The sequence below is a fragment of the Semicossyphus pulcher genome, unplaced genomic scaffold, assembly GCF_022749685.1.
Source record: "Semicossyphus pulcher isolate SPU_LCO1_2020_fin unplaced genomic scaffold, fSemPul1.0.p SCAF_1, whole genome shotgun sequence".
Lineage (NCBI taxonomy): Eukaryota > Metazoa > Chordata > Actinopteri > Labriformes > Labridae > Semicossyphus > Semicossyphus pulcher.
In genome coordinates, this window is record NW_027211603.1 from 27360554 (window position 1) to 27648911 (window position 288358).

Here is a 288358-nt window from a genome sequence, read left to right on the forward strand (position 1 = left end):
TTCTTTTTCTCATTCTGTCAAAACGTCCAAATCGTACATTTTTTTGCCTGATTTTCGTCGCTGAACTTCATCCGCTCGCTTGCCAACACTCTCTGGAAACTGCATGATTAAGTCAGTAACACTTCCAGGCATTAGATATCGGCAGAGACACTTTGAACCTTACGAAACCTGGATGTCCTGCATTGAACACCAGCCACCCGAGCTAATACCTCCAGTGATGTGGGACCTACAGCCCATGTCAGTGTTAGACTAAAGCACAAACCGAACCGTCAAAGTTAGAAATACAAAAATGCTACAATTAGTGCACACAGCTTACAAGTGGGCAGCACTTGACACATTATAGAGATTTATAATATTTATATTGTTTCATTATGTTTTGGTTTGTGTTAAAAACCATTATCACGGAATATCTTTGTTAGTATGCACTGATACATAGAGGTATACTGATGCCTAACCGGCTGTGAGTCAAATAGTAAACGGCAATAATTTAAGTTAAACTAGGCAAATGTAGAGACCTAATCGAAGACATTGTGATTACTCTATAAAACCATAAAGTAAATTCATAAATGTGTTTGTATGATACCTGTAAAGGTAGTTGGTCGGGTCTCACCTAGCAAACTGTACTTATTATTTATAACTTATATTGAATCCAATCCAAGTGACACCAATGATAAATCATTTGCGAATGTTATTTGACTCACAGTGAGGCATACTTTAAAGCCAGTTGAACAATAAACTCTTTTTTTAGAAGCATTATATTTATAATTTTATCTCACCATGTGCCAGAAGTGAATAAATAATCTCATTTTAGAACAATTTAGAGTACTTAATACAACACCACATGAACCTTTCATCTCATAGTTGTCAAAAAAAGACGTCAATCTGGTAGAAATGTATTCAGAAAAAGCAGCTTTTGTGAAATCCAGAGGAAGGTTGGTCTCTGATCCCTCTGCTTAGACGCAAAGATCAACGTGAGGGGGGGTCTTTATGTTCTATGAGGGTAGAGATGAAGACGTAGTGGAATGTGATTCAGGTGTTATGACATGAGTCAGTCAGTATAAATCTTTAAAAGGCTTGGAATAGTTAAACATCAGATAGTCCATGTAGTAAAAGTCGTACACTCGCTGTCTCTCCAACGTGCTGACCTGTGAAAAGTATTTCTGTGTGATCTGCATAGAGGTCCTCTTGTCCGTTGGGTTCCTGTCTTTAAAACTGGGCAGCGTGAGGTTGGCAGGCGCTCCAGTCAATCGCAGGAGATAGTTGGACTCCTCCTCCATGTTCTCGAACTTGCCGATGAAGTCGTAGTCTATGAGACACGGGTTGCACAGCTGGTTGGCCTGCTCCCAGTGGATGTCCATTCCCACGGGCCGGTGCACATCCAGCAGATACTGGACGAACTCCTTAAACGTGACCCCGCTGCCCGTCTTCAGAGCTGCCCAGGACGGGTTCACCCTGTACTTGGAGATGATTGGTTTCCCAAACAAGGAGTGGTAGTAGTTGTTGGGGTTTTCAAACTTGTCCCTGTAGGCCGACACCATTCTCTCGAGGGGCTCTCGCACAAACATGACTTTGGTGTACGTCTCCAGACGGTGCATGATTCCCTGTCGGTCAAAGCTATCCAGCTTCTTCAGATGGTGGCCGTAGTGGACTGTGTCGTGTTTGATGCTCTGAGCGTTGGGAGCCTGGCCCGCCAGCACCATCAGGGTCCTCTTCCAGTTGGAGCAGCCCGCCTTGGGCACCTGGCAGTACAACAACTTGTACTTGTCCTCCACGAAGAGGTGCTTCACATGATGCCGAGTGATGGTCCTGGAGATGCTGCTCTTGTACTTAGCACACATCTCCTTCATCAGCGCCCGGCGTGCTTCCAGAGTATCAGAGAACTTTTTCCAGGTCTCAGGGGAAAAAGAGCCAGTAAAGGAGGGGGGGGAGGAAACAGAGGACAGGGAGGGAGAAGAGGACGACACATTGTTGTTCGGTTGATGGATCGGGGGGCTTGTTTTCAGGAGTTTGCGCTGTCTTTTGGAGACAAGGGGGCCTATGTCCTGCTCCCGGGATCCAGGGGTGGCCACCTGTCTGTTCTCCTCAAAGTGAGGGAACTGCATGGGAGGGATCGGGCTGGACAGGACACCTTCAGCTGCGTGAGGGTCCTGGTAGTTGTCAGCCTTGCCTTTCTCTCTGTCCTGCGTTGAAAGAGTCTGTAAAACAATGGAAACACAGGTTGTAGTCAGACGCAGACATTCGCTGGCACCAAACAAAAATTTTCAGATTATGCTGTGGTTAAATATGCACAAATATAGAGTGAATCCTTTATACTTAATGTTACTTGAGCTGTACAACCAGGAATGTGACATTCACCCCACATGTGGCCTGCAGTACTCCATTAGGCCACTTGATGGTGCTGTTTCACCACCCCTCAAACAAAGGTCTAACTTGATACACGCAAATGTCACACTGCCTAACGCCATCCCTGACCTATCAGTAAACTGAGCTGTGATATCATATAAATGTCTTATAAACACTTAATGGGGAATCTAAATTAGAATCATCTACTGCCTGATTATCATCATCTCATGCCCTGGGCCATCACACATTCTGACATTTTATTTCAATTAAAGGCTGTAATGGCGTCATAAAGCCAATGGACGGCATGTATAATTTTAATTTTACAGCAGACAAGGTGATGAGACCATCATGAATCTTGGCTCATCCCCCTCCCGACTCAAATGGTCATATTCTTTCATCTGCGGGGACATCTGGAGGGGAAGAGCAAGGAAGGAGTGGTTCCTCCCTGTCTGTTTAATGTGCACGGCGAGCACAGGGCAGCACCCTGTTCACCAGACAGCACGTACTTCAGGGTTTGCACTGATGTGAGGCTCTCATTGGTGCTGACGATCGCAGTGGAGATGAGAGCAAGCAGGGGTCAGCTGAGGGAGGATACAGTAGTACGAGTGCTGCATGTCTGACTTAGAAACCTAGAATTGTCAATAACAATGATAAACTTTGGAGGTTTTTACTCAATACAAATAGATTAAACAACCTTTGTACAGCAGAAATAGGGACAGCTGCAAGTTCAGTTTTTCACTTGTGCACACTCATATCCCTCTGCAAAGCAATGTTTGAGGACACTGGTGGCAAAATTGGTCACATGATGCTGCTAATACGGACATCAGTGGCAGCTCTGCTGTGTTTTTCCTGAGGAGCGTCAGAGAGCATCATCTGTAACGTGAAACTCCTCAGTTCATTGTTTTTACTGGCCTTAATTACCCGCTTCATTTGTTTTTGAAGAAGGGAACACTTTGCAGATAATTTGGCTCCGATTAAAACATTGAGAAAGTTGAAAATTTAAGGAATCCTGAGTAAACAGAGCTCTGAGCTCCATTGGCAGTGCACAAGATTATTATTTTTTTTTAAGATTATTATTTTATTGATGGGACAGGAATTAATGGGAGAAGAGAATGGGGGATGACGTGCAGCAAAGGGCTGAGGGCAGGAGTGGAATCTGGGGTCGCTACACTGGAGCCAGATTTTTAATGTGAAAGTGCTTTGTTAGATTTTTTAAAAATTATCTTTTCTTTAAAACAATAAAAGGAGAAAAAAAGCCTAAACATGAATGAGACGAATTACACGGGCAATTTAGGAAACATCTTCCCCCTGTGACTGTTTGAGTCATATTTAGGTCGTGTTTGGGCACAAGAACATTTCTGTTTTAAGTAGTCTAAAGCTGCTTTCCCATTCATCATAAAACCCACTAACACCCGGCTTTTTTGCTTTATGGGAAAGGCTACAATCGGCATTGATGGGAACACAAAACCCGTGTTGACACGCTAACCTCGCCCCCTCTCCGGCGCGATGCTATGCTCCGTCAGTAACTCCTGCGACTCCTTGTCATCTCAGCTACAAATTCCGCCCGTCTCTGTCCAAGCAGCGCTCTAACATCGTTCCAAATTTCTCTGCGCCCAGTTTGATAAACAGAGCGAATGAGTAATAGATACAATAAAGACCTAACTACCGTAACATCTTCACTGTTTACTAACCCTGTCTCTGGCGCGTTTGTGACGTCAGACGGTGAGGCAGCAGAAAAGAGACCAAAAGGAGTACACTTCACTGGCAATGGGAAAAGAGACAATCGGCATCTATAAGTGGGTCTTCCCATGTCTGAAAACCCACGTCAACATGCTAAATTAAGGTGGGAAAGAGGTATAAGAGTACAGTTACTGACACATGCAAAGTTGTGCAGGTGCTAATGAAGTTATGGAGTTAAAGAGCTTCTCAGTACTCTGTGTGACTTTGTTCATAAATGCTGGCCCACCTTTCATCCAGAATAGATAGAAAGGTCTACTGTCTACTGTGGAAGGTGCATAAAGGTTGTGATCACACCCTGTGCAGGTCTGGTTGGACTGGGACAGTTGACTCAGTCAAGTCTGACTGGCTGAACACACAGCGTGAGGTCAGCCTCTCCACACAGATGCTATCAGACACGCTGAGAGCTACAAGGCCGACAATCGCTTTCTTGCAGCAGATAACAGTCGGGAACAACCTGTGTATCAGTGTTTTGGGAGAAAAGGAGTAAACACTTACCTCTCTGGACTGCCGCGGAGTGCTTCCAAGCTTCACGCCTGGGGAGAGAGAAGAGAAAAGAGACACCAAATCAACACTTAAGTAAACAACGTGTATTTTTGCTCCTTGTGGAGGAGAGTTAGGGGCCTCTGATGCATCAGAGGCTGCGAGAATCTAACGCCTCCTATCTCTTAGCTCGTCTACTTTTGATCCGCAGGAAAAAACCACCGCTGATCAGCTAGTCTGAGGGAAGACAGGTAGCTTTATCTGTGTAATGAGCTGCCACAAGCATGAAAAGTTGGTAAATGAGTTGTGCTCACAGTAGCAGGAAGTGAGGATGAGACGGGGGAAGGAAAAAGCAAAGGGAAGAGAAGGAAAACAAGATGCTATTTGTTTTAATTTGGGAGGAGAAAGAAAGAAAGAGAAAGGAATTGAATAAAAGTTGACTCTCTCCGGGACGGCAGGAGAGTGATAAAGACATACAGATTGGTTTTGTGGCAGCCTCGGGGACAGGTGGGATGCGTATCGGCAGATGTGTGGCAGCAGGACAGACGACGTGTTTAGCGCTCTGTCTCCAGCTGGACATCTTCTTTCCTTAGGTCCCCCCGTCCCGCTGATAGATAATCAGGCTGACAGCTCTGAGTGCGGCTGCATGGCTGCTGATGGGGGGAACGCAGACACCTCCGCCTGAGTGGCCTGTCACTTCCAATTTGAGGGTGGAAGTGATAGGAACCTGCACACACGTGGGGGGAGGAGGGGGCTGAAGATGCAGGCCACAACCTTCCCTAAGTAATGAGATCTGCGGATCCCTATCTCGCATTTAACCACGCTTGGCTGGGGAGGGAATAAAACGTGTCGCCCAGATGCAATGTTGTTTTAGATTAGTATGCGCTGGAGAGCTCGGTGTGGCTGTCTGAGTCTTTGCTCGTCTTCATTCTTCTCAACGAGACACTGGAGAGGGGGAAAAAAAAGAGGAGTGGGCTAAGGAGGCGGCGTGTGACATTTTCTAATCTTGTTTGGGTGCTGCTGTGCTATTTGATCTCTTAACCCTGATGACAGCTCGTGTAGGATGTGCATCTTTCGTATCAGCTCACATGTACAAACGCATGAATATTTATCACATCACACACGGATGCCGTCGCAAAGGTAACAATAGCGTGAGGCGTTCAGTGTCTGCTGCTCGAAACTGATGGAGCCCCTTGTAGCCCCGTCTATCCTGTCAGGAAACACGCTTAGTTATTGATCGCGAAAGGCCCATCAAGGTGGTAATTGAATTCTCCAAAGGTTTAATTGGTTCCGTGTGAGGCGCGTTTGGTGTGGCCGTTGTTACGAGTTCGTCACAGCTGTTGGTGTCACACTTTCCCGTGATATGTCACACCTTCAAGATGTGTGCAATTTAAACCTTTTATCTTCATAGCCCTCTGAACCACTGACACAGTTCAGGATGAAAATGTTTGAGGCAGAACATGGAGTTTCTTAAAGGTCAGACCTTTGTTATATTCGTATATTATATAATTTATTCCTCAAATTGAAAGAGAAACTGGATAAATAAATCAGGACGATCAGACCCGTCACCTGTCAGAGCATGCAACACAACTGCTGGTACAGGCTCTCGTGATATCACGCATTGACTACTGCAACTCCCTACTGGCAGGCCTTCCTGCATGCACATTAAAACCTCTGCAGATGATCCAGAACGCAGAAGCAAAACAGCACATGTCACGCCACTGCTAATATCCCTCCACTGGCTCCCCACTGCCGCTCGCATCAAATTCAAAACCCTGTCGCTTGCTTACAAAACAGCAACAAAAACAGCTCCTGCCGACCTGAACGCCCTCATCCAGGTCTACACTCCCTCCCACCCACTACGCTCTGCCAATGAAAGGCGCCTGGTACTCCCATCACAACAGGGCCCTAAGTCTCTAACTAGACTCTTCTCCTCAGTCGTCCCCCGGTGGTGGAACGAGATGTTGTTGATGTCGATTAGGATATTCATGATGATGTCGATGATATTGACCTCGATGATGATGTTGATGATATATATTAACTATTAATTACTACTTAATTATGTGGACTGCCTGTCTGCACCAGTGTCCGATCGCACTTGAAGCTGTATGTTTGCTCTCACTGACTTTGTTCCTCCTGTCTCGATCATTGCTTGTGTGGTATCAACTCTCAGATGTACGTTGCTTTGGACAAAAGTGTCTGCTCAATGAAATTGGAACATTGTAAATAACTGCTACAAGGTTAAAGATATGATCTCTAAGATTTTCATGTAAATAAATGTTAAGTCACCATCTATCACCGGATGAGGTAACACAATGGTGATTGAGCCTCTGGCCCACTTATGAAAAGTACATAGTATTATTATGGACTGGGTGTCCGTGGCGAGGCGCCCACTAAGTGATGGGTTTTCCACCCAGCAGTGGTTGGTCTGCCAGAGAGGGTAGGCGGAGCTAAGCGGCTGCTTGTCCGGTCTCTGCAAGTGTTATGAGTAAACAGTAATCTACTATGGCTGAACATACAAAGAAAAGATCGATGACTACAGATACAACTTCAAAAATAAGTGAAAATCCAAAGAAAAAGAAACAAATTGGACGCTCAGATGAAGGCAAACAGTCTAAAAAGGAAAGCGACCATCAGCGAGGAAAATCAAGAGTCACAACCGGAGCCAACCGTGGACGTCTGGTGATAAACATTAATTGTGGGAGGCGAGATTAGACCTTTAAATTGGATTGAACATGACACCTAGTCGTCCTGTTCTGCTCTTTGTCACAAAGATGTCTTGTTGAAGCAGTTATGGAAACAATCTGACATGACTTGATTGAATAAATCTCGGCTCTAATTCTGTGAGAAACAGACTTTAAATTCTGGCTCTGAACATGTTGCTCTCTCTCATGTAGGGAGTTGACATTACATCTGATGAGGGGAACATTTTTCCACGACACACGTAATACAACAATGCAAACTGAATTTGAGGCGGATTTGTAAACATCATTTATCTCCGTAGTATCTATTTGTTTGAGGGTGATAGTTGCTGTTTGATTGCAATTTCACACTCAGTCAATTCCACTCAGTATAAGTATGCTATTGATTTTTACTGCTGCAGAGTGAGACTGTGATAAATTGTGAGGTTTCATGTGAGAGGTGCAGAAAATTCATCTGGTAACTCCACATCAAGACGTAAAAGAAACAGCGGATAGATAATTGTGTTAATGATTTAAAAGGGGATGTTTTTATGCTGGTTAATGTTGTATACAGACAAACAGCATCTCTGCAGCACTGTGGGAGAGAGTCAGGATAATTGCTTCAAAGGGGAATACTGTAATAGGAAGAAAACAGTCAACCAATAAAGCCGAAGCCGTTTTTATCTGCAGACGTTAAATGTCAAATGTCTCTGGTTGTTCTGCTTTGGTATCTTTCTTCAGAAGCTCCCAGCGCTTCTGGTAAACTCATACAGAGTCAACAGTTCACAGCAAAGATCAAAAGATGGCGTCTGCTTTGATTCTCTGAGCATTTCTCTGTAATTTCCCCGGTATAGAAGCAGAATCGGCTCTTGAGTCGTGTCCTCCGTTGCCCTCTAAAGTAACCTTGAGCATCCACCTCCCTCTCAGACACAAAGCCTTTGAATATTCATGCAGACGAGCCGGCATTACTGCGAGGATCCATATAAACAAAGGGCCACATCATTAGCGGATCCATTATCATCCTTCCCTCTCACAGACCCTTGTTCAACTTTTTAACAGCGACACACATCAAACATCCTCGCTCTGCCACCGCCGCCGAGGAGGAGCAAAAGGACAAAAACAATGTGAAATAATGAGCTTGTTAAGTGACGGATTGCGGCCCCGATGTTCTGGGAGAACTTGTTAAATGGCCGGTTTGAAGCAGAGACGGGCCAGGAGGCTGCTGGAAGCCAGACAAGGCGTGTCCTCCTCCAGCTCACTATTAACGCTATGCAGTCACCATAAACCGTTCATTAGTCATTCAGCACGCTGAGCCTCTGTGACCCCGACCAGCTGCACTCTCCTCTCCACCCGACAAACCACCCACACCTGCACTCTGCTCACACGCTCCTCCTCCACTTGACTCTGTGTGGGAACACGGGGCTCAGGCATGCTGGTGCGCTTTATCAGAGGAGAAACACTCGAGAACAGAGGTATTAAGCTTTAAGCTCTGCTCCATTGATGTTTTAACTTGTTGTGGTTGGAGATAAAACAATGTTTCGGTTGGTGCTGAAATCCTCCAGGACCGGGCCAGAGAGGGAGCAGCTGCCAGGGAGGAGGAGGAGGAGGTGATGGAGGAGCGATCAGTGATTCAGGATTGAAGACGTGCCTGCAGAGGATCTCTAAAGACCGAACATGAAGAGTCTTCAAACCGTGTGTAACGTCATCTGAAGACTGGCTCGTGTTATGAAGGAAGGCTTGGCGGTTTTAAGACTTTCTTATGTGTTCTTAACTCAAAGCGCAGGTTTGGCTCAGAGAGAATCAATAACCCACCTTTAATCCAATCAGATACGATGTGCTCCTAATGAAACACACAAGAAACACACGCTTCACAATGATTCAGTCAAACCAGACCAGACTAAATCAATCAGTTGGATTTGGTTGTATAAAAGATTAATGTTAACCAACACTGTACTCCAACTTCATTAATTAAACTTTTACATTCTTAGTCTGAGCTGCTGAATATGAAAGACTATCCAATCAGAGGGCAAGGATTCAATTACACAGGGTCATGGCTTGACTTGAGTCCAGGAATTAAGTCCTTATTGTACAATGCTGCACGCCCTGATAGACATTCAGGAGGTCCAGTGCATAGTTGGAAGTAGCTACCAGTAGTTTTTTCTTACTCAAGAAAGTGCAGATATTCTTTGGCACTTTTATGCATTTAATACAGACAGTATAGAGATGACAGGAAGTGAGGTAATGAGTGATGCAACATCCCAGACTGGACTCATATGATTTTGAGGTGCTAAAGTTTACAGTTAGTTTGCAGTATAATAATAATTTGATCAATTTTAAACGTGATACATTGCCATAGGTTGAAAAACAGTATATAAACTTGTTAGAATTAGGTCCATCTTGAACCAATATGGCACTGAAATAATCCTGCAATAACTTGCATTTAAGTACGATACTGAAAATGACAATAAAATTATGAATTATATATACCGGTAATTCCACTCACAGGAGTCATTCTGCCTAAGTATGAAAAATGTTACGTTAATGTTACTTGAAATTAAGCAATATCACACTCGAGGTTGTGATGTTGCACTGAATATCATCACAGATGTGATTCGGTTGCAGATAATCACAGACAAGTGTGATATTGTTTTTATACAACAGTTACACAAGCAGCAAATAGTAGTAGACAGTAATAATCAACAACAGATTATTTTTTGCTCCACCAACTCAACTAGTTCCACCACTTAACTGAAACTGGACTTTTGTTGCCAAGCAACCCAAACATTCTGCACTCTTTGTCTGCAGGTTACCACAGATCAGCTGTTTTTATCATGTACATTCATCTGTTTGTTTTAGTTTATCATCAACCAGTGAAATAAGAGTCTGCTGTGTGATTCAGAGGTACCAGCTTGATTCATGTCGACATACACGCTCTGCTGTAATGTTAATTAACAGTATTCAGAACACCTGGCTGAGGCGGAGTGATACACAGAGTGACAAGTCCCAGTGTTGTTGTTCTCTACTGTATATCAGCACTCATGGAATGCCTCTTATCCAATCAGATTACTTGGTTGGAACTAACGGTTGTATAATCTACAATAACTGACTTCTTTAGGAGACTTCAGGTCTATGAAAGTCTGAACACACACTGACATATTATCACCTTTTAGGCTGAACTCCTGCTGAACTCATTAATGTGTTTGTTTATTTACACATCCAGCAGTTACAGAACATCTTTAGCTTTCATTAAAAGTTGTGTCCCTGGCAGCCTAATGGATGAAAGTCCAATACGTACTGTACTTTAGATTTAGTTTATACTAACTCCTGAGGGAAAATCTGGCTCCGTAACATTTTGCTAAAATATACTACAAATCTTTGTAGAGCTTAAAGCAGCTGCAGAATAGGCGGTGATTATTCACTGTGGGTTCTGTGTGATCCTGTTCACATACAAGCAGTCATGTGACCAGTTCATTTAAAATATCAGTTATAGTTGCTTAAAGTTTGTTCTGATCACGTGTGTACCTGTTTGAATGCAGCTCTCTTAAATGTAAAAGAGTGTTTTTCTTATATTGTGCTTTAATAGTTTTACTTGAGGAAAGGGCTTTAGTATTTTACTGCCAAAGCCAACAGTCGGTGCCAATGCAGGAAATGGTGCCAAAGTCTTTGGTTGGCTGTAAAATGACTGTTTACTACAGGTTTAAATGGTGGTAGAAAATAATTCCCTAATCATAACCTCTGAGATATTTGGAAATTAAAACTTTTTATTCTGCTTTTCAAACAAAAACTCTTCGCTCTCTGGATGCACTCTCCTCCTCTCACCTCCTGTACTGTGAGCTGACAGAGCACAAAGCCACAAGCAGGCAAGCTGGCATCAGAAGAACTGCCACCTACAAAGGTTGTAAAGTGTCAGAAAATGAAATGTCTTCTTCTTCTCAGCCAAATGACAAAGCCGTGTCATTATTGTTGCATAATGCATGTTGATAGCTTCTGTACTCATTTGACATTTCTGTGTCTGGCTCTGTGCAGTAATTACACCTTATTAGTCTGTATTGTTCATTGTTTGCTGCAGGACAATTACAGGCTGCAGAACAATGGTAGGGGGCTGTGGAGTAGAAGATTTTTCTTTGGACTAGGCCTGCACTATATCACAAAAATATACATGTGTAATACATATATATTAGCTACAAGTTTCTATGTCTTTATTCTAACATAGGGACTTTGTTTGAAAAAGGGAAAATGTTTTAACATGAAGTAAAATATAATGTAGCTTTAAAGGAGCATAGCCAGACCTTTATTAACCTCTTTAGATGAAAAGAATCGCCTGCAGCAACATTGCAATTTCATGGTTGTTGCAATGCAAGCATGTGTAATAAAACATCCCAAAAGACTGAATCACAATGAATGAGTGAAAATATTTTGCACCATGTTTTTACACACAGCATGCACACATTATATTGTATGTTATTTCTGCAGCTGTTGTGGACAGCAGTGGTATGCCTGGTGTGGTGAAGATCTGGATAGTGTGTGCATTTGTTTATAAAGAGAGTGAAAGAAAGATGTACCTCCCTTTTGAAACACAGTTCCTATGCCTTTATTCTGTCCTGCATGTTTTACTCAGCATCTGTGTTGCAGCATGCTCCTCTCCTCAACCCAAATGATTCCAAATAGAAGCAAGCAAGCAGAAGTGTTGTTCTTATCCACCACCAAAATCAAACCATTGAATCTGATGGCAGCAGATGTTTGCACGCCGTGTTGTGCATGTACATTAAGCATTTTTCTCAATCATTGTAATCTCTCTGTCTTTTGCCATGTGTTCATTGCACATGCTCATAATAACGGTTATTGCAAAATCATGCAACAATTACTACATTGCGATTAATTGTGCATCCCTATTTTGGAGTTTATTGTTGCTGCAGTTCCTTCTCACAGAGTTTGGTCGAGGTCACATGACTATGGCCCTTTAAAGCCACATTATAGCTGTGTCCTGATTCAGGTGCTGCATCCATCGAAGGACATATTTCAAGGCAGATAGCGTCGACGCGGCGCATTGAAGGCTCCTTCAGATGCTGTCCACAAATGCGTCCTCCTTTTTTCCTTTTCCTAACATGCCCCGAGATTCATTGCGCACCAATTCGAACAAGATGGCGGACTCTCAAGCGGCTGAGGAATACTCTTTTAAATGTAAACGTTTTTGGCTTCAACTCAACCGAAAAGGTAGCAATACAAACGTTTTTTAATTATCTTTAAAACAATAGGTTAAGTTACGTGATGTTAGCTAGTTAGCCAGCTAGCTACCTGTTGCTAGGCGACAGGAGTGGCACTTTGTGACGCAAGTGCAAGGGCAGGAACAGCTGGTGACCTATACAGGAAATCCTCTGTAGACCAGACCGTCTCATTTCAGTTTGGACTTAGCGGTCTACGCAGGCTAGGAATTATATCCTTTGTAGGCCGCGTCCTTCGAAGGATGCAGCCCCTGAATGGAGACACAGATTATATTTGATGAAGCCACACTTGGTTATGTGGCACGCTGACTTTATGAATTGATGAGGCCCTGCAATAGTGAAGTAAAAGAATGAGGTGAAAAGGTTGTGAGATGTGAGTTGTAGCCAATAACAGTGTGATTACATTCACATTGGAGCTCTGAATAAAAACCTAACATTATGTGTGCTTGTAAAGGACGATGTAATTTTGTGTTTCATCCTGCCTCTTCTGCTTCTCCTCTTAACCCCATCATGACTTTTTCTGACCTCCTCCGTGCAATTTCTTTTTTACGGCACCTCAGAGGGAGCACACGAGGACACAGTTATTAGTCAAATCCATAAATTACTCAAAGCTCACAAAGCCATGTGTGGGATCGCCTCCCACCTCTGACCCCACACGAAGGTCAAGTGTCCGGAAGACGCGTAAATCACCGGAGCTGTGCTCCTTCATTAGTTGCAATTCTAATGAAAAAAGGAGACCTCCTCCGATCCCCAGCCACATTACATCAGTGTGTGCCTTCCACGCACCATAAATAACACATGCTCCGGCTTATTACTGTCTGTGGCAGAGCACAGGCTGAGCATACAAAGACTACATCAACATTCAGCGAGATAAAGACGCAGCTCGGTGGAAGACTATTTATGATGTGAGGCTGTGCTGCTGCATTAACACCTTTGCACTATTTTCAGAGCACTTTGCTTCTGCTGCTCTGAGGCAGCTGCTCAGCTCATGCATCATCACTCCCATCACAACAGCACGCCGACGTATGAGCTCGTGAGTTTGTTAAGGATCTAAAGGAAGTTGTATTTTCTGTATATTCTGCATTAAATATACGTTTTAAAAAAATATATAATTCAGAATGTATTCAGACGTTTGGTTCAAACAGCAGTGTATTCATCATTTGAAAGCTGTGACACCTCACAGAGCACCGGTCTATTCTGTTTTAAACATGCTTTGACAGAACAGGCCTGCCTAATGTCAGCGGCATTTAATGATGAAGCTAAAGCAAGAGGTTTTTTTCATCTAAATGGACATACAACAAACCCTAGATATAGACTGTGAAAATAGAAAATTGTGTAACTGCAGTCTAGCAGCTCTAACTTTCATTTTGTGTCGATTTTTACAGCCCTTACGAGCAGAAGTGGCATGTCTGGAGTGTAAAAGATCTTGACCTGGATAGCTTTGGAAGAGAGTGAAAGAAAGATGTAACTTCTCGTTTAAAGATGATGTCGTAGGCCTTTGCCTTTATTTGATAGCACAGTGGATAGACTCGAAGTATTGGAAGAGAGAGTGGGGATGACATGCAGCAAGGGGCAGAGGACGGAGCCTCTGTACATGTGATGCCGTTTTAACCGCTGAGCTAAACAGGTAGCCAGATGTAACTTCTTGTTAATACATTGTTGTTGTTTTTCTTAACACAGCTGTTTGCAGGATGTGTATTGATATATTGATGGTGAAACTCTGGTTAACTTTGTTGAGCCTACAACTTACAGATTTGGTTGCTCGGTAAGTTGTTGATAAATCAAGTCATTAAAGCTCCTGTGAGAAGTTTTTCACTAGTTATAAAACAGACTGAAATTAATTCTGATGTCTCTATATGAGCTACAAAAGCAAACCAGACCATCAGCGACAAGATTTATTATTTCAATATAGTATATTAATGCCTGAACCTGCTGGCGGGGGGCAGGTGTCAGACGAAGCGATTAACTGCTCGCTAACTTTCTTTACATTTTCCAAGGGAAAACAAAGTGAGTGATACATATGACTGTTAAAGAAAGCAGGAGATTTTCTCGTAAAAACCACCATTTAAGCATGTACAGGACAAAATCAGCAATGAGATAAGAGGTACAGCTTTGTCCGAAGGGGGCACCAAAATCAACACAAACTGAAAGTCCCTCAGAGCAGCTTTAACATGCCCTGCTGATGTTGAGTCCTGATAATAAGCTAACAGCAAGATAAAGATAAGGTAAACTTTATTGGTTCCCCATTTGGGTAAATTTAGCTTTTACAGCTCAAAAAGTCAGCAATTAGTGATAAATAGATAAAACAATAATTAGATTCATTTAAAAATAACGATGATAGAAAGGCCAACATGAGTGTTACGTTGTTTTATAGTAATGTGAATCATGGGCTGTACATAACACACGCCTCTGTAGGAGGACGAGGGAAACTCAGACTGCTTTTAATACTTTTCAGCTCCTGCAGTTCCCCACATCTGTTCTCGACTCGTGTTTGTGCGCGTGCTCTAGCACTATTTTTGTTCTGTTTTTCTCTTTGCTGATTCAGAGCTCAGTATATTTGTGCATAATAATCTATTAATAAAATCATCCCGATGCTTCCTTTAAACTTGCCACCGTACAACTCACTTTGAAACTTAACATGAAAATGTTAAGGCTCCTAATACGACTGGAGACACGAATCTCTTTATAGGAATCTGTCTCGGTGACATCAGTGCTAAGCATTAGGAATAATTTAGAAGCAGTCCATCTTGTTGATGGTCTGTCTTGCTTTCTCAGGTCTTATAGAGGCATTAGTATTCGATAGAGACTGTTTTATAAGCAGTTAAAAACTCCTCACAGTCGGTTTAATGATAAAGAGAAACTGCCTCTGTGGGGCCATAAAGCAGGAAGCTATAATAATCTGCCTCATGTTTTAATTTGCTCCAATATTGGGCGTCTTTTTCTGTGCAATCTTCAGATTCTTTTCTCCTGCTGGTAACGCCGGCGCTGAGCACAGCAGGAGGGGGAATAATGAACCACACAGATAGGAAAATCCTGAAAGGGGGTATCAAATATGGCCATGATTATGGTTATGACAATTCATTTTAACTGAAATATATTCTCACAGTCGATCCCACTTCGGGTACTTTCAAGGTTAGGAGACGCAAAGACTTCCTAGGGCCGATTTCCATGGAAACAGAGAGTGAGAGAGTGTACGAGGGGCTGTGGTGGGAGGCGGCTTGTTTTAATACCGTGTAGAGTCGGGGCTTTGACAGGCTGCATGAGGAAGGATGTGTAAACAAATGCTACCTGTCAGCTGCAGGCCCAGGTTAAGTGAATTATGTCGGCGGAGACGCGGTGCAGGAGGCTTTAATTGGCACACGTCTTATTTAGACGCTGCAGAACAGAGTACTATAAGCAGTCCTCCCTTTGTGAATCGCTCCCTCGCAGATGACAATGGAAGCAAATGCAGTTCAAAAAGTCCACACAGCAAGTGGAGATTTTGAAGTTCTTCTGGTCAGAAGCCTGAAATCTGTGAGTTCACACAATCAACTCCGCAGGCGGAGCTGCTGCACGCCGTCCTGGTACTTTCACAGGCACGGCTCGAAGAAGACGAGGATTCGACAGAGCTGATGATGACATGAGAGGAGTGATGTGCTCTCATGTTTCCAAAGCCTGAGCACTGAGTCTACTTTTCAAGGAGGGAGAGAAAACTGACACACTGTGAGGAGGGCCGCAGTGCATACAAACTTTACAGATGGCTGTGCGAACAAAGAATAAAGCAAAGCAGAAGATTGTAGACTGTGAGAGAGATGTGGGAATGACATTTAGTGTATATTGGAGAAAAGATAACATAGTCACAAATCTGGCCCTCTGTAAAAAATAACAATAAAAAATGTGCTGATGGCCAGTAAGGACACACTTGGTTTTGACCTGTTATTTTCACAGTAAAAAATAATGTGTTTATGGCATTTTATTATTTATTGCAGTCCCTACCAAATTATACATACATGGTAAGTAGGGATAAACAATACTGGATTTTTTGCAGATATCCGATATGCCGATATTTTCCATCATCTTGCACCCTTCTTCACTCTTGACAGAAGAGGCGTTGTTGAAAAGGTCACGTCTGATCACTCACGTTTCTGATCGCACCTGAATGCAGCATGCCCCCCCAACACGGCAGTGAGGGAGACATGCCCGGACTTGTTTGCACCTACTACGGAGACGTCAGTGATCGCCAACGGACTCTTTTTATCGTGTGTGCGTCCGTGAATATGCAAGTTAGTTTTACACTAATGTTCATGTTACACTCTGTTAGCGTTGGCTCTGGCTGCGAGTGTATTTTCGGCGTGCTTGGTAAAAGTCCGGTGGAATGGCGAGAATGTGAGCTAACATGTTAAGAGTTGTGAAAGTTGTTTAACTTCTATTCATTGGCTTGAGTTTCTGTGACTTTTTAGTCTTTATTTGTATATTGTTGATAACTTTGCGCAGGTACACTCGTGCCAAGTTAATATCGTAGCATTACGTCAAGCTTTTTTAGGGAATCATCAAGCATTTAGGCAAAATTAAAGCCATGTTTTATCGGAGGAAAATATCAGCAGAAAAATGACATATCTGCTGATGCCGATATATCATTTTCAAACCATTATCTGCAGATACCGATAACGTGCAGATAATATCGTGCATCCCTAATGGTAAGTCTACTTACAGCACTTTTCTAGTCTTTACTACATGTCACATTCACCCTTGACATATAGACTGCAGGAGCCAGGGATTTACCTTCCAACTTTCAAATTGAAGGACCACCCACTGTACCACTGAGCCACAGGCACTGGGTAGTACTGGATAGTAACATATACCCAGAAATGTTTATGTACACAAGCTTGATAGTGTTTTATGAAAGAATCTGAGTTTATAGTGCCCTTATCTTTGGTATTGATGATTCAGCTTGGAGAGTTTCTTGCCAATTGAAGCAAGAAGTGCTCCATCTGTGAGTCATGTAACAGTGTCTGTGGGAAACATGGGACTGCAAATGGGACTTTTATAAACACTTTCCTCTTCACATCTCTATTACATATCTGTCCGTCCTGGAAATGGGATCCTTTATATCTCTTGCTGATGTTTCTTACAACACTGGGGTTTTCTGATGTAAATCCACAGTCTTCTGTGGACGTCAGAGGAAATAAAACGGTTTTCTTCCTGATGTAGTTTGTGCAATATAAGCCGCTGTCCCAAAATCAAGAATTCTGAATAAAAAATAAATAAATTGACGGACCAAGGATAGGGAGTGTTTCGTGCAGATTGAAATCCCCCTTGAGCAAGTGTTGAGATTTGTGATATTGGGCTGTATAAATAAAACTGGGCTTTGCATAAATGAATGCACAAGTCAAGTCAGACAGTTGCAGTACCCTTGACAGACCTCTCTTTTTACAGATTTCAGTTGTTTTTCTGAGCTATTGTAGGTTTAATGACAAACAAAAGACATTGAAAACACATTAACCTCCACTATCATCAGCAACGCTGGCACAAACAGGCCTTACATCCTCTTTACAATGTGTACAGATGACTGTTCCAGCACATTGCACAAATACTCCATATATGCAGATGACATACACATTCTAGGAGTCCTCTTTAACTCTCTTAGTGCCTATCAAAACAACAAATACAATCAACTTCTCCTTCTTCCCTTTACCCAAAGGTCTAAGAAAAGATGGAAATGCCCATCAGCTCCACCGAAACAACAATCATGGAGCCCTTCAGCTATCGCCTGATGAAGTTGGAGTTGGAGTTGAGATACGAGGTCTAAGAACGGACTGTTAGCTGCACTTGGAGTCGGAGGGCATTACGGTGGATTGCGTTCCGCCTCTTTTGCACACACTGTTTTTCCTGCATACAAATCAAGCCAGCTGATACGTGATTGGTCAATACTGCTCGTACTACAAACGTAAACCAGAACACTAACCTACTAAAATCTGGTCCGGCACCTACAGCTTCTGCATCTTAATGCACAAACCATCCATATCTGGCATCACCTCAAACAGACCTCATTTACAACTTAAGCCCCTCGACAGCAACAAGAGCAGTCCATAACTTCCATCATGTAAATAAAGAATCAGTACAATCTCATTTGCTTTTTCTCCAAACTCAACATCACAAACAGTTCTTAAAATATTTTGACACAAACTCTCAGACCGGTTGCTGTGCAGTGGCTTTGCTCTGCTCCCTGCTGCTGATACAGAACAACAATAGGAGGGCTTACTTCAGCAAAAGCTTTATTCCTCTTATCCCCACAACATGTTACACTGCAAATGAATAAATACACAGTAAATGAGACCTGCAAAAGGTTTGAACACTTGCTTACTCAGCTGGTTAGGACACACCATGATTCATTACACTGGTGGACCATAGGGGGGCTGGTGGAGCTGATAGAAAGACTACGTTTACAGGCAGAAAGAGAGATGAAAAATAAAAGCACCTAATTTAAATATTAACATTTTTCAGTACAAAGGAAAAAAAAAACTTGCTTGTCATAAATAATAAGGAGACCCTCTGAGTCAATATTTAATGTAAAAATCTGGTTTTCATTATCCGCCATGTTTGTTTTATTTTGAAGAGACCTGAGTGTTTTTATTGGAGGAGGGTTGCTGATTTTAATTGTACCCCTCAAATAAACATAAAAGCATACCCGTAGTGCCGCGCACCGGCTTTCTGAGGATTAAATGAGCCTCTAATAAATCATTTTTTTGCGCACATTTTCTAAAGCCCATGCCCAATCCTTTCATCATGACCGGTTGGTACACCGCGGCGCCCTGAGGTTCTGTGATCAGATGCCGCTATGTCTTCGTTAAGTCTCCGTGCTCCCCTGTTCACCTCTATTTGCAGTGAGATTGGGAACTGGAATTGGCCCTGTCACTGTTTACCCTGGCCTCTAATCCGCGTTAGCTGCACGTTCCCCCTTCACACGCCTTGTTTTCCTGTCAGTGCACCACTGATTACAGCAGGGACTGATGAGTCCAGACATGTGAGTAAAGCACAGGGACCGCCAGCTGCATACGAAAACATCAGCCCTCACCATCAGCCTGCCGCTCACATCAGTCTATCACGCTGACACACGGAGAGAGCATTTGGATTACTTTGAAACCAAATACAAACAACACTATCAATATGCAAGACATTTTTTTTAAAAGGTGTATCACATGTATCAATTTGTTTTTTGCTCATATGAGGCCAAAAAAATATTTTCTGATTTCTTTTTTCTTATTTAAATCCTGGAGATTTGATTTCCATGTGTAATAATGTGTGACACAAACTAAAAAAAATGTAATATCACACTTACAAAATGCTGCAGTGCCTCTAAGGTTTAAGCAATGCATTTTGGAGGATTACATTTAAAGTGGCTGTGCTTGTTTAGTAATGGTGGACTAACAGGATAAAGAGAGGATCATTACCTTGTAAATCCAGTCAACAAGCAGGCATTTGAGTGGAATCACAGGCTTCTTTAATCCCGTATGAACGCTCCCTCTGCGATTACACACAAACTGCTAATAAAAATGTCATATAAACCCAGTAAAGCTGATCCAGAGAAAGAGATGATCGTGGTTGTGGAGATACCATAAGTCTCTTAAAATATTTCAGACTGAAAAAACAAACACATCATGAGTTACCAAGGAAAGGACGAGCACTAAGTTTGACTCCTTTAAGCAGCTTTATTCCTCTGAGTATCCTTGAAGCCATGCATTCTTAACCTGCCTGCTAGCTCACCTCAGGGCTCCATTCAGCCCACAAACAGGACCACTCCAGGCCTTCATAGTAACTCCTGATTAGCCTTGAGCACTGTCCTGTTTTCTTCTCTCTCGCCTCTGGCCTCGCCTCTGTTTTGCTCAACATTCCCTCCATTATCGTACTCTTCCCCTCCAGAAGCTGCTCTTTTAACTCATCCTCCCCCAAGTGTCTTATCTCCTCTCTCTCTCCTCCACTCTTCTCCTCTCCAACGTATCACCTCTGGCCTCCAGTCTACAACCTATAATTTCCTCTTGCACCCATCTGTGCCCTCTGCGTAGCTCCGCAGCTACCTTCTTGATAACAGGCAAAAGAATAAAAATAGCAGCACGCCTGCAAAATGTGCACCATTACAAGTTTGCTTACTACGGCAGGTCTCTCCCCGCCTTCAACTCTGTACGGTAAAAATAATGGAAATATAAGCGGTAAAAGTTTCCTCCTCAGACACTTCTCTCGTGCCTGTGTGGTTTGGCTCTGACAGGCAGTGAAGTGTGTGTGAACATCCGAACACAGCAGCACTTACTCAACCCCGCTACAGCTCTGTGCTAATGAGGTGTGTGTGTGTGCGTGCGTGTGCTATTGCTGTCACACTGACTGACACTCCCTTATGCCTGAAATAACTCTTACACACGTCAGGTGGCTGTTGCCCCAAGGTCCCCGGAGCTGAGGTGTCATTTAAGAAACACGGTTAGGTTTTGCTGCAGCTTACTGCTGACTGTCAGACAGCCCGGTGCTCTGCCTTTTGTAGAGAAAATGAAACCAAAAAAAAAAACTACTTAAAACAGAATAAAGAAATAACTCTCGGGCAGATGCCATCCTTGAATTGTCTGAAAACTGCAGCAAAATAACTTTATTTACCTATTGCAGGTTCAGTTGAACATTAGAGGTCTTCTGGAATCCTGTTCATATGCACCTGTCTAAGCCTCTGTTATGCACCATAGTGGCCATCTTCCTCTGATGTCAGGAAGTTGAAATGCTTCAACAATGTAATACTGATGTTTTCCAGGCTGCAAGTTGTATAAACTTAGTGAAGCTTCAAAATCAATAAGCAACTGAAAAGACAATTTCAAGGTATCACAAAATATTTTTACATCCTTTAGCTAATGCTAACGCTAACTACAGCTAACTTTAGCATTTAAGCACTACCAATTGATTGTTACACAGTAATACCCTACAATTTTCAGTTGTTGATATACGAGGTAAAGAATATTTATAACTCATTCATTACTAACAGCTACCTCACAACAGCTAACAATAGCATCTTACCAATTCCTAGCTAACATGACCGTTAGCTAGTTAATATAAGTGTGAGGAATGTAACACATTTTCTATCTTATTTTGTTACACATCACTATCGTACGTTAGCTAGGAAGTGGTTGAACATTAGCTGTTTTTAAATGGTAGCTAAAGGGTTATTTTCACTTATGTCCTCTAAGTCCCTTCTTATTTTCACTATCCATTGCTGTTAGCATTAATGTTAGCTGTTGTCAAATGGTCGCTCAGTGGTTAACTTATGTCCTCTTAGTCTTTTCTTATTTTCACTATCCATTTTCGTTAGCATTAACGTTAGCTGTTGTCAAACGGTAGCTAAAGGGTTATTTTAACTTATGTCCTCCAAGTCCTTCTAAATGTTCACTATCCATTGTCTTTTCAGTTGCTGATGAAATGTAGCGGAGCAGTGAAGCGATAGTGATTTGTCAAATTCAATATGATTTGCAAACTTGGATATACAGTCTATGTTTCCAACCCTGAGCGTGACATTAGAGGAAAATTGCCGTGTGCAAATGAAAAAACAAATGAGTTCATTAGAGGGGCATGTTAACAGGTTTACAAGTTTATTTTTTTTGTCCTCATTTGAATCACCTGGTAAAGTATTCATAAACTGCAGTCTGCCCGGAAAATACGCAGAACACTATCCGTAGCAAAACGTCTTGAATCCCACAGTTCTCCCGAGGTCTCACTGACTCAGTCTGATTACCTGGCTTCAGCATTTAAAGTGCTCATTGAGCCCCGAGCCCTCCCTCGTTCTGCTATCTCCGGCTGCTTTCTTCCCCCTGTCAGGTAAAATGCCAGAGAGGTGCAGTGAGCGCCATGCTCCGCTCCCAGTGCTGGTAATTTGACAGCGAGCAGAGAGGGCGCAGGATAATTGGAATAGCATTTATGTGTCGATGTGACACTGACAGAAAGAGCTCAACATTTAACGTATCCGACCGGGATAAGGTAAGGAAAAAAATGCAAGTGGGAGATTTCTGGGGTAGATTTCACAAGTTGTCAAGCTAAATAAGTGGTGGGTTAATCAGGGAAACTAGACATCTGGCCTTTTGTCAGAGCTGTTTGCGTGCGAGAGCAGACTGCAGCAACACAAATGAGGATTTTGGCCAAACTGTGGTCTTGTGAGCAACAAGCCAGCGCTGGTCAGAGCTGGGGCTTTATGGCGGTTTTTAATGGGACCCAACTAAATGCATCCAAAGACAATAGGACGGTACGACTGGCAGCTTCCACTTAGTGGCAGTTTCCCTGTCATGAGCTGATGCAAGAAGTGAAACGAGTACTTTTTGTCTGGTGCGCCTGTCAAACAGCGCTCAAAAGAATCAAAAAGTAGTAATATGATATGACTGGCAGCTCAGAACTTTTAATTGGTTACTTTCACGGAACAGTTCAGATTCACATCTTTCAATGGGTGAATCTTCCTATTAGCAGATGATACAGGAGCAAAACAAGCAAGAGTCTGAAGTTCTAGGGGGGAAAAAAAATTCGACATCCTTCAACAAAAGCATCTCACATCAGCAGCCAGTGTTTTCGTTCAATTTGAACAATAGAGCCTGCCATGTTGAAGAGACGCTGAGACGTATTAATTTATCAGAGCTCGAGCTTGCGTGTCAGTCGGTGACGGTAGGAGAGGTCCACAGTGAACGCTGGATGCTTGAGTGATTATCAAGATGCAGACAAGAAAATACAACTACTAGTCACAGCGTCTGTCTGTGCTGGCCAGCCAGTGAGAACGACTTTTTGTCCCTGCTGTTCTGCTCTCATTCCTGCTGCTGCTGCCAGTCTGACAACAGAGGGACAGCACGGTGTAATGAGCAGGATTACCAAGGGAGACTGGCAGGAATAGTATGGTATCAAAGGGAATCCAGTCAGTGAGGGATATTCATACGGCTCTTTCGTTCTTTTATTCATTGCCTGCGCGCCCAGAGTGACTCAGCTCACTCTCCTGCTGTCAAACCCTGTCATTATCCATTAGTGTGTTTCTGCCTCGCTGGGGACCGCCCACTGCTGCCGCCGCTGTTTGCGAGTGTGTGTATGTGCTTTACGAGCAGGTGCATGTGCATGTCATGTTGCGCATGTTTGTTGATGTACAGTATGTTTGTCTTTATCTTTGTGTACACACTTGAGGTTGGTGTTTGCTCTTCAGGCTTGTGGGATTGTTGTAGCCGTGGTGGTAATGCCTTGTTAAGCACTGTGAGTTTGATAAGCAGTAACAAGCCTCCATTAGGACCATTCAAACAGATGGAAAAGACAGATCACATACTGGGCTTGGGCAGGACGGCAGGTATGCAGGTACGTGTGCTTTTTGTAGCTGGTGGTGGGTAACTGTTTGTTGTAGTGGTTGTGATTCTGCATTTACATAAAGATATTATAAATATTAATTCTGCTACATTTAAAAAAAAAAAGAAAAGCTTCATGTTATAGTACGTATAGTATATAATTATTTGATAGTCTTTCTGAGAAAGTGAGGTACTTTTGGAACGTTGGGAATTATGAGAATTATTAGAAACGTAGCCACTAGCCATATCTTTAATTATGTTTCTTTTCCTTGACTAATTTCCCATATTTGCATGCTCAAACAATTAATAAATCAAAAGTGTACCAGCTGAACTCTGTCTGCATTTTTCCTTTAATTTTAGTTGCAAGTAAACTCATGCACACTGTCCAACGTGCAGAAAATACATTAATTTGCAAACACCGTTTCCCTGATGAAGGTGGAGTACAGAAACATTTCAAGCAAATAAATGTATTTTCTGCAAGTTGGACAGCATGTGGGAGTTTACTTACAATTTTTCTCTCCTACACACCTGTCCTATGAAACAGATGTGCAAAGTTTTTCTCTCCTTTAGTTTTTGTACCACTTTACATAGATATTTCCAAAAAATGTCCCAGACCCGTAAAAGAAAGTGCACCTCAAAAATGTTATACCTTATATAATTTGATGATATTGTTAGATAAAAGGACATGAGAGTAGTTAAGTGTGATCAGATGCTGAAAAACAAACATTTGCGGTCACAGTGACCACAGGACACTTTTGAGACTTCATCATTTGGAAGCTTGCGAGTGAAACAGGTTTAAAATCACGAGCGGCCGTTCATTTTTCATGGCGAGGTATTCATGGTGGGCTTGCTTTTAGCTTTAGGTCTTGCAAATCATTAATGTATTAAAGCACAGGGTCATATATCAGCAATCTGGACAATTGGTGTCACACAGAGATATCCATTAAAAGTTTGCTAACATTAGCAACAGTGTACTTTTTCTGTGGCAGACATTTTCACATGAGGGATGTCACAATGCCGTTAGATGGGTTTTAAAATCAGTCAGGGGCTGAGCTCAGCAGAGACACACGGATTCAGCTGACTCCCATTCACAAGGTAGGCGCACCTGTTTTTAGCTAGCTTACAGCTAACGTGTATAAATGGCTTTTTGTGGTCCTGCAGACAAATGTGTACAACCAAAGGAATCTGCATTCACAAAGATGTTATGCCCTTAAAGATTATATGATAACTTTGCATAAAGGAATTCAATTGGAAGCGAGACGAATGGAGGAGAGAGGAGTTCAAAATCCACTCGACTTGTTGTCTTTCAAAGAAAATCTATCAACCAAGAAAACAAGAAAAACATCTTCTAAAATAACAAGCTCAGTCCCAACGGTATCAATTCACTTGCAAACACTGCAGTCCTTCATTTGCAGGTCAAAAATGCCAAAACACAATTATGACTCATCGCTTGTCAGCCAATGAAAACCAAGGCCTCTCTCTAAATCTGTCTGTAAGCAACACTTCTCAAGGGTGATGTTTTCAGTGACAGAAGGTATCTGTCTGCTCTGTCACCATGTTGGGAGATTTAAAGGTACATCACTGCCTTCTTTTACCAATACTCATACACCTTGAAAATCTTTCTGCAAGGCCACTTCTTGTTTTAAATCCTTTTATTTTGTACAACCAGACGTTTCAGTCAAGAAAAAAAAAAAAATTCCACAACAAGAATTGCATTATAACAAATATGCAAGGATCCTTGTGCACATGTTGAATGCCACACATTTCTGGTGTGACTGTATGACAATGTGTGTCTAAGGCTAAGAAGGCTGGGCTTGAGGCGTTGCCCTCTGTTCTCTCACCGCTCAGCTGTGTTCCCCCGAGGAGGGCAGGCACCGGGCCAGAACAGCCGGGCTGGTACAGATCCAGATAAGATGGACGGAGAGAAAGAAAGGGATGTGTGCATCGGTGCATGCGTGTGTGCACGTGTGAGTCAGGGTGGGACGGTGAACATATATATTGTCAGTGAAGGAGGGGAGTGAAATCTGATGAGAGAATGACAGGAAAAAGCAATAGGGAGGGACGGGGGAGCAGAGGGAAATAGAGACCAAGAAACTGAGAGAGCGGAGGGACAGATGTGATGGAAAGACACCAAAAATGGTTTAACCAACAGAAGAAGAAGAAGAGGCTGAGTGGTAATAGTGAAAGTGACAGAGACAGAGTGATGGAAACAAAGAGAGGGCGCGAGAGAGAGTAAAAGAAAATATAGCTGAAAGAGCACACATGAATGGAGTGGGTGAGTTTCATGCCAGCAGTGGATTCTTTCAGGCCTTCTGTCAGCTGTGTCCACCTGAGGGCAAAGTCCTCTCAGGCCATCTGTAACACACACGCACGCACGCACACACAGCCTCCGCCTGAACCAGCACCAATGTGATGTGATTAACTTGCTCTGTAACATGTGGTGTTACACTATTGAATCATTATTGTCCTTCCTGTTACTCCAAAGTTGTCTTTTTACATGTTGGGTCAACTAAGCTGTCTAGCTAGGTAAGTCTATACTCAGGGATTAGCAGGGTTTTGTTTATACTGGCGCCATGCTAACGGTTAATGGTCAGTAAATGCCGCAACCACAGGCTGACTGCTCACACATGTCCTCATACCACAATGACATAAAACATAAAAAGCCAATGACTAAAAACAACACACATGCCTGTTTGAGAGTGCGAGCAACAGGCTTGCCTGACAAACACAATCAGATTTAATTCCCAAGACGTCGAATACAGACGCTTTAGCCTTTAGAGTCTCGAAAGGTATCCTCCTGTGTCTGCATTAGATGCACTGGGCTATCATCTTATTCCAATGCAAACTAATTTGCATCAATATTAGACATTGAGAGAAATTCCTCCTGATGATATGGTAGATATGACAGCAAAGTCTGATTGTGATGGTGGTCAGAGACGATGGATGGGCCAAACAATGCTGGACCTTAGCCCAGGAGGGCTCTCGTAAAACCATATCTAAACGCTGCCTTATTGTAGTGACCTACCCAATGATGTTTTGTCAGACCTTAACCATGTAATGTTTTTTGGGTTTTTTTGCCAAATACAAACCAATGGATGTTAACCAGGTGTCAATAAGTAGTCGAACAGGCACTTCATGGCACGTAAAAGGGCTTGGATGCAAACGTTTGACATTCCACGTGGTGAGCCTTGTATAACAGTTTGCGCTGGTGAGGTTTAGACGATAAACAATTGGTTGGTTTAGTAAAAAAAACATTGTTTGGGTCATACAAACTAAGTTTAGAAAGTAACTAAAGCTAACTTACGCACCTAGGTAAGTAAAAATAAGTCATTTTTATCGTAGACTTGTGACACGCACTGGAAGGCCAGTTTCCTGGGTGAACATCTTGTGTTCGACTCATCCATCCATCACAACCTCTTCCTACCTTACCATTCTAACTCTTTATCCTGTATAATCTGACTTCCTCTGTTGCTCCTGTTATAGTTACATCAGAGCTTTCCTCCTCTTTTAAATGAAAGGTATAATAAGAAGGATTTTTTCATTGCATTTTGTCAACAACACATTCAAACTGGGCCCCACATCTTGGGCTCTTCGTCACCAGAAGCTCACTCTCACTCTCTCATGCGAGAACATGCCCACCCCGCCAAGCTAACACCGACAGCATCACGGTTACCTTTGCGCTAGCATGCTAACCACCGGTAAGCTTTGCGCTAGCATGACAACTACCGGTTATCTTTGCGCTAGCATGCTAACCGCCAGTTAGCTTGTCCTACCTGTCCAACAGAAAGAAGGCCAACTCTGCATCGCTCTTTCCCCATGTTCGCTGGTCTGAATGGCGCCCAGTTGTTAATTTGAACCACTCCCACACTCACCTGTACGCTGTGATTGGCTCAGGGAACCACAACAGCGCCCTCCTGAAAACGTCCCGTGGAAAGCAAAACAACAGAATAGATGCAGAGGGAAGGGTCTCACAAGGGTCTGCACACACACTCACCAACACATGTATAGAGGCCCATAAGTCATGATTTATATTATTTGTAAAAGTCTATATTTTATTCTCTGAAAAATCCTACTTATTATATCTTTGATTTTGTATTTGCACATTGCTCGCACAAAGCTCACAAACCGTGATAATAACATCTCAGATCAGCATAAACAAAAGATGTGAGATATGAAAAAGTGCAGCACAATTTGAAATTGAAGCACCTCTTATCCAATTGTTTCAAGTGGGAGACAGAATTGGATCCAGATGTTTGCAGTTTGCTCAAGTTGTGGCGCCACAGCAGTGCGCCTTAAATATTGTCCTCCAAGCTTAATTCATTCATTTGCATCTAGTTTAGTATGTGTAGGACTTTTATGTATGAGGAGTAGAAGAGGAGGGAGGTGGGAGCAGCCACCTACAAAAACAATCCTGTGAATATTTTAGAGGTTGTAGCTGATTAGATGAAAAACTAATGTGACATAAACATCGGTATTAAAATGTAAAGAAGAGGAAACGTGAGGCAGAGGAGGTGAAATGTAATTTAATTCTTATCTAGCAACACTTGTATATATTATATAGAAGCAGAAATTAAAAGATCAGATATTCAACTGCTATTTGCTCCAAAATGAAAAACTTGTACATCAAATGATTCTGTTTCTCTCTAAATTCTGTGCAGACATTAGCATATGCAGTATGTGCAGCATTCAGTGCCACTGCCTCATCTAGAGAATTGAGACATAGCGTCATTGTTTTTACGCACTACCCAGCAGTGAGCGGTTAGATTGTAAATGCACAGAAGCCATGAGTGGGGCCTTGAGAGGTAAAGGCAGCCAGCCAGGATGAGCTGGTGTCAGAGTGAGAGGCCGATTTACTCAAAGTGGTCTCTGCTACTCCGAAATTGGGTATGGACTGTACTATAAAATGAGTCAGTACAAAAAAAAAAGGAAAAACCAGCCTTGTTATTTTGTCTGACACAATTTGGTTTAAGTGCCTCAGAAGCTAAGAGAGGGAATCAACTTGACACCGCAATTGTACGAGGGGAAAACTCGCTGCTCTGCAATTGCCACAGCAATCTTATTGGTATCATCCATCTATTATATAAAGCCTGCTGAAATTTGGCTTGAAATTGTCTAAGCACATACACGATTTCACAGTAGATTTTCATTAAGCAGCCACAAAAATCTGAGTGAAACTGTTGGACTTTCAAGACTCTTAGAAAACCTCAGTTAGAAAACAGGTCAGTTTGCTGTTTAGACGGTTTCCCAAGGCTGTGTGGGCGTGGCCGATCACATTTTGATTGAGATCTACCTAATTTTACAGTAATATACTAATACGTGTACTGCAGACATATACAGTGGGGTTGTCTGATTCAGAAACACAGGAGGAAAAAGAAGCCTTAAAATCTGGAAATATGCGTGCAAAAATGCTTATCTATCAATATGATAGTTAGCGGTTAGCATACACTCACAAGGTTAGCTAAGATGCCTCTCTTTAGCGGTGTCCCAATTCAGGGGCTGATTGCGTCCCAGCAAAGGTTGTCCCATGTCAAAGCCCCCTTCAGATGCAGCGGACAACTGCCTCCTCCTTTCTCTTGGACCACAAAAGGATCCATCGGGTGCATCCTTCGTGGCCCAACGTATCCAGAGATTCATTGCGTGCCAATTCAAACAAGATGGCGGACTCTCAAGCGGCCGAGAAATACACTTTAAAATGATTTTGGTTTCAACTCAATGAAACAGCTAACGATACAAATGTTAAAAGAACAAAATGGGCCTTGAATCAAACTATCTGTAAAATAGAGAATTACCTTCGTTATGATAGTGAGTTAGCCAGCTAGCTTCCTGTTGCTAGGCGACAGAAGCGGCGTTTGGTGACCCAAACAGGAAATCCTTCGTAGACATTTCATTTCAGTCTGGCCTTAGCAACCTACGCAGGGTATGAAGGATGCAGCCTCTGTATTGAGCATTTGTTCTCAAAGCAAAGATGCAATGCTAAATGATGGCTCTGTAGACAAAGCTTGTGCTGTATTATACCTGAACAAAACTCCCTCCACAAACGCTCAACGCCTGAGGTTGAACATAGCTCATCAACACATCCAGGATGTGAAAATAGACAACTGCTAACACTTGGCCCGTGGAGGACGCTCATAAGCCGCCATATAATATCCTAGCTTAAAGATATAATCTTGAAGATTTTCATTTAGATAAATGTCTGACACTATCTATCACCAAATAAGGCAACACAATGGTGATTGAGCCTATGGCCCACTGATGAAAGCCTTTGCATTTGTAGTTTAACAGACTGGGTGCCTGTGGCAACATTTGTGGAAAAAATCACGCATTTTCAGTACGATTTATAATAATAAAATAGATAATACAATTCAGATTACAGTAATAAAGGTGGTTGCCTGAGTTCAAACTACTGTGTCTCTGACCAATTGTAAAGGGAACGCTCCTAATGCATCTAAAAAATAATATCTCAGGAAAGCGAAAAGCACCTGCAAGGCAGCTACAGATGATGGCAGACAGACAGTAATCTGCCATGGCTGAAAAAACAAAAAAGATCGATGACTACAGATACAACTTCGAAAATAAGTGAAAATCCAAAGAAAAAGAAACAAATTGGGCGCTCAGATGAAGGCAAACAGTCTGAAAAGGAAAGCGACCGTCAGCGAGGAAAATCAAGAGTTACAACCGGAGCCAACCGTGGACGTCTGGTTATCGGGGGCGTATGCACCTGAAATTCCCTTTTACCGCCATTAGGTGCCGCCAAGTAGAACGAAATTGAGATCTTCGACATTATTACTTTAACCCCTCTCAGTTCAAATCCAGTATCAGGAAAGTTTACAGACACTTAAATGACAATATTTCAAATCTGGATTGAAACTAATTGCCAATATTTTGTAGATGTTTGCTATTATATACATAAGAGGCCGATTTGGGTCTATTTTCCAATAGTATTAAAACAAGAACCTCCTTCTACATGCGTCATAAACTTGACTTGACCTCATCAAAATGTTTCCTGTTGGAATAAATTAAATCGTCTTATGAAATAGTAATAAAGGTTTAGCAAATAAAGGCAGATTTCATCACTTCAGCACCAAGTAGTGTTCGTATTTCATGAACTATTGCAGCCTGATGCTATAACACTGGATGTTTTTGGAGGATGAAGTTGGCTTTGACTTCTCCAGGGCCTCCGAGCAGCTTATTTGCTGGTAAACAGAGAAGCACTGTGAATCTGATGAGCAGCTAAACTTCACTTTGTGTTACTGTGTTGCAGAAATTGCACACTTCCACTGCATGCTCAGTCATCTTAAGTTAAAACTATGTAGCTTCCCCAGCACTGTTATTGTGCTGCTGGCTGTTTGATGTTGCTGACCTAAAACTTTAAGCCCGTTCTATCATCGCACTCACAGCATCAGAGAAATGCCTACACTGAAGAAGTGAGAGTAGTTACTCCTTCCCCCTGCTGTGGCTGCTTGGCTTTATAGCCCAGTCTTGTTGTCTTGTTTTCTATCGTGTTGTGTTATTAGACCGTGTGGCAGAACTTGGCCGGGTTCTGTCCTCAGCGGGTCGATCGGCTGACGGCTCTGATGTTGCATGAAAAGCAGGAGGGACTGATGAGGGCTCCGGCCGAGCGGGAGGTTCGCTGGCGGTGCATTGCGAGCGTGCTGGCTCTATGGGAGATCTGTGTTATTGAATGGAGCTCACTTTGTAGTCAGTGCCTTGCTCAGTGGCTGATGACGGACTCATAACAAACATGCCAGTTCTTATGTTTGTCCAGTGTCAACAACCAGAAACCAGATGGAAGAATAAGAAGAGATTGGGAGAGATTTGAAGAGAAATGTGAGAGAGAAGCAGTGAAAAAATGACACCAAGGGGCAGAGTGGCAGAGACACAGATAATAAGAAAAAGGAGGGAGAGAAACAAAGACGCAGTAGAAACAGAAAACGGGTGGAGTGCACAGAACAATGTGTGACCCAAATATGACAAAGCAATAAAGCAGACAGAAGTGTGCAGACATGAGAGGCTCTCCTCGGCCTCTCACACTGTAATTATTCATGAACTGAGGTCAGTCATTCATAACAAGGACTACCTGCTCAACACACACTGATCTGGTGTCAGCAGCACCTGTTCCTCTACTGTTTATCTTCTGCTTATGCATTATCCTCCACTGTAGAGTTTAACTAATTTATTTCTCTATTATTTTAGACTTAAAGAGAGGGTATTACGCTGTTTCACATTTTAAGACATATATATATAATGTTACAGCGTTGGATGTTCAGACTGAACAATGGTGAAGTTTCAAATCTGTAGGTAAAAATATGTTGGAGTAATCCCCAGGCCTCTCAGCTCAGTCTGCAGGCTGCTGTGAACGCCAGATTTCACACAGTTTATTCAACACACTGCACTTTTGTGACGTCACAAAGTGCATCCTCAGCAGGCGTCAGAGAGCTGGCCAATCAGAAGAAAGCGAGCTTGTAGGGGCGGGGTTTCTTAAAGGGACAGAGCTGACTGAGTCGTTTCAGGCAGAGGCTGTATGAGGGCCTGCACAGAGAACCAGTGTGAGAAAACTGATTTAACTGTAAATTATGCTAAGCTACTCCACAGGTATCATAGAGTGAAATATGAAGCTTGAAATTAACATAAGGCCCCCCCTTAAAATGTCCTCTGCCTTACATTTCAAGAATACATCTTGCTGTCTGCAATGAGCACCTGCAACCCTGTCTCCTAGAAATGCCATTAATTCATTTCTAATTCGCAACAGCAAACAGGTTTTTAGAAAAATTTTTGGGTATTTATTTTTTTCTTTCCAAAAAACGATCTTTTGGGCGTTGGTTTAGCTCAGTGGATAGAGCAGCCGCCTCAAATTCAGAGGCTACAGTCCATGACTTCTGCCCTCAGCTCTTTGCTGCATGTCATTCCCCACTGTCTTCTCCCCATATGTCCTGTCCCTCTTCAGCTGTCCTATAAATAAAGGCAAAATTGTACTGACTATCTTTCCCAAATGTTAACATTTTGAAACCGAAAAACACGCAGGGCGTAAACCCTGTAGTATCTGAAAACAATTCATAGGAAGTGCTCTTGTCTTTATCCTGGATGTTTTTACTAATTTGTATATTACTGTGTTCATAGAAGGGAAACTGTTTTAAATACATTTAAAATCAGGAACCCCCCTCCCTTTCTTTGTTGTCTCTGCCATTAGTCAATCATTTCTTTTTCATTTAACCAGCTTCTATGAATCACAGATGCACTAAAGGGAAACTCTAAAGGCCTCAGGGGAGCTGTTTAATTAAATATCTCTGTCTGTACTTGGACAGTTGTTCTTTAACACATGAATGGATCTGGGAATAATGCTGTGCTGTTTAGTTTTAGTTTGTCCTTTGTCTCTGAAAATCTTGGATGATACGCTTTTATGGGAAACTTTGATCCAGAAGTTGCTCTGTGTAAAGCAATGATCGATCGAAGTTGCTTTCTCTTTGGCTGATTTGATGGAAATTGGGTTAAAATACACGCTACATTCGGTTCCAGATTTTGCAAATGACAAGCAGGAAATATTAAGGCGTGTTAACGTAAAGCTAATTCAAGGTTTTGGTACATTTGGGTTCACAGATCAGATGAAAAGTGTTGAACTGTTTCCCAGCAGGACTCTAACTTCCTCGCCTGTGCATTGGGAAGCATCTTTTCACGCTACTTAAGCCATTAATCTGTCCTGTGCATCAGTCTAATAGCGAGCTGTCTGCGGCTGCCTTAAGTGAACAACAGAGTGTGGGTGACACCATGCTTCCAGGAAGATGAGCTGTCAGTCAGGTGATTGACAGACCTGTAGGAGACTCACAGCAGCTCAAAGCTAAAAGGAAACAGCCGATTGCTCACTGAGACGAGAGAGGAGGGAGCCGACCGCCCTGCCCGCCATCCTGCCTAATGATGGCGGCCCACAAACCCACATACCGGGATAGCTCAGCCCCCTGTCCTGTCAGAGCGGCATTATTAATGACAGACTCTTAAAACCTTATTACAGCCTCAGCTTGTGACGGCTGGGAGGTTCAGCCTGGTGGGGAATGACCAGGTAATGAATAAATGACACGCTTAAGCATTGCACAGAAATAATATTGCTCTACATTAATACCAGAAAGGAAAGAAGGAGTTTATAAAGGAGAAACAGCAGCACAGTGTACAGTCTGCACACTGCTGTTACATAAGAACAATGGCAGCCAAGTTCCAATAATGGCTGTCAGACTGCAGCAATGAACAGCTGAGATTACGAGCTGCTGTGATAATGTTATTCCCCATGGCCAATTTTATATTCAAAGGAACTTAAAGAGCTGAAGTATGACATGGATACAGACCTAATACCTGTCATTAATCTTCTCAATGATTCCAAGGAAAATGGGCGATTAATTCTATCAGCTGTTCTCCACAGGAGACTCCATAGAGAGGAAGGAGAGCCACAGCTAGAGGTGGTCTGCAGCTGTTAATAATATAAAGCCTGTTCATGCAGTGTTTTTAAAAAGGGGCAATAATTAACAGGTGAAATGACTATGAGTGTTTGAGCTCAATGTTTTGGTTTTACAGCCTGCAAACTTAACTTGTCTGGTTCAGTCTCACTGCACATCTAAACGTCTATCTACCTCAGTGTTCAGTTTATTTTACAATTTAGTATGTCTACAGTGTGTTCTAATGTTCTCTGATTCATCCATCCAGCTATTCCTCCAGCCGTCCATCCATACATCATCCATCTTTTCATCCATCAATCCTGCTATCCATCCATCCATCCATCCAATCACCTAACCATCCATCCATCCATCCATCCATCCAATCACCTAACCATCCATCCATCCATCCATCCATCCAATCACCTAACCATCCATCCATCCATCCAATCACCTAACCATCCATCCATCCATCCATCCATCCATCCATCCAGCTCTCCATCCATCCAATCACCTAACCATCCATCCTGCTCTCCATCCATCCATCCATTCATCCTGCTATCCATCCATCCATCCATTCATCCAGCTCTCCATCCACCCAATCACCTAACCATCCATCCATCCATCCATCCATCCATCCATCCAGCTCTCCACCCATCCAATCACCTAACCAACCATCCAACCATCCATCCATCCATCCATCCATCCATCCATCCATCCATCCATCCATCCATCCATCCAATCACCTAACCAGCTATCCACCCAACTATCCATCCATCCATCCATAGCTCCATCCATCCCTCCAGCTAGCCATCCATCTTTTCATCCTTTCATCCATCTATCCATCCATCATCCAACTATCCCAGGTGATCTATCCATCCATCCATCCATCACATGAACCAGCTATGGACCAATCAACGATCTATCTTGGCTTGTGTAGTTTGGTGCAGGAGCAGAAAGTTATGTTTTTAAAATTGGACGAGAGACAAAAGTGAGTGGTTGTTGAACATAGTGGAGTACTGAGGCAGCATTTGTCCTGAGACAAAATGAAAACCAAACCAAAGCAAAAATACAAACCAACAAACTAAATCAATAAAGCATTTTAACCTTTGTTTGTGAAGAAAGAACTGAGTGGTCATAAAGCTGTCCAACAAGCTGCTCTGTGAAGGATGTGCTCTTGACCATCGTAGAGCAGTTAAAATTCCCCCCTCTGTTCCAATTAGTTTGAAAGCCTTTATGCCTTATGGAAAGCAGAATTACCTTGTTGCTCAAAGGTGTTTTACAAATAAACTTGCCTTGCCTTTAATTTCCCAGTCTCCAAACCCACAAATCGTATCTTTTTGCCAGATAATTTTCTCTGTTTACACCAGTTATTACTGAGGAATCTTGGATGACGTTTTGCAGAAATAAACCTGCAGCAGCAGTCTGCCAGGAGACGAGAAGTTTTAAGTGTTATTTGTGCGAGGTTGCACCCTTCATCTCCCACGGTGCGGTGCAGTAATTGTGCCGCCTGCCAGCATGGAACGAGTGCCTCCTATTGAGTGTTTCCATCATTTTGAAGGTTCTGGCACTTTGATGGAACACAAGCTGCCTCATTTGAATATCTAATGCCATATCCTGAGTTTAAGGTGGCTCTCTATGGACCCTATCAAACGATTAGTATGAAAACATTTACAATGAGTGTATGAAACACTGTGATAATTAAACCAAAGGAGAACAAAAACCCAGTGAGCTTCCTGAAAGCAGTAAAAGAGTGACCTGTAATCAGAAGCTAATGGCTTTGATGCTCAGGAGCAGAGTTTATCTTTTGTTATTACGGGTTTGAGTTATAGTTATACATGAGATGTGTGTCTGCCTCCACAATGTATAGGTAGAGGTACAGGTGAATATCCTTAATAATTAACAGTTCATCTAGAAGCAATGCACTTCTGGATTTAACCTTCAATATGTGAAATGAATACTGCAATAGCAATTATGAGAGCAATTAAACAATTAACAATAGGTGTCTATAATATGGTCAATGACTGTATGAGCAGCTTTTTTCAGTATTTTTGCATTCAAATAGATTCCCTTATTTGTTTGACGTGTTTGCCAGGCTCACCCATTCATATTCTGCTGATGTTAAAGCTACAGCACCAGCAAGCAGCCATCACAATTAAGCCAATCTGTATCAGAGCCAAGTCTGTCACCAAATATGCATCCATCCATTATCTATACCTATTCAGGGTCGCGGGGGGCAGGAGCCTATCCCAGCTGTCATTGGGTGAAAGACGGGGTACACCCTGGACTGGTCGCCAGTCAATCACAGAACCTTTCGCACTCACTCACTCGCAATTAAGAGTCACCAATGAACCTTACGAGCATGTCTTTGGACTGTGGGAGGAAGCTGGAGACCCCGGAGGAAACCCACGCATGCACGGGGAGAGCATGCAAACTCCGCATAGAAAGGCCAACTTTTCCCAAACCGGGGTGTGAACCAGTGACCTTCTAGCTGTGAGGCAACAGCACCAACCACTGCACCACCATGCAGCCTGTCACCAAATATGTATCATACATTTGCTAAGACATGACAAATTAAAGCAGGTGGACAAAAGAATACAGCGAGTGCACAAAAGACTACGAAACATTTTCAGAAGCGGGAAGCTAGAAAGTAAAAATACTTTTTCAGGTATCTGTACTTTAATTTACTTTTACACAGTTCTGTGTACTTTCTACTCCTTACATATTTAACAGGCTCATTACTTTAGCTTTAATGCATCTGAGAGGAATTATTGAATATTTCCGTTTTGCATCATGGTGCATCGCCTTTCCGACATCAAGCAGATTTCAACAAAAATAAGAGACTATAGCACATTGAAATAAAGATAACTTGGTGTACCCACAATTGTAACATGATGACGTGATGACAAAACAGACAAGATCACTTAGTTCTAGCTCTAAGCTGTTACACCAAGCGACCTCACAGGCCTGGAGCACTTCCGTTGTGTTGACCGGATTTGCAGAACGTGCGCGGTAGAGTCAGTTGCGCCCTGATTGGACAGTTTAGCTTCCTCTGATTGGATAGTCAGTGGACAACGTGGAGGCGAGCTGATTGGCTGGTTAGCTGAGGTGTAAAGAAACAGTCAAAATTTGTGCTTGTAGCTCATAGCTGGTAACTTCAGGGTCACACATGCTGATAGGAAATTTGTGTGGAAAACAGTCATGAATAAACTTGAATATTTGATTTAAAAAAGATACTTTTGTGCTTTTGGTTAAATAGTAAAATATCATATCCTGTAAGATGTTCCAGAAATAAGGTTTCAATTGTGCGATGTCCAAACAGTTTCATGGCGTTGAGAGAATATGCTGCAGCATGGAAGAGAGGAAGCAGGAGCAGCTGTGCGGTAATAGGAGCGTATCACACTTGTGTCCTCGTCCTCACACTCTGCGAGCATGTGACAGTGTGTCAGTGGTAAAGCCACATTATACATCCACCCACAGCAGCTCCAGCAGGAGGAGGCACAGCATCATCTTAACAAGCCCGAGCGTCTCCCATTGGTGCCAGTGTGATCCTGTCTGCGCTGCTGAATGACTGGAACCATTGGGCCTGACAGTGGAGACCAAAAGTAAGCTAATTACTGCTGTTGCCTTTACCTCACCCTCAGTGTGTTTGGAGTGCCGGTCTGTAGGGTGTGCTCCTGTCAAACTGCGGCCCAATAAACCACGACCAAAAAATACTAAAGCTGACTGTACATCTGCTAATTAACCATAATTACAAATTAAACCTGGGAGGCATCAGTCATTACAGTGGCACGTTCACCGGAGCCTGTGCCAAACAGCACAGAGGGGAGAAGCTCTCATTTGTCAGACTTTCACATTTTAGTGGCAATTTCTTTCCCTTGAAAGTCTTGTATTAGAGGGGAGATTTGCTCCTGAGAGACAGTACCCAGGGAGAAGGCCGTAATGTCAGAAAATGGAAGCAGTCAGAAGTTGCTCTGCCACTTAAGTGAGAGATTTCAGAGTAAAGATGAAAGGAACGAGGATATCTAAGAGTTCACCGAGATGACTTCACCGCAGGTCTCGTATCATTCTGGTGTTTGCTTCCTTTTCTGTTACACCTGCATTTTCATTTTGGATTCATTAGATGTGTTTATCTAATTTTTTTCCAGCAAATCCTCGAGAAGAAACGTTGGTAACCAAAAGTTTTGGCCTCATTTCAAGTTAAAAAATGAAGTTTTACTCCTCAGGGGTGCGGAGTTGGACTGACTATGTCATGATCAAAAGACACTGAACACACCATCAGCCTCTTTTCTCTCTGCTTTGTCTGATGAAATGTGAGACAGTTAATTTTAACATTGGCAAGCTGTCTCCGCGTTGATGGACAGCTTTTCATATTGGAGGTTTTGAACAGAATGAATCACTTTATCTTTTTGGGAGTGAGCCGTGTGAGCCGCAGAAACTATCCTGACGTCTCCTGTGTCACATTTTCATTACAGTCATTTAGTTGATGTGCTGGTTCAGAGCAACTTGCAGAGAGCGCAGCAATAAAATAAGCTTCAATCACTACTTCACAAGTATCATAGCCCTGCGTGCCAACAGCAGAGCTCTGAGTGTGATAGAAGCAGCTAGAAGGAGGTGTGTAGGAGGAGGGACACGGGTGAGTGTGTGGAGGGCGATGACAGGGCAGGCTGCATCTCTGCTGAAGTGGCAGCGAGTGAAGTCGGAAACCGTCCAATAGAGGACACAGGAGGCTTTACCGTGTGACAAGTTGTAAAGTGTATTAAATTCACGGTCTCAAATGATGTTGAAATCTGTAATGAGGTCAAAAGGGGTCATGTGAGGACGGAATGAAACCATTACTTCTTTAAAAATCTTTCATGCAGTTAAAAGTTGAATTTCATTCAAGTTATTTTGTATTTCATATAGTTTACTTTATTCTTTAATGTTCTATTTAAACTGCAGTAGAGTTGATCTTTTATCTGCAATGTGGTCTTAATCCAATAGTCTGAGATTGATTGCTTCTGTCTGTACCCACATATTAAGGGAAATTGCGACTGTTTTCTCACCGTATCACTCGTGATTATTTCTCCCCCATTTTTCAGGTATGTTGTGCTTTCAAACAGAGACACTTGGCTGCAAGAACTGACAACAAGAATAATCAGGGACAACATCAGCAGTCATATCCATGGCTGGGCCTGTCTGATTTTAAACTGCAGTGTACCAAGGACAGGCTGAACAACACGTTTTCAGATTGGCAGGTTTGAGACGTCACAAACATAACGAGCCAATCCTGTTAATGGACGGGGTGACGCTGTGCATATCATTATGTGTAACCTATGGTAACCCCTGCGGCAATGCGCGAGCCAGCTGTAACCGTCATCGTAATATTTGCAAACTCACTACTAACGTTAACGTTACTACTGCTAATTACTACATTTCAAGCAAGCTAAGTTTCAACAAGTTGCCACTAAACGATGGCAGAGACGTGATTTGTTTTCGCGATGGAGGGGGCGGTTGGAAATTTGCATAGTCGACGGGGCCTAAAAAACAGAATTTATTTCAAGCAGAGCCTTTTATATGTCTTACAACATGACTGGAGCTGCTCTTTAAATCTCTCACTCCTGCTCTTTATAATTGTGAATCTGTGTCTTAATGTTTAATTATTCTGTAAAGCTCTTTGAATCACCTCAGTGTGTGAAATGTGCCATACAAATAAAGCTGCCTTGCCTTTAGCAGAGTAGTAGTGTGAATTCACATTTATATATTTTGCAGTTTTATTTGTATAGTATTCTGAAGTTTTGTGTTTGCTGTTAAAGTATTTACTGAGTTTAAACTACTGTGTGCACAGTAATATAGAAGGTACACACCCTAGTTTACCCAAGACATAGATCTAAGTTTCTCTCATACTTCCTGTACATGTGATTATTTCTACACTCTTGTTTTATTTACACTGAGGAAACATCCCCCTATCCCTTGTAATTATTTCCCCCCATTTTTCAGGGCCCTAACATTTGCTCTGATCCTGTTTGTGAAATGCTAATATGCGTCTGGATCAGAAAAACTATGCAGGGACACTAATGTACAAATAACTGTGTGTGCACTGAGGTGATTGCATTGCTCCACAACAAGAGAAAGCAATAAAGATCAGTGAGAGCGATGCCAAGATGAGGATCACAACCCTTTCAGAGTCCATATCCTGCAGCTCTAAGTGCTGGAAAAGGTCAGCTCTGTTTTCACCAGAGGCGGCTGGAGCTGGATTGACTCCAAAGCAACTGGTGTGAAGAGAGCTGGTGGAAGGGCGGCTTATCCTGACCTGGCAGCAGCCCCTGCTGTGTAGGCGTCTCTCTCTATCTCTGGTCATCTTTCCCTTCTTCCACTTCTCCGTTTGCCTCTTCCTCGCAGCTCTGATGCTGTTTAATATGCACATTAATGCACGTGCACGCTCACATAAAGGAGGCCATCTGCTGAAGGATGAACAGTGGAGCAATAATCCCAGAATCACCTCCTCCCAACGTGGCCATCTCGGTCTGAATTCGTGGAGAATCATTCACATTAAATTGTTGGAGCAAGAGACAGAAAGAAAGGAAGAAAGGAGATGTGATGTGAGTTTCACCATTGTGTTGGGCGTGGCTGATGGGCCTCTGGGTTACACTGACATTTCACCACAGAAGAGGATTCACATGCACAGCTGTTACAAAGGGCTTTAAGAAGAGGAGCATATTGTGCTGTGGAAAGATAAATGCCACCCACAAAGGCTGCCGTTTCCCTTATTTCCTCTCATGCCAGGCTGAAAGTGTCTTCAAATATTCATAAACACTCCCATCAATAAAGGAGAGCTTCTGTGGTCATCTCTCACCACACAGGGCTCTAATGGCGTCAGGCTGAGAGGCAAAGAGGTTTGAGGTGGGGCCTGGCCTGTTATTTCGTGATGCCACCTCACACACACAACACACTCTCTCACGAGCTTGGTCTCTGACCCGAAGCTTTAATATGACGATATGGCACCACTTTCGAGCCTGTTTGGAACGTGCAGAGCTACAAGCTCAGGTTAGCAATATAAATATACAGTTAGACTTTCAAAATAAAACAGAATAGTTAGGGATAATGAATAAGCAACAACTGGCTACGTTTTCAAATTAAAGCTGGCTAACAATTTTTGGGCGTACAACAATCATTTGTTAAAGTTTGGTTACGTTTAGGCTCTATAATACTTTGTTATTGTTAGGAAAATGATCAGTGTTTGGGTTTAAATTTGTACCTAAGTTATGCATCTTATAAGGTATACACTTTATCCTTGCGGGGTAGATGGAGGAAGAACAGGTTGTCTAACTGCTTCGCTCCGTCTTCTCCCCAGAACGCCGAACTTCCCTTAGAAGTAGCTTTATCACAATAACTCCCCTCTTCCCTCTTCCCTCCCCCGGAACTACTTCTCAGCCAATCACCCACTACGGTGGACACCACCCTCAGTTAACAACTGCAAAACAACAGCAAACATAAACAGGAACTTATACCCAGCGTTACATACGTATAAGGTACGCACACAGTGTATGACATTACTAACGCATATTACCTAACAAATTTAAGCTACGTAACTTAAGAAGAAGTCAACTTTCTTAAAAGAGACCACAATTACCGTAAAGTCTGGAATATAAGTCGCACAAGAATATAAGACGCAATGTGTTTTTGGGGGTATCCCAGTGGGGGAAAAGTTTTTCTATAGTTATTTATTAACTTTAAAAAATGTATACACATTATTTCAACACATTGAAAACACATTTAAAAACACACAAATTACAGCCTACCATCTGTTTTCACCATGTCGAGTTCGTAACCCTGCTAGCTACCGGTGCGGTAGTTGAGCTCAGCCTACGTTAACGATGATTGTTGCGAGGATGGCAGCTGCACTGGCGATCATGACGCCGCATGTCCGTGATGAAGCTATAGCTAGATTATAGCGCCATCGTCTGGGTAAATCAGCATTTTATACTGGTATCGTGGTCGCACTGGTATATAGGAAGCAGCCCACTTTCAGATGAAAAAAAATCTTAAAAATGCGTCTTATATACCGAACTTTACGGTAGAATTAGTTTGTTTGCCCCAACCTGCCACTGACCATGCTGCTGTATGTATGAGGACTTTGTATAGAAAGCTTTATTCCTGAGCAAATGGGTACTTCAATTAAGTGATCATTGATTGTCAAGGTCCTTTCTCACTTGCATGTATTGGCTTTTGCAAATTGCATTCAGGTGTAAGGGTGCGCCCCCTGGGTCCGTCTGCGGGGTCTATGAAAACTTTCCTTATAGAGGAAATGTGATTAAGTGATTAAAGGAGGAAGTCAAGACTTGGACCAGAACCAGTCAATCAATAGTTCTCATAAGTTAACAAAATAAAATGCTTTCTTGGCCATTTCATTTAAACTGCTACCCTGGCAGAGTGTGCAGAGGGCAAAGTGGGCCCTCTCACAGAATGTGAAGCAAAGGGAGGAATCTTCAGCCAAAGCAAGAAGCGAAGTCAAAGTGTTGGTGATATCTCATTTTCAAACCACTTATTTTTCCACATTAAGCGTATTATTACAACATTAATGCAGCTACAGGCATGCATTTGTAATTACCCCTCAGATAATTGAAGGCCTAAATGTTTTTATTCTCAGGCAAAAATGGAATTTTCCACTGAACACGGTCATGGTGCAGAAAATTAGACATTAATACCAGGATATTAGAGCGGAATTGAATTTCACAGAGAGAAAGTAGAAAGTTATATGCTGTCGCTCTCTGGGTTACGCCTGTCAAACCCTGATGAAAGGCCTTAAAGTTAAAGGATCCACCAAAGAGAATCTGGCTCTTTAAGACATGAATCCTCCGCGTATGTAGGTTTTTAATGAAACTACTGAGAGCAGATATTAACTGAAGACTGACAGACGGAAGCATTTGATGAGCGACAGAGAAACATGAGACTTGCATATGTATGCGTTTGTGCTTACGCGTGTTAAATGTGTTTGCCTATGTAAAAGCATGCAAATGTCAAAAATGAAGCATGCTGAGGGTCCCGTGTGGAAGCAACCCATGCAACGGCACGCTTCATTAACTCTCTGTCATGCCAAAACCTACAGCGGATCTGATAGAGACGATAGTGTTTTAGAACTCCGGGGTTACTCCCAACAGCATGCAATTTATTTGACACCGCGGCTAATCTGAATGCTCCATCTTATTCCAGCGCGTTATCTGTTAAAGCGCTGCATCTGTTCTTAGCCGTGGTGTGTTAACGGCCGGCGCGCACGATGAATGGCCACCCCCCCACCCTCCACCAGCAGGAGATGGATTACAGTGCTTTCATGGGGAGAAAATCACCTACATTAGCAAAACGAAAGGCCACCATCATATACAATAAACCAAACCCTACTATAAAAAGAGCGGGTTCCACAGGGGGGCTGTGTGTGGTATAGAGAGAGGCGGAACAAAAAGAGAGGAGGAGTTGATGACATGGTTCACATCAGGAGAAATCACACGTTAAGATCAGGGCTGACGTTGAGTGGTGTCAAAAATTGTCTGTGGTTATGAATGCAGGCTCAAATTAGAAATAGATCTAATTAAAAAGCAAGTTAATTAAAAGTTTAAAGGGAAATACTTTATATATAATTTAGATTACACATTGTCATAGGATTAGATTTATGATTTGATTAAGATTATTTCATTAAAATCCAGCTCTTTAAATGAAACCAGACCCCCCTTTTTACTCAGCAATTTCCATCCTAAAGCGTGGATAATATACACGAGAAAATTGCCATTTACTGCGGTGGCAAGCACAGCGAGGGTGGAAGTAACCAAATTAGGAGATAAATTTAGAGATGAGGAAAATGGATGTAAATTTAATAAGGTGTGATGAAACTGCATGCAAAGTACGACAGATTGATAAAGTGTCAGGCGCGCTGATTAATTCGAAGGCAATGTGATTAAGTGCTGTGACTGTTAATATCAGCCTTTTTCGAATCCTTCACGTTGCAAAAATAACTCGCTGAAGCTGAAGTTTGTTGTTTTACATGAAGATTCACCTTTGTGCGACCAGGCTTTTATTCAGGTAATAAAAGTTGTAGTAGAAACGGTGCGGATGGCACAGGTCTGTCCGTGCGGCCTCAGGTTGGGATGGACGTGTTTGTACATCTAAATCTCGTCTGGTGCAGCTGCTTTTCAGATGACGGAGGTTAAGGGTAAGATAATGGACTGAAAACAGATCTGATGCGACATCGCAGCCCATGCAAACAGATGTTTGCATGTAAACGTGCACCGTGTTTAAGCATTCTGTATAAGAGCATGGTTTTCTGCACATGCTCGTACTGTGTGTGCGTTGGTCCTGCAGGCCTGAGCGTGTCAGTGTGTCTGTGCTGTCTGAGAGGTAAAGCCTGTGTTATTGGGCAGCAGTCCTGCAGCTCTCAGCTCTGCGTGCATGAGTGTTTGTGTGTGTGCGCGCGTGTGTGTGTATACTCAGAGCAGTGGGACAGAGAGATTGCCACCACCTGCGGCTCAGCTGGGAGCTGCTGCAAGAATAAGAGCCGAGAAAGAAAAAAGAGCAGAGGAGACGCAGGATTGGAGAGGAGGCAAGGAGGAGGAGGGAGGTGAAAGAGGAGTACATAATTACATGGCAGAGCAGAAGCTCATCTCTGGGTACTCCTGGATCCTCCTTCCTGTTTTCTACAGGGCACACACACACACACACACACACACACACACACACACACACACACACACACACACACACACACACACACACACACACACACACACACACACACACACACACACACACACTCTGCACACCACCCCCTCCGCCCCCTTTATGTCTTCATCTGGGAGAAAACAATCCATCAGACAAAGGTCAGTGTACCCCCACCTTCACCACACCAGGTACACACACACACACACTTAATATGGAGCAGCAGAATTTTCAAAATAAGACACTGAATACTTGAGGCACGTCACACATGACTGGTTTTGTTCTTGGTCGAGTATGTTACAAGTATAAGCATATGTGATACATTTTCTATGGTTAAATGTCGAACAATGGGAATAATATTACAGCAGCATAAACAATATGATCAATCATATTCAAACCTCCAACAAGATGCTGCTGACCCGAGCTGATCCAAACTGCAGGAAAACTTCTGACTTGTGGAGTTTTATTCAACGTGCTGATATGCTGTTTCAGATTCTGTCCTATCAGATAATTGTCTCTCCTGTCTGTCCTGGCAGTGTGCAGCTGTCACTGCTTCCACTGCGTTTGTTATCATCTCCTTTCCTTCAGTAGTCCCTGGTGGGTTAGATGTCTGTCAGTGGACATGGGACGAATCAAAGAACTCTATTTTTTTCCGTGCCAAGCTTCTGCGTACTTGTGGTAATTCTCTGGCCAGGTACTTCAGCACAGGGTGGGATCAGAGAGAATACATCACTGTGCATGGAAGCTATGTGCATTATGTGGCAAATCACAGTCACTACTTTCATTCCCCTTAGACACAGGGCTCTCCCTTTGTGCTCATGTGCACATCAGACTTTCCCAAAGGATTCTGGTGATGCTGATTGAAGAAAGTCTAACCAGTGTGCCATGAGTTGTTGTGCAATATGTGAGGGATAATATAGTGCACAGGTTGTTATCGCGGAATGGCTTTTGGCGGATTGATATGATTACAATAGGTCCTCCAGATTCTGTGACTAGAGCGGCAACCCTAGCAACGGTCTGTTCTTCATAGCAACGGTCTGTTAATAAGAAATAGCACACCTCGGAATGCCATAATTAACCAATCAGAATCAAGTATTTATCACAGCCATGTAATAATACTCAGTAACAGCCTGCAGATGGAACAGATAACTTCAGATGGCTGTAAAGAGAGTCAGCAGTGCAGAGAACAGACATCGCTATAGGTAAATAAATAACTATCTACAACCCATTTCACACAAGCACTCCTGACAATTCCCAGAAAACCTGACGTTTTCACACATGTCCCTCACAGCAGGAGATTTTCCCTGTTGGGTGCGGGTAAAGGGGGACTCATGAGGTAAAAAGTATTCTGCGGCAGTACAAAGCAGCGTATGTGTTAGGTCATGCTGTCCCGTGTCGGCCCCTCACAGCCAGAAGCTCCAGAATCGCTTCATCTCATCGTCGTTTTATAAATGATCCTTCTTCTTCAATCTTGGATGTTCTTAATCATCCTGTTACGTGTCGCTCTTCTGGTTTCGCACCGGTCGCATGATATAAACATCATCACCCCGCCCACTCACTTGCAGTGATTGTTCCTTTTCTGCCCCCTCCCTCTGGAACGCTCCTCACCGACACCTCAGACACACTCTCTCTCTGTCAGTCCCCTCTTTTGAAACTGCACTCAATACCACCTTTTCTCTGCTTGCTTTACACTGCTTTTACCGTCTTTGTTATTGTTTTTGTTTTTTTTAATCATGGAAAGAGCCTTTGAGCACCTTTTAAAGCTATATAAATAAAATGTATTATTATGATTATTAGTATTACCTGCTACGCTGACATTTTACTCAGGCTGGCAGGAAAAAGTCTGCATAAAGTTTGAGTGAAAATTCAGCCGTCTGCGCTCACACATGCAGCTCGCTCGAACAATGTCGGAGTGCAGTGCATGTGTGAAAGGGGCTTTAGATAACAGATACGGCAAGAATAACCCATTAAGCCCAGAGGTGATGGGTAAATAAATGACAGAAGAATCTGTGCGGAAATAAGAGCTCTAAACACACTGCTTGGTGTCGGTGTGCGTCTCATCCACAGGCCTGCCCGGGCACGCTTGGATCCGACTCCAGCTTTGAAAGCCTGTCATGGTGTGGTTGCACATGACTGACCAATCGATGGAATCTATCCTGCCTGACAAATGAAGTGAGAGTCTGCTGATTCCCAGTCATAGAAAAGAAATTGATCCTATTTGTGTGAGATTTCCCAAAGCTGAACACCTGCTGTTCATCAGGACGTCAACAGGAGTCTGCAGAGGGCAACAAAACAAAGTGTGAGGGAAGCTTTTAACAGAGGAGGCCAGAAGCACTGCATTTCTTTTTTCTTCACTGGATCAGCTTAAAAATTATTGTCAAAATATTCAACATTTTTTACTTTTGCCAGGAAGATGGAGATAATGAAACTGTTTTAATTCTACTGGGTCGTGAAGATAATTCGAGTTTTTTATCAATCTGTTAGTCGAGGAAATTTGAAGACTCTTTGGGCTTCCCAACAGCAGCTGTCCTGATATCTGACTGAACCTGTTTCTCTAACTCAAAGCATGTACAGCAGAATTGACACGTTTCCCCTCAAATGGTCTTCCATGACAATTAGCACTACTTTTGCAAGTACACGGGTGTCGAAACAAAGCTGAAAACAACTGTCTACACTTAGTTATCAGATGCACGTTATGCTCTTTACACTTCCTGCTGGGTGCAACAATAACCAGCGAAGAATTCATGAATAAAGCAGAGTTAATGAGCAAAAATGCTAAAACAATACAAAGCACAAGGCTGCAGAAAAACAAATAATAAAACAAACAGGGCAGACGGATGAAACTCTCATTAAGTGGAGAGAAAGCAAGCAGTGGGATAAAAACAAAAGGTAAATGTGTTAATTACATGTGTTTTATGAGGAGATGACTCTGACCTGATAACACTGCACTGATCTGATCAGTGACTTTGTTCTGATGAGGCTCTAGATCTAGGAACTTTCAAAATAAGACTAACTGAAGATCATTTCCCATGTTACACTGCAGCGAGAGGCGCAGCCAATATCACCATCACCTTGTCTTACACTGTGGTCGTAACATAACGACTATGGGTATAAACCTGTGCTTCATTTAAATACTTTGCTGGTTCTCTCAAACAGGTGGTCAAAGGGGTAGTTAGGGTTTTTGTAGTGAGGTTGTATGAGATACCCATCATTGGTAATCGTACTAACTACAATAGATAACAGCACGGCTGACTTTTTTCTTTTATGAACCGCTGACCCAAACAGCTCTTGTGATACCATGCGCTGCATGTGTAGGTTGTGCAGAGCAAGACATAGGCGCCGGGCTAAACGTCTACACGCTTTTTTCCTCTGGGTTTTGGCCTTTCGTCCACACACAGATGTCGTTTTAGGTCACTGTAAACGGATCTTTTGTAAAACTCCGGCCAGGGCGAAGACTTTTAGAAAGTCCGTTTCCACTGAGACGTGTTTTTGGCTCGTGACGCCAGGCTGTGTGCTGTTATCTCCTTTGTGAGGCATCACAAATGAGGAGACATTCCTTGCAAAATGAAAGATGTGACAATAACAGTGATTTTTCAAACCTTGCTAACAGGACTGTTTACATGATTACACATATGTGCAGTTACTCGTCCACTATATTGATATATTGTCCCCCTTCCTCGATGTGCCAATGCAGCCCGCCAGGTAGTCTTTCGGCAATAGATTTTTTCAGACTTTTGCTTGGCCGCTATTTTCTTTTTCTTCTTTACAGGAGCAGGTTATGTTGCCGTCTGTTGGTGTGGCATTCTCATGACAGCATTTTTTGTTTTAGCATTTTGTTGGGAAGGGATTTTTTTTAGAACCGTGCTTGTGTGGACGGGGTGTTTTTTTAAATGGAGGGAAAATTCAGTTTTGAAAAATACCCGCGTAAGTGTAGACGTACACAGACATGTCCATAGTGCCGAGGGAAAGGGCTGTCGTCTGACGTCAATGTGAAGCGCTGACACGAAACTAAAATACCCCGTCTGCAGCGGTGCTTAGCTTAGCTTCTATGTAGAAACTCCGGCCGGCTTCTCCTCACAGGGGCCGCGCTGACTGTTATCTACTGTATGTCATACACTAACTATTGATAAGAACCTCATACAACCTGAACTACCGCTTTAAAGAGCAGCAGAGGCTCAGTCCCGCTTGTTCTTTAGCTTTGACTCAGTGAACAACAAGAGACCACTGACTGACGACCCCAGGCTACACACAGGCTCTAAAGATAAATAACCATTCAAACTGAAAATTATAAACATTCATTCCCTTTATAATTACAGTCATGTGCATTACTTCCTTTTTCATAGCTGTGCCCCAAAGGTTTCCTCATTCCTGCTAATAACACACCTGCTGAACCTGCTCAGCAGCCAGCCATCTACTCACAACGCAGCAGTGTTTCTGTGTGCCTGATCCTTAATTCAAATACATGCGCTTCAAGCTCCTCAAGTTCAGTACATCGGTCTTGGAGGTTCAACTCATTGGTTGTACTGGTGTTGCTCTGGATTAGTCTGCCTGTCCTCTTGCCTCGTCCTCTTATCATCCATGCACGCTTTTCATTATCCCTCCTCGACACACAGCGTCAAATCTGTTAAACTTCTTATGTCGGCGTTTGGGTCCTGCCCACAACATCCTAAAAACACTGCAGATTTCTTGCAGAATGCAGATATGGCTGCACAAAGGAGGTTTTACATGGTTTTGATTTAAGGGCGTCAGAAGAGAGCAGAAAGAATCTGCAGAGGCAAAATCAGATATCGTCAAAGTTTATGTAAAATGTCGGAAAATATTTCTAACATTTGTCTTGGCAGTTATATGAAGTCCAAGATAAAGCAGCTTCTGCTGACAGTTGCTTCTACACTGCTGCACTGAAAGCACGCATGTTTGTTCCGTCATTGTTTTCACAAATAGATTTGCTTCTGCTTCTTATGTCAAAGTGACAGTGTTTTGACGATTGTAATGTCACGCAGGCATGCAGAATAAGAAAAGAAACAGACTGTACACGGGGATTAATATCAGCACGCCCTCTGCAGCTGAAAAGACAGCTATTCTTTGTATGTAAATTGGAAGGCTGGCTAAAGAAGACAAGCTCCTTCTCCAAATGTCACTTCATCGAGCTGCTGTGCGCCAGAAAGCAATAAATAAATCTCAGAATGAAAGAAAGCAGCCAGAAAAGATCATGTCGCTTTTATTAGGAATATCCAAAGCAATACTTTATTGTTATTAAAATCTTCTGCTCCATAGACAGTAGCTCATATCCCTCTGAAGAGCTGTTTTAATATCCTTATAATTTAATATCCTCAGCTGGATTCATTTTTATCTCTCGCTCCGACACTGCTCCCTGCATCTTACACTCACTGACAGCAAATGTAGATGTAAGTGACACTGCTGGGTGATAATTTCATGGCACTCATGTGAGGATATTGCTGGGTTTTTTTTGGTTACAACATGGGTGGCTAATGATTCATATTCACTGTTGAAAATTACACGGGGGAGAGGCTTTTTGCATAACAGCTTTAAGAGTTCACTGCTTGCATAATTTCCCCCCAAACAGAGAGAAGGTCAACAAGCCATTTGACTTAACAGGATTTTAATTCCTACTCAGACTTTCTGCATCAGACAGATTTACATAACACTAGTTGTAGTTAAACTGGCTTTAGTCTGGTGTTTCTGGAAGTTGGACCTGCAGCACGACTTTGCAGCTCCGTCTGTGGTGTATAAAATTAAACTTAAGTGTGTGTGTGTGTTTTAGGATGTAGAATGGGGATGAGGGCATTAAGATTTTGGTTTAAATGTTGGAGTAATACATCATCTTTGCCTGGACAGCTGCAGAAGCTTTCACAGGTTCTGTCTGGTTTCATCTCTCGTCCACCTCGCTGCACTCACCTTCATTGTCTAAAATGAGCTACGGCCAAGCCCCCAGGGTGTGTGTGTGTGTGTGTGTGTGTGTGTGTGAAGGTGTGAGGTGATGTTCTCTTTCAAGCACACACATACTGTACACACAGACCGGCAGATAGGACTCAGAATAGACCAGCAACAGTCAACAACATCTGTGTCTGTGTGTCTTATTTTGACCCATGCTTTGTGACTCTGCATGATGTGAAATTTATTTCCCATAAACCGGACGTGATAATGCCACGACAGTGACAGACAGACACACAAACACAGCTGTCAATTAAAATAAAGGTCAAACCTCATAAAACATGTAAAGAACCGAAACTATTTTTACTGTCCGATTTGTTGATGTACAAATTGAGCCAATTCAGCGTCGGACTTAAAGATATCATCTTGAAGATTTTCATTTATATAAATGTCTGTTAAGTCTCTATCTATCGCTGAATGAGGTAACAAATGATGTGATTGAGCCTGTGGCCCACTGATGAAGCTTTTGCATTTGCAGTATATATACTGTAGTATTATTACAGACTGGGTGTCTGTGGCAACTGTCGCGGACCAAATCACAAGCGGCGCCCAGTTAGTGGCGCGTTTTCCATCACCCAGCAGTGGTTGGTCTGCCAGAGAGGGTAGGTGGAGCTAAGCGGCTGCTTTTCCGTCTCTGCAAGTGTTGTGAGTAAACAGTAATCTACTATGGCTGAACAAACAAAGAAAAGATGGATGACTACAGATACAACTTCAACAATAAGTGAAAATCCAAAGAAAAAGAAACAAATTCGACGCTCAGATGAAGGCAAACAGTCTAAAAAGGAAAGCGACCGTCAGCCAGGAAAATCAAGAGTTACAACCGGAGCCAACCGTGGACGTCACACATGCAGCACTGTCTGGATATCTGGGAAGTGTGCTCCCGCAATTACCGTTTATCGCCATAGGTGTCGCCAAAGAGAGCGACGTATGAGATCAGCACTTTAAAAGAAGCTCTGCAGTTTTTAGCCACAAATTTATTTGCTTCTCTGTTTTTAATTACAGAAGTTGAAAGTTTTCTTTAAACTGTCTTGTGTCCGCTTCTTGTACGGCAGATGAATTCAGATGAGTCGTGTCTGACATTCACTGCTTTGGGTCAAATATCCTGTCTAACGTTGGCCGATAACACATTCCACTTTGTGCTGCACTTGTTGATGCACTTGTATAATAAAAAGAGAAACCTTGGTAGACATGGAACATAAAGAGGATACTTGAATTAAACATATCTGCCGGGCTACAGCGGATACTTTGTATTCAGATTTCACTCTTTCAGGGAGAGTTTACACTTCACATCTATAGGAAGAGTTCTGCAGTCACCTTGAGATGACTTATAAAAGAAAAAGCTGTATTTCTCTGTGAGTTTCTGGTTAATTTCTGGGTCAGGAGAAAAATGGTTGCTACAGTCCATTCTCCACGTTCACTATGGATTTCTGAGCACCGTGGGAGACAGAAAACATCTTGACATGCTTCCTTTCCTGCAACACAGTGCACACAGCCGCGGGGCGTCTTATTAAGAGGTTTTTGGGAAAAGATGTTTTGGAGAGTACAATTCAATTATTGACAGGCAGGGACGAGCTTAAACGCATCAACGGCTGGAATGAAAGTAGGGCTGACTGCAAATAGTCCTGTGTTCAATACATGCATAGTCTTAACAATCACACATGCTCTGTGGACTCAATCAACCAGAGCTTAAATAAGTTACACGCTGAGGTTAGGGTTTCTTCTACAGCATGAACTCACAGGAGTCTCCGTTCTCTACAGGAGCTCCATTACTGACCGGCCTCGGCCTCCAAGCCCCTGTGGTATCGATGCATTAGTGACTCACTTATTCTTCAATGAGATGTAATTTTCATTGTTTTATTTATGTTTTCAATTTGTTCAGTATGCTGCCTTTTCCCTTTGTTCACAAAGAAATAGTAATAGGCATTAAAAGCTTAGCATTCTGTAGCTGTGTCCCAATCCAGCGGCCGCAGCCTTTGAAGGCCGTATCTGAAGGCCGATTGCGTCACAGAAGCACGTCGAAGGCTGTCCCAATTCGAAGGCTCCTTCAGATGTGGCCGACAAATGCTTCCTCTGTTTCACCAGCTCTGAAGGATCCATCGGGTGCATCCTTTGCAGCCCATCGTATCCCGAGATGCATAGGACGATAATTCAAATGAGATTGCAGACTTTTAAACGGCCGAGGAATACACTTTAAAATGTAAAAGTTTTTGGTTTCAACTCAATCATACAGCAAGTGTAACACATGTTTAAGAAAACGCAAGGGCCCTTGAAATAAATTATCATCGCAATAATAGGTCAAGTTAAGCGATGTTAGTTATGCTGGCTAGTTAGCCCGCAAGCTACTTGTTGCTAGGGGACAGGAGCGGCGTTTGGTGATGCAAGGGTGGACCAGACCGTCACATTTCAGTTCCGCTTTAACGGTCTACGCAGGCTATGATTGGAGCATCCTCCGTGGACAGTCCCCTTCAAAGGCTGTATCCCTGTGATTGGGACACAGCTTGTGAAATACTAGGGATGAAATCACAAAATTGAATTCCAATTTGCCGTCATTGTTAGCTTGGGTAAGCACCATAGACTGTGTAAATAGTCAATCAGTAGCCATCATTACATCCCCCATTGGTTTGTTGACTGCTGGTTTAAAGCCTCATGTTTGGCATTTTGCCCGTCACCATGTTGGTTTTCTGGAGCCAGCAGTGACCATATAGGAACAAGAGGGTGGTGCTTCAGAGAAGCAAAGGGTTCACAAGTGCTAAGCTATCAATGCTATAAGTCTGTGCATGTGGCTATTATATGAGCTAGTTAGCCAACGTGTTTCCAACAGAGTCAGATTCTTTTTTTGTGGTGACTGTGAGGATTAAATGAGCTAAGATGGCATGTGGAACTTAGCAGCCTCCTGTTCGCTAGCTGCTACACCTGTTGCACCTATCTCCTGAGGGACGGCAAGCGGCAGGTGAACCAACACCTGAGAGTTAATACAACACAAGCAACAATGAAGACAGGAGGGAACAAAGTCAGTAAGTGCCAACTAACAGCTTCAAGTGCAATCAGACACTGGTGCCTGTTGTGATGGGAGTACCAGGCTCCTTTCATTGGCAGAGCGTAGTGGGCGGGACAGAGTGTAGACCTGGATGAGGGCGTTCAGGAGGGAAGGAGCAGTTTTTGTTGCTGTTTTGTAAGCGAGCAACAGGGTTTTGAATTTGATGCGAGAGGCGACTGGGAGCCATCGGAGGGATATGAGCAGTGGAGTGACATGTGCTGTTTCGGGTTGATTGCAGATGATCCAGAATGCAGCAGCGCGACTGATCTTCAGAGGTTTGAATGTGCATGCAGGAAGGCCTGCCAGTAGGGAGTTGCTGTAGTCAATGCATGATATCACGAGAGCCTGTACCAGCAGGTGTGTTGCATGCTCTGACAGGTAGGGTCTGATCTTCCTGACGTTGTGCAGGGAAAATTGACATGACCGAGCAATCGAGGCCACCTTAACATTAAAGGTTAGCTTGTCGTCAATTGTGACACCCAGGTTCAGTTTGTCCAAGCTGGATATTGATCTGTGGTTGCATAGAGGGACTTGCTGGGGTGAGGAACTGCAGTGTGTGGCACTTCTGCATTGGCTTCATTGGATTCCACTTAGTACAGACTTACAATTTTTTTCAGGGGGTCTTTTATGACACCCTTCACGGTCTCAGTTTGATCTCTAATAAAAAGGACTCATGGAGGCGGTTTAACACCATCCACTGTCAAACTCAAGATGGTCAGTGCTGCCCTCTCTCCCCAGCGGAGCTCTTCTGAGCATTAGCAGCAGCTCCTTCTCCTCGCATGGCGGCTATACGAGGGTTGATATCTCATTAGATCACACAGCAGAACACTCACCCGCTCTCCGCTCTGATGGGCCAATAAGTTGCTCAGTAAAGCAGCTCGTGTGCCACTCAACTCTCATCCCAGATGCTGCACAACACTGTCAGTCCATTAATGGGCGACAGCAGCATGTTCAGTGATTAGGCAGGGTAATGGTGAGTGACTGTCTCTGGAGACTCGCGATGGTTTGTTGGGGTAACGTCTGTGGGACGCTGACAAACCCTAATCCGCTGTTTGCTGCACATTTTCAAAGAGGAATGACCCAGACAATGGTGTGAACATGTACTCTCCCACATAAAGACAAGAGCGCTCAGTCTCTCACTTCATGTGAAGGTGGTTTGTAGGGATTAGAGTGAGAGATGGTGATTCATTTCCTGACTTTTGGCACAGCCACTCTGGATTCTCCGGGGGGACTGCAAAGCCTGTATTATACTGGGGATGCTCACAGATCCTAGCAGCTAATGAAATAAGAGCTTCTCTGGGCTTATACGCACTCCAGACTGAGGAGAGGCTGTTTGCAGGCAGAAATATGGCACGAAAAAACGACTTCAATACTTCTACCCCACACAAGTTTGGTTTAAGGGCTTGACGGTGTCCTTTGTGGACAAGCTTCCATACATTTCATTTACTCTGTTTTCCTGTGATAACGAGTAATTCACAGTTGTTTTCTCGAGATCTTGACTTATTTAACTTATCTCAAGATACGCTGCACCACTGTCACATGATGATCATAACTCGTATCCCCAGTTACAAAGGCACAAAACAAACAGAAACAGGCTTAACTGGCATGTCCTGGTCTGTAATATCACAAAGACCAGCCTGTTCTTTTGTTTACTTGATCGCCAGAAAATGATCCCGTTATCACGAGAAGCTTTGTTATGCTGAGAGGACGAGAAAAATAAGTGGAGATCTCAAGAAAACATTCGGAAAAGCATTTATGAAAGCAGGTTCACTTTTCTTGGTGATTCTTTAGTAGAACCAGGTGAAACTAAAGATCAATGGTTCTGTTTATTGGAAAAGGGCATTTATACCAGCTCATATGTCGTGTCTCTTTAAAGTAATGGTAATATGCACGTGCTGCTTCATACATGCATGTATGCTCCATCTGTGGCAGTGATGAAAAGCATCTAAAGGCCAGTTCAGATCAATGACTCGCAACAAGACTGGATGCAACTGCCAAAAGGATCCACTGACATGTGATCGTAAAGCAACGCAACGCACACAGACACAGCTGACCATCTCCATAGCAACGACGCACTTACAAACCACACTACTTCCGCCTTAATACTATGTAACGTTAGAATTAGGTCAAGGTTACATGAATTATCTAGCTGGATTTATTAGTTATTGTTATAAAAACAGTGACATGCTCATAATGTTGGCTGTAACATTGATTAATAAAAGTCGAAGACAGAGAGTTTGAAAAGAGAGGATCCGGAGCAGTCTTTGCCTACTGCAGCGCCTGCACCAATTTATGCTGTTTCCTGATTGGCTGAAGTGACATAGCTACATCATTCAGTTCTTAAACTGCATTTGGAGATTTGACAAGTCAAATCTTCTGCAACTCCAGGCGACGGCTTCAGACACTCTGCAACTAACCAGCTAACACCGCTGCAATTTTCTCTGCAACATTCTAAAACTGTTTTGTTGTGTTGCGAATAATTGATCTGAACTGGGCTTAAATAAACTAAGACTGCTGTATCTTAAAGACCCCGTCCAGTGAGAATCCAGTGTTTAACCTTGTAAACATCTCCATGTGGTGTTCTTCATGTGCTACAAGACATATCAGGGACAACATCAGCAGTCATCTCCATGGCTGGGCCGGTCTGCTTTTAAACTGCAGTGTACCAAGGACAGGCTGAACAACACCTTTTCAGATCAGCAGGGTTTGTGATGTCACAAACCTATGGAGCCAATCCTGTTAATGGACAGGATGATGCTATGCATATCATTATGTGTGAGCTATGGCAACCACTTCGGCAATGTGCAAGCTACTGACCACTAACGTTAACGTTACTAATGACTACATTTCAAGCTAGCAAAGTTTCAACAAGTTGTCACCAAATGATGGCAGAGACGACGTTTGTTTTCACGATGGAGGGGGCGGTTGTACATGTGCATAGTGGGCGGGGACTATGCAGATTAAGGAATTTTTAACAAGGGAGAAGGAGGAGATGCCTCGGGAGGATTTTTACAAGGTAATTAAACATACTTTGCAGAAAAAAAGACAATTTAGGGGCGCTGGTTTGGCTCAGTTGGTAGAGCGGGTGCCCCATGTACAGAGGCTACAGTCCTCGTCGCACTGATCGCAAGTTCGACTCCCGGTCTGCCGATCCATTTGGTGCATGTCATCCCCCACTCTCTGCTCCCCACATTTCCTGTCTCTCTTCAGCTGTCCTATGAATAAAGGCAAAAAGCCAAAAATATAATCTTAAAATTTATTAAATTTATTATTTCAAGCACAGCATTTTATATGTCTTAAAACATGAGGAGCTGGTCTTTAACTTTAACTTGAGAAGACGTTGTGGGATAGACAAGACTGTCTGGAAAGTGAATAGGGGGGGATGCTCTGGAGAATCTAAGACACCTAAAACAGGTAAATGCCTTAAACATCCGTCAGCATACGCCAGAACAACCCTCACAAAACAAAGAAAGAACTGATCTCTCATCTTATAGTGAAGACAAACACCCCTAAAACTGGTACAGCCCATCACTTCATTATTGGCATCTGTAAGAGCGTTAAAGCTTTTCCTCTGGCAGAGTGACTCTGCTCGTGCGATGCTCAGGAACAAATCAGAGCCAGCTGAGGACACAGCCTGTCCCTCAGCTCATAAACTCCCTGGCAGAGCGTGCGATACACAACATTTAATGACCATGAACACATGCTGCAAACATTGACAATTTACATACAATTAAATGCTAATACAGCAGGCGGCTGGGGAGTTACATTTCTGATAGCAGACAGCAGAGAAGCAGCGAGGGTGGAGAGCCCTGCGTGGTTGAAAGCAAAGTGAATGAGCATCACATGACCAAAGGGACCACCTACTGTGGGATTATCATGTCTGTCTGGTCTATGTAACATGTAACTTTTTTAGTCTGAGGTCAGTTGGTGTTTAAGAGAAGTTGAATGCTTCTGTAGCCATAAAGTGCTTCATTACAGTAATGGGGTTTATCGTCCAAATGTGTTGTAGAAACTTAACGACATTCAAGCAGGAGCTCTGTGACAGTCGAACAACACTCCAGCCCTGCAGGTGCAGCAGGAGAAATGCCACTAGATGTCAGAGGGAAACAACTGATGAGTAAGTACAGGCATAACAGGGAAGGGTGTTGAAAGCACCACGGCCGTAAGGCGGTTACATTACAGCAGCAACGTCATCTCATTGGATGATGTATAAATAAAAGTTAGTCATTTAATGAGGTTTGAACATGCAGAAAAAAGAAAGTCAGGCTGTCATTGTTATGTTCAGAAGTTAAATTTTAGTATGCAACTAAACTGAGGAACCTCGGTCCAAATAATTCAACCTTGACTTCTGGTTTCTCGTGGGACATGGAAAGCAGTCTCCTAGGTGTAAGTTTGTTTGACTTGTACACCTTTAGATGTGTTTTCTTATTCCCCCAGCGTCAAATACCGACACTTTGTTGCACCCCTCGGCCTCTCATGCAAATGCGCAAGGCAACCGCTTCAGCATCTGCATGAGATGCACCAGGTTTTCAACTGACTGTGATGCAAACCCATCCAAAGCAATACCAGACCCTTAGAGAAACTGCTGTTATGACGGAAAAAAGTTGGTTCCATTTGGGAGTGATGGATGGAATCATTGACGTACGACAGTCAACAAAGGAAACCAGGGTTTAAGTCCCGCGTAAAAGTAAACATGGCGTGATGTTTTAACCTAGCTAGTAATGTTTTTACTAACTGAAACAGCTCCTTTGTTTGCCTTTACATAACCGAACATGTTGGTCTGTAACCAGCAGCCATGCGTGTTTAAAAATAGCAGCTATTAGTGAAGGAGAGTACAATTTTATTTTATCATATACATCATCCCATCTCTTACCTTCTAGGTGTCCCCACAGCCCCTGCACCACATAGACATACTCTTCCCTCCCTGCACAGCGCTGAAGGTTTTTTTTTTTTAAGCCTGCTACCTTTTGTCCTGATATCGTCTACTTTGTGTGATGTCCTCCCTGCCTGCCAGTTCTTCTGTGCTGTCTGTGCCTGATCCTTTCTCTTACCAGCTTTAAGCTGGACGTCTGACCAGCATGACCAATGATAAACTATCTGCTGTTCCCATCACTGGGTCAGCACATCACTGAGTTGAAAGCTGCACAGAGCTGCAGACTGTTGATTCTCAGTGGACTCTGCAGCAACCCTTATTACATTAAGTATTTTGTTTGTGATGACGCTAAATGGAGCTTTATTATTGATACAGTTGTGAATGTAAACATATTAAATCTGTATAATTGGGAGTAATGTCATTCTGCTCTGCGTTAACGTTGCTTTCTGCTTTGGTCCCCGTGTGGAGATGTTAAAACAACAACCTCGGGGCTGCTGCCAACAATCGCTTGTTTCCTAATATAAAGAGCTGATTCAAATCACCTGGGTGTTTGCCCATTTAGACACTATTAAATGTTATTATTTACAGTACTATTGGCATCTATAACATGAAGTGTTTTATTATTAAAGCAAGGAATTCTTAAATATAAGCATGTAAACTGAATCCACACCAATAATCACAGCAGGTAGGAGCCCTAATCTGTTATATAGTATGCTTACCCACATCTGAACAGGACAATGCACAATACTTTTGTGTGCAGCACATGTTGTAACTTGAAGCACCACCCCGTGAAATGGGGCTCTTGTCTGCTGGCTATTATCCACTATTGGAGACAATCTTCTCCGGCGATGCTTCCTCTCAGTGATTTCCTCAGAACAGAGCTGTCGGGTCACAGTGGACCCTGGCAGTCAGATCCTATCACGCTGTGCATAGAAAGTACAGTCTGATGGCTCGGTGGGCCTCCATTAGTTGTGATTACCATCTCAATTATCCTGTATGTGCCCACTTTCATAAAGTCATATCTATGTCTGCTACCATTGGTCATTTCCATTACGCAATCCATGGTGTCGTGTGACGCTCTGTTATGCAGTAGTAAAGCTAGAGTATAGAGAAAGTCATATATATTATTCACATGAGCTAAACTAAGGCTAAATTAGATTTGTAGATTATGAAGACTCAAGAGTTCTACCAAGATACCCTGAACCGGGGAGCGTACACAACGGCAGGATTTTTCAGGTTGATTAAAAATTCATTTCGAGCCGGCATGGAGAGAGGTAGCCTAAACACACCAGACACTTCAGTGAGCCTCCCTCAGGGCCTGCTGGAGCTATTCTGCACGTGCTTCACCATTTCACTGTCTTGTACTACTTCTTTTGATACACAGAAAGCTCCATCTTCTGAAACTTGAGGAGTTTTTTCAGGGGAGTTGAAGGGGGGGAGAAAAGATCTGGAATACACCAAATAAAGACTGGACTGAGGCGATACTGTATTGTTTTAATACATGACCTTCATTGTATTATATACTCCTGAAGAGGTGGGACTGAGGATAAGACTTGCACTGCATCTGTCTCAATATGCAGTGCATCTATCATCATAACTTAAAGTATTATAAAGGTAAACGTGTGCATGCAGGATGGAGGGGTGTATCCAAAGTTGTAAAAGGTTATCAAAGTGCATTAAAACCATGAATAGATACAGTGGTTATAAAGATGTATTTATTCTTAAGATAATAGAAACATTTCGGATAATATGATTGAATTTTTCTAAACTGTGCCCGGGTCTTCAGCACACCCCCACAGGTTTTATTTGCTCTGATGCTGGGCTGTCCGGCCCCCTGAGCCTTCCCCTCCTCCGAGGTCCTGCCTTCTGTTCACTGGTACTGTTTGTTTCACACTCCAGGCTCAACGATGTGCTGCCAACTGCTCGTCCTCTGCTCCTCCCTCCCTCCTCAGTCTCCTACTGTAGCTTCCTGTGTTGGACGCAGGCCCAGTGCTTCCAAGCTTAAATAATGTGCATTTCTCCCTTGCATCCGTGCTTCTGAAAGAGGAGCAGACTCCTCACCTGGAGACCGAAGAGTCCTTTCAGTCTGTTCCATCCCGGCAAACGCCCGCCCCGTCTGCTGTTTTATTTACCAGCCCGCTGAATTATGCAGGACAATTTAGCCGCGCTTCAGTCAGCTGAAGAAAATGACAAGCTATATTATAAGGCAGGATGCCCTGAGAAGGCTGATGAATAAAACACTGTAAGAGGAATTAATCTCTTTAAATAAACATTTGTGTGATTCATACGGAGCGTGCACTGTGGGCCAGAAAACAAGCGTGTCTCACAGCGGCTGTCCTCTCCTTGGATATCGCAGCTTAGTGAGGCAGCGTCGCCCGAGGAGCTGCATTGTTTGGTCTGTTATGAAGATGATATCCGAGTGTAACGGAGTGGACTAAGCTGCAGGCCGAGAAATGTCACTTCTTACTTTGTATCACCTAAATTCCCCTTGTGTGTGTGGGTTCCTCGCTCATTGTCCCAAATTCATGAGCTTTATTTTGGAATTCTCAATCTTGACTTATTTAGGCATGCATGTGTTGGGATAAGATGCATAATTCACCCTCCTCCGTTTTATTATTTCAGGTAAATATGAATTCTTTATTGCGTGCCTTCCAGCTTTAAAACACAGGCCTCCTACTCAAACTGCTAAAATCTATGACACAGTCACATTTCCTTGCAGCCCGTCTCCCAGGGAAGCTGTTAGAGAGGCAGCACTCTCCATCTGTCACTCAGTGTGCGCAGAGCTGCAGAATCCCTCTGTGGTGATTGTGCCTTGATAAATATGTCATCAGCTGTCCACCCCTTCCCTGCCTGCCATCCAATTTATTTAGCTTGTAATTGATTACTTGCCTTTTCAGCACCGTGCGAGTTTAATCTTACAGTTTGGGGTCTTTGCTGTACACTCTGTGGAACCTCTATTCACTTTGCATTAAGTCGCAGCTGTGTCTCAGAAACTCTTGAAAGTGTTTGCGGTGGAAGTGCTGCTGACCTCATTTCCTCACTTAGCTAGTCAACTTTTACACTTCTATCACCGCCATCAACAGCGCTAATGCTAAACCTCCACCACCATCTTATCAGTAAGTCCTTAACTACGGCACCTCCTTCTCCGACAAGCCTGAACCTGCGCAACAACTGACGGATCAATGCTTCTGCGTGTCAGAATAGAGCATGCACAACGGCCGCTATAAATAGACCAGCTGGTAGACCTTCAGGCTTTATGGGTCACTGACTGCTTCTATCGATCTTTAGAAATTACAGAGACTAAAAACACAGTTTCCCAGAGACTTTCTGCTTCTGTGCTCGGCGATGAAGTTGACCTTAAACTAATGCCACATGGATGGAGCAGTGCCGAATGGGACAACAGTGCCATTCCTGATTTTAAGCCTCTTTCAGATTGATTTATTCTGCACTAAAAGCATATTCTCCGCAGGCTGCCCACTGGCACTTCTGACTGCTTGGGGAAATCTCCTCTGGAGAGGCGCTTTCAAGGGTGAGCTGATAGCAGGCCGGAGGCCAGGCGTGACCACATTTAAATCATCCAATCAAAGGCCAAGGGGTAAGGTACCAACAACCTGACCTTGACGATATCATACAGAATCATAATTCTCCGTACGGGTGTAAAGCGCTGAGTGGTGAAAAGCACAGAACACTCTATGGTCCTTTGTGTCTGCAGGTAATAGGATTGGCTGCACGGCGTATATCAAAGTAATCTGAGACCAGAAAGAAATATGATTGATGCAATCTTCTTAGGGTCCCTCTTCAGGTTGAGAGAAAAGCTCTTTTTGCTATCAAGTACTCGGTTGAGCTGTTTGCATGTTTCTTTCATTCATGTCTCCTTTTCACGAGTGACAGCAGAAGTTTCCGAGGAGACTTACACGTCCCAGAACCCCGAGCCATTTCCCGTCCTTCCTTTTCTCTGGTGGAAATTAAGTGTTTTGTTACTTTCATTGACACAACTGCAGCTGCTGCCCACTGATGTAATTTAATTTTTTTAAGAGTTATCTAATAAAAAGTGTAAAAATAAAGAGATATTCTTCTTATTTCTGTGTCAATTCATCCTGCAGAAATCAACACAAGGCCCATCCGCTCTCCTTTATCCGCATGTTTGTTAGGAAAGAAAACGTATTGAAAAACGTGTTTGAAGGCTTCTTTGAAAGAATCAGTAGGTGTGACGGCCATGTGAGCTGAAAAACCCTCTGTTACACCGCTCCTTAGGAGCCTTTTCTTCCCTCCTTTTCTGGCTCTATTTTTTCAACCACTCCACAAGCTGCAGATTCATACACACTGCAAGAGACCATCTGCTTCAAAACCACCTCTTTTTTCCCCTCCTTCCTCCTTGCAGGTATTCTTTATCCCTTTTAGTGAATTAATGCAGCTCCCACCGCACACAGTACAGGCTGAGGCGTCAGCGTCTGCTGGTGGGAGGCTGCTTGGCCACTGGGTTCAAGAATGAGTGGATGCAGAAAAGAGCCAGCCGCCAACAGCTAGTGCTCAAAAAAACACAAAACTCTAATTAAATTCTGCACTAAAACCACGAAATCCTGAAATTTTTCCTGAAATGAGCTAACAAACACTGAATCTTATGAAAGCTTTCTTTTGACTTGGAAGCTCTGATGATGTCATCTTTAATAATTATAAAACATGAATATAAACATGCTGTTATAAAGGATGTGCTGAGGAAGGGCTTTTCTAAAATACCAATAGAGAATTGCCTTTTATACTTTTGGCAGGCACACTGGGTATCAGGTAAATCCTCCTGGAGCAGCATTAGAAGCTGGCTTTTACTTGGCTATTGTATTCTAATGACATATTATTAGCGCCGATAGCGGCCGAGCATCAACATGGCCCAAAGGTCACGAGTCGTTTGTGGCAGGGTGGAGATAAAGATGGAAGACAGAGCGAGTACTGATGAAAGAAAGAGGGGAGAGGAAAGATCAGGGCTGGCTGCTCTACATTTGGCAACACTTGATAAATGACTCACACTATGCAAGGTATTTGCATACGTTTGAGCACAACGTAACAAAAATGTAAAAAAAAAAAAAGTTGTTACTGAAAAACACATTTTCTGAACAAACAGGCGAACTTGTGGGAGTAAAAGAGAGAGAGTAGTTTATTTTCTCATTTTCTCACAGAAACTGTTTTTTCTTCACTCACGACATCCTATTTCACCTAAACCTCACTCCCTTGATTGGAAAGATTGAAAAAATGATGAAGCTGTCTGTTTAGATGCAATCTCAATTTCATTTAGAACACTTTCATAAACATTGGGCCAATTACACCAAAACGTTTCCGACAGTATCAGGTGCACTTTGCAGAGGGTGTTTATTCAGCTGAAAACAAATGATGCACCTGCTTTAGCTGAAGGCATTTGGCTGAAATGACAGAAGAAATCCCTGAACGGGGCCTCCAATCCAAATGGAAATGAACACTCAGAGAAGTGTATGATGCACGGAGCAGTGGGGCAAGGGAAGCAGACATTATGAGGGTTGCTTGGCTTATTGTGCTGTGTTTACAAGAAGAGGGGGACATTCTGGATGCTGTTGATTAAACCTCAAGAACTGACAGAGCAGATGAAAAAACCTCCACTCTACTCATAGCCCTTTATTTATTCTAAAAGTAGTGACCAGGAGGCAATACTTATGGCCGGGCGTATTAAATACTACTCATTCATCATATTTCCATGACAACCAATTTGCTCTGAAGCCACACTCAGGGTGGGAGCTTAAATACATTTGTAGCTAATGATGTTAGCTAGCTAAAGTTGATGTAAGCTTGAAATTGGTTGAATGCTAACGTTACTTGTTTTGACTTAGCCTGTTTATGCGTTTAAAAATATGTCGCTTTGATAACTCATTAGAAATTCATAAAATTCCTGGTTTACATTAATGTTAATTAGCTAAGTTTATCTATTATTATTAGCTAGGAAGTTGTGCCACATTATTCACATAGTCACACTATTTATTGCTACTGTTAGCTAAGAGGTTGTTGAATATTTAGCTGTTGTCTTAAAGTAGCTAACTAGCTAGCTAATTAACTTTTTTAATGTTTTTACCGGAAACAGGATTTCACTTTATTTGAAACAATGTCCCTCCAGATTTTCATTATCTTTTCATAACCATTATCTTTTCAGTTTATAACAATAACTGTATAGATGGACAACGCGTCTCCATCTGCTCTTTTTGTACAGAATTGATGCCAAAATAGCCCCCGTGATAGGCGCTGCCATCTTGCGATGGTGACGTCATTTGGAGCCACAGTCTGCGGGTGACTCTGCCGTAGCCATTTCCGTTAACCAAAACACACACTTAACTGACCGAAAAAACTGCAAGGATCCCGCACGCCGGTATTTAACATAACAGCAGGGGGCGCTTGAAATGTTTTCGCTTCACTTTTAGGGAGCTTCATGTCGTCTTTCTTTTATACAGTCTATGGTTAATAATCAGTTAAGAGTTCTAAGTTTAATCCAAATGACCTGGATGACTGAGAACCTAAATAGTAAATATTTGCTGATTAAATATGGTGGATGGCGAGTAAAGATGTTTGGTAGGATTTATTTCAAGGTTACCAGAAAGCCTTCAGTAGATAGCTGCTTTTTACCAGCCTTCTTTGTCTCCTCAAAGGTTTGTCCCTCCCAGCTTTCCTTCTCTCTTCAGGAAAAACAAAAAAACTACTTTCTCTGTTACCTCACATGATATTTTGTGCACCTTGCGTGCTTTTCAGACAGATCCGTAAAGCCAGAGAAGCATGTGTGTGGATTATCAGTAACTACCAGTGTGCTATCCCTTCATTTCATGTTTGGTATCTCTGATGTTAATGTAATTACAGAGGCGCAAACTGAAAAGGGCAGTTTGGCCTCCGAGGCACATTGGCCTCATAACAGCCCACTTAGATGTGTATCTAATGACATGCAAACCTGGCAAAGAGCTAATGGATAACATGTTGTGATGTGAAAACACACAAGTACAAGCTGTCCCACACACACACACAGTACATTTAGAGTTAGAAACCACAAGCCATGTGCAGACATGCAGACACCATGTGGTCTAAGGTAGAGGTAATGGTGGTGCTGAGTGGTGGTGTATGACAGGAAAGAGGGAATATTGAACTATTCATGTGGCCAAAGCCACATATTTCCTTTAGTTTTATCCCATCATTGAACCACCCTGGACCTCTTAGATGTGGCTGATTCAGAGTCTTATAATTCTGTCTGGATGTAGTGGTTATAGCTGGCGCTTAAGTGCAGCAGTCTGATTCTCAAAAAGTAATCTGGAAGGTTTCCGACTTTCTTTGAGCCTGTGAAGTAATATGAGATAACCCTTTGTTGCACTTCAGGAGTGGGGAGGCCTCCTTTTTATTCCCTTCTTTTAACCAATGACTTGAAAAACCACAGAGGGGTGTTAAATATTTTAGCACATATCTCTTGGAGTTTGAAGGAAAGTTTGAAGCAATGACTGCTAATTAACCTTCATTTTCATAATAAGTACAAGCCAAGCACACACTGTAACAGCTCCATGAATACAAATTAACTGCAATAGGCGCTCCTCAGCACATCACAGCCACACAGGGTGATGCCAAGTTCCAATTCATAACTTAAGAATTAGCCGTGAAACAACACCCACTTCTTTCTGCCTGGGAGCTGAGGCAGAAAGCTGACATGAACACATCCTTTCAAGTTCCTCATGTAAGCAGACCGGTGTTTCAGCAGCAAAGCATGCTGTTCATGAATTTGATTAAATCCAACCCACAGAAGAGGCTCGATGCGGTACACGCCATAGTCAAGCAAGTGGCTGCAATTTCCTCTGACCTCACGCTCTGTGTGGGAAACTCAAATGCTAATATGTTGCAACTCTCAGATGTATGTTCTGGACAAAAGTGTCTGCTTAATGAAATTGTAAAATCATAACAAATGCTAATATAATGTATCACTGTGTTCCAGGTTTACATATAGTTTAGACGAATCTTACAAGTCATTCAAAGCCATATTTTATATTGAAAACATAACACGAGATACCATTAGACTACATCTAACCTTAGCATTACCACTTCCTAGCTAACAATGGGCTCCTGCTTGATAGTGTTACAGGATACCATAGGAAAGACGGAAATCCCTTGCTTACAGTAGGCTAATGTCGGCTAGCAACTTTCAGTAAAGTAAGCTAGGAATTAGTTAAATGCTAATGTTAGCTCTTGCGTTTGCTGTAACAGTTCCTATTAGGCTACATTTCAAACTAACACCAGATATTTTATAACATGATCGTCCCTCAAGGTAAGAGTTAGAAGCATATTTGAATACTTATTGAACAACAGCTCCTTGTCACAGCCACCTACAATAGCCTACTGTAAGCTAGCTGATGTTAGGCTAGTGTTAGCTCTGGATTTTTACTTTCCTGTTTTATCCTGTAAGACTATGAAACAGTAATAATTATTAGCATGGTTGAAAGCTAACATTAACTGTTAGATAAAAACAGAATATCTAATGGGTTCGAAAATGTGTTTTTACTGTGAATAATGGCACAATGTCCTCTGGATTATCACTGTCCTTTGTCTTTGCAGCTGCTGATCAATAGAGAGGCGGTGGATTTGTCAGATTCATAACATAGCTATATGCATAGCTATTTGCAAACCTAGAATGTAGCAGCATGACATTACAATAACAGCTTTCCCTGAGCATGACAGCAGAAAGGAATGGCTGTCATGTGAATAGGTTTGTTGGTGTAAGAAGACTGACTTATATGAGATATGTTGTTTATGCTTTTCCTCTTATATTTGATTGCTCATGCAGGAAATGCAGGAAACGCTTGCCTCACATGGGCACACTCCTTCACATGGAGGTAATAATGATTTTTGGCAGGATTTTTTCCTCACTTCAGAAATGAGTGTGAAGTAAGCTTCTAATACCCTTTCTTTCATCTTGAACCGTGTAAGTAGGGTAATACTGTACAGCAGTTTTACTGTTATTTCATCATGTTTAACAGCATGCTCAGGCCTCAGAGGACAAGCATGCAGTTGCCCTGGGTTACCCAGGAGATGCCTACAATACAACACATGCAATACATGTGTTTTGTTAAGCAGAGATCAATTATTAAGTGCCACACCTGGGCCTTCTGTTAGGATCCTACTGTTTATCTTAATACTCATATCTTGTGACAATAAGATAAGGTAGCTAAATCCTCAGTGTTTACAATGCATGCTGTGATAAGAGGCTTTAGCACAAGTCTGAACAGAGATAAGTGAGGATGACTTTCTGCAATTAAGTTTAATGATTCATAAGTTTTGTGCAGGTACCCTATTAGGCCATTAAGAAGCTATTTTAGACCTGATGACCACCAGGGGGCCCCAAAGCACAAACATCTCTCTGCATACACACTGTATACCTGGTGTATATTCATCTAAAGCTTGAATCTTAATGATGAACACATTTAAATTGAATGATTAAAATAAAGTGTCTTCTTTGTTCTTTCTTTCCTGCTGACACTGAATCAGAATAACTCATTTTTTTCAAGCCTCGTACCGGTGTGAAGTTTGACTACATAAACATATACTTAAAAACTTTAGACAGTCAGTTGCCAATCACAATGCCTTGAGCTAAATGGTATAATAGACACGTGTCACACAGAGACAAACTGCGGGAGCTATTCAACTGTTTTCTTCACAGGAAGTGGACTCTTATTTTCCTCTTCTTCAGTAATTTGTTAATCTCTCCTCTCCAGGCGAGAATTGGCATATTACATGTCAGTTATGCTCGGTGGCGCCTTGGCGACCCATGATTCACTGCTGACTCATGCAACATGAGCTGTGAGGCTTATTCAAGTGTTCCAGCACCGATACGTGTTATATTTTCTCCTCATTAGTAAACACTGTTAGCGGAGCTGAGAAGAAGTATCTGAAACATCAGGAGGTCAAGTCGAAGGGGTTACAGAGTGTGGGCTGAAAAAAGTTGTTTACTTTTTCTTAGTTAGGCTTAGAGAAAAAATATATCTCCAATTTACCAGAGGCAGCGTAATGATCCAGGTGCAGAGCGTGTCTGTCCTTCTCCCAGTGGCTAAATATTGACTGTGCTTTATAGCAGCAGATGGGCTGAACGGTGAATGCAGGCTGCGCTGGAGGGAATGAGTGAGTGTACGAGCGACATCTGGTCCCTCCTGCGCCCAGTGGACCTGGTTGCTACATCAAGCTGCCTCATTAGAACTAGCTGGGGCTTTAGGAGCATTCTGCCACTCAAGCCACTGCTCTAGTGCTCCCCATCAAATCCCTTATTTGCCACAGTGCCAAGACTGAAGGACCATATAATGTGTTGTGTCTGCAAGTTTCACACATCCCACGGCTTTTTCTCTGCATTCTGCTGGGGTCACCTATTTGCACTTTGGGTGATTTCATTTTTTGCCTGGAGAGAATTTATGATGTGGTTTCAGTCCAAAAATGTCTGCATTCCACCTCAGCTCACAGCCGGCTTTCACTAAAGCTTCCTGACTGGTGGGATGTGGCTTACACAACCCCAGTTTCAAAAGACGCTAAAAATAAATCCTGCTTCTACACTTTGCAAAAGAGTTTTTAAGGATACTCTTCAGCCAATCCTGCTGTCAGTTTACACCACTGCTATCACCTTCATCAATTTATACCAACTCGTCATTATGAGCAAAAAATTGTCTACAAATAATGAAAACTAAAAATCCCAACCAATACCTTCATGTAGGGCCTAAATGGGCTTTACTTGGGTTAGGTGGGACTCAACCTGTCATGGGCTTATAAGTGGGTTAGTGTGGGGCCCACATGGGGAACCCAGAGGACTATACATTCACTACAAATGGGCATAGCTTTTTGACAGCGAACATGTGTACTGGAAGGGTCCCAAGTTTGCTACACTTTACATATTTTACTGAACCTTTATTAACTCATGTGGGAAACTGAGGACAGAATTTGATGGGCCCCAGTTGGGTATCCGAGATCAGTCAAGATGCAAATGCCTTACTTATGATTATAGATTATGGCCAGGCTTGGGGAGTGACGGAATACAAGTAACGGTGTTACATTATTCGGATACAAAAAAGGCAACTGTATTCTGTAAAAAAAGGGGGGATTAGATTACAAATACATTTATTAAAAAAAGGGAACACTAGCAGGATTACAATTTTAAAACACACTTAGCTGCGAGCACACAAGTCTCACAACACCGCTCCTCAAAGTTGCCATCATCTGGTTTATGGTGGCCTGTGGTGAAAAATACTTTCACTGGGTGGAAATGGGAGCAACGTCGCAATTCAGAGCGAGTTCTGCCTTCCGGCTGTGAAAATGCTGTCATTACCCAAGGACTCCACATCTATTTTAAAGAAACATTCACAGGTAAGACCGACCGCTAACGTTAGCTGCACATAATTACAGTTAAAAATGTGAGCTAACCTGTCGTCGTCTTCTTCTACTCCTGAAAAATAGTTTGTGACTCTGGTGATGGCTGCGGCTGGAATGGTGTGGGTAAAAACACAAGCCCCGGGACTGGAATAAGTTTTATGCAGTTTGAGTGAGAAGTAGTGTGAACAGCATACTTAAAGTTAAAAGAGCATAATTACCGCTATACATTTAAACAGGCATTAAGTATTGAGAGTTATTTTCTCTTGTCTTTTTTTGCAGATTTCGTGTTGAAGTAATCCAAAAGTAACTGAAAATTGTGATACTTGGATTAGGTTAAAGATTACATGTTTTAACAGGTCATTAGTAGCTGTATCAGAATACATTTTTAAAGTAACCCTCTCAACCCTGATTATGGCATCTTATAAATCAAAAATTATTACAAGTGTTTTGCATTCTTAAAAAAAACACTGCAATTATTTTAAACCAGGACAACAAAAATCCTCCTTTTCATTTAGGCCTGCATAAATCATGAAGAAGATCCTGGTCAAAGCGTTTAGTGGTGGATGACTGTGATCATACGCCATGGAGCCACTGATTTCCACTGTGAGTTAAGAGTCATCCATTTCTCTGATGGCTGTGAAGAGCCCTCTCTCAGCGCAGCCTGTGGCCCTCTCTCTGCTGGTGGAGGGGGGCCGGGCTGGGCTCCGTTCAGCAGCTCCGCTCGCCTCTCCTCAGGGCCGCAATCATCTGTGGCACCATCTACTTATCACAGAGAGCTGTTTGGATTACCACACCACGTTTAATGGCAGGCTGCCATATGATGAATATCATAATCCACAACACAAGCGGCACTGCACATTCTGTGACCGCTCAGAGAGCGATGCTGCGCCGAGTCCACCCAGAAACCCTCCTCCACCTCATGGGCTCCCAAACCTGAGCGAGCAGCACAAATTGTTCTGGGATAAATAGGCAAAGTGAAGATAGACGAGCATAAAAACCCAATAATCAGGATGCATATTGTGGTTTAGTACTGAGGGTGTTCCACATACACAGCAGGCTGTCTGCAGCACTAAAAGCACTGCTGATTTGCACCGTATATTACAATGTTCCTGAAATCAATCATCACTAACCAATACAATACACAGGGGATGTGCTTTATTTTGGCCTGTCTGAGCCATAAATTGAATCTTCATGCTGTGACAAAGCAGGAGAGTAATTTGCAGTAAGCTTCAAACTCTTTGGAGCGATGGGAAGTTGTGGCGGTCATATCACATTTTCTCATTTCAGTCCAGGGCTTCAATCATTGCGCCGACGTCCTGGCTCAACGATAGAGTTACTTTAGGCTACAGAGGGGGCAGACACACTCAGAGCAACACCTGTGCTATATAAATCAATGCCCTGCAATAAATCCTACCTGTGTGAAGCTTATAGTCTTTACTGAGAGAGAGACAGAGAGAGAGAGAGCTGTTAATTCAGCTCTGTCTCTGTATCTTTTAATATCAGCTAAAAAAACAATTTGTCAGCCTTAATCGTGCATATCATATTCTCACAGTTGATACATTCGGTAAACTATTGAAGTGGTTTAAACGGTTACATTTCCACCAAAACCTCCCAAACCACAGAGTGGGTCATGTGTAAAATTAATCTGATTTTCAGATTTTGTCTGGAGGCTGTTTGCTTTATTGTCTGTGCAAAACACAGAGTTGTGCAGCTGGAAGCAATGTGCTTTGATCCAGTATAAATTTGATCACATCATATTAAGATGCGTTTGCAACCACCCTTGCATGATTTCCCTAGCACTGGGCCTGGAGACTCTGTGGTGGCTTTATTGTATGTCTTCAGGACAGAGGCAGTGCTGAAGCAGCCATGTGCACCACCCTTCTGTATGTGTCCAAAATACTAACGTGTTTTAACTGCTTACATGTCTTCTGTCTTTTATGAAGCTCCCAACTCATAGCTCTTGCCTTTAACAAGTCAGCAAATCTCAGAACCCATCGGCTATCGTCTGGGAGCGACAGCCGACTTTTCAAAGCGTCCGGTGTAGCCACTAGTTAGATAGTGATAGTGCGTCCCATTCCTTATTTTTATGCAGTTCTCAAACCCTCACGGACTCACACATTCATGCCTGACTCCATTAAAGTCCGTGAGTGTTCAGTGCTTAGGCTTTAGGGTGGAGACTGGGATTGGGCCCAAGTAGTAATGACCAACCGCACTACTAAAGGAAACTAGGACACTTCCTGTACTAAAAACCGGTCTCGCTTCTACAGCTTCTTCATTTTCATGCAGAATCTGTAAATAGAGATTTATGTAAGAGCAAATGTGTTCTCATGCTCTCACCTGCCTTCTGACTGAACAAATGAATGTTTTTTACTTCAGTCAGAAATTCTGTCTCCCTTTGCATCCTCATTCCTCCTCCTGTTAAACTCCCCTCTCCATCCTGCATGCATCTGCTTAGAGCTTTAACCTATCACTCTTCTGCTCGACTTGAAACTTAATTCCATGCTCTGTCTGAACATTGTCATTGTCACAATGCACTCTTCACTATTAGGTGCTTGTAATGCTGAAATTTAAGAAATTTAACCTCCCTCTACTGGTGCACTCATTCCATGTCACTCTGGAGAAGAGCTAAGTAGCTGATATGAATAATGTAGATGGCATAAATCTGAAGCCGTGTCGGTGAAAACAGAAACACGTCTGGGAAAAAGTGCTTTTTAGCATAACAGTCTCCTAAATGATCCTCAGTAAAATGTAAAAAGCACGGCTGCATTCACATCATGTAACCGCAGTCATTTAAGCAATGAATTTACTCTCGTTTCATAAAACTAATAAAGCAGATCTTTATGAGTCAGATTTCAGAGTACAACGCTGTGAATGTCTCACACTAGTATAGTTTAACACAACCCACCTCCACAATGGCCCTCTGATTTAAATGCTGCGGTAAGTATGCAGTTCAACAAGCTGGAAACAAGCTCAATATGGTCTCCAACAAGCTCTCGAAGCGGTAAGAGCACTTATCAGACAATAAACTGTATACTCGCTCTAATCTAAATAATGTCACTGTGTATGAGAGACTGAAGCAATGTAGTCGTTTCAGTACAACCCTGACACGCTGAATGTAAGTATGACACAGATCACACATGTAGGTGTAATTTAAGGATCATTACAGCCACTCACGAGAGGGGAAGAGTAACTGACAGATGCTGCTGCCACATCGAAGTGACTCCACTCAAAGCATTTTATGGGGTTTTAGGAAGAAGAAATAACACTATATGTGCTTTCTTGCATGATGGCAATGTCATGTTTTGACTTTCGCACAAACATATTCAGCAGAATAAATGTAGCTTTTACATTTACAGACTAGCTAAACTAAGCTAAGCTAAATTGATTCAATGTCCTGTGGCCTTGTGCCTCTGACAGAATCACAGCCGTGATGACATCAGTACAACATCATGGCCTCCAGTGTGATATTGCTTTTGTGCAACAGTTACACAAGCGGTAAATAGCAGTAAAAAGTAATAATCAACAACAGATTACGTTTTGCTCCACCAACCAACTGAAACTGGACTTTTGTTGCCAAGCAACCCAAACATTCTCCTGCACTGTGTGTCTACAGGTTACCACAGATCATGTACATGTATCTGTTTGTTTTAATTGATCGTCAACCAGTGAAATAAGAGTCTGATGTGTGATTCAGAGGTACCTGCTTGATTAATGTAGACATACAAGGTCTGCTGTGATGTTAATTAACAGTATTCAGAACACCTGGCCGAGGCAGAGTGATACACAGAGTGAAAAGTCCCGGTGATGTTGTTCTTCAAAGGAGGCGGTGTATGAAGGATGCTCCATTCATAGCCTGCGTAGAGCGTTAAAGCAGAACTGAAATGAGACAGTCTGGTCTATGGACCATCTCCTGTTTGCGTCACCAGACGCCGCTCCTGTCGCCTAGCGGGTAGGAGGTGGGCTAACTAGCTAACGTTGAAAGAGTTAACCTATTATTTTAACGATAATTTGTTTCTAGGGCCCTTCAGTTTTTTTAAACATGTGTAATACTTGCTATTCAATAGAGTTAAAACCAAAAACTTTGACATTTAAAAGTGTATTCCTCGGCCGTGAAAGAATACGCCATCTCGTTCGAATTGGCACACAGTGCATCTCGGGATATGTTGGGCCGCGATGGATGCACCCCATGGATCCTTCGCAGCCTGGGAAACGGAGGACGCATTTGTCGGCTGCATTTGAAGGAGCCTTCGAACTGGGGCAGCCTTCGAAGTGTTGCAGCCCCTGGATTGGGACACAGCTTATATCCTCACTCATTGAATTCCTCTTATCCAATCAGATTACTTGGTCAGAACTAACTGTTGCATAATCTAAAACCAACTCATCATACTTTGTTTAAAAAAACTGTTTTGAAAAAGATCACTCAGATTTGCTCCCATGAAATGTTGTCCTTTTTTTCATGCAGCTATCTGGATCTTGTGCACAAACACACAACAGCTAACTACACGCGACAAAATCTTCCCATAGAAAAAAAAATGCAGTGTGGACTAAAATAATAATTTTTAAAAAATCATCACATTTGTCAACATAGTGACACGGCCAGTGGCGGTCCACTTAATCCAGCCCTGTCCCACAAGCTGCAGGCAGCTGTCTGTGCCGAGCTGTGCCTGAACGCACCATCTTCTGTGCAGCTAAGACGTGTCTGGGCACTATATTAACACAGAGAGGCTCTCGCCTGATGGAATATTGATAAAATGTTTTTTGTTTGCTGCACATTGCTCCGAGAGTTGACGCCTCACCGCACTAAATCATAAAGCCCACTTGGGCGTACTGCGGAGTCAATAACCAGTTCTTTCTCTTTTCTGGGAATGCACTCAGTTTGTGGGAGGTCGTCCACCGAAGCTCATGGTGAAAGATGCACAGTAACTCAGAGCACTTCTGTGGTGCACTGTGTGCTATGCTGCACAGTCGTCTCTTAATAGTCTCGCCTAACCTGACTGTGAACGTCTTCTTACTAATAAAAACTGTTTGTTGTAGAAAATAGGTCCAGATGATATGTGCGCTGTTTATTCAGAGTCCTGCACTGTGTACTGTTTCTATATACTGCCGGCTGCAACAAGTTCTCATTCTCAACTCCTCCGAGTTTGTTCAGACGCCTTTAGCTCCAAAATATGACTATCGACATAAACTCTAGTGTCAGTTTTGAATGTGCAGGACTCTGTGGTCAACTTTTGCAGTAATTAATATACATACAATATACAATGTCCCGTTAGACGTTCAAAATAAAAAAGTAAAACATCCAGGTATACTTACAAATGACTCTTGGACGTGCAACAATCATTAACATCTGGTAAGCATCGTTAAACGGTTGCAGAGAGGTTCGGTTCGGGAACCAAATCATTCGTTAGTTAAGAAAAAAGTTCATGGATCAGTTTTAGATAAGTACATCCAAGAGAAGGTATTTACATCACGTCATGTTACATACAAGACAAGATGAGTAAATGTTTATTTACTTGATGAAAAGTTTAGGTCAAAGCTGACTAGCACGTTAATTCTTGAAGGTAAAAGAGTCAACTAATCAGACTAGAAGGTAGTCAACTACGGATGCCCTTAGCAGACATGCATCCAAACATTTTATTTATTCCCACGATAACAAGTAATATTTGGTCGTTTTCTCAAGATCTCGACTTATTTTTCCCGTTATCTCGGGAAAACAAAGCTGGTTTTCCCATTGTCACAAGAAAATAAGCTGTTACCTTGAGTTAATGAGCCAAATGAATCCGTTATTTGACCCGGGTCCAAATGCCGATTGTAACCTTTCCCATTAAGCAAAAAATCTGGGTGTTAGCAGGTTTCTTGACCAGTGGGAAAGCGGCTTATGTTTGTGTATGTTTTGTGCCTTTAGAAACTCTGGGGATACGAGTGATGATCATCTGACCTGACAGTGGTGCCACGTCGTTATCTTGTGATAACGGGATAGATAAGTCGAGATCTTGAGAAAACTACCAGAAATAACTTGTTATCACGGCAAAATGAAGAAAATAAAATGTATGGATGCATGTCCGCTAGGGGCTTCCATAGTCAACCTCACATACAAGACATTTGTTTAACACAGGAACATAACCCTCGTCTCCTAGATTAAAGACCAGTGTTTGTTTGACCCGTCCATGACCCCTGACCCCAAGCAGACCTTCACTCTTTTCAAATCTACACCACCTATACAGGGGTGTACACGTTGGGCCACCGACCAAGCTGCTGTTTTTGGCAATTTTTGGGAGCAGAACCAGGCTGATATACCACCAGGACAGTCCCTGTAAATGTGGCTGTACTTGCTAAATGAAGACCTCCTGGCCCTGACACTCTCTGCATGCTCTTGCCTTGAAAGACAGATACATATATCAGGAAAAGCAGAGGATATTTCCCCCCTTAACTCAGGGATTTGACAGTTATTGTAAATGCTTGTGGTTTTCCGTGAGAGCTAGTGACATGTATCTTCGCCGTGAATGAAATGTTTTTCCGTGCGTGGTGACAGGTGGGTAGAGCAGGCTGGAGCTCTGGCAGACTGTACTCCACCAGCAGCAGCGGCAGCAGCAGCAGCTCCGGCACCGAGGCTGAGAGCAGGAGACGGCCTGCCAGGGGAGGGGACGCTGCCAAGAGCTGTTGTATCATTACAAAGCCTCTCTCTCTCTGCACTATGAATTATACACTACGGCTTGTAATCTTAACTCCGGTGGTTCCAAACGTTTTGGATGTCACCTGAGTGAACTGCTCGGCATATTTAGCGGACGTACTGTACCTCCGTTTGGAGCAGGATATTTTTGTATGATGTTGTAATATGCTGAAAAGAAACCCTGGGGAATCCCTGAATAATTAATGATGGTGCATGCTTGGGTAATGCTTTGTATAAGCAGGTGTTAAGCTCTCATTAGTCACAGACTGTGCATGTTGTAGTAATAAAAATCAAGTGGCAATATTCTTGTGTTTGAATCCTAGTTTGCGGATCCAAATGAGAAGAAGAGGTATATTTAGACAACTCAGGAGGAGACGATTTCCCTGCCAAAGACAGCAACAGTATAACGCAGCTCCCTGATCGATGTGACGTCTCTCCCTGTTGCTCGCTGATCGCCAGACTGCATGTTTCAGATGGTATCTCGAGAGGCCGAGCATGGCAGAGGCTGTGATGTGTTTATTTATAGAGTACAATGAGCCTAATTGGTAAATTGGCCTAATGATTGATTCCCTATCGAGGTTGGTGTCGCCTGTCTCGACTCGGCAGTGAGGGATGTCTTGAAATAGCGGGGACGACAGCAGAGAGAAAGAGGAGCCAATACTTCTCCCTGAGTGCATGATCCTCCTATTAACAGCCCCGAGTCTCCCTGAGAGTTCAGCCCACTGTAAGCAATTAGACACATGAAGGTTACGGCTCAGTCTGGCTGTCACTGCGCTGAATTAAAGCAGCTTATGAAGAAGGGTTTCTATTTCAAACGCCCACTGAAAGGGATCCGTATTTGATGTTTTTTTATTACCGCTGGATTTGATCCATTACTTCACCCTGTAAGTGATCTAAGGTCGTTTTAAAGTGCGTCGCGTAATGACGGGATGAAGCAGCTTCGATCCTTACTAAAATATATAAAGTGGAACGCCTCAGGGCTTCCGAATCTGAAGTGCATCAAACCTATCAAAGCATAGCATAACAGTACTCCGCTCGCATTTTCATGTCTGTGTAATTAAGCATGCCCCCCCGTCCCCTTAAAGTTTCCTTTGCAGCAGGTGTCGGGTTAAACACCCAAATTTCATAACCACTTATGTCTGTCGGTCAAAGCGATCTAATTTTGTCCACGCAAGTGTTGTTTCAACAAATGGGGTTATTCCTCTCCGTGGCAGGGAGCGGCCCCATTACAAGATTTGATAGGCACAAATAAATCATGACTTTATGCATAACAGTGTTCCAGCTCATGCAGAGGACTCAGCTCAGGGGCCTATCTGCTTCCTGGCTGCAGGTTTGAAATTCAATTACCTGCTGCCCTGGGTAGCTGCATGCTGGAAGCGAATCATGGATCTGAGGTAAGGTTTAATGGATTTGAAATATAATTTAGCTCGGGCTTGGCTCCTCAGAGACAGGTCACCATTACCTATAACCACATTAGAGGTAATCAAAGATTCTTCTGAATTTGTTACCCAGGCTTCCAGCGAGCACCTTGAACATTTTTTTTTCCTTCCATGAATTTAAAGGGCACGCTATGTGCAGGCATAAATCATGGATTTAATGTAGATTTATTGTGAAAGACGCGCACGTTTTGGAGTCTTTCCTTTGTGGCAATTGTACAGGGAAGGATCTATCACTCTGCCGTGCAACTTTCATCCGGCTCAGTTTATCCACATTGTAATTCTCTACAGCTACACGACTTAAAAGCTATTGTTAAGGCTGACGTGACACAGAAAATACACTCTAGCTAAAAGGTACCGGCTCCTTCTTCCCTCTAATTGCAGATTGTGGCTTATTGCTTGCCCTTTATTCCCCAGGAACCTGTTCTTCTTTTTTTTCAATCGGCTGCACCTTCCCTCCCCTCAGACACCTGTTATTAATTCTCTCCTGTTTAATCAGAGAGCTGGGAGGTAGCAGCCGCTCCTCAGGCTGCGAGGATGACAAATGAATTGCCAGGTTAGAAAAATGGACTCAGATTCATCCTCTCCTGGAATTTGTGTTCACATCCATGCATTGTTCCTCCTGCAGGATAATGGATGGCATAGTAGAGGGATTGGGGGAGGGGGGGGGGGATTTTGAAGGTGCAGCACAGAATTCCAATAAATAGTTAATGTTGCAAAAAGTCACCCATTACAGCTCTGTGGCACTTTGGTGCTTTGGAAATAGCTGCAGGTAAAATGGTATTTTCAGTGCAGGATTACCTCACTGTCTTGAAAATGCATCAGGGAAAATTTAGATAATGGAAATGTGAACAATTTAGAGGTAAAAAGTGCAGCCTTTTAAGGTCATTCAAAGCTTTCCTTGGCATATAAAAAGCACAGATTCTAGTCAGTTTGTACGTCCTTTATCTTCTCAGTCTTTCCTCGATCGGTGAAGCCACCTGAAAATGTCACCGTCTCCGTCTTCCATACAAATACCATCCCTCCACTGATCCATTGTGGAGCATGCGAGTACCTCACATTGCAGATTTACAGTACTGCACTGAAACGTTTCCGCAGAGGGGTGCTGAAAGTTTGACATTTTATAATTAGGTTTGGTTAGGAGAAGGAAGTGTCCGTGCAATTTGACAGCTTTCAGTTTATTCTGCCATCTTTGATTAATCATTTATCGTCTTGCATCAGTCGTATTAATGCATTAATCATTACTATTGCTCATAAGTATAACCCTGAGTGTTATAAATATGCATAAAGTCGGAGCATGTGCTAAAGCTTTCACAAGCAAGCTACAGAAATGTTACAGTGTAATGCAAAAAGTTTTGCAGGGTGCAAAAGTATTTACTCAGCATTGCGTCATCAAAAGGGAGCAGTAGCCTGCTAAAGCCTTGAATGGTTGCTCTTTTAAGTGTGCGAGAGGGGAAAGGCATGTTTTTTCTCTTGTCAACTAGCATTCGATACAGGGCAGAGAGGAGGTGACCTTGCCCTGCCTGGCTGCTGTGATTGGCCGGTCTTAGAACTCGTCCCCGCTGCCTGCCGAAGCTTTAGACGAGCTTTGTGAAATGACGTTAGCTACAGCTGTGCTTTTAAAAGGTTTGTTTACCCTCGCTGCCTGTGAGAAATGGTCTTTAAACCGAGACTTTAAATGCAGTCTTTATTAAAACAACAACATAGAAGCCAAGATTAATTTAGCTACATGGTGTTTTTTTGCTTTTAAAATCAGACAAACAATTACTTTAAAGCGGCCGTATGTTCAGTAAAGCACAAATAAGGATACGTTACGGATGAAAAGAGCACATGTTTGTGGCCTCACTGAATATAAAAACATCACTGGTAAAGAATCAGCAACATATGGAGCTTTTAATTTGGTCAGCGTCTCCCTGAGGGGGTTCACTTACTGTCAAGTGTTTTATAATCTATATAATCACATTCAGACAGCTGTCTCAAGTTATAACATCTGTTTCTACCACTACAAACAACTAGAGTCTTCTAACTATGTTAATGAGGGTCACATAAGAGGACGCATCTACACCGTATGAGGAAAATGTTTTAATCCAACTTGTAATCTTTAAGTTCTCGTCTTTAAGTTTCTGTGAATTTTGTTTTTTAAATGAATCCCACAAACTGACAAGAAAAAGTCACATGACCGCTATCCTACTGTTTACATCAAGTGTTAGCATCGTCTGCAGGCCAAGCACCGACGTCCTGGGCTGTTGAGTGTTGACTTTTTTTCTGCTGAAGCTCCATCATAATACAGAGCTAGCACAGAGCTATCGTTTAGCATTGCTTTCATAGCTTTGAGAACAAATGGGGGCATTTCAGCTAACATTGCATCCATCCGTTATCTATACCGCTTATCCTGCTCAGGGTCACGGGGGACTGGAGCCTATCCCAGCTGTCATTGGGCGAGAGGCGGGGTACAACCACCAATGAAGCTAACGAGCATTTCGTTGGACTGTGAGAGAAGGAAGCCGGAGTACCCGGAGGGAACCCACACATGCACGGGGAGAACATGCGAACTCCACACAGAAAGGCACCCCAGATCTGAACCAGGGTTTGAACTAGGAACCTTCTAGCTGTGAGGCGACAGAGCTAACCACTACACACCCGTGCAGCCGCCCTAACATTGCATGTGTATGCTAACTGCTAACTAGCAAAGCACGTTCTAACTCACCATACACTGAACAATTTAAATGAATCATTTTCAGATGTCCGGGCTTCTGCTTCCTCCTTCGTCGACACAAACAATGGTCTGTAAGACACTGACTGTCATGTGACAAAGTAACAAGCCCTGAAATCAACAGTCTAATTTAGGACCTAGTTGTGTCCACTGACGGCATTTTTGGCGTGGCGGCGCCTCTGTTCTGTACAAAACCAATGCAGTTCAGCGTTTTCAGCGCAAAAAACGTCCTCAGCATCAGCTGTTTTTCATTGCTGCACTCACAGCAGTCTTAGTTGAAAATAGTTCAACTTCTGGAACACCTCCGTGCTTGTCAACGTCACTTCTCCCTGATCAACCAGTCAAAATCAGGAAGGGGCGGGATTTACGATATCAACTTTGTCAACAACAATGGCGGAGGAGAAGCGTATCGTTTAGTTTCTTCCATGTGTAGAGCTGCTGCTAACGCCAGGACACAATTCCTTTCCATTGTTTTTATGTTTTCTTTGTAAAATTTCATTGCATAAAAGCAAATATGCAGCATACAGAGCAATTTAAAACAGACTTAACGGTCACTGCCAAGGGAAGCGGAAGTGCAGCGATACAACTTTTGTAACCTAGCAACAGTAAGCGATATTGATGTACTTTTTTTTTATGTTTCCACACTCTCGCTGCAAAACAAACTGCTATAGAGCCAATAAAGGCTTCATTCATCCAACCAGGGAGATTAGTCAAGCAAGAAGTCAAATGAGCTCGTTATTGATGTAGGTTTTAGAAAAGTTATGGAGGTTTATTTTCACTTAGATGTTTGTGGATGCTTAATTAGAGTCTAAACTTTGATATCATGTTTGCATTTTTACTATAAAGCCACGTTTCAAGAAGCTTTTAATTCAGACCAAGCCAAGATATTCAAAGGCTGTAAATAAGGAGACTGTATGAAAATGTTGCACACATTGTGCCACCTCTGCTTCAAAAACACTGAAGAGGTTGAATACTGTGATGGTGAAATATTAAGTATAATTTTGGCATCTAACAGTTAATGAAATAACCATCATCCACAGCTAATTTCTCTGGGTGCTATTGAGAACCGTCTGCCTCCTTCATGACTGCATGTGTCTCAGAGATATCAAAGAGGATGAAGGACAGTGTGTTCTGAATCCTTCATGGATCAGAACAGCTGCCATCCAGAGACAGACTCCTTACATCTGTCAGCTTACACACTGATAATAGGCTGCGATAATGTAATGCAGCCAATAGCCTGAATGACAACGCTGAAATCCAGCACAGTTCAAAGTCATTGCATTGATTGTTAGAAGACAGACTGCTGTCCAGGATTTATGATATGATACATTAGTGAATATAAAACCTTAAGAGGATTGGGTTGCTTTTTTAAAAAAGTAACAGGTATAGTGAAACATGTCAGCAGACAGATGAGGCGTTGTGTTTCTCCGGTTTCAACCAGCAGACGCAGGTTTGACTTTCAAAAGCTGACAAGAAGCCGTTCGTCTGCCGCCGCTGCTGCTGCTCTCCCGACACAGCCGTCCTGAGGAATTGGATTTCTCTCCTCGGAGCGATCAGCCTTTGATGTGACACAGTGACCGTGAGAGCCGGTCATCAGGTGTAAGAATGAACAGAAACCCTCAGAAGCTGCAAATCTTAAAGGTCTCAGCCGTGAGTCTCTCTGTGCTTCTAACATGACAAATCAAAGCCTGCAACGCTAAAACCGTTATCAGTGTAGCTAAAGCTGCAGGTAGCAAACAGGTAATGAATTTGTTTTTATTTTTTTAATGAGCTCAAGTGTTATGTCACTGTTAAACGTCTGGCTGAAACAGGAGGAACGTCCGGGAAAAGAAAGGAGCTCGACTTCCCCTTTAAATGACGCTAAAAGGTTTGGAAACCTCATTAAACGAGCTCGATCCAACAACACAAATATTTGATGTGAGAAGGATGTTGTATAAAAAAGAAAAGAAAGCATTATGTGGGATGTTAAAGCGTGGGATTCTCAGCGACTTCAAAGCCAACGGTTACATCGGAGCCCTCCATGTTGTGCAGAAGCAGCCCACGGGTCAGGTGGTAATCAGGACCGCTTTGTGCCGCTTCTTCCTGGGTTTGTGGATAATCACGACGGGCCAGTGGGCTGGTGAATAAGGCCTGTGTGGTTTTCTGTCCTCTGGCTATTTGATCATTGTAGGAGGACAGCAGTGAGGCAGAGCAGGAGGAATAATCAATGCTACAAGGCTATAAAGAGATAATTATGAGGATGGAGACGTATCTGAATTTGTCAGATTTGTGGAAGGGTTTGCCAAAGGGCCGGATAAGTCTCAAAACAGTCATTTCTGCCTGTTGGTAAGACGGCTTTTACGTTAAAATCATCAAAAAAAGGTTCAGTCAGCGGTTTTTGCTATGTGCAGTGGTTAAAAAATACAGTGCAGAATGTGCACATGTGTTAACCTTGAGAGAAGCGCAGCTCAAAGTGTGCAGCTCCTGTGTGCAGCTGTCAAAAGCGTGAACAGATCCGAGGCCAAGCCGCTGTGAGTGACACGTTTCAGACACGTAGCGTCTAATCCACCGAGCTGCCAACCCAACACGGCCTGACAGAAGTACTCCTCCACTGCCGGCCTTCTCAAAGAGTGACAGGAGTCCTGAGATCCAGAAACCTTAAATACAGTTTGACAAGCCGGGCAGATTGAAGCAATTTATCCAGGGCCTCGGATTGTTTTATGAGGTCACAGTCGGGCCTTGGGTTCGGCTCCATGTTGGCGGGACCATTGAGGAATCACAGAGGCAGGTGCACGTATCTGCCAGCACATATCTTCCCCCAAATAACATGTATTATTATTTCTCACAAAAAGTGATCAGTGCGTGGAGGACTGTAGCCTCTATACATGGAGCGCCAGCTCCACCAACCGAGCCAAACCAGCGCCCCATGCAATAGCCGTTCAGTGTCTTTGCATTCAGTAATTATGCTTCTATATTGTCTGCCTATTTTATTTGACAGTGGCGGAGTTAGCCATTGCTGTGCCAGCTTCAGACGGCCTAAACAAAAGGGATTCACAGAAACAGAGGCATGTTTGTAATCCAGTGCAAATAAGGAACATCCAACTCAGTTGTTAGAGCAGGCGCCCCATGTACAGAGGCTACAGACAATGCGGCCATTGGTTCAACTCCTGCCCTCAGCCTTTTGCTGCATGTCATCCCCCACTCTCCTCTCCCAACATTTCCTGTCTGTCTTCAGGAACTGCTGAAAGTTCAACAGGTGATGCGAAGTAGGTTTTATTGCGAAGCTGCAAGAGGAAACCCAGTGTTGAGCGAGACTTCCCCTCTTAATGAGACTAAAGGTCTGGAAACCTCTTTTAACGAGCTCCATACAAGAACACTAATATTTGATGATGGAAGGAGGATGTTGTAAAAAAAAAAAAGACAGCATTATGTGGGATGTTAAAGCGTGGGATTCTCACAGACTTCAAAGCTATCGGTTGCATCGGAGCCATCTATGTTGTTCAGAAGCAGCGAGCGCTGACGGTTCAATCAGGATTGCTTCTATAAATAAAGAGGATGGATATTTTAGTGCCGTTTTATCAGTGGGTCAGTTTGACTCTTTGCAAAAGGATGATGAAGCAAGAAGAAATATGTTGATTCTATTATGATTATGGCAGAGATGTGGACTTGAGACTTGGTGACTTGGACTCGAGTCGACTCGAGTCACTGTTTTGATGACTTGCGACTTGACAAAATAAATGACTTGAGACTCGACTTGGACTTGAGGCATGATGACTCGGATGACTTGCGTGTGTTCATAAGTTTGAATGTTACTTGTCTAATATAAAATTATATAATTCAAAGTTTCTGTCTAACTATTAAGTATGTATGCAGCTCAAACTGGGAATCATGACGTCTCAAAAAGCTCCCCGGTATGTGATTGTCATGATTGGATGGCTGGCTGTCAGTTAAACTTCTCCCTATGGCAACACGCAACATCAAAGCCCCCAAAGAGAAGCCTCATCAGTCGTACTCGTTACTACTCAATACGGTCTCAGAGCAGACCATCATCATGGCTGCGTCTGTGCCAAGATAATACAGATACAATTCACTGTCATACTTTTTAAACAGGTTATATAAAATAGACGAGCTACTGACACCTCGTCTTTTCTCTTTATAAAGACCAGGTACTACAGGTAAGAGTGCTGGATCTTGGGTGGAAAAAAGTGACTTGACTTGCCTTAACTAAGGACTCGACTTGACACATAACCTGTGACTTGACTTGCCCTAGAAAAAAATACACGAGACTTACTTGAGACTTGACCAAAAATGACTTGGTCCCAACACTGGATTATGGTGCACTTGAACAATTGCCACACCCTTTACTTTGAAATCCTGTTCAACCAACAATCCAATGACTTTGGATTTGCTTCATGTCTGCATTTTGGCTGATGAAGCAGAGTCATACGTTGGCCTGCATGTACTTTCAAAGGTTGCAATCAATCAGCCTCTGACCCTCTCCTTCAGTGCCTCATCTAAGCTTTGCATCAACTTGAAAATTCATCTTCCTCCCCCCAATAAAAGACAAAAATTACGCTTGTTAATACAAAAAATGATACTGTAGCGCATTAAAGATTAATGCTATATCTTATTGTCTGTCCTCATCAGATCCATCCATCAGGACTGCTACTGTACTGCTTATAAATCAATGGCAAAGATTAGCTTTCATTAAAAACCTTATGAAGACACTGCTCTGTCACCAGCCATCGATCCGTCAACACAAAGTGCCACTGTTTGCTTCCATATCAGCCGTCTGTAACCTGCACACAAACGGATGGACAAGCCTGTGTGTGTGGAGACACAGTCATACCTGCATGAGTGAATCACTGCATGAGCTTAGTTCATCAATGAGGTGGGACGGGTAAGAGCAGGATTATATTTTGGTCAGGCTGTTTGGCTCGGAGCCGTGGGAGGCCGACCTGATAAATCTCCACAGACGGTGAGGCAGCGTGGACATGTTGTGTAGTGGCAGGATCATGGTATGGGCTTTAATTCATGTGGGAAGACTGCCCGGGTTGGGAGTGTGAGACGGGAGCCAAACAGGCGGACCACGCCGCCCGCGCGCCCGCCTCAGCAGAGCGGCGGCGACAAACAAGCCAGACGCCTCTCATGTGACAGAGCCATCTCGACAATACACTGGCAGCTGATGTGTCATGTCGCTGCCCTGCGAAAAATCAAAGACGGTGCTACGAATGCAATAAACAAGCTGTGGGTGGGGGCGTGTGGAAGGGGTGCTGAGGGGGGATTCAAAAGAACGCTGCTGTGACTGGACACAGATAGGAGGAGGGTCTGTCCCTGCGGAGCCTCTGATTATCGTCTGATCTTCATCAAATCACACTGCAACATGAAAAACATGGGACTGCTTCAGCCTGCTTTCATTCTCCACAGCGTGATGGTGTACAAACTCCGCCACCACCCACTGAATTACTGTTGTAGCAGCTATGTGGATGAAAAATCTGTTTTACATAGTGTCTTCTGTAAGCGAGGCTGTTTTTCAGGTAAGAAATGTGTTATTTCTGTTCAGGACAACACGTCTTGGGCGCAGCGCAGAGTGTCATTACACAAATCACACACTCACAGCTGGATGCTCCATCTTCTTAGCATTTAAATGTCAATAATAGTGTAGCTCGGTATTCTGACACAGTGAGCAGGTCATTTGTATAACGGCAGAGTCAGCTGCCTCAGCGTGCTACGGAGGGTAGTCATTTTTTGGGTGTAATGATGTGAGGGAGATGTAAAGTACGACGCAGGTGTAGAGAGGATGGGTCTAAACTTATGAAACATCTGTGAGTGGAAGAACAGACCTTAAAAACTCCAATGACGTACTCACATATGTCTTCACGTAAGGCAGTTTGGTCAGAGGCCCAATGCATCAAAGAACACGTTCGCTGCCCCTCTAGCATCATTTCTGCTGCTGTCTGCTAGCGTATTTTGTTTTAGTTTGGCCTTGAAGTCAGGTGACGTAGTATGAAGAGCATGACATCCCGCTTGGGTGGCGGTCGGGGGCGAAGGATGTGTCAAACAAGCACAGGACCTTTGTTCAGGAGACCGGCTTTCGGTTCCAATGTGAAATAAATGGTCAATTTTGAGTTCTTCTTTAAGGGCCTTAATGTCTGTGAGCTATGTAAGAAAAAAAAAAAGGTTTTTATGTCACATAAGGTGCATTAGTTACAAACTGTGCGTTAGCTACGTGACTAGCCAGCGTACTTTTTTACAATTTAATACCAAACCACAATTGTTTTCTGAAACCTAACAAAGTACTTTTCATACCTTAAGAGAATCAAACTGCTAATGTACTGCAAAGTTTACTAATGTGAAGAAGAAGACGGAACTAGAACTAGAAAACGAAGATGATGAAGAAGAAGACGAGATGTCATACAGAAGAAGAGACGAGAAGAGAAGAGAAGAGAAGAGAAGAGAAGAGAAGAAGAAGAAGAAGATGACGAAGAAGATGAAGAAGAAGAAAACGAAGAGGAGAAGATGAAAAAGATGCAGAAGAAGAAGATGAAGACGAGAATCCCCAAAGGGAAATTAAACTTAAACACACAAAGGCCCGAAATACACACATGCACAAACAGAACCCTATGGACATGCACTAATGGAGAGATGTCAGAGTGACGGGGCTGCACATGGACATGTGCCCCAAGATGTTTGGTGGATTCAGTGCCTTGCTCAAGAACACCTTGACAGCTACTGGCTCCAATTCCACGCTTGGTCCGTGACGGGACTTGAACCAATCACCCTCCTATTCCCAAGCCAAGTCCCTCCAGACTGAGCTACTGATTAATGATTGTTGCATGTCCAAAGTCAAAGAATGGGGAATTTGAAACTCCATCCATGCAGATGTTATCATTGCTAATTTGACTGCTTTATTTTTAAAGTCTGACCAGACCAGGCTGCTGTATTTGAGGAGTTGGGAGTGAGGTCGTGTTGCCCACCCCACTTAAACTTTAGGCCTGGTTTTTACATATATGCTCATGGACAGTGGCCCATGGGTCAGTTACATCACAATCACAACATGGAAACATGTCACAACTCAGCCTCTGCCTTGAGTTGTGCTTTCAGAAATATGTCTTTAATACATTTGAAGTGTTCAAAAAGTCGATACAGAGCAAACAATACAGCTGGGCGCAGGGACCTTAAAGCCACAGAAGGTGTTAGCTCAAACGGGAGGGTCTTGTAAGTCAGCCAGTATTTGGCTTCTTCATCACGCGCCTCTCAAGGTTACTCTCAGCAAATTTAAATAAATACAGCCATTAAAAAAGGAACAATAGAAGCTCATAGTGGTGAGAGCGAATCAACAACCTGATCACTTCTCTTCATTTTAAAAAGGCACAAAGCGTTCAGTCACCTGATGCTCTGTTCTGATGATGGAGGGTGACTGATCGACTTCACATAATGAGCTCTCAGCTGACAGTTTCCAAGCAGTCTCTTAATTCCAATCAACAATATTCATTTTCTAAGCTTACTTTCATGTAGCTGCTCATAAACAGATTCATTACACGTCTAGTGCAAGAAGCTCAAAATAGAAAACAATTCATAAAAATGTCGTCCTCCAGCAAGCCAGATTCCTCCAGGGGAAAAACAATAGCCTTGATATCTTCAAACAAATGCAAGTATGCAAGCTCTGCTCTAATGTTTTCTGCTGTGCTGCACTGTGCATAGGGATGTACTTTGCATATCTATTATGCGCTTTCTCTGTGAACAAGCAACCTTGTGGAACTCTTCCGAAATCTGCTTTATATTTCTTTTGAAATCAATTTTCAGCTCGTTGCTGTTTTCAAGTCTGCCAACGACGACTGCCTACAGGCTCCCGGATCACAGCGCGCTTGTGCGAGGAAGAGCTTCGCTAATACTCGCCTTACTTAACTCTGGGAGGATGCAGACTCTTTAGGACTACTGTAGACACTTGGCCAACTTAGTTCTGCTTTACTTTCATGTAATGCCCCAGTGAGTGCGCAGGGACATTTTCAAAACATGAGTTGTACGGCTGCTTAAATTGAGCCTTGGTGACTTCGCTCTGGCACTGTTTATTTCAACATTGGTACTTAATGTTTAAAGCTACAGTAGGAACAGAGCTTGTGCTTACCTGTCAGGTGTCAGCAGGGACAGATGGAGTGAATGGCCCGGCAGAAAAGAGAGATGGGGAAGGGGAGAAAAGAGAAAAACAAAGTTAGTCAAACCAATCTCTTTGTCAAATACTCAGGGTGTAAAAAATGTCACTGGTTTTACATTAAAGAGGGGGTGTTATGCTGCTTCACATTTTAAGACATATATATATATATATAATGTTACAATGTTGGATGTCCAGACTAAACGTGGGTGAAGTTTCAAATCTGTATGTAAAAGTATGTTGGAGTAATCCCCAGGCTTCTCAGGTCAGTCTGCAGGCTGCTGTGAACGCCAGGTTTCACACAGTTTTTTCTACATTTTGTGACGTCACAAAGTGCAGCCGGACCTGGCCAATCAGAAGAAAGTGGGCTTGTAGGGGCGGGGTTTCTTAAAGGGACATGGCCAACTCAGTTGTTTCAGGCTGAGGCTGTATGAGGGCCTGCACAGAGCACCAGTGAGAGAAAAAACTGTAAATTATGCTAAGCTACTGCACAGGTATCACAGAGTGAAATATGAAGCTTGAAATTAACATAAACAAACTGACCAGGTAAATCCAGGGGACAATTAACCAGCAATTGCTTTACATTTACTTTTTACATAAATAAGAGATGTATGGGGGATGAAAGGTGGCGGGAAGTTTGAAGGAATTTTAAAGGAATAGCATTTTGGGATTCATGATTCCTGCTTTCTTGCAGAACCAGCACATGTTTAGTTGGCATACCAGGAGTTTGAAACAAGGGGAAACTAGCTAGCATGGCTGTGTCCAAAGTTAGCAATGTCTGTCTACCAGCTTCCACGTCTAAACAACTAAGGTATAAAAGGTACTTCAAGTTTTTATATGTGAGAGCCTAAGAGGGGCTGGTAGGCCAGGGAAGCTATTTCTTTCCAGTCTTTTTGCTAAGCTAAAAAAACTTCCGGTTTTGGCCTCAGAATTAAAGAACATATGAGTCATGCATCTTCTTATCTAACTCTCTACCACAAAGTGAAAAAGCCTACCTCACAAAATGTCAAACTATTCCTTAAAGACAAAAAGCTATTCAAAATGACAGTACAGTCTGAACATTGTGTACTCTCGGTGAGTGGCAGATTCATTTGTGTTTGAATCCGACTATTTGTGCTCCATGTTGAGCCGTGCAGGAGAAGGATATTTAAACTAATATGTCTTTAATGGTCACATACAGAGTGTTCACTGTTTGCAGTGTGTGTATCTATTTTTAAGATAGATATACCAGTTCAGATTTAATAAACATAATCAGCAAAATGCAATAGCATACATTTGCAAAGGCATATATAACAAGTAACACAGTGTGCTGTGCTGTGTTGCAAATACATTAGTAGCGCATCATTATAAGCAGACACACGGTCTTCTGTCTGCACTTGTACATGTGCGTGGGTGTCGTTCTTGTGTATGTCCTGTCTGTGCGTGTGCAAATACACGCATGTATGAGAAAGAACATTTCAAAGGAACAGGAAAAATGCATTAAAAGCAGCGCTCACAGGACAAACAGTATACATACACAGTGCTCTCAGGCAGCTGGACGCAGTAGAAGCCAAGGAGCAACTTAACCTCAAACACCATGAAACAGAGATATCTCCAGGGCCTGTTCAAGACAATCTGAGGACAATCCCTACGGACTGTTTCTCCCCTAAAAGCTATTTCCCACCCCCCCATACTTGCTAATTAATGCAGGAGCCGTGCCCTGTGGTCTTCTATCGGCCTGTGTTTTGCTGCTCTTGCCCGCAGCCATCAGCCCCGGGGCCTCAGCGAGGACAGCCCTTGGCCCATGGCCCCCAGCTCCCTCCAGTGTGACTCAGAGCTCGGCGTCGAGGCCTCGCCCAGGGCAGCACAGAGCAGAATCAATGAGGGGGCGTAGGGATTATCAGAAAATACAAATGGCTGAGAAGTCAATTAAATTTGTATGATCGCCCCTTCCAAGAAAAAAGGGTGACATGGTGTTAGATTGGAAACTATCAGTTCAATAAGAGAGAAATTAATGGAGGCCATTGTTTTAGCCCAGCTTTCATGTCATCATCCTATTTAGCCTCGACAGCCTGTGTTGCTGTTTCAGAATAAATGGCTGGTGATATAATTAATTATACAGTGGTATTAAATAAAACATTAGGGAAATTATGTTTTATTGAATTAAGTGTTCACCTTGGCAATTAATCTACATTTAATATGGCCCGGCCTGTTTAAATTATGGAAATCACTGGTGGGGGCTGCACCATGAACCTCTCACACATACAGATTCTCCCCTGAAACATTATGCAGATGACAGAGGATGTTTCCATAATTAACGTCTTCTATTAGGATCTTTGAAATAGAACTATCATTTTGAATTTTCGGCATGAGGTTACAGTGAGGGGGGCTTTCAGCAGCAAGCAGACAGCTGAAGGCTGAAAACTATATTAAGGAAGTTTTCAGGCAAGAACATTGTCTCATGCTATCACAGCTACACTGCTGAGATGATACCTGGGGTGCTTTGCTCATTAGAGTTGCCTTTTATAACCTGTGCTGTGTGTTTTTTGACCATGACGTTACCACTTATCTTGCATAGCAAAAGAAAAAAGGATGTCAGACTGCAACGGGGGAGCTGGTGCACAAGGCTTGCCGAATGGTGGACAGACGAGTGTCAAACTACAGAAGATGTCCAATCCATCCAGGGAGAAGACAGGAAATCAATAGTCCAAAAAAAGGCGGAAATCGTGACAACCAGGACCACTCAAAGAAACTTCTGAAATGCCGGACACAGGGGACAGAGTCATACCGCCACGAGGAGAAAGAAACACACAGACAAGGGAAGGAGAGGCTAATCAGGCACAAGTGAAGCCATGTAGGGAGAGGCAGACAGTCACACAGGTGGGAGACAAACATGGGCAGGAAGTGAAGTGTCAGAATGTAGAGGAGAGGTGAGTTACACAAAATAAAACAGGAAATAATGATGAAAACAATGAATGAAAGAAGCAGGGCGACACATGATGGGGCATTATAACCTGGTTTGTCAGTGGTATATCTCTGATTCTGGGTCAGCTCTATAAGTTGGAATAACTTGTTACAACAGTTGGATTTGCTGCACTAAAGAGGTCACACTAACAGTTGAAAAAAGTTAGGGAATTTTTTTATTAGGTAAAATAATTTGTCTGATATTCCCCTACTCCCTCGGAAATGTAGCATGATGCCATTTATTCCTTGAAGAAACCTAAAACTATTTAAAGAGCAGCTGCAGTCATGTTTTAAGACAAATGCTCTGTTTGAAATAATAAATTGTGTCTGATGTTTTTATCTATAAAATAAGATTAATTACCTTGTAAAAATCCTCCCGAGGCATCTCCTCCTTCTCCCTCATTAGAAATAACTGAATCTGCATAGGCCCCGCCCACTATTCCCCAGTACAACCGCCTCCTCTGTCGCCAAAACAAAACACGTCTCTGCCGTCGTTTAGTTGCAACTTGTTGAAACTTAGCTAGCTTGAAATGTAGTCATTAGTAGTAGTAACGTTAACGTTAGTGGTCAGTTCACAAAAATTACGATGATGCTGGCTCGCGCATCGCCAAAGTGGTTGCCATAGGTTACACATAATGATATGCATTGCATCACCCCTTCCATTAACGGGATTGGCTCCTTAGGTTTGTGACGTCTCAAACCTGCCAATCTGAAAACGTGTTGTTCAGCCTGTCCTTGGTACACTGCAGTTTAAAAGCAGACAGGCCCAGCCATGGAGATGACTGCTGATGTTGTCCCCGATATGTCTTGTAGCACATGAAGAACACCACATGGAGATGTTTACAAGGTTAAACACTGGATTTTCACTGGACGGGGTCTTTAATGAATTTTGTGATTGGCAGACATTATGGATGATAACATGCACCCCAGTATGCATCAGACACAAAGTGACCATGCTTTAACACTGTGAGTCATGGCATGGCTGCACATTGCTGGTATATATAATTATGTTTCTAATGAAACAAACCGGGCCGTTAATCTGCTGTAATTACCCTCAATTAAAGGGCTTTGAATTAAACATTTTACAGATATTAGCTTTGTGGTAATGGATTTCCTATCTTATATACACAGATCAGAGCTGGCTCAAATACTATTTGCAAATAGTTATTAATGTGTGCCTGAGCTGCTGGGAGCAGTGCAGGTGGGACTGACAATTCAGATGGTGTCAGATAAGCTGTCTATCACAGAGCCCAGGACTAAATTGAAATGGGAACCTGTTGGCAGAATAGTATGCGCCGACATTACTGTGAGGCATCTGGAATAAAGGTGTCACTCAAACTGTAAATGTTATTGCTGCAAAGAAAATCCCCAGGTGTGGACAGGATGGAAATTAACATAATAGCCCATAGTGAAGTATTCCGGTGTAAGAGAAGGACCATGTTCAGTAATTACTTGAAGTTAAAGATGTAACTGCTTTAGGTGTTTAACAAGGTAAATGTAATAAGGCTGAAGATCCCATTGATCCTCTGGCTCTCTGACACCATCGCTCTTTTACAAAAAATCGACACACTTAGTTTTTCCGTGAGGTTCATTCACAGAGCTGCCTCAAGTATGTCAAGATAGCTGCAATTCTGCCAATGAGCTAAAGTGCCTGTTTGTAGTGCTGACACCTTTAAACAGAGGAGCTGGACTAAGTTCAGAACGGAGGAAGCTAAATTAGCCTCTAGAATATGACGTGTTTTAAAGCTCTTAAATTGCATTTTACTCGACATCATCTTCAACAGGGAGAAGAGCCCACAAGAGGATCATTACAAATCATTAGTAGAAATTTGGCTTGAAATAGTAGAAATGCATATATAATATTAAAGCTGAGAGTTTCATTAGGCATCCATGTCCAATTTCTCCATGAAAGTCGACACCGACACCCAGGCCCAATCCCAATCTCCACACTCACGCACTTTGAGGTGCGTTCCCAGTAAGTGCGTAAGTGCTTAGTGCTGTCCCACTGTCAAACCCTCACAGACTCACACACTGCACGCCTGATGCCATTAAAGTCTGTGAGTGTTTAGTGCTTAGGCTTCAGGGTGGAGACTGGGATTGGGCCCAGTCTGTAATACTGCAAATGCAAAAGCGTTCATCAGTGGGCAATAGACTCAATCACCATTGTGTTACCTCAGCGATAGATAGTGACTTAACAGACATTTATTTAAATGTAAATCTTCGACATTATCACTTTAAAGATCCACAAGAAATTGATTTAAGATAAACGCACATACCTTTTACTAAGCATGCAAAAGAATCAGCTAATTTAGGCGGCGTGACCGATCACATTTGGATCAGCATGTGAATGTTGCCAAGCTCCACCTACAACCACAACGCATGTGGCAACAAGAGTAGTGCGGCCCAAAACTGGCCCAACAATATGAATGTTTAAGAAACTTTAGGTCTATATATTAAATCTAGAATGCAACCAATTTCTAATACTTTAGATTCTTACAGTTTTGCACACAAGAACCAAAAACACATAAGAGAACTGTTGCTGATGAGGTTTTAAGTTGCTATAATGCTTCCACACTTCCCGTTGCTAATGACCCATGTCAGCAATCTATGGATCACAACATCTGACTCACATTCTAACTATGACTTCTTACTAATTTTGGCCGTTTCTTGGATTTCCTACAGGCACTGAAGCCAGCGTAGTGTTAATTAATTAGTGCCGACTCAGTGAATGTTTATGCTCAACACAATTAGTCTGGCACTATTAGCTTAGTGTGCAGGAGGTAAAATTGGCTGAGGGAGGAAGTGGGTTCATGTAATGAACTTTTAGATGTGATGAACTTGTGCACCCCCAGAGACACACACACAAACACACACAAACACACACCTGGCTAATCAACAGCTGGACTGTTTGTTTTGTCGTGTGACTGTTGCTGGTCCCACAGGTTGAAAGCCTCGGTGTTGAAAAATGAGGCTTCATCTTGTTGCACCTGCTTTGAAATGAAGCTGTAACCTGATGTTTCACAGGTGGTTTTAGGCTAGCATGTTTGCCTCGTCACAGAAGGAAAAGCACAGGTGTAACTAATAACGTTAATGAGGCTGTGCTCCAGTGTGTCAGGAACCAAGCCAGGGAACCAGGCTGTGGATTAAACTCTGCTTTAAATGTTGTACAAGGAGGGTATGGTTACTATTCAACATAATGCCATCATTTTAATATGTGTACATGTATAAGCCCCCTGACTTCCCTCTTGATTGTATTGATGAGTGCATTTACATGTGCAGTTGTATGATTTGGGTTTATGAAGTATCCCATAATGTGTTGTGCATGTAAACATCTCCTGGTGTCAGAAAACGTGATAAGCTCTCATTCTAGATTTGAGAAAACTATCTAAAGCAGGGGTTCTCAAACTTTTTGGGGTGAGGGACCCCTTACAGGGGAGAACATTTTCCATGGACCGCCTCATAATCATAACACTGATTAAGCATATGCGTACTACCATTTGCTCTCTTAGATGCCATTAGAACAGAAACATTTCAGTTCGAATCATGTTAACATCACTTATAGACTTTAAAACAGAGGCTCATGTTATTTAAATTGCTTGTGGACTCAACTTGACAGCATTTATTAGGTAATTGATCTTAAAAGCTTTCAGAAAATGAACAGCAGCAACACAGCCGCAGGAACGGTTCAGTGTGACCTGAGTGAGTTGAGTGATTCACATCCAACTGACGTGATGTGTCACAATCACATCAGTTTCTATTGGTCCAAAGCTAATGTGGGCGTGAGTAAGATACACAATATGTTTGTTTCATTGGCGCAAATGGTCCTTAGAATTATTTAGCGGACCCCCAGGGGCCCACTTTGAGAACCAGCGCTCTAAACAACATATTGAATAAGATACAAACCATGATAACGACTCAACTCCAGGCCTGAAGTATCCTTTTCTGGAGAATTTCCAACTGATACTTATTTTTAGTTCTTCTTCACAACAGTTCAGGGGCAATTATTGTTGATTTTACTCCGTTATATTTATTTGAAAGCTATTTGAGCAGCTTCAGATTTTACATGCTGATAAATGATATAATATAAAAAAGACTGAGCATTGCGTCGGCGGGGTTCAGTGACTGAACAGATGCAACGTATGGTAGAAAAAGCATAGAAGAAGAAAATGCTTGTGGACGATATATCCGTATAATTTGGTCAGTATCTCTGTAACCTGCTCAGCAGATTGGATCATGCATAGAAAGTATTTAAATGATCTTAACGTCATAGCAACGTTAAAATTCTGTTTTAAGAAGTATGTGACACTGACTGGAATAATCTGACCTTAAAAAGTTATTTTTCTCTTGATACTTTATACTTTTACTAAAGTAGAAAGATATTATTGTTAAATTCAAAACTTTTACTTGTATTGTTTCTATAGGATCTTATCAGTACCCTCACCTGATTAAGCTCCATATTGTGACGATTTGAGCATGATATTATAATTATGGGAAGATGTCAATCAAACACAGTCTGTGGATACTGACACGTGTGGGAGGCTTTTGAGAGCGTAGGAGCTTTGGAAAAGTGTCGTTTCACTTTTGAAAAAGTTTTAAATTATTTTATTCTTTCATTATCGGTGACCCCCTGTGACACCCCGTGTGTGGGTAATGGCCACACACGTGTCAAGTTTTCCTGGTCACTGTAGCTTTTGATCACATTGTTTCTGCACACGTGCCCACGGATCATAGCTTTATTTTGGCTCCCATTTCTCCCAGGAAAGCCTAACAATTCAGCTGGGAAGGGATGCAGAAGTATCGCTCATTATCTGAATGTTTCCAAGCTCCAGATCAGTCGGCAAAAATAATTAGGTGTTACATTACCGAGTGTCGTATCTAGTGAGAGACTGAAGCCACCCAGTTGGGATCGATTGCACTCACTTTGTGTGGGGAAAAGTAATAAACATAATTATGCTTTTTGCTGCTTTTTGAGTCGCAGCCACACAGTGTGACTGAATGGGCTGTGTGTACGCACTCAAGCTGAACGCCTTGCCAATTACCACAAATCATAGTCAGCTGGTTTTCTACCTCCTTTAATAGGACTCAAACTTCCCTCCCCGCCTCTGCTCGGCATCGTTGAGCACGGCCCATTCAACACTTCCGTCTAATGTCATGCTCATTAAAATATAAATTGGTTTATGATTACTACCTGCAACTTTGCAACGGGACCAACTGATAATGATTTGGCCGGAAGCAGAAGAGATTAAAGGACAGGGTAGTTAGTTATCAGCATGTCTGTATTAAAATCATAGTGTCACAGCTTCAGCTGATAATTATATTCTAGTAATATCTTTTATTTCTAGATTCATTGTTGTACACACATGTGCACTTATGACAATGAATATAAAAATGAAACCAACCCTGTCTTGCTTTTAGATAAAGATGTTTAAGGGATAACGCCCAACAAGTGTCCATTATCAGGAGTGTATTGACTTTGCTGCTAACACACAGTTCTGGCCTCAGCAGTCGGCTGCCAAAGAGTCTATAAATGGCTGATTATGGACACATGGAAGGGCTGTACACGTGCTATAAAGAAAATAATTACACCATTCATTTAGGTATTCAGGTTTTTTGCAATTAAAGTCCAAAGTTTTTAAAAACTGGAGCCGAGTGCACCAGCCAAGAAAAAAAGTATTTTCTCTTACATCCGACTCCTTCACTCAAATTTACACTGAGTGCACCAAGTCTGACTGACAGTGGTCGTAGCTGCGCCTGGTCTTATCATGTGACTACCACGTGAACACTCGCAAAGTGGTGAATGTTGCCACCCAACAAATCAGAAGAAATGGATAATACAAACCAAAAGAAAAGAACACATTATTTTACAGACAGTGAAATAAACAAACTCAGAGTTATTTGCAGAACATAAAGATGTTCTCACAGCCAAACTGAACCACACACACACAAATGAAGGCAATTGAAAAAGGAAATGGATCACCGCTGGGATCAATAATTATAATCAAGCATGCCATTGTCCAATGTACTTTTATCATATCTCTTTAATGGTGTTTTGAAAGGCCCCGTTGGCATAAAAACAGAGCTCATTCAGCACCTGCAGGGGGGGACAGCTCTGCGTTTCAGTCCGCTCTTCAATTAATTCAAGCGGGGCTAGTCTGCCAAGACGAAACCTTTCGATCAGCTCACTGAGTAGATTTCCAGTGGGTTGGTCCGATCACAGATGCCTCTTGTCTTAATGCCCTTTCATTAATCATCGTGTTAAGACTTTTATGTTTTGTGACCATTACTTTTACCGTTTGTTTTACTTAAAAACGCGCCGCTTGTGATATTTTCCACAAAAGTCACCCCAGACACCCTGTCTGTAATTCTGCAGACGCAAAGACTTTCATCAGTGGGCCATAGGCTCAATAACCATTGTGTTACCTCATTCAGCGATAGATAGTGACTTAACTGACATTTATTTAAATGAAAATCTTTAAGATTATCATTTTAAATGTTAACTTGTTAAAATGTTGCAATAAATAGTAAGCCAGCGCATTTATTTCCAATGGCAAGCAGATAGTTCAACTGTAACTACTTCACGTGTCCACTTCTAGGAACAGAGACCCTGCAGCCAATCAGAACCCAGTATTCACCCACACCACATTACAATACACGCTGCCTGCAGCAGGGCCTAACAGACACTCAGCTCAGATACATCAACGGTAATGCTGCCAGTCTCTTTTCATTCCCGTTACCATTAGAAAGAAATTAATTCTCGCCTGGTGTCACCGAGGCAAGAACAGCTTGTTGTTTGGGTTCAGTGTCTTCACATGGTTGCAATTTTATGTCGTTTGTTGCGTGATTTACTGCAGGTAGAGCTCATTTGCCCGTGACTTGCCTCATGTTGTGCTCATATTTGTTGTTGAAGTGAATATTTTCATGCTGTTACAATTTCAAAGCAATTTCTTCCTTTGTACTGAAATAAATTCTCCTTGCAGAGTGGCAGTACGAGGAGACTGTAAATTAAGTTGCGTTAACAAACAACAGGTTTGCAGGGGAATCCAAGAGTTTGTTTTCACCGGTGAGTCTGCATCAGAGCCCATACAGTTGTCACAAAGGTACATGTAAACCTGGAATTAGCTGTCACCATTACACCAATAAATTTCTGCTGGATATGACAGCACGCTGAAGGAAATATTCCGATCAACAATGACGGCAGAGTGTTAAGTAGCCACAACAAATCCAGTTTTCCGGCAGGGATTCACTGCTCTTAAGTATGATTGGGACGTATTGTCCAATGCCACGCTTGTGGAAACACAGCCCGGGATCAGCGGACGGAGAGTCCGAGCCTTCAGACCTTCTCCCACATCCACGAGCAGCCAACATGTGACGCGGGCGGGCTGATCCCTGTCACAGGCGGAGGATCCCGTTTATATTAAAGCCTGATTGATTTCAATATCCTGCCACACACGGAGCTTGACATTTATATTGAATTAAAAAGTAGGACTTTAATTAATTCACATACCCGCTCAGCTTCATAATGCTCTCCTCCATCAGGAACACATTGAATTTAATCGAGCATGACTCATTGGAAATGCGAAATGGATGTTTGGTTCAAATAAGCATTCTTATAGAGAACAATAAATCTGCTTAATGGACTTTAATGCAACTGCCAGGCTTCTAATATCTTAGTTTTGCCACAGTGCTATATTAGAAAGCTGTGTGATTATAGGCGCCTGTAACACACAGGGCTTGGCAATATCTAAATATTAACTGGAATTTAAATAATGAAGCTGCAAGTGATATTACCCATAATCCATTACAACTCCTGGAAAAACTATCTGAATACAAAATACTTGAAATAGTTTACTTACTTTGAATTGTTGAGTTTAGGCTTTGTGAAGCTCAATGGATTCACATACTGTATATTACATGGGACTCTCTCTAAAAGGCTGTTTGAAACACTGACTACTGTTCACTATTCATCTGACCCTCACATGCAGCATGTATCAGGACATTTCACCTGGATATGGAAGGTATTTTGATTAAATTTAACGGGTTATGTTGGAGCCAAATAGTTGCTTTAATAATTAATTGATTTGTTTTATTACCATTAATTTTGCTATGGAACATGTGTGTATTTATCAGTTGATGATTTGAGTGATAATTAATGACTGCCGGCTGGTTGGAGTGGGAGGACTTCAACGATGACGCGAATCAGTTAGAATCAACGTGAGGCAGCTACTAGGTCGGCTTACCTTAGGAACTGGAGTCGCCACAGGCGCAGTGACACTGGAGTGTTCGAGAGAAAATAGTGCCAAAAAACGGCGCAGTATATGAAATCCTTGTTGGTTTCATGACCCTGGCATCTCGCCGGAACTACTTATTCTGCGTTCGAACCAGCCAGACCTCCGACCACGGGACTCGTTGAATCCACTGCACTACTAGCAATGTTTCAAACAACTTGGTGTCCAAAAATCTGAACTATCCCTTTCACACCCCTGCCCCCTTGATAGACGGGTGACTGCAGCACCTGTGATTCATCGAGTGATCTATTTGGGCTAGTGGTGTTCTCAGGTATGCAGCTTTTATATAAAAAAAAAAATATATATATAAAAACGCGCTGTGCACTGGCTGTCAGCACCAGTGTCCAATCGCACTTGAAGCTCACTGGCACTGGCCTTGTCCTCCACTCTGGTAAGACAGACCCGTTTGTTTGATTTGTGGATCTTGGAAAATATCCACAAATGAAATGAAAAGGAAAGGTTGTGGCTCACTGGTCGTGTCAAATAGAAACGCATATCCTGTAGAACCACCGGGAAAGAGGAAAGAATTGCTCGAGTTACATTTTGTTAAAGTCAACAAAAACATTTTACACATTTTTATGCACGTTGGACTTTTTACGTAGGAATTCCAATCTTTTGGCTGCCATGCTTTTCAATGTTGCTAAAGCTGTGGGCATTATTGCCAGTAGTTTCAGGTGTCACTCTATTGCCAGGTAAGTGGGAAAGACAGCGTTTACTTGCTTACATATATTGTCATTTTTAGCATTTCGTCCGACAACAGCATGAAAGATAGCTATAACTAATGTTGTTGTATTCACAGCACTTGGAAAAGTTAGGTTTGCTTACCTTTTTATTAATGTCACAGTGCTAGGCTGCATTTTTTCCCATGTACTAGCTTTTTCTTTGAGCGGACTGTAGATGAACTTACATATTCTGTTTATTCTAAGCTATCAATCTTTTAAGAACTGTTACATCAGACAGAGACAATATGGATGATGTTCTCATAAACAGCAGCAAAAACAGTTTGAGTGGCCAAATCAACTTCTGAACAAGAGATATGGTGTGTTGTGGAGGGAAGTGTTTAATCTGGAGCTACAGTGGGAATCTGCAGATGCACACAGCCTAATGAATATTTAAATAACTGAACAGTATTTGTATTGACTTAAAATTTCTCTGCTGTCACATCGTTATTTGGTTTTAATTTGTGGGCTGAAAATGGACAACATTACATCATATATATAGATATACTTTAATTAAGTTTTATCTTGTATTAGTTAAGACCAGACTGAAAAAAAAGATTGACGGCATGACAGCTCCCCAAAAGTGAAGCCAAACTATCTCTATCGCCCCCTGCTGACTGGCTGCAGTATAGGTCATAAAGCCCGCCTCCTCCATGTTAACAGATGGGACATGAGTCAAACTATAAAATCAAAATACTCGCTAAATAAATGTTTCTCAAACATGGTTTCTGTCATTATAGTTAGTTCTTATCATGCTGATTTATGTGTATGTTCATTTTTCTGAAAGTTTAGTTTTAATTAGTAATTTGATGCTGTAAAAAGGATGATTGACAGCTCTGTTGACAAATACGGCTCCTGCAGCCGATCTGTTCTGGATTAGCAGAGTAGAGGAGGAACGGTGAGAGGAGACGTAACTTAAACAATCTCTACAGCCGTTGAAGTTTCATATCTGTGAACATCTGCTTCAGACCAACACAAGAAGCTTCTCTGCTGCAGACTGAGCTGACGCGAGGGATCTTTGCCGTTAAATTTGTGTTTTGGTTAGCGGTAGGGCCCAGACACCAACCTTGAGATTACTACTCAAGTCTTTGTAGATACTCAGAAGCAAGACGCCTCTCTGCTGATGGAGAGATCTTAAAGTTCATTCCATGGTTCACTGCACTGTAGTTACATCCTAATTAAAACACTACATCTACAGTAGTGCCACAACTGTGTGGAGATTGTGGAGTCTTGACATCACACATTCAGATAATCAGTATTAATGCTAGCCAAACATACATGTATAACACAGTTGATTATGCAGATTTGCTGGAGGAGTTAATCTTCAGCATTGCTCATGAAGAATATTATGCAGTTCTCTCTCCAGAGACACTGCATGAATTTCCCCATTAATAAAGAATCATGAAAGGCGTTTTGACAGCTTTTACAGCAGGCAAAATCAGCAAGAAAAATGTTGCCACTCTTGGAAGAAGTGGTCGTATAATCTGTCTGCTTCTTTCAGTTTAGTCCAGCAAGGTAGTATCTTTTTCTTCTGGCTACATTTCTATTCAAAAGTCAGCATTTGTAACAGTCTGACAGGTTGCACATCATAAGAAGTCGAGTGGGGGGGAAATAAAAGATAGAAGCCAGATACAAAGATTTGACACTCAGAAGTTGGCAGATAAACAGATGTGTGAAACTTTTTTGCTGAAACAACAAGAGATGTTTTAATCCAGCACACACTTAAGCTACAGTAAGCATAATTAAAACTGCTCTCCACTATGGATTTGACGGCCTCTGCTCAGGGTAACGTACCGATCAGATATGTACTAATGTGCATATGTTTTCTTTGAGGTGCCAGAGGAGCTGATTGGTGTATCCTCCCAGATCTGGAGCACCTGGGCCCATTGCTCCACAGGACATAAAAGCCCAGCTCCCTCCTCAACACCCTCCACTACATTAGTACTCACACACCCACATGCACACAACTGATGCTACTGACTTCACAAATCTCACAATCTTTTTATTATTATGTTTAGTGATAGAGGTGTGATTTCATATGTCTTGTAAGCTACTGGATGCCTAAATTTCCCTCGGGACCAATAACGTATCTATCATCTATCTAACCTAGCTGTTATTACTCACATTAAAATGAACTAAGCTAGCTGTTATTACTCACATTAAAATGAACTAAGCTAGCTGTTACTACTCACATTAAAATGAGCTAAGCTAGCTGTTACTACTCACATTAAAATGAGCTAAGCTAGCTGTTATTACTCGCATTAAAATGAGCTAACCTAGCTCACATTAAAAAGAGCTAACCTAGCTGTTATTACTCACATTAAAATGAGCTAACCTAGCTGTTATTACTCACATTAAAATCAGCTAACGTAGCTGTTATTACTCACATTAAAATCAGCTAAGCTAGCTTCATTTCTCACATTAAAACATTTTCCGGTTGAACTGGAACGCAGGAATCAGTGCAACACCTGACTGAGGTTTTCTGTCTCGTCACTGTCAGAGTCTGTTGACGTTTTCTTTTCAATTCACCGTCTTTAAACACCGCAATATGCCGTATGTGCCGTTTAATGTCTACTTCATGTGCCGTCTTCAGTTTTATAGATCCAGATTGTGTGATTAGAGCCAAATCCCTAGCAACAGTGTGTTCTTCATAACAACGGTCTGTTATCGAGAAATAGCAGACCTACGTATGGCATAATTAGCCAATCAGAATCAAGTATTCAACACAGCCGTGTAATAAGACAGATTTAAGAAATAGGCTTGTAATTTATGTTAGTGACAGTTCCAATGAGTCAGTTCAACGCATCGGTACACAAGACATATATCAGTCATAATACTCTCAACGTCCTGTTTTGGGGAGTACTGCTTCTGACATGCTTCTGTAGTAAGTGGCTTGTGGTCTAATAAACCTCAGACCATGAAAAGTTTGCCCGTCTTAAATGAGTTGCATCAAACAAGCAATGCTGATGTATAAAGGAGAACTTCAACAACTCTGCAAGTAGAAACGAGCACAGCAGACAAACAAGTCAACATTTCACGGCTGTGTGCTGGAATTAATGACATTGCCTGTGTTTTCTGCTTCCTCTTTCCCCTTTATTTGAAACGCCTGTCATAAAATAAACAAGGCTTCAGGCTGTGCCTCATAAACTCCCCTGCGGTGACGGCGGACCTTTTTGACAGAAAAGCCCAATCAAAGCAGCAATGGGTCAATGTGGAGATGTTCCAGCAGTGTGAGTTATAGCTGAGTTCACAGTGTTATTTTAATGGGGCTCCGAGCAGTGGCTGTAAAACCTTTGGCAGCTTGTTGGCTCTGCAGGCACCGTTCATGTCTGTCTCTCAGTTGACACAAGCCTTATATAAGCTCTGAGGCGTGGGGGCTATATGTCGAACATAGTGTCCTAACTCAGGGGGCTTTTTAAGGCTGAAGCTGGATAATGACTTCAAGGTCTGCCACCACACAAATGGACTGGATATTTTCAGTAATAGGGGAAGATCACAGTTATACATTCGGATCTCCGGATATGAGGCTTCTGGATGGACTGAGAATATGACGTGATTTTATAAAGAACCTTCAAGTGTCCCGAGGGCAGCGGGAAAAGGCCACATTGCAAAACTGGCACGTCATTTGAAGTTTGATGAATCAACTCAGTTACCCAGAGCTCCTCTCACACCCACAACATGCTGCGATGAATTATACTTGACATTTCTCCCCACGTAATTTCTCTCCAGATGGCACCCTGCCCAACATTTTGGAAGCTAACAAATAAAAAAAATGGACACTTTAGTTTTTACTCTTGAGGAGAATTGAAAAAGAGTGAGTGGTAATACAGAAGTGCAGTTTGTATAATTAGTTTTCCCTGACCCCCCTGAAAACAACAGGCTATTATCCTCCCGGCAGTTTGCACCCATGCTGCCTCCTCTCAATTTACAGCTTAATCACTGGCCGGCGCTCAAAACCTCTGTTCGGAAACAATGTTCAGTATTCATGGACGGTCTGCCCCACATCTTCATCATCAGATAATGTGCTTCATCTTTATTCCGCCCAGTGCTAAACCCCGTTTGATAATATATTTATCACCATCATGTTTTCTTGCACTGCTTCTTTCAGAGGCCTCATTTCATCATCGGAAAGCATGAGTAAAGAGGAAAGTGACCACACATACACAACTATGTGTGGACATGCTTATATGCTCTCAAACATTGAAAAGGGAAAAATTAACCTAGATGTACACACAAACACACACACTGACTGTAAACATGTTATGTCCCTCCAGCCTAAAGGGCCAGTTTGTCGATTTTCAACCCATCATGCTATTATGGGGAGCTAACGTCATTATGGTAGATAAAAAATGCAATTTCACTCTGTGCCTTTGGAGGGCTATCTGCTTCTCCAATGGGCCCTGGAAAACCTCCCACCACCAGACTACGTAAAATCTGGCGTCAGTCATCTAGCGGAGGCCAGGGAGCTTGCTAAACTACACTTCCTCAATCTAGGACGCCCGCCTCCAAGAAAGGGCGTCTACCCCGACAGGGTGTGTCCACAGACAGGCTGCCAAACTGTTCTTCTGCCCTCCTTGTTTTGTTTTGGTCAGGAGAAGCTACTACACGAGAGCCGGCAGTGACTTGTGGTGTTTGTGTGGCAGTTGTTCTCCAAAAGGAGACAGATTCAGAGTCCTTGTGTTGCCACAAATTTCACCGTGCACATTCTCTGTTGGATGAGATGGCGGGTGGCAGCGAAGAAGGAACAATATTATGTGTGACTACCCACGAAAGCTTTCCCACACGTATGGACAGAGGCATGCTACAAACTTATTTCAGGATTCCTAAAATCAAATGGGAAAAACAACCTAAGCCAGCGGGACCAAATGGGAGGATGACCATCAAATGCATTATTTATCAATGCTGTATGTTGTTTGTGATTATTTTTGGTAGAACTCTGTGTTTTACCAACTGTTCTGGTCAAAAGAAGGAACAAAGCAAACAGGTAGACTTTTCGTGCAGGGCTTTAACTTCCCTGTAACCAAACACTTGCTGGGCCGTGCCTTTCAGAGGGAGGGGCGCAATGCTCGCTGGGTGTTGCAGGAATGTAAAATGGGCGAAACCACGAGCTGTTTGTACAACTTTTCCCACAGCTCTAATAACTGTCTTACTATAATGCATCCACGTCTGATGAAAGATATTCAGTAAACAGAGTGTGTTCAGGCATGTGGAGTGTTGTGTGTCAATCCACTCAATAGCTGTTACAGCAATAGACTGGTAAATGAGAGGGTGGACACTTGTGATCATTTAACAAGCAAATCAAATAAGAGGTGATAGCTGCCGACACTGAATTCACAAGAGATCACATTCTGCAATCCATGATCCTAATGGAACCAATTTTAACTTACATTGATATGAGTCTGTAGAGAAATCTGCCACTTAATGTGATTTCCCTCACGACTCGCCCACTTGTTTCTCATTGAAGAAAATAAATCAGATTCACTGATGTGACTCTTATATGTGCTGACAAGTCTACCTAATGGTGTGTGTTTGCCTGCACATGTGGTCCACTCACTGGTCAAAATAAAATAAATAAAAAACACTGGAATCCAAATTATTTAGTACCAAAATAAGCACAAAAAAAATGGTAATGGTTGTATGTGTGCATATTTTATATGTTTTTGCCCAGAGTGTGAATTCATTACATGCCCTTGATCTCACCCTTGGGATCATTAAATTCATTCCACTCCAAGGAATGTTCATTTTTTTGTTGGGCTAATTAACTCTACGACAGGACTTAAATAAAACTAAATGGCTCATTAGCATGCAAAGGAATCACATAGGTGCAGAACACATAAGGTCAGCATCCAAACATGTGTAGAGCAACACAATCCTAAGTATTCAGAAATACATAATTACGTGTTATGTCAGTTAATTTTAACACCAGTTTATGATGCCAACCAACACAATCCAAGACTTCATAATATGTATAATGAATGTTAAAGTGATAATCTCGAAGATTTTCATGTAAATAAATGTCTGTTAAGTCACTATTTATTGCCGAATGAGGTAACACAATGGTGATTGAGCCAATGGCCCACTGATGAAAACCTTTGCATTTGCAGTATTACAGACTGGGTGTCTGGTGCGACTCTAGTGGAAAAAATCACAAGCAGCACCCAGTTAGTGACGCGTTTTCCATCAGCCAGCAGTGGTTGGTCTGCCAGAGAGGGTAGGCGGAGCTAAGCGGCTGCTTTTCCGGTCTCTGCAAGTGCTGCGAGTAAACAGTAATCTACTATGGCTGAACAAACAAAGAAAAGATCGATGACTACAGATACAACTTCAAAAATAAGTGAAAATCCAAAGAAAAAGAAACAAATTGGACGCTCAGATGAAGGCAAACTGTCTAAAAAGGAAAGCGACCGTCAGCGAGGAAAATCAAGAGTTACAGCCGGAGCCAAGTGTGCTCCCACAATTACTGTTGATTGGCCATAGGTGCACAAAAGAGAATGAAACTGAGACCTTGAGATTCAGAAGTAAATGTGAAAGATTCACAAAGAGGACCTGACCTATAGAGGCCACATCATTGTTTGCGTCATCACCATGTTAAAGATAGTCCTCATGGAGCCACCACCCACCCCGACCCTGCAATACACAATGTACTTCAAAAGCTAAGCGAAAACATAAAAGCACCAACATGTCCGATGACAATTCACTAAAAGCACCTTGCTTTCAAATCTCAGTTTTGCCATCGCAGACACTGCTGCACAGGTGCACATGTGAATACAAGAGAGTCCCTGTAACCATAGAAACTCTCTCAGGCTGGCAGAGGAGACGTGTAGTTCAGGGTGGGCTTTGGGCTGATGTTTGCACAGCATATTAGAACTGAATGATTTATGGACAAATAAATCACACATTTCTTATTTATAAAGCATGTGTTTATTACAATGTGGGATACTTTTCTTTTGCTTCAGGAGGCAACAGAAATATTTTCAAAAAGCTGAATTATTTCACACAAGTCGTGAACTTAAGTCGCCCTGTAGCTTTTTTTAATGTGTCGAAATTTCGTGTTCTAGAAGAATCCAAGCTGGCATCAAACAGAGCATGTTCTCATCCCTTGACGTCAAATACAGTTTGTCACACCTATTTGGCCACTCCTTCATCAACCAAGGTTTCCCTTGAGTCTCAGCTCTGAGTGTTTTCAATAATGTAAGATCCTCCATCCTGCAGCCCTTGATCACATGCAATATACAGGCACATCTGCATCAGCAGTGTTGCCACACATACATATACAATTTATGTATGTCTGAATGGGTAAGTGTTACATATATCCCATAAGAAACTGGGTTAAATTTGGCTTCAGTCAAATTCATGTGAACTGCTACGATTATGGAAAGAATATTTCTCACAAACCTCTTTGATAGTTGATGAAGGTCATTACTGATTAGTGATGAAAGTCATCTGACCTTGTCAGTTGACTCATGACAAAACCATCAGTCATCACTTGGTGGTTCCAGCATCTTTAATGTGAGGATTTGCTGCTTTTCTTAGCCGTTACAATACGATACCATATCATAAACTTTATTGTCGCCGTAGGGAAATTTGTCTTGGACTCAAATTCTGCATACATTGAGCTGCCTCCAAGGTTGTCTTAAAAATATAAAAATAAAAACAAACAACCATCAACATGTAAAAAGAGAGGCACATAACCACACGCGACATATATTGCACATGTTCCACATAATAGAAGAGTCTTGGGGTTTTGGACTTTAGACTAATCTGAAGGAGTCACTTGGCTCAGAAAAATGTTGATGACCATTTTTTAGATTTTTTGACCAAGAGATTAACAGATGAATTCATGAAAATAATTGTCAGGTTAATTGATAGCTATACAAAACTAAATAAAACTCATCTTGCAGCCAAACCGGCTCAAGGTTGAAATATTCTCTCTACTACTAATGGTCTATTGGCGAACAATTCACTATCACTATCTACAACAAGAGCTTCTCCTCAGCCTGTTGCAGCTCTGCACAGCCGCTCTGTTCATGCTCTCTCTCAGGCCTCACTGGGGAGCTCTCAGTCAGACGACACCACACAGCTGCCAAGATAAAGTCAGAGACACGGGGATTAAAGGCACAAGCTATTTAAGGCCTCCTATCTCCAAGAGTCACTGAAGCTTTGGTTCACCAGATAAAGCGACGTTACTTATAGCAGCACGGGATGATACAGAGCGAGGGTACTTTGGTGGAACTACTACTTGTAGTTTATTTATGTAAAGCACACAGCTGCACAGGTTCATTAAACGCCCCCGTCATAAAATGAAGGGAATGGAGCAGCACGACTCCAACAGCCGTCTGACAAATGAAGTTGATATTAAATCATGTTGCTCCTCATACGTTATCAAACTGCTGATCCAAAGTAATTAATCATTTGTACAGTGCTGAGTTAACAGATTGGGAAAAATATTTTCCATCTAAATCAATGCGACGTTTTAGCCTAATTAGAATTGACATTTGATAAAGTGGATCATAAACTACCACGGTTTGAGAATGCACGTTTTCCAATTTGTAAAAGTGTATTTGTAAATGGAGAATCAGCCTCGACAGCTTACCAACCGAGACTCTTATTGCGTTGATTAAAAGATAAATGAACAGAGCAAATATTACTCGGGCTTTGTCATAAATCATCAGTGAGAAAGTGTCTTTGAGCCTGTAAAATAATCAGCAGATTGGTGAATGAATGTAGCCCGATCAATGTATTCAAAGCAGCTTTGTATGAAGTCACCCTGGGGTTACTGCATATGTAACCAGCTGTGACTCCCCAGGCTCTTTTTGGCTAATCGAGAAAGAAAAATAAGTTTGTCTTGTTATTTGTGGATGATTTGATTAATGGCTGCCCTTCCCGGTGTGCCTCTCCCAAGATGCATGTCAAGCTGCAGGCGGTTATGGCTTGTCTCATAACGTGTTGCTTGGAAATTGTAGGTGTGTGCTAAACTGATATTGACATTAGCATACTAACAAGAAGCATTACTGTGTGGGTGCTGTATCCCCTCTGCTTGTGGACAGACAAATAGCAAGGCAGCACATGGTTTTTGCTGAATCCTGGAGATGAGTGTAATGAATTGCGTTGTGCATATGGCACATTGATAAACTCACTTCATGCCATTAATCAGCAGCAGAGGGAAATGGGAGAGGCATGGGAATGTGCTGTGATTGACAGGCTAATTTAGTGAGGGGAACAGCTTTTCTCACTGTGAATGTGGCTCTGCTTATATTTGAACAGTATATAGTATAGGATTCAAGTTTTTGGTAGGATCAGTATCGGTAGGATTCAAGTTTTTGTGGTAGGATCAGTATCGGTAGGATTCAAGCTTTTGTGGTAGGATCAGTATCGGTAGGATTCAAGCTTTTTTGGTAGGATCAGTATCGGTAGGATTCAAGCTTTTGTGGTAGGATCAGTATCGATATGATTCAAGCTTTTGTGGTAGGATCAGTATCAGTAGGATTCAAGCTTTTGTGGTAGGATCAGTATCAGTAGGATTCAAGCTTTTGTGGTAGGATCAGTATCGGTAGGATTCAAGTTTTTTGCTGGAGGATCAGTATCAGTATGATTCAAGTTATTGAGGTAGGATCAGTATCGTAGGATTCAAGTTATTGAGGTAGGATCAGTATCGTAGGATTCAAGTTTTTGAGGTAGGATTAGTATCGGTAGGATTCAAGTTATTGAGGTAGGATTAGTATCGGTAGGATTCAAGCTTTAGTGGTGGGATCAGTATCGGTATGATTCAAGTTAGTGAGGTAGGATTAGTATAGGTAGGATTCAAGTTTTTGTTAAATAAGGTTTATTTGGTACAGTAAGTGAGACAGAGGAGAGCTACAGCAAAGTGGAAGACTTCCCTAAGATGTTGGTCAGTGACTGGTGCAGGCTGACTGGCTAGCAAACACTGGAATAACTGCTGTTATGATTGCCTCTATAAAAGCTGATGGTGCTGTGTGATTATCATAGTCTGCTGCTGTACGATGAAACTCAGAGCTGAGATGGCATTAGACATCAACCTTGCTCTCAGTTTCGAAATATCTCTGCCTCCCCTTTGAATTTCTACCGAGGGCAATTCTTCTTTTCTATTAGCATCTCATCTAGCCTTACACATTGGATTTTCTCACTTTACATTTGTGTGCCAGGCAGCGCTTCTGCTTGAATAGCAGAATAATCCAATCAGCGGGGAGCGCCTCAGACCCAAGACATCTGACCTCTACTGAGGATGGGATCTTGTCAAAGAGCCTCTTTTTCCAGATAATAATTCTCCAGCTTTGTTTGTAGAGCCTCATTTCTGCCGTGTGCTACAAGACAATTAGTTTTTTTTAGTAACAAGGTGGGAGACATTTGGGAAATTTCATGGAATATTCATTGAAAAAGAGACCTTTGATATCATTAAATAAACATCTTGAAGTCTAAACACGTTTCCTGTTTGCAGCTGCATGTGGTTGCCATCATGGACTACTTTCTTATTACTCAGAATAGATTTTACCAACCTAAAAAAAAAGGGTCTTCTCCAGTCACAAACATCCTGTATATGAATGGACTGTGGCATCGACTGAGTGTTTTACTGTAGGGATGCACGATTTTTTGGCCGATATCCGATATGCCAATTTGCCGATATTTTCCAACCCTTTCTGCAGATTTCAATACCGATATATCAGGCACATGTTTTTTTCCACCTCATTGCAGAGAACATCAAGTGGAATTGATATCATGCCTACTGTTATTGTAGTGGCACACTGGCAGATGCAGAAATAACATAATACTGTGCTTTTTGAAATGTACACATTCACTGGGCAAGATAAGAAAAGTACTTAAACTTAGGTTATGTAAAAAATGCCATATTTATTTTTTTGTAACATTTTGATTTCTTTTTTTTTTTAGGTGATCATCAAGCATTTAGGCAGAATTAAAGCGTTGTTTTATCACGGGAAAATATCTGCAAAAAAATCGAACCATAACCCGCAGTGATGCAGTATATCTCCATAACGTGCAAATAACTGTGCATCCCTATTTTACTGTCATTGTTAATAAATAGTGCTCGTCATAGAAAACCATGCAGATGCTTCTTAATTGGCCTTAATGATTAATGGAAAACTAATTTGACTTGTGATAGATAAAAAGTACTTCAATCGGTATTTTTAAACTGCACATCCATCTCCAATACTAACACGTTATTTGAACTTAAACTTTACATTATAATGTTTATAATGCTTTTAAAGAATCGTGTAAGTACTAGCAGAAGCACACTGGCTTCGCTCTGCATTAAAACACTGTTCTTTATCTTGATGTTATGCAAATTCTGCTCCCCACAGTTCATTTACCAAATTATCATAATGAGAGCTTTGCTCAGTCCTAGGAGTCCCAAAATAAAGCCCAGTGCTCAGCAGAAAACTACGGAGTCCCTTCAGCCCGTACAAAGAAGTTGCAATCAAAGTATGAGATTAGCCTCTTTCAATTTCCATATACCCAGTCTCAAAGAGTGGCCAGATATGTGTAACTAAAACAGAGAACGCTACTAGTAGGAGCACCAAGCAATCAGAGGCCAAAGGAGCTCTACTCATTTCAAAGACAGAGTCCAGCGCTAACAGTAATAGCCCTCCTGGAAACAGAGCTGTCCATATTGCATCACGTGACAACTTGAGGCTCTGGGAAGTAATCTCAGGGAACCTTCAGCCTTGGCAAGTAGTTTTGTTCCCTTGACAAACCGGCCTGCAGCTGTCTACTTCTGTTTGGCTTGCCGCTGTCTTCCACAGTCTTCTGCTGTGAGGGCAATCACCTCACCTGTCGACACCAGAGAAGTGTGGCACGCCTCTCTGCGTTGCTCTGACAGGGACTCTGTGACTTCTACCAAGTACAGAGGCTTCTAGTTCCCAAAAGGCAAAAGCCTACAGTAATGCACCATTGACTTAAAGTCTATGCAACCAAAGACAAACTAGGGCGAGGTTTACCGTTACATGGCAATGGGACTGCAGTAAAAAGGAACTGCAACTTAAATGACTCCAGAAACGGCATCTAACTTTATCAATTGTATCAAACTCATTCAGAAACAGGAAGTTGCTGCAGTACTAATCTCTATGACCTGCAGTCCATGTAGAATTGACCCATTATTTCAGCTGACAGCTATCGTCAGATGAAGATTTAGCATTTTACAACCTTATGAACAGATATCTGCACATGATCGCAAATAACAGTCTGGTTTTAGATGTGGTCGCTTCACACCAACTCCATCCTTGTACTTCAGGTTGCTAGTCCGACTGTAAGCGATGACCAATGAAAGGAAAATAACGCATTAGCCCTGATATCTTGTACTGCCTATCTAAATAACCACACTACACCGGTGTTGGCCTTCGCACCAATAGGCTGTAATATTGTCGACGGGTTTTGAGATTGGAGCAGTAAATAAAGCAGGAGCAGTCATGTAACAGTGCAAACCAATGGGATATATATAGAGAGAAAGGCACCTCAGGACACTCAGCACTTACAGAGCAGGCCCACACAAATGACAGATCCTGTGGGTACAATGAAGTGATGAGCTTGTGTGCAGTGCAGACAACAACACGCAGCAGCCTGGCTCTTTGATAAGCGGATAGTATGGCCTCTACAGTATATTAGGTTACAATCTTAGCAACTATAAGTAGTTACTTCCCACCTCCGCCTGAGGAGATGCTTCAAAGTAGCAGCAGCAGTGTCTGCAACCCTTCACCATGGAACCATGGAGGCTCTGAGGCTGCGGTGTCTTCGGCTGTTAAATCACGTGTGCAACATTATTTAGAGGTAATATTTATTACTAACAACAAGGACTTTAACAGGCTGCGCTGCTGTGAATTGACGTCTTCTGTTGTTAAGTCACATTATGCTTATGAAAAATAAGCAAGTAGTACTGGCAGAATATTAATGGGGTGTAATTTTTGACTGCTGGTGAGGACACTGGAACGCACAGTTGGAAGGGCTAATTAGAAGAACATGATAAGTTATGGTTTGATGGGTTTTCAGCCCCCGCAGTGCTCACAGTATAAATCTTATTTACTAGTCTTCTCCAGATGCACGCACATCTTTAGCTTTGAATACATTACTGTCAGGCCTATGGTATGTTTTGTCTGGTGTCACATAATCCTACAATCTGTTACACATTTGATATCTGGCTTTGTCATGTTTATTATCTAAATTGTTAAGCCTTTACTGTGTCGCTGCCATTTTTCCAGCAACAACTGATTCAGATTTTTGAAGACAAATTTAAACGATTCAGGTCCTGCCAGAGGAACAAAAGTCAAAGACCTGAGGGGAAAGACGGAGACAGAGAGAGACTAAGCAATATTCATAGTGCATGCAGGGAACCTCTGCCATAGTAACATAATCCTCGTCCAAGGCCTCCAGATTTAGTTAAAGGACATGGAGCCTGAATCTTTCATTAAATGAAGGCTTATTTCATTATTTAGAAGGTGTTATTTTCTGCCTCAGTTCACAGGCTAAACGCCAACTGGCAACTCCAAGGCCTATTTAAATGAGTCAGATTCTGGTCCCATCTGCCCCCCTGGTTCCTTCACTCTTCCCTGCGAGTGGGTGGGCAGACTGGATAATGCAGTCAGCCTGCAAGATGCAGACTGGGTACTGCTGTGTCATCCATCTTCCTACTAAGCATCCCACTCACCTGCGCCAAAGATACAGTCTCAGCAACATGCACACCTCGCAGCCACAGGTAGGCTCCGCTTCAGATGTAACACTTTCACTGCTACATTTCAGAGAGGGAATCATATTATATGAACCCCTCACAGAGACGTAGCAGATATTTGAGCAGCTAAGACACGGTGCAGTCAAGAGAGGAAGCTGCCTATAGAGCAGGTGCCAGATCACTAACCCGTTGAAAGATTTTTAACCTCTGCTTTGTTTTTATCCTCTGACCATTAAGTTATGGGACGACATCTCCATCCAAATGGTTAGACCACTAATGTAGTTATCTCGCCATATCAAGCCCGTTCTCACTCCCGCAAAGCATCCAAAACAACAGCTAGGTCAGTGACCCAAATAACACAGTAGGAGGCTGTAGGAACCCCCCTACATGCGCTACTCCTAGCTTATTGGTCCGATCTGTTCAGGTGACATTGTTTGACAAGCGCAAAAGTCTGCTTCATGTGGCGAAGGATCAGTCAGAAAACATGTGACCTTTTTCCAGGAGACCAGGGTTTAATTCTCGTGTAAAATGAGTAGTCAAAAGCTGTGTCTCAAATTTCAAGGCCCCTTTTGTTATCTTTAACATTTGTATCGCTAGCTATTCGATTGAGTTGAAACCAAAAACTTTTACATTTAAAGTGTGTTCCTCCGCCGCTTGAGAGTCCGATATCTCGTTTGAATTGGCGCGGAATGAATCTTGGTATACATTGGGCATCTTTTTTGGTGTCTAAATATAACCAAGCTGTAGCTTTTTAACAAGACATAACAAATTATAAAACATAAACATAAAATAAATTGTAAAACAAATTGATTTTAAAAATAAAGTTTGATCAAAATTTCACAAGTATTGCTAAATTGACTACTTTATTCAGACAATCTGACAAGATTGCTTTAAATGATTGCTTACCTGACCGTTGAGCTCTGCTCAAGTGAAACTGATGCTAAAGAGTCACATTTTGAAGCTTGGGGCCATAGACCGAAGTACTATATTAGACGAAACATGTTGGCCGTAAACAGTTTTATATCTAACCAGGCCTTCCAGAACATCTTATCAAAAACGGTGTCTGATGCACAAGTAGCTAATAGGATCACTGATAAAGTGAATATATTCTCCTCACCCAGCTGCTGGGGTGATATCTGCTCAGTGGATTTATAAACCTCTTTTATAGTGCTCTCTCTTTACTGATAGTATTTGAATGGTTTTTACTGGAATACATTTTATGCACCTTAATGATTTATTTACTTGTTTTTTTGGATTGTAACTGTAAAGCGGTGTATTTATACTCCACTCTCTCATACTGGAGCTGCTCTGCTCACATGCTCTGTGGAAGCTTTCTCATGTTACTGCCTGGACTTGTGTGCACCTTAAGAAATTCATGTGTATCCTTGAAGAATGAACCGAGTCAGATTCTGAAGGATTTTCAAGGATTTCCAAGAACAAAATGTCTTCTTCCATGAGCCGTGCAGCGCGCACTGCCTTGTCTTCTCCCAGTGACACGAGAAGCATGCATAATCATGTCATGTACTTCTGGATTTGGTGTGTCTGCGAATGAATGGTTTCATAGACTGTCAAGTAGAAAGCACCATTACACACAGCTCAGACTGCTGAGGGATCATTTCAATAATACAGTCGGTTGCATTATTATCTGTTTCATTCATTATTGGCTGGTGGAGTGGTTCTATTGCCATTACGGAGGGATAACACTTCACCGTATGGAACATTTAATTTACTGAGCTGGGTTTGGCGTAATGCTGTGTGTCGTCTCCAAGCAGGAAACCATTATCTGCAGCGTAGAAATCCTCTCTCCATAGAAAGTCTTCATCACAAACAAAAAATGTCTTTCCCTCCTTTCGCTTCATTTTCCAAATGACTTAGTAAATAACTCTGCTGAGGAACCAAGCCGCTTCCTTTGCTACTTATCGGGGGATTTGTGTGGCTTTAAGCTGAAGCCAAAGCCAGACAAAATAAGATAGCCAACACAAGTCCAGAACGCAGCATCTGTTGACATCAGCCGGTAAGTGAAAGATGACCAAAGTGTGCACTTTTATTTAAAAAGACAGTTTCTGGTCCAATCTGGTAATCTACAGAGCCTTGGCACGGCATTGTGGGAAATCTCTGTGAATCAATTAGAAGATTTGGCAAACACCAGGCTTGTTTCCCCAGAGAGCAATGTGCTCTCTTGCTACAGTGATGCACAAAATAATTCTCCATTTTGCCAGATGTCCTGTTATCTCCAGCTCGGAGTGTATTATCCCGCGAGAGGAGGATGGTCTGACTTGCAAATCCTCTGTCATCTATATTCCCTCCAAATGACATTCCTGATATTGGAGGAGTGTCACAATGAAAGACTGTAAAGTTGAGAGATATCTCAACGGATAATTTTTTCGTGCTATCTTATTGATCGCTTCTGCTGCCAGTGCCAGGCCAGAGGAGGGGGTCATATGCAGGGCAGGGCCCCTGGAGTTGGTGTTGTCTTCACTTTATTCAGCCCAAGGTCAATACTGTATGGCTCTCTGCACACCACACAATCCATTATAGAAATGGAAGTTTTACTCAAGCAGTTGTTGGTGGGGAAATGCATTCAACATTGATGTCAATATTGTCATCAATTACCTCAACACACAGGTCCACAGTGGGGTGCAGAAGGGAAATGAAATTGGCCCACTCCAAGGAGGCCGATGATAGAGGTGTGATGTTGTATGTTATAGAAGAAACACAACATGGTGACTGGATATTAATATACTCATCCATTATTCATGTCCTGGTATGTATGATCAAAGGAATGTCTATGACTAGCAAAGCAGTGCTGGCAATGAAATTAGAGATAATCACCTTTAACTTTGTGCTGAGTGCGCAGAGAATGAGATAAAGAAGTGTGGGTTTGGAGTTTGTTCTGTTTTATTAGAGGAAATAGAGAGTGATTTACTTTGAGCAGATGAATTGTTACACCTGAAACACTTCAGCTTGTTCAGCACTTCCCACAACAGGCAAATACAGCTGTGGAGGCAATAACTAATATAATGAAGTCAATGAAAAATGATGATTTAAATTAAGACGACTGGTTTTGGAGCATATACTGAGCAATTTAACACACCATTAACTTCTACACTAGCTGTGATTGGCTAAAGCAATATATCTATAAATTAACGTACAACTAATAGGCTGCATATAAGATGTGTTAAATGTTTATCCCATTGATGCAAGCTTAAAGAAAGCCACATATAGCATCAGTGTCCAAACAGCAGGCAGTTAGTGGTTCTGCTGTTGGTCTGTATGAGGAGCTTGCTTTCAATGAGAGGTTGGGTATTATGCTGATTTCAAGCTTCATATTTCACTCTGTCATACCTGTGGAGTAGCTTAGCATAATTTACAATTTAAAAAACTCCTCATTGTCTCTCACTGGTGATCTGTGCAGGCCCTCATACAGCCTCTGCCTGAAACCACTCAGTCAGCTCTGTCCCTTTAAGAAACCCCGCCCCTACAGGCCCACTTTCTCCTGATTGGCCAGCTCTCCGAAGCCTGTTGAGAAAAAACTCCAACATACTTTTACCTACAGATTTGAAACTTCACCCACGTTTAGTCTGGACATCCAACATTGTAACATTATATATATATGTCCTAAAATGTGAAACAGCATAATACCCCCTCTTTAAGGTTTGTTTTTATAAGGGGCTGGAATCCCAAGTCTACAATAGCCTTCTAACAATGTAATTTCAGGTCTTATGTAAGTAATTGTAAGCATCCAAAGAACAAGAAATAAGTTTCAATCCAGACCTGAAATTGTCATTTAAATTTCTTTCAACCTTCATGATACTGGGTTGAATCGGGGGTGTTTAAGCTTGAATATTTACAATGAAAATTACATATTAAAGTCCACAAACCACTCATATGAATAGTAACCCAACACAGCTATTCAGCCATTAGCATCCAGAGTTTGGGTCATCCACTGTTCAGGGTCGCTAGATCTGTAATAATATGATAATAGCTAACGCTACAGATCATTTAGCATCTCATTCATAGCTTTGAGGACAAATAGGGGCATCTCAGCTATTGCTGCATGTGTCTGCTAACTGCTAACTATGCTAACTAGCCATGACTCACCATTTAGTGATCAATTAAAATAAGTGGTTAGCGCTGTCGTCTCACAGGCAGGAGGTTCCTAGTTCGAGTCCCGGTTCGGATGAAGTGGGTCTTTCTGTATGGAGTTTGCATGTTCTCCCCATGCATGCGTGGGTTCCCTCCGGGTTCTACAGTCCACAGTCCAAACACATGCTCGTTAGGTTCATTGGTGACTCTAAAATTCCCCGTAGGTGTGAGCGTGAGCTTGAAAGGTTGTCTCTATGTGTCAGTCCCGTGACTGACTGGCGATCAGTCCAGGGTGTACCCCGCCTCTCACCAATTGATAGCTGGGATAGGCTCCAGCCCCCTGTGACCCTGATCAGGATAAGTGGTATAGATAATGGATGGATTTGTAAGATATCAGGGCTTCTTCGTCCTCCTCTGATTCTGTCTCAGACGGCTCAGAAAGTTTACAGCTGCACTTTACCAATAGTTATGGACCTTTACTTTCACTCACACTTTAGCAGATGCTTAATGACTCTCTCAACTTTGATATTATATATGAATAATTACTATTTAAAGCCATATTTCCAGCGGCTTTAAAGCTTAGCTTAAACCCTGCACGAGTGTGTGTGTGTGTGTGTGTGTGCGTGTATCAGTTTGTTTCCCAGTGGCTTGTTTCAGGAAGTAATCAGAAGTAAAGCTACTGAAGAAATCAGCAGTTTAATTAGAGTAATTAAGAAAGCACGGGGCAGGCGGTGTTTTGGATGCCATGAACCACTAAGCACAGTCCCTGGGTGGTAATTACATGTATACACCAGCAGCCTGAGCTTTGTTCAAGGTTTTGCAACACTTGCCTTGGATTGTGTAAGCGGAGTTGTGAATGCAGGAGGACATAATTGGCTGCAGAAACAAAGACATGATCTCCAGCTGAGATCATCTTGTAATCTCTCATTTGGGGAAATAACCAGGGATACTATGCCCTTGTTTGAAGTTCACTCCTGCAATTGCTGCACGAGAGACAGCGAGAGTTAATGTTGATGTTCGAGCTCTGAATTTGTATAGGAAGGTTTATTTTTTGGCCCTGAATGTAAAAAGGTGAGCGATGATATCCTTCTATCTACAATCCGTGACATTTCGAAGGTTCACATTTCACCACATGGTCTGAATTTCATCAAAATGACCTTGCTGCATGGTTTCATCAGTAATCCTCCTCCTCTCTGGCCTGATTGTACCCGTCTCTCTCCGTCTCTGTCTCACTGACACCAAACATCATCTGACAGTTACAGTTTGTGTGAGGAGAACTCCCCGCCTCTAACCCTGCTGTGAACTCCTCCGCCGGGGACGTGCTATATCAGGACTACACCTGTAGAGCAGGCCTGGTGTGATACTGATAAGATTTAGTTTCCCGATCCCCGCACCTCTATCGAGGTGAAGAGACACACTGACACAGTATTATAATATCATTTACATTCCGCCCTCACACCGTCCCACAGATCATCTCCGAGGATGAACCTAAAATCACACACTGGATATCCATCCTCATCGTCCCCTCCCTGTCAATTAAACAACCTCGGCTTGGCATTGGGAGTCAGCGCTGTGACACACATCAAACCTCAAGTGCAGCTTTCACAAAGTTAATGTCAGTTATGGTAGACATTTAATATTTCACATAGTCACTGAAGTACTCTTTTAAAGGCTGTAAGAAAAAGTCAGTACTTGTTCTAAATTACCCGCTGACTTTTTGATACCTTGATGAATAAAAGCTACAGTAAATGTCGAGTAACAGCTCTCACACGGTATCTTTATGGCCTTTGTTCCACTGAGTCACACATAGGAAAGTCACCCAGAGAAACCTGCCTGAGACAGAATTTGGGATACTTACAAGGAAACAAATGAGGAAGTTACAGCCAGTGAACTATTAGTTAAAGAGCTCTGATTCCATTTTATATAGCAGCTGAATCATCAGTTAGTTACTATGCTGTGAGGAATTAATACTGATGTCTCTATATGACCCACAACAGCAAATGAAAAAGATTAAATATTTCTATAGTTATTTTTAATGCCTGGTAACGCTGCCATCGGGTCGGTGTCAGACAAATCTATTTACTGCACGCTACTGAAACAGCCTTTGTTTACATTTACACAGAGAAGATTCACAGTGAGAGATTGTTTGCTAAATCGCCAAGATCGACACAAAGTGAAAGCTCCTCGTGGTAGCTTTATAGAACAGTTATTTTCACAGATTCAAGAAGTTATCTGTATCCAATCTCGGATCCCATCAGCTACAGCCTGAGCATGCAGGGCGTGGAGCCCGAGGTTAACAATGAACGACTTCCAGTCTAGACTTCCTTTTGTGCGTGCTGCAGAACAAACTGGGAGGATTTTCCTAGAAAAATAAAATATATTACAAATATAACATACATCATCACTTATGAGCCTCTATACATGTGTGTTGGTGAGTGTGTGTGCAGACCCTTGTGAGACCCTTCCCTCTGCATCTATTCTCTTGTTTTGCTTTGCACGGGACGTTTTCAGGAGGCGCTGTGAGCCAATCACAGCATACAGGTGAGTGTGGGAGTGGTTCAAATTAGCAACTGGGCCCCATTCAGACCTCGAACATGGCGAAAGAGTGACACAGAGTTGCCCTTCTTTCTGTTGGACAGGTAGGTGCCTCAAATGTTAGGAGAAGCTAACAGTTAGCATGCTAGCGCAACGGTAACCAGGGGGTTAGCATGCTAACGCAACGATAACTGGTGGTTAGCATGCTAGCGCAAAGGTAACCGTGATGCTGTCGTTGTTAGCTCGGTGGGGTGGGCGTGTTCTCGCACGAGAGAGTGAGAGTGAGAGTGAGCTTCTGGTGACGAAGAGCGCAGGAGGAGGAGTCCAGTTTGAATGTGTTGTTGACAAAATGCAAGAAAAAATCCTACTTATTATACCTTTACTCAATGGGTCTTACCTTTGCCAAAATGTTTACATCATGATGCAGGTTAGTAAAAAGTAAAAAGCTTTGTCAGGTCTGTCCTCAAGAGGAGAAGAAAACTACTTTTAAAATGCTCGTTTGTTGAAAGGAGGTCGGATCGATCATTTCTGATGCATTTCAGGAAGTCTGGAAATCTAAACGCTGCACAGCGCTCGTGACACCGCTTCATCAAAGTTGTCTCAAGGTGTTTTTGATCTAGAGCGGATTGTTAGCTGAACTTGCTGCAAAACTTGCTGAAAAAGACATTACTAGATAATTGACTCTAAGAAAGTCGGTATGATCAATCACAGATATTCATGGAGGTATCTGTATCTAATAATTCATTAATAAAGGATCTCCTAGTCTGATCTGTAGTACCTCATTATCATCTACTGTATAGGCTTCATTGGGAATAATAAGGGAAGTACTTTGGCTTAATTCAAGTAGGTCCCTTATCTACTCAGGAGTTACTCATTAACTAATGGTTAACTAGCAATCATTGTTTCCTCATTTGTTCCTTGGTATCTACTAAATGTTGTTTCCCAGGCTCGGGTTTAGCTCAGCGGTTATATTGGCGGCCATGTACAGAGGCCACAGTCCTCGATGTGGCGGCCCTGGGTTCAACTCCCACCCTCGGCCCTTTGCTGCTTGTAATCCTCCACTCTCTTCCCCTGTTTCCGACACTATCCACTGTCCTCTCTGTCATAAAAAGGCCAAAAAATCATCTTTAAAAGTCCCTTATTGCAAAGTGTTACCAATTACTGTAAAGTTTTACTGCTTGGAATAACTTATGTAAATAGGGATTCCTGTCTGCCAAGGAAAGCTTTAAATGGAGCACTCATTTCCAAATTGATGTAATTAAATGTTACATTAAGAGCCAAAGCTGGATGATAATTATCAAGCTAAACTGTCAGACTGCTGACATGTCATCATTTCTTACTGTTTTGGAGGAAGATGAGAAAAACATACTGCAAGACAATGTTGTGGGTATATAATGCATATTAAGGCCTGTTCTCCATCAAGGTCAAATTAAATTGTGCTCAACTTCACATGGTCTGCTAATCTAATGTTTTCTTATGATAAGGAGGAAGGAGGTTTTTAAAAGTTTCCGTACTGTAAGAGAGGAAAGAGGATTTCATTAAAAGGGGATGAAACAATTACAATGTGTTTTTGAGCCCTACAGGCACCAGTAGCTCCTCGGTGTGCTTTAATAGCAGCTTTCACAGGAGAACGTTCTTAAATATTTCCTTTAGAAATCTCATTAATTTCCACTTAACTATCATCACAATCCATGTGGTGGACGTCGTGGGGAAAGCTGTGATACAGGGAGTTAGTATCAATTCTTGGACTGCATTCTGACAGGCTCCTCGTGCACGTAACTGGATACTGTAATTAATCATTTACATACTGTGTCATGGAGCGTCACCTGATAGGTCATCCTGCTGTGCTTTCCCTGTGCTCCTCTCATTAAAATGCTAATCCAAACTGCTGTCCCACCCCGTTGCCGAGGAAGACTCCTCATAATGATTCTCTTCTTCGCGCTTCTTTGTGGCCCCCGAAGACCTCCATAACAGGAGGAGCCATGGGCCGAACACGGGGAACTTTCCACTGAACAGGAGCACTCGCAGGTCGTAGATATTCATTTATTCCACAGTGCTCCCCGGTGCCGCTGTGGAAGCGCAGGGCTCATTAACCAAATGTGATTTTTAAAATAGCTTTTTTCCCCCTCGCTTCAGCTGGTTTATATACAGTATGCCATAGGTGACTGATATTCATTGAGAGGGTGTTACCTAAGAGATTATGAACCGCTCAAGACTCATGTGTCTGTCACAGAGAGGATGATCACGAGGAGAGAACGGCTCAGGCTCCCACAGACACTTGATGAGTCAATGCTTTAACCAACACAGACCCGGGGCTTTATAAACGGGGACGATGGTTAGCAGACACAGGATGTGTGGCGCAGCAAGGTGTGATGTTGGCATTGGTAAAAACAGACTGAACAGGAGTTTGAAGGGCAGGTGGAAGAAAGTTAGCACATCCTATATGACATTAAAAAGGCCTCATAGATAAAACCAGGCAACTTCTACATTTGTCTTCCATTGTTATAACTGGTTATGATCCATAACCTGTATCATTACACTCATAGGAGACCAGCCCAATGCTTAAATGACATACTAGACCACCAGTTTTAATGGATGACACACTTGAGAAAAAGCTTATGAATCATTACAGAAATGTCGAATTTTGTAGGAGCTATCAGGGTAGCTTGCAGTGTTTCAGACGAACACCGTTATTAAAGGAAAAATCACCGCTGAATACCCTACAATTATGTGGAGAAAACAGTCTCAACAGATTATTTCTGACCTTTGAAACAGAAGTTGTGTCTCACAGAAAGGTCATTCAGGCTGTTCTGGAGCTTACGATCACAGCGCATCATTTCATTAGAAGAAATGTACATTTTCTTGCTGCATACACATTTTGGCGGTCTTATTTTGAAGATAGACAGGAAGTGTAGAAAGGAAAGAGGGGATGACATGCACCAAAGGGCCGAGGTCAAAGTTGAGGACTTTGTGTCTGTGCGCCTGCTCTACCAGCTTAGCTAAACCAACGCCCAACACATTTTGTCTCATGATTTAACGTGCAATAATAGAATGAGCATTTAACAGTAGGTTGAGCGGCAGGTGGAACTAAGTCAGCACATAAGATGTTTTGTTGTATGACACCTTCAAAATTAGACAGGCCTCATAACAAACAAGAGCACCTGCTGTCCTCACCGATTACACCAACACATCAACTCTAACTACTAACACACACAACACACCCGGGCTGCCCCCACAATTTTTAGTCGAGAAGACCCAAAGTCGTTTTGGATTTTATTAGTTGAAGCCTGACCCTATTTTTCATTTTATACAGAGTAAAGCTGGAGCAGAGGCATGACGTGCAGTAAACTTCACAAAAGTTAGCTCATCGTTGACATTGTTTTTACTTTGAGCCAAATTATCAGCAGAGGTTTCACAGAGGTTCCTTCAGTGGTTATTATTTACACCAATTTTACCAGAGCTAAATTATCAGCAGGAGGTCCTCTGTCAAACAAATGGACCAGTATCTGAAGCCGAGGGTCTTTAAGAGATGCCACTCAAGTTAGAGAATTATACGAGAGCAATCCTTAGTGATGTATGGAGCTTATGCTAGCATGCTTCTTACAGGCAAACCATGAGACTCAGGTAGGCTGATTAAAGAGTTAAAACTGTACCTTCATTATATGACAATCAGACTGACTCAGAATGTTTTCAGTCAGATTGGTCAACTATTCATCAAAGTCATAATACTCCTTGTGATACAGCACAGAAAAGCAAAGGCCTTTCGTTGTTGTCCAGCCAACAATGGAGCTAGATTTAAACAAGAAAATAACAGTTCTTAGCACCGAGCAACAGTAAGATATAGATGTTACATTGAGTTTCCTCTGTATGTAATTTTCCCACGTAACACAGAAACCCCCTGAAGTGTGTTACCCTGCTAACTGTAGCTCTGCCATGATTATAAACACTTGTCTCTGGCTGATGGATATGAAAGTGCATCGTGATAATGGAGCGCTTACTGTGACTGAGCACTGTCAGTAAACAGGGCATATAAGAGCACACATGACCGGACGGCTGCACAGCAAACCAAGCATGCTGACATCACAAGCCGGAGAGGCCTCCGCTGACTGGTATGGACACGGCTATATGGACTAAAAATATGCACACGCAGTCACAGTTCAGTGCATACCAGCGAACCGGGATCACAGTGTTCTGCTTCTGCAGATTAAAATTTAATATATTTACATTTTGTCGCTTTTTAACATAAATCAATCAGAAACGAATAATTTATCATGATGTTGTGGGGTTGTTTGTCAAAACACAGCATGCATAAACAAATCTGTCACTATACTTTGGGTACCTTTAAAACTAATAGACATTTTGTTAAATGCCTTTTTGCTGAATGGTTAGTTAAGAATATTGATGCCGTTGTCATGTTCAAATATAAGGTTACAGCCAACATTAGCTTAGCTTAGCACAACATCTGGAATACTCGTTACAACATAAAATGAATCCAAGTACAATAATTGATTACTTTTTAACACGTTACCCCCGACATTGGTAACAAGATTGCCACCCAGCACCTTTTAAGCTCATTAGTTAGGACCTTATATATTATGTAGCAGACACTTCCTGAAGGCTTCACATGTTGTCTCCTTGCAACTGGTCTTGGCCAAGAGTACGTCAGACACAAACCCACTCAAAACTCTAAATGCTTGATTTCATACTTTGTGTGGATAAAAGAAATGAGATGTAACGTGTTAAATACTGCACAGGCTCTAGGTAAACATATACATTTATACTTACTGATATTAACTCAGTGCCCTGAATAAGTTTAACTAAATGTAGTCTGTATATGAACTGGAAAGGTTTCCCATATTGACTTTTAAATATGCTTCCTTCCAGAGTGACAATGATTGCAGCAGTGTCATGATCCCTGCTGACAGTGATGGATATGATGAAGGACATCAGACTGCACTGATGACTCTGTTAAGAGAACTGATAAATGGTGTGTTTATGTCGTGTCAAGTTCAATAATGGATCAAGCTTTATTTACATGCATATTGCTTTTTACTACAATGAATACACCTGAAAGTGTTGCATGCGCAAACATAAGAGTGTAAAGTGATATTGTCCCCCGTGTGTGTCAAGTAGCTGTAATGAGAGTACAAAACAGTGTTTAAGCTAAAGTAGAAATACATTCTTAATCCCACTTTGTCGAATGCTGAGGCTTGGTCAGCGGCCCTGCGCTTTAAATACGACCCTCTGGTTGCAGCTTAAACACCTTTTTCATGTTACATTACTACCAAGAGTGTGCTGCCTTCAGGTACGGCAGCTTCAGCTCCCTGGTTAAAGGTGATGTTTTGCACAGAGGTTTTTGGTTCTGCAGTACCGGTGCAAAAGCTGGAGTATGTTCAAAATGTTGCCCTGGGCATTCAGAGTTTACACAGGCGTGTAGCTACTGTAGAGCTGTCGGTTAAAGTTTAAAACTAAAGATCTCAACTGGGGATGCCCGTTGTTTCCTGACTCTGGAAAAGATGCTGCTGTGGGATAATAAAGGTATGTTTTCCATCATAAGAATAGGTGTTGAGCTGACTATCAAACCACTTCTCGGTCACATATACACACAGTTTAAATGTTTAATGATCGCACATATTGACAACTTGAACAAGTGGTGGAAAAAACCCAAACAGCCAGATGCTAATTGATACATTTCTCTGTATTTCCGTCGCATGAGGCTTCACAAGACACTCTGCACATTTGTAGCAGACGGCATATAAAATATGTTTGATTCATGCTAAGTAAAAAACATGCTGGGATTTTAATGATGCCAACATGTAGTTGTAGACGTATATTTGATACTAACAGATGTTCTGTATCAGTACAAACAGTAAACATTAAAAGAGACCCAGAGCAAATAAAACACACCGGCAGAATAAATACCATTTCACGGCTGCTGCAGTTAAAAATAGACGACAAAAGCAGCCGAGCATGAGCCCAGGAATTAGTGCAAAAGTCATAAAATAATCATGTAAAAAGTCTTATCTGATCCACAAAGCTGATGCTCTCAGTTTATTTTTGCACATGCGGAAGCTTTTGTCTGGGGTTTAAAAATAGACTTTCATTAATATTGTCCATGACAATATTAATCACGTCAAACCTCCAGCCGAGTGGAGAGGATTGAGGCGGCCTGCCGTATTCAGAAAACATATTTTTACTGTAGCCGCTGCTCGATAAAGCCGCTCTCCAGCAAACAAATGGCTGCAATAACTCCAGGCCTCAAACACAATAGGCTCTTTCCACGGAGAGGAATCAAATAAATGGAACAAACTGGCTGGAAGTGATATGTCACTATATTAGAAGCCTCTGAGCCAATATTAGATGCTACTATGCCCAGCGTAGCCTGTGGGTCTGCTTTAGACAGTGTCCGGGTTAACTCTGCCTTTATGTCATATTGAAATGCTGCTGTGACGAGACCCAAGGAAGACAGTAGCCCGCCCTCTCTTGGTATTTGATATTTTTTTCATGTGATTAAAGAGGGGGTGTTATGCTGTTTCACATTTTAACACACATATATATATTATATATATATACATATATATAATATATATAATGTTACAATGTTAGATGTCCAGACTAAACGTGGGTGAAGTTTCAAATCTGTAGGTAAAAGTATGTTGGAGTAATCCCAAAGCTTCTCAGCTCAGTCTGCAGGCTGCTGTGAACGCCAGGTTTCACACAGTTTTTTCTACACGATGCACTTTGTGATGTCACAAACAATGACTATATATAGATGGATGACGCGTCTCCAACTGCACCCATTGTACGATATTGATGACAAAATAGCCCCAGTGACAGGTGCTGCCATCTTGCGATGGTGATGTCATTTGGAGCCACATTCTGTGCAGTAGAGATCGGCGGGTGGAACCGCCGTAGCCACTTCCACTAACCAAAACATACACTTAACTTACTGAAAAAAAACGGCGAACATACCGCATGCCAGCGTGTTTAACAGCAGAACAGCGTCTTTGTGTGTGTGTGAGGTTAACGTTCACAGGTATGTTAACTTCAGTGACTGTTGTGATCTTGGTGTGTTTTAGTTACGTCTCTTCTCACCGCTCCTCCTCCACTCTGCTAATCCGGAACAGATCGTCTGCAGGAGCCGTATTTGTCAGCAGAGCTGTCAATAACTAATTACAAATAAACTTGTCAGAAAAATGAACACTTGGACTTAAATCAGCATGATAATAACCAGCTATAATGACAGAAACCATGTTTGAGAAACATTTATGTGATGTGTATTTTGATTTTATAGTTTCACTCATGTCCCATCTGTTAACATGGAGGAGGTGGGCTTTATGACCTATAGCCAGTCAGCAGGGGGCGACAGAGAGGTGTTGACTTCACTTTTAGGGAGCTGTCATGTCGTCCATCCATATATACAGTCTATGGTCACAAAGTGCAGCCTCAGCAGGCTTCGGAGAGCTGGCCAATCAGAAGAAAGTGGGCTTGTAGGGGCGGGGTTTCTTAAAGAGAGAGAGCTGACTGAGTCGTTTCAGGCAGAGGGCTGTATGAGGGCCTGTATGAGTGTTTTAAAACTGTAAATTATACTAAGCTGCTCCACAGGTATCACAGAGAGAAATATGAAGCTTGAAATTAGCATAATAATACCCTTTAAGTGGTAAAATATACGAACCATTGCTGTAGTAGTATAAGCATGTAATTTTCGGGAAGATTTCAGAGGAAGAAAAATCCAGAATGAGATGAGTTTAAAAGGAAGCAGTCTTTAAATCTTGTCTAAGCAGCCATTTATATATCTCCCTTTGAAGCAATACACTTCATTCACTCATCTCTTCTTGCGTCGTGAGCGTTTCCCGGGCCTGAATGTGCCTCCTCAAAGATTAGACACAAATTAAAGAACCTTTAAAGAAGTAAATGGAAACCTTTGGATTAAACCAATTTAAATTACGGCCCATTTCATTTCTGATCTACACGGTTATACATTTCATACCAGGATAAGATTCGGCCTCTTTCATTGATACGGTGTGAAAAAAAATTACAAATCAGGCAAAGAATGGATCCAATTATAAACCCGAAAGCCAAAAGAATCAATAAAAGAGATGTCACGATAGAGCAAAGAGGATCCAAAAATCCCTCCAGCTGAAAGACCGGGCACCTTACTTATCTTCCTCTTCACTTTAGCTGATTTATCACCGGTCAGCAGAGGGGCGACTGATCCCTGAAAGAGGTTTGTGTTGTTGCATTATTCACAACTTTTATTTTAATCTGCCACTTTGGGATTAGGACGGGGGGATGCTTCGTTCTTCTCAAAAGGCTTAGTACACTTAGTTTGTTTCATTGTGTGTGAATCAAAGGAGGATATGCCAAAGCAACCGTGAATTATCCAAACACAGCAAAATTAAGGATACTATTTGATATAAGAAAAAAGTGCCCATCAGCTCTTCCAAATCAAAAGCCACATATCAGAGTATAGAGTCCCTCCTGAGCGTCCATCCCAGTCATCTTTTTGTAGCTGTGTCAATATTGTGAACAGCTGTAACAATACTGAGCCCGATCGATCGGCCGGTGTTATGAGAGGCTCGCTGCAGTGGAGGGCGAGCGTCCATCGAGCAGCGATGGAGTGAGAGGAGCCTTGTGTTAATGAGGTGAGTAATTAAAGAGGGGGGATATTGAGCCTGCTGACCCCTCTGGCCCTGCTGAGCGGAGGGGCCGAGGAGAGACGGACCAGCAGGGCAAATCAAGCTAAGACGGCTCATTAGGTGAGCTCGGCTATACGTGGAGGAGGCCTCAGCCATTTCTGTATCCTATCTTTGACCTACATGTCTCACTGATCGCTCAGTTTCAGTTTTTTTTCTGTTTTTTTGTGGGTAAGGAATGACTTGGGACACCTGAGTTTGAAGGCCAACGTGCAAACGGTGCCAGGAGATACGAGGACGGATGAGGTGGGGAGGAACATGATGCGGGGGAGACGTGGGACTGAGGCCAATGTCTACAAAAACCAGGGAAGCTCCTGCATCCTCTGCCAGGAAGAAACACTGCATCCCAGAAGAGCCTTATGTAAGCGAGGTTAGAGTGTGTGTAAAGCACGATGTCTAATACTAAGGGAGATGAATCATGGGATAGAGACGCGACACAAGATATGACAGCTTCCTGTGTGATAACAGAGTTAAACTTTGAGATATGTTATGTTTTATTACTACAATATGTGTTGTACGTCAATACAATTTCAGCTGACATTTATCAGAGTCAGAAGCAGGTTTACACATACAAGTTGTCGTTGTGTTGTCTTATTTTAGTGTAAAAAACAGTGAACACAAGTAGAATAAAAAACTCACTAGAAGCAGTACTCCTTCTAAACTTTTAATAGTACATCCATCAATTTTTTATATCACTTATCCTGTTCAGGGTGTCGGGGGGCTGGAGCCTATCCCAGCTGTCTGTCTGCCTGTCAATCACAGGGCTGACAAACAGAGACAGACAACCTTTCACACTCGCACCTAAGGACAATTCAGAGTCGGCAATGAACCGAACGAGCATGTCTTTGGACTGTGGGAGGAAGCCGGAGTACACGAAGGGAGCCCAAGCATGCTTGAGGAGAACAGAAAACTGCACACAGAAATGCCCCCTACGTCTGAACCGCTACAGCGCTAACCACTGCGCCACCGTGCAGCCCTGCTCAGGTCCAGTGTGCGTTAATGTAAGGTATAAACTCTGAGTTAGAGTCTTCACATTTATGTAATGTTAAATGACTGCAGGGCTGGATGAGAGTCGTTACCTGCAGTATGTATGTGGAAAAAGGAGCAGCCCTACATTATGCATTCTGTGTTTTAACTACTGCAGAAGAAGAAACACTTGCAGGTCCACTTCTGTGGCTGCTTTTATTCACTGCGCAGACATGAGTTAGCTACAGAGTTCTCTCTGACCACAGTGAATTTCTGACTGGCATTTTATTTTCTGGGTTTCAGAATCAAATAAAAAACGTTTGGGGTGGGGTTTTAGAGGCAAGAGGCTATTCCGGCTGTATGTTTCCCTGTTGTGTTTGTCCCTTTTCCCCTTCTGTCGTCTCAACACTGCAGGTGAATGTGATTGTTAACGAGGTGCACCTGCTCCTGAAACAGTATTTAAGACACCAGCACTGACATCAGAGGAGAGGCCTCTGGGGTGGGGACGGCTGTGGATCTGCTTCTCAGCAGGGAATTTGTGTTGTTGTGAGTCTGCTGGTCTTCAGTTAGTGTTTCGGTTGTTTGCTGATGTTTTAGGTGTTTCACATGATTATTTTTGGGTCAGACTGTGAATAGTCGTAAGGCCGCATAGGGCTGCCTTAGGGTGGGGCGTAACAGAGACAATAAAACAACCAATATCCAAACTGTGTTGTCCGTTTCAGAAACAATCACAAGACGGTTCACATTAGCTTCTTTAGGAATACCTGCTGATCTTTACAGAGAAGGCGAACTCCATCCGTCTCACAGCCTCGTGTTAGATAAGTGAGTAAAAGTGAGAGCACCACAGGGGTCCGCTGAAGAACCTTGAAACATTGATCAGCACTAATCTGAAGAAGGAAGCTGAGGCAAATACAGCCTGATACCAACACTGTTTCTGAATTTATAAAGACCGTCAGGAGAAATAAAACTCCAAATACAGAGAAAAAAAGAGCAAATAAAGAATTAAAGCCAGAATTCTGTGTCTTCAATTTGGAGTTGTGTTTTGTATCTTTAAACATGACATGTAATTAAAGCAATACTAACTCAAAGTATATGCACATCTTTATATAGGGAGCGTTTATTGAATTTCACTGAGCGTAATTATCTCATCCTGAGGTGAGCTACATGGTCATTTATATAATCAGTGAAAATTAAACAGTAATTTGCCTGTCACCTGGAAACTGTTATTACTTTATATTATATGAGGCAGCTGTGTTTCTCTGCAGGTATTCAGCTTTTTATGTCACACTGAAACAAACAGAAGCACCAGATTAATCCTCTGCTGCGGATGACTCTGTCTCTCTGCAGACGTTGATGAATAGGGCGAGAAAAGGCTCAATAATATAAAGTGCTGAATTGTTGGGATGAGACTTGGAGAGGTGATGAAATATGTTTTATAAATTTCTTTTTTTTTTGCATTGATTAATTCTGAGCTATTCTTTTCTGCAGCACATTCATCAAGTGACTTTTGAAACATCGCGTTTAGACTGCACAAAAAAATGTAATTTGTGCTTTTTGGATTAATGGGACCTTTTGTCTCACTTTGATGCAATTTATGACTCAGTTAAAAGCTTATATACATTTCTCTAACAGCTGGTGCAGACTGCACGCACGAGCAGAGTGTGACGGCTGCGTCGCAGGACGGCGCCATCAAGGTGTTCACACTGGGCGCATGTCGGCTGCGGCTACAGCTGGGCTGATTCAGCCAGGCCTGTCTTTCTACATGAGTTTTACCTTCAAGAGCAGCTCCATTCATGTTGTAAGACATAAAATGCTCTGCTTGAAATCATAAATTGTGTCTGATATGTTTTTTTTCTGCAAAATATGTTTAATTACCTTGTCAAAATCCTCCCAAGGCATCTCCTCCTTCTCCCTCATTAAAAATTCATAACTCTGCATAGGCCCCGCCCACTATGCACATTTCCAACCGCCAAACTAAACACGTCTCTGCCATCGTTTAGTGGCAACTTGTTGAAACTCAGCTAACTTGAAATGTAATAATTAGTAGTAGTAAAGTTAACGTCAGTTACGGTGACGGTTACAGCTGGCTCGTGCATCAACAAGTGGTTGCCATAGGTTACACATAATGATGTGCATAGCGTCACCCCGTCCATTGCCACGGGACTGGCTCCTTAGGTTTGTGACGTCTCAAACCTGCCAATCTGAAAACATGTTGTTCAGCCTGTCCTTGGTACACTGCAGTTTAAAAGCAGACAGGCCCAGCCATGGAGATGACTGCTGATGTTGTCCCTGATATGTCTTGTAGCACATGAAGAACACCACATAGAGATGTTTACAAGGTTAAACTCTTGATTTTCACTGGAGGGGGGCTTTAATATTGTCCATACACAATTTGTGTATGTTTGCTTTATAAATGTCTTTATCCAGGGGTAGTTTCAGGTCTTTGTTTTACAGGTTTTGGGGGTTGGTCTTATCAGAAAACGATCTTATTTACATTAGAAATTATTAACATACAGGGAAAACAACCGTATGAGCCTAGATACAGAGAGAGTGTGAGGTATAGGGGGAGAGAGAGAGAGTTACGTCTGTAACATAATGTGTTTATGTCCTACGTGAGACTTATGACTGCGTTTTATTTCAAAGAAAATGAAGCAGGAACTGCAAGCAGTGTGAACCAGCCATAACACCATTTATTCTGAAAAACATCAGTGGATTTACCCGGAGAACAACTTCTACTAAATTAAGCTAAATTACTCCGACACTTCTGGCTTTTTACCTTCTCAAGGTGATCAGTAAAAGAGGCCAGAACTGAGGCCCCTCTGAATATTTCATCCAGTGGTCATCACCTGTATTACAGAGCAAATTGAAGAGAGTGTAAGCAGTAAAGCCTTCCTAATCGTCTCTTCATATTTGGACATGGTAATCATCCCTCTGATGTGCTGATTGGCACACAGTCACTCCAAACATGAGAGGTGCTGAACTGGAGAGGAGCCAGATAAGAAGCTGCTCCTTTACTCATTTATTGCTGTCCAGGAAAAGCTCCTCCTTATTGACAGATCCTCCACAAATATTGGAGAATACAAATTAGGGAATCTATAACGACATCTGGCAGCTATTTATTTTCTGCAGTGTCATTCTTCCTGAACGCAGCGAGCCATAAGATCCGGATAATCATAATGTGTGTGTGTTTTTGTATCGGCGTGTGTATGTGTGCTTAAATCTAACTCCCCGAGCGGGAGGCAGAATATTTCAGCCCGCGTAACATTTTTCATAGTGAAAATCTATGAATAACAAAGTGTGAATACCCCCGTCTCCTCCCAAATGTAGGATTCCATCAGTTGTTTGTCAGGAGAAATGCATTAACACCTCGGTGCTGACAACACAAAGAAATCAATGCTCGGCTTTCTCACCCACGCTCAAACTATTTCTGCGAAAGGGGGATAATCCATACAATGGCAACACGTCCAATTAGAGCTTGGGTCTTAAAGTAGACGGTGTTAAACAATGGCAAAGAAACAAACAAAGTGCAGTGCTCTAATGAGGTTACTAACAAAAGTTCAGCAGCAGCGTCCAAACTATATCACGCAGTATTTAATATGATGTTACACCTGTTTATCACCACTGTTAATGTGTTGCAGCAGAAAGCGATGAAATAAGGTGATTTCTGCTCACACTTTGCAGTTATTTGATCATGCATTCAAACATATGCTGATGTTTGAGAATCAAAAGCCTCTTTTCTGGCTACTGTTCAAACCGACGCTCGCTCCGTGTGTGCATACTGAGAATTATAAATAATAGTGAGGCCTGCAGAGGATTTTTTTTATCGTCGCTTCTCATCTTTCAGGGGTTTTTTTAAACCTGGGATGACAACATTGATGTTTTATTTGTTGCTCTCATCAGAATGATTCCTTTATCTTTTTTACTTGACTGTATGAAGCAGCTGTTAATGGGTCTGTAAACAGAATGGGAACGATCTGTAGAGAGCAGGTACCACATACTTAGAGGGATTAATCTAAGAGCTTTTGTGAAACAATTACAGGCTGAACTTGTGTACGGAATCAGTCATAAAGTAGATGAAAAATAAATACAAATGGAAAAGTTTGGATTTAATAAGCCCCGTGAGAGTGGAGGTGTTTGTGACATGACTCTGTTCAAATAGGTCTAAAATAAATGCTGTAATGCCTGTAGACTTCATTCTTGTTGCAGCTAAAAGCTAAAGACTTCCATCTTTTGCTACATGATGTTAAACTTTTGTTATTGAGGTCAACACATTATGTGCAGTAAAAGAAAAGGCGTAACAACTCGCAGGCGGCCCCATTAGGCTGTGGGAGATTGTTTTCCACATGCTGCAGTTTAAAGAGGAGCTTTCAGTTTGTGTTGATTTTGGCGCCCCCTGTGGACAAAGTGGTACCTCTTATCTCTTTGCTAATCTTGTCCTGTACATGTGTAGGACGTGTTTTTTTACAAAATCTCGTCATGCTTTCTTTTAACATTCAATCACATCATTCGCTTTGAATCTTTGCCGTGGAAACTATAGAACAAAAGGCTCATTTGGCAGCGCGAAGTTAGCCGCCTCACCTGACACTCAACCGTCAGGCATTAAAAATAAGTAAAGATATAATCAACCTTACATCAGTATTAATTTCAGTCTGTTTCATAAACAGCTACAAACAACAAAAAAGCTAATGCTTCCATTTCCTGCAACGTCACATTGTACATCCACCGATGATGTCACCAACTTAAAGGTGTAAAACATGCTGAAAAGGAAGGTGTGCAGGCGGCTACAAACTCGAGGCAGTCCTGTTTAGAACTGATCTAAAATAAAAAACATGAAAGCTAAATCATAACCTGATACGTCCAAGAAATCCATCCATCCATGCATCATCTATACCGCTTATCCTGTTCAGGGTCACTGGGGGCTGGGGGCTGGAGCCTTTGCCAGCTGTCATTGGGCGAGAGGCGGGGTACACCCTCAATCACAGGGCTGACACACAGAGACAGACAACCTTTCACGCTCACATCCACACCTACGGGCAATTTTAGAGTCACCAATGAACCTGACGAGCATGTGTTTGGACTGTGGGAGGAAGCTGGAGTACCCGGTGGGAACCCACGCATGCACGGGGAGAACATGCAAACTCCGCACGAACAGGCCCCCTATGCCTGAATTGGGATTCAAACCATGAACCTTGTTGCTTACCACTATGCCACTATTCCACCCTAGTACTTTCATACTGACAAAATATTTATTTCTATAGCAGAGTTTAAAGTACTTCACAGTAACACACTATGTATCAATGGAACTGTAACGTGAGTGATGTTTGCTCTTGAATCCCTCCACACTCGTGCGACGTCCTCATGCGTCACCGTGATAGAAAGTTCACCACGCTCCTCCTCCTCAGGCCTTGCTGTGCAGATGATAGCAGCCGAAGCTGGGCGTCCAGATGGAGCAGCTGTTGGGGTTTTCCTGAGCTGAGCAGCTCACATGCCATAAATGAAGCTGATGATGCCTTTGAACTTAACACATTTAACATATCCCCACTCTTTAGCGCCACACTGTGACACTCCATCTAACCCCCACATGCTCCCCTCGCACTCACACGAGCTGCAAACATCAGGATCTAAATTCCTTCCCAACACATCTTCCCGTTTTCAAGCCAAGAAGGGTTTAAACCAGGAGAAACAGCACGGCAGGTCTCTTCACTCACACAACCCACGCTCGTCTCCGAGCAGAGATGGCCCAAAACTGACACCGACAACAGAGGCATCATTAATCTTTATAGCAGCCAGAGTCAGAGTCTTCCTCCTCTCTGCCTGTCTGCTAGGTGGCACGTTCTCCTGAGAGCGCTATTCAACATCTTGGACGTGTGGCACGCTGTCAGAGCAGAAGATGGAGCATGTGCTGGGGAGCAGATGAAAGGCAAACAGGGTGTGTATTTGAATATAACCTGTGTGAAGGCTTTTCCAGAATTAACAGCTTAAGCAGCCCTGAAATCTCCTCTTTATATTTCCTAGTACACCTGTGCCCGTGAAGCTGCATGCTGCAGTGCAGCTTAGGCTGCAAACGCAGAGAGTGTGTGTCCTCAGCCTGCTGTCAGCATGTAAGGAGAAGATGTATGCATGCACCATGAGGGCCCGCCTCGTGTGGATACCTGGACCTTACATGTGCAGTGAAAAAAAGCTTGTATTTGTGATCATCATGGTTTTTATTGCAGTGAAACCTGTCTTGTTCCAGAGATATTAAACACACACAAAAGGGCACTGAGAAGGTATAATCGAGGCGATGCCCCAATTCTGTCAAAATGTTCCCTCTCTGAGTCCTCGCTGCTTTTTTCTCGGCTGCTTTGTTGCCTGGCGCGCCTGTGAGAATCAATCTGCTCTTTACACCTGGGTTAGGACGGCCGCTGCTGGCCTCAGTGTTACTGTGGACTAGTTAGAGGAAGAACAGACTCTTCCTACCAGCTGACTATTTAGCTGCACTGGCCCAAAAAATGTAATTACCAAAGTGCTGATAATTAGTCAAGAGTCAAAAGAGATTTTGGATGTGTGGATTGTATTAAAACTTGAATATGTGAATGAGTGAAAGTTTGATTAAACTAATTTTTACATATTTACATATTTTTATTCCATATAACTTTATTCACAGATATACAGTACCTTTTATTATATCTTTTCAAGAACCTTGGCTTTCATATTATTTAAAATCGGGCTGCAAGGTGGTGCAGTGGTTAGCGCTGTCGCCCCACACCTACAAGGCTCAATCCTGGCTTGCACATAGGGGGCTCCGTGCATGTCCGGGTTCCCTCTGGGTACCCCGGCTTCCTCCCACAGTCCAAAGACATGCTCGTTAGGTTCATTGGTGACTGTAAAATTCCCTGTCGGTGTGAGTGTGAGCGTGAAAGGTTGTCTGTCTCTATGCATCAGCCCTGTGATTGACTGGCGATCAGTCCAGGGTGTACCCTGCCTCTCGCCCAATGACAGCTGGGAGACGCTCCACCTCCACGACCCTGAACAGGATAAGGGGTCTACAGGATGGATGGATTTTACGACTTTCATTTATTCCAAATATTCATCAGAATAATCAGAAAAAAATAATACAGATGTTGTGATGATAAAAGCCATTATAGTTCACTTTTTTTGTTTCACAATATAATAATAAATACACTAAAACAGAACAAGATAAAGTACCTCATGAAGCTCTCTCAAGGGTTTTGAATTTATGCCAAAGAAAGACTCTTGGATGAAATGTGTTTTTCAAAAGGTCATCAACTGATCTCCACCTTTTTTTTTTTAATCTCCAAATCACGGAAACTTTCCAATCCGAGCAGACATGACTTCACAGACTAAAAGTGCCTGCAGGGGGACGTGTGGAAAAAAAGGTTTCCTTCCATAAGCGTGAGCAGAATTCTTATTCTTAGTTAAGGGTCAAGAGCTGTGACCTGGCTCCAATCTTGGTGGCAGATCCAAACGTCTCCAGTAGCAAAATGACAAAGATTAACTGTCCTTTGGAGCCTGAAGGCTCATAATTAATGCTGCCTCACTTCCCTGTGTGCCTCTGCTGGGAGGAGGATTGACACTGAATTGATAGAGTTGCCATTTAGGGGTCAGGAGGACCATGATGGGCCAGACAGCGGCGGGCACGTATTTGTCAGGTTTAAGCCTACATTGATCTGTTGGGCTGAATCTTTAATGTTCACAGTCTGGCATTAAGAAAAGGCTCAGTTTTTTTTGTCGCCACAAACAAACAACTGAAAAGAGGGCTTTGTCTTTTCATCTTAAAGTGCAAATAAAAGTGTTGGCTTTCAAAAAACTAAGAGTTAGGAGTCATATCGGTGGGAAAGGAGGAGTTTTGTTGAGGGAGACCCGCTGAGTGGTGCCGCTCTCTGTGTGGAGTACAGTGCAGTAAACAGCCTCAGAAAAATGGTGGCTTTGAAAGGCTCCCTCCTACCTCTGAGTGGGCCCTGCAAATCCCTCTATTGAAGTGGGCTTATTTCTTAACAGCGCTCCTACCATTTTGTATGGATCCTCCGGAATCCTCTTTGCACATAAACACCCACAATGCAGTGGTCAGAAAAATAAGGAAATGCTTTATCATGAGATATAGTCTGATTCAGAATCAATAGGCGGAGGCGTGAGGGGCGGGGCTCTACTTTTCTGTGCGTGGACTGTCTGGAGATACAATGAGCCGAAGAGTATAGAGGGGTATAAAGTCCACCATAGCACAGTGGCAATGGGAAATGTGAGACAGCTCTATTGTATATATGGAGGTTAAGTCCTTCGGCCTCCACCTCACCTAAGTCAGCGCTCATAAAACAAGCCGTGCTGTGTTTTACGGCGCAAGAAGACAAAACGCCTCCAAGACTTACTGAGATATCAGGAAATAAATATGAGGGGATCTATGTCTAATTCTCCTCGGTGTCAACCTCGGAGAAAATTGAAAATGGGTAGTGAATAGCTCAATTTGTCTTGATGTAATTTAATGGTCTGTACCTGTTATGGGCTCAGTCTAATGCAGTAAAACACAAAGAGGGAAAATGCTTCTGACTCAGGGAAACAGGCTGCAAACTGCCTGGCAGCTGCCTGAAAGCTTTTCAATTTTCTGTGAAAGCCGCGGTAAAAGGCACGAGCTTAGGCTGCAGAAAAAATAAAAATCAGAGAGAAATCCAACACGTATTTCTCCATTTCACTCTACTCTAACATGACAAAATGCTCCAATAATGACGGTGTCGAGGAGGTCATTTTTTTAGGGGATAAAAATGATGGGAGAAATTTTTCAGTTCATTTTTTCGTATGTGAAATCCAAGTTAAGAGGTTCATTAATGTGTCAAGTGTAAAAACTGCTCATAGCTTCCAGAATACAAGCTGTCAATGAGGAAATAAGCACTTATTTTTCCTTCATAGACTACAAAGATCTTCAGCACAGATGTGGTCACTGTCTGACAGCAGTAACAGAGTCAGAAATTAGATTGTTTTGCTGCATCCTCTGAGCTGACATTAATGGCCTCTCGTTGGGTAGTTGGAGGCCATTAGCTAAAAGAGGACCACACTGGGGAGCTGAGAGAAGATGGGCAAATGTACAGCGCTTTGTAATGCTTAGAATTAGAAGTAAAGTGCCCCACTGGGTGTGCTGCCTGCATAGGAAGACTGAATCAATTGATGTTCGGATTACAAAGTTGCACCTGAATGTATTCATGGAAGAATCTCCGCTAATGTCTCAGATGTGTAACATTTTCTTGAAGCTATTAAGCTGCAAACTGACCAACAATAAAGAGCTTTAGTTGCATTTAGTCAGAATTATACTGTTAGTGCAGGAAAAGGTGCCACTAGAGCTGATTTCAAACTGATCAAAGTTGACTTTTTCAGGCAGAAGTGGAGACCACATGGAGTTGAGGAAAAAACGCTCTTTAAAGCTGCTGTGAGGCGTTTTTTGGTGGTTCTGAAACAGACTGAAATTAATACTGATTACACTATATCACCTACAAAAGTAAAGAAGACTAATAGTGAGAGGATTGATTATTTCTTTGTAGATATTTTGAATGCCTGTCACTGTTGTCATGGGGTAGGTGTCAGACGAGGAGATTGACAGCATGTGGGTGAAACAGCCTTTCTTTACATTTTTAATGGCAAAGATTCTCAATTAGTGGTATGTTTAAATGATTAAAGGGGGGTATTATGCTAATTTCAAGCTTCATATTTCACTGTGATACCTGTGGAGTAGCTTAGCATCATTTACAGTTTAAAAAAACTCCTCATTTTTCTCACACTGGTGCTCTGTGCAGGCCCTCATACAGCCTCTGCCTGAAAGAACCTTAAGAAACCCCGCCCCTACAAGCCCACTTTCTTTTGATTGGCCAGCTTTCCGGAGCCTGCTGAGGCTGCACTTTGTGACGTCACAAAGTGCAGTGGGTAGAAAAAACTGTGTGAAACCCGTCGTTCACAGCAGCCTGCAGACTGAGCTGAGAAGCCTGGGGATTACTCCAACATACTTTCACCTACAGATTTGAAACACCCACGTTTACTACGGAAATCCGACAGTGTAACATTATATACTTAAATATAAAACAGCATATTTAAATGTAAAGAAAGCAGGAGAAGACTTTCACCATAAAACACTTCTTACACATGTAAAGGACAAGATCAGGAAAGAGATAATAGCTGCCTCTTTGTCCACAGGGGGCGCCAAAATCAACGCAAACTGAAAGCTCCTCATAGGAGCTTTAATCTAGCAAATCCATTTTCTTGCACAACCCTTCTTGCCACACTTTTCACTTTGTGTCACTAAGTGAAAGAATTTATCATTACTTGCATTAATTTCAGTGTATAAATTTTGCTGGTCTTGGTCATTAGTTCCTGTTCAGCGGCTCAACAAACTTGTATTTTGTCACCTTTCCAATGCAAACCTGCTGAGTCACTTCTTATTAAAGCTTAATGTGATTGCTTCAGGTTTTTAATAAGTGCATGACACATCCTCATATCTTACAAGACATCCATCTAGTGTTTCCGTGATGGTAAGCCCAGCAGTGGATTAAAGTCTAAATTAAACTTTAATCAGTATATAAATGCAGGAAGAAAAAACACTGTCCATTATCCAGATTTCTGTTGATTTGTTGTTGTTAAAAAATAATTCAGAGTTTTGCGCGTCATATTTAACATCTAGTCAGTAGGACTTATTATATTTAGGGAGAAGATATGGTTATCCACATTTACCTTTTTTTTTTCAGACATTCAACTTAGAGAAGTGACGATCTTTGCCCTCGTTGGTGTAAATAAAAAGCAAATTGGATGGTTCTGAATAAAAGCATCCTTGCACTCTCAATCTACCCCTGGGATAAATCAATGTGAACATAATCGAACAAGACAAATAACAGGATCTTCAGTCTACATCATTTCCTTCCTTCGTCCCACTGGTTCTACATCAGCCATTGGCAAACACGCAGTCATTACCAGACCAGTAAGCCAGCCACCAGGCAGGAAATTGACTTTTTAGTCCAAGGCCAAGCTCATACTTTCAGATGTTTTCCAACCACTGTCACTGTTTGATCAGACAAAGCCATTTCTGGATTACACCTCGAGACAACAGCTGTTAATGGAACTCGAGCAGTAAACCAAAGAGCACCCTCTAAGCCCTGATCCCAAGCTAGTATCATTTACGTATTGATTACAATGTCCTCTCCCCCAACACTAGACCCTGACAAGGCCTAAATGTGTGTTATGCACTGTTTCACAATGCTATGATGAAGGTCTTTCTACATCAACAGTATCTTTTTATTTCTTAGCCAAGTAAGCAGCACGGTTTAAGGGATTGTAGTGTCAATTCCTAGGTGTTACGCAAGGCACAACATCAGGTCATAACAGTAGGTCAGTGTATCGTTAAACAATTAATTTTAACAACTATTGGTTGGATTGCCCTTAAATTTGCTACTGATATCCATGATAGCCAAATGATAAATACTGCCATACGTATTGAAACCCTGACTGTTTTGAAATAATTTAAATTAAACATAGGATATTAGGAAAACTGAATGGACTGCCACTGAATTTGTTTCAGATGCTTATGGTACCAAGCTTATTTAAATAGCATTCATCCTCTGACCGTGCACCGTCAACAGGTCCAAATTTCAACATGTCATACACTTTGGACTCTGACCAAATACCTGCCAAAATGAATCAGCTCTACTTTGGGTTTAGTGCTAATGTTAGCATGCTAACATGCTAGACTGAATAGTAGATTTAGTAATAGAAGAAGAAGTAGAAGTAGAGGGGGGAAAAAATGGTGTCTTGCTCGAGGAGACCTCAGCAGTGTCCAGGAAAGGAACTGGCATCTCTCCAGCTGCTTGGTCCGTACCAGGACTTGAACCGGTCACCCTCCAGTTCCCAAGCGAAGTCCCCACAGACTGAATTGGGGGGGGGACATGCTAAACATTCTACTTGGTTTATCAGCATGTTGGCAATTGTTGTTTTCATTCATGTTAAAATGCTAGCACTGTTGCACCCAAGTACAACCTTACAGAGCAGCTAGCATGAACGCAGACTGTTTTTGTTTTATGCGATTTGCAGATCAAAACAACAATAGTTTCAATGCATCAAAGAAACTACCCATGATACATAGTTTGAACTTTCTTTATATACTTTGTTATGAGAGCCACCAGCTGTTCCAAAAATGTTCACAACTTTGTTCTGTTGTCTTGGTTATTCAACCATTATCAATCAGTACTTCTGGGCACCACACACCATCAAAGCAGCCTGCCCAGAGAGACTACAGGCTATCCAAAATAGCACCAGGCCAAAGTCATTTCTCTCCCACTCGGCTGTACTGAAAACAACTAAGAGTTTCTATTTCATATCGTACGACTGGTGTTTCAGGATCAATAGTCCAAAGTCCACCAGGGAGAACCCTCTGGATCTGGTCTGAAATCAAATTGTACACAGCCTGAAATAGCTCCTGTGTGACTAATTCCCTTTCCCTGCCATATCAGCTGAGATTGCAAGTGGCTTTTTGTAAGGAGCAGAAAATTAGATTCTTCACCCTATTAGGGACACAACCAGAACGCAGATCCGATTACAACAAAAATCTGGCTTGTCAATATTAATGGCTTATATGATCAAAGATGGCCTGCGTGTTTTATTAGCCATCTGGCAGCTCTGGTGGGTAATTTAAAAGCAATTTTAAAGTTGTAGCGCTGGCTAGAAACAAACAGAGTGGGTAGAAGGAGGGCATGAGGTTGATGAAAGACAGAGATAGAGTAGGTGCAGGGAGGCAATTAGCTGTATGGCAATCCCCTTGTTAAAGGCCGGATAATACCCAGGTTAGATTGATTTACTGGCTGTAGTTTGGCGACAGCTCCAATATCACAGCCTCACTGCCCACTGAAGCGGTATTAGGACTTTGTGTTGGCAGCAATATGGCTTTCAAATTTAACAATCTGTGCCCAGACTGAGTGGAAGGGCTCAGGAGACAAGTTGACAGAGGGGAGCCTCCCATCACTTGTCAGCATTGTCAGGGGTAATGCCTTATTATCCCCAGTCTATTGGCCTCTATTCATGTCATCTATCATTCCCATCACCTCTCCTTTGTGGCCCACGTCAAGGAAGAGAGACGAGGTCTGGAGGGGATATATGTAGATAAATATGTGGAAAATTGGCTCAGTATGGATTCCTTCGCTCGTGCGGCCCTCTTTGTTTGGTGGCTGAGAGAGGTGGCTTTTGTGTATCTGCCAGCAGGGCCACGGCTCTCTCCATCAATGGCACGCCATTCAGGAGATAAGCATCAGCTGGCGGCCCACTCCACTGACACCACCACTTCCTCCCGGAGTCAGCAGATTACATTTTAGAAGTTGACAGCTTGTTATCACTCTGGATAGCAGGAGGGCTTAATCTTTTGTTCTTTTCTGGCTCGGGAAGGGCCCGAGGAGTCGTCGGCTCAGGTCACCGATTCCACCGACTTCCCTCCTCGTGCCCTCTGCAGTGACACACACCGTGAATAGGCCAGTCTCTCCTCAGCGCTTTTCATCTTCCTTCCAAGAGTGCCTGCACTTTGTAGAGGGATTACAGTGATGGAAGCCTCAGCGGTGCACAATGATATCCATTCAACATGTCTCCCTGGCAGACAGGGGATGGGTTCAAGTCTGATTTGATAATGGGTATGCTGGCTTCAGCGTGGAGGGACGGATGACAGCTCCGAAGGCATGGCTTGTCCTTCGGGAACAATCACGTGGAATCCCTCTCAGAATAATATCCACGAGCATAATAGAGGACGAGATTGGCACGAATCTTGTACAAAACTGTGGCACATACTTATTAATTGGAAGAGTTTTCTTTAGCTGAAGTTATACTGAGAGCTAAACTAAACAGACAAGTGAGGAGGCTGGATATCTGATGAGAAACGACAGGTCCCAGGTGCCAAGTTTCCTCAAAAGGAAACATTTCTTTTGTGACTCTCTGACCTCCATATAGGCAGCTGCCTTTTGTCCAAGCACTCCTACACAAGTCTATGCACAGTGCAGCAGATAGACTTCATTTTGCTGGATCAAATATTTCGCTGCAGAAATCTGAAAGCCATTCATCTGTGACCAGATAATTAAATAAAGTGGGACCTTCAAAGATGAGTAGATAGGCGCCGATATAACTCATTGTGGTTTAAGGGGTTTGCTAGACTGTAGAAGCAGTCCATCTATAAGACATATGAGCCTTGGGTGTCTATTAATGTTTGAGAAAGTGTCACTTTACTCAGATATTAATTGAACTTTTAACAGAATAAAATATCCACTCTTGTTGTCTTAACAATAACCCATCTTGCATAATCTTCCCTCACCGAGCGCATGATAACTTGAGCAACCTTGAACATCGGCATTTATTATCACGGCTTTGCTTTTGAAGCCGATGGATGTCTCCTTGGTGAGAAGTGTGCTTATATAACCTCCCTCTCTCTCTCTCTCCTCCCACTCGCTCTTTGTGCGTCTCTTCCTGTCTGTGGCGCTCGCTGCCTCTCACGCCTATAGTGGAATACGGGCAGAAGCATCTTTGGTTGGGAATACTTAAGACTCTCTTGCTTATCTGATGTGTTTGCAGCGCTGAAGACAAGTGTTCTGACAGGAACACCGTGTTTGATATGAACAGACTCATACAGAGGCAGTGACACTAGAAAACCATACTGCTTATGCAACACGTCAATGCTGTCTGATGAAATTAATACAACAAACAAAGTTTCCATCTGTCAGCCTGAAGACAGGGTTTGGAGTATCACATCTCCAATGACTTTGGAGAAAGCTGATTGGTTTTGTTCAATACTCCCAAAACTCCAGTGAAAAGTCCCCTCTCCCTGCGCACACGACTAGAAGACCCCAGTGGGGGAGAGTTACCTGTACGATCAATCTGCCTAATCGTAGCTCTGTCTTCTTTCTTATTACTGGGAGAGGAATAGCACAGTATCTTCTATCACAAGATTCAGTTAAGCCAAGATTTTCATTTCTGTTTGGTTGCTTCACATTTTTCACAGTTGTCTCCTGGCTAAAGCTGAAATATCACACCTCGTCCTGCATCCAGATATCAGCCACACACAGAAGAAAGACAGGGAATCTGCCAAGTAGAATGAAACCACTCAAGCTCGCGGTCGTAAGAATTAAATACAAATTTCAAATGTAAAAATTCATGTCGAAGCTGCTGAAAAGAAGCTTTTAGTGAAACTATAGGAGACAGATGGCTGCGTGCAACCTCTCAGAGTCGGTAGTGGAGTTACTGAAGGCGTCTGAAGGACTACAGTAGAGCTGACCTGAACATATCATATTGCAATCCTTCTCTCTTTCTTCCAGTATTGTTGAATGAAGTGATCGGAAATGTAAAACCACTGCAAATCTATCCAATCACAGCGACTACTGTCCATGACATCGTCAATAAAAACGTATAAATATAGTCCGACGCAACAATAACTTGATGAATCACTTTCTGCTGCAAGTCAGCCAAAAAGCAAAAGCCAAAAAGTGTTGAGCAACTGAACTATGTTCAATTAGCTGGTAACAGGAAGGGATCATCCATCCATCCATCCATCGTCTACATCGCTCAGGGTCACAGAGGAATGGAGTAAATTCCAGCTGTCATTGGGTGAGAGGTGGATTACACTCTGGACTGATCACCAGTCAATCACAGGGCTGACACATATGCTGTGTTCAAAATCGGAGCATAAGCAAGGTAGACTGGTCAGATGCATACTGGAGGTTTTTTCAGAATCAGTACGACATCCAAGTATTTTTAGCATACTGCACATTTTGCTTTTGTTTGCTTCCTGCATAGTACATACTACATTTTGGCCAAATCAGTACGTACTGCTAGTATAGTGTGGCATTTTGAACACAGCAATAGAGACAGACAACCTGTGAACCTAACGAGCATGTCTTTGGACTGTGGGAGGAAGCTAAAGGACCCAGAGAGAACCGACGCATGCACGAAGAGAACATGCAAACTCATCACTGAAAGGCCCACTTCATCTGAACTGGGAATCTAACCAGGAACCTTCTATCTGTGAGGCAACAGCGCTAACCACTGCACCACCGTGCAGCCCGGGATGGGAAAACACTGTGTTTAATTCTGTTGGATAACTATGGATTAGATCGCTTTTTCATGCATGTTGTAATAGCAATACAATTCTGCAGTCTAATCCTGTTTACCAAATAACACATACAGAATCAGAATCATCAGCTTTATTGGCCAAGTATGTGGGCACATAGAAGGAATTTTACTCAGAGTTTTCTGTGCTCTCAATGTACAGACACACATACTAAACAGACATACCAAACTTAAAAACAAAGACAGGTTAAACAAGGTAACACTCACACTTAGACACTAAAAACTTAATCTAAAACTACTATATACAGTCCTATGGATACAAATATATTTAACAAATTATTAATATATATATATAGAAATATACATTATTTAAAGAAAATGGTTTTGTACAGTTTTCACTATTGTCTGTTGTCTCCTGCATAATTGTTGTTGTAAGTAATGTGATACATACTGTAGAGTCTCAGCAACAGTTACTACAGCTCTGTAGTGCATTATTTGATTCATTGATACTGTGATTGAAACCTAATCAACTAAAACTAATTTTTATACTTACTATAAAAAAATTATCTCCGCTCTTTGAATCAAACTACTTTTGGCTCATATAGCAAAGAACATAAAAAGAAACCCATTTTTCTACACTGTTTTGGACACAGAGCAGAGGCGTCAGTTTTGGCTCCATATTTGTCCGTCATGTTGCGGTAATTAAGCAGGTTTTGATAACCAGTCTGCTCCTGACTAATTAGTTCTCCCAGGGGAACAAGACGCTTCTTGTTCTCAGGAGTCTGAGCAGTCGGTGTCGGACAGACAGCAGAACGACTCGGGACACTGACAGACAGGACAAGTGGTGGGTTTCAGCAGTGCAGTCGTGTCTGTGTGGCTGAGGAGATGTGTTCGGCACAGGGTTACAACACATGAAACAAGGCACAAAAACATGTGATATTAAAAGATGTCATTTTAAATCACAATTAGCTTATATAGCTGTCAGATATGGTCCCCATTCTCATCCCAACAATGATGAATGTGAAGCAGAAATAGCCGTGTGCACTCTGCCTTTGTTTGTAGCTTTATCTATTATTCCCCTCCTGTCTTTGTTTATCCGAACCTGTCTCTCTAAATACGAACCCTTTTGTGTTGACAGCCACAGACAGCGGATTGAGCCTCAGCTGTGTTCTTGCGTTGACATAGCCCGGGACAGAGTGACAGCGTTGAGAGGCAGCATCTGTGATTACCGTCTTCAAAGACATTTTCAAAAAATCAGCCTCTCTGTTGGATCCACCTGGTGCCCTCGCCTTGTTCTGGTTTATTTCCTTTGGAGTTTTTTAATGTTACCCAGCGTGGCATTATGGAAAAGGGCAACCTGAAAGCCCCCTACCACCACCAGCAGGCCCTCCAAGCCATGTTCTGCTGCTCAGTCGGGGTTCTCACCCCGTCTGCTCGTCAGTGGCTCAAAGATGCATCTTCAGCTCTGCTGAGTTGAAAGAAAGATCACAGCGCATGTTTCTCTTCTATTTTTTGGGTTTGTTTCAATCAACGTCCCCCCTCTCTTCCTCCATACTCTGGAGCTGCTGTCGGGTCTGTGTTTCATATTTCATGGTTTTCTGGATAGCACAAGATCAGCTGTTTTGAAGTGTTTCACTTTGGAGAGTAAAGAAGTGCTCAGTGGACAACTCGGCAGTAATACGATTGATAACTGCGCACCCATTCCCATTGGACTGTACAACACAGAATGGACTTTCTATCACACTATAATAAAAGAAATATAATCATCTTCCTCACAAAGAAGTTCGTTTTTTCAGCTTTTATTTAACAGTTAATGCGTAAAAGCTCTAATTACTTCCGAAAGCTGCCCGTAAGTGTCCAAAGTGCCCACTTCTTCTGACGCCGACCTCTGCTGGAGCACGAATGGGGAAACAGAATCTATTTGTATAGATTGGCATACAGAAGCTATTGGCGTGCAGGATCAGATGGCAGTGAAAACAGATTATGTTGCAGGGCTTCCGTGGCATAACCCCGGGCATTAATGTTAATGGAAAACCACATGACCTTGCAGTTGCCTCTGAACGGCTGCGTTTTAAATCCAATTGCCACGGCCCAAGTCTGGAAGAGGCTGGAGAGACGGCGATGCAGCCACCTGATACCCAGGCATGAAAATAGTCTGTTTTTTCATTTCAGGGTATCCCAGAGGTCCCCGCTGAGGTTCCCTCTGCTGAACGGGGGATGAGCAGGGGAAGGGGGAGGTAAATCGGCAGCAGCGGTTTCTATAATAGCAGCTGGGAAACCCACTCCCAATGCCAGATGTCATGTGATCCCAACGCTGAGCACAATGGGAAAGGTACGATGAATGCTCAGAAGACATAAATCCCTTTGTTTTCAGGGAGTAATTTTACATAGTCTGATTTAAAAACACTGTGATGGAGTCCGCCTGCCAAGTATTGCTTTCCAATGATCTTCCCGCTCTGGGATGAATGGAGGGGATAGTGCCAGCACAACAGAAACAGGCTTTGTTAAAGGAGCTTTGCACACACGGATGAAAGAATGGACAAGCAGGGTGAAATAACATCCAGTTTTTTCCATAAACATCCAGTGTGGGATTTGCATTCTAATATGCAGCAGTTCCACCGCTCTGAGGGTCATCAGCACAATTTAATTACATTAAGAGATGGCTAAATTGGACATTGCAAACAGACAAGGCTTAAGGGATTACTGGACCTCTGACGGAGAGATCAAATTTTACCTTGGAGCATGAAACAATATGCCCAGTTCCTGGCAGGCTCCATGTGAACAGAGATAGAGGGAGGGGGGCGACAGATGATTAATTTTATTACACTTTTAATATGAACCAGCCTGCAGAAAAGGCTTGTTTCTCAGAATAAAGTTGATGTGATCACAGATGAATAAAAATCAAGCCTATGTGTATCCAAAGAGGTTGTTTATCTCGTCTGCTTTACCTCCTCTGCCCCCGTGCTCTCCCCAGTATCTCCCAACTGTTAACCTCTCTTGAACGAGCGGTGTTTTGTCTGGATGTCTCTTAAGGTTTCCGGTGTTTCATCGAACACTACTCTTCCTCTACAGCTGCCAGCTCACTATGGCATGCTGCCTAAATGTTGCATCACTGGATATGGACTTTCTTATTCCTCCTGCTTCTTAGAAAGCTGTAAAAGTAGCGCAGCAGACTGAGCTGTATCATGGGATTAAATGGAACATGGCATTGAAAGGGAAGAAGGGTTAAACCAAGTGTTTTACTTCATTCATGGAGAGTGAGTCAATGGAGTCTGACATTTTCAGACCTTTGCCAACCCCTCCTCTTCTCTTACAGTGAATATCAGCTACATTGTGAAACTTAGTCGAAGGTGGTGATTTCTTCTCTTCAAGGAGATGTTTTTTAACTACCGCCTCAGCCAGCAGGTGAATGGTGGAAATACACAAAGGTTTATGGAGCTTTTGCAGCTACTGAACCAATACCAGCACAAATAAGAACAGAGATTTTTCGGTTATTCAGTCAAGTCTGGGCTTCACAATAAACCTAAAAAAAACCTGCCCCCCTTCGGACAACTCATCTATCTGAGGATGAACACCATCATCACAGAGCTGAGATAATTCCACAATCATACACATGAGAGCAAACTTCATGTAGCTAAAAACTTTACGGGTGTGTTTAAGCTGTTATTACTGCAATACGCAGCAGATAGCAGTGGCAAGGGACACCCAAATCTTAATGCTATGAGCAACAGATATGTGTTTATCGTTAGTCCGCCGTTATTGCACAGCCTCGTTTACGGCCCATAATCTGCAAGTCTGCAGCCTAATAACAGGAATGACAGACGCAGTATAACCTTTACAGCTCTTTATTATGCTAACTATCTGACAGCGAGCTGGGTAGAGGCAGACAGTATTAGGCAGCTGTTTCCATGACAACAATACAACACAGGCTCTTAGTCCCACCAGTGTTGTGGAGCTGTGTTTAGCTGCAGATTTGAAGTCGAGCTCTTCACAGCTGACAAGCATTTAACCTCCAAGCACAACTTAAATTTCACAGTCATGTTGCTCTCGTCCCTTTTGCCCCAAAATGTGAATATTTCCACAAAGTAAGCGCTGTCCTCTCTGCCATCTTGCTAGTTGATTTAGCTAGCTACGCATGTGCACTGACACATCTGTGTTTACCTTCCGCTGGTACGCAGCTAGACAGAAACAGTGCTTCAGGGATTGTCTGTCATTTTGTGTACTCTGACAGGTTACTTTGTGTAACGTGTTACCCTCAACACTGATAGCAGCATTCACAGTTTCATGGTCACCTAGCTATAAGTCCAATTTTCACTCTTTTTGCTCTGGTTTTGGTCACAACAGCTTCTGGGGAAAATATCTGTCGCTTAAGCTGCTAAAAGGTCAACAATGATCACCAACTATAATGGCTTACTGTCTCTCTAATGTTTGGCATTGGTAGCATTCAGTTGATAGCTTTTGTTAAAGGAATTAGCTAAATACTATGAAAAAAATAAGAAAAAGACGAGTGAAAAACAACACGATCCATCGTGATTATAATATATTGATTTTGGGCTTTTTAAAAGGGAATAAATTCTGCATGGTTATGAGACAGAACCTGAATAAGTAGGACGGTCTGTCGTGATTCATCTTCTAATACTGATCAGTGATATGAGATTGTTATATAATCCATTCACACCTGTCTGTAATCTTCAAACACTAGCAGACACAGAATGTGATTTTTTTTTGCTGGGACTTGTGATAACAGAAATTTATTCTGTTTTCACACCTTTGTTTTTCATTTGATTGGGAAGGTGTAAAAAACACTTTGATGCTGAACAGGCCGCTGTGCTGTTTGTCACAATGTGAACTGTGGCTCCTGGATGCCGCAGCTGGAAACAGACCGGGGATGGAAACACAGACAGCTAAGTGAAAAAGCATCAAAAGCTAAACTTTAACTACAAGAGGCACATTTATTAAAACTCTAAACTTAGAGCCATAAAAAGATGTTTTGATGAGGTACCATGTGGATGTTTGTACGCAGTGCGAGTCTATTTCCAGCAGAAAGCCAGAGCCAGCAGAGGCCAGCAATGCTAATCTGTATGCACTTAACGTAATGTAAGCAACTTTTGTTAAAAGCACTTAACAAATAGCATGTTATTATCACTTAAACTGAGATTTACGCACTTGGTTGCTACTAAAAACCTATTTTCACAGAAACACATGGAGTGGGGGCCACAGCTTTGCCTCCTCTCCTCCATTTATCGATCGCTCTGCACCGGCGTTTGGAGATGACACACAGGCCAACCTCCCACTCGCCAGAGCAGTTGGCCCTCACTGCCAAACTCATCTAAAAAAATGCCCAGAGGTGTAAATTTGTGCAGACAATTTATCTGAGCTGCTCGCTCTTCAGGTGTCTCCTCTCCCTGAGAAAGTGGCTGCTGTTTCTTCAATTGTCCTTAAACAATTACTGAGGAGAGATCAGGGGGAGGCTGTTGCCAGTTAAACTGCAGTTTTCTCTGCTTGCATTGTGCAGGCCATCTAAACCACAGGATACAAAGCTCTCAAGCGCTCTGCGAGCCAAATAAAGAGGTGGAGAAGGAGGGGGAGGCCGATAAAAGCTGACACCCAATGTATTATAACTCTGCTCTATTAGATATGAGCTTCTGCCGGGGTGAAGCACCATAGCTTAAGGCAAAGATACTGCCTGCTCATTGTGCTACAGCGAGGGGGCTGGGAGAGCTGCAGCCACTGTGTTCTGTACACAGCAGCGAGTCTCTCATGCATGATTTAGTAAACCAGAATTCTTACTTCAGTATTCAAGTAGTGATATAGCAGACGAGATAAAAGGATGTGCTTAGGCTGCAAAACGTATCAGGACGCACACTAAGAGCTTAAAAATGGCTGGTAATCAAAAGAGAGAAACGGTCAACAAAATGCTTCGACTTCTTTCATTCTCAACAGTCCCTCAATCCTGGCAACAAATGCAGTCTATTCCACTGACTGACCTCAACAGTTCACATGTGGACGTACTTTTCTGTCTGCTTAACATCACTGTCTATTAGCAGGAGAGATTCTACTGTGTAATTATACCAGGATGGCTAATAAGACATATCACAAATGCTTACTTAAGTGCAGCTGAATGCAAATACGGATTAAAATGAAATGTTTAGCTTGGCTGCAGGAAAGAGAATAATGACCTTATTACCTCTTTTTTAATCAAATCTTATAACTTCTTAACTTGCACAGTAGTTTTCCAAAAGCAACACCAGAGTTTGTAGGAGCGGGGAAGTGTAGAGGGGCTGAACTAGTGAGGAGCTATTTGAATCATGCATTAGTTGAGACGTTTTCAGTGACAGGATTGAAAGCCTAAATGTATAGTGGGATTTTATGTTCTCCTGAAAACACAGGGATCAATGTTTAGTTATGTTTTTATTTACTATTGTCCATCACAAGTGCCCTGACTTAAGAGATAAATCCTTAAAAGAGATCCGTATGATGATTTCATGATGGTGTAAATTGGACATTGTTACATCATTTAGGCATGCTTTGTTACGGTTTACACATAAATATTAAACAAAGGCTTTATAATCAGTGACTGCAACTAACTAAACATAACTAACTAAAATAAGCTACCTTTTATTTCTCGATAGCAGACTGTTGCTATGAAGAACAGACTGTTGCTAGGGACGCAGCTCTAATCGCACAATCTGGAGGACAAACTGTAATCATATCAATCCGCCGAAAGAAGTCCGGTAAATTTAAAGTCGGTCTGTTTACAGAGGGACAAAAAAGAAAAGACGAAAACAGCAATAAACGACGGCTACTGGGTCAGCCGTTGCTATGGATGCAGCTCTCACTGTGAGTGTAACAGACTATTTTTAAAAGAAAATATAATCATTTTTAAATTAATAAAATCATTTCCAAATCAATATTTTGTGTCAGATTTTGTAAGTAAAAAGCTGTGTAATAAGTGGGATAATTTATAGTGTGCAGGTTGTTATTGCGGAGGAACCCTACTCCACGGTCCTGCTCACCCTGTCAACAACCTGCTCAGTATACATGATCCCTTACTTATCACTGACGTGTTAAAGACTATGAAAATAAGACACCAGAAATACCATTCTAAGTGAAATTGCATGTAATTTGTTTTTTAAACTGAGCAAAAAACAAATGTACTAACACAAAAAAAACACTCTGTGAATGAACCTCGTAAATGTCAAATGCAAGAAAATTATTTCTGGGAGAAAAAAAAAAAAAAACCTCATCATGCCATCAAGAAGAGAAGATAAAACATCCAAGGAAAAAGCCTCAACTGGCACAGGCGTCACAGACCAGTTCCTTCATGCTTTAAAGCGGTTTTGCACTTTCACCTGCATCTGCTTCTTGTTGCAAACAGGAAACATGAAAACTACCAAATTTATGTTATTCTTATATGCATGATCGCACTTCCTACGAGCCCTAATGTGTCTGAGTCTGATATTTTTCATGAATTTTAAATGATGGTTGTCATATTTGATCTATTTTCACATAATGTCTGCATCTGTCTTGTATATGTATGTGCCTCTCTGTGTGTACGGTGTGTGTCATTGTGAATGTCCTTTTTTGTCACCTGCCACAGTGCCTGAAAGCATCTGACAATCAGGGGAATATTAGAGGGTTGGAGAGACTCCACTCTGGCTAAGTGGCTCTTATTACTGTGGAGTGTGACATTGCTCTGATATTCAGGATTCGCAACGCTGTTGACACACGGTAGACAACTCTGACGATTGCAGCTTCTCGTGCTCGGCTGGAGAGGGGTTCTCTCCCCAGAGAGGGAACTGGACCAGCTCATCATCAATAAAAGCAGTAGAAATGAGGTCCTCTCATGCGAACTGCATTAGCTCTGTTCAAGAGTTACATCCAAAATAACCCCAAAATGTGCAGTTTTTGAGGCATGGGCTGGTCCAACATCACTACCATGCAATGAACGCTGCCTTCATTGAGGTGGAAAGTGTAGAACAAGCCAGAGAGGCACATCAGCAAGCAGCTGATCTCTTGTTTCTGAGACATGAAGCAGCTTAGCGTTACACGCTCAGGACGCTCTTCAATCACGGCTGCTTAAACCCCAATCTCCTTAATGCGGAGTGCCAAGCAGGAGCACAGCGGCTCCCTGTACCAGGACAAAGGTTTCATTAGGAAATTGAAAGTGCGGCCTCTTCCTATCGTGGAGGACACTCTGACCACGAGGCCACTGAGCTGGAAAGGAAGGGGAACAAATGTCCTCTCGAGCATGATGCTAAAACCCGAACGCAACACTCAAACAAATAATATACAACTACAAAAACACACACAAGTCTCTTCTTCCTGTGTGTGTGCATACAGTATGTTTACTCGGGCATACATGTAGGCTATGCTTACATGTCGTATGATTTTTATGCATGCATGTCCATTAATGTATGTACTTGCCTGCTTGTATATTTATGCTTGTATATGCTTATGTGTATATACAGAAGGCCTTGGTGCGCTTAGGTGTACATGACTAGCTTTGTCCTCATCCATGCACCAGCTTACCTGTGAATTCTTTATGTGTGCATACATTTGTGTCTTTTGTTCTGTTGCAAAAATATAAGGCTGTGTGAATGTGTTGGCGTTGATGCGCGACCCTGACTGTATATTTGTTTTAAATACATGAGCTGCTTTTGCAGCTCATTATCATTCAGCCGCCGTATTTCCTTGTCAATATGATTTACACATCCACATGAAGTAAAGTGCATTTGCAGTCGTCTCCCTGTTTGACAAATCTAAATCTAACGATAAAAGAAACTTTACAGAACAAATTAAATTACAGAGAGAATAAGGAAATCGTTCAGAGACAAAGAAAGGTCACAGAGAGGAATCTTTCTCTGCATAACTTTTGCAACCCCCCCTGTTTCAAAGGAGCAGTTAGCGTGCTGCCAGCTCAGGGGAAAGTAAAGATGCTGTGACAATTTATGTATTTATTGCTCATTACTCCTATCAAAAGGCTGAGCTGCGACCGCGTGCAGCCGCTGGCTGTGAGCACAGCTGCCGCCGCTCTGTCTGCCTGTGCTGGGTGAAGCTGTGGCTGCAAACATGATTATTGCTCTGGCTACGTCTGCAAAAGTGGTTGTGATGGTACAACTGTTTGGATAGGGCTACAAGCGGGATTTGAACCCACGGTGAATATATTAGATGTGACTCAAGTGTTATTAAGAGAGACTCCAACGCTCGGCTAGCTCAACCATATTTACAGCTCACACACAGTGACAGCTTGTACTTAGTTTAACACGCATTGTGAACTACTGTGTCACATCCGTAATTATAACAAGCAAAGAGCAGCATGAGACGCAGCCACAATCAGGGAAAATCTAATGGAAATTGTCATGTATAAAGAAACCACTTGTCTCAATCAGCAGCAGTCAGTCTGAACACTGTGTATAGAACCAGGTTAACGAGCACCTCTAGTTTCCCTTCAGCTGCACAGATACAGTCTCATGGCTGAGCAGCCACAGCTGCAGGACGCCCACTCGCGCCGCAGTCACAGCCAGCGGTGGGCTACTACATAATACATAAACACTACATCATCATACAGCTCAGCATATATTGTGAGGTCTGACACGTAACGCAAAAGAAACTGTTGCTGCAGACGAATAACTCCTTCTAGTCCTCATCAACCACGCCATGTTCCTGTTCAAGAGCTCTTCCACCCTTTTTATAAGCTTAAAACTGTTCAAATGTATCTTTGTCATTTGGGAGTGTGTCACCACAGCCTTAAAAAACACAATGATTAAAGTCGAGACCGACCTGGCCCTTGATGCTGGACCATCTCCGACAGATCTCTCTGGTGGATGAAGAGCACCAGGCCTCCAGCGGCGAACAGCAGGAGGAACCAGAGCGAACAGGGCATCCTCCTTCTCCGTCCTCGCAGGGAGTCCACCACCATCTTCCACTTCACCCACAGCATGGTGTGGCACAGTCGGACGCTAATGGAACAACTTCTGGAGAAAATCAAAGGGAACGGGGAAAATGGGAAAAGGAGGGGAAGCGAGAGAGAGACAAAAGTAGGGTCATTACATTAGAGGTCAAAATTCATTCAGTATACTAAATGGCAGCAGGAGAAAGGAAACCCACGTGTACAGGTGCTCCTGATAAAAGGCTTTGAACAAGTACAGCTGGAGTTTTGACCTCTTCAGTGGTGAAACGCATCTTAACACATGCACTGTACAACATTTATGTTTATGTTTTATACTTCTACACAAGGTTTATATTATACTTTTACTCAACCACATACGTTTTAGTTAGTATTTACTGACAGGGATGACCCACTAGTCCATAAAGTCAGTGGAGGATTCAGGCTGTCTGAGGGGGAAATAAATGGGGCATAAATAGTAAAGACTTTTTAGATTAGGGGGGCGTTCAGACCCGACAGCTTTGTTCAGACAGGTGAGTACACGGATTTGAACTCTGGTGCGGACCGAACAACCAGGACCATGGTCCGCCTGAAAAGACAGGACTCGGTCTGTCCAAATGAAGCACGGTCCGGTTCGCTTCAGGTGAGAACATAATCGGATTTAAAGTAGGATCTAATATAGGAGCAAACCAAAACCTTTTGGTCGGCTGGTAAAAGCTGCCGCGTGAACAGAAAGCAAACTCAAGGCAAAATGCAACATTGTAACAATTTGGTTTTTGATTTCAATAAAACAAACTTTAGGTGTGAAAGCAACTTGGTCTGTCAACTAGGGCAGCCTAGTACATTAACACGTTGTTCTCCGGTGGTAGGACGCCCAGCAGGGAGGATTTTCTTCACTGGAAGGGCATTTTTAGAGCACTTTATCAAACGCTCTTTCACAATAGGGCCTCCAAGAGGGCACTTTTGTTGAGTTTCTTCTAAGAGTGCACATAAACGTCCAACATTCACATGGACTCACGGGTAGTTTCGATACTTTAAGTATATGTCAGTACAAAAACTGACAGACCTTACTTAAATGATATTTTCAAATCATTATTGATGTAGAGTATTTGTATATTTCAGTCTTGCTACTTTTGCACCAACCACTGGTAATGACATGCAAACAGCTGCTCTAAACTGATTATAATAAATGGATGCCGTCTACTTATAATGAAAATGACAGTCCAAAAAGGTGTCTGGCATTAAGTAAATAGTAAATAGTCTAATAACGTTCTGAAAAGAACACAAGATAGAGTCTGCTCTTAACGGCAGCACCCACAGCTGAAGCAGTTCATTCGAGGTAACCGACACGCAGAAGGACAACATAAGACGCTGTATATTCACTGAAACCAACACCTGTGTTTATTTAAATTAGAAGGGAAAATCCACGAATCCTCACCAATTTAATCTGTTCAGACATTCAAGATGGAAACAAGATAAGCTCACACCTAAGTCCTCTAAATAAAGAAATCTGGGCTCTGTTTGGAGGGATACAGTTCGGTAAACACAAGTCCAGCAGGGCCGGCATGACTGCAGACCGACTCATGCAGCGGGAAGACTGTGCAGCATCTGTCTGCAGATTAACATGCAAATTCACTTCAAGCGTGTGACGTGGACTAAGTTTTGCATCGTACCATGTGCTGTAACCAGTCACAAATAAGCTGTGAACGCTGATTTCTGTCAGGATTTTGGTTGAATTTACTTTTTTTTAAATGGCTGATAGAATACAGAGATGATGCAATACAGCATGAAGTACAAACACACAGGTAAAACAAAAATCCAGGGGGCTTAAAACAATGTCTCACCACATAAACAAAGTAACAAACTGAGAGAAAAGACTAAAAGTCAACATGGAGGAGAATGATGACAAATACTGAATAAAGTTAACAGAGGTTGGATGTGTGCATTTGTATTTGTGTGTGAAGAGAGACTGATCTTTGTTGTATATACACCACAGCCTTTCTAATTGATCATTGTGGGTGTGTTCACACTGCTCTGCCAGAGGAGGGAGAGTTATTGTGCAAATAATGTCAAGTACACAAGGGCCGGTGGGACATGAGTTCTGGACAAAACCAACAGTGACAGCCTCACTTCACATGTAGCTTAGCAAATCAAGTTGGTATTCTTCTCATGTATTTACACTCTCTCTCTTCCTACCGCTTCCTTCTCAATCAGGTGACTGAGGGTGGTAACTCTTCCAGTAAAAGGTCAGCTAGGTGCACATCTGAGTGTCCGCTTTCTGTGTGCACAGAAAATGTTTCCACTTTCTGTACACAGCCCTCGCTCTGTAGATTACAGACGCACAAAGTGGCTCAAAGCGAGCTAAAAAACAAGATTCCAACCAATCAGCAGCAGTCTAGCACTGCACAGTCGCCCGGCTTCACAAGCTACTTGTCCTCCTTCACATTTTAGCCAACAAGGAACAGAGCTGCACTATCATAGAGATAACAATGCCTTTTTATTCAGATTTCCCCCATGTCGCCTGTGAACAGATTACAGTTGTTTCCCTGGCAATGTGTGTCCATGTTAGTGAGGCGAAGCTTCTGAAGCACCATTGAGGGCTGCATGTGTTTGCCACTTGAGTTCAAATATCAACAAACTTCTCCAAAAACACAAACCCGAATTTTACATCCATCTACTTTCCATGCTGCTTATCCTGTTCAGGGTCTTGGGGGGACTGAAATTGATCCCAGCTGTCATTGGGCGAGAGGCGGCGTACACCCTTGACTGATCGCCAGTCAATCACAGGGCTGACACACAGAGACAGACAACCTTTCACACTCACATCCACACCTACGGACAATTTTAGTCAACTTGAGACAACTTGGATGACGCGGTGTCACGAAAGCTGTTCAACATTGAGATTTCCTGACTTCCTCGAATTCATCAGACCTGACAAAGCTTCATTTTTACTTTTTACTAACCTGCATCATGATGTTGACATTTCGGCAAAGGCAAGAAAAAACGGTTCTTTTTCTGTAAACAATGCAGCACGCGTCTTGATGGAAGTCCTTTGTCGCTAACTGCAGGCTACACACCCAGCATGTTCACCGTTGTCCCCAGAGGCTGTATCGTCGTCAGACTATAGCCAATGGGATCTGAGATTGCTATTTAACCTAACAGGCATGACTTTGGACTGCAGGAGGAAGTTGGAGTACCCGGCGCACCGCCTTCCTTCCGGCCACACATGCACAGGGAGAACGTGCAAACTCCAAAAGATTAAAACCAGGAATGTTCCTGCTCTGAGGCGACTGCGCTAACCACTGCACCACCGTGCCGCCTCTATACCACTTCTAAACAAATCAAATTATGCAACAACTCCCTGAGCCTGTCATCTTTTTGCTTTCAAACTTTAGAACTGTATCTTTCTCTGCTGCAATTTTCCTGTCAGTGTCACATGGCTTCAAGCATTCACACTTTTCGGTTACTTGTGTTCAGCAGGCAACATCCTGGCTGCCACCATGCAGTCTCAGTCTAATTCTCCAAGCTATCAAAACATGCCTTCAGTCCCTCAAAGATGTAACGGCCTCGTCCAAATCCGACGTGACTCTCACCATCACAGAGGCCTCCATGTTGAAGCCTCAACCCACACTCTGCCAGTCCTTTACATCAATTCAGACTCAAGCCTCGCAACATTCACTGACCTATAATTTTCAAATTACAAGGAATTGGAAATTGCTTTTTTCGATGCATAGGAGAAAAATAGCTGGCAAGGCCGACGCCTTTCAAAAACAACCTGTGAGGACTTACTGCATCTTCTGCTGCATGATAAGGTAAGAAACACTTCCTGTTTGGCGGGCATCACTTATCACAAATAAAGATGTTGCATATTTCTACAACTTAAAAGTATTCAAATATTCCCAAATCTGCATCTTATTATAAAATACTCTTCACGTAATCAAAACGAATGTCAGAGTTGTCTTTGGCAGAGAGGGAGGAGCAACTACAAGTGCACTGGACTCAAAGGTAAAGGCACATTAGCGTCTAGAAATCTGAAGCATCAGTCCAATACAAGTTAGATATATGCTGTCAATATCTGCCGCATAACAATCAAAGCGACAGTTTTCACTTTGACAGACAGTAATTTAACTGACAGGGCAGTGATGTCCATATCAAAGGAAACATCATCATGTTTGTGAGGATTAAACTTGTCATGGAGATGTGAAACCATTAGGCCACCTTGAAAGCCATTTATTCTGCCTTTCATCGACAACATTTACATATGAATGTTTGCAGGTCACTCTGAAGGGGACGCCACACGGGCGGCGATGCACACCGGATAGAAAAATGTCATTATAAAAGGTGGATGTCTGAGTATGATAATTATGAACAGGCTGCTTTATATTTGAAGGGGATGCATCTCTCTTTATGGATTCCTCTTTCCACCACAGAGTGTTTATCATTTCAGTTCAGGGTAAAAGTCATTATGAAGCCCTTCAGAATAAAAGTAGCTTTGAGAGCGTTAAAATACAAATTTGATGCAGAGATTGTAAAGAAGAAATGAGAAAGGTTTTCTTTGTGATGGCGGAAGAGATTCCCGTACAGACAGCCATATTTATTGCTGTTGCGTAATGAGGATATGTTACCCTCTGTGCTCAGTGGAGTAAATAACAAGTGTTGTACCAACTGGAGTTATTTCACATCTTGTGTTCTTTCTCTAATCTTCCAGCCTGAGCAACAGAGAGATGAATGGCTATGTAATATTATGCACACTTCTTCAATATACACACCTATCACCCATAAAAAACATTATTTTAATGCTTGGCATGTTGTTAACAACACACAGATGCCATCATCAAGCACTAGACATGTAATTATGTCCCCTGTATTAAAGCCATTATACGTATTCGGGTGTTTCGTCTGGGAATATAGTGACTATGGTCATTGAGCTGGTATTCAGCACTTGTTGTATCACACAATATCCCATATATCTACAGCATTTTCTGGTGCTACAGCATAGTGCTGGGCGGTATGACTAAAAATCTGTATCACAGTATTTTTTTTTATATTCTGGCAGTTTCACTGTTTTTTTTTTTCATGTCATATAGGTTTATAGCAGGGCGATATGACCTAAAATTTATATCTATTCATATTCATTCTCCGTTTGGCAGTATCTGTATTATATTGCGGTACTACAAAATGAAAAGGAAGTCTACTCACAACATGATTCCAGCTGTTTTTGCTGTAAGAGAACACATCAATGTGTTTTCATGTATGTATAAACAATTAACAATTATACGTAATATTATTTGGGACTTTAAAGTCTATTTTCTATTTTACAAAACAAACACCCCTCCTACTTTTACCACACTTGGTTCAGCAACTACAAACAGACCTGTGGGCTGCAGCTGGGTTACTTCTCATCTACCGTTTCTATCCCCTCGATCCCACAGGATCCGTCTGCACCGCAGTTCTGGTCCGTCAGACATCGTGAGCCCTCGCCACTGGAATCGTGTCTGGTCCGCAGCGGAGCACTGGCCCGAGCGGCTGGATTCACGAGATTGTGGGAGAACTACATTATTGCGCGAGAGTTTTATTTTGAAATGACTGGATGCTGTATGCTCTATTCGTGTCTGACTTCCTGTTTGGAAGGATCTGCTCTGTTCAGCTTAACGCATGCTTGAAGCGGCCTCCGTCAAAAATAGACTCGTGTATCTTAGCGGAGCAGAACGGAGAGACGGACTGCGGCGCGTGGAATCACGATCATTGACTTGAATGGGCATGATCGACTTCGGAGGTCGCAGCACACACAGAATTCGCTGGAGACGGATCCTATAGAATTTGAGGGTAAGGGTGTTCAAATGTATGTTTAATCAGCGTGAGCAGCCCTGTGACGGTAACTTTTAGAAATGAAACTCACGCATCCTACTTCCTGTCGCCAAACGCACAACCTCATGCCGTGTGTGCGCGCAGCAGGTGAAGTGGCTAAAAGGAAACACTCCGCGGCACCTCTGCTCCGTGAACGGTCCATTCGTGTGGCCACAGCGTTAAACAGCACCGGGGAGAGGTTCCGCTAATAACGGGGACACATTCACTGAAAAGTCGACTCGCGTAACTGCAAGTCTGAGTCATCCCGCCGACATGGCGGCTGCAGCGTTGCGCGCATGTTTACAGGCAAGTGACACAAACACATTTGGACGTGGAAGAGATGCACTATGGGATATCAGTTATGGAGTTATGGAAAACGTGTACAAAAACAAAAACGTTTGTGTTTGACGGTATTGCAAAATTCATGTTGTGGCAGAACGTGACACCGGTGATGTAGTGAAACAGGTATACCGCCCACCCCTACCACTGCAGGACAAAAAACCCTTTATTAGATCTCTTAACTTGGCAGACGTTACATCATTGCCGAAGTTTATTTGTTTACATCCTCGTGAAAATATCCCACTCTTTCACTGCAGGTAAAGCGTAAACCGACTGCTATCCAGTTGACTCCAGCATTTTCTCAGACCTGCAGATTTATAAAAGCATTCAGCTTCTAAAGAAGTCATCATTCTGTTCACTCAAGTCTGACCTTTCACATCCCAGTGTCATTCACACCGTCAGTACAAAACCACCGAATGTAACATTATCACAGGAAATCATTCAAGGTTCTCCATCTCTTTTCAGGTCTTTCCCACAGTTTCATCACCTCACTGTTGTATCAGATATTGGGGTCAGGTAAACACCCGTCTGTTGTTTCTGGCTACAGGAGATATTATTGAAAATGCACAAAATAATGTTCAGATTTATTCCCCCTCTAGTCAGGACGGCAATGGAGCATGGAGTCAGTAAAGTGTGAAGAGCATGCATTTATGTCAATGTTGATTTTAGTGGTTTGAAAGACTGTCTTTGTTTTCTTTGCCTAAAGCAAGTGTTTTGTTTTAGCAGGTCCCTATTTATATTTAAACTAAGACAGTGTTACAGCCGCCTCCTGACTGAGGGAACTGTAAGTGAAATGTCCACAGCTTTCTAACAAAAAGGAAAACATAAGTATACACCTTTGTGAAATAAAGTGAAAAGCTAAGTGCTTAGTGCAGAATTTATAGATACTGCATAAAACAACATAACACAATAGTAAAAAAATATATATATAAATAAATAAATAATAAATGTTCTCTTGGTATTTATTTTGGAATCTGGCTGCCTTCACCGTTCCATTTCAAAGACATCAAGTGTTTTCTTTACGCGAATTAGGATCCCACTTAAATTGTCCTTACAAAAGCAAATGTAAGCACACAACAACAGTGAAGAAAAAAATGAAAATTACAAATATTTAAAAGGGGAATCAAGATTGGATGATCTCACTACTGTAATTCTCTGAATAATACCCCTTTCCCACCTAAATTTAGCATATTGACGCATGTTTTTCAGACCCGGGAAGACCCACTTATAATTGCCGGTTGTCTCCTTTCCCATTGCCAGTGGAGTATACTCCTCTTTGTCTCTTTTATGCTGCGTCACCGTCTGACGTCACAAAAGCTTTGCGCCGGAAAGGGGTAGGAGATTAGCATGTTGACACGGGTTTGGTGTTCCCATCAATGCTGATCTGAATGCCGATTGAAGCCTTTCCCATTAAGCAAAACCGCCTGGTGTTGCGGGCGTTAGCAGGATTTTTGACCAGTGGGAAAGCTGCTGAAGGCTTAGGAACAAAAGCACAACAAGAATTTAATTGGTCCTAGTATAGATCCCTGGGGCACTCCGCTCTTCATCAAGACAGAGATGATCACTATAAGAAACAAAACATTTTTTGTTTAACTAATAGGAGGGGAAAAACAAATACATTAAGGGCAGAGGTGAAAAACAAACACAAACTAATAGGAGGTGAAAAACAAACTCATTAAGAGCGGAGTGCAGCAGTTGCAAGATTGCCTTGTTTCCATGATAAACTAAATGTCAGTGTTAGGATGCAGGCAAATAAAGTACAAGTAATACAAGCCCTGATTTTGTATGGACAGTGGGCCTGACTGTGGTCTGCACCATTGAAGAACCTTAACATACTGATAATATTCTACACATGCTGAAATTTACAAGTCCATGTGGGTCGCTTAAAGCCGTTTCAGTGGACAGCTCCAAGCTGTATTTGTATGTGTAAGTATTTAAATATGAAGCAGGCCAGAGATGAAAAAAGAGCATTCATTATTACTCAACTTTATATGGTTCAACAAAAGATAAAGACAAAATCCGTGCAACTCTTGCAACTTGACACAAACATCTCATTATGATCAAACAACGCCTCTTTTTTAAAGACAATGCCTTTGTTCTCTTCTTCCAAACAGATGTATACGCCAAGAAATGACATAACATGTCCCATTTTATGCGGGGAAAGAACCATTCTGTCAGAGCGGTAATGAAGATGATTCTGTGTTTGATGTTGTCTTGCAAAACACATCAAAGAAAACTGCTTTTTGGTTTCGAGCTAATGCAAATTCTGCCTGTCAAATGGATGCTCTGATTATATACAAGTCCTCCCCCACCAGTAAAGAAAGTGTTTAACTGTGATGTCTTTCCAAAACTTTGCATTGTAGAAACAATCTTATAAAAAATGAACAGTTCTCGTTTGATTTGAAACTTCTAGTTTTAATTACAAAATGACTTCTGTAGAAAATAAAAGCATGTTTCAGAGAAAGCTAAATGAGGCCAAATCTTTGTTAAAGGGAATTAATCATTTATTATATAATCATTAATTTACGGTACTCTGAAAATTATTTCCTTGATCAAATACTGATGGTATTCTTGTCTGTGAAGACCAAATTTTATGTGTTTTTTTGTGCCTTTGTTTTTAACCATCACGCATTCTGCAGCAATAACATGCTCTGACTGAATCATTAGTTTAAAGTAGTCAAGAATATTTAAGCTCTAGGAGGGAGCAACTTGATGTTGTTTCTCCCCACTGGTAATAGTGAGGAGAGGTCAGATTTTGGGATCCTCTCTGGGTCTGACACCCTCTGGACCCTCTCACATAACTCTCAGCTACTTTGGCTCCCCTCAGCTGGTTGGCGGTAGAGAGGTGCTGTCTTATCCCAGATTAGATTGGGGACTTTGGAATCGTGCACTGCGACCTGTGCATCCTTTCTACACCTTTGACCTTTCAATCCTCACACTATTAGGGCTGCCGTTGGTTGCGGAGCTGGCTGGCGGTGTGGGTAATCTCTCTCGAGCACAGTGGGAGTGCTTAACAGATGTGTAGGTGTGATAGTGGTGTTAAAAGTATCAGGCCCTTGGGTTTATGGAAAATGTTAGAGGGTAATAGCCGTGTAGATGCAAAGTTTAGTGCTCTGCTCCACAGGGGGGAGTGGGCTGGAGACTTAGCGGACCTGCATTCATAGATCTATGGTTACAGTATGTAACCTTCTTTGTTTCATGTCTCCTCAAAGTTTTAACATCAAACATTGCATGTGGGATGAATGCCACACATTACGCATTTAAAAAAAAAGGCACTACTATAACTATAATGTTCTTCCTCCCAAAGGTTCAGAGCATTTAAAAGTGTACTAGAAAATGTTCTGGGAGTTTTTTTTGATACAATTCATGTCTAGTCCCTCCAATGTGTTGGGGAGAACGAGTGGTGTTGGCTGGTAAACAAAAGGAAATGGAAGCCGTTGCCAGGCCTGTGTTATAAATTAATGATTTCGTGCTGGGGAATTCGATGAGGGGAGAACGGGGCCGGTATAGGATCGTGTTCAAAGCATTGCTAATTGTCTTTATTTATGACAGCCGGTGATCCTGGGGTTGAATTAATGCATTCTCCACACTGCTGTGATGAGCCATCGCAATCAGTGTGGGAGATAAGCCATCAGCCCTCAAAGCTACATCACACTGACGCTGACTGATAGGAGAAATCTATAGATGTATGAAAAAAAGGTTACACTGTTCAGCAGATAAGGTAATGTATACAGACAATACCCTGACTACAGTCTCTATGTAAATGTGAGGCAAGAACATACAGTTGGTGCCACAATACCACATTAGGTTACCTCCGTTATAGACCAACATGTACGACACTACTGTTCCATTCCCACCAGCGCCTTAGCCTATGTACTGAATCCAAATGAATAGATAGTCACATATGAAGTTGCATTATGGTTACACCAATCTACAGTACAGCATTGGCTACCAAAGTGCTGCCACACCAGCATCATCTCCCAACTCCCCCACAAATGGGAGATCCGTGTGACGGTGACCTGGCATGCTGGCCTCAGGATAGCAACCAGCTCAGGCAGAGCAGGTGATGACAGCTCCGGCACAATCGGACATGCTCAAATACAACACGTCCTGGCCGTATCATGTCAGCGCAATACCTGCCACGGGGCAACGCTGAGCTCTGCTACACACCTCTCAGATGAGGTTACAGATTAGTTTTTCTGTATATATGTAGGACACTTGCAGCAGCGCCATGACCAGCAGAGTGGAGAAGACAAAATAGATGCGAGCCTGTTTGCTAGAACAAAAAGGACTCTTTGGATTATTATTTTAACTACACAGAAACCACAAAAACAGTTTGATTGGCCATTTCACACAGGGTCGGAGCTACACACCTGACCCTGGTACACCAGACTAATGGCTCTTTTGGCAAACAGTCAGCCCGTACCATCTACAGCTTTCATTACTATTTAAAACTATTATAATAACACCCAATGGGCTCTTCCTGGTAACGGTGCACTAAAAACTCACCAACAACTCACAGCTAATTAAAAGCTGCGTGCAGAAGGTCGCCTGCTCCTGCATGAACTGAACAGTCAGGTACAAACCTGCAGCATGCGCTGTTTATAGCTTCTATTAAACACACCTCAGTCATGAAAGGAAGAAGAAGATGGATGGGAGGAGACAGGCTGAGGAACTCTTGCGTTCGGACATACTCAGAGACAGATGGTGCAATGTTGGTGCAACTCTGCATTGAGGAGGTAGCTTTACTATTTCCTGCCTGCGGGCCTTTCAGAGGGGGAGCAGGCAACAGAAAGAAAGTTGGATTTAAGGGAATCGGCTGTACAGAGAGAGTTTGAGGAGAGGGATTGAAATGTAAAATTTATTGTGGCCATTTTACATTTCTGTATACGTCTCAAATAAAATTAACAAACAGATGGGCGGTCTTAGTTTGTGGTGAACATAAGGTACAAAAAAAATAGTATTGCAAGTTAAAATTTGGACTGTGGAGTGAAAAACTGATTCAGTTTTGAGAAAGTTTGAAACCAGTCATTGGTCAGTGTGAGCACTCTATGGTTAATGAGTATGCAAACAAGTCCTGCAATCAAATGTCTGTTTATGGACAAGTCTATACCGCTGTTGCTGAACAGCAAACTAAAATCACGTTTAGGAATAAAGACATAAGCTCGTGAAATACTCCAAAATATATAAAATATGTCGGGTTTTTATCATTGGCTTCATGATTTGCATCATTATATGGCTGTAAGACATGTTGGTGCCCAACTTGTTGATTGATGACACCTGCTAACTGGTCTTAGTGAGATGCACACTCTGGCTGTGTCTGAAATCACTGCTCACTATATAGTGCACTATAAAGGGTTTTCTGTTTATGCAGTGCTATCAATGACTGTATATATAGATGGACGACGCGTCTCCATCTGCTCCCATTGTACGAAATTGATGCCAAAATAGCCCCTGTGATAGGCGCTGCCATCTTGCGATGGTGAAGTCATACGGAGCCAGAGTCTGCGCAGTAGAGATCGGCGAGTGAAGCAGCTGTAGCCACTTCCGCTTACCAAAACACACACTTAAATTCCCGAAAAAAGAGCAAGGATCTCCCAAGCCGGCGAGTTTAACAGCAGAACAGCTTCTCTGTCTGAGGTTAACGTTCACAAGTATGTAAACTTCAATAACTGTAATGATTTATTAGTTACGTTTCCACCCGCGGATCGTCCTCTACTCTGATAATTCGGGACAGGTCGGCTGCAGGAGCCAAATTTGTCAACAGAGCTGTCAATCATCATTTTTACAGCATCAAATAACTAATTAAAAATAAACTAAATCAGCATGATGAGAACTAACTATAATGACAGAAATCATGTTTGAGAAAAATTTATCGGGCGTGTGTTTTGATTTTATAGTTTGACCCATGTCCCACCTGTTAACATGGAGGAGGCGGGCTTTATGACCTATACTGCAGCCAGTCAGCAGGGGGCGCTCTAAATGTTTTGGCTTCAGGTTTAGGGAGCTGTCATGTCGTCCATCTTTATATACAGTCTGAGTGCTACAAACATTGTGTAGTGCTGTCTGAATTATGAGTGAGAATTATTATAACCAATATAGTGGACTCATTGTATCCCACAATGCATTGCAGAAAGTAGTGTACAACCGTTGGTCACTAACCAAGCAATATGTACCATCATGCATTGCGGCGCAAGAGGAGGCGAACGGAGTAATTTTTCCTCTTTCTGAACAATTGTAACTTTTGATCACAAAGTGTTTTACTGGTTTCTTATCCTCGTTATAAGCTGTGAATTGTATGTAACAATACACCACTACAGTACAACTCAGGGCTGGCGATCCAGCTCGCTAACGTTAGATTTAGCCCTCTTGTATATTTGCAGCGCTGCGAGCGTTGAGCCACAGCTAGAGGCTAAATGTATTTATTTCGTATGTAACAAAACTGCATTGTTGAGTCACTTTAGTTCTGGAGAAACATCAACTGTCTGTCGTCACTCCATGGAGAGAATAAAATAAACAATGTCGCCACACTATTTCTGACCTATTGTGCCATTAAAGCGTCCTTGAATCCTTCCCTCTAACCCAGCAAAAGGAACATACACGGCAGCATGACTCAACCAGCTTGAATAGGCAACTTCATGTGAATGCCACCACCCACTCAGTTCACCATCACTGTATAGTGGATATCGGTAAGACTCGGAGAACCCGTGAATAATGTAATGTTTTTCTGAAAGCTTTTTTGTGTCGTCACCTTGGCCTAATTTCTCCAACACATCAACGGATGCACTTAAGAGCTCATTAAATCTCTGCTTTTGGAGGAAAGTCCTGTGGCTTATTCAAGCATCCGCTAAACCTTGACCCGCTCAGGATTTACGGGCTCATGCTCTGACCGGTGTTCCCGCCTCCATCCTCTGCACAAGTAAACACTCATACAAATCAATAGTGCTGAATCTGTGCTGATCCCTTTCATTTTTCTCCACCTATATTTTTAATTGTCAAGGAGTTCTGTAGATTGCCAGGAGGGAGGTCACAACTCATCCGTCAGATCGAACAGATGCCTGTCTGCTTTGATTATACTGTGGAAGCTGGTTGGTGGATTTTTCTTTCAATGATTTCAGTGCTGCACAACGGAAAGTTGGACAGTAAAATCTAATCTTAGCTACCTTGTTATTCTCCTCAACTGGAAAGAAAAACGAGCATAACCAGCGATGAATTCTAAATTAAAAAAAACATTTCCTTTCAAATTTCGCTTTACAAATATTTCTAAATTGGTTCCATACAGTCCAAGAAAAGATTCAATTAAAAAGGTCCTTCTCTTCTGTTTGGAAAGGTAAAGCTATTCATTTCAAGGAAAAGCCGCCATTGGTAGTGGGAAAGCACACACTGCATACACTCTCACAGCAACACTGACTCATCTTAAGCCGTCCTCGTCGGTTCTGTCCTTGAGTGAATTACGCCCTCAGCTCTCAATAAAATGATTGTACCAGTGAACACCATCATGCTAATGAGAATGTAATTAAACTGAAAGCTGGTTTTCCCTCACAGATGTGTTCAACCGGCATGAGATTAATATGTTCAAATCAGGCTACAGAGGGACTGCACGCGCAGATCACACAATCAAATGCATTTCTCTTTATGAATTCGCCTCATGTTCGTCTCTACTTCTTGTCTGAGCACAAAGGAGCATTGAAAGTTTGAACAATGACAGAAACAGATGCTTTTCTTTTATTCCAGGAAAAATCTGAACCTAATTAACACACAAGGCCAAAACCGCAGTCTGTTGGGATTATATTTCACAATCCTCTTTTCTTTTTTGTTGTAACATGTTTTTGGTTTAATGACTGTAAGAGAAATAATTTGGTTTAAATTTGGAGCACTGACCTAAAAAAAAGATAAGACAGAATTTGGATTAAGCTTTATTCCAGATTCCTGCTGTGGGTGTTCTCCTTACCAAACTTTCTCACCAATGCAAGATTTTGAAAAAACATTTTCCACCATAAAACAATTACATAAATGGACCGTACTAATAAAGCATCTTCAGACCACTCAAAGCGCCTTCACACTACATGTCACACTCACAGTCACACACTCATGACAAAGGCCAATCTCCAATCATGCCCATTCATACACCACGCGCATACACAGCATGGAACAACCTGGGGTTCAGTGTCTTGCCCAAGGACAACTGACTGCAGCAGGGATCAAACCCTCAACCTTCTGACTGAGAGACGAGCGAATCTACCACTGAGCCACAGCCACATGTAAAGGAGCCCTGAAACAGAGCAAGCTGTTGAGATGATTTTTCTGCTTGTTTGTTTTGTTACAATTAAAATAAAGTTTCATTTAAATATATTTTTCTTTATTTAAGAATGTCTGGAAGCATCTGTTGCAATATTATTTTGTTGATATTTAGATACTGGATATTTAATGAGGGCTATTATGATAGAGATATGTTTGAAATTTAAATAAAAGCAAACATTTTATTTAAGAGTCAACATTTAAAACGTCATCAGTTGGTTTAAACTGTCCATTGTTGGATCAACAATGAAGGCCAACCCTGAACAAAAGGATAAAAATCGATGCACCAGAGATGGACTCTTTTTTTAAACACACGTTCCTATTCCTGTCAAAGCTGGCGCCTACATTACCCACAATGCAACTTTGCAACTGACAGTTCCTTAGGGGGATTCTGGTTTGATGTGATAGCGGCTTTTTTAGCCTCGGGCCTCTAACCTAAACAATGGATGATGAGCGGGCTCACAGGCCTGTAGATCACTTCACACCACAATACATACATATACAATTATCTTCAGAACCAACTAAGGCTGCTGCTTTGTGCTGCTCACTCTGGAGCCAGGAGAAGCTCAATACAACCTTTTCCACATGTCTATTTGAAAAGAGATCAGATTATCAGATCAGATTATCTTTATTGTCCCACAAGGGGAAATTTGTTGTGCAGCACGAGTCCACAGAACATAAAACAGACAACCGTAAAAACAGACCCAATTTAGATCAAACTTAAGAGTCACATCAGTAAAACTAGTAAAAATTGGAACTACTACAGAAATGAAAATTTCTACCAAGTGGAAATATGCAAAAGTGCAATGTAGTGAAAGTGAAGCAACCTGAGTGCAAATTGCCATTAAGCATATGAATTGCACTTGGGATAAACGAGACGCCCAGATAGGACGGCCTGAGGGCAGCAGCTCAAACTCACTCTGACGTGGATGATTCTGGCAATCCAGTGGAGCATGAGCCCTCCTGAGGACCTGCCTGTTAGAAATGGCCACACGCTTACAATCAGTTAAAGGGAATGTACCTGTACCTTATCATGACTTTTTCATATGATTTATTTATTAAGTAAAAATTACTATTTTTTTATTCTAACATTAGAAAATAGAACTGTTACAGCAACAAAGGTTTTAGCAATTAGTTCCTCCCCATCTGGTGTTTATCAAGTTGAAACAGGCAATTTATTACAAGCTTGTCAGACAGATTTCTCTTACTGTAGTCTTAAACACATTTTGCATGTTGTCTCCTCCAGCTCCTATAAAGTTCTGTACCTTACAGGAGCACTTGTTTATTCAGGCTCCTTTGAGTTTATCAGAGATGGCAGCTCCAATAGATCACAATCTAAGTGAATAGAGTGGAATATTTACTACGCGACTTACAAAAGGGCCGGTGTAGGGCGTGTGAGCTTTAACTCAAGTCAATAAGCATCAGAGAGACAGACAGGAAACCTGAGGTCCCCTGTGGCTCGGCTGGTTTAAAGGGGCATTAAGAGTGGTCTTTAAATTCCTCCCAGCAATAATTCATGAGGTCTGTCACTCCTCACCCTGCATGTTTGGCTATCATAGAAATTACTGTGATATGTACCTTCAGACACTATTCATTTCACATTTTTTCAGTGAATGCATAGTCATTGATGTGGTCAGATATAGTAGATGGATGGTCGGACTGTTGCAACATACTGCAGGTGCAGCAGTAGCTACAGTTGTTGTTTCATATGTAATGACCTGCTGTGATTCACCATATTTACACGTTGGCCATTTTCCTGACATCACGCTCAGGGTAGGAAACTGCCTCTTAATTATTTAGCAACTGATGGATAGTGAAAATTTGAGGGAACATCAGGCCATATTTCAGCACAAAAACATGCAATAGCCTATTAGTTAGACAAAAGCTAACATTAGCATTCAATTGAATTCAACTTAGCATTCATACTTAACATTGCTGTTTGACGTAAAAGAAATTCCAAGGTAACGGTAATGTTAGCTAAAAATGTATAATAGCATTACAAAACACAAATTCATAGTTAACTGTTATGTTAGTAAGGAGTTGATTGAATGATTGAAAGCCTTGGTGGCTAACATTAGCCTTCAACAGTTAGTGATGGGATTTCCATCACCCAGCATTGGCTGGTCTGCCAGAAAGACAAACAACAAACACACTTGCGTGTAAAGCGGCTATAAATAGGAGCCAACTGTGGACGTCACACATACGCCAACGTTTGGATATCTGCGAAGTGTGGTCCGGCAATTACCATTTATCGCCATAGGTGCCGCCAAAGAGAACAAAAATGAGATCTTCAAGACTACCACTTTAATACATGAGTTTGAAGTGTTGAATGTGTTATATTATGTGGCTAACTGGCTTTAAAATTGAACAAGAACAGCTGCTGATATTTAAGTAGGATAGAAATATTACAGAGTGGCTTCTACAGGGCAAAAAAAAATCTCCATTCAAAACAACGTTGTCATTTTTGCTCAGTTTCAGATTGTGCAGCTGTTGATAATGGTTTAGAAAAAGCTTCTTCTATAATTGTAATTCTGTCCCCTCTAATCCCCCCACTGAAATACCCGGTGGGATGTTTAATGGGCCCGTGCTTTCCTTATGTGACCCACAACCTTAGAAAAGCTCTATGCCCTTTGCACAATGTGAAAGGTGTATGTTGACATCGTCTGTCAATACCACTCAATGTGCACCGCACATCATGCATGCAAGTCCCAAAGGAGCCGGGGCTTACCAGGGCCCTCTACTGAAGCAACACAGTGATGTCTCTTCCTCGAACATTTCAATCGACAGATTTTGGAAGAAAGATGGAAGTACCACGAAAGTTCTTCTGAAAACCTGTGCGCTATGGTCATGAATTTATAAACAGACAGCCATGAAAAGAATTTTCTATCAGCAAGGTCAAAATATGTCTTAGCAAGCGTCATAAGTTGTGAAAAAAAAAAAGAAAACTTCAAAAAGTAACTCGGACAGAAATAAGAGACAAATGTGAGCATTATTTTGATGCCTAATGCTAACTAAAAGAAGTTACACAACCCAGCTGTTACACAGGCGGGAGGAGAAGAGAGAAACAGGTTTGTCAGAGACAACGTTAAAGAACAGAAATGATCAGGTAAAAAAATTAAAGAGAAGTAAATATGCAGTTATAACTAAGTCCTGTTATTTGTCTGTGGTGCATTCAGGTGCTGTGTGAAGCTCTGGACATCCCACACTTGAGAGTCAGCTGCCAAAAAGCATTGTACTTACATGCCGAGTTGTCAGAAAATCAAACTGGAAAAACAAACGCAAAATAAACGTGATCATTTGAGTCTCAGTTCCCACAGCACTTAAACACAGCACAACACAGAGACCAGCACACAGCATGCCTCTAAATTGATTGGGATGAAGCACACGAAAACACCTGAATGGTGCTTGAACTTTAGTACAAAAGATGCATGAGTGAAGAGGAAAAGAGTTTTAGCTGCTGTTGATGAGAAAAAAAAAAGTGAATTGTTCCACCAACTACTGAAATTGATCTGAGGTGTTTGTAGAGCTGTTGTATCTGTAGGGGGGAGGAATGGTAGCAGTTTTACATGTTTCCAGTGTTTGAGATATAAATGCTGTGACAACTCAGTACTAATAATGTTCATTACTTCAACTGTTGAATTGTTTTGACTTACATCTTTGAAATAAATGCATCCTGATGCAGAAAAAGGGAGTTATGTCTCTAAAACCTGCTGGCGATAAAAGATGCATAAGTACATACTGACATACATGTTGCCATCATGGTGTAGCTGTGCCTTGCATTTAAACTACAAAGTCACCTGGGACGTTTGCATCCAGCTTTCTAACATTGAGTGTGAATAAACCAACAGTGACCTTTCTTCGCATTTGCTCAGACAGTATGTGGATCGTGGAGGCACAGCATTAATGCGGATTAGCATGACCGGAGGGACACGTGTCACAAAATCGATACTCCGTTAGACTTCTGAGTGAGAGGAAGAACAAACAGGGTATACATCTGCATACAGACAACAGCGCAATTGTATTCATTTCTATCTTTAATGTTATGGCTGATGAAATCCTGCATGCTGAGGTTGTGTGTGATTTTGTGATCACGGTCGGCTCCTCTCCTTCTGTTGACAGCGGTTATTTTTGCTACTTTGTTTCTGCATCGCAGTATGTCTCTTGTCAAGTCTCCAGGAAAACTGGATCACCTTGTAAAAGTGACATGATCAAGGTAGGTGGTGCCAAATCCATCACTGTTACACAAAAACGATGTACCACACATCCGATTATCTCCGATCCAGGTGCTCGGAAAAAGATCACTTCAGTCATGAGAAAGAAATCCTGCATGCTGTACTTGCTCAGCATCACAATGTGTTGATCATGCCAATTTTTCATTCCCTCTGGACCTTCATCAAGAGTGTTGATGAGGGACAATGGACTGTGGTGCTGTGCAAGTACAGTGTGCACAAATTTCATTTACAAAATTCCTCTCTGAATAACAACCTTAACCTCTTTCGACACAGCTCCTCTTTCGTCAGGAGAGAAGTTGGCTTTAAAAGGAAGTGTTGCCAAGATAAAGCAGGCACATGAGAATGCTCAAACAGTGTTCAGATCAGGAATGGCCCTGCCCTTTAATCTCCAGACTTCCTTTTCAGACTGAAATACCAAGGTAGCATTTTCCAACAGAGCATACCAGACATTGAACTTTGGATGAGGCTGTGCAAAGACGCAGCTTGTGTTAAGGACATTTACACTTCAGTATTACCAATACTCATGTTTATTACACGGCTGTGTTAAATATTGCTTCTGATATTTAATTATGGCATTCTGAGGTCTGTTATTTCTCGATAACAGACTGTTGTTATCAAGATCAGACTGTTGCTCTAATCACACAATCTGGAGGACTTACTGTAAACATATCAATCCAATCAAGTCCGGTAAATTTGACGTCGGTCTGTTTACAGAGGGAATAAAGCAAGAGAGACAAAACAGCGGAGAGAAAGCAATAAAGGTAAAAAGACGCAAAAATTGTAACTATGACAGATCTGCAGAACTGAAGCACATGAATAAACATTAAATGGACCACAGTACGGAATACGACGGTGTTTAAAGACTGTGAATGGAAAATAAAATGTCAACAGACTCTGAAAGAGTCGAGACACAAAACAGGTGCTGATTCCTGCGGTCAGCTAGGTTAGCTAATTTTAATGTGAGTAAAAACAGCTAGGTTAGCTCACTTTAATGTGAGTAATAACAGCTCAGTTAGCTCATTTAAATGTGAGTAATAACGGCTAGGTTAGTTTATTTTAATGTGAGTAATAACAGCTCAGTTAGCTCATTTTAATGTGAGTAACAACGGCTAGCTTTGCTCATTTTAATGTGAGTAATAATGGCTAGCTTAGCTTATTTTAATTTGAGTAATAACAGCTAGGTTAGTTTATTTTAATGTGAGTAATAATGGCTAGCTTAGCTCATTTTAATGTGAGTAATAACGGCTAGCTTTGCTCATTTTAATGTGAGTAATAATGGCTAGCTTAGCTCATTTTAATCAGAGTAATAACGGCTAGCTTTGCTCATTTTAATATGAGTAATAACGGCTAGCTTAGCTCATTTTAATGTGAGTAAAAACAGCTAGGTTAGCTCACTTTAATGTGAGTAATAACAGCTCAGTTAGCTCATTTTAATGTGAGTAATAACAGCTAGGTTAGCTCATTTTAATGTGAGTAATAACAGCGAGGTTAGCTTATTTTAATGTGAGTAATAATGGCTAGCTTAGCTTATTTTAATGTGAGTAATAACAGCTCAGTTAGCTCTTTTTAATGTGAGTAATAACAGCGAGGTTAGCTCTTTTTAATGTGAGTAATAACAGCGAGGTTAGCTCATTTTAATCAGAGTAATAACGGCTAGGTTAGCTCATTTTAATGTGAGTAATAACAGCTAGGTTAGCTCATTTTAATGTGAGTGATAACAGCTAGGTTAGCTTATTTTAATGTGAGTAATAATGGCTAGCTTAGCTTATTTTAATGTGAGTAATAACAGCTCAGTTAGCTCTTTTTAATGTGAGTAATAACAGCGAGGTTAGCTCATTTAAATGTGAGTAATAACGGCTAGCTTTGCTCATTTAAATGTGAGTAATAACGGCTAGCTTAGCTCATTTTAATGTGAGTAATAACAGCTCAGTTAGCTCTTTTTAATGTGAGTGATAACAGCGAGGTTAGCTCATTTTAATCAGAGTAATAACGGCTAGCTTTGCTCATTTTAATATGAGTAATAACGGCTAGTTTAGCTCATTTTAATGTGAGTAATAACAGCTAGCTTAGCTTATTTTAATGTGAGTAATAACGGCTCAGTTAGCTCATTTTAATGTGAGTAATAACGGCTAGGTTAGCTCATTTTAATGTGAGTAATAACAGCTAGGTTAGCTCATTTTAATGTGAGTAATAACAGCTAGCTTAGCTAGCAAAAAACAGAAAGATAATCATTTTTAAATTCACAAAATAATTTCCAAATCAATATTTTGTGTCAAATTATTGATTTTGTAAGTAAATAGCCATGTAATAAGGAGTAACGCCTACCGGTTGAGACAACCTCTGTCGTGGTTCCATTCCACTATAACAACCTGCTCACTATACTTTATCCCTTACATAGGTAAGTCAAACCTAGCATGAATGTTTTCATAACGCCTCATAACATTATCCCACTAATGACACTTCCACAGAGACTTGATCTCAATCAACTATAAACTAGTATTGCGATTTTAGATGTGTACGATTCAATCACATTTTAAAGTCGAAATATTAGCTTTTGCTAAAAATAGAAACACACACAAATAGAAAGTTTGGAGGTGTCTGTTTTGATATTTCAAACTTCATGTTGTATTTTATCTTTTACCTGTATTTTGTAGACTGTGATGAAACGGTCGAACATTTCTCTCCCTTGAACGTGTTTCATCACCACAGGATGCACAGCATACACAAATTGATGTTTTAAAAGCAGATTTTTGAGATTCTTCCCCCAGGGGAGCGTCACGACCACCGGACCACCTGAGCATTTGAGGCTGAATGCACTTTAAAAGATTATTTTTTTTATGGTATTTCTGTTTAATCTGGCCGCTCATGCTGACAATCACATGAGATGAGAGAGGACGCAGCAACAAAAGTTCTCGGCCCTGAAGAAGTGGTATTTGCATCGTCCTGTTGAATGTTTCCTTGAATAAAACCCCTGGCCAGGCTGCCACAACATATTTACTAATGTCTAATATAATATGCCATGTGACAGCAACTATGCACTTGGTATGCAAACATGATGAATGCCAATTTAATACAGCTTCGGATTTAAACAGACAATGTGTTGAACCCTGCAAAGATTTAAATAGGATACTCACTCAGTCAGGCCCAAGTAGGCCCTGTTCCACAGCCATGACCAGCTAGAAAATATGAATATATTGTCACTAACCGTAACCACTTAAATGAATAAATACACAGTTCCTTCCATCCTCTTTGGTTGGATAGGCATAAAATGAAAACAATGTGTGAACCAATCCAAAAAGAATCCCATTTTCTAGCACATATTTCTCTCCCTCTTTCCGCCAGGAGTAAATCAGGTGCAAATGAATATATTTAATAATGTATATTTCACAATGGCGATTAAATTTGATTCAGATGAACGGCAGGAGAAGCAGGGTTCATGGGATTTAGAGAGGGGGAACTCAGCTTTTAAAAAAAATTACTAGACTGTAGCCAATTTTATAGCCAGAAACACATTTCCATTACTCAGTCGGTCCTCTCTCGCACATTTTGAATAGAAAGAGCGAGTTTTACGTGACTCATTTGTCAGATGGGTCCCCGGCTGGTATAAAAAGTTGCTCATTGTCTCTAAAAGGTTTGAGGTTGTGAATTAGGAAAGGTCGCAGGGCACATTTATGACCCACAGCGGTAAAACCAGCTTCCATATATAACCGACAGCTGTGGGAGAAGTATTCAGATGCTGCTCTGTGAACATACTCAAGGTGACTTCCCCCTCCCTAAATCCCGTGAACTAAGGGGCTTCACCTCCTGTTCATCTGAAAATAATTGTAATATATATATATATATTAAAGTATATATTAAAGTAAAATTAACTTAGTGTTAAAGGTTAAAACACTCTTGAACCAGAGAAAATATTCCCTTTCAATGATTTCTTTATACTTTTGCATCATAAAACTTTAAAGCCTTATGATATATAAACACAGTCCACTTTTTTAACACTGAGCTCACTTTATATATTTTACTTATATATTAGATTAATCTCTTCCCTTTCCTGTGAGAACCACCAACTATACTTTGAATAATTTCAGAAAAACAGCTGTTTTCAGCTTTGTGACTATGCTTCTCTAGATAATTGAAGGACATCATATTTATTTATTAATGTTATTATTTATTGTAAGACGTCATCCAATAAAGTTATTCCTTCAGTTTATCGGAAAATGTCAATTCAGAATCACCATAGAAACATGGATTGGACAATTTTCAAAACACAAAAAGGGTATGGAAAAATTTAGAAATGACTCTGAAAAGCAACTAGACAGACCAATCCACTGGAGTTAAAAGCTCAATAATGTACTTGGAGACAGAAGCCTAATTGCTTGAAATGGAAATGGTAAATACAATTACCTCATATTTCTAATTTACTTCAGTTCTTTAGTAAATGTAAATGTTCACCCCTGCACAGAAATGGCTGGACCCCTGAAAAGGTCCAGTGAATGGGCCCTCAACTAATCTACTGAATTTTTCTTAATGAGTGTGCATTCTATGTTGACATGCTCTCTCCTATATCGCATACATATAAACTGAGAGGTATAAGTGCTGCACAGACAGACATGTCATTACTACTCACAGAAGTCAGTGGGTTCAAATTCTAGAGTCAAAGTAAAATTAATAAAGTCTTTGCTCTTATCAAATGAATCCACCTCATCTTCCTTCTCAGAGGAAGACACGGTAGTGGTGGTGCCTTCACTGGCGCTAGCTACTTCCTGGTCAGTCATATTAACGTTAGCCTCCTGGCTATAGCTTGTCTCTTAAGCCTGGCTAGGAGCTGCTTTCTGAGCTGACTTAAAAATGTTAGTTACACTTTAATTCGTGTAAGAAACCTGTGCCAGCTCCCTTTTTTTCTCCTCCTTCCTTTTCTGGTATCCCAGTTTACGTGCAGATACTTGTATGGCAACTAATCAAAAGACTCAGGCTATATTCACTGAAGCAACAAAAAGTATTGGCAAGTATTTCTGTTCAAACGAAATATTGATTATTAATGAACAAGGTTATTGCTTGCCTCCAGGGGCCCCACTAGCAACTGGGCCCCAGAAAGCTTTCCCCCGGCCCTGCCCCTGCACACCATCCTCAAACACTGCATGCCAAACACAGAGGAAGAAATAGAATGAGGGAGGGTTTTCAAATATGTTTCACTCTGCTGCCCTCATTTCCGCTCAGTCAATTCTGCTCATGTCTTATATGCTAAAATATGAAAAAATACAAGATTTCTGTGCCAAAACATTTGCTTTCATGAGAGGGAATCTTTACATTTCACCTAGCACTCATAACTTCCAGTTCGGGAGCGAGCCAGCAGTCAGCATTTTGCTAAGGGGCATTTTGACAGAACACATGCCTGTTGATGGACACAAATTGGCTGCTGCTGGAATATAACCCATGAACTTTTAGTTGTTAGATGACGTCTGCCACAGACACACTCCTCACTGTCTCTAAAGTCTGCTGTAGTCAGGTTCACAGTTTGCAAGAATTTGAGCAACTTTTGAGTGGAGGGGATCCGTCTTGTTTTGTGTTCCATCTCAGAAAAGGGAAAGATAATTGACATGATTAAAAACATTTGTGATTCTCAGCAGGCTTTACATAAAAATATGTTGGAGAACAAAAAAAAAAAAGATGTAGAGATATGCAGGATCACACAGCAGAGAGTGTGCTGTGTGATTTCAAGACTAATTATGCTACTAAAAAGTAAACAAAGATGGTGGAAACAAAAAAAAGATGACATTCATGATTGAATTTGACAGGAGAATCTACAAGATGTCAATAAACACAATGCAAGAGTTTCTTTATCGACGTCTGGCTGCCAGTGGGAGTTAAAAGATCGCTGAATGAACCACGGAGGGAAAAATCAATCAATTTCTATTCCACTGTCTGGCCTTGTCTCTTTCTGTCTTGTACCCTGTCAGGGTTTTGGAAGTGCTTCCTCGACCTACGGAGACCATACACAGGCTTTCCTTAAGTAATAAATCAAAATAATTATTACTATTACTAAATTGGCCTCGTTAAATAGGCTTACAAAGTGGCAATAGTAATTACTAATAGCTATAATTAGCGATAGCGTAGCCTCGGCCACCACTGCAGTCTCTGGCCTTTGCCCCAGTCGCTTTTCTTTCAGTGTGCTTCAAGGTCACACTCAACACAAGTTAGCTTGTCCACAGCAAGGTCACAGCCAGTCACACACAGCGATTTCAGTTCCCCAAGCTGATATCCGCATTTTCAGTTACTTTGCACATCTGTGACTTTAACACAGCAGCAGATTCTTGCCTCTTTGTTTTGTGCTGCTCTCAGCAGCTTCCTGCACTTGTGTTCTCCTGAACCTGCTCGTAATTGTGACCGTGACAACCGCACTGCTCTCAAAAATCACTGCTGTACACCACGCCCGCTGCACCGGAACAATTCATTAGCTTGCACTGTGTTTGTGTTTGGTCTCGTGTCATTTTTCTTGTCGTACAGCCCTGTTTATGATTGCTCTACAACGATGGTGTCAATCCTGTATTGTCCGTCTGTCTTGTCATGTCACTAACAATTAACAATGCCAAATTACAGCTGGTCCTGCTGTGTTAAGGGGGAAACAGGGATTCTTGTTCAGGCTGTATGGGCACCGAATTTCTTTGATCAATATGCTAACAACTAATGATTATGTTCTTCCAGTGATGCCAACTTGCTGATGTTTACTGTCAACATGTTCACCATTTTAATTTAGCAAATAAGCATCAAACAGCTACAACAGAAGTTGATGGGAATATCACATTTTCAAGAATTTAGCCACAAACCAAAGCGAATACAAAATTAAAGTTAAAGGAGCAACGAAGTGATAACAATACATCAAGTAAGGAATATATAGAAGTATTCCTCATAGTGGTGCCAGAGGAACAGTCAAGGAGTAACCTTAGTCAGATTCACACTCTGGACACCATGAACAACTTCTACATTGGACAAGCTAGTCAGCTAAGTTGATAAGCTAGTAAATTGTATTGAGCTAAGCTACCAGTTACTCCACATTACATTAAGCTCCACCCCAGAGAAATGCAAGCTTAGCTATAGCAACACAGCAAAAGTGGCTTGCTACATCAAAGCTATTTTCTTTTACATAGAACCTATCTAAGGCCAAGTCACTGCTAGTTTTGTATTTTTATTGCTGCTCTGTGCTTAAATTACCAAAAGTGTGCACAGTTGCCTAGAAACGGGAGGTTGGTCAACTTACCCCAGTGTCCCCTAATCTAGGTTCCAACTTTTCTACGGTTCCGTCTTTTATTCTGACCTCTTCCCTCCTATGTGCTGTGGTTAGCTGCTGACAAGTTGCTAACTGGCGTTTGTAGACTGCACAGGTGGCTAATGGCTAATGACGTTGGTTATGCTAGCTAGTTTGGGAATCACCTGCATGTGTGTCTCTTGAGTAAACTCAGGTTTGCTCGTCTGATCTACATCAGAGAAGTCATAGGCACTGACTGAAGAATTTGTGAGTCACCGTACTGTGGGATACTGAAGTGTCTGTCCACCCTACAACTGTCTGCGTATGTGGTGGCATCATGTAGGCTACTACTTTTTTTTCTGACCTCAGCAGAAAGCTCCGCTGCACTGCAAAATTGTGTAGGAAAATGTAGTTACAGCAGTACTTTAACAATAAAAGTGAAGCTACTGTAACCCTATTTGATTCAGAAAACAGCTAAGCTAGCACCAAGCTACTAAGAAACGTAGTTAAACTACTAACAGCACTATTTGTAGCGTCAATCATGCCCAACACTGATTCAAGTTTCAATCCATGTAAAAGTCAAGAAATTTAACAGTCAAAAATGTCACGGAGGCACTTAAGGAACAGTTGCGATCAACAAAGTCACTGGGATTCATCCTCTGGGGACAACAACATTTTGTACAAACCATGTCAATCCAAATGGTGGATTGACAGAGCAACATTGCCAAAGCGCCACACAGCTAGCTACCATGGCTTAAACAAGTCTATTTAAGGGAGCTTGAGGCCCCGAGTTATGGACACTAGGGAAATCTGCTGACGTCTGACCCCAGCTCAGTGTACCAACACAACCTGCAGACAAGGTCCAATTAAAATCAGCTGAACAGAGGTGCCAGCACTGTAATTTAAGCTCTAACTTTTTTATATATATATATATATATATCGATAGATATATATATTTTGATCTTTATTTTTTACCCTCTGTGTGCTGATTCTTTCCTATTGTATTGTACTGTATAAGCTGCTGGAGACTGAATTTCCCAGAGGGAGTCATCCCAAAGGGATCAATAAAGTTGAGTCTAAGTCTAAGTCTAAGTCTAACATCACAGACAACATGGCTGCACCTCTGACTAAAGACACAGCTTATTCATTCACTCTGACTCAGCAAAAAAGTAAGCTAACAAAACCTCGAGACTTAGTCACTGACTTTAGAAGTTAATTACCAAAAAACTCAAAAATTGAGTGAAAGAGATTTTTGAACCTTTTATAAAAACTGATTACATCCAGAAATGATTGAGTTAGCTCGCACAATGTTCTCGCGCAGAAAATGAAACAAGGTCGACCTCAAACCATGAAGAAGTTCAGCCACCAAATTAAATTCCTCAAGGTGTGCCCGTTAACTTGAAGAAAACCAGCTACTTCTTAGAAAGACAATTATTATTTCCCCGCTTCTCTACCGGCTGTAAAAGAGGAACCCAGGTGACATTAAGAACTCAAAGCCAGTGGGGATTACTGTGCGTTTGATTAATGGACATTGTGTTCTGTGGAAAGAGCAGCAGATAAATCAGCCTGATTAAACTTCTGAAAATAAGTTCCATAATTTAGTGTAAATCACCGGATTAGTGTACATTACTGAACCTCACCTGCTCTTTAATTGTGATGACAGAAATAGTATTTTTCATTCACACAGCGCTGCATTAGTCTTTGAAATAATCCACATCTCTGTGTTAGATTCAGATCTTTTCAGTTATTTCATAAAGACAGAAACAGCACATTTATTATTTATGCGATTAAACAAAAGAGGAACCCTGATCTTTATAATTCAAGTGCTCAGAAAAATATCAATTCATTAAAATATCAATATATAACAAGTATAATCTCAAGCAGGATAAATATAAAATACACACTTAAAATCACAAAATGGCCTTCATCTTTGATGAAAGAAACTTGTGGCTCATATGCTTATATGATCTTAACCTATGGGGCTAAATGGCAAAGTTCACAAAATCATGCAAGTGTAGTATGCGACATTACTGCAGGGTTCCTGAAAGGACAGTCCCTGAACACATCATGTATTTTCTTACAGACTAAAACATATGTGAATGCTACAGTGTGCTGCTCATTTAAATCCAGCAGCTCATATGTGCTGTTGCAGGCGAGGGACAGTCGTAGGCCCAATCAGACGGAGCGCATTTTGCAGGCTGTAAAACGCGACGCGCAACGCACTGCCTTTTCTGTTGAAGCCTAGGGCTAACAAAAGAGCTGTTGTTAAGGCAACCACCGAATCATTAGCTGTCATTAACCTAACCGTTATATTGTAAACTGACAGAAGGCCCGCCTCTCCTTTCATCCGATTGGACAATGACAAAAAACAGCCATGATGTCGGGCGCTTTTCTGCTTTGAGTTCAAGTTTTCTCAACTCGAGGCGCTCAGAGAGGATAAACATGCAAAAAACGTTCCCGTCATTGAAAACAACTACAAAAAGCCCCAGCTGCTAAAACGCACTCTGTCTGATCGGGCCCTCAATAGTGTCAAAAGTAGCAGCACATTGGGAACTTAGCCTCATTTTGTGACCTGGCCAATACATCATTTATAAACATTACCTCATTCAGTGGATGCAAAGCAAGACTCAGGAGGCATTACTTCTCTCTCAAGTTAATTTGCTCTTTTAAATTATTTAAGTACAATTTAAAGGAAGCAGGATTGCATGCATCAAAAGACCAAAACACCAGCTGTAGAACTGATTCCAATCGTCATTACAAAGGCTAAGAGTCTACCGCAAAGCTAGCAGCACTGAGGTCTTTAAAGAACACACATCACAGTGACAATGCTAACATGCTGCTCACAAACTTAGTGTAGTAGGTCAAAGTGCTAACGTTCGCTAATTAGCACTAACCACAATGTAAAACTGAGGCTGATGGGAATACAGTTTGTTTTGTTCTCAGAAACCAAAGCTTTGTTCTGAAGTACATGTCGAGATATTAAGTTGTGTGGCAGCAAATAAGTGCTTTACATACCTGGAGCAACACTAAACACAACGAACAGCCAGCAACGCAGCAGCAGCAAAAGTTTTCACCATGGCCACAGGTGCCTTATATCACCTCTCCCTGATTAGGGGATTGGTGGAGGAGGAGTCAGGTAAGGGGCTGCGTTCACAAACACAAACACTGCACAACACCCAGTGCAGTGTGTATCCTCACAAGTGGCTTCAGCTCAGCACATGTGGACTGGCAGCTTTATTTTAATATCAAGCCAGATTTTAGATTTTGTATCAGGACCCTCAGACTAGTGTTATAATAAAGAGCTGTTTTAATTAATTTAATTTCCCCCCTTTTAGCTCTGTGAAATGTTTAATCTAACTAACCTGTCTTTTGCAGCACCACCTGTCTCATTCTTTTTAGTGCTTTTTTAAAATTAATTACAATTAAATGTTTAATCAGTAACAAATCTGTGTGCTTGTTTATTAATTTTCAATATTGTATTCAAGGTTTTCGCCTATTATTTCCTGCAGTTTCCCTTGTGGCGTTGTCAGCTTGTTTACTTTTAACCTACTGCCAAAAATGTATAAGTGAAAACTTGGAAATGAGCCCAAATGATGTAGTCTTTATTCTCACAAGAGCATATTGTGTAACAATCAATTCAGTAGATGCTGAGATATTCCTTTCTCATGGTCACTTATACATTGAGGCATGTATGCTGTGTCGTCATGGTATCCATGTGTGAAAGAAGTGCTTACAGAAGATGAATAAGCTGGATTTTACTTCTAATAAAAAGATGGGGTGTTTGTACAGGAAATGAAAAAGATATTGAAGTGGGGGGGTGAAACTTCACAAAGTGAGACTTTACAGGAAACTTTATGTGAGACATAAACATATATTGGTATAATCCCCCAACATAAAGAGCTTTCCTTTTCTGAGTCATATCATGTGTTTCTCTGGTATATATGTTTCATAACAACAAATAACAACTCATCGGGTGGATTCATGGATTGTGGATGGTGGTGTATGGATGCTGCTGCTGCTGCTGCAGAAACCTGCACATGTTCGGACTTTCTCTTCTTTAAATTGAGGAAATGTCATTTTCACAAAGACATGTTATAGTGTTACAGTTGGACTATGTTTAGCGATCACAGACGCATGCATACACTCTCCAAAGGTTTCGACATGTAGGTGTGAAGGAAGTTTTTATGTTAACCTGTTCATGTGTTTAAATTTCTTTAATATTACAGAGTCAATAATCATGACATAATCAGCCAAGGTTAACTTGATGATGCATGCATGTGATTATTGTAGAGATAGTGTTTGCTCCTCTCCAGGCTCTTGTACATGATTAACTGTTGCTCCTTCTGTCCTCAAGAGATAGTTGGTGGCCTTGTCTGGAGCTGAGAGCTCCAAGGCCAAGGGGTAAACTCTAGATAGTCAGGCGCCTCAGCTAAAGTCATAACAATGACATCTAGCTTTGTCTCAGTGTGAAGGAGTTCTTTCTGTAATGTATAACATACAATGTGATACACACAAATACATTGTGTTCTGTGTAGTACTGGTCTGACCCAGCTCGAGTTGTTAATTGCTTTTACTCATCTTTTAATATTCTTCAATTAAATGACATCAAAAGACATCTTTGTTTCCCAAAGAAACAACCACCACAGTGCCACCACAGTAGGCTATGATGAGCTAATATGATCTGCAACACAATGAAAACCTGTGTGCTGCTAATTAAGTTAATGTGTAAGATCATCCCTGGCTTTCTGTGTCATTGTGCACGACATCTTTTTATTTCTGACATGTCCAAGAAAAGTGATGCAAACACCATGTCTGTGCTAATTTATGTAGTGAAAGCACAAATTAAATGCACCATTTTACCAAGCTTCTCAAGCGGAGTCAGCTTCTCTGTTAGAGAAAACAAACATGAGCACAGCTGGAAGGTTCCTAGCTCGACTCCAGGTTTGGACGGAGTGGGCCTTTCTGTGTGCATGCGTGGGTTCCCTTCAGGTACTCCGGCTTCCTCCCACGGTCCAAACACATGCTCATTAGGTTCATTGGTGACTCTAAAATTGCCTGTAGGTGTGAATGTTTGAGTGAAAGGTTGTCTGTCTCCGTCAGCCCTGTGATTGACAGGCGATCAGTCCAGGGTGTACCCCGCCTCTCGCTCAATACCAGCTGGGACAGGGTCCAGCCCCCCGGCCACCCTAAACAGGATAAGCGGTATAAATAATGGATGGATGGTAAACAGTGTGACAACTACCGCAAAAAAATGTGTGAACAAACATTTAACACAACTGCTGGTACCGGCTCTCGTGATACACCACACTGATTACTGCAACTGCCTACTGGCAGGCCTTCCTGCATGCACATTCAAACCTCTGCAGATGATCCAGAATGCAGCAGCGTGACTGGTCTTCAATCAACCCAAAACAGCACGTCACTCCACTGCTCATATCCCACCACTGGCTCCCTGTCGCTGCTCGCATCAAATTCAAAACCCTGTCGCTCGCTTACAAAACAGCAACAAAAACAGCTCCTGCCTACCTGAACGCCCTCATCCAGGTCTCAACTCCGTCTCGCCCACTACGCTCTGCCAAAGGAAAGGCGCCTGGTACTCCCATCACAACAGGGCCCTAAGTCTCTAACTAGACTCTTCTCCTCAGTCGTCCCCCGGTGGTGGAACGAGCCACCAAACTCCTTTCGGTCCGCAGAGTCCCTTTCACCTTTAAGAAGAAGCTAAAGACCCAGCTCTTTATGAACACCTCTGACCTTGATGATATTGATGCTATTGATGATGATGACATTGAGGATGTTTGTTGGCACTTACTGACTTTGTTCCCTCCTGTCTTGATTGTTGCTTGTGTTGTATTAACTCTCAGATGTACATCGCTTTGGACAAAAGCATCTGCTAAATGAAATTGTAACATCCAATCCTCAATAACATAACCGTAAAGTCAATTTATTTATTTATTTTTTACAGGAAACTACATGCCCGACCTGCTCTTGGAATGCTATTTGTATGCCAACCTTTTGTTTTGGAAAAGTAAAGCTTTTTCACCTTTTTGCAATGCAATGTGGGGTTTTGTTTTTTTTTTCAGAAAAAAAGTCATAGCACTGCAAAATCCATTGTTATTTTTCAGATTTCATGAGACCAGACAGCCGAAGAGAAAAAGAATGTGGAAGAAAGTGTCCATGACCTCCGCTGTGACAGTAAAATGTAATTCTCAGTAGAAGAACATCTGCTGGGACGTTCGCAGTGTTAACTCAGGGTTACTGAAGATTTTCTTTGTAAAAAGTGAAATAAAAAGAAAGAATTTCAACAACTACATCGAAACTAAACTTGAGGTCTACCGTTTCCTACCGAGGTTATTCAATATACGCCAACCAATGTTCTGTTTTGTGCTGAATGTCTGTCTGTTCGTCTGACTGAATGTACTCTCTGACCATGACGCATGCCATTTCCAAACTGTTTAAAAGCACCCACTAGGCTTGAAACAGATTCCCTTTCTTGTTCCTGTTTTATCTGAATGCTACTGAAACAAATTCCTGTCAACCTGGCTGACATGCCGATAAAGTATTGAACACGTTAGTCTTGCAGTGCAGATTCTGCTGACATGGACACGTGTCACAGTACAGCAGCCTGTTCAAACATGAGCTGGATCATAGAGCATATGAAACAAGCACGCAGGAAACAAAAGCAGGTCTGTGATCAGGAAGGTGCTGGTGTGATTTCCTGAAGCAGCTGGAGGAGTTTGGCCAGAGAAAGAGAATGAGTAATGCTCTCCGAAAACCTTCAGTAAGTGTTCAGCAGCCAGCAGTGGCAGTGGCTGGGCAGCTCCCATGGTGTGAACACCGACTGTAGAGTATCTGAATGAATGACGAGGCAGGCTGTGCTTGACCTGATCCTTCACTCTCCATATAATGCATCTGTGAGATTACAATTATATCGTAGAAATCTGCGAAAAGTCCTTGACAGCACAGTCAACAGCAGAACAGCTTCTTGTGTTGGTCTGAAGCAGATATTCACGGTTAGGAAAAGTTCAATGACTGAAGTGATTGTGTTAGTTACGTCTGTTCCTCCTCTGCTCTACTACTCGGGGACAGATCCGCTGCAGGAGCCGGATTTGTCAGCAGAGCTGTCAATCATATTGTTACACCCCCCTTTACAGCATCAAATAAGTAATTCAAACTAAACTTGCCAGAAAAATTAACACTTGGACGTAAATCAGCATGATAAGAACTAACTATAATGACAGAAACCATGTCTGAGGAGGCAGGCTTTATGACCTACACTGCAGCCAGTCAGCAGGGGGCGATAGAGATGTCGTCCATCGTCTATAGTGCCATCCGACACAATAATACATCACCGTTGAAAAGTAATACAGATCTGCTGGTTTTAGATCATGGTTTGGTTAATATTATAAGATTAGTAGGATAGTTTTAGGCAGTTGTGGGTCAGTGGAGGGGTGGATTAGCTCTCAGTCGGAAGGTTGGTGGTTCGATCCCCAGATCCTATAGTCTACAAGTCAAAGTGTCCTGAACCCCAAAGTGCAGTCCATTTACCATTTACTAAGTATGATGGTTAGAGACGCATAATACCTAGGTGTAAAATAACAGTGTTTAAGGTAAGGGAAGCGAGTTTCTTGGTACATCATGTGGGCCTGCTGTAATACCTGCTTTAATAGTATAGCTTACATTGCCAAGGCATAATGTACTCACATCTGATTAAGAGCTTAATTACAGTGACTTAATGCTAATGTGAATTTTTAATGGCTGAATAAATTGACTATTGTTAGTATTAAACAGCACAGACAACAGTTTACTTATCACAGCCATTTTAATAATATTAACCCCGGCCTTACAGTCAGACACTAATGCTGGAATCCTTAATCTTAAATATGAATAGCCATCCTTCATTAAAAGCAAATGCAGAGCACTTATGTTGAAGGAATAATGTTCCACTGCTTAATATGCTAAACAGCAGGTGTACATCATAACAACATGAGAGAAATGACTTCCACTGGATAAGTTCTTTAAGAAACAACACGGCTGAAGGCTAATAGCTCATTTGAAACTTTAATACAGTTTTACAAACTGATGGCCACAGTTTTTCCATTTGGGAGCACTTCACTCTAACACCCATGCAGAAACGTGAGCACAGCGTACGCCTCTTTATCAAACTGGCTCTAAATACTTCAACAACTTCTGCCTACAGTTGTCCATTGACCTTTCGTCATATGACAACTGTAGGCTGATTCACTTACTTTTAGCAGTGTTGTAAATTATTTCTTCTGATTTTGTGTTGAACAAATGATAGTTACCTACCATGCATTTACTTTGCTTTACGTCTGCATGTACTGCATTGTGTTAAAACACATGCAGCAGCAATAAGTTAACACCGTACAAAGCTGCAATCACAAACCCCTTTTATCTCTTAGTATTTCTCTTGCACACAACCCGCTGTGAGTGTGACAGAAGCTCAATGAAGCAAAAGTGAGCAGTGTTGTTTAGCTGCCATTTTTCAGCTAACCAAAAGTAAGAGAGAAGACATAGAATCTCCAATCAATACAAAAAAGGTATAATTTACAGCAAAAGCTTAAGACAGCCTTTTTTTAAGGTCTATTTAGGAACTTTTTGAGGGAGTATCCAATCCTCCAAAAGTTAAGCAGCAGCGCTAGGGATTGTGGATTTACACAATAATTCAGTGAGCAAAAACACCTGCAGCACTTGCTAGAGTTGGATATGGTGAAGATGTTACAATGGAAACAACAATAGGTTTTACACATCTCCTTCTAGCTAGCAGCTGCCTTCTTGCTGTAGCTAACGTTAGCCGAAACACACAGCACATGACAGAAGTAGCAGTAGTACTAGAAGTTGTAGTAGTACTTTTAGCTCACAACGCTAAATTACAATATATTACGCAGCTGTTAGATGCTCCTCTTCTTCATCGTCCTCATTATCCTTTATGTTTAGCCTCGCAATGTATCGATCACGTTAGCATCATCATAGCTGGAATTAGCTGTATGTGAATCTTCACTTACATCATCCACTTTCCCTCGTTTTAAAGGGACATCAAAAGTAAATCGGCCAATTATTAGCTTGCTATTTTATCACACCAGAATGCACAAACTAGTTGTTTTTCCCCTAGATCTATCTTCAGGTAGGCTAACTGCTAGATAAGAAACTGCTGGAGTAGCGTATGTTAACCACATGACACAAGTAGCTTTGTTTTCGCACACAACGCTAACAATTTACATTACAATTTATATGCAGCTCATTCAGACAGTCCTCATCTTCATGTTTGTCCTCATCCTCATTAGCCTTAATTTTTAGCAACACAATGTATCTACTAAGTTAGCAATTAGCATCCTCATCGCCTATGTGAATCTTCACCACTTACTTCATCCACTCTCCCTCGTTTTTTTTTGCAACATCATAATTAAAGCAGCCAATTATCAGCTCGTTAGTTTTAACACACCAGAATGCACATATTAGTTGTATTTCCCCAAGATCGATATTCAACTGCGAGACAAGAAACTAGGCTACGGTATGTTAAACCACACATGACACAACCAGCTTAGTTTCAGTGCACAACGCTAACTTACAATTTAAATGCAGCTTATTCAGAAGGTCCTCTCCTTTATGTTTGTCCCTGTCCTCATTATCCTTCATTTTTTGCATCACAATGTCACCACCATGTTAGCAATTAGCTTCCTCGTCGCTGGGATTAGCCGTTCAGCTACTCTCCCTCCTTTTTTACGATTTCAAAAATGAAGCCCATAACCCAGAAAAGTCATTACGTAAATGAAAAAATATGATAATAGTTAAGGTTATTTTAGATCATTAAATGCTGCTGCTGTTTTCTTAACAACACAGAAAGAAAAGTTGGTAGTTCAGAGCAGTTTTCCAGCCTGTGCAAATGTGCACTTAATGTTCAACCGCTCCAGAGTAAGAATTGCGTCTACTTGTTGCTATGTGGGCTTTTGCAAGATCAAAGTGTCTGGCTGCAGTAAGGTGACCAGCTGAAAGCGTCACAGGGGCTTTCAATACAGACTTCAAACCTCTGCCCTGGTAAATATATACTCCCCCTCCCAAAAAGGTCCTTTAATCTTCAGTCACCTTAAATACTCCCATTCAGTGGGCAGATGATGCGAAATAGACATGGATGTGATTTCCCAGGCACAGAAATCAGGTAAGTGCACTCATTACTCATACGAGGCTTCCTGCAGGGTCAAAGAGGGCAGAGATTGTGGGTAATTAAATGTGGTAAATGAAACACTAATTGAATGAGCGACCCGGTGCCTCTGGTTCTTGTTTAATCATGAGGAGAAGCAGATAACAAAAAAAGCGGGACTCATTTTCTCTCATGAGGGGGGATGTAATTATGGCGGAGCACGAATTGATCACTTGACAATAAACATTAAATAACAATCAAGACAGATGTGTTTGTATTGACTCAATTAAGGGGGAATGTCAGGGATTGAATGATTAAATGTTTAAAGGTAAATTGCGCCCCAAATAAAGTAATCAAATACACATGTGGTTAATTATAATTTGTGATTAAATGCATTAGCTTAATTGTGAAAATAGAGCTATGGTATTCAAAGCAACATGTTTGAAAAGGTATGTGTAAGGTATCAGACTGACCCACGCTGGGTTTTTTGACAGTGAAATTTAACATCGCTTTCATAGCCCACAAATATATTTCTCATTGGATTTGTCAAGGCTAAATCTTTGACTATTTTACACACCGCCTCATGGTCTGCATTCCTATCGAGGCATCATCATGTGAATTGTGCATCATCTGCAATTCAACACCCGCTTCGAGTGTTAAGTCTGGCCCACACTACAAGATTTTTTAAAAATCCCAACAGATGTAGAAAATGTGAGAGGCCCCACACATGAAGACAAATACTGATTTAGAGTTTAACAGTTTTGTTCCCGTAGTGTGTGGAGATCAACGATGTGACCCAAACAGCACACCACACACTGATTCATTCACCAACAACCAGAGTCCAGACTCTCAACACTGGAAATCTAAAAAGGTTCAAACGTGACTTGAAAGAAAACAATTGCCTATCGTTTCGTACCACGTGACGATACACAGAGTATGCTCAGCTGTCCTCAGGGTTCCCCCACAGCAGGATATCGGATCGTAAATATTGAACATGTTTTATGTTTATGATTTGAAAACCGGTGCAGCCGTGACGTTCTTCCTAGTAGATCGGGGGAGGTAAAACCACACTTAACATACTTCACACCACAGGAAAATCTGGCAAGATAATCTTTAAAACCATCAGAAAATGGGACTATCCTTTCTGTTGTTGGAAGGGGGAATCGGGCCGCAAATTGGCCTGATTGTTTTGTAGTGTGTGCCCCGCATTATCGGACCATTAAATGGCCAGATGCTGTCTACCAGTCGACCAAAAGATGCATAATCATCATCTATTATCAACTCGTCTGTAGTGACAGGTGGAATAGGGAATGAAACAATAATAAACGTAGTAAAATTGTGGAAGTCTGGTTAAACTTAGCAGCCAAAACTACTTCCTTAAGTCTACCTGCGCCACAGTTAAGGTAACTTAGATCACTTAACCGTACTATTAGGAGTTATAAACTGGATATGAAATAGAAGCTGAATTTTACACTGATGTCTCCATCAGTCTCAATGCCGCCATCAGTAATAAGACTATTTCTATATAGTTACTTTTGCCACGGTTTGATCACACTGAAGAGAAGTACAGCATTCAGACTGGAGGGGCCTTCGTTTCCTTTTTCCTCTGCAGAGCTTCATAGTGAGGGCTACATTAGACAGCTGCAAGGAAGCAGGTAAATATTTCACAGACATGTCCAGGATGGGATCAGAAAAGAGATAAGGCGTATGAAAGTTTCTTTCTGTTGCTTTAAAATCAACAAAACTCGAGCGTTTGATCTGGCAGGGGAAATTAAACCCTGGTCTCCTGGATGATAGTCCTGTGTTTATCTGACACATCCACACTCAGCAGCTAAGCTCTGATGCTGACTTTCTCACTCTTTACACTATGTCACCTTGACCATTCCTATACTTTGTTGCTATCAGAGTTGCTATTGCCACTGTGTTCGGCCATCTTTATGTAAATATGGGTCACTACAGCATGATAACGCAGCAGAATACAAGGTAGATAGGGTCATATCTATAGTCCCGATGACAACTGATAACGACCAGTGGGCTGATATCAACATGAAATGAGCCTGAAACCCACAGGCATTAAACTTAACTTGAAATGTAGTACATAGAAAATAAACTATATACATTTTATACAAGTCACAAAAGTAAGACTAAGCAGGTGTAATCCAATTCGACTGTCATTCTCTAATTGGTGTTTTGGCCTGATTGCTCTACGAGGGATGATCAACCCAATGTTCCCACCTACAGAACAAATGAAGACCGAGCTGCTGCATCCAAAAATGCCTGAATGTGTTGCCAGGTCTTGTATGACAAGCTTAGGCAATATAAATGAGTGTAATTAACCTGGGCATGCAACACTCTGGCCTAAACACCTTGGCACCAGAACATGTGAGAAAGAGTAAATGCTTTAAGAGCCCCGCAGAGGAGCCTTTATATAGAGCTTTAAAGCATGCGTGTGTCCTTGGGTCTGTGTTTTCCAGGCCCCATGCTGTCTTCAAACTTACAGAGCAGCTGGCACGGCTTCAGCCTCTGAACCAGTCACCTTGTCAGCCTGAGAGAGAAGGCCGGCCCTCACCCCTCAGTTTCTCTGGGCCAATCCATATCCTCTATATTTGCACAGAGACACCCGATGGACCTGCTCCTCCTCAAACAATTTTTTTTTCCAGCTCAAAGACAAATGAGCGTTGTCACTGCTCTGCACATAGTACCACGGCAATAAGGGCAGTATCTCTCAAAGAAATACCAGCGTCACATGCCAACCTTTGTGTCAGTGTCCTCGAATAACATTCTGTGTTCATTCTCCATTTCCTCAGTCTGCATCCTGACCTGAACTCATGTCCAGGTGTCAACTTTAAATTTTAAACTTGTCCTCTTCAGACATGACACAAAACACTTCTCACCCAAGCTCAACATTTATGATTTATAGCCGGAATACTTCACTGACTCTAACATGTGCAGGAACAACTAAACTGAAGGCACACAGAGTGACTGCTAGTACATGACCATGATTTACTGACAGAGGTAGCAATGCCTGCTTATTACTAAGGCAGGCATCAGTGTAATATTCTCTCTCCTGTGGTTTTATTCCACTTTCGAGAACTTTACACAAAATTGAGAGAATGTACAGTTTGACAAAAAATGAACTGCCTAAGAAACAGGGTAAGAGAAAGACTAAACACACACCGAGCGGTGAGGGTAATCAGGCTCAGGTGAGACAATCAAGGAGCAGGTGAAATCAATAAGGGCGGGGCACATAATGACACAAAGGCAGGAAGCAGAACAACATACACGGAAGAGAAGGGTATCGGACTAGAACAGGAAATGATATGGAAACTCGAAAAAGAATGAGATACTAAACAGGAGCTGTGTCTCAATTCAGGGGCTGCATCCTCCCAAGGACGCGGTTTAACGAAGGATGAGGCATTCGTAGCCTGCAAAAACCGCTAACCCAAAATGAAATTAGGCGGTCTGGTCTACTGTGGGTTTCCTGTCAGCTCTTCCCGCTCTTCCCTTGCTCACAAAGCACTGCTCCTGTTGCCTAGCAGCAGGTAGCTAGCTGGCTAACTAGCTAACAAAACTATCGGCATGTAACATAACCTATAATTTTAATGACAAAGCCCCTTCAGGGTTTTTTTACATGTGTATTGCTAGCTGTTCAATTGAGTTGAAACCAAAAACGTTCACATCTAAAAGTATATTCCTCGGCCACTTGAAGGTCCACCATCTCGTTTGAATTGGTGCATAATTAGTCTCTGTATATGTTGGGCCATGAATGATGCACCCGATGGATCCTTTGCGGACCGGGAAAAGGAGGATTTGTCAGCTGCATCTAAGGGAGCCTTCGAAATGGGACAGCCTTGGACGTGCCACTGTGACACAATCAGCCTTGAAATATGTCCTTTGAAAGATGCAGCGACTGAATTGGGACACAGGTTGGGATAATGCTTGACAATAATTAGTTAATTGTTAATAGTAGGGTGGACAACATTAGGAAACCAGTGGGAGAAAGCTAGGTTTGGAAATCATCTCAACTCAGAAATTTCAAAGACAATCTCCCTAAAGTGCTCTGCCTCACTTATGGTGCAACAAGCTAGCTTTAGCTTGGAGAACAATCTGCTAATGCACCATGAGAGCACAAGCAGAGTGCGGCAGGTAGTTTAAGACAGACAGGTCAGCCATCTAAATAGTTGGACGGACTTATAACAGTCCTGTACAATCTAAGAAATGATTCATGGAGTTAGTAAATAACGCTTAAAATAAAAAATGTAACATAAAACATTACATTTGTTACATGTGCTAGTTTTAGTCACTTCACAACATATTTTAAGGAGCACGTCAAACTCAGAATGTTTGATCATTGTATTAATTTATTGGTTTATCAATTTTAAACATATTTTTCTGCATCCAGATAACATTAGGAGATAATAAGGTAGTGCAACTTAATTATCTCAATTCAGTTTTAATTGCAAGCATAATTTCAAAGCGGACACGCCTGAACTTGCCTGGACTTGTTTCCCATCATGCCTGCTGCTTCGTGCTGACTGAGTCTTTTAAGTTGTTGTCTAATGTTCAAAAATGCAAATAATAATTGTTGTTGGTGTTTGTAATGTGTCTGTTCAGAACATATGTTCCGCATATGGTTTATGTTGATAATTTTTGTGCTGGTTTATAGTTGTAACCACGAGCGAGGTGGCTGTTACATTTCATGACTGCAGCTGTAATTTATATAAAATGCTGTGGGTTTGGCCCATGTGTTGAAAAATAAATATGGTGCCTTCTGTTGGGTAAGATACCAGATAATTTGAGATTGGCTGACTGATTAATTGGTTTGGTTCTAGAGTGTGTTTTATAATAAACAGTTTGAGCATAAAATAGCTCTGTGTTATTTATTCTGATTTAAGTGAGTTGAATTACGAATACTCAAAAACATCAATGCAAACTGTTTCCTTCATTTTTTTAAGCAGTATGAAAGTAAAGTTAAGAATAAGTTAAATCAAATAAATTGACAACTTAATATGAGCACAACTTTTGAATAAAAATGAAGTTAAATCAACTTAATTACGCTTGTAGAGGTCAAAAGAAATAGTTAGTCTGACTATAAAAGGAAATACTTAAAAATATTCGTGCAAATTGTTACCTTCAATTTTTAAAGTTTAGCCAGTGTATTACCATTGGACATCAGTCTGCTTAAAGACGACCCTTTTTTTCGGACCATTTCTCTGATTTCTGTTGGGACATGAACCCTGCATTAAATACATTTTTCAGGGATAAATATTACATCATAATGAGTTAGCGTAGCATCAGGTAATGATTTGCTCATGAATATCTGTGAATCGACAACCTGACACTTTCTGCATGAGTAGTTAGTGATTAGCTATAAATCAGCCAATGAGTGGCACAAAACTAATAAGGACTCATTAATAACTCATTAGTGAATCATTAGTTTCTCTTTTTGTGCTCAAGTAAAGTGATCTGATCATTATCTAATGATTCAGTGATAAGGTTTGAGTTATTCGAAACTCCTCATCAGTGATTAGTTAATTATCAGGTCGGATTACCTACCATATATTTGTAGGTGTCACACTGATAATTCAAACCTCGTAAAATGCAGCAGAAATATCCCTTAATGCAGCTGAGGACGTCCGTACCTCTATCCATAACTTTAAGATCGTGTTTTATCTACAATTGCAGAGCAGTCGCACCCGAAATGATCTTCTCTGCTGTTATCGAGTGCTACAGTACAGACAGCAGTGAGATATTGACCATATGTAGATGAGATCATTCTGCGTTTACAATGACACGCATGCTTCTGATTTGATTTCCTCTGGGCTGCTTGCCATCTCTTGCTTGATAAGACTCGTACTGTATCTGTGAATGTGCTGCTGTTGTTGTTGAGCAGTGGTAGAAGCGTCTCTCTCTCTCTCTCTCTCTGTGTCCCTCTCTTCCCCTCCTGCCTCTCACTTAACAAGATGAACATTTTCTCTCCTTGCTCAGAATCCTCCTCATGCCGCCTCCCTCTAATCCTTCCCTGGAAGTGACTCACATTACAGCATTCTTCACTTTAATGCACTTTAATAGCATTAATATCTGCTTTTGCCTCTTCAGCTGCAATAAACACCCCTTACATCTTAAGAAAGCCGCTTAAGAGCAATTGACATGGCAAGTGTACCAAACAGAAACATACCTCGGGTGAAAAGCAGAATAAGTCATTGTGGAAGAATAATGTGCAGCTTTTTATACATTGGCACCAGGCTGGCGCAGCGTGGCACATGCTGTACTGTAAACAGACACTGAGGGAACTTCGACAAGGAGCAGCCAGCTCCCTGTAGTGCTTCCTACTCACTCTTTCTGTGTGGAGGAGGCCTGCAGATACGGGAAGAACACGAGTCCCTGCCACCTCCTGTGCCACCCATGCTGCCGCCGCAGTGACAGCCAAGGTCAGCTGGGGAGCGACAGAGGGCTCTTACGTGGAGATAAGACTCTCACAAACATCTGAACCGCCGCGCCGCCTTTCTCAGGAAAGAGAATCCTACCCCTGAATAATTCAATGGGTCTCCCCCACCCTAAATAACAGCCGGCCGGCATTGTTTGACATCCCGAATGAATAATTAAGGCCTGACCTTTTGTTCCCATTAGAGGTGATAGGTTGATAGCGCCACACTTCGTGGGTGAGGCTGTGAGACGAAGTGAAAGCGCTGTGTATAGGAACGAGGAATTTTCTGTATTAAAATTAGCCAAACTCTCAGGCAGGAGCTCTGATGCTAAGAAAAGAAACACAGCGCGTCCCTGTGGGATACATTGATACACAAAGACATAGATGCAGCCTCTGTTGATTGTTCCTAAAGCACAGCCTGAAGCCAGTCTTTGTCACTGCCTCCATGTTCTCCTAAGAATTGTGCAGTGGTTTGTTCCTCACACATCAGAGATATTTTGATTATTCCAGTCAAGAGCTTGGAATCAGATGTGTGAATAAGAAATGATGTGTTAAAACGTGCTGAACTGGCTCTGTCCGGTTTGGGAGCCTTTTAATGATTCATGATCAATTTTTTGTATCACAATAAAGTCTTCCTGAAAAGCAACAAAACCATCATAAATTAAACCTTTACAACTGTCAGAAAATAAGATGCTTTTTGCATTATTATGTGTGAATGGCCGTAAACATTAATGCAAGACCCATTGTAGCTTGAAAGCTAATAAAAAAGCAAAGCCATCAAAAACCATCCTACTTAAGTTATCTGTGTAGCATATCCAAATACACATATTAATAAGCCTCACTGTTGCACTGCGTGACATGATCCTTTATTGCAACGTACATGGCAACTGTTTATTTTGAGTCAGTCCCACACACACCGTCCTGCTGCCGTAAATACACAGTGAATGTGCATAAATCCTGAGCGAGGTTTTGTTTTAACATACAAATGTTTTTGTAGGACGGCCAATATGCACATTTGTGTGTGGGCTCGTTTCTGCAAATGCTTATATAATATATAAAGAGGACAAGTATTATATGGATTTTATTCATATTTTAAGTGATGTTTCACATTATACAATGGTAAGTACCCACCGAGTAATTTGATTGGACAACAGGCCTTTTTATGTGTGCTGATATAGAGTACAACAGCACTGGGACTTTTAACTGCATGTATCCCTCCGCCTCAAATGTTGTGAAAACTGTTAATAATAAACTTTACAGTACAGGTGATTGATAGATACACAATACACAAATACATTGTACAGGTGTGCAGGAATATGTATGCACTGCTTGGAAGCAGTTCAAATAATGTTGTCTAACTAGTTGTGTTGAGTCAAATGAGATAACAAAAATAACAACCTGTTGTTGTTTCTTACTGTTTACAAATATATGCCGTTTGTAGAATGTTGAATGAAAGCAATATCACACCCGAGGTCGTGCTGTTACACTAAATATCAACACGGCTGTTACTACGTTCAGCACTCCCCAGCTGTGCTGATATTCAGTACAATAACACTCTCGTATGTGATGTTGCTTAATTTTGTTGTGTTACAATTTAAAAGGGATAATAATAATTCAAATATAATAAATAATTACAATGTATTTTATGCTCCTCTCTATTTACTGTATATTGCAGTTTCACGATGGCATCGAACTTCATCTGAGAGCAGGCATGACTGCACAAATTGTATCCCCATCTTGGCACCTGCCTCAATCTAAACTAATCTTTGTTATACAAACGTAAGACTCTGATTTTATTACTGTAGTTCTATAAATCTGAATCCTGCCACATTTAATATTAAAGCCATTCTGTTTTGTCATTGTTCTGGTTTTGTGCTTTCAGCACCGCTACAGCATGGACAGCGCTCAACATTGCACTGTCAAAATACATGGTTACTATACTACTATAGTATACGTTTGCTGCTCCATTACAAAAAGACCTGGAACTAAAGGAACTGGTCTCATTGGATGCTCTTGAATAACTCGGAGGCAGGCACATCTGGCTGTAGATGTTCTGCTTGAGATATTTGTTGTTTTAGACCAAGTTTGACTGGTTTCACTTGTTATTTCACGTCTTATTGTATTATGGTCATGTATTCTGTGTTATGTTTGTATGTATGGCTGCTCATTGTTTCTCTGAAGCGTTGTTAATGTGCTGCTGCCTGTCTTGGCTGGTTATATAAAACAATATGACATATATTAGCTAAACATGTACTAAGTAAAGGTGAGAGAGTAATCCTGGTGGAATGAATACCCTGTTGATCATGGTCATATTGTATCCATTTTCTACATTTGTAGTATTATAATTGAGTTTCACAGGACTGGACAATGACTACAGATTTTATGTTCCTTTAAAAGGTGCTTTATGGATTGAATTATTTGCAGCAACAAAACAGAGCAGCAATAGTAACAGTGGGAACAGACACAGGTTGTGTTGTGTAGATGTACGACAGGCAGGGAAGGTAAGTCAGAGAGTATTCAGAGACAGACATCACAGAGTTTGTTGGTGGGTTTGATGTAAAATGGATAAATATAGAACAGCAGCCTCATCCTGAAGCTCTTTTTGGTTTCTTATATAAAACTTTTTGCACAGTATAGCAGTATCACTGTAGCAGACTAAATCTATAATTTTTTTCTGTTGAGACACATCACAGTGTTCTCCAAAAAGTCTGTCACTGAGGTAGAGCTTCTGCTTCCTCCACAGTGTGAGGAAGAAAAGCAGAGCTGCAGTGCGCCCGCAGTGACACACTCAGGAGAGCGCTACTCTGAGGCGAGCACAGATTCCTGCTTTAAGTAGAGAGAGAGAGAGAGATTGGGTGCTGAAGACAGACCATATTTATAGCCAGGCATAGGAATTATTCATTGTGATCAAAGTGCAGATCATGCTCCATTCCATCACAGAGCAGATGTGGCAGAAAGAAAAGAGCACGCTTTCTCTCCTCCTGCTCTCTAGTGGCTTCCCAAATGGAAAACAGTGAGGCGAAGTTATCTCTGTGAAGTCGCTCTGTGTATGTGTGTGTGTGTGTGTGTGTGTGTGTGCGTGTCGCGCTCGTTCTCAGGTGGCTTCACTTTAGAAGGAGTGCAACGCCCTCCGAGATGAAACATGCAGCAGAAAGAAGAGAGAGTGTCCCACATGCAACACGTCTTCTCAATCAGAGCGAGGACTGAATATCAGATTCTGAGCTCACAGCGGGAGGTCATGCGCCTGAAGCCGCGCCGCCACCGCTGTACGTGACATCACGTGGCTCCTTGAGAAGCGTGTGAATTAAGTAGATCCGAGGGTCAAAGGTCAAAGCTGAAGGACAGAAAGAAAGACTACTTCTGTTTGACGTTAGCTTCCGTTTTCTTGTTTAATTACCATGCAGCTTAATATTATCAGTAAATTACACTGTTAATACTAAGACCACACAAACGTGAGCATCCTGACACATAAGCTTCTTGTTCTTCATTCCCCTCCCGCCCCAAATACTTTCCCAGAGACACACACACTCACGTTCCCTTTTTTGTTTTCCTGCTTTTTCTCTCCCAGTGCTGCTTTCTCTGCAATCACACAAACACACACACACACACACACACACACACACACACACACACAAATGCCTGCTTCTCCCAGTTTCATTTTCTCTCCCTCCCACACACCGACACACACACACATGCACCCGTTTCTCTCTCTCTCTCTTTCATTTTCAGCGTCTCCAACCCTCTCTTCCTCCCTGTCACTACTTCAACACACACACACAAAGAAACACACGATGGAGCACACACACACACGCACACACACACACACAAGCACTGAGACATACAAGCTCCTTCATCTTCTCTTTTATTTCTTCTCCCTCCCACACTTTTCCTATCACTACTTCAATGCATGCACACACACAGGCGCCTGTTTCATTCGCTCTCATTTTTCCTCTCTCTCTCTCTCTCTCACCCACCCTTTTCTCTCCAAGTCCACACGCACACACCCTCATACACACATATGCACCTCTTTCTCTCATCCTGAATCCCTCGCACAATCACCTCCACACACAAACACACACACAAACTACCGGCAGTCCAGCTTCCCTGACTCCCAGCTGGGCTTGGACGGCTCTCTTCCTCTGGCCTCTCCGGGCCATCTGGAGTGCAATGTCCCCGCTCGGCTGGTCCCCTGCCAGCCGCTGAGCCTCCCAGGATCAACGCAGCATCTTCAAGCACAATTTGTACGCGTCAAAGCTCGGCTGTGTGTCCAGTGACCCAGCTGAGTGAAGTCATTGAGTCCCGCGTTTCCTCACCTCAAAGGAGCCTCATTCTGCTTTGATGACACCTGCGCTCCCCGGCTCGCAGGATGGAGGCCGGCGCAGTAATTGATTAAAGCCGCCGTGCAACCTTACTAGCAATTACAGCTCTGTTTATGATCCTGCAGAGGGTTTGTCTTTGCATGAGGAGTGAATATCAAAATGTGGTGCACAGGTCAAGTACCTCAGAAGGATTTTTATGTGGGAATGCACCTGGCTTTTTGCGTACATTACAAAGTCTGGCAAGATGAGTGTAAAATTGCCTCTCCTGTAATCCTGGCATGCTAGACTTGGACACTGGCAGGATTTCTCACCTGCCCATGGCAGATGTTACATTTACACAGCAATTTACAGCTATCTACTGAGCAGGATTCAAACCTAAAAAAGCTGCATTCAATCATGTTAGATCCCCCGACTCCAGAGATTTATAATGCTTTTATATTAACTGTCAAAATCTGGATGGATTTGAGCCACAAATGTGCACTAAGCTCTGCTCAAAGTCTCCCACATGTGCACAGAGTTTGCAGCTAAGTGCCTTAAAGGCTGAAGCACAAAACACCAAAAGTATTTCAATACAAAAGACTTTGAAATGAAGTCGCCCCGTTTGAAATTGATCGTAACTTAAGTCATTCAGCCGCGAGTTTCCCACCTCAAAGGGGCCTTGTTCTGCTTTGATGACACCCACGCGCCTTCTCAGCTCAACAGGGTGATTAATTAAAGAGAGTAAGTCTGAGTATTTGCTATTACAACACTGCTTAAGATCTTCTAGATCTTAAACTTTGGAAGCAATCTTTTTTCACTGACCACCGGCGTACACATTCATAAGCAAAGGAAGAAGAAAATGTTGTTTTAATGATCCATAATAACGCTCTAAACCTTCTTACTGGATGATCACTTAACTACATTGATTGGATTGATTTTGCTCTTGCAGCTTGTCTGAGGAAACAATTTAAAAGAATCTGTTTTAAAATCACTCTCAGGCTTAGCGCTCAGTTCTAGATGATGGTGCAAAATCATCCGCACTATAAAAGTAGCTTATCCCAAAATAAATGCCTCAGGCAAGTTAGCGTGCTGCGGCTATTTTTAAAGCCTGGTGAACACACCAATCCAATGTGACACCCGAACAACAACACACATGAACTCTGTCCCGATGGTTTCTGTTCTCTGATTGTGCTCCAGCTGCTGGTTTGCCAGGCTGGGAGGAAAAAAATAAAAGCCATTAAAAAACAGTGGAATGGATCGCTGCCCCTCATCATCCATTACAAAGTTTTTGTTTAAAGACACTGAACATAAATTGATTTTAAAAAGCCTGGGAACCACTCGCAGAGCGCACAAATAACCAAAAGGCTCCACCATATGGATGTGTGCTGCATGAAGTTATCAGGGAGCAGCAGGCAGCAAACAAACAGCTGGCTGCCTCAGTCACTGCTCCGACACAGAGAGCCTGTACTGTACGTAATGTTGCATGTAGCAGAAACAGGCATTGTCTCTGTTATGCAGACAGCGACCTGTCCTGTTTTAATTACTAGTTAACAGCACAGAAAACAAACTGTAATATGAGTCAGTAAAACAGCAGGGGAGACAATCATTTTACAGTGGCCCCATGGGCTCAGGTGAGCTCTATGTAAAGCCCTGCACTCTGTACACAGTTAGAATACAAACAGGAGCAAATAGTCAAATTCTCAAAGTTTGGTGCTTAAAGGTTTGAAGCCACAGCAGGAAGCAAAAACTCATTTCAGGGGGAACAGCTGAATGGACACCAAGGGAAATTTAGCAAAGTAAATGACTTCACACTGGCAAGCATAACACCTGGAATCAACAGGAAGCCGGTGACATCCGTGGGTCAGTAATCTCTTAGTTATTCATAAACCAACTCAAACTTTGTAGCAATGATTAATCTATAAGGTGAAACTCCAAAATAGCACACGCAGACACTCAGAACAGAAAACGACACATTATACACTAAGTGGACGCTGCCGACTTTAGAGGCTGTCATACAATATCTCAGAGCACGAGCGAATCAGCGTATCTGCAATTAAATCTACACTGTAACAGTATCTGGTGTTTGACTTACCTTACTGAAGCTACCAAATAGCATGCAGCCCGGGAGCAAGTGGCGGAGTGAGCGTACCTTCCTCTTCCTTCACTAGTTGATCCGCGGAGTGTTTGTGTTTCAGCACCACGGAGAGCGCGTCCGCCTCTTTGGGGAAATGATGCGAGTTGATGGTTGACGCTGCGAACGCATCGACTGTGCACACTGCCAAACGCGTCTCCCTCAAGTTTGATGCCACCTCGTCGCTGCTCTAGCCGGAGCAAACATGACTCGTCGTGTGCCTGATGCTTTCAGAGAGAGTATGACCAATCACGATGCTGCCTCCCGCTCTTTACTCACATCTTTGCGCATCCCCGAAGAGTCTCCAAGGACCGGTGCCGTGTCTGCCTCGGGGCGGGCACGGCTGGAGAAACAGTCACTTTTAAGACCGGCTCCTGCTCCTGCTATTAGAGCTCATCCTCGTTTGCAGGTTTCTCTTTGTCTTCAAGTCGATGCAGATCCTGATAAAGATAGGGCTGTGTCAATGTCCTCCCGCGCAGCGTCTGGGTAGCTGCGGGAGCGGTGCCAGCCGGGAGCGGGAGGAGTGTCTTTTACGGTCTGAGTTCATTAAAGACTCCTCTAATATGGATGAGCTCCGTGTAACATCATTATTATACCCCGGTTTTTCTTACCTAATGGCGGGATCACTGCGCGCTGCAAGAGGATACTGTATGATGTGCACTCCTTTAATAAATGCAACTGAGCTACAGTAGAGGCGGCAGAGAGTTTAAACTAGATCTCTGCTTTAATCAGAGATGTGCGGAGATACACCGATTCAGTCTAAGGGCGTGAATCAATTATGAATGAGTTATTAATTATGACTTTGAAAGCAGAGCCAGTGTGCACGTGGGGCTGATGTCTGTGTTACTGCGTGAGAGTGACTTGACCAATTTATTGGGTGCATCTCAATTTAGGACAGATGTCACTTCGTTTGTCTCTATGCCAACACGATATTAAGACACTTCAAAAATAAGAGTGGCATGTTTAATTATTATATATACACTTTTTGTTGTTGTTGTAAAAAGGCCTTCTCCTACTCCGCCCCCTCGACCTGGAACAGCCTACAGCACTCTACACAAGCTGTCGAGCTTGACTCCCTTCAGGGACTTTAATTTACTTTCAAAGCTGGAGGGGAACTGTGGAGGTTTTATTCTAAAATCTTGCAATTATGTTCTATTTGTCAGTGTATTGATCGTCTGTGAGTAACTTTGTGTTGTTATGCTGCTGCTGTCTGGGCCAGGACTCTCTTCAGAATGACACCCTATGTGTCAATGAGATTACCTTTCAACATAAAGGTTAAATAGAATTCTATTCTATATAATGACTCACCAGATCGCATGTAGCAGACATCCTCCAGTCCAACCAGTGTGGATTTGAGTTGAAGATAAGCAGACAGACAATACATGCACGGATATCAGACTCCGCCGCGCCGGTTACAGGATGTGTTTCAGACATTCAAACACTCGTGGTTGTCTCTTCTTTAAAGTGTGCGATTAATTTCGGTGTGATTGTTTTTGTTGTCACAAGTTCTTGTCAGTGTGCGCCACTTGACAACAATGACCTCGCCCTATAAGGCCAGTGTTAAATATAATAGCCCCGAGCCAGTGCACTCCCGTCAGCCTCTCAAAGAGCACACACAATAAGCTGTTTAATCTTGCACTGATTTGAACTAAAGGATTTTGCTCAGTCATTTTCTCTAAAAAAAAAAAAGGGACGCATAGTTTGAAAAAAAAATAGAGCTTTAATGAAAAGAGAAAAGGCCCTGTGGGATGGATATCAAAAGCCGGTGGATGTGCATAATTCATCTCAGACTTTTTCATAAAGCCCTGCAGAGAGAGGGCTCTCTATAACCTGTTTTTGTCATTTAAAAACTCAAAATATTAGAATTCCACGCTGTGCAGGAGGGAGACGGATCGCTTGGGTCTATAGAATCAGTCTGTTTTTCAGATTTGTTCTCTAAGTTACAGCTGGTACAAGTAAAAACATCAATTCAGAGCCCATGGGAGACTCTGTCGCAGCACAAGCGAGGACTAATTCTATTGTCTAACTGTGATGCACGCTCATCATGAGTTTCTGGAGCTGGTGATGGATAATGTGATGTTTACTTGTCATTTCTTTAACCTGCTTTGTTTACAAGTAGACGTTGCATACTGAGACAACATATGTTACTGTTCATCATTATATAATGTGGCTGAGTATGAAGGAAACAGATGTTAAATAGTGCAAATGTATCCAACTGTAAACAATGTTTATGTTCACGTTAATATCACTGCATGCGTGTGTGCTTTTATTTCAGGGTGTGGCTGCTAAGAAACATCCAAGGCTTCATCCAGCACAGCTGACACACTCCAGCTTCTCCTCCTGTCTTGAGCACACCCCCCTCTGCTGGTGTGAGGCAGCAAACAAAATTCCTCCCTCCGCTTTGTTTGGCTGCAGGGACTCTGGGTACACGTCCAAGAACACTAATTCAGACCCACAGGAAGGCTTTGCTATCCGCTGCAGCACAAGCAGGCTTTATTGTGGAGCCTTTTTTAATTCACAAAGCTGCTGCATGTAAGTGGGGCAAAACATCGCCCAAGTCCTGAAGATCTAAGAAGCACCAGCACAGCAGCTGCAGCGCGTCTCTGCTGGGACTGTGGGCCGCTAGCTGCGTGTGGTATCAGCAGACCTGACGGGAATATGCTGAAATGTTCACTGTTGCTGATTTCTCACTGAGGGCGGAAAATCTGTTTTTTATGAGGCATTATTTACATAGAAATACTTGCTGACTTTCTTACACATAAAACTCTGGAATCAAACATGCTGTCTCACCTTTATGTTGTTCATTGTGGCCTGTTATTAAAATAGGTGTTACAGAACAGTGATGAAGCATTACATTACTGTGTCTGCTAGAACATTTCTGTTTTCACGACTTTGCTTAAAGGGGCCGTAACTTTAAATGGATATTCTCATATTGTGCATGGGTTTCACATTTTGGAGTGTTTATTGTTCTCAGTGAAAAAGTGAAGAGTACATTTGAGGGGAGGGGCTACACATTCACTCCAAATACTGTCAGCCAATCGTGTCAGTCTAACCTTTGAATGTCAAAACGGCCTGCTGGTTTCAGGAGGAAGGAGAGGCTCCTAAAAATAATGAAATTAAAATATGTATACAATTTTTGAAATTAAACAAACTTTACCAACGTGACTCGAAAACACATTAGAATAATAGAAAATTGATTGCAGAGCTAAAATATGTCCCCTTTAAGACAGAGTGCTAAAGTTAAAAGGGTTACTTAGCAGCATCTTGGACGTGGCGTGTCCACATGTTCAATGTGGTTTAGCCTCCTGAGACCCGAGCTTTTGTTTGGTATGCATTTTTAATTTCTCCTACCTTTTGGGGATTAACAGGACCCAATAAGTATAAAACCTAAGAATTGTCTTTGTGTTACATTGAAAAAGTCCCAAGTCCTCATGTGGGTACCTTGTTAGTAACAGTGTTGTAGCTTGTTGCTATTGACAAAATTTGTCAAATGTGTCTGATATATCAAGCTACAACTGTTAATACGCATTAAATAAACACGTTTCAATCATAAAATCTGAAGCGGTTTTGTACCTGGTTGAGTTTTCTGTAGAGACGGACTGTAACACATTTTGGTCGGGATCACGGCCATCTTGGATGTACACCGATCAGTGTAATTTGCTTTTGTGACCACAGGGTGGTGGATAAAGTGTCCATGAATGAGACCAACAGGTCTAAGTTTCGCAGAATTAAATATTATGATGCTGTGAAGCCAAAATGTAATGTCCCCGTATGAGGACGCAGGGTCTCAGGAGGTTAAAGCTGCTGGAAACCCAAATTCCCATTTGCCTTCTAGCTGTGTAATTTAGGGTCGTATGCAGTGTTGTGCAAGTTCACATTTAAAAAGAGCTCAGAGCTTAGTTCACACAGATTCAAATGAACTAGTTCAAGTTTATATTTCTTTTTTAAAATTTTGTTCACAGTCCAAAAAATGTTCATTTATTCGTTTTTTGTTTTTTTTTGCTGGATTGAGCTTCTCTTTTCAGTAGAGCCTCCTATGCTTCCACAACTAGCCCTCAATCATTGTTCATCATTTGTTGTCGTCATCATTCACTTGTGTTGTTTCAAATTCGTTGCTGATGTGACTGACGCTCAGACTCGATTTTTTGATTTGCATAAAAATGTGAGATTTTTCCTTTTAGAATCTGTACTGATTTGCTCGTAAAACTCTTTCAGATTTTTATAACAGCTGGCTTCAGCAGTACCGATAGCTGAAATGTCTGATTTGCTCGCGGTACTAGCCAAGCCGGAATCATGCTGGGTGCCGTAAATCCGACTTCAGATGCCGTAAAACACAACGCTGTGTAACTCTCGGAACGTGAGCGATCGCTCACTGTCTTCAGAGGGAACTACGCTCACGCTCTCATTCATGAGTTGCAAATTGATTCGTTTAGTTCAACGTTCACCAAAAATATGAGCACATTTAATGATGCAACACTAGTTGTATGTATATTTTACTGTAGGAAGCATCTAAAAATGGCTATACATTTCTTTCATACAAGTTCAAATTATTATCATTTAATTTTGGGGGGTTTTAACTGGGAGTGGTTATATTTGTTATAATATTAATATGACTTTTCAATCTTAGGAAAAGTCACATACAGTTATCTGTCTGTTTACACCCAGCATTAGCATCGTCTAGGGGCCAAGTGTTGACGGCTGCTGTTGTTGAATGTCGACCGAGGTTTTCTATTTTTGCGAGCAGGTGTTGAGCCTCAGCCTGGGGGAGTCTAGTTCAATAACAACATTTCGCTAGCTAACACTACAGAGCCAGAACTTTAAGAACAACAGCTAAAAGCTAACGTTACATGTGAAAGCTAACTGCTAACTATGATACAGATATTATGTGACATACTGTTCAGAGCTGCACGACAGGCAGAAGGCAATCAAAATGCTCATCAGCCACACCCACACTGTCTCTGTTTTTGGATCCAGTTTATGACATATTTTGACTCAGATTTTGGTGCGTGCTTGAGGAGACTCTTAACTTTGATACATTTATGCATTTTTAGTGTTTTAAGCCAAATGTCCAGAGGCTTTAATGAACATGTAGTCTGTTGGACAGCTCGATTCTGATGGATTTTGGAGGTTGTGAGTCTTGACACAATTCCCTGGCTAAAAGACAAACAACCCCCTCATGGCACACTCATCACTTCCATCCTCTCACTGCTCATCGCTCATCCAACTCTGGCATCTGGTGTTACTCATAATCAATAGTGTTGGGATCCAAAGTCTGCCCAGAGCAAGCAGCAAGCAGTTTCCAATTATAAGGAACCCAAAGAATATTGTTACTGTCATGGAAAAGTATGTCTTCCTCATTAATTTCTCAGAGTTTCACATCACCATTCACTGTACATAAATGTGCTAAAAACAGAACATGTTGTGCAGGCGATACCGACATGTTCAGTGGTTGGAATAACAGCGTTCTGGTCCGTATGTTCTCAACATGTGGACAGCTTGAGCTTTGTTACTTTGAATCAACTCATATGTTCACTCATTCATCTTATTCATCTGTTACTGTCTTTCCTCTGTGTTGACCTGTGGATGAATCTGTAAGCTATGGATCTCAAGTAATGAATGATTCATTACATACTGACACAAACTGGACCCCGAGGTGCAATATCGCCTTATATAATCTTCCTCAAACTTATTACAGACTCAGCAACGGCGTAACTCTCCAACTCTAAATTGCTCTTTTGGCCCAGCTGCCCTTTGATTGATTATGATAAATGGGCATGAGCAACAGTTTAATAAATTACACTGGTCAGAATAAATCCAGGATTCTCCATCTGAGCAAGCTGTTTCATTTCTTGGTATTGACTGGTGCACAGCATACAGCGTGCCCAATTTCAGCACAGGTCAAAGGTTCAAATGTTCACTGTGCTTTCACTGCAGTCACTAGGAGTTCTGGCATAGTGGTGATTTATCAAAAAAGATGCAGCAGAAAAACAAGATTCAACTTGCCAGAAAGTTGGGCACCAGTAGCAACTTATTCAAAGTATAAAAATGTGTTGTATGACAGTTCCTGATGTAATACATACCATACTATATGATATTACACAATGCAATGTGTTATGATACCATAGAGTATAACACAATACCATATGATGTGATACCATAGAAGAAGACACCATACGACAGTACATGTTACCACCCTGAACACACCTGGTTAGTACTTGGATGGGAGACTGCCTGTGAAAACCAGGTGCTGTAAGCTTTAGGGCGGCTGTGGCTCAGTTGGCTCTCCATCAGAAGGTTGGAGGTTCAATCCCTGACTGCTGCATTCGCATGTCAAAGTGTCCTCTGGCAAGACACTGAACCCCAAATTGCTCTCGAAGGCATAGACTTCGTATGAATGCCTACGTCTCCTATATCAGTGGTTCTCAACTGATCTAGCGTCAGGACCCACTATCAACCTCTTAATGTCAAATCGCGACCCAAATTTCGACCACTCAAAACATCACAGTATGTCAACATCACAAAACACAACAGTGTAATCGTCAACCAAAATGCAACTACTGTAGGGCTCATCAAGAATTGTGACTGTAGCTGTGATCACCCAATCAGTGGAAAAATGGAGTGTGAACAAACTACACTACTTCTGTACCCTCGTCATAGGTAACCCGTGTCCTTCACAAAAAAAGCACAGCATAGACTTTTTACCACAACTTATTTTTTCAAGCACACATCTGCGACCCACTGAAAACAGCCCCGCGACCCACTTTTGGGTCCTGACCCACCAGTTGAGAACCAAGGTCCTATATGGAGATTGGCACTTAGGCCTTTACCATCAGTGTGTGAATGGGTGAATGTAACATGTTGCGCTACGTTGCGATATGACACGATACTATACGATATACCCTACGACAGTGCATGATACGATATGCTATGATTTGACGCAATACTATACGATATGATACCATACAACAGTGCATGATACGATACACTACATTATGATACAATTTAAATTTTTCCCATGGGGAAATTCATTGTGGACTTAAATGTTGCAGCGTTCTTAAGCGACAGTTTTAAATGATAATACTGTAGCACTTTATATTGCTGGTGCATTAGCTACAAACACTGCTCAAAGCCATCACATAATTAAATTAAGAGAAGAGGGCCTGCGATATAGCTTCATCATGGACACAGATATTATGTGATAGTGAGAGTACTTGAAGCGCTACAAATAGAAGCAAAAAAATCATCTGCTTTCAGTGTTTTCTTTGTAACTACCTCTGCTGCACAATAACTCCCTGATACTTTATCCTGTATGCCTCTGATGAAGATGAATGCATTTGTGCAGCGCCTCATTTGAGGTTTGCAGCGAAGGTGCACTAAGCTGGAGTCAGACCCCGATCAATTGACAACGCAGCCACTGTGTGGGCAGCCAATCCCCTGGCTGAGTGCTCCAGTATCTGGGTGTGGACTAAACTCATTTGGCCAGGCATGAAGATGTGTGGGACAGGAAAAACCATAGGCTGAACATTATACTCTCTGTATGCCAGTGTTCTTCAAATAGTCAGACGGCTCAGGGTAATGTTTAAAAATGCAGACTGTTAATGCTAGGTCAACTGACTGTGCTGTAGGTTATAGACTTTGTTGTAGCCTGTGAAGTACCATTTTTGTATGCTGTTTCATCTCACTTTTCTTGTTGTTGCTGCACAGACTTGTTTCCTTTCAACTTCATACACTTTTGCGTCTTTCTTCTGGGAGGGAAAAAAAATGGCCTCACTGGCCCTTAGCATTGGTATCTGTTTCGGAGCACCTGTTTGCAGTTGAGGTGATGTGCTTTGGGATGGCTTTATTTGGGTTAGAAGGATTCATGTTTGCGTTAGGGCCCCAGGATGACCTGCCTCTTTCAGGGATGAAAGTGAAAAGTAAAGTAAAGTGATGAGCTATGACTTTACTTTCTGGGCAGTTTTTTTCCCCACTCTAGTATCTGCCAGATTCTGCCTGTTATTCCACATTATTGAGCAAGACGTCAAAGTTAAGTTAGCCACAGACCGTGTGCACCAGCGTTACCATGGGTAAACTGGAGGAAACAAGGCCCTAACCCATACAACTAATGCTAATCATTTGTTAGTATAATTTGCCTGATCCAAAGTACTTTATAAATGTAGTTAGCTTCAACACACTTTACTGTACTGTACAACTGCATCATGGTGAATAGCTGTAATTTACAGCTACGTTATGGTTAGCTTTTAAAATATATAGCAAGCTATCTACTAACGTTAGCATACAATAATGTAAAGTTAATGTATCCAACTAAGAGTGTATAAATCCAGTACATGGTAAAAAACCCAGATTCTGATTCTGACAATAAGATAAGTTACTATTCCGTCTGTTATTAATGACATTATCCATCTAGCTAACGTTGAGTTGGTGTATTAGAGATGCAGACCTATGGTTTTAAAAAACAAACTCACTCCATATTTACCAGCCTGCATGTTCTGTATGCCTCATTCTAGTAGCATAGTCTAAATAATGAGGAAGCAGTAATGGGATTTATGCTCTTGATGTTACCCCGGTACATTACCTAAAAAAATATCAATTGCTGAGTTTCCAATAAAGAAGTTTTCTGGACCTGTCTGCCTAAATATCTCAAACACAGCCAGACACTTTCAGCAGCATTAACTCTGAAAAGTGATAATCACTAACTTACCTGTTGTCATTTCATTTCCTGGCCTCAGCTTCCTGCTGCCACAATCAAAATGAACCAACATAACCACTGGGGCGAGTTCAGATTTGAATGAAGACACCACAGTCTGCTTTGTGATTGGATAAAAATGTACATGCATGTTTTGAACAATGACGTCAGCAGTCTGCAATGTCATTGGACAATAATTAAACACGTTGTTTCTTCTTTTTGTTTTTAAAGGGGCTATATGTAAGATTTTACATATATCCATCAATCAAATATAATTTTTTATTGCCAATGTGTGAAGGGATAGTAGAGGAACTGATAAATGGAGACCTTCACCAACCTGTGGGCTGATTTTTATGTAAAGCACTCGGGACTGTTTTTCTGGGAATGTGACGTATCTGCGCATTCGCGAGTACCTCTGTCGGAGAGCTCATTCTACACCACTACAGTCAACAGTGTGCAACACAAGACAACGTAGCTGTGAACTGGAGATGGATAATGCCAACAAACGACAGCACCCACAACAACACCAACACAAACTACACACAAGAATGAAAAACCAAAATAACTTGTGTGAAGCCCGTCTGACCAAACAGGAATGTGACCGACATCAGGGGGAAAACTAGAGTCAACATCGGCAGAGCATGTGAATCATGGAGACCTTCGATTGCTTTTGGGGATCAAAACAGACCCACAACTTATTGTTGCAAAAGCCGCGGGCAGCGTTCTCTCACTGGGTGCAGCGTTTTTTCTCTCACAGCACAAGTGCTTCATCCCAGCTCTCTCCAGCCACCCTGCTCCGCCTGGCTAATGTTCGCTAATGTTTGTGATGAGTTGCTGGTTTGCCAGCATAATTTGCCGTTTGGTTACAAAGCACAATACCAGAGTCATGCAATGTATTTATGTTAGAGGTAGTTGGCTAGCCTTAGCATGCTCGCTAACGTTATGACTACCAAAATACTATCTGAGTGTGTATGTCAGTTATCTAACTTGACAAATAACTTTGCCAGCTAACATGACCAGCGGTGTTGATTTTTTGTAAATCATGTAGCAGAACAAAGCAAATGTGTATACTAACCATTGTTTTCCATTAGCCAATATCGTTGCATTAACTGCCTAGGCTAAGGTTAGCCAGCCAGCTGGCAACAAGCTACCGTTAGCTTGTCTGCTATCGTAGACGATTTGCCAGTTAGGCAACGTAGCACCGTCGAGTGGATAACATCAGCTAACTCATGCAGACTCCCGGGGCTGATCTGGCTGGTAATTGAGTTATTTGCTGTTTGGTTACGAAGCACAACGCCAGATCCATGCAGTGTAGTCATGTTAGAGCTAGTTTACTAACCTTAGCATGCTCGCTAACCTTATGACTACCAAAATACTATCCGAGTGTGTATGTCAGTGTTGTCAGTCTAGCTTGACAAATAACTTTGCCACCTAACATGATACTAACTTAGGTATTATGACAGACAATGTTGATTTTGGACGATATGATACCGGTCAATGAACACATCTCGTCAGTGAAAAGTAAACAGAGTCGATGAGTTCCGAGATTGAGCATGCTCAGTTTCGTGTGTCTTCGGCAAAAACCCCGGATGCTCGTTCATGAGTGCGAGTGTCCGCGCAAGTGCATACAAGATGGTCGGCTGCAGTTCCCTCAACGGCTGACCGTGTCGCTAGGAATGAGGATATTCTGAAAGTTACATGTAGCGCCTTTAAGACAATTATTAGATTCAGTTTTAAAAAAACGTGTTGAACTGGTAATTTCAATAGTTTTAAAAGCATCGACAACCAATTGACTTAGTTCAGGTGGCATCACATGATGCTGATACATGAAAATGTACAGGTCCAGCGTGTCAGACCAGGGAATCAATTGGCGGAATAACTGAATTAGATAGACCAGTCATTAGTATGTTTTAATTGGCGTAAACTCACCTAAAATAAGTGTAATTGTTATTTTTCATCTACTCTGCAGCCCAGACTTAACAGAATTAATGAACTCTCTATGGGAGCGGACTCATATATTCTTACAAATCCTTTAAAGTCTTGGTCTTTTGAAAACCTCTAGAATAGATTCCCAGAATCCTCCCATATTTCAGCCGGATATTGAACAGAGTATTAATATCAAAGGCAGTGGGGGTCTGGCGTAAGTGCCAGCAGACCCGGTCTATCTCTGGTGCATTCTAAGTTGGAAGCAGCCATGCAGCAACACGTGCTCTCTGCCGAAGGGAGCACTTTCATACCTCTGTAGCAGCCGTCTCCCAGACGAGGATGGCGCCTCTGCATATCATCACCTTAAATCACATTCTGTCTGATCACTGAAACTCACCCAAGAAGCGACAGTCTGAGTTTTGTCTGAGTATCCTGCTCTTAAAAACTCTTTCTTTGAGACGACTAAAAGCAGAGATTACAAAAAAGTTTTGACTTTTTGGTTTGATATTTAAAATGCCAAAAATATATTTATAAATGCTGATAATGATAAATAACATTTCTGAGCTCTGCTTTCCCTTTTCACCTTCTTCATGTTCGAGCAACCTTTTCACTGCACAAATGGCTTCCAGAGAAGGATCCCTTCAGGATTTCCCACTGGCATAACCTGTAGTGCTTACTTTGTCTTTTTTCTTTGGTCAAGGGCATCTTCCCGAAGTCACAGCAGGTTGTAGAAAGCCTCCTGACACAAACCCCAAACCACTTAATGAACCCAAAGGATCCACGGGGCATGTTAAAAGCACTACCGGGCAGCCATGACACTCAAGTCAGCTCCTTGCTTGGTCTAAGAGCGTTATTTCAGCTCTTTCTAATGTACTCTGGGGCTCAAACTGCACGACTGACCTGACCCAAATGAAACCATTCTATCCTCTCAACTCTCCCCATGGAACCACAACAACAAATCCTGCCTGGAAAGTCACGGCTCTGAGTCCTCCAAGCCTTTTGAGATCAACAACACTGCAAACAGAGCAAGTATTTATGCCCTCTACTGCAGTGTTGGTGTTGCTTCTTTGTCAGGTGTGTTGGTACCGCGCTTAACAGCTGACAATGCATTTCCAACAAAAACAACCGTCTCCTGCAAGTGGAAATGAGCTTTGTTGTTCCCATAGCATGCACGGTGCAGGCAGCCACGCCCAGTGAAGCGTCTGCTGTTATAATCTCCAGTGTGGAACCTCGGGGGAGTGTGCATGCATGGTAGATTAAACAAAGAGCTCGCTACAGTATGTATGAGGTTTACAAAATAACCTGTGCTGTCAATGGATTCAGTGTACATTAGAAAAAAGTGTATGGAGACAGGTTACACATTTAGCATTTCTTCCCTTTACTGTACAACACGTGTTATATATTACTGGCCCTGTTACAGAGAGGGATCTTGCACTTGATCTTCCTCACGTCGTAGGTCAGCAAGCGGTCCAATCAGAGCTTGACATTTGACTCTACAGCAAGCTCTCATTGAATTGTGTCACAGACCACTGCTATTTATTCCTGTCCCTGTACGTTAGTTAGGAGGAAATGATTCCAGTGCATAGCAATGCACCATTACAAATCACTGGATCTGTTAGTGTAATGGCTTGTTTGCAACATTGTTCATGCCACGGTTTGGGTGAGTACTCGTTTATGTCGGCATCAGGCAGTCAGTAAATTCCTGACCGTGGACAGTTATGTCTAAATCTGTTCTAAATTAATACACTGGCTACATATCAGCCTGTATCTACAATGAGTAAGCAACAGGGACACAGCCAAAGCCTCCTCTACAAATTCCCGGTACTTTTTAACAAGCTAATGTGTAACAAAAACAATCTAATCTCTCTGGAGAATGTGATAACTTCGATGACTGGGAGGCAGCTTAAAGTCGAGGTGAAATGAATAAAGGGCATTTTAATCCTTTTAGATCACATCCCTGGTAATATTGTGCATCTATTTGACCATATAGGCCATAAAAAATACAGAAAACCCATTTCTTCGTATTATTATATCAAAATTCCATAATTTTTTCTTCCAATTTAAACCAATCAATCTGCAACATTTAGCCGCAGAGCACCAAGAACGCTCAGTCAGTTAGCTAGCTACTGCGCTGTGGAGAACGTCTGTCTACGCCCACTTCTCAACGATCAAATCAAATCCCTCTAATGATATGTCCCGCCTGCACGTCCTGTTTCACTTGTAATACGTCACGATGCGGAAGCTAGATACTCTCGAAATGCCGTTTCAGTTCGGCTTTAAGAAAATAAACTTTAAGTATTTACAACACTAATCTTGAAGTTCTCAGTTTTGTTCTATTTAGCGGCACCTTATGGTGATAAAAGGCAAGTACAGGAGCTTAATTCAGCGATAGATAGTGACTAACAGACATTTATTTACAATATAATCTTCAGGTTATTTTGAGTCCTGTTTGTAGCTTTACTGACCCATGGAGACCCCACCGATCTCTACAATGGCCGACCATTTGTTCATGGAAGTCTTGATGTTGATTTGGGCACAATGACATGGCCGGTTAGCTAGCTAATCTTGTTGTTTAGCATAATGTCAAATTTTATTCACTGTGTGTCAACTGTACGTACTGTTATTGACTTTGAATCTTGCTAGCATACCATTAGCTTTCTGGCTAATAGCTGAGGCAAATGGTTCTGTCGGACGCGGAGACTAGAAGTATCTCTCGCTGCAAAGTCGTATCTCAGACCCGTTTCTATTCATTGCATTAGAACATAATGGGATGGTAATGATTGTTTCAGATTTGTTAGCTTTAGACTTTGATGTAAAACCCATGAAAATATAGATTGTCTTATTTTCTTTTATTTTGCAAGTGACCATAAGCGACATGGACAGTTTGCTCCCTATTGTCCATACATTTCTGGTTCTGTATACGTTGACCGTCATTATCTCTTACATGGAAAACGGCAGATAGAGTTGGCAACAACAAGAACTCACTGTGAAGAATAGCATGGCTGCCATGTCAATAATACATACATACCTACATACCTATCATACATCCTCTGTTGCTAACGATTCCACCCCAGGTCAGTCGCACACCACCATAGGATGCATAAGTGAATGATAAGTTTGTGTTATTGCACACAGCAAATGTTCTCAACCACACAACTGTCCCAAATTCCTCAGCCAGCCTCTGGAGCTGTCCTTGCTCTGGAACATCCTGTTATTACGGTCACAGGTTGTCATTTGTTCTGTTGAGTGGAAGGCAAATGTCAGAGAGGCGAGTCTTACCTAATATGAGCCTGTCAGACGCCAAAGAGGGTTGAGGAAAAGGAGAGCAGATGGCCTGCTGCTGATAGCGTGATGGACTGAGTTGGATAGTGACAGCATACGTTGTGGCCTGTTGGCAGTGGTACAAACATAAGGCTAAGTGGTAATTACGTCCTGTACTCTTAACAACAAATTGTATTATCAGTCCTACCTGTGCTCTGACACTATCTGGCTCTGTGTCCAGTTAAACTGAATGCTACCCCTGTTTCCCCAGGTGATTATTCTCAACCAAACAGGCTTCTCCTTAACCATCCATCACGCCCTGATTCCCTTAATTTCCTGCAGCTATCACTGTCAACAGGCCACGTTTGGCTGGTTAGACACAATAGTTGGATTTATTTCTACAGTATAACATTGTCTAACTCATATTTATTTTGTTATCTACTGACTCTCCTTCCTTGTTAAAACCTGGCATCTACCTTACCCACAAGGCAACATGACCGCCAACAGGATTCCGGTGTGTTATGCTAAGAGCAGCTAATTTAGCTTGGAGCTGCTAGCCCCGAGCAGAGATGAGGAGCAGGTAACAGAATTATGATGAGCTCACTTGTTTCTCCAAACTCTGATATTTTTTGTCTATTTTCAGACTTGTAGTCCTTAGCCCCAACAGACACCTCAAGTGACATCACTTTAGGCTATTTATAAGACTTTTCACTGCTCCCACTGGAGCCGCAAAAAGCTTTATACAACTTTTTTATATGCAGTGCTACTCCCCCAGTCCTGTAAACAAACTTTGATATGTAAAATCGCTGGAGTTCCCCTAAGGCTTGCCTTCACAGTGTGTCACCAAAGGGTGATGCCATCTTAGATTAGCTATCTTCTGGATCCTAATCAAACACCAGGGTTAAACTGTTACGATTTGTTCAGGTTTAATGACCCTGCCCGCAGCCATGACATGTTCACCGAGCCTGTGGCATTTTCTAAATAGGCAACTTCCTCTACCGTTGGAAACAGCCACTAGCCATGTTTCTGCCTCCTCTGGTGTCACTTCTCTGCACAAGCACATGAACCAGTGAGATGTCCTAGAGTCCGTCCTACACCCGAGCTCTCTTCTCTTTTATTGTCCTCCCTTTTTTTTTACCAGTGACCCTTCTCCAAATACTCCAGGAGGCATCTTGCTCCTTAATCACAGGCCTGAATTACATTACTCTGTGTTGAAATGTGTTGATATGATTGGCTGCTATCCTTTTTGTTTTGTGCGTTCATTTCATGCCGTTATTTAAATGGGGTTTACTTGTGCTGCTGTTTTTTAGGTTGTAGGTTTAGGTTACATTTCATTGTTGTGTGAGAGAGTTGTAAGACTGTAAATGAGAAGTTTTGTACGAAAAATGCCACAATAAAGCTGCTTTCCCACTGGTCAAAAAACCTGCCAACACCCGGCTTTTTTGCTTAATGGGAAAGGTTACAATCGGCATTCAGACCCGGGTCAAACGACTCTGCAGTAGACCAGGGTTTGTATCACCTCAGCTCCGTTCGGCACTGACGGGAACAAAAAACCTGTGTCGACACGCTAATCTCAGCCCCCTTTCCGGCGCAATGCTATGCTCCGTCTGTAACTTCCGCGACTCCTTGTCTTCTCAGCTACAAAATCAACCTGTGTCCGTCCAAGCGGCGCTCGTGCATCGTTCCAAATTTGTCACTGTCGAGTTTGATAAACAGACTGAAAGAGTAATAGATACAATAAAGAACTAACCACCGTGACATCTTCACTGTTTACTAACCCTGTCACTGGCACGTTTGTGACGTCGGACGGTGACGCAGCAGAAAAGAGACTGACAGGAGGATACTCCACTGGCAATGGGAACAGAGACAATCTATAAGCAGGTCTTCCCGGGTCTGAAAAACACGTGTCAATGCACTAATTTCGGTGGGAAAGGGGTATAATTTTGAGCTAAGCTGCTTTTGCTGCGAAAATGAGAGATGGGGAAAAAAGTAGAAGAAGACAGTTGGGCAGAGACTTGTTGTCGCTGCTGTGTGTAGGCTGAGGAGAACATTGCATAAAGTTACACACAGCTTTCCCTTGACTCTGATGTTTTTATTTTGTAAAACTGCCAAACAGAAAGGGACTTAATTGGGATGCATTGCACTTACCGTAGCAGTTGACACCTGCCCACGCTGAAATATGGCCTTAAGACTCTGTGTTTTAACTATTTGGCTTGAGCATGTTAGGAAATCAGGCATCATGCTCACTGGCTGCAGCAAAGCCAACACAAAGGGACATTTGTGCTTGATGCTGAAAGTGTTTCACAGCATATTTAATTCAGAGCAGGTGATGCTCATTAAATATGCATGCTCGGGCTATTATCAGTATCCTGCCAAAGAAGCAGCTGTAACAAGTGTGCCTTCAGATTTTTGCTTATCGCAGGATGTGATTCGGCTTTATGTGTGACCATCGGGGAGAGTAAATACATCTTTATGAAGCATTCCCTCTGAGGTATCATAAACATTTTTCTCATCACATAATCTCTCTGAAATATTAACAGATAAAGAGGAAGCGATCTGAAACTCTCAGGTCTGGCTGATAAGAGATAAAAATCTGTTTGGTACCTGAGGTCGTTCTGTTCAGTTCTGCACTCTCTGCTCCGACCCACTTGCCCCCCGTTCTATTAGTTACCCCCCTGAGAGGCAGAGCAGCAGCTGTCCTCGGCCAACCATCCATCACTGTGTCCTCTGGGTGTGGGCGCGGGAAAGCAGCAATGAGCAGCAATCCTATCTATCAGCCTCCAGAGGCAGCCAGACCGAGCTCAGGTTGGTAATGAATTTACTCTGTGAACAACAGGTTTCGCTAAAACTCACCTATAATGGCCTCGTGTTAAACTTTAATGTACTACTCTGTTTTCATTCACCATGTCCTGAAATGCTCTGCACGCTGAGTGAATGTTTTATTAAAGTGGACTCATTGGCCACCCTGATGGGAGTTTACCTTAACCTGAACACATAGCTGCATTGTCACAGCAGATCTGTTGCTGCCAGCTATGATTTACACTTAAATTATACATGCCGAGATCGCAGAACTTTAAAGGCTCTTTCTCCTTGAGTTGTTTGTACATTACCCACTTGATTGTATTCTGAAAGGTGAAATCTGTTTTACATTATACATCTGATTGATCATGGTGTAATGATAGAAGTGTTGCATCTTTAAGCAGTCTGTTTAGCAGCAGTTGTTTTCCCCTTTGTCAGATTTTTGTAATCAGTGTACACAGCACACTGTTTTATCTTTGTTTGATCTGTGCTGTCTGAACAGAAGTATATTAAAGTCGATAAATAATGAGGTGCATCATTAAACTTTTTCTTTAACATTAACTGACTAATGATAAATATCTGGCAGGCCTTCCTACATGCACATTCAAACCTCTGCAGATGATCCAGAACCCAGCAGCGCGACTGGTCGTCACTGCACTGCTCACATCCCTCCACTTGCTCCCACTCGCCGCTCGCATCAAATTCAAAACCCTGTTGCTCGCTTACAAAACAGCAACAAAAACGGCTCCTGCCTACCTGAACGCCCTCATCCAGGTCTACACTCCCTCCTGCACACTACGCTCTGCCAATGAAAGGCGCCTGGTACTCCCATCACAACAGGGCCCTAAGACTCTAACTAGACTCTTCTCCTCAGTAGTCCCACGGCGGTGGAACGAACCACCAAACTCCATTCGGTCCGCAGAGTCCCTTTCACCTTTAAGAAGATGCTGAAGACCCAGCTCTTTATGAACACCTCTGACCTTGATGTTAGTGATGATGACGACATCGAGGATGTAGTTTATGCTGACTAGGATTTTCATGATCGCACTTGAAGCTGTATGTTTGCATTTACTGACTTTGTTCCCTCCTGTCTCGAAAGTTGCTTGTGTTGTATTAACTCTCAGATGTACGTCGCTTTGGACAAAAGCGCCTGCTAAATGAAATTATAACATTGTAACATCCTGCTTAAAGATAACGGTGTTGAAAGAGACGCTCTTGTCACTCGTATGGTGCATTTGCATACTGGTTTAAAAGGCAGCAGAAGATCTCCAGTAGCTGTAACAAAGTCAGTTCTAGTTTTTGGGTTAGAATTTTATGTTATTACTCATTAAAATGTTTTGACATGGCGCAGGGTTTATCTTAGACCTAAATGCACTTTTATTCCTTTGCCTTTGGCTCTAATTAAAAGATTACTTTTCTTTAATCCGTTCCTTTCCTGTTGGTCTTTTTACTTTTTATTGTCGTGTTGTCTTTAAAGTGCTCTTAGTGTTTTGTTGTGTTGTTTGTATGATTTTTATGTTTTATGTTTGCACTTTGGTCAACTTTTGTTGTTTTTAAATGTGCTTTAAAAATAACTTTGGATTAGATTTGATTGGGGGCTGCATGGCGGCGCAGTCGCCTCACAGCGACCCTGGTTCGAATCCCGCGTTCAGACGAAGTGGCCGTTTCTGTGTGGAGTTTGCATGTTCTCCCCGTGCATGTGTGGGTTATCTCCAGGGGCCGGTTTCACAAAGATGTTTTAGACTGGTCTATTAGGCCAGCCTTAATATTGCTCATAGATAAGTCTAATGCAAGTTAGACCGTTTCACAAAAATAGAGACTGACACCTTACCCCCTGTCTAACTTAGCTCTAAGACCCATGTTACCATGGTAACAATCAGTGACACCTGCTGACCAGTAGCACCAGATTTTGAACGTCTTTGTTGGTCCTTTCAACGGTCAGATTAACACCATTTACTGTTGCTAATGCTAATTTTTTACATATTAGATTTTTGTTGTTGATTTTTGTTTTGAAAAAAGTCTTAATTTACCCATAATTCAATGCATCATAGTCCTGCATAAGATAGTCAAGAACTAAACTGCTTTGTGAAACGGATGAATTTAGACGTCCATCTGAAGTCTGACTATTTGTTATATCTACAGTCAGAGTCTATCATTGGGAAACCGGCCCCAGGTTCCTCCTACTATCTAAAGACAAGGTTCATTGGTGACTCCGTGTTGCCCGTAGGTGTGAATGTGAGCATTTAAAGGTTGTCTGTCTCTATGTGTCAGCCCTGTGATTGACTGGCGTCCTGTCAGAAAGATAATGGATTGGATTGGATTGGATTACTGGGTTTATTATATGTTATAAGCATTACACTCAAAGAAGAATCAACTGTATATTCTGCAGCTTTCAGAGTAAACACATCTGTAGTCGTATTTTTCAACAGGCACACCCGGCTTGCCTTCAAAGTTTGATTTCTGTGAAGATGTTTTTGTATGGATGCGATTGCTTGATGTCTCCTGTCTTTAACAAATACAACCATGCAATATTTCAGAATAGCAAAACAGTTTGGGTAATAAAAATTATATGTATTATATTAAATTATATATCTCTTATTCCAAGTAGTTTAAGTTAGATTTTGTCTTTTACGCTGAATAAGACTGCAGACATTGCATTATGTTTCTTGTGCTGTGTGTCTAATTCCTTTTTCTTACAAACAAAAACACTTTCATCCTTCACAACAACTGAGGACTACAGCTCTCTGAAACATGGACACTTTGATTTTCAAAGGAACATGCAGAAATAAGATATAATACTTTAATCTTTCTACTTTAGCTTTGCTTACTTTTTCTAATTCAAAGTTATTGTATCAATATTGCAAAGGTTACCAAGCTATCACACTTGGTATTGTCTACACATGGTGAATCTGCAGTAACTGACAGTGTATCGTGTGATTCAGAGTATAAACACATGAGTTCCTGACATTGACATTGGCGGATGACTTTGTGTGTTCAGTGGGGGTTGAACTTGAAAGGACATCAGCATGCTCCGTGGACGAGAAGCAGGAACACGGCTGATGACTCCGGTGCTTTTATGAGTTCCTCCGCTGGGCTTTCAGAGTGATGGAGGCAGTGATGGAGCAGCCTCTTCTGCTGCACGCAGCCTAAGAGCACCCAGCTACAGAGAGTAAATCACTCAAGACGCCTAAGCTTCATCACGCCAGAAAGGAGTGGCCTCATTTTGAAATGAAAACAGCTTCAGTATGGGTATGGGATCTTTTTTTTGGCGCATGTGTGTGGCATTCATCCTCTTTGGTGTGTGGAGAAATGACGCTGTTTTGAAAGTGATTTCATACACCTCCGACTTTTATCTTTCCACAGAAGCTCAGCTGTCAGGAGCACCGCCGGATGTGACTTTAATCAGCAAATTGAATAGGTGTATCCAGCTTATCAGAATGAGGCTCTCCCACACAGTAGAGCTTCTGCAGAGGATGGCTTCAGCTTAGGCATGATCACAATGAAAGGAATTTACCTTCTCTTTTCTAGATTTATATGTATTTATTCAGCTCCTGGCTCTGATGCAGCCCTTAAAAGTTCCTCTGTTGGACTAATTAGAGCGGTGCTGGCTTATCTTTCTGACTATTGTGGTGGTTATGGAAGCTTGCCCACTGGGACAGGCTATTTCTCACACAGTAAGCGTCTTATTTTCCCAAGATATCACTGCTGATATAGCTGTAATGGGAGCAACAGTAAAGTATGAGCTGTTATACTCTTAATTGCCTGCAAACAGCTTGTGGGGCATCTTGCCCAATGAAATGCTGTGAGGGAGGCTTGCAAAATAAGGATAGCATACCATAGCCAAAGCCCTTTCAATGACATTCAGCATATTCACACAGGGGCCATTTGTTCAGCAGTCACGCTCATGGTGGGAGGCTCAAATGTTGTTAAAATGTCGTAGCCTGCTAGATTATTCTAGGTTTGCTAGTTCTAAACATAGGGAATCTGATAAAATGTTATCATGTTACTGCATCTTAACTGATCACTAACTGAAAAGATAATCTATCGATATCATTATACATGTTAGCATTCAACCTTTTTCTAACCAACATCACCATTTCAAAGTTTTTCGTGATCATATATACAATATACATACATGATATATACAATCATCCAACATAAATAGCTAACAGCTGTTAGAGTTATCATAGGCTATATGTTTTTACCTAGAAATTCCTGAAGGGATAAAACAATGTATTTGTTTGCTTATAAGCTACCAGCAGCAAAGATACATCAGTTAACATTGGCATTAAACCAATTCCTAGCAAACATTACCATTAGCCAGCTAACATTATGGCTAACTACATTTTCTAGCTAACTCACCTTAGCTAGCTATCCTCACTCTAAGCTAGTGTCGTTCCTATCATATCCTGTTACACTGTCAAACCATATTGTTAGCTATCAAATCTATCAAATATGTTGTTTTCATTTTCAATATGGCCTGATTTCACTCTTGACATCAATTTGCAATTTGCACAATTAGTACCTACAACATTTTACTAGTATTTGAGCTTCCTTCCCTGAATGTAACGTTACACCAAAATGGCCACAGGTATGGTGATACCAAAGACTGTATAAATAATGGACGTAGTCTCAGCGAGCCGACACGTAACGGGAAACGTAAAATAACCGATCTCTTCATCACTACGGTCTGCTGTAATCTCTCCGGGGAAAAGCCAACAACTCCTGACTCCTATTTACTGGCTGACGATTAAATAAATGTTTGATAAACACTGCACAGACTAACAAGCAGCTAAAGTGAGCACAGTATACCTGCTACTTAGTGCTAACAATATTTCAGTACAGTAACACTAACATTTAACTCACCGAAAAGCTGGAGCTCAGACTTCTTGCACAGCCATAAAGTTCCATGAATCCCACAGAGAGATTATTTGTCCAAACTTTGAATGAAAAAATTGAGTGTGTTATAAAAAAATTCACCCCCCGTATCTTGAACAATAAAATTAGCTATTTATAACAAAACAGTTTTTTGTACCAGGCTGTAAGCATTTTCCCACCTGCTGTAATATTATTTATTGTTTTATGGAGCCAGCCTCATGTGGCCACTCGAGGAACTGCAGTTTTTTTGCACTTCCGCATTGGCTACACCGGAAGTTACCACTTGGGTGATACACATAACTATGACTAACTACATTACCATTTTCTATCTAACATACCTTAGCTAGCTAACTTCACTGTAACCTAGTGTCGTTCCTTTTATATCCTGAAACACTATCAAAGCATATTGTTAGTTAGGAAGTAGTTGAATGCTAATGTTAGTATTCGTCTAGCAGTTATTTGAGTTATCAAATATGTTGTTTTAACTTTAAATATGGCCTGATGTCACTCTTGATTTGCACTTTCCGCTGTGTTTTCCATAACTGAACAATCTGGAAGCTGTGAAATCATTATGATTTGTCAGAAGTTTGTTCAATTTGAAACCTAGAGGTGTCACAGCTCTGCTCCTCGCCTGCCCTCTTTCCGTAATTTTCCACTCACCCCACCTCTGCTCCCCTCTGCCTGCCGGCGACTCACGCCTCGTTAGCTCACTCGGTTCACCTGTGCGCACAGCTGCTTCTTATCTCCAATCAAGCCAGGATATAAGCCTCTCCTGCTCACTCACTTGTTGCCCAATTGTTCTTTGCCACCTCATGCATGACCCTGCCTGCCTCTTACCTGCCTGCCTTGTTGTGATCTCGAAAATCGCCTCAGCCGTCTGTCCCCGACCACGAGCTCTGCCTCAGCTTTCCTGGTTTCTGTTTGCTTCTGCCCTTGGCTTAGCCGTTTCCCAGCAACTACACTACAGTGTGAGTTTTCCTGTCCACTTACCTGTGGTTTCCTGTGGCTCAGAGACTCTCATTGTGTCGCCACACTCGTCACTGTGTGTGCCTCCTGTGAATACTTACCTGCTGGCTCCCTGAAACTATGCCTAGCCCCGACTTCCCATCTGTCTGCTCCCTACTAGTTTGTCTGCTTCTACTGATTACCATCCTAGTTCTGGATTCGCTGCTTCCCCGATTTTCAAAATCCCACGTATTTGATACATGACACTTTTAATTGCCATTTTCATTGCATCAGCTTTTTGGTAGGGAAGGCTTGCTAACACTGGGAACCAAAAGTGTCTTTATGCTTTAAACCTGTTCACACAGCCTGTGCTGTAGCTGCCTCCCTTTGACACAGTGTTCTGAATGTTCTCAGTAGTCTCTCACAGATAAACTTCCTTTATCTGAGTCCCTTTGACTTGCATGCGTTTGGAGCGTGGGAGGAAACTGGAGCACCTAGGTGAGCCCGTGCCAACTCTGTGCGTTCATACAAACTCCACAAAGCAGCTAAATGAAACCTGTGTCCTTCTTGCTGTGACACTGCGGCGCTACCACCGAGCCACTGTGGCTCTGTGGCATTATGCCATCACATTCAAGCTGTATCATGCCGTGACTGATGGAGGACAGTTGCACTCCTTCTCCCTGCAGTGAGCCATCCCACCTGACTCATTTGCTTGACCTTGACAACAAAGTCACTGTGACTCTGACAGTGTGGATGTAAGCACCCTCGGGAGAGAGACTAACCACCGCATTCACCAGCTCACTCTGTAAGAAGCCTCCACCGCTGCGTCCCTACAGCCTGCTCATTAGAAGAGGTTGTATTTGCCTGTGTTGTTAGGGTCTAAGGCATGTGAGCAGGGCCTCACTTAACAAAGAAGAAACACTGTCGGGGGCAAATTCCCTTTTTGTGTGTAAGAGCTTTTGTCTTGTTCTTTGCCACTGATCAAAAAAGGACATGACCTAATTAACAGCAGACGAACAGAATCGCTTGATTTGAGTTTATAGTTGCTTTTTTTTAAGATGCATTATAAAATTCTCAATACATAAAATTCCTATCTAATTAAGCATGTACGTTTCTTTGTGCTAATATGATATCATCATGGCGATCTATCTGCTGTCTTCACTCTCGCACTAAGAGAGAACAAAGCCCTGAGGATGATATGTCCATGGAAACAGTCTGTGTCCCTGCAGACCTGCATGGTAATTAGCTTCTTGTTAGCTGTCTTTCTGCAGCATATGGCGCATTAAGATTAAATATGCATGCTTTGCTTTGACACTTACCCAATGTCTCTTAAGATGCAACACCTGCTTGTATGGAGGAAATTAGTTAATGAGGGACACTGGACAAAGTGACACAGCGATGACGGGCGGAGAGATTCAAAGTATATGAAAGTCAAAGTTACACGATTATTATTAATTTTACGATTCTGTGAACCTGACTTTGTGGGGTTTGCTTTCTTGGGATCACAGAAGCAAACAAATGATGTCGACATAACCCAAACACTTCTGGTTACTTGTTAAAGTTTATCTTTTCCCAGTGCAAAAAGGTTAACAGCCTTCTAATGCTTTATCACTATGCAGGAAGTTGTCCAATCGTGGGCTCCTGCTGCTCTCCGGGTGTTGTTGGAATCAGTGACTGAATTGTATTTTATGATGTAGTTAGACTTTAGAGACTGCTCTCTCACCAAGTGGGTGTTGGTGTTGTAGGAATTGAAAAGAAGCTGGAGCACAATGTGGGTTTTGGAAACAAAGTCAAGGACATAATTGAATATCTGTGGATTTAGGGCAGCTGTCATGTTTCATCTTTGTGTTTCAGTTTTGTTTTTAATGTGTTTCACTGTTCAGTTTTCATTTCCTGTTTTACTTTGTCACTTTCTTCTCCCTCATTCTGCTTCCTGCCTTTGTGTCTTGTTTCCCTCCTGTGTGACTGTCTGCCCCGCCCTTATTATTTTCACCTGTGTCTAATATATCTCCCCTTTCCCTGACCCCTCACCTCCGAATGGATTAAGTCTGTGTCCGAAATCACCCACTTCTCACTATGTAATGCACTACAGGGTATTCACCATTTGGTAGTGCTGTCTGAATTCTGAGTTAGAATTAAAGCCTATATAGTGGACTTATTGTATCCCACAGTGCATTGTGAAAAGTAGTGTACAACCGATGGTCACTAACCAAGCAATGTTCATGCATTGCGGTTCAAGAGGAGACGAGGAGTGCGACCAGCGTCATCTGACGTACAATGTAAGTAATTTTCTGAACAATTTTAACTTTCGATCACAAAGTCTTTTACTGGTTTCTTATCCACGTTATAAGTTGTGAATTTTATGTAACATTACTCCACTACAGTACAAATCACGGCTGGCGATCCAGCTCGCTAACGTTACATTTAGCCCACTTGTGTATGGTAACTGCCATTGGCAGAGCTGTTAGCATTGAGCCACAGCTAGAGGCTCAATGTATATATTTTGTACAAAACTGCATTTGAGTGTCACTTAGACAAATATCAACTGTCGGTTTATTTTATTCTCTTCAGGAGAGACGACGATGTTGCCAAATTGATACTGTTCTTCGGCAGGAAGTGCTTGGATGCTGCAGCTTAATGAGACGTGTCCGATTCTTCTGAATGGGTTTCTTATTGTGTCTCGTTTTTTTATATATTTGTTACTTGTTCTTACATGTTGTAGAGTTGTGTTTAAAGACATATCAATAAATGAATTGAGGCATTATTTTAACAATACAGTATTTTATATTTATATATTTTATGAAAATGCTCTGAGTAGTTACCAGTGAAATATAACATATACTTATTTTTATTTATTTTATTAAGGTGCAACATCACTCTCACTTCTCAACATGTGCATACTTCTCTTCTATTATTACATCAGGTGGTCCGTTTGTTCATCCATTCATGCTGCACACTTGCTGACTTAGTTTTTTCATTTGGTCTGTTCTGTATTTACGACACATATTTCACTTATCATCTTATCAGCTCTGTACATATTTTTTAGGATACACTTGTTTACTCACTTATTTCTATATTCCCTTTATTGTAATGTTGCACTATCCACTTTGCTGCTGTAACACTGTAAATGTCCCCGTTGTGGGACGAATGAAGGATTATCTTATCTTAATTCATGCCGTCATTTATTGATCCCCAACCGGCGTTGAGCTGCACATTTTATGTGTGCGACAGTAATGACATCATAACTGGCGTCCGGCGGGCAGAGAGTAGTGTCTGATGAGTTCACTATACAGTCCATTACAAACAATTATGTAGTGAGTAGGGAGTGGATAAGTGTGTGACTTTGGACGCAGCCTTTGTCTGCCTCTGTCTCTTTTACTTTTCCAGTTTGTCTCTGTCATACCATGTGTAACCTTGCTCCTTGTGTGGATGTTTCCCGTGGCTCTACCAGTGTTTTCAATGTTTTTCTGGACCTTGTTAGTTTCCTTTTTGGACTTTGATTTCTCACTTGCTCCCCATGGACTCTGAGCTTTTTGTTCTTGTTTGTGTTTTGCCTCTTTTTTTTGTTAAAATAAATCTTTAGTCTGCTCTTGGGTCCTCTCCCTTTTGTATTAAAACCCCGAACGTGGCGACATTTTTTTTTCCAAATATTTTTTTTCATTGGAATGAAACTGTATTTGAAAAATTAAAATATATTTTAGTGTAGTTTTAAGCAAATATGTTACATTTTGATTGACAAAATGAGAACTTTGCACATTTCTTAGTGACATTTACGCTCTTTCAGTGTCAAACATACTGACATTAAATTTCATTTAACACACTCTACATTAGGCTTCTTTGCTGGCCAGACTCATCTGATCGTTGATCTTTACGTAACATCTTAACATGGCTTTTTTTAACGTTTTTAATGGGACAGTTGGTTGTTCAAACGTTCTTACATTAAAGAAACATCACATGCATTTAAAAGGGTCAGGTGACAGGTGTCAAACAAACAGTAAAAACTGTTTAGTTTTATTGTGGAAGGCACAGTGTTGATTTCCTGTGTGATCAGGCTGAGTGAGGAGTGGTTCAGCATTGATGACTCATTTATATTCAGTGGGGGCTGGTTACTGTACAAAAATAGATCTATAGCTCAATCCAAAAATAGGATCCCCCAAAGATTGAACTTTTTTCAACTTCACAATCTGTGTTGGCTGGTCAATAATTCAGCAGCATTGCATCATGGTAAAGTGACTCATTGCAGGAGGCGGCTGGAAGCAGTTTAATCAGTCTGCTGTACCTCACAGGCCTGCATGCTGGTCAGGGACCTGTTTGGTTTGTTAAGACGAGAACACAGCCATTAAAGTATTCAGCTGCAGAGTGACACAAATACTCCTGTGGCTCCACTAAAGAAGAAAGGCTGCCTGCTTTCTTACAAGCATTGTTCGACATCCAGCGCTCCGAGGGAGCCCTGTGCGGCTGATGAAAGTGGAGGTGTTGTCTGCTCTGCCCCCAGGGTGAACACTTCTCTCACCACACAGATCCAGGCAGGGTTTGATATCTCCCCTCTGCAGCTTTTGATCCTGCTATGTAGGCAGAGCAATATGAGGGAGCCTGCTGTGAATGTGAACACAGAGCACTGGTGTTTGTTAAACAACTGCAGAAGGTAAAGCATTTCTAGTTTCATAATTACAGCATGATTCTTATTTGGTGTGGAGAAGAGCTGCTTTGTATGCAGTAAATCGTACAGGACCGTATGGTATGCATACAGCAGAGCTCATTCAGCCTTTAACAGATCACGTCTTGTTCTGATGCAAATCTCATATGCTCTCCTTACTGTATTGTATAAAAGAATACCTTTATTACGTTGAAAGACAGATGTCTGCTTATATAAAAGCTTTCGTGCATGAAGGCACCACAAAAACAAATGCAATGAGGATCCCTTCCCCCCTTATATGGTATAAAGAGCCATAATGTCCCCTTGGGTTGGTGGTCAGGGTGGACAGATGGGTCACACGATCAGGCGACTTTAACAAAGTCAATGTTGCCCTATTTACTTTTTGTCATGTGTGTAATGTATAGTTCCTACAAGGGCTGTCACTTTTCACAAAAATCAAGTTTGAACTACTTCAACATGATAATGAATTTGTTTGAATTATATCCAACACAGTCTTGTACTAGAAGTGTAGCTCTGTTATGGGCAGAGATAAGTGCGTGAGAGTGGGGTGGTAGAGCGAGTGAGAGAGAACGGAAGTGTTACGTGAAGTGTCGGGGACCGGAGCAGCGAAATGATTGCAGGACAACAAGAAGTCTCCCTTGTGCTTTCTGATGGTCGGGGCGCTGACGCAGGAAAGGTTAACAACGGCTCGGCTCGTTAGTTTCCTCCTTTGTTTTGAAGCATACAGCGTGTTATCGCCATCTGTTGGAAGACAAGGCACACTACTTTAAACGTGTTAGCACTCTGGGAGCCTGGACGGCAGATTACTGATTTGTTTGTGGGCAAGCGTTATCTGCTGTGCTTCAATTTTGAATTCGATAACATCATTACAGTTCGAACTGTTAATATTTCACCAGGTTTAAGGATATGTCGAATTTATATTGAAAAGTGACAGCCCTAGTCCCTACCTAACAAACGTGTTGTATCGTAATGTACATACGCAACTTTTCTGACATAAGTCCTTATTCTAGCCCAAACTGCAAATGTTTTTGAACCTCGCGGCATCAGATTGGTGCCTTACCAAAACGTGGCTTGTTTACAACATTAACCAAGTGTTAGAAGTCTTTCTTCCTCCCCCATGTGCATTCATTACCTGTCACCATCATGTGACGTCAGGTGATTTTTGACAGGATTTTTGCCAAATTGTAACATCAAATAATAAAGTGTTTAAAGATAATACTGTGTTTGGTGGCTGCACATTCATGGTCCTCCATTTCTGTTCATTATGAAGAAGTCATGTTGTTAGAATTATGGATGAATTCACAACTGTGGAGGAAGCTGATGAGGTCTGTCCAAATGTAAAACGCACCTGCTGTTGAGACAGAGAGCTCATTCAAAGTGTTGGGCATTTTAGAGTACCAAACAGTACATATCAATCTAACAACACAAGATGATTGTCCATCATAAATGATAACAGTACTGCTATTACCTCTATACTAACATCGGTATTTATCAACGGGCTGCACAGGGGTGGAATGGTTAGTGCTGTTGCCTCACAGCGAGAAGGTTCCTTGTTGGAGTCCCTTGTGCAGTTTGCATGTTCTCCCCGTGCATGCGTGGGTTCTCTCAAGGTACTCCGGCTTCCTCCCACAGTCCAAAGAGGTAGGTTAATTGGCGACTCTAAAATTGCATTGCAATTGCGTAGGTGTGAGTGTGAGCATGAAAGGTTCTGTCTCTGTGTGTCAGCCCTGTCATTGACTGGTGATCAGTCCAGGGTGTACCCCACCTCTCGCCCAATGACAACTGGGTTAGACTCCAGCCACCCCGCGTGACCCTGAACAGGATAAGGAGTGTAGATAGGGATGGATGGATGGGATTTATTAGAACGCCAACAAGAATAAGAGCACAGTATCTGTCATATCTTAGAAAAAAAATATTACCAATACAATTTTATTGAATTTTTATATATATATAGTGACATTTACAATAACACAGACAGTAAATCCACATCCTCCACCCCACCTCCGCCCACCTATCACACATACAAAACATCTCCTCCCACCGACCCACCACAAACAATCCTTTGGTCTACAATAAAAATCGTATTAGTAATAATACAAATAAACCAAACCAAATACAAATAACTTACTTACATACATAAATAAGACCAAACAGCCATTGGGAGAAGTGGGCTAGCATCATTTAAATCGTACAAATGATACAAGAGATGTGAAAATGCAGAAAAGCACGTATAGGCTACAGGTTACTTATTAAGTTGCCTATGTAGAACACAACAACATTATGCAGACGGCAATCTCGGATCCCATTGGCTATAGTCTGGCAACGATATAGCCTCTGGGGACAACGGTGAACGTGCCGGGCATGTAGCCTGCAGTTAGTGACAAACGACTTCCAGTCAAGACTTCCCTCTCTGCATGTTGCATTGTTTACAGAAAAATAAACAATTTTTCTTGTGATTGACTTTAATTACCTCTGCCGTCATTTCAACATCATCATGCAGATTAGTAAAAAGTAAGAATGAAGCTTTGTCAGGTCTGTCCTCAAGAGGAGAAGAAAACTTTTAAAATGCTCGTTTGTTGAAGGGAGGTTGGATCGACAATTTTTGATGCATTCGAGGAAGTCGGGAAATCTGAACGCTGAATGGCTTTCGTGACACAGTGTCAGGGAATTTATCTCAAGTTGATGGATTGTTAGCTGTTAGGGTACAGATGTCTGTTTATAGAGATTAATAAGAAGCTAAAGCGTCGTCAGATCACGCTGATGGGATCCAGGATGTCGTTACAGCAGATTATGTTCCGCCTGCTTTTGCTCTCCTCAGGGACTGTTTTTCCTGCACACGCCGCAGCCTGCTGATAAGTGATCGGTCAATATTACTTGACTACAAGCGTACTACAAGCGGAACCAGAACACGTCCCTGCCTGCTAAATAGAGATTAGGCAGACAGTAATTAACAAAATGCTACTTTGACCACACTTTGATATCCAATAATAAATACAGTGGAAGTAGAAGGCTGGTGCAACCGTGCTGCTAGCTACATATATATTATTGAGAAGGTTGGGACATCTAAATGTCATCAAAGTAGACCCTGTGGCCAAAAATTGTCACAAACTCCCACTAAGAAATGTTTTCTAATATTGAGGTCAAGATCACCTGACTCCATCCCAGCATCAAGCAGCTCATGCATGTCACATCCCAGCCATGATTTGTTCAGATAAATCCTGGAGACGAAATTTGGGAGGAAACATTGATGAAAGTAAATACAAAACAACCGACATCTAATATATTCTGACAACTCCCAGCCATGCAAACTGAACCCCACACATTCCTTTCACTGAAGCCTGCTCCGTATTCTCGTCACACAGACACTCGTAGGTTGTAACCTTCATCTTTGCTGCTTTTTGGGAGCAACATGTCAGATGTAGTTTCAGAGAGTCTGCGGAGAGCCTGTCAGTTTGATGAAGAAACTCAGGAGGAGAAACATTGTTTCCACTGTGTGTTAGCACCCTATAGCAATCAGCGCAACGGTTTGAGGATGTCTTTTTAGAGCGGGGAGAGATTCAGCGCGATGTGTCGTTGTCAACATGATGCCTGTCAACAAAATGTACCACTGAGCCAGAATGCACTATTTAATCCAGCAGCCGTAGAATCAGGTTGTATTAATATTGATAACATTAATGATGGAGCATGGGAATTATAAATAGATGATAAAAACTGTGGTTGGTGTTGGTGTTATATAAGAGGAAACTAAAAGAGAACTGGGCCCCAACCTTGTTTGAATCATCCTCTTCTATTGCATGTTATCGCTCCAGAAAAGCCCCTGTGCCCACTGCTGTAATTACAGCTGCTTAACATATCTGCAGTATGCAAACAAGCCCCTTTTTAATTGCTTGTAATGATCATCATTTTCCACTAAACTGGTAATTGGCTTTCAGATGCTTTCATTCAGTAAATAAAGTAAAGATTCTAGGTCTGACTCATTTGAGCATCTATACTACATAAGTAGGACGTGTGTGCATATAGGTCACAAATCATATCGGTCAGATCCGTGGAAATAAGAGTTAAAAGTTAAACACTCTTTAACCAACAAATCAAGTAGTGCAGCATATTCACTTCAACTTTAAAAGGATATATAATCATGTGTTTGCCCAAATGAGTAAAACAAAGAGGGATCTGGGCCGCACTTACGTTAATGCACTTTTAGACTGAGGATGAGAGCGGTCATAACAACATGACGGCCTGTGCCTGGATCCCTGTGGGTCGTTTAAGCAGAATTAAATGACCATCACTGCCCTCGTACATCAGCTTAATGGCGGGGATTTTCTCATGCACTTAGCCCCCCTGTGAGTTTTAAGTATGTTGATAAATAGGATTCTTCCGACAATCCTTTCCGACATGGAGGTGAGCTCTCAGAGTTTCATTACTGGATGCTGAGTAAGCCCACTGAAGGTCTTGCACTCTTCTTCATGTGGTTGCCGCCCTTGAGGCTCTCTCCAGAGCCTCTCTGAAAGTGTTGGAGAAGCAGGCCTCTCAAGTGCTGCGCAGGCAAAGTACTCTAATTGAATTTAATTGAATGCCAATCATTTTGCAGGTGTACAAAGCTGTTAGTGTTTGTTGACTTTGTTGTTTCCTTGATATACATGAATGACATAGTAAAAGAGAATCAAATGAAAGAAAGCATTGACTGATACTTCACTTGCAAAGCGTAATTGGTGGATCAAACCACAACTTCATCAGTGATTTACGCAACTATAAACAACATCTCATTCAAATATGAAACTAAAAAAAAGCTGTTTGCGTCTTCATCATTATGTTAGCAGTAATGAACACAACCAAAAATAACAGTGAGCATATGTTGGAAACTGGAAAGGAGCATGTTTTCATCCATCCACCAAGATTTTCTATCTTAGGCAACTTGCTGAAACAGCATGACCTTGAGTGTGATATTGCTTCTAAACAACAGTTCTATAAGAGACATATACTTGTCAACAGTAATAAGCAACAAGATTATTATTTTATTTATTTAGTCATATACAGTATTTGGCTCACTTGACTTTGACTGGACAGCTGACAACAACCCAATAATTTTCCTGCTCTCTTTGTCTCTCTTTGTCAGACATAGACCGTCTGCTGTGATGTTAATTAACAGAAAACCTGAAGCTGAGTGATACCCAAAGTGAAGTCCAGTGCTGTTATAATCTATATCAGCATTAATGCCTCCAGACCAATCAGATCGCTTGGTCAAAACTTACTGTTGTACCAAATGGGATACTGAACTGGGGCCCAACGCATTTTAACTTCAGCTTCCTTTGAGCCCAATGTGTGTAGAATGTAGCCCTTTTAGGACCCATCCAGTACCCTTGTTTCCTGTGTTAAAGGAGAAGTTCGGTATTTTTATATCTGGTGCCCTATTTGTACAAATTTGTGTCGAAATGACTCTGATAGGCTCTGCCATAACCGGGATACGGCCGCAATGGCTGCAGCATAATCCAGGGCAACTGCCCCCGATAACCACGTTGGAGGATTTCCCACCTCTGATCAACAGGCTTTGCCGCAGACGTTCTTTCGTGTCGGGTCTCCTCTGCGTTGTGTTTAAAATAAACTGGAGGAGGCGGCCAAGATCACAGGGACCAAACAGGTCACTATCTATCGAGTAAGTAGACGTAACATCACTGTCACTGTTTTGATCTTTGTTTCGAAGGACAATCTTTGTAGGGATCATTTCCGTAATGTTGTCGGACACCTGGAGTAACAGTCTGAGCCTGTCAGTGGAAAAAACAAGCACTTTTAGTGGACGTACTTTGATCGGGCGCAGTTGCCCCTGGATAATGTTGCAGCCATTGCGGCCGTATCGCGGCTACTGGACAGTTTTTTTTTGAGTCGTTTCACATTTGTACAAATAGGATGCATGTTTAAACATACCGAACTTCTCCTTTAATGGTATGCCCATTTTTACCCCATGTAAATGCCCCCAAGGGCCCAAACACCAACACACTTAAAGAAGCCTATTATCGGCTGAAGCCGACGTTACAAAGGTAAAGTCCATATAAGCCCCATTTAGATGTGTTGTCTGGGGAAGACACTCTTATCATTACAGAATAAAACTGGCTGTTGCAGGTAATTCTATAACACTATTGTATGCTTTGGGGGATGTCAGGGAGATTTGTTTTTCCATAGTAAATATGATGTACCATGAAAAAATATTACGTTCCAGGTGCTTTTGTGCTGAAACAACTTCCCAATTAGTGCACAGGGGTGCAGTGGGCAGGGTTTGTCTCACTGTGAAAGCTGTTGATGCACAGTTTCCATAAGTCTGTACTGCCAACAGCATTATAATGCAGAGATATTAAGTACGAGACAGCAACACCTTTGTTTCATCTGATCTGAATAATCTTTCAGAAAGTCAGCAACAAACAACAAATATGAGCCTCAGTTTACTGGTCTCCCTACAAACGTAACATGTAATAACACAAAGTGCTCTCCCAACTCTATTAGGCATTGAACCCCTGTTGTGCTCTCCCAACTTTGCTGAACAAACATGCAATGTTAATTAAAGTGTGTGAGGGCTGAGGAAGGACATTGTTACCGAACCTATTGTGTGTGTGTGTGTGTGTGTGTGTGTGTGTGTGTGTGTTCAAACCTTTTCCTTTTAACAAATAAATGTTCAAATAAACAAACAAGTTGTGATATTAGTTTTCAAAGATGTTGCACCTTGAATGTCCGGACTGAAGAAGTGGAACTGGTCTCAGCTGAAACTCTATTTTCTTTGACAAATCACCTCTGAGCGGGACAGGCGCTGTCCTTGCTGGTGCAGGTGAACTTGCCCCAAATGAAAACACAGACGTGACTTTCAGACATTATCACTAAAAGCTAAAAGACAGCTTCATGACCTTCAAACTTTAAACTGAAGTTAGCTTGTTGACAGCATCTCCTGAACATTCACACTTTCAGTTTTGGTGAAGTAAAATTAGGGCCTCTGCTGCTTGTTAGAAACAAAACCCACCTCCACAAACACTCCCAGAACTGTGCCTGCTTTGGTATCTTTATCGCCTGGAGGCAGCGCGGACGTTCCCTAATCACTCAAACGGCAGCACCGGAGTGGATGATTGACAGCAGGACACCCATGGTACATGTTCTGTAGTACACCTGTCATAACTGTCTATTTTTATTTCCCACAGCATTCGTCAAACTCACATTCATATTTGTACCATTTATCTTTCCTCAACAGAATCAGCTCCATCTCACCTTAGACTGTCTCCACCTGAATGCTGTGGCTGTTTTGACAACTGTTGAATTCACAGCGATTAAGTTCTCTCTGCGAGTGGTGCGATAATGATCCTGGGAAGAAGTGCAGTTAAAATGTGAGAAAATAAATCTGAGCATGTACACGATAAAATAAAGGGTGTTGGGGAAATTTGTTAAAACTATTCTTGTGTTGCCTAAACCAAGTCAGATACACTCAAATATATCAGCCTGGTGCAGTTCCTTGAGTCACGAGGAAGAAGAATATGGGGTCAAATAAAGGTGAAAAAGATTTTGAGCTCGCAAAATAAGGTTCATAAATAATTTCACAGCCCACAGTTGTATTTCACGTTTTGTGTGCATGTGACAAAAAATGGCAGTTGGAGGTGTAGAAATCATTCTTGCAGACAGAAAAGATTTGCAAATGTATAAAACATTTTTTAACTTGTGGAAAGTATTTGTGTATCTGGACCAGTGACTGTATATATAGATGGACACCGCGTCTCCATCTGATCCCATTGTTTGAAAGTGATGCCACAATAGCCCCTGTGATAGGCGCTGCCATCTTGTGATGGTGACGTCTTATGGAGCCAGAGACTGCGCAGTAGAGATCGGCGAGTGAAGCGGCCGCAGCCACTTCCGCTAACCAAAACACACACTTAACTTACCAAAAAAACAGCAAGGATCCCGCACGGTGGCGTGTTTAACAGCAGAACAGCTTCTTTGTGTTGGTCTGAAGCAGATGTTCACAGATGTGTAAACTTCAATGACTGTAGTGATTGTTTTAGTTACATCTCCTCTCGCCGTTCCTCCTCTACTCTGCTAATCCAGAACTGATCGGCTGCAGGAGCCGGATTTGTCAACAGAGCTGTCAATCATCATTTTTACAGCATCAAATAACTAATTTGAAATAAACTTGTCAGAAAAATGAACGCTTGAACATAAATCAGCATGATAAGAACTAACTATAAGGTCAGAAACCATGTGTGAGAAAAAATTATCTGGTGTGTATTTTGATTTTATAGTTTGACTCATGTCCCACCTGTTAACATGGAGAAGGTAGGCTTCATGACCTATACTGCAGCCAGTCAGCAGGGGGTGCTTGAAATGTTTTCGCTTCACTTTTAGGGAGCTGTCATGTCATCCATCTTTTTATACAGTCTATGATCTGGACTTTTATCTGGTCTGAGTTACAGACACACAAATGTCCTATTTGCATGTGTGAACCTGAAGTTACCAGCTACGTGTGACGGTGCAGACACACTGAACGCAAACTCACGCGACTAAAAAATTACCCCCATTCATTGTGTATTGCATGCTGCCAATTCGCTGCTCAAAGCATGCTGGGATACCTAGCAACACGCATCAGGCAAGTGGCGCTACATTTTAACAGCTTTTCTACCTCATTATGTCACAATCATGCCTTTAAAGAAAACGCTGGTAGACTATGTAGTAAATAAACCTTGTGGGGTTTTGGTTTCATTGACAGGACTTCTCAGTTCCGGCCAGTAAGTGACCAGCGAGGTCGGGCGGACACAAGTGTAGGTAAATTGGTCGCGTGCAGTGTGTCCACACCGTTACAAGCGTGCATTTTGACCGTGTCTTTACGCCTTAGTTAACCAGCCACTCAGCGCGCCTCCACGTTGTCCACTGACCATCCAATCAGAGGAAGCTAAACTGTCCAATCAGGGCGCAACTGGTTCTAGCATGAACATTCTGCACATCCAGTCAACACAACTGAAGTGCTTCAGCCCTTTAAGGGCGCTCTGTGTAACCGTTAGCTACAGATCTAAGTTAGCCTTGCAGCTAGCGGTACGAGAGAAGCCTGTCATCTGAAAATATTCCTTATCCATCGCTCTGTAAATGGTGAGTTACAAAATGCTTTGCCATCCATATCAAAGTGAGCACTTAGCATAGACATGCAATGTTAGATATTGAAGCTCTTATTTGCTCTCAAAGCTATTAATGGCAAAAATAGATCATCAACGGCCTGCACTTAGCACCTGCAGCCCAGTCTAGACAACTGCAGTCAACACTCAGACCGTCAATATTGTGTGTGAAAAAAGGCTTTCTGTTCCTTTGAATGGTTAATGGAATTAAATTCATATTTATTTCCAACATCAATATCAGTAAAGTTAAACTAAAATGATAAACAATTGAACCTCTACTATACGTTTGCTGAACTCACATGTGGGATTAATTATAGTGTTTGAGGGTTCAGTGCTTCGTGCTTTGTGGGTTATTTAGTGTGGAACTTGCTTCAAACAGACTGACCTCAAGTTACTGAATTAGTTTTGGAATAGGTTGGTCCTTGAAAGCTGTCAGGACTGAAGAAGTGGAACTGGTTTAAGCTGAAACTCTATTTTCTTTGACAAATCACCTCTGAGCTGGACGGGTGCTGACCTTGCTGGTGCAGGTGAACGTGCCCCAGATAAAAACATCAACATGATTTTATGAATCATCAGTAAAAGCTAAAAGACAGCTTCATGACCTCAATATATAGCTGAAAAAGCCTTTGATTGGTTCATGGAATAAATTCATATTCAATCAGAACATCGATATAAGTAGTTAGCAAACTAAAATGACATTATCTCAAATATTATAAGGGTTTGAATTTTTCATGAGGGCAATTACACTTCTTCACTGTTGACATTCAGATAACAGTCTTATTGCATACATTGTTGGTGTAGGGATGCTGCAGTTACCATGCTACAGTAAGTAATTACTAACTATTTGCATGCTTATAAAAACAATCCTACAGCCTAATGGATAGTTCATGACTTTGGTAAAGCCTATGCTCCACACAGATGTAATTCCATTCTCATTACCTGAGTTCAGGTGCTGTATGCAGAAGCATTAAGCCTTATTATGTGCAGGTTCTAGAATAGCACAGCACAGCATTGTTTTAGCCCCTAGTTTGAATAAAAGCTTTGCATTGTTTGGTTTCGTACCACCCGTATGTGCTTCACAGGGCTAATTGCCCTCATCGTTCAGTGTGCCTGTGAACATTACCAACTCAAGGATGTGCTGCTTGACACTTAAGCTGTTTGCAGATGGGTAATAAAGTGTGCTAAGCTCATTTGAGCCGTGCCTTTTAAATGTTCCGCTCTGTGCCAGGGGAGCTATAAAACCGCATCGCTGCTCATGTGAGACACGTTCCTGTGTGGAGCCAGAAATCACAGCTCAGTCATTCCATCAGATTAGTTTGTCCCTGCTCGCCTGCAAGCTATATTAGAGCATGTACTGCAGACGGAGGGATGGGTGGAGGGTGGATGGATGGATGGATCAAGAGATCACGCTTTGTTCCTCTCAGAAATGATTAAATGAAGATGAATGAAAGACACCTTAACTCATTAGAAAATATCTTAACAGTGGCTGTGGATCAGTGGTAGAGGAGGCCATCTCTCAATTTGAAGGTTTGTGTTTTGATCGCTGACTGCTACAGTCCACATGTTGAAGTGTCCTTCTTGAATCACCTAATTGCTCCCCAGGACAGAGCCATCGGTGTATGATTGTTCTTAGATCCTGGTTGGAGATTGGCATAGGTTTTTGTGCTTCCTGTTTTACACTTGGCTTTATTAAAGTGTATATATGTTGTATCCTGTATTGTTATATCTGTTTTACTGTTGAGTTTGTTTTGTACTGTCTCTAGTGTATTTGCTGTTGATTTTATGTATTTTAAAAGCCCATCGAGGGAGCATTGCAAATTAGCCAAGGCTTTACATGCTGCAGTGTGTTGCATCGGTTTACTTGCTTCATACTTGTCCCTGTACAAATAAATATTAAATACATATATAGCAGCCTTTGCCATCAGTGTGCTAATGTGTGTGTGAAAAGGTGAATGTGACATGTAGTGAAAAAGCGCTTTGAGTGGTCTGACGATTAGAGGATGGAGACAAAGTTAGAGATAATTCCAGATAAAAGGTAACAGGAAACAGCAATTTTACCCTAATGTTTTAATGATGCGCATGTGCAAACAAAAGAGGACCAATAATATCAGATCACAATAAACCTGCTTTACATTTCACTAGTAATCAGTGTTCGGGAACATTACTTTTTATAAGTAACTCACTACTGAGAAAAGTTAGATTACTTTTGCATTACCAAAATTTAGACCCCCTTTGCAATGCGTTCCACATGTGGATATTGTCAGGACGGCGTGTAGACTACTGTACATCTACTATTGACTGTGTTAACTCTACCGTCATTGCATAGCCTCGTTTACGGCCCATAATCTGTAAGTCTGCAGCCTAATAACAGGAATTACAGATGCAATATAACCTTTACAGCTCTTTATTATGTTAACAATCTGACAGTGAACTGGGCAGAGGCAGACAGTATTAGGCACAGCTGTTTTAAAGACAACAATACAACACAGGCTCTTAGTCCGACCAGTGTTGTGGAGCTGTGTTTAGCTACAGATGCTTCTTCACATTTGAATTTGAGCTCTTCAAAGCTGACGAGCACTTCTCCAGACACAACTTACATTTCAACGTTGTCCTCTCTGCCATCTAGCTAGTTGAGTTAGCTAGCTACACATGCGCACTGACACAGCTGTGTTTACCTTCTGCTGGTGCGCAGCTACCTGCCAAGAAGTAGGAGAGAAACAAACAGTGCTTTAGGGATTTTCCTTTTTAGTGGCGTCAAAAGGAAAAGAGAAATACGGCAATCTATTTGTCTAGTAACGGATTACTTTTAATGAAAAAGTAACTAAATATCAGATTACTTGACTTGCACAAAAAAGCTTTTTGTTTCTCATTACAACAAAAAAGTAATCCAAGTACTGAACAGATTACTTTGTAATGCATTACCCCAAACACAACTGATCATTTGATTAAATAGAATATAAATGTTTCTTAATCAGCTTGAAGACAGAAAAGGGTTGGTACAAATCTACCTTGTACCATTAATCACTTTGAAAAGAGATCCAGTGAGTTGCTTTCCGAGTCTTTATCCCTCTCCTGGTGTCAGCATGAAGATTAATGGACACCTCTCTCAGGTTGTGACCCTGGAAAGAAGTTGCACTGAGGTCTGCCTGCTTAGCTCTGTCCTCTTCTCTTCCCTGTTTCTCTCATTCAGCCTTTAGCCTTTACTGGGGTGAGTCGATAATGCATCTGAACTCGTGACCGGTGTCAGACACAATCTATAAACCTTACAGTGTATCATAACATCGCTGTTTCTAGCCTTGTGGTTTGTTGATAGGCAGGCTAATGAGTGCTGTACCTCCACATCAATATGTCTTAATGTACATCGTGTCACCCACTCTGTGAGGCTGCAGACACACCAGCAGCAGGAGTTTCCACAGGGGGGGAAAATGAAATAGAAGGGTTTTATTAAATCTGTTGGCTCTGGATATTTGAATGAGCCTCTGATGAGTCATAAATAGTGTTGAATTCAAGACACTGAATTGACATCATTTGTTTAATACAGTGCAAGTCTGACTCAGCAGTCATGGTGCCTTGCATATGAAGGACTCTTGGCTATCGCTGGTGGACACTGACAGCAGATTACAGTCTACTCAGAGTCTGAATGCTACACTACATCATTATTGTAAGTGTGCAGTGATCAGAAGCATTCCGTTTTGGTGGTCTTTCCTCTGTTCTCCTTCCCGTTGTGTTTCAGTGCGTTTGTGGCAGGAGGCGTGGCCGACCTACTTTCTGCTCTCCCGCGCTGCAGTTAAAGGCACACCTGGTTCACATTGACAAGCAATCAACCTGTAAATATAAGCCTGGTCATCACTCCACCGACTTGCCTGATAATTCTGTCCTGCTCGGTAGTGCTTCACCGGTGTTACTTAACTTGTGATTCCAGTGTGATTCTCACGTAAGTTTGTCCTGCCTTGTTTTTTCTAGTGTGTGCCTCGCTCAGTTTTTTGGCCAGTGCGACTGCTGCCACCTCCGCCTGATGTGTTTTGGTGTTATTGTGTTTTTTACTGTGTAGGTCTGTTTTTTATCATTAAACCAACTTAAACTGAGCCCTTGTGTCTGTCTCTGCTACTCTCTGTTCCAAGCCAATTTTGAAAACGTGTCAGGGATCTCTTAAAGCCCAGCACTACAGTCGTCAAATATGGGCATGATTTCTTGAGGCGGTTCTCTTGCTGTTTCTTTAAATCACGTGACTTTCTAGACTTTCATCAAGGAGACCAGGACTTGATTCCCATGCTAAACAAACAGTCACAGTTGACTTCTGTTAAGAAGTTTACTTCTACAGGCGCTGGTTTGGATCAGTTGGTAGAGCAGGCACCCAAATTACAAAGTCCTTGATGAATCAGTCGCAGGTTCGACTACGACTCGGGGCCCTTTGGGGCATGTCTACCCCACTCTCTCCTCCTCAGGTGCTGTGGGTCCTCTCCTATCATCACAGTCCTATCAAATAAAAGCAAAATCTAACCCTTTCTTTGCTCATTTATTATCACTGTTTTGACTGCCTTATTTTGAAAGTCTAATCAGATTTGCACGTGTCAAACTGACATCAGAGGTGGATATATTTCAAAGCTTGGGGCCACAGATCAAAGAGCTGTACATGAGTTAGGAGTGAGGATGTATGAAAAGAAGAAATGATTACAGCAAGTAAAACCTGGGCCTGTTCATATGAGCCCCATATAAACCTATCCTTTTATAGCAAGCAGATATTAATAGCAACTCTAATAAGGATGTAGCCCCTTATATCAAGAAAAGAAAGCATGGGTATTATGGTTAGTGAGATGCACTGTTGGTACAAGGCTGGATACGAACTGCAGTTTAAATGTAGAATTATGCACATAATCTATCTTTGCACCTACACAGATAGAAATGCTTTGGGTTGCTGTAGGTTTCAGTGGCTGGAGGAGGAGCAGAGGTACCCATCCTGCTAAACTCAACAACACTGTGTTAATCGGATTGTCAAGCTAGCTAATTGATTGTTCCAACTACTGTCAGGAGGAAGTTAGAGAGTAAAAGCTTATTATTGAATCATATAAAGTCAGTCTGCTCCAAACTTTGCTGCTTATTAAGTACAGTAAATATTCAAGTCAAGTCTGAGATAAATGAATTGTGTCGCTTTAGTTTAGCCATGCTAGCATCCCTGCTGGAGGAATGATGTCAGTCTGTTAGCCTCAGCTGAACATTGTGTTTTGTGCTACTTAGCAAATCTTAGCAACATAAAATGCTAAACTAAGATTGTGAACATGGTCAATTCAGACATGCTAAACATAAACAAGTTGTCATTATCAATGTGAGCATGTCAGCATACAGACGTTAGCATGTTGCCAGCTGCTAGCATAGCTGTAACATCTTGTTAGCTGCTGGTCTGGTGAGAAAAGTCTCCTTCCAGGCTTGTCTGTTGCCAGCTTTAGTACTTTAGTATTGAATCTTTCTTCTAGCTTAGCTTGTACGAAAACACTACTTCAGAAAAACAGTGAGTATTTGATACAACTATTATTACAAACATTATTCTATGGGAAGTATCTCTTGGCTTTTTGTGAAGAGCAACAATTTAATCAGAGATGACTAGAGAGGCCTTGCTTCCCAGGTTTTTCTCACTGCTCTGTGTGGGTAAGTCATACTTCTATAATCCATGACAGCTCATGATACAACACAATGCTATTACATCTAATTTCAAGAACCCTCCGATTCCTCATTTTGTAGCTTTTTACCTGTTAAAAAAATGCTGTTCAGGTCTGTTCCTTGTCAATCATCTCTGGGCGGGCGATTTAGAGCCACCAAATCACCGATAAATGAGCATGTCTTTGGACTACCCGGAGGGATCCCATGCATGCATGAACCTTCTAGCTGTAAAGCGACAGTGCTAACCACTAATTTAAATTCCATACAATGCTCGCAGTATTCATGGACACATCACAGCATCTTTGTTTCTCACCTTTCCTGACCTGTGATTAAAAATAAACCTCTAACAGCTGACTTCAAAAATCTCCCTCTGACTTGTTACTCACTGCAACCGATAAAAGCATCCGAACCGTCAAACATCAGCTTGTGGTGCTGGCATGGTAACAGATAAATAGATGATATTTGGAGGGGAGCCTAATTGTACACCAGCTTTGATGTTATAACTGTTGGAAAGAAACTCATGATCTCAAGCCACTAATTAAATTACAGTGAATCAAAGAGCTCACTCACTGAGCATGCAGCTGACATGAAGTTATGTCAGAGGAGAAAAATTGTTGTATCCTAACGTGGTCGAAAGTACCAGCAGGCAAGCACTTCAAGCATTAAAGCAGAGATAGTAAGTCTAGAAAGCAAAGAGAAAGTAGAGGAAGTGTTCCATAAAATATTACATAATAAGTTCCTCTTTAACGAGCACAGACATCAGGAAATAATTTTTTATTATAATAGTCTCTTTAGAGCCTTTGAAAGATTCTCATCTTCCCTTTTTGGGGAACATTTTATCAGTGAATAATGTTGAAGCAACTCTTACAGACAGAATCCAGAAGCAGCTTTTCACCCAGTAATCACACACATTGCAGGGGACATTACATTAAATACGTGTGAAATACTGCAGTATGGTGAAAGCCAAATCTAAGTCTAACTCAAAGTGCCATTAAATAACATAAAACATCCTCTGAATGCACACATTACCAAAAAAACATTCAGTGACATTAACATGTTCTAAACACATGAAACAACTTTCAGTAGCTAAACATTCAGTCTAGCGCGAGGCATGATGGGAAACGAGGCATGATGGCCCTCTGTCAAGTTTGTGGTTTATACGAAAAGGTATTGGACCCACTTATTAAAACACTAACATAAAGGCAAACAAAAGGCAGAACAAAAGTTTACAGAGTCCACTGGTGGCTGCAGAATCAAAAAAAAAAGAGGTAAGGTCCAAAACACATGAAACACATGGAAACTCACAAGGAACAAATACACAAAGAGCAAGGGTTAGACGAGAGACAAACGACAAACTGACAATGAGACGGGAACACAAAGACTAAATACACTTGGGAGGTGAGGCTAATCAGACACAGGTGAGACAATCAAGGGGCAGGTGAAAACAATCAGGGCAGGGCACATAATCAAACTAGCAGGAAACACACAAAGGCAGGAAGTGGACCAACACAAGAGACAAAAGCTGTGTCCCAATCCAGGGGCTGCATCCTTTGAAGGCCGTATTTGAAGGCCGATTGTGTCACAGCGGTGTGTCGAAGGCTGTCCCAGTTTGAAGGCTTCTTCAGGTACTCATGGTGATTCATGTTGGGCCTCTCTTTAAATAACATAAAGAGTCGGTCTGGACCTGCTCTTTTTGTAAAGTGTCTCGAGATAACTCTGGTTATGATTTGGCGCTATACAAATAAAATTTGATTGAATTTGATTGATTGATTCAGATGCAGCCGACAAATGCGTCCTTTTCGCGGGCCACAAAGGATCCATCAGGTGCATCCTTTGCAGCCCAACGTGTCCCGAGATTCATTGTGCACCAATTCAAACGAACTCAATCAAATAGCTAGCGTTACATAATAAAAAAAACCAAAAGGGCCCTTGAAACAAATTATCTTTAAAATAAAAGGTTAAGTTACGTGACGTTAGTTATGCTAGCTGGTTAGCCTGCTAGCTAACTGTTGCTGGGTGACAGGGGTGACGCAAGGATAAGGGCAGGAACAGCTGGTGATGCAACAGGTAATTCTCCTTGGACCAGGCCGTCTCATTTCAGTTGGCTTTAACGGTCTATGCAGACTATGAATGGAGCATCCTCCGTGGACTGCCACTTGCAGCCGTTGAATTGGGACACAGCTGAAGTCACAAAGTAAAGCAGGAAATGATATCTTAACACCGATATACAGATCAAAAACATAACTAAACTAGAACTAAATCATGACACCCTCACTGCAATGTGTACTTGAATCTGATTGAGGGTTAGTATAGAAGCATTTGGCTCGTACAGACACCAGGCAACTTCCTGCTGGCTGTCTACACCAAAAAATACTGACAAGGCTGGTGGATGCGAAGGCTTTAGAGCACAAAGGACATTAAATAAAATATGAAACGTTATTAATAAATGTGCAAATATACATTCTGCAGTCAATCAATGCAAGTCTGCAAAGTGTATAAGAAACTACAAGCTCTTTCCCTCCACAGATTCACTGTTTATATCCATTCAATATCACATAACAAAATGCAATGCATCTGCAGAAGTGTCTTGAGTGTTTAACTGTGCATTGGTCGGATGTACTCCGAGGTACTTGTAGTGACTTGAATGAAAAGCTTCAGTATGAAATGAGAATGGAAGGACACGAAACAATATTCTGGAGGCTGTAAAATGGCAGAGTGTGCAGGCCTCTGCTGCTGCTGTAAAGAAGTCCAGAGCACCACAATAAACAGCCAGATAATGGTGATATATGTTTGATACTAACAGGTTTACAGCAGCACAGTGGTTTAGTGAGAAGAGAGCAGACATGGTGTTGGATAATCATTAAAATCAACCTCTGCCATTTTATTCAGCCTCTACTTTTATTTCTCTCCTGTTAGTCGTGCTTATTGTAAAGCTGCTGGCAAGGTCAGGCCATGAATCAGCTTTACATCAGCACCTCTGTGTGTGTGTGTGTGTTTGTGTGTGCCCGTCCTTTACGTACAGCTTCTCAGCATTATGTAACCTGCGCTTGTATATGTAACCTTGAGCCACGACAGAGCAGTTTGTGACGTTGGTGGACTTAAATTTAGAGTTTTTTTTCCATACGAGGAAGTCATTTTCAGTTAGCAGGCAACCAGTTAGGACTCACTTCCAAAATAGTGTGAGATGCACTACAGTAACTATGCTGTCAACGTCCAAGCAAATTATATGCAGAGTTAATGGAACTTCTTAACAAATCACCGTCTGCAATTTTCCTCTTCAAGCCTCACTGCCATTTCAAATAACTTCCTGCATCTCATTTTGTGCAAATGATTTTGCTATGTGCTGAAAGATCTCAGCATGACTTTTCATTGCATCTCTTTTCCCTGCTACAGCAATTAGAAGTTGGGGTTGCTTTTCATATTTTGTGATTCGTCAGCTAGTAAAATGCCTGACCTTGATGGGGTTTTTTTTCTGTAAATGCAGTAAAAACGAAATTATGTACTGTAACTGATTCTGCATTAGTAACTCAGTTGGTAGTAAAAATCATGCATTTAGATTGCACTGAGAGTATCCAGAGAGCTGCTATTTTTAAAGTAGGCGCTGTGGCATTTTTTACTGCTTTTATTTAACGTTGCAGAGAGCTTCCAGCATAAGCACACCGTCTGTCCGCCCCACTCTGCCTCTCTCCTCCGTCCTGCTGTCCTAAAGAAATGCTCCAGGGAGTGCACTCACCGTCTGTTCTTTTCGGTGAAGGAAAAAACACAATTCTAACATGTCTTCACCTTTGGCATCAGGAGGAAGTATCGGCTGTAACCTCACAAGATAATTGTGTCTGCGGTCTATAGCAGGAGGGGGTGGGGGGGGCCTCTCTCCGAGCTGTTTTTGGCCTCCCAGACAGAGCTGTAAGCCCGCCCGCTCGGCTGTAATGGTCTTCGTGCTTGCCTGGCTGCCCTTGGCATTAGACGCAGACCTTTATTACCCCGCAGGAAGCCGGTTCATTATGGCCGCGCTTCTCTCCTCTGCAAACTTTCTATTTCTTTTCTCCCCTTGCTTATTATCAAAGATTACCAAAGAGAGTTCAAGGGCTGAACCGTTCTGATGATGTAACATTTGTCAAATGAGCCGGGACGCCACTCAGGCACATCTCCCTCCGGAGGGAAAATATTGACTTATATTTGGAGGCAGCAATGAATTGAAAATGTGTGTTCTGCTGTTTTTATAAATGGAAATGACTTGCGACAATATATCCTGACACAACGGGTTGTCGCCTCAGATTAATTAGAACCATGAGGAAGTGTAAAAGAGATCAATGATACCAGGTGACGTCATCCCTGTAACCAAGGGTTACTGCGACTGCTGTTATTTCCGTGTAACTATTTCTGTAAAAACATTAATAATCTCTGGTGTCTGTTGCTCAGTGAGTCATCGGAGGCGGTGTCACTGCTGAAGAATCACCAGGCAGGATCATAAGAGAGTGACTAAAGATAGACCATTAGGAACATCTCGCTAACAAGATAACAACTGATTTCCCCGACATTTACAAGGAATCAAAGACAACTGGCAGAGAGAAGTGAGGCGGCAGTACAATAAAGAACAGAGAAAACACAACACAGATATAGATGTATATAATACTAAGGTCACAATGGTGTACTAACTGGAATTGTCTCATATTTCAGTGAACAGCAGGAGCTTATTGAAGCCTCAGTTTTTGTCTTGAAATAGTCCAAAGCAAACATGATATCAAAGTTGAGTCTCATCAAGGATCTGTAAATATGTGAGTAAAAATAAACCTTCATAACTGTTGGAAAACATGTTGCTGTTTAGACCATTTCTCAAGACTGTGTGGGCGTGGCAGATCATGTTTTGATTGGGCATTTGCCTGGCCCTGCACACAGTGCATATAGAGACACAGCATTGTGCAGCCTGAAACGATGTGTTTGAGTTTGAGTGTCAATAATATTTATTTCAATTGAATTATAAATAGTAAGCAGTGTTGGGGGTAACGCGTTACAAAGTCGTCCGTTACAGTACTCAGATTACTTTTTTCTTGTGACAAGTAACGTAACACGTTACTTTTGCAATTCAAGTAATCCGTTATTTTGTTACTTTTTCAGAAAATTGCTGTATTCCCCTTGTGTGTCGCTACGAAAATCCCGCACTGTTTCTGTTTCTCTCCTACTTCTTTGCAGATAGCTGCACAGTTGAGTCAGTGCACTAATTCAACTAGCTAGATGGCAGAGAGGACAGCGTTTACCTCGTGGAAAAATTCCCATTATTTTGAACTTTTTGTCGAAAGGAACAAGAGCGGTGAATGTAAGTTATGAAGAAGCATCTGCAGCTAAATACTGCTCCACAACATTGGTGGGACTAAGAGCCCGTGTTGTATTGTCATTGAAACATACTGTCCTCTGCTCCGATCACTGTCAGATTGTTAGCATAATAAAGAGCTGTAAAGGTTATGTTGCATCTGTCATGCCTGTTATTAGGCTGCAGAGTTATAGATTATGGGCCGTAAACGAGGCTGCAATGACGGTAGAGTACAGAAGGTAGAAGTTCAAAGGTAGAAGTACAGTAGGCTACACGCCGTCCTGACAATACAACCCACATGTGTAAAGAGTCACAGGGATAAGTACGCAAAAGTAATCTAACGCATTACTTTTCTCGGTAGGTAACGCAGCAACGTAAGGAGTTACTTTTTAATGGCAGTAATCTTGTAATGTAACGAGTTAAAAGTAACGTTACCCAACACTGATAGTGAGTAACAAAATATCATAGATAACAGTTAGCTAACACAAGCAACGTTAGCTGAGATGCCCCTCTTTGTTCACAGTTCTTAGTTCTAAACTATTACAGAACTAAACTTCTCCAATGATGCTCAGCGCGAACCAACAAAATTGCCTAGATGATATACAGCCTGCACTTGACTCCCGCAGCCACAAAGAGAAAACCACAGTGGTCACTCAACATCGTTGCAGGGAATAATCACTTGCAGATGCTGCTAATGCTTCGGTGTGTTGCTACGATTGATTCATGGGATTAATTTCATAATTTTTGTAATATACTTCCAATTTGGATTGAAAGTAATTTCTTGTGTTTTATAGAGGTTTACTATAATGTAAACAAGACCCTAAATTACATAGTTAAAAGCCTGTTGTGGATTTGGTTTCCAGTGGCTTTGAGCTTTGTACCTTAGTGTAAAGCTTTGACTCTGGCTAAAATGTTATAGTTAGTTTCTTGTTCTCTGAAAATAAAGGGCTATTAAAGTAAGAGCACCTATGAGCACCAGTGAAATAAGAGTTGAAAAGGTAAATTTAATATACTGCGATCCTTGGCTGTATTCATGCATAGTGAAACAGATATTAGATGAATATTCAGCTAGCAGGCCGCGCGGCTGATGTAATGATCAGAGAGAGCGGATCTCACACTTGCTTGTTGCTGTCTGTTCCCGCAGCCTCTGATTAAGACAGATAAGGAGCTGGAGGTCCTGCGTTACACTAACAGGATTTCCAGTCAAGCCTGCTAAATTGTGAAACCTTGCAAGGCTGGACAGACCAGCCACAGGGGAGAAGAGCTGCTTATTCAAACTCATCACATTTTTCAAAAAGCCATGATCTGAGCAGTTTGGAGATAGGAGGCCGGCATCCTCTGCGGCACTATGTTTAGACTGCTACTGAGTGGTGCTGCAGATGCAGAAAAAAGGGGGATCAAGCCTGCAGCAATGCAAACAGAGCTGACAACTATTAAATATCTCAAGTAATGTGCTTAACTTGTGGTTTTATATGTATTTGTTAACCTTAAACTATTGAGAAAGGATGGGTAAGCATCATAGACTGTATGTGAAGTTCCTTAAATATGCAGTTCCTCTCACAGCCAGCAGGGGGCCACTGGTTGCAAAAAGAAGTACAGATGGGGAAATATTATCCTACTTTTCAGTTGATTTATAAGCTCAGTAAAGATTTTCCTTATACGTTTATGGTCGAAATTGCTAGATTAAAGTTTACACAGCTTGATGTTGATTTTGAAGAGTATGCTGCGAATAAGGTTAAAGTAGGCGATAAAGCAGGGTGTGCTTTAGGGATCTCTGTCCCAACCATGACGACCTGTCAACCAGAATAGAGACAGCAATGCATTTCCACCCTGTCGTCCAAATGTGGTTCCCCATAGATCCAAAAAACCAAGATGGCGGCAGCCAAAATGCCAAACTTGAGGCCTCAAAACGTGAGTTAACATTATATTGGTGACATCATGGTGGCTACGTCTAATTCTTTTATACAGACTTTGGCGAGTATCTGCAGCAAGATCACTTAAATTCTGTATTCTTAGATAAACTCTCTCCACTGAGCCGCTTCTCTACAGCAGCTGAGATCGTAGCCGGATGTATCCTCAATACAAACAGTCACATTTGGTGTGTTCTTGGCTTTTGCAGGTAAAACACATTTAGAGGTGTGTATCCGTAAGCAACTGGGCCGCAAGTCACAGTGTGAGCATATAATGCAATCTGAAACTAATCATATTATACTGGTAACCAGTTGGAGCTACAACTTATTGGCAGTAAAACAGTTTATGAATATAGTTTGATTAGTTCTACTTGCCAGCCTGCACACAAAGCTGTGATTAAAACCAACTGGTGCTTTGTTTTGGTCACAATTTTGTCAGGAAGAAACATTAAATTCAATTGCGTGTGATTATACTGCTGGTCTAACAGCCTTGTTATTAATTTTCCCAAGCCTTCATTAGCGCTTTCACCTCCTCGACTGCTTTTCCAGCGTAAACGTTATTCACATCAGTATCAGAGATGACAAATGTCAAAAGGTGACATTCATACGTCATGCAGCAGCAGAAAAAAGGAGATATTCTAACGTTTTTTTTAAAGCAAATAGAGGATTGGCTCACAGAGGAGGTTGCAATACTGTGTTGGTATTAGTTAAACTGAAAGAGTGAACTCCTTCTGTCAGCTGATTGAGTTGAAGGCAGAAAGCATGAAGATGGTTTCCTGATTGAGCTCAGCTTCATTTGCCACAAAAACATGTTTTCTGCAACATCATTTATTTTCTCTATAATCTAGGCAACCTTTCACACCATGTCATTTTACATTCAAATTGTGACCAGGGGGGTAGGAGGCAACCAGTTCAGACAGTTATTTTTATCCAGTCGTAGTTAAAAACACAAAGGAAGCAGCAGAGACAAAGTTCTCAAATTGTTTATGTAATATACTAAAAAGCAAGAGCTTAAATTGTGAAACATATAAAAAAGGATGATATTTGATAATTAAATCAGATTCAAAATTGTCAGGAGGAGCTACAGCCCAAGGTTATCGAACAGGTACAGTGTAAGGTGGAACTGTTAGTCAGCGGGGTTGGGCTGCTTAGCAAGTCCGGAAGGTTAGGAGAAGACCCACTCAAGCTAATGCAAAAAAGGGGATTGATGTCACACACATCCGCAAACGCCTTAGATAAACATGCAATAGATGGAGTGGTTACTTAGTAATCTAGGTCCAGGCTTTAATAGGCTCACGACCCCCCTTCTTAGACCGTGTTCAAGCCAACTGGGACAGGTAAACACACATTATTGATGTATCAGGCTGACTTAAGGTGGGCCTTTAAGGTAACCTGCTACAACTGTTTGAGTGAAGCTGTCTTTTTATTTGTGTATTAAATTGATAATGGAGACTTCGCATTTGAGCTACACTGAGATGACGTCGCCTCATTGAGAGATATGTTCATGATCTTTTCCACACAGCTGAAACTGTGTTTGGTCAGCAAAGACTGTTCGTGTTCCTCCAAGTTTGTGTATGCAGTGGCGATAAAGTGAACTCAGTAAGTCAAAGTAATGCTCTGCAGTCTTCTTATTATCACAACAAACATCTGCACAAGAATACAAATTAACACAATCACAAAGTAAATGAATTAATCTAAACACAACTACTGCGGGGAATAAAATTAAAACAGTCTGATCACATGTAATTAATTTGTCTGGTGTTGCAGTGGTCCTTTCAGCAATTATCAGACACACACATAAATCAAAATGTACACTACGGTTATCTATGGCTTTAGGCAAAATGCTGCTTTCATTAATTTTCCAGTATTAGAACACACTCCGGCCGAACACGGAGCATGTCACTGAGTTAGATACACATTCTGCTCATCTGACACTCGCTGATTACCACGAAGGGATTTGTTATTCTCCTCTCAGCCAGCTCCTCTGCAGCTAAACGTGTTATTGTATAATGAGATGCAAGGTGAACTTTGACCCCCTCTGGCTACTCCATTAGGCCGTTTTTCAAAGTTTCTTCCCGAAAAGTTTCTGAAAGCAGCTTCACAACCGTCACACAGAGGAGGTCAAGTGAAATGTGCATTTAGAAACTGAGCAGAGGCTAATTGGACAGTCCAGATTGATGGCACGCACTCTAACCATGAGGAATAATTGCTTGTCGCTTCTAAATTGATTAATGAAAGGCCTCAGAGAAGATATGAGGGTTTTTTTTCTTTCTTTTGTTGCTGATTATAAAGTGGAGATGTTATTTAATTGGGCTGAGGCGAGAGAGGAAAAATTACATCCATCAACTACTTCAGAAGATTCTGATTGGCGAACTTAAACACTTAAAGCCACTGGAGGCCTAAATCCACTATGCTTCTAACTATGTTATTGAAGGTCTTTTATTAATAATAATAATAACAATAATAATAATAATAATAAGCATCTAAACTGGATCAGAAATTTGTTTCAATCCAAATTTGAAATATTGTCATCAAAGTTCTGGATATGGGGTTTAAATTGGGCGTGGTTTTGTTGGGATATTTAATTTGTAATTTATTCTCTGATCCGATCACAGGAAAGTCAGACTGCAGCTATTCGGCTGTTTAAACACAGGAGGAACATTGTCCTTGGGCCAAGTATTGACGGCCACAGGTATTATTGACGACCACGTTTGTCTACTTTTAGGTATGGGACTAGTACATGCCACTGATTATCTGTGTTCTGCAGCAGGGGTTGTAATATAGCATTAGCTAAAACTACTTAACCACTGTCCACTGCCCAGACACTGCCCACCTCACCTCACCATTATAAAGTCACCTCACCATTAGAATGTTCCAGAAACCAACTGTCAGCTCCACACCGCCCAGACATCAGCTGACAGGACAGACTTTTGTTTTTGTTAAACTAAAGTGAGTGCTTAACGGACAGATAGATAACCGATATTAGAAAAAGGAAGTTTTGCGTACTGATGTTCCGCACGCGAGTGTAAGCTAGTTGTCAAGGGAACGCATTCTCAGAATGTTGCGGTTTGTTGGGAAAAGGTTCATATTGTTTCAACTTTCCATGACTCCACCAAACCTGACTTGACACGTCAAACTCGAAACTCCATCCGACAAACACAGACTATCGGCGCACACTGACCTGACAGTTGGTGTTGGTTGGAGTTTGTCTGAGCAGTGTGCAGCCACCTTTAGCTTTGAGAAAAAATACTGGTATCTTAAGCCATGTCTAACTTTAACTGACTTTTAAGCAGCGTATTTGGCTCGTGACGTCAGGCTGTGCTGTTATCTCCATGGTGACGCGTCACTAATGAGGCGTCATTCCTTGCAAAATGACGGATGTGATAAAAACAGTAATGCTTAACAGGACTTTTTACATGTTTACACATATATGTACAGTTACTCGTCTACTACGTTGAGGAAAAAAGGCAGCGGCATAGATTTTTTCAGACTTTTGATTGGCAGCGATTCTTCTTCTTCTTCTTTGCATGACCGGGTTATATCGCTACCTGTTGGTGTGGCATTCTCATGACAGCGTTTCTGTTGTGTTTTTGCATTTTCGCATTTCATTTCGGACAGGGATTTTTTTTATGCTTGTGTGGACATGGCCTTAGCTAATGTTGCATGTGTATGCTAACTGTTTACTGTGATATAGACAGCAAAGCATTTGTTACTCACCTTTCAGTGACAAATTTAAATCTTTAAACATCATGTTTAAGGCTGTCGTTTATGATTATCGCCTTGGGCTTCTTGTGTGTGGAGCGATCTGCCGTTCCTCCACAGTCTTTAGAAATGGTTGAAACAGCAAAATTATCTATTTTTGAACAAGGTTTTCTGTTAGTAATGAAGGTTTATTTTCAGTCAGGTTTTTGTGGTTGCTTCATGAGACTCAACGTCAATACCTTGTGTGCAGTTTTACTATTTCAAGCTGAGAGGCTTTAAAGATTTCAACAATTAATCAGTTTTAGACTTAGAAGAATCCTTTCATGAGAGAAAAGAATACATATTTAATACATACAAGGTTGAAAAAAACTGCTTTATCTACCAGAATAACATCTTCCTGCTTTTCATGCAGTTGCAGATGTGTCCTTGAAAGACAAGGCTGATTCCCCCTCCTGCCTCCTGGTTAGCCCGGCCTTGGGCTGCCCGAGGCGTTGCCTTGTGCTTTCTGCTCCTATTTTCAGCGATAAAGCTGGTGATGTATATTAAATGACATAGGTCTTCATAAGTGCCATTGGCTCTCTAGTCTGATGAAGACTAATATCTGCGCTCCTTTCAACAGCTGTGGCTTTCTCCTTTATAGCTGCAGGGGTACTGGCGGAAGGGCAGGTCTCAGGGGGCAGCTGAGGAGTAAAAAACCAATGGATTCTTCATGTGGGAAAAAAATCACTGTTATCTTTGAAAGTGTCTGAGGTCAAGGCAAGTGCACACGGGCAAGCCTGTGCAAATTTATCCGGGCAGAATATTATCTGTTAGGAAGCTCCTTCAGGGAATTAAGAGTAACATCCAGAGCAGGTCTGAGTGGACCCAAGAAGCAGATACTTAAATCAAAGTTAAATGCAGCTTGTCAGTGGGATGAGATAAAATTACTGGTATTAATTTGTACAGTCATTAACATCTTACAGTATCAATGTCTTTCCTTCTCACTTACTCAGTTGAATATGCTTAATTTCCACATGAACACTTGTCTTATCAGACCAGCCTGTTAAATTGAACATGCAGTTTTCACATTCTCTGAAGCTTTGAAAAAAGCCGTTCTTAAATGATTCTTTTGTGTTATACTGTAGCCAATGGATACTGAGTAGTTACACTGCCTTATCATTATATCAGTTCTAAAAATATTATTGGGCACTATTTATATTTTAATGGAGGTGCTGTATTTTCTTTTTTCAGAAAACTGTTTCATGTTTTCAGGCTACAGCAACACAAACTGCAACACTTGACATTATCTGCAGATAATCGGTATCTGCAGATATTTTGTTTTACTGCCGATATTTTACGCTGATAAAACATCGCTTTAAATATGCCAAAATGCTCGATGATTCCCTAAAAAAGCTTGACGTAATGCTACGACATGAATTTGGGTGTGCACCACGCCTCTTCCATCAAGCGTGAAGAAGGATGCAAGATGTCTGCTGTATGGCCGTTTTTCAAAGTTTCCAAAACAGACAGCGAGGTTGATTTCATTTTATGTATTTGTTCTGTGCAATAGGTCAAATCTGCCCTAGTTGTGATTCTTGTCAGGATTGTCCAAGCCTGTCTAAGCTGTATGAATATTAGTTTTATTTGAAAGAAAATGTAACATACAAATAAATATGGCATTTTGTACATAAGTTGAAATACTTTTGTTAAATTGCCCAGCGAATGTGTACATTTTAAAAAGCACTGTATTGTGTTATTTCTGCATCTCGCCAAGAAAACTGGAGCACAGATATGGGCAGAAATATGTGTCAGTAGAAACTGAATTTGAATTATTTATATTTGAATTTGAAATGCTAAACTTGAATAGTTGAAGTAAATCTAAATGTATTAGTTTGAAACTGAATTTCAATAAACTTGGAACTGAATGTAATAATCTGAAAGTCAATTCAGATTATCTGAAAATTCCACATTCAGTTTTTACAATTCAAATTCTGAGACACACATCCGGCTGATGAGGAAGAGCAATCGAGTGCGGATTCACAGCACTCCTCTTTGGCCAATCAGCAGCACCTATGATTTTGACCATTTCTTTCACTACATGGAGCTTCTGGTAGCTACCAGACCTAATAATAGCTAGTTATATATAGTTATATCATTAGTAATAGTTATATTATTACTTTTGGTGATTACCGAGAACTGTCAGTGGAACTACTGGTAGCTGCTGAGACCTGCCAGAGCTTTGGCGGACTATTTGGTTATTAGTTGATGATAGCTAGTTTATTAGCTGTTAGCTAATTCAGTTTCTACTGACTCATATTTCTGCCCATACACAGACTTCTTGAATGGTCTGTTACTACTATAAACTGAAAAGAATATTATTTGTTCAGCATTTGCATGAGTTAATCCCCAACATGCACCAACAACACATACATGGTCGAGAGCTTAAGTTCAGTGACTTAATCAGCTGAGGTGACACCCAGCAGCACCCATCTATTATTTAAAGCGACCTCACCCCTAATTATGCATAACTTTAAGCCTTAGTGTGGCATAATATGTTAGGTTATTAAACTGCATAACTCCCCTTTATTTAATGTAAGCTAAGAGAGGGTTAATATTGTTACTAGTGTGTTTATACACAGTACACTACAGTGAAGTGTATTTGCAGGGAGAGTCACAGGGAAGTCTCGCGTGATCACGTCTTTATTTTTGCATGCTGTATTCTGTTTTAAAGACGTTGGTAAAAGTGTTAGCCAGTTAGCAGCTAATGCATGGTCTCCGTTCCCTAATGTAGCAGTAGTAGAGTGCGGGGAAGTAGCATGCTTAGCTTGTTTTATTGTGTTTAAAGAAATATGGTGTTATTTGTATATGACGTCATATTATTCATGAGAGAGTTAGAGGTGGTGTAATCTTTTATTTGAGACATTTATGATGGTTTGTTTATTTCTTTACATTATTCACCTCAAAGAACGAGTATCTTCTTGCTATCTGCAGAAAACCACAATTGAATGTGTAGCACCAGATGAGACTCAATGACATCACTCTGTACATTAACATAATTTAAACGGTGAGTCATGACGAAAATTAATCACACACAGTTTTCATAGATTCAAAAATGAGAGAGAAAAAACATGTTTAATACCAGGCTGTATACATCTCTTTTATCCTGCTGTAAAGTCTGACATTTTAATATGAGGCCTAATCTGGATTGACTTCATTTTGGCACCAGCCTCGAGTGGCCACTTGGGGAACTGCAGTTTTTGGCTCTTCCACATTGGCTTCGTTTCAACACCTGTTGCTGCTTGGAAACAACACGTACATAAACAACGGAGCAAGTCTAGAGATGACATATGGTATTCTGGGCTGCAGTGATGCAATAATAGTGTAAAAGCATCAACACTATCAGGAATCCTTTTTGAAATACACTCACTAATAGAATATTAAAGCAGATACACCCGTCATTAAATAAACACCATTAACCATGCAAAAGAAAAAATATTTAACTGAGCTAATATAGTAATTGCTCTTATTTTGTTGTCACTTTATTGATAAATGATTACTTATAGACATGATAGGAATGATGCAGCACAGTGGTTCTCAAAGGGGGGTCCTAGGACCCCTGGGGGTCCACAAACCATAGCCTGGGGGTCCACAAAATAATTATAAGAAATGTATAATAAATTATAAAATCTTGCTGCATCATTAAAAACTGCATGTTTACAGATAAGGACCATTTGGGACCAACTCACTCAGGTCACAGCGAACCGTCCCTGCAGCTGTCTTGCTGCTGTTCATTTTCTGAAAGCTTTTAAGATCAATGACTTGAAAAGTGTAAATGCTGTCAGGTTGAGTCCACAAGCAGTTTGAATAAAATGAGCCTCTGTTTTAAACTATATAAGTGGTATTAACATGATTCAGATTGAAAGGTTTTTCTGTTTATCACTATCAAACAGGTCTGAAGTATATAGGTCGATAACTTTTACAATACAATAGTTCCAATGGAATCTAAGAGAGCAAATGTCAGTAAGCATATGCTTAATCTGTGTTACGATTCTGAGGGGGTTCTTGGAAAATGTTCACTCCTGTAAGGGGTCCCTGGCCCCAAAACCTTTGAGACCCCCTGATGTAGCATACGGTTTACCTTTGTGATCAGCCCTGGTAAAAGAGAGTCGGCTTTGTGATACAAGGAAAGCTGAGCTTCATTTTTATTGTGTTATCTGTCACACCATAGATCTTGTTTGTGGCAATCAGATTTTCCCAGAAGAGACATTAAAGTAAGCCTTGAACCTTAACCTTTGTGTCAGCTGACATCAATTCAGAAAAAACCTTATTTGCTCAGTCAAACTCCACTAATTTTCACCTTAATCTTAATGGATGTGTACATTCAAATGTAGTACATTTCATATTAGCCTGAACAGTCACAGTTACAGGTGACGGCAGTGGGATGGGCTGAACATAATTTGCGGTTGACATAATTTTGCTGAGTGTAACTGACACTGTGAAGCAGGAAGCGTCCTCAAGGCCAGTGGGGATGATGAAGATTGCGTCTCCCAGGAGAGGCTCCACTCCGTCATGTTCTGTTGACAAAATGTAAGAATGTGTCTCAAGGCCTCTCCTATGTTGTAAATCTGACAAGAGGCGGACTGCGCAGCCATTTGACCTTTGGACCTGCCTGATGAGAGGGTGCTGTGCAGGGTTTGGTCTGGGGAATAGAGACACACACTGTATACTGTTGATGTAGTGTGTTATGAGAGAAGCACAATGTGAGGTCGTCTCACTTGCACTCACACTAAGTCAATATAGATGGAGGCAGGGACGCTCCATGGCTTCTTGGCCAGTGTGTCCTTCACCATTGTTTTCAAGCTGACCGCACCATCTGTCACTGCAGAAAACGCTCGCACAGCTCAGTGACACAAACACTGTTGCATGTCACAAGGATGTCTGCTTCTCTTTTACTCCGTTTCAATTTACTGAAAAGCTGAAGGAGAAATCGTCTCTTTCTGACCCAAAATTTTCTCCACATTTGACTCCAAACAATGGAGCAGAACAGCAGCACACAAGCCTAATCTTTCCTAGATGCACTAAGACTTTAATGAGCTAGATAATTTGGTGCATCGAAATGTCAAAGTGTGAACAGGGACAGCCCATTTACATGTCCTGTGCCCTGACAAGGCAACTATCCTTGGCTTTGACTTGACAGGGTCAGCCTGCTTTGGCTTTGTCTTCTCTTGGGACATCATTAAATTTCTGTTTCCAGCACCTGGGCCTCTTTTAGGCATCTGATCACGTTCCTCCCTATCTCCCTTAGCTATAATGTGATGTCCTCTTTCCCTGCCCTGGCTCAATTTTATAAAAATATAAACTTTCTCCCAAGACTGGTCACTTTTATTCAGCCGCCGATGGAGACGAGGCAGTGCTGGATGGATGCAGAGCAGACCTTTTCAAACCGTCGCAGTGCTTGGCCTGGATTGTGTCACTTAAGGACAGCAGCAGTAACAATCATCATGATGAAGTAGTCTGCTCTGCAAAGCCAGCCGGGGAAAGAAAACACTGGCTGTCAAGGTCGGGACTAATGAAAATCATTTAATAATAATAATGGCTATTAAACAACTTGTACTTTTCACAGTTTAACAGGTAAGTAGCGGCGCTTTTAAGCAGGTGTTCTTACACAGCTTTGTATCAGCTGCTGAGTGTAACTTCTCCGCAGTTATTACTTGCCATTAACACCACTGTGTTACTGTGCACACATCCTGTGGCTGGTAAGACTGCGCTGTTGCAACACATTCTCACTCACATTGAATTTGGGGATCAGTATCTCAGGGACACTTCAATATGAAGGAGGAGGAGCCAAGGATCAACCTTTTATCTTTTGACTCGAGGACGGCCCACTGTACCTCTGAGCCACAGCTGCATAATATTATTATTTAAAAATTGTATATCCGGTTGGATTGTCAAATACAGCAAGCTGACAAGCACTGAACACTAAAGACTTTTCGATGTGCAACAATCTAAACACATGGTAAGCCCAGATATGTCAGGAAAATAAACGCCCTCATTTCGTGGTTCATAAAATCCCCTGGAGGAGCGCCCGGTCATCAGTTTCTGGTGAGTCCGAAACACAGTTTTTTAAATGTTGCATTTTGCCTTGAGTTTGGTTTGTATTCACATGGCAGCTTTAACAGTGGAGGACCAAAAGTTTCACTCCAATCTAAACAAGGTGTAGAATTGGGTAGGGACGGAAATGACTGAATTGTCCCTACCAATAATTTTGTCCAAAAATTAATTAATGATAAGCGTAACTTGCACTTTCAACCTGCGGAGGAGTTGTGCATATGAGACTCTGTCTGTCACTGTCAACAAGGACTCCAGTCTACAGTTCAGTTCATACAGGGAGGGAGTGCAGTTTGTTTAAACATTAGCTATACATACTAACATTAATTAATATCGCTGCTTGAATGTCTTTGGTTACAGTGGGACATCTGAAATGAAAACGGCTCATCATCAAAGCGTGCGGTATCAAAAGTTATGTTTATCTCTTATAATTAATGGATAACAAAAAGGATAAAACCTATTTACTGATACAAATACAAGTTACTGAGATGATGATAAAGACACATATATATGTGTATCATATACTAAAGTAATTTCTTCTTTTCAGTTTCAAGCAATGATGAAAGAATAATAATTTGTTTGTGAATTCATAATTCCTTCATTAGGCAGAGAGAGCGCAGCTGAAGCAGAGAAATCATTCTGTCCTCACTCTCTGTCAACTAAACTACTCCGAGACTACGAGGAAATATAATGACATGAATGATATTTTAAACAATGCTAGAAAAATTTTAAATTAAATATAAAAAATGTGTTGTCCCCACCAATGTTACAATGAAAACTCCGCCCTTGGATCTAAACACATGGTTAACCTCTCGAAATGGTCACAGTTTGGTTGTTTAAAGGCACCAAAACTTTAAGGTTTGGGAAAGAATCATTTTTGGGTTTGAATAACATATGTATATATATAAGGTACGTTACCTATCTTATGTATGTTATGTAACAAACACACCTTATTCAACGTAGGCCTAAATAACAGTTATTCGATATGTAACCAACGCAGGAATCTGTGTCAACAGTGACCACTTGCTCACACAAAGGAATCGAACCTCCTGGATGAAGGTCCCGTTTGTTTGACCTTTCCATCAGCTCCACCGTTTTCCCACGCACACTGTCGCACTCTTCACACAACATGAACTGACCACCAATAATAAGGCCAATAATAATAAGTAAACCATTGTGTTTGATTCACCGGCACACCAATGTTTTTCTCTCAACACGTTTGTGTACGATTTTTGCCACGTTTTGTAAAGTGTCATTGACTTCCAGGACTCTTTTTCTTTTAAGTTTCTAGAGTAGCTTCTGGACCTGTTTCTCCACGTTTTTTTGATAACCCCTGTATGATAAGTTTTAGACGTTTCTCTCAAAACACTGTGGTTTATTCCTTTCAGTGTACACTTGAAGATTTCCCACTAGAAATGTCATTGACAGCTTTTGACCACAACTTGCTTTTGGCCTGCAAATCTATAACAGTTGTTGACACGTCCATGGACAGCTGTGTACACATATCAATCGGTCAATTGAGAAAATTGATCCGATGTGATGACTCAGCATTCCCTTTGTGTTGTCTGTTGTTGAGCAGCAGTGCTGTCAGACATGGTGACCTTGACCAGACGAGCGGTGGAAGGCAACACGTTGGATTTTCCATTTTGTACTATTAGCTGCCGTCACTCAGAGCAACTTTGTAAAGGACAATTGAGCGAGGGCCTGGCTTTTGACGGACACAGAGTAAGAACCCTGTAATTTGTGGCAGACTCCTGCCTCCTGTTTTCAACCTTCAGATGTAAGTCAGACCTACAGTCACCTTCACTGGGCGGCGGTGAGTTAAAGTACATCATTATCTAAAAACTTGGCTGAAAAAAAATCTGCATTTTGTGGTAGCCACCTGAAAACCAACTGCTGCTATCAAAAAGGACAGCTGAGGAACAAATTAAGTTATTTTTTATCATTCCTTAAACAGAGTTGCAAGAGACAAAAGCATGTTTCAGAGTTTGTTCTTGTATGCATCTACTAAAATGAAGCTGACTTGTCTTTTCTTAAAACACAGTAAGAACTGTCGAATTTTCATCGTTGCCTTTGTCCTTCATGTCGTACTTTGCTAGACAAGAGCATTTGTTACTTCTATTGTCAGGGCCTTTACTGCTGGAGTCATTATATGCAGTGGCGGAGTCAGATGTTCATCACATTTGTGGCTCAGTCCAAACCCAGGAGTTTCTGGGGGGCATGCCTTCCCCAGGGAGATTACTTTCTATGTATGCAGCTATATGAACTATTGAATTGAAAATAAATAGCTTGTGGTAAGAGGAAAGAGCGCTACATGGAAGTATCTAACAGGCTAACTGAAGCTAATGCTATTGAACTAGCAATTCCATAGCCAACCAAACAACATACTACTGCTAACATATTCCCTAACCTGAAACATCATCTGTCCATTGTTTACTGGCAGCTGATGCTGCTGAAAACCTGGATGTGGATGGTGGCTTGGGTTGACTCCTCTTAAAAACTAAGGGGGGAATTCACTAAGAATGAACTGCAGCCACTGATAGCTCCATAAATTGTGTATCATTTGCACTCGCTATCTGCTCCGTCTCAAGGTCTGATTCACAAAGCTAATGCACTAATGATATTCAAGCACAAACACGCCAATAAAGTGTTGTAGATCCGAGCAGTTTGCTCTTGTTTTGTGTCTGATTGTGGAAAGAAGCTGTCTGCACCTCCACTCTCTGCTGCGCTCTCAGGAATCAGTTGAGTACAAATTGACTGAGCTCATGCACAGATCAATGATGAGCAGGGAGAGGAGGGGGCAACTCTTTGAACAGTTTATTGTAACTCGACAGGTGTTTGTTAGTTTAACTGTCTGTAACGCAGCTTAGTTTTTTAAACGAGCGCGCAACAGCAGCTCGTCCATATAATAACCCCGTCATACGTAACGGCTCCAGACCGTGTGCCTGTGTCTGTGCCCGTGTGCCGGGGTTCAGCCTCACACAGCCCCTTACTGATTGGTCTTCTGATTATAATAATATTGATAATAATAATATTAATATATATATATTATCAACAGACTGTTTTTACAGACAAATAATATTTTACGATCACACAAAATTGTCGTCATGATCAGTGGAAACGCAGAGCGTGACAGCCCTTATAATGTTACCACCAGGTCTCGGTCTCAGACGGTAATATTTACACTCTACGCGGCACCGTTCATGTTGGTGAATTAGGTGCTTTTTGCCACGAGGCTAATTTACATAGAAAGGGGTCAAATTTGCCCTGAATGTCCGCGCAAAAGGCACCTGCAGCAGACTTTGGGGTGCATTCAACCCCTTTGCATGTGCTTGGAGAATGAGGCAGAGTCTTTTTGTGTCATTTGCACAGGTTTTGCGGGCGCAAAAGCCATGCAATCCTTTAGTGAATTCCCCCTAAATGTACATTTTGTTAGTTTATAAGCTAAATAGCTAGCTAGCTTGCTCACTGAGGTGATAGCTACGTTGCTCACTGGATGGAAAAAATTGCTTTTTTCACTGTTTTAAATGTTATGCTCCACTGATTTGTCAGTCCTAATAGATTCATGGCTTTTAAGAAAACACCGGTAATAATAAAGGGTAAGTGACAAAGCCTTAAACCTGCCAGTGTAATACCTGAAATATAAAAAAAATAGTGATTGTGCCAAGTAAATCATGACAATAGCATACTCTAAACCTCCAGTGAATATCCAGTGTTTAACCTTGTAAACATCTCCATGTGGTGTTCTTCATGTGCTACAAGACATATCAGGGACAACATCAGCAGTCATCTCCATGGCTGGGCCTGTCTGCTTTTAAACTGCAGTGTACCAAGGACAGGCTGAACAACACGTTTTCAGATTGGCAGGTTTGAGAAGTCACAAACCTAAGGAGCCAATCCTGTTAATGGACGGGGTGACGCTATGCATATCATTATGTGTAACCTATGGCAACCACTTCAGGGATACGCGAGCCAGCTGAAACCGTCATCGTAATGTTTGCAAACTCACTACTGACTACTAATGTTAACATTACTACTGCTAATGACTACATTTCAAGCTTGCTAAGTTTCAACAAGTTGCCACTAAACGATGGCAGAGATGTGTTTTGTTTTTGCGACAGAGGGGGCGGTTGGAAACGTGCATAGTGGGCGGGGCCTATGCAGATTCAGGAATTTTTAATGAGGGAGAAGGAGGAGATGCCTAGGGAAGATTTCTACAAGGTAAATAAACATATTTTGCAGAAAAAATCATAAAACAAAATGTATTATTTGAAGCCCAGCATTTTGTCTTAAAGCATGACTGTGAGGAACTTTAATTTTGTTTTTAATTGTACAAAAACTAAGTAAAGTCCTTTCTCCTTCAAAAGGACATGTTGTTCCTTATCACTGTCAGAGCTTGTGCTGTCATATATTTATCCTCGAACAGAAAAGACACTTCCTCTCTCACAGCTACCCAGAATTCCTCTTGCTCCTCAATCCAAGCCAAGATAACATTCTGTGCTGGATTTTGTCTCCATTAAACGGATGATTCCAAACAAAACGTTTTGGGGATGTCTGGGTAATTGTTTGTCTATCTGTGGCATTGTTGTATCTAGAGCCATCTTATGTGTTAAACCTGTAACTACTGACCACAGATATGATGTCTCAGCCTGTGATCACACAGCTTTCCTCTGATGTCATTGTCAGATAGTGTAGTATGTGCTCAGTGTGTGTACTAGAGCATGATAAAATGTGATTGCACCTGTGATCCTATCAGTTTCTCTTCTTGTCCTCATGTTCCTGTGTGGATGCAGCTTTTGACCCGAGGGCTGCTGATTATAGGAGAGAAGACCGCATCGCCAGCGGGGGTTTCTTAATCCGTCATCAGCTCCATTCGGGCGTCGAGATATTGTAGCAGGCATTTGAGAGGTTTAATGACGACGTGCTAATTAGAAAGCAGACAGGATGAGGCAGAGCAGGTAAAGGTGAAGGAGAAGTGTTGTAGACACAGAGGGACTGCAGGGCTCTGTGAAAAGGTCATGCGAGAGAGCTGTGTGCCCACTGTGAAGGATAGTATATGACACGAGGACAGAGCCAGTGACCCAACACTTTCAATGTCCTGACACACTGCGCTCTGCTCGCAAAACCTTTTATATGAAGCACCTGCTTTCTGACCTGCTTTCATTTCAGGAAATCACAAAAAGAAGACATCCGCACTTTGAAACCTTTATTAAAGGGATAGTTCGGTTTGTTTGAATTGGAGTTGTATGAGATACTTATTAATAGTAAGTGTACTACATACAGTGGATGCTGGTCAGCACGGCCCCGGTGCTTAGAAATTGCCCAGAGTGCCGGCACAGAAGCTAGGCAATATGCCGCTGCAGATCAATTCCACACGTAATTTATCCACTAATAAGGACGGCTCACCGAAAAATCAATAGTGTTTTCAGTTGTAGGCTATATTTGAATAATTCACCATGAGAATGCATCTTTATTTGGCACTACTTTGTGTGGACGGCAACACAAACGTGTTACTACTCCTTCAGCGTACGATGTCGGATCAGCTGTTTGTGTCAGCGTTTTGTAGAAGAGACAACAAACTAAAGAAAATACAATATTATGGAAACAACAAAGTGCTGTTCACGGTGGGGACCAGAGGACATTGTTTTCCTTCATGCTGTGAAGTGTTCTAGTGTGTCACCACGTTGTCTCTTCTACAAAACCCTGACACAAACAATCCAACATCATACGCTGCAGGCGTAGTAACACGTATGTGTTGCCGTCCACAGAAAGTAGTGCCAAATAAAGAGGCTTTCTTACTGAAAAGTGAAACACTGTGAATTATTCAAATATAGCGTACAATCGATACCACTATTGATTTTTAGGTGGGACCCCCTTGTAAGTGGATAAATTACGTGTGGAATTGTCCCTATCTGCAGCGGCATATAGCCTAGTATCCGTGACCGGCATCCACTGTATGTAGTACACTTACTATTGATTTGTATCTCATACAATCGCACTTCAAACAAACCGAACTGTCCCGTTAAAGCTGGACGTGTATTTCTATTTCAACATAATGAAGAATATAAAGCGACGCCATAGGCTCTCTGTTGGTGGGGGTGAGATGATCTCCTGTACTGCAGCACAGATTTGTGATTTAGCCTGTTAATTGTGGATGTTTGTGCAGTGTAGCGTCGCGAAATTTAGTTTGATTAAGTGAAAATGCAGTTATTGTAACTTAGACATTTGCATTAGACATTTCCATATTTTCAACTACGGCACAGTTACAATCAATCTGGCTCTCCTGTTTGCACACACAGCTGTTCAGTGTGTGCCGGTGCTGCATCTTGATTGGCTGTCTTCATTTGAATTTATGAATTGTTCACAGCCTCTGATCCGGTCCCCAGCATGGTCTGTGTCGCCAGGCATTACAGCATGCTTTCAACCCTAGATTGTATAAATAATGGACGCAGCCACTGTGATGTCACCTGCTGGTTTCTGGACTGCATAAATGAAGCCTCGGCTTGGGGATTTGGCAGCCACCATGTTGGTTTTCTGGAACCACAAGTAACCATGTTTAGATAAGAGGTTGGTGCACACGTCAAGTTATCAAAGCTTCGAGCTAGTTTAACCTTGTGTTTTCCAGAATGAGATTCTGCTTGTGCTGTTAGCTGACCAGAGTTGTTTACATCAGACTAAAGAAGCAGAGAGCTGGCGGGACATGGTGCACTTGTTGCTCGACCGATCCCCAGTGAGAGAGTCGCAGGAGAACGACCTCAATGTCCGATTTTTGCATGAAAAAAAACTCAAAAGGCTTCAGCAACACAAATAGTGCTGATAAGTTAAGTCAATGATTGATTTGGCTGTGTTGATGTCTAGAAGACAGCCGGCAATGTGCGACTGTCAATCAAATGACCAGCCCCTATAACTTTAGGCTAAATACCATTAAAACAGGTGAGTTATATAACAATTCATCCCTGGGTTTCCGTTATGCGGTAATTTCGTTTTTTTTACCAGGGAAATCTGTTGAAGTCCAACATATTAAAAATCCACCGGTCATAATGCCCGGTGAAAATATTATATTTTCAACAAAAAAATAAAAGTCATTCATTAGATTTCCATCCTTAAGTACTTCAGAATATGCTAAACCAGCCATCAGAACCATTATTGGTCATAACAGTCACCGCTTTTCGAGTGTTCACATGGACGTGCATCGTGAGACGGGGCGCAGCTACGACCGGCGTCAGTTAGCTGCACTCGGTTCCAATCAACAAGTCGGACATAAAAGATAAGACCTATTTTTTTACACCCAGCTGGTGCACTCGCCCCTGTGAACTGTAGACTGGAGTCCTTGTTAACAGTGAGAGAGTGATCGCTGTCTCATGCACGACTCCTCCGCAGGTTAAAAGTGAAACTTTAAGCGTATCATATATTAGTTTTTATTCAAAATGATTGTAGGGACAATTAACTAATTTCCATACCCAATTCTACACCCTTGATATAGCCTGCCTAACAATTGTTTTCAAGCTTAATAAATGCAGATAATATTTGACTGCAATTTCACCCATTTGTCCGGAACATTGAAAGCTTCCAGGACACGTGGACCGGCACAGAACGGAAACCCTGATTCATCCCCCGTACAGTTGTCATAAATAGATACATTTTGCACCAGGCTGTAAATGTTTTTACTCCTGCTGTAAAAATGACCCTTTTAATGTAGCTGAGCGTAAGTTCAACCAGGAAGACTGTACGTACTCATTCATTCATTAGCATCATTCATTCACGTCACGTTCTCTCTCTCCTGCTCTGTCCTTCCTGTCTGGTGATCAGCTGATTATGGGCGTGTACTATTTAAGTACTAAACCAACCAGATTCGTCCTCGACGTCTGTTGACCAATCATCCTGCTGCTGTCAAATTTTAAATCTGTTCTCCTCAAACTTGTAAATAAATAATCGTTCAATCTTAATGAAGTCTCTCCTGATTGAAATATAGTTTACTATGGGGCTTGATTGGGGTTTTTTTGGCTTCTATATATATATATATATATATATATAATTGGTCAGATCGTGTTTGGTGGGCACGCACCCTCATACAGTATGTTTGAGTAGTCTGATTTGAAATCAGAGGAGGGAGTCCTGCTATCTGAAAATATTCATTATTGCTCACTAGATGGTAAGTCACAAAATCCTTCTATCCAAATCACAGTTAGCAGTTAGCATACACATGCAACGTTAGCTGAGAGGCCCCTTTTTTACCAACGCTCAACACCTGCTGCAAAAGATAGACAACCGCACTCTGACAAGTGTCAGTAAAACGATGCCTCTGGATGACACTCACACAGGCTATTAACAGACAAATAGCTGTTACCAGTGTTACTATTCTTATGACTGGTTCGCAGAGTTGATTGAATAATTAAAACAAGCATAAAGCTTCACAGATAAAGTCATGGAAAGTAACTGTTAAGTGGCATGAAAGGTACGTTTCCTTTTAAAAAGTGAGTACAGGTCCACAGATGTATGAATTTTACGCGCTAATGGGCTCTGTGATAATCAAACCAATTAATCTGGGAGTGCACCTACTGAGCTGTACAACATGTTGTTTGATTCTGTTGTGTGAATGAGGAAAGGACAGCGGTAGGGTATTTATTATCCGTGGGGATCCAATCTGTCAAGATTAGAGAGCGTTTGGTGATTTCATTAATGAGTTTTGTTGCATTGAGTGATCACAGTCAGAGGGTCTCCACAGTCAACAATGGTGGAAAATGTAATTACTCTGAAAGTAATTATTCACTCCAGCTCCGCCTGAAGGATGACTTTGAAAAGATGCTGGATGCCTGATGGTGGTTGATGCCCTTGCCTCGAGTTTTGGCAGAGGGGTCAGCTGATAGCAGAAGGGAATCGCCCACAGACATTGTTCACTACTGAGGAATTTCAAAAGTTAACAAATGACTTTCTTTTTTATTTTACGATTTTTTATGCAAGTTTTGAGGCTTGCATAAAATTTTGACCAGCCAGATTCCAAGTGTTGTTCTCTGTTCTGTGCGTGGTGTTTCACACTTTTGTTGAGGTTGGTTTCATCAATTGAGAATCTGCATATCTCTACCAGTGTACCAAGGCAGGACATCATGGACCATTTCTACTGAGTCCAGCAGAACACTCACTGATGGTTTATTATGGTTGCCTTAAAAATGCCAAAACCCTGCAACTACTTCTTCCCTGTGCGTCTCTACTGCTTTATCAATCAATTTGTATTTATATAGCTCCAAATTTTACACTTTACATATAGAGCAGGTCCCGACTGTACTCTTTGTTATTTTATTTACAAAGACCCAACATTAATCCACCATGAGCAACTGCTTGGCAACATTAGGCTTGTGTTAAACAGGCGGAAACCTCGAGCAGAACCAGACTCATGTTGACATCGGCCTCGACTGGATGGGCAGAGAAAGTTGGATAGAAGGAGATGCAGAGAGAGGGAGAGATGGGTGGAGACAGACAGACACACAGGGAGACAAACTACAATGCCAATAATAAGAGTAGAAATATGTCTAATATTAGCAATAAGAACTATAATATTAGAAAAGAAATCGGACACTAATAGTTGTAGCAGTTGGAGTCAGACAGGTCCACAGCAGCAGGCGGTCCGCAACAGCGATCCACAGTAACCTACGAGACAAGAGAGCACAAAAACTCCTGGTATGATGTATACAGTAGTTAGTAACATGCATCAGTGGGACATTGATGCATACAGATGTGCTCTTTTCGGGATCATACGTGGATCATGCTGGACTAAAGACCATGCTCCAATGAATCTTATTTGACATCACAGCATGCACGCCCATATGACCTACAATGGTTGTGATCTGTGAGGCCTCAGGATCTCTGCTGGTAAAGTGTACTGGCTACTTTTGTTTGGATAATTTCAGATGTTTTACACTGGATGTAGTAAATATATTACTGATCAGCCTGATCCCAGCATTCAGCCTGCACTTATAAACTTCTGCTTGATCCTGGAGGGCTTTTTGCTTGTTTCATTTGATGTTGTTTGATGTGCTAATTTATTTTTTTCCACTTTATTAGGACTTTGCTTAAACTTTGTAGTCCACATGATTAAAAAGTTGTTTTAAAGATATGTTGGATTTTTGTCCTCAGCATGTTTTATTACTTACATCTGCTTTGAAATGTCTATTACAGTTAGCATAGGAGCTAAGGTATGCATAATGTACTTTATTCCCAATAACGCACTATAAATAATAATATTGAAGACATTTCTATTAATTTAACTATAAAACTATAAACTGACTACTAACTAATTAAACTAAAAGTTCAGCATGTGCCTGCACTGCGATGCCACCGGACCCTTTCCATTTAGTGCACTGTCACTCCTTCACGGCTCCGTCAGGCTGTTGATTTCCTGTGATGTTAACATGCTGTGTAGCTGACCAGAGTTTTTATCACCATCTCCAGGCACCTGACCTCTTGTTCCCTTATCAGCCATCCGACAAGATCCCCCTACCCATGTCATCTGCTAAATCCCCTGGCGCTCCTTATTGTTCCCTGCACTAGTTGTTCATTTATTTTCTTTCTTTTTGTTTCTTTCCAAAATGTTTATGTTTTTTTTAACCTCTTAATGACCTGGGCATATTTTTTCTTGCAAATAAGTCCACACAACCTTGCACGAACTGGCACACCTTGTCTTGACACAGAGGAGACAGTGAGCTCAGTCCGAAGCGCGTGGCTAGCTGACCGCTCATATTGAGCATCAGCATGACGTCCAGTACGCTGCAGTATCTGGGTGAGGTTTCACAGGGTTATGGCTCAGTTATTATAATAATTGGATGATAAAATCAACTTTTTATTTAATATATCTAAAGATTGCAGGATACTGATTGATGTATGAAGAATATATCTTATAAGCTTCCATTCAAAAACGCACTGAACACTGGACTGCTGCAAAAACATGAATTTACTATTATCTCTCTCCTTCTGTGAAGTCCCTCGGAGTAAATTAAACATAGCTATGAGAAAATTAGAGGAAAGATTTAACCCCAGAACAATTCAGCAGCAATAACTTCTCAGTGCAGTCATAGTGTACACTGTTCTTTTTTCCTTAGTCGTCCAAAAGTCGAGCTGTAGTTATTCTTCCAATAATCCACATCCCAGTTTCACATCCTCTTCCAAAGCTAAGATCCACTGTCTGTTCCCTGCTGTGTGAATGAGTGTTACATTATACTGGGCTGTCCGGGCAGCGTTGGAAGTTTGAAGGCTGAAAATTCAGACTAGACACTCAGTCCAACACTTGAGGATTCATGGAGGTGTACACAGTGTTGGGAGTGCCCTCTAATGACCGAGACGTGGAACAACCATAGTCTGCTGTACATGTCAAACATATGTGGGTGTGTATATAAAGAGATACATTCATCTTAATTAAACTACCAGGTGTCACTACATGTTAATAAAAAGGATCATTTTAAATAATAAAGTGCTTTTTTCTCCAAATGGGATCATTTTTATGTAAGCTAATATGAGAAAAGGATGTTACAAACCTCAGTTGCCGCCCTGACTTAATGAATGAAACTGATAGGTGAGTTTTATAATGACACTGACAAAGAAAGTATTGAATGTGGATCAGTCACATGTGGCCTCACCTGATCCTCTTAGAAAGGTTGTTGTCGGTGATACTGCTCCGGAGATTCCTTAATAAATGTCACCCGCCTGAAATGTCATGAAAACATGTTGAGAACAAGGAGAGGCTTTTGTGTTTGTGCTCGGTGTGGAAGTCACACTGAAGGTAGAGAGGGTCACGGCCCCTCCAGTTCACTGAAGAATGCATGTAAAGCCTTCGGTGTCACTTCTTTAACGTCTTGTAAATGTGTGTGTTTGAGTTGCTGGCGGGGATTTGTTGTGTCACCGCTGAGACTGGAGCAGAGACATAGAGAGCAGCAGAGGTTTTAGTGCATACTATTACAATGTAGCACCTGAGAAAAAGAAACATATAGAGAGTGTTTTTCTATCAATAATAAATAAACATATATTTCATTTTAACGTTGACTATGCCCACCATAATTAAATAACCATCAAAGAAGGTTCATGCGAAATCCAGCTAAACTTCTTCATATTTGGTGAATCATATCTGTCCTAAAACCAGCTTAAAGACACATTACTGACAACAGCTTAACTGGTAAAGGGGTGTCCATTCTTTAAGTAACAATTATGTATCCCCCAAAATTGTGTTTCTGCCTTTTATAAAGTTTGTTATCACTGTTTTGTTCTTGAGTTCGTAACCTGTAAAGTTAACAAAGTTAGCCCTCAGCTACATGGTTAGCCAAAATACGCTATCTTAGTGTGTTCATGCTCTCCAGCCTTGTTGTCCTCGTGTTTGCTCGTCTGGTTTTGCGCTCTGTCTGGATTTTGCTTTTTGTGTATTTGCCCTACAGATTATTCTGCCCTCGCTGACTGCCCTGCTGCATGTGACCTAAGAAAGTTAAGTAAAGAACTTTTTCTTACTACTGGCTTTTGTGCTCTGGACTTTTCTCTGCGTTTGAGTCCCAGTTTTCCTTCTGAATTGTTACAAATTAGTTGATGAGAAGATGTGAAGAAGTGTATTCGCTTCCCCTCAGAAGTCCTCTTCCATGTGATGGAGATGCATGTAAAAAACTGACCAACATAGAGTTCTTCAAATGGGCATCAAGTTGCTGCTCAGTTACTAACATGTTAATTGTCAACCTGTTCATTATAAGGCTGAATTTATCCTTATTTATTGAAACTACATGTGTAAACATCTAAATCACTCCAGGTTGAAACTAGTTATCCCACATTGTAGAATGAATCCATAACCCCCTACAAAAGGCAGCTCCACTGTTCTTAGCAGCTGAAGACTACATGGTAATAGACTTTGTATGCACAATTACCATCAGTGCACAGGTGTAACAATTAGTCCTCAAAAGCAGATTAATTCAATGCTCGAATCAAAGAGTCTTCTGATCATGTCAATGTATAAAGTGACTTGAAATAACACAAGTGGTCAGGAAGGATTGTATACTGCTGTCACATGTTCTTTCATTTGTAGACCAAAAACTACAAACACGATTGTGCTGATGTTAGAGTGAGTGATAGAGGAGACCAGCCTGGACGTTTGGTGTTTAAACTGTCTTGTAGAGCAAAAGCTTTTGGACTGAAGCAGAGATAGAGAGAGAGAGAGGCTGTCCACCATGACACGTCCGGCTGTGAATGCAGAACATCACACTAAAACATCAATCTCAAAAAGCTGTTTTTACAACAACACAGGTCCCAGTCTTATGTGTCTTTTAAATCCACATGAAACTTAAAGTACTGGCAAAGTTAATGAGCTCCAAAGTAAAGTAGATAAACAGCGTTTAACATTAAAGCTTACGTAAATTAGATCACTCCCAAAAAGTCTCAGACCACATGTCGCCATCACCTCCATAAATCTGATGTATTTTATGTGTGTAGCCCCAAATCTGTGGGACGAGTCAAGCTTCTTTATTTGCATTTGTGGGGGAAAATAAAACTGTACAAAACGTACTCATGATTATAATTATTTGGTGTCTGCTTCATGATGTGATTGGACTTGATAAGATACAGACAACCATCCAATGTATTATTAATGGGCTTTGGAAACAAACTGATTTATTCGAGGAAGTCGGGAAATCTGAACGCTGAACGGTTGCTGCAAAATAAAGATGTTTCTGTCCGTTTTGCCTCTTATTTGTGGTATTCTCATTATGTGTTTGTCCTACAATCTGGCACAGGACCACCGCTCTTTGGGCTATGCCTATAGTTGTCATTTAATGATGATCAGCGATCAGTGATCTGATGCATTCGAGGAAGTCGGGAAATCTGAACGCTGAATGGGTTTCGTGACACAGCATCAGGGAATTTATCTCAAGTTACATTTTAAATCAAGAACAGATTGTTAGCTGAACTTACATGCAGATGTCTGTTTATAGAGATACTTCTATACTTTTGTAATACAGTTGTGAAGTACCCCTCAAGATACATGTGTCAAATGTTGAAAGTAATGATGAAAATTGAATCCCGCCTTAAAGTACGACCAAGCGTCAAGGCTTTTCTTGCCTTCAGGCTTTGCTTTGTGTACTTCACACCTTTGAAATCAGGTACATAAATGTCAGAATACCTCATTTCTATCCACGTCGATGTCCATAGACCACTGAGTCTTCAGTAAATTAAAGGATCTCTGTAGAGTCCAACTGCCCTTAATTTGAGCGTGTGTTGCCAGACTGAAAAATACAGAAATATGCCACATATTGTGGGTTTCTTTGAAAGGGCAAAAACATCGTACATTTGACCTTTTTTGGCATTAGTGATTGTATATCGTACATTGGGCAAAAATATCGTACAAATACGATAGTTATCTTACATCTGGCAACACTGATTTGAGCAGATCCGTCTGTTTTATTGTTTTCTTACTGAGGGCAGATGTGTTGCAGTATGTTTTGCTACTGAGTCTGAATGTGGGGGCGTGTTCCGGTGGGAAAGGGCGTCGGCGCATACCCTCATACCCTCTATCAAAGTGTTTATTTACCAGATCTTATATATTCTGTCTCTTTCTGGAAGGATGTTAAATTCAGCAAGAGATTAAAGTGACCCAGAAGTTGCTGGACATTCATTCTTCTTTTATTCTTACAGTAAGCGTTGGTCTCTTAAAGATTGTGCAGCGTAACAGACCGGACTGCTGCACTTTGAATAACACAACAGCAGGTTATTCATTATGACCCCTGTAGACATGGTGAACAACCACACAGCATTCAACACCACCCAATTCTCTGTAAAGCTAAAAAATAAATGAATAGCATTGGTTCATTGAGGTTATTACTATGGAAACTGCACTTTCCATGTTAAAAAAAAAAGCCCTGGCATAAGGTGGAACATGCTTCAGTAACCCAGCTAATATTGTCAGATCCCAGGTGTCTTATTTGTGTTTCTCATGGCGGGACTATATGAGCTTCTCCCCACAGTGTGTAAACCGCTGACATCACCAGTTCACGGGCAGAATATGTACAGCATCCTAATATAGTTCTCCAATAATATGACATTTTCACTACCCTGAAGGAGGTGATATTTGCACTGATACATTCTGTAAGGAGTTGCGATTGAACAACTTAGAAATGTTGAAACACATGCTTTATGACACATGCTTAATGACACATTGTGACTTACATGTGTGTACCATAAGTTCTTGCACTCATCATATGTTGCATACAGACATATTACAGCTCTGCAGATGACTTAATGCTTTCTGGAGGCTTACAGACAGTTTGCACGGCTCTCCGAGAAAATAAATCACTTTTACTGGCTTCTACTCCTGAAACAGAATTAAATTGATTTTCACCATGCCCACACTAAGTAATCCTGTTTGGATATCCTCCTGCGCTTATTGTCTAGTGATTCTCAGAGCAAAGAGAGGGAAGAAATTGAATGACAAGAAAAGGGGAAGATTTTTGGAAGCGGCTCCATTTTAAGCTGATACAATGTAAAGTGGAGATTATTAGCCCGCTGCAGGAGGAAAGTGATGCATCAGCTGCACTCTCCTTATTCAGCTTCAGCAGAAATACATACCCTCTGTCCTAAAACTGTCTCATTACTTACTAATAAGACTCTCTTTCTTTATAACCTGTCTCTCTTTATAAGGTAAAGGCCGGCGTTTTCAGCGCGTCTCTCAACAGATTTTGTGCACAAACTGCATCAAACAAGAATAACAGAGGTCTGCACTCACTTCATGTTTCCTTTCTCTTGCCTTAAAAGCAGCAGGGGAATATCACATCATCACCTTTTTGTGGAGGTGATGATGTGTTTGAACTAGCTGATTGTGTGTGCGCACCGTTGGTGGGGTCCAATGCTGTGAAACTATTAGAGGTATTATTCCTACACTGTTAGCAGGCTCAATGTCTGTCATCAGATATCTGCACTTTTCCCCCGGGTGCAATAAGAAGTATAGAAAGAAAGAAAAGAGTGTAATTGTAAAGTATAGCCTTGTGTTTCTTTTACAATGTTTAAAAAAAGGGTAAAACCTTTCTCTACTTTCTCTCTGACTTCTCCCATCAGAAGAAGAAGAGCTGGAGCCCTAATATCTGAAAATTATTAATTTTACTTGGTCAATGGTGAGTAACAAAGGCTTTGCTATCCATCTTATAATTAGCATTTATCCTACACCTGCAATCAACATTATCAGAGTTAACCCAAAGCAAGTATGGCAATGCTAATTAATGGCTCTGTAGCTTTAGCTAGGGCTAAATATGGGCTCACACCTGGAGTTTGGCAACCTCAAAGAAAGCAGCATTTCAAAGTATCCAACCAACAAAATGGCCGAGCAACTCCTCTAAAGACATGAACATGCACAAACTCCTCACTACTGGTTAGAGTCCAAGAGAGAGCGGTGGTAAGAAGAGAAGAGTGCAGCACATTGTTAGCTTTCTAGCTTTAGCATGTGAAAGACAGAGTGACCGAATGACGAGTAATACTGGTCTGCGACAGACACAAATACCAGATCAGCAAAGTATCACGGCAAAAGAGAATAACGGCAAACTTAACAAAAAATAATTCAGAAGTAAATGTCCAACCACATAGCTTTAATTTTGTATTTTATGAGTTTTGAAGGCGCAGAAAAGAACAAAGTCAGGTGACCTTAATCAACCGAAAAAAATAGTAAGGTGAATTTTGGTTGTCACAGTTAGGCAACCTTCACAACATAGACTACATGAAATGGTCATCGTTTGATTAGCTAAAGGCACGACTACTTTGTAAGGTTTAGAAAAACTTAAAGTAATAATCTTGATGATTTTCATTTAAATAAATGTCTGTTAAGTCGCTATCTAGCATTTGAAGGATGCAAAGGCAGAAAACATCCTGCTTTTCCGGTCTCTGCAAGTGCTGCGAGTAAACAGTAATCTACTATGGCTGAACAAACAAAGAAAAGATCGATGACTACAGATACAACTTCAAACATAAGTGACAATCTAAAGGAAAAGAAACAAATTGGACGCTCAGATGAAGGCAAACAGTCTGAAAAGGAAAGCGACCGTCAGCCAGGAAAATCAAGAGTTACAACCGGAGCCAAACGTGGACGTCACACATGCAACACTTTCTGGATATCTGGGAAGTGTGCTCCCGCAATTACAGTTAATCGGCATAGGTGCCGCCAAGGAGAACGAAACTGAGCTCTTCGAGATCATATCTTTAAAGTATGTTAAAAGTACGTTCATGACATCAGTAAAGTTTGTTTCGTAAGTTAATCACAGGCAGCTCTGCCTCAGCAGATACAGTATCTGAGCCTCTTTCATCTGTTTATAAATGTGCGTGTGAATGTTGACATTCGTGTGGTCCAATGACAGGAAAGGCGCTATATACAGTAAGTGCATTTTCATTTTGTACATAAGTTTGAAAGAGTTAACATTGACTTTTGGTTTCATTAGAGCCCGAAAGAGAGTTCTCCTTAAGTTCTGTGTTTGTCTTACCTCTTCGTCCGGCCCAACCTCCTTCCTGTGTGGTCTTACATGCGCTTTGCATTACATCACCTAAAATGGTATTTGGAAGCTGTACTCCCCAGAAGTTGATGGTAATGAAGGGCATAGCGGTGCATGCAACTTGTAAGTGTAAAGTGGTGTTACTCACACAGACACCGGGCTGGGTTTTTGAGATGTTGCAACATTGCACCATCTGAAATAAAGAGTCTGTCTGAAATAAAGGTCAGCATGTTAATATTTCTGAGGGCCCATTACGTTTGTGATGACAGATCGGTTCTTTTACTGTTAGACCTTGCACTGGCATTCAAATGGATTCAATCGTTATTTTTAGCATAGCATTCATTGTGGCCCTCTGCTGACCACTCTGTCCCTTCATTTGAGAATGAGAATGTGACTCATCTCATCATAATCTTTTAAGGCGCTCCAAATTACATTACAAACAAGGTCAGAGCACATTCAGAAGTAATAAGATTGCGATAATCATTTTTAATCCCCGTCCTCCCCACCCCCACTGTTACACCACAAGACAAATTGTGTTGTTTATATATTTTCCATCAGTGCTGCAGATAAACAGTTCTGGTTTCCTCTCAGTGCAGGGAATTAAAGCCTCAGCCCCTCCCCTCCCCCCTCCCCCCTCCCACAGTCCGTGTTGTTCAGTTGATCTCTGATGTGTCTGTCTGCGAGTTTACAACGTTAGACAGTGCAGACAATCACGCCCCAGCCCCACAATGCACTTGGGTCAGGTTCATTTAGGTGTGACCGCGGGATTGGTCCCTCTGGGAGCAATTAGTTCTCGCTAAAGGATGTGGGACGGTGGGAGCAGCGAGATGTCAGACAATGGCTCAAACCTTCCACAGCTAAACGCCTGTTAGCCTCGGCTCCAGAGAGGCTGAGCTGACAGCGTTTTGTGTTTCTGCGTGAACACTCCCCGGCTGCAAACACGGCGGCTCAGAGGGTTTTCAGACCTGCTGCACTGTGTAATGCACAATGGGAGTTATGTGTGTGTGTAATAGACTGTATAAAAAAGTGAAAGTAGCCACCATGCAACAACTATTTGTTTGTGATTCCTCGTTAAAGACTTGCGTTTGGTATTTGAGCTGTCACCATCTTGTTTTGTTGGAACCAGAAGTGACCATATTTTGAAGACAGGGTCGACACATATTGCTACGTCTCTAAGGTACAGCAGTTGTAGCATGCACAACTCCAAACTTTGTTTCAAAATAGCATTTCTTGTGCAGTTTAATGTGGGTAACGAACGTGTTTCGGCTCTATGCCGTATTCAGCATACTGTGGAGAACAAAGGAAATGATTTATATGCCCAGGTGAGATAAGTGAAAGGACCGCCTAGCAAGAAGGAATGCGGGAGGTGTGTCCATACAAAGAAAACATACAAATAACATGTACAGACTTTTTACATAGGCCAAATCCACTGAACAAAAATATAAACGCAACACTTTTGATTCTGCTCCCATTTTTCATGAGCTGAACTCAAAGATCTAAGACTTTTTCTGTGTACACAAAAGGCCTTTTTCTCTCAAATATTGTTCACAAATTTGTCTAAATCTATGTTAGTGAGCACTTCTCCTTTGCCGAGATAATCCATCCACCTCACAGGTGTGGCATATCAAGATGCTGATTAGACAGCATGATTATTGCACAGGTGTGCCTTAGGCTGGCCTAACACAGATTTAGACAAGATTTTTGAGTTCAGCACATGAAAAATGGGAGCAAAAAAAAAGTGTTGCGTTCACATTTTTGTTCAGTGTAGTTATTTGATGCTGTAAAAAGGATGATTGACAGCTCTGTTGACAAATCCGGCTCCTGTAGCCAATCTGTTCCGAATTAGCAGAGTAGAGGAGGAATGGCGAGAGGAAACGTAACTAAAACATTACAGTCATTGAAGTTTACATTACTGTGAATATCAGACCAACACAAGAAGCTGTTCTGCTACATGGCAACATGAGGGTAACACGGCCCAGTAAGTTCCATAAGGTTCTCTTTTTGTCTCGGTCACGGTTTGGGTAAAATAAAAAGCTAAAGGACCCAGGTGCAGACAATGGAAAAGAAGTTTAATAAACTAAGGCAAAAACAAAATGGTAGAACAAAATGTCTTACAGTCTAGGTTAAAGAATAATCCAAAGGAAAAACTGGAAACACACAGGAGCAACAACAGGGAGCCACAAGGTAACAGGGAAAATCCACAAGGATGACAAAAGTCCACAGGTAACATGACAGCTTCACAGGTAACACGACTATGACCAGCAACGAGACAGGGGAGCACAAAGACTAAATAAACTTAGGAGGTGAGGCTAATCAGACACAGGTGAGACAATCAAGGGCAGGGCACACAATCAAACAAGCGGGAAACACACAAAGGCAGGAAGTGGATAAGAGACAAGGTGTCAAAGTAAAACAGGAAATAATCTCACCAAAGAGATACTTAACTAAAGAAGACTAAATTGTGACCAGGACACAGAATAAACAGAATACAAAACTAAACGATGAGAACTCATGACAAGAGACAACATGACGAGGTAAAACAGGAAACAATGTCTGAACCCCAAAATACAAATCAAAAACCATAACTAAATTAGACTAACTCATGACAGTCTCAGTGTATTTTTCATTCGTCCCTCTTGTTGGCAGTTTGTTTTGTGTTCCTTCGTGTCACCTCGTCCCAGCCTTTTTCCCTAGTGCTCTTGAGTTTTTCTGTGAATTGACCTTTGCCTTACCTTTGACTGAACACTTTTTGCAATTACCTAACCTGCCTTGTGTCAAGTTGTGCATTTGAGTCCTGACCTGTCCTTCCATTGGTTGTAACAGAGGGATTGCCTCCGTTTTATTGGTAAGTTAAATGTGTATTTTGGTCATCATTACCTGCCGATCTCTACTGCGCAGTCTCTGGCTCCAAATAACGTCACCAGCGTAAGATGGCGGCGCCCACCTCTGGAGTGTTTTGGCTTTAAATGAGAGGTGGTGGAGACGCGTCGTCCATCTTTATATACAGTCTATGCTTTGCACACATTTGATCCAGTTCTTTAAGTATTATGATAAAACAATCCTGTTGTGTTATAATCCATCCACCCATAAACCACAAGGTGCCTGTTTGTTAATTAAACCCTCCAACATGCATCAGGCTTGTTTTCTCTTGTCTCTCCATCAAACGTTTCCCAAAAGGAGAAACATCAGATCTGCAGCTCTTAAAATAATGATGCAAAGGAGCTGAAACTTTAGAGAAAACAATGCCTTTGCTCTTCAAAGTCTCATTCATCTCTGCCAGTCACCCTTCAGCTCTGACAATTTATTCATCACGAGGGAACAAAGTGCTCCAGATTTGTTCCTGGGATTCAGACGGCAGCGATTTCACCGGGATGCTCTCTATAAGACAATAATATAAATCCTGCTAATAGCTGCATTAACACGTCGTGTGAGTCTGCTTTAACAGCACTGATGAAAGTTTCGCCGTGCTTTGACACTCTCCTCATGTGAAGCACAAAGACTCCTCGTGACAGGAACTCTGTTCGTTTGGCGAAGAAGAACACACCAGTTGTTATGGTTACAAGTTATAAATAGAGCAGCTGGGAGTGGAGGTGACAAGGGAACTGAGGGATCCAGGATGAAAGACGCAGATGAAATCCACCCACAATCCCTTGCTGCAGACCTGCTAACTTAGAGGGAAACTTGCACGCAGGCAGACTTGGAAACATCAGGCGTCAAACAAAGAAGAAACGTGTTCTGCATCAATTATGGAATTCCTATCAGCTCACCTGAATATCATATATCTGATTATAGTTCGACTTCCTGTAGCTGCTTTCCCGACTGATACCCATGGTACGAGCTGGGTAATGTCTACTGAGGAAGTGAAGAAGTTCAGGCTGTGAAATGTACACACAGGAAAGTAAAAAGTAGCTCTCTGTAGGACATACCGGATGTTTCTGTGCTAAGCTAACTGAACCTTGCATCAAATTTGGGACACTATTAAACTGAAATCATTCTAACTAATGACTGAAAATCTGCTCCAATGTCGTCAGGAACGCTGGCTGGATACTTAGCCGTGTCGCTACACATTTTTCTGCCATTCCTGTGATCAACATTGCTTTTCATTTCTGACCATGTGTCTGTTAATATAATCACGCTTGCTGAGAATTGATTCCTAAGTACTGAAGAGATGTGGCTCACGTGTTCACCATTTTATTACCTTGTTTATAAGTTAATGGTAAAAAAAAATGGCTCATTGTAAAGAAGGTTAGCCTGGATCCCAAGTGTTCAAATTATACCTTGAGTAGAGTTAATTTTGGCAGCTATTTTACATTTCGTCTTAGTCTTTAGAAGAAAAAATAGTGTTAGTCATTTTGACCTGTTATAGTTTTATAGTCGACGGAAACTCAAAACATTTTAGTCAAAATGTTTTCTCTCTTGAGAAAATATCACCACCACCACCCCTCCAGTAGGGGCATTTTTAGGACAGGAAAATGTCTGGGGCTTACCTCACACCTTGTAGGGGGGATCAGGGGGCACAATCATTTAGCAGATGCTTTTGTCCAAAGCGACGTATATCTGAGAGTTAATGATCTATGCATTCATAGGCAATTTGGGGTTCAAGGACACTTCGGCATGTGACTGTAGCAGTCAGGGATCGAACCACCAACCTTCCAATTATGAGATGACAACTCTACCACTGAGCCATCCCAATAACAAAGCTCTCTTACATATACACCATCTCTCTCACTCACTCACTTGCTCACGCACACGCACACGCACACACACATTACCTGTTTCCATTACTAATCCTAGCTCTGCTGGTTGCAACTCATCTGCACTACCACTGGCTGTGCCGTCTGTGCTGCTACACTCAGGTAAACCATTAAATAAACTAAAACATCAAGACTACATACTGTGCCTGATGAAAAAATGCAGATTTTTGACATCGCTTCCCTTTAATTAGATATGTTTTTCATTTTAATTAAACTATGACACTTATTTACTGTTAAAGCTTGACGAGATTTACAGTTTTTCTTGATTGCTTTGACCTGCTTAAAGAAACTGGGATCCACTCGGTTTTCATCATCACTGTCTCAGCAGAGCACAAGACACCTCTTGCAAATGTGTTAACCCTTTCTCATTGGATTGACACGTTGTCCCCACCCTTTTGCAGAACAGTTAACACGGATGTCATTCAAGCAGTCCAAACTCCATTGTTTTAGCGATGGTAACCAAACAGAAACCATCTGTTCCTAACTATTAGAAACTACCTACATCAGTATGAAATCACTGAAGCACCTGTTTGACACTCCTTCAAACAAATCTTCAATTAGCAATCAGTCTGCAGGCCTTCAAAGGTGCAGCGTCTGTGTTGTTCTTTGCCAACATGGATGGAAGAGGTCTAAGGCAGATGAGACTGAGTATCAATAGTGGCTATTTCTTATACTCTGCAGTTATAGATTTTTATACTTTACTGTAATAGATTTTTATTTCCTTAATTTCTTATCCTCTAATAGATTTTATTTTGGTTTACATGTATTTTGTGTAATATTTACAGTGTTTCAGTTTTCAGCCAAAGTTTGAAAAAAAGAATCAATGGAATCAATAAAATTTGTATCAAAGCATTTCTGATTCTGGATCCAATTCTTTGCAAGAAGGCAAATTTGACAACAAATGGCACGTGCATGACAGCTACGTACAGTAATAGGCTACAATGCCAAGCTACGGTGCACTGATTCACACTGAGTGCTGTATTTTGTATTTTGTTGTCCACTGTGTAATGGTTGATTGGAAGAGCTCATACACTTGTTTGCAAGTTGTGTTGTTTGAAGGCAAAATTTGCTTTTGTTGCATATTTCAAATGTTTTGGCACGGTTAGAGCCTTCTGCAAACAAAATGTGTCATTTCGACCATGAGTGGCACTGTTTCGGCCTGTGTGTTAACTGTTTTGAAAATGTGGAGTTTGAGTTGACTGCTGCATCAAAGCAATCAAGAAAAACTGTAATGCAAATGCATAATCTCAAGGCTGTATTACAACTGTTTTCA

The 288358-nt window shown here is 41.8% G+C and overlaps 1 protein-coding gene across 1 annotated transcript; it reads right to left on the bottom strand.

Moving 5' to 3' along the window:
• Window positions 1-228: 228 nt before the first annotated feature.
• LOC138590899 (carbohydrate sulfotransferase 8-like) lies at window positions 229-156992 on the bottom strand. The gene is made up of 3 exons (XM_069661323.1): window positions 156833-156992; window positions 4579-4616; window positions 229-2195 (listed from the first exon to the last, which is right to left on the bottom strand). Exons 1-3 carry the CDS (start codon window positions 156990-156992, stop codon window positions 1053-1055), a joined length of 1341 nt encoding a protein of 446 aa, XP_069517424.1. The 3' UTR covers window positions 229-1052.
• Between the last annotated feature and the right edge of the window lie 131366 nt (window positions 156993-288358).

Bases quoted from the DNA above. Each gene is read 5' to 3' on its own strand.
- LOC138590899 (XM_069661323.1), bottom strand. From the start codon at position 156,992: ATGCTGTGGGTGAAGTGGAAGATGGTGGTGGACTCCCTGCGAGGACGG. The intron at 4,617-156,832 runs GTCGGTCTCGAC...CTCTCTCCCCAG, and splicing joins GGTCCAGCATCAAGGGCCAG to GCGTGAAGCTTGGAAGCACT. The intron at 2,196-4,578 runs GTAAGTGTTTAC...ATTGTTTTACAG, and splicing joins CTCCGCGGCAGTCCAGAGAG to ACTCTTTCAACGCAGGACAG.